Source organism: Cervus canadensis, chromosome 26 (genome assembly GCF_019320065.1).
Source record: "Cervus canadensis isolate Bull #8, Minnesota chromosome 26, ASM1932006v1, whole genome shotgun sequence".
NCBI lineage: Eukaryota > Metazoa > Chordata > Mammalia > Artiodactyla > Cervidae > Cervus > Cervus canadensis.
This window is the reverse complement of record NC_057411.1, coordinates 27,328,514-27,585,003: the sequence shown is the minus strand read 5'-3', so window position 1 is coordinate 27,585,003 and position 256,490 is coordinate 27,328,514. Positions and strand designations below refer to the sequence as shown.

General features: G+C 39.3%; 3 protein-coding genes, 3 long non-coding RNA genes, 1 other non-coding gene and 1 pseudogene across 16 annotated transcripts; 4 read left to right on the top strand and 4 right to left on the bottom strand.

Annotated features, from left to right (window-relative positions):
• Positions 1-7,891: 7,891 nt before the first annotated feature.
• On the bottom strand, positions 7,892-8,055 carry LOC122428516. Its single transcript, XR_006265739.1, has one exon. It is a non-coding gene; the product is annotated as a U1 spliceosomal RNA (small nuclear RNA).
• An 8,542-nt stretch (positions 8,056-16,597) lies between these two features.
• On the bottom strand, positions 16,598-23,819 carry LOC122428406. The gene is made up of 3 exons (XR_006265699.1): positions 23,724-23,819; positions 22,774-23,018; positions 16,598-17,542 (listed from the first exon to the last, which is right to left on the bottom strand). It is a non-coding gene; the product is annotated as an uncharacterized LOC122428406 (long non-coding RNA).
• A 5,723-nt stretch (positions 23,820-29,542) lies between these two features.
• Positions 29,543-34,684, bottom strand: LOC122428405. The gene is made up of 2 exons (XR_006265698.1): positions 34,270-34,684; positions 29,543-31,410 (listed from the first exon to the last, which is right to left on the bottom strand). It is a non-coding gene; the product is annotated as an uncharacterized LOC122428405 (long non-coding RNA).
• A 7,002-nt stretch (positions 34,685-41,686) lies between these two features.
• On the bottom strand, positions 41,687-117,663 carry USO1 (USO1 vesicle transport factor). Of its 4 annotated transcripts, XM_043448439.1 has the most exons (26): positions 117,381-117,597; positions 99,386-99,472; positions 99,244-99,308; positions 92,207-92,283; positions 90,334-90,345; positions 80,092-80,192; positions 79,592-79,694; positions 79,206-79,261; positions 74,354-74,474; positions 68,875-69,053; positions 64,266-64,406; positions 61,780-61,868; positions 61,248-61,402; positions 60,630-60,841; positions 58,968-58,988; positions 54,672-54,782; positions 54,239-54,357; positions 53,922-54,103; positions 53,328-53,449; positions 50,657-50,795; positions 49,562-49,725; positions 48,905-48,988; positions 46,532-46,630; positions 44,489-44,596; positions 43,232-43,447; positions 41,687-42,725 (listed from the first exon to the last, which is right to left on the bottom strand). In XM_043448439.1, exons 1-26 carry the CDS (start codon positions 117,444-117,446, stop codon positions 42,636-42,638), a joined length of 2,919 nt encoding a protein of 972 aa, XP_043304374.1. In that variant the 5' UTR covers positions 117,447-117,597; the 3' UTR covers positions 41,687-42,635. The 4 variants fall into 4 exon arrangements, with proteins under 4 accessions (XP_043304374.1, XP_043304377.1, XP_043304376.1 ...); XM_043448442.1 differs by lacking the exon at positions 58,968-58,988; XM_043448441.1 differs by lacking the exon at positions 90,334-90,345.
• LOC122428423 lies at positions 102,594-103,257 on the top strand (annotated as a pseudogene). Its single transcript, XR_006265707.1, has 2 exons — positions 102,594-102,604; positions 102,691-103,257. The product of XR_006265707.1 is annotated as a 60S ribosomal protein L21-like (transcript).
• An 18-nt stretch (positions 117,664-117,681) lies between the features above and the next one.
• Positions 117,682-140,755, top strand: LOC122428424. 4 transcript variants are annotated; one of them, XR_006265710.1, is made up of 4 exons: positions 117,682-117,985; positions 118,085-118,204; positions 139,262-139,325; positions 140,516-140,731. It is a non-coding gene; the product is annotated as an uncharacterized LOC122428424 (long non-coding RNA). The 4 variants fall into 4 exon arrangements; XR_006265711.1 differs by having other exon boundaries at positions 140,555-140,727; XR_006265708.1 differs by having other exon boundaries at positions 139,262-140,755.
• A 28,352-nt stretch (positions 140,756-169,107) lies between these two features.
• G3BP2 (G3BP stress granule assembly factor 2) lies at positions 169,108-205,519 on the top strand. Of its 2 annotated transcripts, XM_043448444.1 has the most exons (12): positions 169,108-169,333; positions 187,909-188,027; positions 190,328-190,409; positions 191,124-191,297; positions 191,735-191,825; positions 192,553-192,655; positions 193,165-193,345; positions 194,326-194,424; positions 198,718-198,820; positions 200,045-200,173; positions 202,060-202,178; positions 202,541-205,519. In XM_043448444.1, the coding sequence occupies exons 2-12, from the start codon at positions 187,933-187,935 to the stop codon at positions 202,811-202,813; spliced, it is 1,449 nt and encodes a 482-aa protein (XP_043304379.1). In that variant the 5' UTR covers positions 169,108-169,333; positions 187,909-187,932; the 3' UTR covers positions 202,814-205,519. The 2 variants fall into 2 exon arrangements, with proteins under 2 accessions (XP_043304379.1, XP_043304380.1); XM_043448445.1 differs by lacking the exon at positions 194,326-194,424 and having other exon boundaries at positions 169,109-169,333.
• Positions 205,520-213,363: 7,844 nt separating this feature from the next.
• Positions 213,364-256,102, top strand: CDKL2 (cyclin dependent kinase like 2). 2 transcript variants are annotated; one of them, XM_043448431.1, is made up of 14 exons: positions 214,408-215,166; positions 217,699-217,897; positions 228,469-228,663; positions 230,612-230,790; positions 232,438-232,550; positions 235,251-235,390; positions 237,780-237,868; positions 239,698-239,833; positions 241,042-241,340; positions 243,509-243,602; positions 246,867-246,990; positions 247,215-247,321; positions 252,873-252,961; positions 253,994-256,102. In XM_043448431.1, exons 2-13 carry the CDS (start codon positions 217,730-217,732, stop codon positions 252,936-252,938), a joined length of 1,710 nt encoding a protein of 569 aa, XP_043304366.1. In that variant the 5' UTR covers positions 214,408-215,166; positions 217,699-217,729; the 3' UTR covers positions 252,939-252,961; positions 253,994-256,102. The 2 variants fall into 2 exon arrangements, with proteins under 2 accessions (XP_043304367.1, XP_043304366.1); XM_043448432.1 differs by lacking the exons at positions 246,867-246,990; positions 247,215-247,321 and having other exon boundaries at positions 213,364-215,166.
• Positions 256,103-256,490: the final 388 nt, after the last annotated feature.

Genomic DNA, 256,490 nt, shown 5'->3' with positions numbered 1-256,490 from the left:
TCTTTTTGTCTTATTTGAGAGGCAAAGTTACAAGTTTCTCCCTGATCTGTTTATACAGATGTACAAAGCAAAAAGGAAGAAAGATTTTGTGGATATGACTCATTCTCCATCTCTACAAATACTAGGTCCACTTTTCACGAAAGAGAATGGTAACCTTGGCACCTCTGAATTAAGAACAATGATCACAGTCTATTAGTCCTTTCTGTGCCTTCACAGTGAAAAACCACTACATGGCATTCATAGGGGGCTTTGGTTTTGTTTGGGAAGTTTCCCAAAGATCTCTCCTTACACCGGGTTACAACAGGCTATACCTAGAAATCAAAGGAAACGAAGTCTGCATACAAAAGGTGTGTGTGCATGCTACGTCTCTAAGTCGTGTCCGACTCTTTGCAACCCTATGGACTGTAGCCTGCCAGGCTCCTCTGTCTGTGAGATTCTCCAGGCAAAAGTACTGGAGTGGGTTGTCATGCCCTCCTCCTGGGGATCTTCCCGACACAGGGATCGGACCCTCATCTCTTAGGTCTCCTGCATTGGCAGGTGGGTTCTTTACCACTAGCACCTCCTGGAAAGCCACAATCAACTTCATAGAAGTCAAAGTCTCAGACTTGAAAAGAACCTTAGAGGCCACAGAGTTGCCATCACCTGGGAGCTTGTTAGAAATGCAGGTGAGATCAGGCTCCACTGGGGACCTACCCAAGCAGTATCTGCATTTAATTAGGACCCCCTGATTAAGTGCTCCTCCACATCACTGACATATAGATAGCTGCCAGAATACCTCAGTCTATGCAAGAGAGCCATTCCATAGTCCTTTCTTGGCTAACTTTGATCTTGGAAAAAGTCATTCTTTGTATGGAATTAAAATTCGGTTCTAACCCAACTCTGTAGTCATATTGGATAAATCCAGTCTGTTTTCTCAATGTTAACCTTTCAAATAAATAAAAATAACTTCCACAGTCCTGCATTCCTCCAAGCAAAACTTGCCCAGTCCTCCAACTATTCCCTCTGTGACACGGTTTGATTTTTCCCCACATCCTGGGAGTCTTTGCCAAATATTCTCTAGTTTTTATATTGTCCCCACCCTCAATGGTGGTTTTCAGAACTGCATATAATACCACAGATGTGATCTGGAAAAGGACAAAAATGGAATGATTGTCTCTGATGTTCCAGATCCTATACCTGTTAATATGATCCAGGGCTGTCCCTGTCTTTCTGGGTAACCACAAAGTCCTTCCCAAGCTTTGCTAAAAACATGGTGGATGTCTTCTGTGCCTGGACCCTTGGACTGAAGGATGGGGCCTCACTCACATTTACCCCTGTTATCACTTATGTGATTACACCCAGATCAGCATTCTCACACACAGATATTTCTAATCTTATTAATTAAATGTATTCTCTAGCCTTTAAGTGTAATACTCTAGTCTTTAAATATATTCAAGTTCACAACTCAATGTTATTCTGTTAGGCAGCCTGGATAGGAGAGTTTTGGGGGAGAATGGATCCATGTATATGTGTGGCTGAGTCCCCTCACTGTCCACTTGAAACTATCACAACATGGTTAGTTTTGTTTTGGTTATAAAAAAAAAAAAAAAAACAGTGAAAAATTAAAAGTTTAAAGTTTGGAAAAAAATTTTAAAGGTAAGTATTTTTTAAAAAAGCAATAAATAAATTCAAGATCAGTAGTTCAATATATGGTCTTAACTCTGTTTGTTCACCTATCCATCCAAAAATTTTAAGTATCTTCTCAGTTTCAGGGGAAACAGATGAGAATAGGACAGTCTGGGCTTCTGTTCCTCATCTTTTTTTTATTTACATTTATTTTTATTAGTTGGAGGCTAATTACTTTACAATATTGTAGTGGTTTTTGCCATACATTGACATGAATCAGCCATGGATTTACATGTGTTCCCCATCCTGATGCCCCTCCCTTCTGCCCTCATCTGACTCTCACTGTTTTGAAGCAGTATTTGCTATTCCTGGGAAAGTGAAAGTGAAGTCGCTCAGTCGTGTCTGACTCTTTGCGACCCCATGGGCTGTAGCCCACCAGGCTCCTCTCTACATGGGATTTCCCAGGCAAGAACACTGGAGTGGGTTGCCATTTCCTTCTCCAGGGGACCTTCCCGACCCAGGGATCGAACCCGGGTCTCCCGCATTGTAGGCAGACGCTTTACCATCTGAGCCACCAGGGAAGTCCTAGGAATTCCTGGGAGGGTGCTGTTAAACATAATGAAATATATTTGATGGCATAGCAGATACCCTAAGGGCTGTAAATTATAGTTTCATGAGCACTGAGAATGAACAGAGGAAGGACTTAGTAAAGCAAATATTTACATGGCTAATAAAGGGAAAGTGACATGCATCTTGACAGCTGGGTCCTATACGAAAATGCTTATCCAGAACTACCCAGCCCCAGCTCCACTTTAGAATCATCTGGGGACTTTAAATAAACCAAAGTCCAAGCCTACTGAATTGACCCTTTGTGGTTGTGGAAGGAACCAGAGCATCACCATTTTTCAGTTGCCTGGGGTGGTCTCAACGTGTTGTGGGGTTTGAGACCCACAACTCTACATGGATTCTTGGAAGAACAGAGGTCTCTCTGCTCTCAGGGATTGGTTCCAGGATCCTCCACAGATACTAAGACCTGGGAGTGCTGAAGTTCCTTACATAAAATGGCCTAGTATTTGCGTATGACCTATACATATCCTTCCTCCCTGTATACTTGAAATCATTTCTAGATTACTTATAATACATGGTGGGTACTCAGTTCCTCAGTCCTGTCTGACCCTTTGGGACCACATGCACTGTAGCCCATCAGGCTCCTCTGTCCATGGAATTCTCCAGCCAAGAATACTGGAGTGGGTTGCCATTTCCTTCTCCAGGGGATCTTCCCCACCCAGGGATCCAAGCCTGATCTCCTGCATTGGCAGGTGGATTCTTTACTACTGAGCCACCAGGGAAGACCACTTATAATACCTAAGACAACATAAGTACTATGTAAATAGTTCTTACATTATATTTTTTAGGAAATAATGATTTGAAAAAAAGAAGTCTGCCTGTGTTCAGTACAGACACAACCATCATTGCCCTAACTACATAGTACAGGTAAAAAACAACCTAATATTTTCTTTCAACACTTAGATTGCTTTTGTTTAATGACCTCAAAGAGAACTACAGAGAATAAAACAATATTTAAAACACAAGTACACAGAGGAAAATACAAAGAAACTATAAATTCATTCCCTCTGTCTTACACACACACACACATAAGCTGCTAACACTCACCAAAACCCTGGTTCTTCTCACCTGATAACCCTAGATACCATGTCGATGATGCTGAGGACAACTGCCTGTATGGTGCCTACAGAGCCCATGGGGATGAGTGGCACTGAGATTTCAGGCTAAGCTGAACTTCGGACAGAACATCAGAAGGATCATCTCAGTGGGAGGAACTGGGTCCTGATTATAGATTATGGATGCTTCAGAGGAGGCTCTTCTCCAGTGGACCACATTCTGTCAGACCTCTCCTCTCCTCATGACCCGTGCATCTTGGGTGGCCCCACACGGCATGGCTTAGTTTCATTGAGTTAGACAAGGCTGTGGTCCGTGTGATCAGATTGGCTAATTGTCTGTGATTGTGGTTTCAGTCTGTCTGCCCTCTGATGCCCTTGGACTGCAAGGAGATGCAACCAGTCCATCCTAAAGGAGATCAGTCTTGGGTGTTCATTGGAAGGACTGATGTTGAAGCTGAAACTCCAATACTGTGGCCACCTGATGCGAAGAGCTGACTCATTGGAAAAGACCCTGATGCTGGGAAAGACTGAGGGCAGGAAGAGAAGGGGATGACAGAGGATGAGATGGTTGGATGGCATGACCGACTTAATGGACATGGTTTGGGTGGACTCCGGGAGTTGGTGATGGACAGGGAGGCCTGGCGTGCTGTTGTTCATGAATCACAAAGAGTCAGACATGACTGAGCTACTGAACTGAACTGAACTGAACAGAGGAGGCTCAGTAACAGCCAGGACCTGTTATATAATAGAAAACTGTTCCCTTTGGAAATGTCACTAACCATACGCCCCTTGAAAATCAGACGCCTCAACACTTGCACCTGTTGGAAAGCTGCCACAAACTTCTCAAATATCCAAACCAAGAAAATCCACTGTAACAATTCTATCCAAGGCAAACCATTCAATATCACGGTAATCCAAGTCTATGCCCAGACTGGTAATGCTGAAAAGCTGAAGTTGAACAGTTCTATGAAGACCTACAAGACCTTCTAGAACTAACACCCAAAAAAGACGTCCTTTTCATTACAGGGGACTGGAATACAAAAGTAGGAAGTCAAGAAATACCTAGAGTAACAGGCAAATTTGGCCTTGGAGCACAGAATGAAGCAGGACAAAGGCTAATAGAGTTTTGCCAAGAGAACGCACTGGTCATAGCAAACACCCTCTTCCAACAACATAAGAGAAGACTTTACACATGGACATCACCAGATGGTCAACACCGAAATCACACTGATTATATTCTTTGCAGCCAAAGATGGAGAAGCTCTATACAGTCAGCAAAAACAAGACCGGGAGCTGACTCAGATCATGAACTCCTTATTGCCAAATTCAGACTTAAATTGAAGAAAGTAGGGAAAACCACAAGACCATTCAGGTATGACCTAAATCAAATCCCTTATGATTATACAGTGGGAGTGAGAAATAGATTTAAGGGACTAGATCTGATAGACAGAGTGCCTGATGAACTATGGATGGAGGTTCATGACACTGTACAGGAGACAGGGATCAAGACCATCCCCAAGAAAAAGAAATGCAAAAAAGCAAAATGGCTGTCTGAGGAGGCCTAACAAATAGCTGTGAAAAGAAGAGAAGCAGAAAGCAAAGGAGAAAAGGAAAGATATACCCATTTGAATGCAGAATTTCAAAGAGTAGTAAGGAGAGATAAGAAAGCCTTCCTCAGAGATCAAAGCAAGGAAATAGAGGAAAACAATAGAATGGGAAGACTAGAGATCTCTTCAAGAAAATTAAGAGATATCAAGGGAACATTTCATGCAAAGATGGTTTTGATAAAGGACAGAAATGGGATGGACCTAACAGAAGCAGAAGATATTAAGAACAGGTGATAAGAATACACAGAAGAACTGTACAAAAAAAGATCCCCATGACCCAGATAATCACGATAGTGTGATCACTCACCTAGAGCCAGACATCCAGGAATGTGAAGTCAAGTGGGCCTTAGGAAGCATCACTATGAACAAACCTAGTGGAGGTGATGGAATTCCAGTTGAGCTATTTCAAATCCTGAAAGATGATGCTGTGAAAGTGCTGCACTCAATATGCCAGCAAATTTGGAAAACTCAGCAGTGGCCATGGGACTGGAAAAGGTCAGTTTTCATTCCAGTCCCAAAGAAAGGCAATGCCAAAGAATGCTCAAATTACCGCACAATTGCACTCATCTCACATGCTAGTAAAGCAATGCTCAAAATTCTCCAGGCCAGGCTTCAACAATACGTGAACCGTGAACTTCCAGATGTTCAAGCTGGTTTTAGAAAAGGCAGAGGAACCAGAGATCAAATTGCCAACATCCTCTGGATCATCAAAAAAGCAAGAGAGTTCCATAAAAAGATCTGGTTCTGCTTTATTGACTATACCAAAGCCTTTGACTGTGTGGATCACAATAAATTGGAAAATTCTGAAAGAGATGGGAATACCAGACCACCTGACCTGCCTCTTGAGAAATCTGTATGCAGGTCAGGAAGCAACAGTTAGAACTGGGCATGGAACAACAGACTGGTTCCAAATAAGAAAAGGTCCGTTTAGTCAAGGCTATGGCTTTTCCAGGAGTTGTGTATGGATGTGAGAATTGGACTATAAAGAAAGCTGAGCGCTGAAAAATTGATGATTTTGAACTGTGGTGTTGGAGAAGACTCTTGAGAGTCCCTTGGACAGCAAGGAGATCCAACCAGTCCATCCTAAACGAAATCAGTCCTGAATATTCACTGGAAGGACTGATGGTCAAACTGAAACTCCAATACTTTAGCCACCTGATGCGAAGAACTGACTCATTTGAAAAGACCCTGATGCTGAGAAAGATTGAAGGTGGGAGGAGAAGGGGACGACAGAGGATGAGATGGTTGGGTGGCATCACCGACTCTATGGACATGAATGAGTTTGAGTAAACTCTGGGAGTTGATGTTGGACAGGGAAGCCTGGTGTGCTGCAGTCATGGGGTCGCCAAGAGTCGGACACGACTGAGTGACTGAACTGAACAATTCTGTCTCATCATCGAGCTCTCTCAGTGTCACGTCGTACCTCTCTCCAAACACCTGAAGCTGAAAGTGCCCCCATCACCGCTTACCTTCAGATTCCGAACACTCCACATATACAGTCATTCTCTTCATGCAAACTATAGACCGTCATTTACAAAAGAAAGACTTCTCCGAACTACAAAAGCTAGGCAATAATATTTTGGATCCCAGAGTATCTGCGAAAATCATAAATATATGTACAATGTGAACAAGGCCAGAAGACACTCCGCAAATTTACATGCTTCCACACCCCTTTTAAGTGACGTCATTCTCTAGTTCTTGAGAATGACGAAAAAATCCGCAGGTTTTATGAAGGTGGAAGGCTGAATGACAGCCTACCAAAACTGTCCACATCCCAATCTCTGGAACCTGCTAATATGTTCAGTTCAGTTCAGTTCAGTCACTCAATCGTGTCTGCTCTTCACATCAGGTGGCCAAAGTATTGGAGTTTCAGCTTCAACATCAGTCCTTCCAATGAACACCCAGGACTGATCTCCTCTAGGATGGACTGGTTGGATCTCCTTGCAGTCCAAGGAACTCTCAAGAGTTTTCGCCAACATCACAGTTCAAAAGCATCAATTCTTCAACACTCAACTTTCTTTATAGTCCAACTCTCACATCCATACATGACCACTGGTAAAACCATAGCCTTGACTAGACGGACCTTTGTTGGCAAAGTAATGTCTCTGCTTTTTAATATGCTGTCTAGGTTGGTCATAACTTTCCTTCCAAGGAGTAAGCGTCTTTTAATATGATCATGGCTGCAATCACCATCTGCAGTGATTTTGGAGCCCAGAAAAATAAAGTCAGCCACTGTTTCCTAGTATGTTACTTCATACAAAAAAGAAATTTTGGCAGATGTGATTAAGGATTTGAGCCGGAGAGCAGTATTGAACACTACCAAGACGGCCTTTTAATAGGAAAGGCCAGAGAAAATAGATATCAGCAGACACAAGATGCTAACATTGCTTGCTTCAAAATGAAAGAAAGGCCAACAGCAGCTAATTCACAGAGGTGGCAGAAGAGGAAAGCGGAAATTCTTCCCAAGGAAACAAAGGGAGCGCCTGCATTTCGACGTTCGGCCTGTAAAATCTGAGTTTTCTGAACACTTTCAAGCTCGCGGTTAACGTACTACAGCCTCAGAAAGTAGTACCTTAAAGATCAGAAACCCAAACCTGCGGCGGCCCGGTGGTCTGACACCCGCCTCTGCGCACACCCACAAGAGGGCGGGGCTAATGACGTAAAATGACGCGCGCCTTACGCTGCTACTACTGATGCGAGAAAATAATTCATGGGAAAAGGCTGATTATGGGAAGGATAGAAAGTGAAAGAAAAAAGTAAGCAACAAAAAGGGAGATTGTGGGATAGTATTTGCAACTCAGCAAACCGTGAACTTAAGTTCCAAGAAATAGTTAAGGACAAGAAAAGCTAGGTGTGCTGGAGAATCGCAGAATATTAACTTAGCACTTCCATAATACATAAAAACCAACTCTTATAGAGAAGAAAATAAAAAAACCACTCTTTAACTTTCACTGAGTAGTAAAAAGCCGAAAATTCTGTTTTTAAACAAAGAAACATCAGGGGAAAGCGCGAACGCAGTCCCCCACTACCACAAATTATGCAGTCGAGTTTCCCACATTTGGGGAAATCGCAGGGGTCAGCACATCCGGAGTGCAATGGATAAGCCTCGCCCTGGGAAAACCACCTTCGTGATCATGGTATCTCCCCTGCCAGGTAAGTATGAGTTTCCGTCACTGCTTGGTACCACACCATCAGATTCAAATCACTCTCTGCGTAGGACGACTTTTCTCCTGCCGTCTATACCACTCCCCTTCTGAGGTATAAAGAGTTTCCAAGAGATAATTACCACCAGCAGCATTTGACATCTGGAAATTGTCTAAACTCTTAGGAAATATGTATGTAGTTTAAGCACGACCAGCAGTCACTGCGCGTATCTACATATTCCACACCCCTTTCGTGATCTCATTTAGCGCGCGTCCTGTTCCTAGCATTGTTAGTGGCGCAGTACCAATAAAACTTGTGAAGACGCTGCACAAACTTAGACAATATAAATTAGCTTCTATCTTGAAAGCCTTGGGATAAGTGACGTCGATGTTGACATCTGGCGCGGTTCAACAGCCGCTGTCCACGTAACTAAAACAGCAAGTCAGAAAAGATGAAACTTGACCAAAAACAAAAAAACCTACGTTCGATAGTCTAGTCCTTGGGTCGATAAAAGTAGGTTGTCAGTTTAAACCTTCAAGCCCAAGGACAAAACATGCTTTCTTTCAAACAAGCAGCAAACGATCGCCCTTAACCTGAAAGGTCAGTTGCATAAACACTCACTTTACTCTGGCAAACTAGACGGACAAGCTCACACAAGCGCCCCCCTACCTCATATCTGTGAAGTCGCCGGAGTCTGCACAGCCGCAGTGATCACACTCCGCCAGTGGGAACCAGCTTCGTGATCAGTGTCTCCCTTCCCAAATAAGAATAAACTGTGTTTCCTTGTATTCTTAAACGCTCCCGTGCTCAACGCTACAAGCAGAGGGTCATCTGTTTCCTTTTTCACAGACCTTTGAAATCCAGAATAAGACTGCAGGAGAATCCATCTTGCAAGGAAGAAACTTCTGAGCCCTCCTAGACTCATATTAGACTTCTAAAAGAGCAAATCCTGTCTCAGACAGCAGTTAGTAATTCACATTTCCACGTTCACGAAATAAATATTACCAGTGTCCCCAGTCCTCTCCCTCCCTCTTAGGAAACAGAGGTCTTGGCCTTCCCCAATCAATAGAAATTGACTAGCAGCCCATGCTGCAGCAGGAGACCTGGAGAAGAAACAACAGGTCCCCTTGATTGCTGGTTCCCCAGAGTAGGAGAGAAGCTTATTATTATGGCTAAGAGGAGACTCTGCCTTGGGCCCACCGGTGTAATAAACTGCACTCCACTATCTGCATTGTCTTTCTGAGTGAGTTTGTTTCCCGGAACGCGTGGCTACAACAGCGCCAGTACTCTTTTGGTATTCTCCCTTTGGCCAAAATAAATTAGCCAGAGTTTTGTATCTTTAAAACAGGAAAAACTAATGCTATTTCTAAAAATCTTAGTGAAAATGAACCAGAATAACTGAGAACACAGAGGTGTCTGAGGTGGGTAGAGACACAAATATTATCAGAGCAAGAAAGAAGTGAGCTCTGTTGTTGAAGGGAAAAGTCAATTCTGACTCCATGTTGGAACAGTTCTTTGACTTGCGTTACTGCATTTTTATTATTATAATCATACATAATGGCCTGCCTCCTGCCCTCTCAGACTGACTATTAAACTAAAGTGCCAGGAGGGGGTATTGGGATGGGGAACACATGTAAATCCATGGCTGATTCATGTCAATGTATGGCAAAAACCACTACAATATTGTAAAGTAATTAGCCTCCAACTAATAAAAATAAATGAAAAATATATATAAAAAAATAAACTAAAGTGCCTTTGTTCAGGACCCTACACAACTGCTGGATGGCAAGAAGGAAGAAATTTACACATCCCCTGCCTGAGGCTTGCCATTCTCGAACATATTAGAAAGGATTAATGACCTTTTTACTTTGTTTCCTCACCTCCCTCCATCTCTGTTCAGTAAAAGAACCTGGCACTCAGAGGACCTCCCCCCCAGAAGATGGTCATTTTGAAACACTAGTTTGGTATCTTCTAAGTGGGAAGCTTTCTGAGCTTTCCCAATAAAGTCATATTCCTTGCCTCAACACTTCCTTGCTCAGACTCATTGGCCTGGCTTGCCGGGACCAGAGCCAGCTTGGACTTGGTAATAATGTGAGCTGCAACTATTCCTGAAATCTGACCTTTTGACAGTCTACTAGTTTGATTTTTTACAGACTATCTCCTCCAAAGTATTATGTAATATAGACATACATATGATACATACATACATCCACATAAATATATATATATAGATAAAATCTATATATATTTTGTTTTGTGACATTTAAGTTTAGATACTTGGAACTCTGGTTTGGGAAACACTCATGTAAGGGGAAAAAAGTGGTGCTAGACTGGGCTTCCCAGGTGGTGCTAGTGGTAAAGAACTCTCTTGCCCATACAGGTAGACTTAAGAGATGTGGGTTCAATCCCTGGGTTTGGAAGATCCCTTGGAGGAGGCCGTGGCAACCCACTCCGTTATTCTTGCCAGGAGACTCCCATGGACAGAGGAGCCTGGCAGGCTATGGTCCACTGGATCACGCAGCGCTGGAAACCACTGAGCGACTAATACCCTACACTAAACCAGTAGTCTAGTGTATGTGTTCGTGTATGCTAAGTTGCTTTAGCTGTGTTCAGCTCTGTGCAACCCTATGTACTGTAGTCCACCAGGCTTCTCTGTCCATGGATTCTCCAGGCAAGAATACCGAAGTGGGTTGCCAATCCCTTCTCCAGGGGATCTTCCTGACCCAGGGTTCAAACCTGTGTCTCCTGCATTACAGGCAGATTCTTTACCAACTGAGCCACCAGATTACTGTTACCATCAAACAAATTTTAAATGCAAAATGCCATTTTCATATTTGCGACTAATAGTGCTTTCTTAAATAATAGAGCTGTTCAAGAGCCCATAGTCTTTCAAGACTAGTCTCAATATTTTACAAAAAAAATTCAGGGGCTTCCCTGGTGGTCCAGGGGTTAAGAATCCACCTGCCAATGCAGGAGACAGAGGTTCAATCCCTGGTCAGAGAACTAAGGTCCCATATGCCATGGAACAACTAAGCCCATGCACCACAAGTACTGAAGCTTGTGCACCATTACTCCTGAAGCACCCTAGAGCTGGTGCTCCGCAACAAAAGAAGCCACCACAATTCGAAGCCTGGGCACCACAATGAAGAGTCCCTGCTCACCGCAACTAGGGAAAGCCCACATGTAGCAGTGAAGAGCCAGTGCAACCAAAAATAAATAATTTAAATTAAAATTTTTTAAAGAAATTCATTGATTTTGGCCTAGTAATCAAAATATTTGTCTGAGACAGTCTGCCTCAGGGCAAGAAGGTCCCCCACTCCCTGGTAACTCAAGCAGGTTAATTAAAGCATTAGCGTTATAATCCTCACAGAAGCCCTGAAGATCTGGATATCCTTTGAGGAGAGTCGTATTTGATTAGAAAAACATAAGGAAATACACATTGTGTTAAATACTAACATAAGTTAGCATAGAGAAAGCTTCTTTAGTCATTTTGCAAAGGTTGAAAACCTCATGCCAAAGCCAAAGTAGACGTAATAATCTCATAGATAAATCTCATCTATAAACAAAAATGTAAAACTCTTAACTAAACCTATAAAATCTTTATGCACTGAAGCTAGTAGGGTATTGAAAGACATATGCAATAACTAAATAGGTTTCACACCAGGAACATAGGCCTGAAGTACACATAAGTATACTGTACATATATGCAGGATACAAATTCACTCTCTAGAAATCTCTGTTGGAGGACTCCCCTTGCAGGTTGTGGATGTGTACATTTTCTGGTACATTTCTATGTGCCCACCAAGGGTAACACTGGAGCAAAGGCCAGCACAAGAGATGTGATGTAACCTGCTGCTGCTGCCTACTCACTTCAGTTGTGTCTGACTCTGCGCAACCCGATAGACTGTAGCCTGCCAAGCTCCTCTGTCCATGGGATTCTCTAGGCAAGAGTACTAGAGTGGGTTGCCATGCCCTTCTCCAGGGGATCTTCCCGACCCAGGGATCGAACCTGGGTCTTCTGCACTGCAGGCAGATTCTTTACCGTTGAACCACCAGGGAAGCCCAGTGATATGACTTAGGTTCACTCAATTAGAATTTGACGTCTGCCTTGTAGTTTCCTCTGACAACAGCGGTAGCGGTAGTTTTCACTTGGAAAAAAATAAAACTGACACATAAAGCATTTCAAAGGTTACTTGTCTGCAGGATTTGGTTCTGTTTCTTTGATGGGTTCTCTGCTGACTAGGAATTCATTGTCGGTTCGTGTGCGGTACACCTGGGCCTCACCCAGCTTCTGACGTGCGCGGTCCCCTCCAGCCTCGGTATAATTATGTGAAATCAGGGATGTGTGGTTGGCTGCAAAGCCAGGGGTAAGCAGTTCTCTTAAAAGCAAATCCTGAAAACAGACTGTCACTGCCCATCTGACATCATGTTTTGTAAGGCTTCCTGTCTAGAGAGCACACAACGCCACGGGCATTTTGTGGGGTTAAGAGGAGGCCTGATCGGTCTTACTCTCGGTGGAGCTTCCTCTCTATCTCCCAAAGCTCCAGCAGCAGCAGGTGAGTCTTGAGGGGTCGGGAGGGAAACACCTACCCTGAGATTTATTGATTTATGGACCTGAGGCTTAGTGAACCTTTTGGTGTCAGCTAGAGGGGAAGTCTTTCTGGTGGATGTGGCAACAGGAGATGGTCACTGGAATAAAGCAGAGTGTTTGTATCCTGGGGGTGGGCAACAGGCCCACTGGGGAAGGAAAACATCTTAAGATTTTTATATTTTTAAATTCCATACTTTTAAACTTGTTTTTCAGTGATTTCTATAATGTACATAAAAAATATGCAGTAGCACATGCTTAAAGATGGATACATAATTAAATGATATCTATATCTATACATTTATATGTATATGGTGCATGCTCAAAATTTTTTACTGATGAAATGTATGATAAAAAACAACAAGAAACAAGACCATGGTGGTATAAGTCTGTGAGGCAAGCGAGCCTGTTGATTTGCCTGCAAGGTCTCCAGTTTCTTCTCCCTAAAGCTCTCCCCCAGCAGTTTTGCTGAAGGGAAAAGGCAGAAATGGAATCAGCCAAGTTTGTGGCTGCGAAAGACTTCTTCATACATTTCTTTGTTATTCAAGCTTGAAATGGTAAGACTAGGTCATTATATGTTTTCCCCTTTCCCAAACCTGTAGAGGAGCGTCTAGTTTAGCAGAAGCGCTGAAGGAACCCAAACAACCCCATACCTACAAGACGTTTTAAAAATTAGGATCTACTGGATAAAAGGGACATTTTACTTAGACTGTTTACTTTCCTAAAGTCACTCCAGCCATGCTTTAAAAACAAAATTTATCAGAGCAGGTAATTTAAACATGTATTGTTTATTTTGTAGCTTGTGTGTGTGTACCTAGTCGCTCAGTCCTGCCCAACTCTTGGGACCCCACAGACTGTAGCCTGCCAGGCTCCTCTGTCCATGGGATTCTCCAGACAAGGATAATGGAATGGGTTGCCATTTCCTGCTCCAGGGGATCTTCCCGACCCAGGAAAGAAACCCAGGTCTCCTGTATGGCAGGCAGTCTCTTTACCAACTGAACTGTGAAGGAAGCCCCTTGTAGCTTGTTGGGAAGGTCAAACAGCACAGTAATGAGAGCTTAGTGAGGGTTAGTTTTATTATGACTGTTTTTTTAATTATTATTTAAATTTTTTTATCGTTATGACAGAACTCCCACTTGGCCTAACTTTCTTGAGGTGGTTCTCTGGATTTCTGGAAGCTATTTGGGACCCTGAGAAATGTATTCTCTGAATACATTCTCTGAGAAATGTATTCCCTTTCTCCAGGCAGTTCTGGCTTCACTTCTCATTGTCCCTGACCAAACATGAGTGCTTAATTCTCCTCTGACATGGAGCATTCTTAATAAGCAGATTGGGCCAGGTTGCTTTACCTTCATAAGGGCCCAGTATAACTGGCAGACCTGACAAGCCTTCAGTAAAAAGATACTAACTTTCATCTCTTTGTCCCTGTCACCTTGCACGGTAAATGTTTGTTGGATTGAACCGAATATTAGGAGAGGCAGTAACTTAAGTCAAAGGAATGATTATTTAAAGGTGGAATATCAGATGATATCATAGGGAGGGACAGAGAGCTCATCTCTGTGGGTTAATATTCCTCAGACAGAGAATCAGCTTAATCAGCCTCCATAAAGTCAGTCCAGCTGTCCTTCGTTAATACAGAAGGCTGAGTGGTAGGTGGGGAATGGCCCATTCTGGGGAGTGCTGGTCCGGGGTGTGTTGGGGGAAGACCCTAGATGCATGGGAAGAGAAAAGCAGACAGTATCATTGTGCATGACAGGCAGGTGGCTCCCAGGTGCAGAGGTATCCCAGCACCTGGAACTGTACCACACTAGAACCAAGGGGCTTAAAGAGCGAGTCTTGGGAGCAGTACAGTGGGCTTGTGTCTTAGCTTGGGCTCCATAACAAAACACCATGGACTGGGCGGACTGAGAATCAGGCATTTGTGTCTCACCGTTCTGGAGACTAAGGATGGTCAGGTGCCAGCAGGTCAGGTTCTGGGGAGCCCTTGCTTCTTAGCTGGCAGGCAGCCCCCTTCTTACTGGGTCTTCACACGACAGAGACACAGGGAAAGAGAAGCATGCAACCTCTCTGAGCTCTTCTTGAGGACCCGAATCATACCAAGGGCTTCCCCTTGTGGCTCAGGCTGTAAAGAACCTGCCTACAGAGACCTGGGTTTGATCCCTGGATTGGGAAGATCCCCTGAGAAGGAGAAGGAAATCACTACCCACTCCAGTATTCTTGCCTGGGAAACCCCGTGGACAGAGGAGCCTGGCAGGGTACAGTCCATGGGGTCACAAAGAGTTGGACAGGACTGAAGGAATAACACTCATCTTATCTTGAGGATCCCAGCTTTGTGACTTACTTATCTAAACTTATCTAAACTTACTTATCTCTAAACTTATCTAAACTTACTTATCTCCCAAAGGCCAACCTGTAGCTATTATCACAGAACACAAAGTTTGTCAGCTCTGTGGCTTCCAGGCAGACTGCCATGAATACAATAGGCTCTTGCAAATGCATGTGGCAGGCAGTTTGGCCACTGGAATTGCGGTTTTCCAAAATGATGGATGACCCCCTGGGAAAATTCCAAATAAAGTTCAATTTTGCCAGGATCTACCTGAGAACCACAGCTTTAGGCTGTCTTGACAAAACGATTGTGTAAATGGTGAGATATTCAGGCATGCCCATTACCCTGTCCAACTCCAAAGAACCAAGTAAGAAACAGGCATGGGGATCAGAAAAAATCAGCTGGAATCAGACAGACATTCAAACCCTGCTCTGCCACCTCCTTTGGTGTGACCTTGGAGAACTTATTAACCTTTCTAACCTTGACTTCCTCTTGTACAACATGTGCATATAAAATACCCTCCTGATGCAGTCACTGAAAGGATCAAATGAAATAATATGTGAAAAGCACACTACACGGGACCTGGAGTATAGAAAGTTCTCAAGAAAGGATTTTTGGGGTGGGACTTCCCTGGTGGCTCAGTGGATAATACTCTGCCTGCCAATGCAGGGGACACGAGTTCGATCCCTGGTCCGGGAAGATTCCACATGTTGCGGAGCAACTAAACATGCACACCACAACTATTGAAGCCCATGTGCCCAGGGCCTGTGATCCAGGAACAAGAGAAGCCACTGCAAGGAGAAGCCCTCCCACTGCAACTAGAGAGTAGCTCCCTTGCAGAAACTAGAGAAAGCCACACGTAGCAAAAAGACCCAGTGCAACCAAAAATAAATAAATAAAAAGGATTTGGGGATGACAGGTAGGCAGGAAATAGGGAAGGGAAAAAAATCCATTTTCCTTTACTCATTTGAGGATCTCCAGTTGCAACCCTGGCAGACTGACAAAGACAGATAAACAAGAGAAAAACAAGCAGAAGTTTGTTAACATGTGCATTGCACATGTGCACAAGGGAGCACCCAGCAATGGGAAACCTAAAAGGTGTTGTTAGAACTTGGGCTCATAGCCTATCTTGTGCTAAAACAAAGGAAAGTGATTTGGGGCTTCTGAGTGGGAGGGGACAAGTTATGCGTGTCAAGAAGCAGCCAGGATCTCGGCAGTGTCCAATGCTTAGCCAGAACCTGATTTTCTAGGACCCATGCGGCCATTAGGTTGCTTTAATTATTTTTCAATCTTGAAAGATTCATCTTCTGATCTAGACAGCTGTGCAAGGCGCTGTTCAGGTGAAACTCACTCTGAGCTGCATCCAGTTTATAGATCCTCTTTATGCCATTTCCCTAGTGGCTCAGACAGTTAAGAATCTTCCTGCATGAAGGAAGACCTGGTTCCATCCCTGGGTCAGGAAGATCCCCTGGAGAAGGGAATGGCAACCCACTTCAGTATTCTTGCCTGGAAAATTCCATGGACAGAGGAGCCTGGCAGGCTCCAGGCCGTGGGGTTATTGTAGGAAGGGGGCGCCCCTCTCCAGGGCCCCAAGAGCGGGCTCTTGTCTAACACTCGGAAAAGAATTGTCCAAGGAGACACATGCTGACAAAACAAGAGACTTTATTGGAAGAAGGCACAGGGGCAGAGAGCAAGAGGGTAAGGGAACCCAGGAAAGCCGCTCAGCCACGTGGCTCGAAGTCTCGGGTTTTATGGGGATGGGATTAGTTTCCGGGTTGTCTTTGGCCAATCATTCTGACTCAGCATCCTTCCTGGTGGCGCACGCATCGTTTATTAGTTCCGTATTCCTTCCCAGGACCTCCTGTTATAAAATGACTCATGTGAATGGTTACTAGGGAGCCTGGCCAGGGTGGACGGTTTCAGTCCGGGTGCTTCCCCTAACAGGGTCACAAAGAGTCAGACATGACTGAGCAACTAACCCAAGGGATAAAGCAGTAAGTAATGGAGGCAGAAATCCACTCCTTTTATTTCGTCTCTTGAACAGACTAAAAATTCTACACAGCCACGCCTCTATTTTATTTATCTATCTCTCTGTTTGCTGCCCAGCTCAGAGCATGGTAATAATAATAAAAGCTAAAAACATATAGAGGGCTGCCGTGTTCCTGTACTATTTTAAATGCATCATACGAACTTCCTCATTTGAATTTCATAATGACCCTTGAAATAGCTTTTAATATTATCTCCGTTTTATAGATGAGAAAAATAAGGCACAAAGAGGTTAAATAATTTGTCCCAGGTCTCACAGCTAGCAAGTGTTTCAAAGTGAGGATTTCACACCCCACCTGCTCTAGTACCTTGTGCTCACGGTACATGGTCACTGTTAAATAAAGACTGATCAAAACATCATCTGTGTATACACACAGTTGTGTTCATTTACATGAATAAAAAAGTTTCCCTTGTGCTTTCAGCCACTCAGCATGGCGAAGCATGTGAGTCTTCTGGTCTTTCTCCACGGAGTTCTCACATTTCAGATGGTGAGTAGCCACTGATGTCTTCACATTTCTTTCCCTTCCAGGTCATCTAGATTTACCTATAGGAACACAAAGGCAGGTGAGATCTAGATTTCTCATGCTCTGGACGTAAGAGTGACTATATTAATTCTTCCCCCGTCCCCCCATTCTCCACCCTTTTATATCCATTCTCTCTTTCAAGAAAGGATCTAAATTCATTTATGCTAAATTGAAAGCAACCAAGGGTAACTTGCATGCGTGCTCAGCTGCTTCAGTCATGTCCAACTCTGTGTGACCCCATGGACTGTATGTAGCCTGCCAGGCGCCTCTGTCCATGGGATTCTCCAGGCAAGAAAACTGGAGTGGGTTGCCATGCCTTCCACCAGGAAATCTTTCCAACCCAGGGATTGAATCTGTGCCTCCTGCATCTCCTGCAATGCAGGCAGATTCTTTACTGCTGAGTCACCAGGGAAGCCCTAAGAGTAATTTAGGTATCCATATGAAGAAAGTTGGAGAAGGAAATGGCAACCCACTCCAGTGTTCTTGCCTGGAGAATCCCAGGGACGGGAGCCTGGTGGGCTTCCATCTCTGGGGTCGCACAGAGTCGGACACGACTGATGTGACTTAGCAGTAGTAGCGTGATGAAAGTGAAAGAGGAGAGTGAAAAGTTGGCTTAAAGCTCAAGATTCAGAAAATTAAGATCATGGCATCTGGTCCCATCACTTCATGGCAAATAGATGGGGAAACAGTGGGAACAGTGGCTGGCTTTATTTTTTTGGGCTCCAAAATCACTGCAGATGGTGATGACAGCCATGAAATTAACAGATACTTACTCCTTGGAAGGAAAGTTATGACCAACCTAGACAGCATATTAAAAAGCAAGAGACATTACTTTGCCAACAAAGGTCTGACTAGTCAAGGCTATGGTTTTTCCAGTAGTCATGTATAGATGTGAGAGTTGGACTATAAAGAAAGCTGAGTGCTAAAGAATTGATGCTTTTGAACTGTGGTGTTGGAGAAGACTCTTGAGAGTCCCTTGGACTGTAAGGAGATGCAACCAGTCCATCCTAAAGGAGATCAGTCCTGGGTGTTCATTGGAAGGACTGGTGCTGAAGCTGAAACTCCAATACTTTGGCTACCTGATGCGAAGAGCTGACTCATTTGAAAAGACCCTGATGCTGAGAAAGATTGAGGGCAGGAGGAGAAGGGGACAACAGAGGATGAGATGGTTGGATGGCATCACTGACTCAATGGGCATGAGTTTGGGTGAACTCCGGGAGTTGGTGATGGACAGGGAGGCCTGGTGTGCTGCAGTTCATGGGGTTGCAGAGTCGGACACAACTGAGTGAATGACCTGAGCTGAACTGAAATGTTCAGAAGTGATGTTTAAGTTACTGACTCCAAGGCATGAAGAGAGACTAACTTGGATAAAGGGAAGGTCTTTCTGCTCAAGAATAGCTCCACAACACATTCTACCTAAAAAATATTTAGGTTTTTGTTGAAGACTCAGAGAAGAGCCCATGGGCACAGAGGCAGAAGAAAAAGGAGAGCAACAGAGAGCTGACTCCGTCTCCACTGTTGCTGCTTACTTCCTCTGAAATATTCTTTCCCTTCAACCTGCCCCAGAGCCGCCCTCCTCCCCATCCCCAAACCCTTAACTGCTAGTCATCCCTGGGAGTGTGGTTTCAACAACGCTTCCCTGATCCTCCCTCCCCATCCCCAGTCTAGTCAAATCACCCCAGGCTCACTTGCACTCCCGGCAGTTCTTTGTAGCACTTCTAACAGTCCTGACTGAATAATCCATGTTGTACTTAGTTGTTTGATGTGTGTCTTCCCTACTATAATTTATGTTCCCAAGGATGGGGACTCTGTCTTGCTCAATACTGTGACCCCCGTGGGGCAACATAGTGGGTGCTCAATAAAGGTGTGAGTCATGAGTGTTGAATGAGCCTGCCAGTATTGATGGTGGTGCCCTGGAACTTGGTGAGCAAGTGTGAATCTTCTTCCTGTGCCTCTGTCTGCCTTCGGTAGGACCTGTCCCGGAAGTACCAGTCTTGTAAGGCATGTGAGCATGGCAGGAAGTAGACACCATCTGAAGCCGGGATGGGGTTCAAGTCCCCACTGCATCACTCACCAGGAAACTGGGCAAGCCTCCCAGTTTCATCATTTTTGAAATGAACTGCCTTGAAAATCAAAGACGATCACACACGTGTGTGCCATAAGGCACCTTGTAAACATTGCCCTCTGTGGGGATTCATTTGTGTTGTGTGGTGTGAAGCCAGGTCTGCTCAAAGGCTAAAGGTCCTCGTGTGGAATTCCAGGTACCTTACAGGCAGGTAGGTAGAGTCAGGTGATAAGAAAGTGTCTTCTCAGTGCCCCAAATCATACTGAATTTGTGGCCACTAACATAAGGCTTGTCGAGAAGAAAACATCCTAAGAATAAAGGCAGAGTAAGGAACAATCTGGCTAGTGCATTTATTCCAGTTATTGTCACTTTGCCTTTGTTTTATTTTTTTAATTCTATTTATTAATTTTTGGCTGTGCAGGGTCTTTGCTGCTGCACGGGCTTTTCTCTAGTTGCAGTGAGTGGGGTTAACTCTTTGTTGCAGAGCACAGGCTCTAGGGTGCAGGAATTTCAGCAGTTGCAGCACGTGGGCTCAGAAGTTACGATGCCTGGGCTCTGGAGCACAGGTCACCAGTTGTGGCGCGGGGGCTCTCTTGCTCTGAGGCGCGTGGGATCTTCAAGGACTGGGGATAGAACCCTCGTCTCCTGCAACAGCAGGTGGATTCTTTACCACTGAGCCACCAGGGGTTCCCTGCCTTTGACTGTTTTAGACCACTGGAGACAGAGAAGTTAACTTGCACAAACCTGATAGTAATGTAATCAAATCCTGTGCATAGAAATGAGAACTGTCTGGTAGGACACAAGTGATTATTGCCTGTGGATATTGACCAGTTGGGCCCATTTTGCACTATCTGTAAATTTATTTCAGTTTCCCTTATCTGAGCAGAAATGTGTGGTATTGAGCTCTCTTTTAAATTGTTGTAACAGCTTGCCAGTGCCCCCATTAATTAATGAATTAAATATAATCCTTGACACTTGTTCCTTTTATGTTTGTGTAAGAATCATGGCTACATTCTCTTTTTTTAGTGAAAGTGAGAGTCACTCGGTCGTGTCTGACTCTTTGTGACCTATGGACTATACAGTTTGATCCCTGGGTCCAGAAGATCCCCTGGAGAAGGAAATGGCTTCTCCCACTTCAGCGGGAAGGAGAGACCCACTCCAGTATTTTTGCATGGAGAATTCCACGGACAGAGGAGCCTGGTAGGCTATAGTCCATGGGGTTACAAAGAACTGGATGTGACTGAAGCGACTTAGCACACACACACACACAAATTCTCTCACACAACACTCTGGACTTCCCTGGCAGTCCAGGGGTTAAAACTCCATGCATCCAATGCAGGGGGTACGGGTTTGATCCCTGGTTGGGGAACTAAAATCCCACGTGCTGAGTGTTGCTGCCAAAAAGTAAAAATTATTTAAAAAGAAAGAAAACCACCATGCGAATCCATTATAATAACGTTTTTAACGTTTACAAAGTCAGAACATTAAAGATCACCTCAGCATCTTAAACACTGCTTATTCTGATTTTGTTTTCTAGTCACTTCTCTTTCATCAGCCATGCATAAAATGCTTTTTCCTTTTCTAGCATTTTGTGGATCATTTTCAAAGTTTTAAAATATATGTATCTATAAAATATTTGGAAAGGAAGCCACAGACCAAAAGAACAAAAGGGGTTCTAAGACAACTGCATTTTTCTGTTTATAGAAAGGGGTGCTTGGTTTGTCTGAAGAGAGCAGTGACAGCAATCCTGGATACAGAAAAAGCTACTATATAGTTCCAGTGCTGGTAAGTCAGGGGCATTTATGTTTCCTGAAAGAATTAAGTTACTTTGGATCAATGTGTCTCAACAGCAGCACTTTTGGGGCTGGATAATTCTTTGTTGCTGGGCTGTGCTGTGCATTGTAGGATGTTTAACCAGCAGCATCCCTGACCTGTCCCCTCCAGATGCCACTACCACCCTTATCCTCTATATGGGACAATCAACAATGTCTCCAGACATTGCCAAATGTCCCCTGGAGGGCAGAATTTCTCCCAGGCTAGAATCCTTGTTTTAGATCACTTACGAGAGAAGCCCGTAGCTGAATTGTAGAAACAGCACACTGCTAATATCTGAGGGACTGGTAAAATATGAAGGTGTTTAAATTTTTCAAACTTCTTGTGTACTGAACCCAGATAGAAATGTTTTAGATTCAGAGAGAACAGATTTTTTTTTTTCTTATCATATTCTTCTATCATATCAGAGAAATTCTGTACTGGGAATTTTAGTTTAGAAGATATAAAGTTGAAACTATTTCATTTCCAATATCATCCTGAAGGAAATCCTAAGTCTACAATAACAGCTACATCAGGAAAATATTTAATCATTTAGGACATAATGACTAGGATGTTGGTAGGCCACCTAAAAAACTCTGTGGCTCCCTCAGCAAGAAAGACCAACAGAACTTGGGCTCAGTAAAAACTATGTGAGAGTTCCCTGGTGGTCCTGTGGTTGAAAATCAGTCTTCCAATGCAGGGGATGTGGGTTTGTTTCCTTATGGGGAACTAAGATCCCACATGCCATGGAGTAACTAAGCCATGGGTTACAACTACAGAAAGCCCACACACTGCAATGAAGACCCCATGGAGCCAAAATACAAAAAGAAAGAAAAGGTTTGACCTATTTGTATTTTTCTTGCGGCACTTTACCATTCTAATAGGAAACTGGTGACAAAAAATAGGTCAATGGAGACGAGACAAGAAAGACACAAAATATTAGACCAAATTAAAGGGCACCGATTGGTGAAGGGGTTTGTAGAATATAGCACAGTAGTGCCAAAAGGATGTCTTTGTTGAAAATGTCCTACCGTGTTGACACACTAATAATAAAGGGGAGAGAAAAAATAAAAAATAAAATAAAGGGGAGAAAAAATGAAAGGACAGAAAATATCTGGCCCGTTGTAACTGTTTGGTCAAAGCACCAGCATGGACCTGACTTGGGCCATGGGTGGCAGAGACCAGGCTACAGCAGGGATCTAAGGACACTTTAGAACCTTTCTCCTTGGGGACGTTGACATGGACCTGTCCTCAGGACTTGCCTCCTTATGCTCAATGTTTGTATCTCTGGGGACAGATGGCATTCAAAACCTAGGCAAATCAGGCAAAAGTCAAACCAGTTTCCCAGTTTAGCCCAACTTCAACCACACCTACCTGTTGCAAGTCACCCCAGTCTCAGACTCCCTCTTCATCTCCTGCAGAAGCCATACATGACTCTTTGCGACCCCATGAACTGTAGCCCTCCAGGCTCCTCTGTCCATGAGATTTTCCAGGCAAGACTACTGGAGTGGGTAGCCATTCCCTTCTTCAGGGTATCTTCCTGACCCAGGGATCGACCCCCCTGGTCTCCTTTATTGCAGGCAGATTCTTTCCCATGAGCCAATTCTTATGCACTTCTCCTTCCAAAAAAAAAAAAAGTTCTTTTAGGCCAAAACGGTCAATTAGCACAGAGCGGCCTGTATATTCCCGTCAGGAAGTGTCTTATCTAACTTGGTCTCTCCGTCCTCCTTACAGCCAATTCAAAGACTGATGGAGCGGCCAGAGTTTGCTTACAACAGGGAGACAGCGCCCTTGCTAGCTTTGTGGCCATCCAGTATTTTTGGAGCGCCAGATGGAATTAAGCCCAGAGTCAGCATGGTGGCACGTGTCCAGCTTCAGCCAGTGCCCGTCATTTCCAGACCGAGCGCGTCCACCGGGGCCCCTTCCTTGTCTGGGAGCACAGCTGTGAGCGGCCCTGTCCTCACACCCTCCGCCCAGCCCAAGACCTCGGAGGGGAACAGAGAGGCCTCCGCACCTGGGAACCTGGGGACCTACTGTGACATGTCAACCAGGTTTTCCCCGACACCCCAAGTTCTGACAACTCCAGGTCTCCCCACAGAGGGCGCACATCACAGCACCAGCTCCCCCACCTCCTCTACAACTAAGGAGCCCCGAGGAGACATGTAAGCTGAAGTCTGGGAGAAGGCCGGGCCCCACGTCTGCAGGGGCTGCTACCTGTGTGGAAGCTACTTTCAAGGGAGGTAGTCAAAGCTCAGGTGGTCCCGGTCACAGCCAATCACCCCCGGGGATGTATCCTGTGAACCTATTTTTATTACAGGATTCACCTCAATCACCAACTCCTGTAGAAACGAAGTTCCAGAAGGAAGCTCCATAGAACCAGGAAAGCAGCGTAGTCTTTGAGGCAATTTCTCAGTTACATAGAAATAAAACAGCACAACTTTTAAACCATCTCTGAGCTATTTATTTTATTTATTTATTTTTTTAAAGTCAATTGCAGGCAAAAGTGGGAAGCCATAGGAATTTGCCATCTGCCACCCTGTCCTATCTCTTTCTTTTTGCTTCTTTTTCCTGCCTGAGGGATTGGAATCTCCTGTTCTCAGATTGTCTCTACCACATCTGGAAATATTCTGATGTTGGTAATTTACAATTTTAATTCCTATAGTACTCTTAAGATTATTGAGATGATCTTGATGTCATTGTTTTCCAACATTTGAAATCTGGCCTCCAAAGAAAAGGAGAAAGCCCCGGATGATAACAAATGGAATAATTCTAAATCGCAGAATTCTTAAAAGCCTCAGAAAACTACGTACGGTTCTGGCAGGAAATTTTTTAAAAATACATTAGTTTTCTTCTCAGTTAAATCAGAGTCTCCTTCAAGTGGAAATAGCTGTGTTGACAAAGTATCTTCAGAGAGTGAACTGGGGGACTTCCCTGGTGTTCCAGTGGCTAAGACTCCACACTACCAATGCAGGGGGCCCGGGTTGGATCTTTGGTCAAGGAACTAGATCCTGTGCATCCTCAGTTGCTCAGTCGTTTCTGACTCTGCAACCCCATGGACTGTAGCCTGTCAGGCTCTTCTGTCTGTGAGATTTCCCAGGCAAGAATACTGGAGTGGATTATCATTTCCTTCTCCAGGGAATCTTCCTGACTCAGGGATCAAACCTGCGTCTCCTGTGTCTCCTGCATTGGCAGGAGGATTTTTTTTTTACTGCTGAGCCACATGGGAAGCCCTCTAGATTAGGAAATCTACCTAGATCCCACATACCACAACTGAAGATCACACATGCAATGAAGACTGAAGATCCCAAGGGCCACAACTGAGACCCAGTGCAGCCAAATAAATAAATAAATATTTTTTTTAAAAACTACTGTACTTAAAAAACAGAGAGAGAGAGAGAATTGGTAAAGATGATAAAGGAATTGTGAACATGAGTTAGAAACTAAACTATGCCAACTGTGCTGCTGCTGCTAGGTCGCTTCAGTCGTATCCGACTCTGTGCGACCCCATAGACGGCAGCCCACCAGGCTCCCCCATCCCTGGGATTCTCCAGGCAAGAACGCTGGAGAGGGTTGCCATTTCCTTCTCCAATGCACAAAAGTGAAAAGTGAAAGTGAAGTCGCTCAGTTGTGTCCGACTCTTAGCGACCCCATGGACTGCAGCCCACCAGGCTCCTCCGTCCATGGGATTCTCCTGGCAAGAGTACTGGAGTGGGGTACCATTGCCTTCTCCAATGCCAACTGTGCATATGACTGTAATTGAAAAGCTGCAACAACTACTACAATTTGATTACGGTACAACTGACAGAGATTCACTCAAAGATTTTAGCGGTGCTTGTGTGCAACAAATGAAATAAAAAACTTAAGAGCTGACTCAAAGGAAGAAGCTCACCTATTCAATGAGACAGACGTTGATCTTCTGTTAGCCAACTTCTGTTGTCTAAACCAAAGATAAAATTATCCTGTTTAGCCAAGGTTGAAAGGACAAACCATATGACTTGGTAGAAACCTTCCTATGAACTGATTGCACAAATCTGGAAACTGGAAGAAAGAAGAATGATGTTAAACCCATCAAAAGTGAGGATTTGGTCATTAAAAGTTAATAAATGATCAAGCAGCTTTTTGTAGGCTTAGAGCAGTGGTGTGCTGGCAGATGTTTAACAACTGGCTTTATGGGGGGATTAAACTCCAAATTGTGGTTTTTAACCTGACCTCACTAAATACAGAGTTGGAAAGAGGTGGGCAGTAGGACACCATCTACAGTGTTGCCTAGATACAGATAGATGTATGTGAGTGCGTGCTCAGTCACTTCAGCTGTGTCTGACTCTTTGCAACCGCATGGACCATAGCCCACCAGGTTCCTCTGTCCATGGAATTCTCCAGGTAAGAATACCAGAGTGGGTTGCCATGCCCCCTCCAGGGGATCTTCCTGGCCCAGGGATTGAACCTGGGTCTCCTGCACTGCAGGCGGATTCTTTACCACTGAGCCACAGGGGAAGTCCCATACAGATAGATAGAATCAGCATAAACAACCTCAAGAGCACAGATAATAGTATAGTAAAATAATTAGGAAGTGTTGGGTTGAATTTGGAATACTTATTACCTATGTTTTTAGCATAATTTATTTAATTGTAAATTTATGTAAGTCAGTTTTTAGTAATAGCCATGCTTAAAAACCAGTTCACAAAATCCCTGAAAAATTAGCAAGCAGCTCCAGCACACCATCAGGGATGAAGATTAAATTAGAAGACAAAAGGAAGCAGACACAAGGAAATCTTGCCATGCCAGAATGACTATATTATTGTGTTTCTAGATGTAACTCGAGAACATTAAAAGAAGATGAAAAATGAAAGTGGGAAATAGACGTCCTGGTGCTTACAGTTGTAAAGTACCACAGGAACTTTGCTACACTGTACTGCAGGTAGGAAGCATGTGCATTAATAAAGAATCCAGAGGAAGAAAGTACAGAGAAATACTCAAACAGATGGGGCTGTGCTAGAATGGGATGAAGAAATAGAAGGAAAGGAAGAAAAGCATGCAGCTGGGGAAAAACAGAGCAACTTGAGAGATTTAATATGGCCTTTCTGTAATTTGGAATAAATTTTTGTATTTTGGGGTCTTAGACAACACAGAAGCTCTTGCAGTGAGAAACCTGCTGACTCACAAGGGAGATTGAGAGGAGAAAATGTCTTCAAAATCAAATTTAAGGAGCTGGGAAGCAATAGCTTTCTTCTTCCACAGCAATCTCCCACTCTGAAAATAGGTGAGCATTTGATAAGGATCAGGATGCACTCCCCTGTCCCCACCTGCCAAGGATGCCACTTTGGCACAAGGATTATTTTGAGCTGAAGGCAATTGAGAATCAACAGCTACAGGGAAGTCCTCTGCCTTCCCCTTCCCCTTACCTGCCTGAAAGCAAGCTATACATTTCCCTTTAGGATGGTGTGCCCCCACTGTACTGGGAAGAGAAGAGCATTCTTTTTTTTTTTTTTGAGAAGAGCATTCTTATCATCAGAGACTGGGAGTCAGCACTGTGACGAGTTTACGTAAGCAGACTTTACTGAAATAACCCTGTCTTCCATTTGTTGTTGTTAGTAGTGGTCAGTTGCTAAGTTGTGTCCATCTCTTTGCAGTCCCATGGACTGCAGCACGCCAGGGTTCCCTGTCCACTATCTCCTGGAGTTTGCTCAAGTTCATGTCCATTGAGTCAATGATGCTATCTAACCATCTTATCCTCTGCTGTTGCTGTTTTTGCCTTCAGTCTTTCCCAGAATCTTCCACTAGTTCTTCTATAAATTTCCTAGTCACTTCTCCATAATTTATCTTCCTTTGAACTTCAAATCCCCTTTCCTTTGTTAAAAATGGTATATAAGTCCCCAAGTCTAGCCACTTTAACTTTTCTGTGAACTCCTGTGCATATAAAAAACCCAGTAAATTCAGGGACTTCTCTGGTGGTCCAGTGGTTAAGACTCCACACTCCCAACTCAGGGAACATGGGTTCCATCCCTGGTCAGGGAACGAAGATCAAACATGCCATGCAGCAGTGCTTTCTTTCTCTCCTGTTACCCTGTCTTTTGTCAGTTAAATTCACAGACCCCATTCACTAAACAAACCTAACAGGGTATCGAAAGCTTTTGCTTCTCTACACATTAATGGTAACTCAGTGTCTTTCAAAGTTTGTCTAAAAGCTTAACTGTGCTTGGGCACAAGCTTAGAAATTGAGCCTACTGTTAATAATGGCTTGTGTATCCAATTGCCTTTAATGGAGATAAAATGGCCATTAAGATCTTTTTCAATTCCTTAGGTATTTGATGAAAATTTTGCGATTAGTGTAGCAGGAGCTTTTGGTTTTTAAGTCTTGAAGCCATAATTTGACTTTAAGCAGGTGTTTACTTTCTGACGTGGTAGATTAGATGAGTTATGTCTGTTTCTTATGACCACTTGAAATTTTTTTTGTTTTCATGTTTAGCATCATTTGAAAGTGAGTTATTTATTGTTCCCTCCCAAATGGTTGATTGTCTCCAGCATATCACACACATGAGAGAAAACTTAAAAACTCAAAAAGAAGGAAACTCTGAGAACAAATGTTTTAAAAAGCCAAGGAGTCCTTAAGTTTATTAAATGGCATTTTAGCCCATAGAGAACTTTTTGATTCAAGGAGGTAAAGTTAGTGGACAGCAAACACAAATGAACCATATAGATCCACATTACTCCTTAACTGAGATGGGAAATTATTTATCAATATCTCTGTATTGACAAATATTAAATACCTAATCAGAGATTCTGAAAAATACTCATTATAATCAAAACAGATTGATCATGAATAAGCACTACCGGATAATATAAGAAAAATTACTATTAATTTCAGAAAATGCCCAGGTTAATTAGCTACTTAAAAGGGCATTCCTTTGAACATTTTGGAAGAAAAAGGCCTTTTGAAGGAAAGAGAATGAATGTTCCATATAAGTCATGCATAAAACCAAGCGACTATGTGCCTGCCGCTGCTTAGGCACTTCAATCGTGTCCAACTCTGTGTGACCCCATGGACTGTAGCCCGCCAGGCTTCTCTGTCCATGGGATTCTCCAGGCAAGAATACTGGAGTGGTTTGCCATGGCCTCCTGCAGGGGGATCTTCCAGTCTGCCCTCTTCCAGGCAGACTACAGTCCTTGTGGTAGCAGAATCGGACATGATTAAGTGGGCTAATGGTGATTGTGGGGGTGTGGCCCCATGACGGGCTAAGTGGCCTTATAAGAAGAGACACCAGAGAGGCTTTCTCTCTCTCTCCCTCTCTTTCTTTCTCTCCCTCCCTCTTCCTGTTCCTCTCCTTCTCTTCATGTGTAGACCAGGTCAGGATGGTGGCAGCTGCCTACAAGCTAAGAAAAAGAGGCCTCAGAGGGAAACCTACCTTTCTGGCACATTGATCTTAGATTTCCTGGCTTCAAGAAATGAACAAAAAAAATTCTGTTGCTTATGCAACCTAGTCTGTGGTATTTTGTTTTGGTAACCTGAGCTGATGGAGAAGGAAATGGCAACCCACTCCAGTGTTCTTGCCTGGAGAATCCCAGGGACAGAGAAGCCTGGCGGGCTACAGTCCATGGGGTCACACAGAGTTGGACACGACTGAAGTGCCTAAGCAGCAGCAGGCACATAGTCGCTTGGTTTTATGCATGACTTATATGGAACATTCATTCTCTTTCCTTCAAAAGGCCTTTTTCTTCCAAAATGTTCAAAGGAATGCCCTTTTAAGTAGCTAATTAACCTGGGCATTTTCTGAAATTAATAGGGTCGGACACGACTGCCGCGACTTAGCAGCAGCAGCAGCAGCAACCTGAGCTGCTGAAGACACGCAGACACTTTTGCATCAAAAGTATAGACGCAATGGTTTGGACTTAAGTCTGCTTATTCTTTATACTCCTTCAAGTATCAAATCTGTTTGCTCACCTACATTACACGTGTAGGATAAAGGGAAAACAAGTTGACACTAGTGCCCACCAGCTGTGGAACACAATGTTTCTAATGAACTCATTCTGCAGTTGAATTATTGCTTACTAAAAATGAACTGTCATAGAGGGGGAAATCTCCACCACCCCATACCCCCATTGTGTTCTTGCTGCTAGACTAGCAATAAAATGGACACAGGACAGATTAAGAGGAGAAAAATTTTTTTTTAATTTGTACAGAAAGAGGTCTCATAGACACGGTACCAAAGGAAGTAGCCAAAGTTGGCACTTTTATACTTTTTAGACAAAAACTATAAATTTGTGAGGAATTGACAGGACAAAGAAATTGAGGTTTGGGATGCTCAATTAGCAAAGGACCTAAACAGAATTTGGGCTTAAGGTAGTAAACTGAAGAAGTAACATATTTGTAACACAGGCCTCTCAGCCCTCATTTCCTGTCTCTGACTACTAGGGGGTGTCCTTCTACTTCCAGATGTGGGGTGGGGGTCAGGGGGCACCTTTCACAGGAGAGATTTAATTCCTGTTTCAGGGAGACAGAGAACGTCTCTCATGGTACCCTCCTTATGTTGACCATTTCTTAGGTAACTTTCAAAATAAGCAATATGCCATTGAGGCCCATGCTGGTGACCTACCCTGGGCCCCAACAAAACCAATGAGTAAAAAGTAAATTTAGGAAGATAACTGAAGTACTGTAATGAACTTTTCAACTAATCTTCAGACATTGGTAACTTTACAGCACTTTATGCATGACAGTCACAAAAAAATATGTTAAATAGAGATCATTTGATAGGGCTTAGCATTCAAAATATTTTTAAAGCCATAAGATGTGAATTTCATGTAAGTCTGACCATTATATGAAACAATGGGAAGAGTGGGTTTGGTGCTTGAGTTACATATCTGGTCAGTGATATAATTCATGCCTAACATGAAATAGTCAGCTTTTCAGGATTGAAAAGGATTTTTGACACTAATCCCCATCTCAGCAAACAGCTACAGAGACCTGAGAGAAAATTCAGTTTTACCCTGATAGTGCTTATGTCCTAAATACACACAGCAGAGGTAACGGATTGCCCACCCAGTCTCCTTTCACCGACAGCCCTTGGTACCTGTCCTCCCTTCTTCCTAACATAACCTTTGTTTTGTTCAGTATGTCCCACACATACAAAGCTGTGGGCTTTCAGGAGCGTTCCCCACTTAGCCATACACCCCAGGGTGAGTTGCAATTAGTCCATGCAATCACTGTGGTCTCATTTCCTTTGCTGTTAATCGGTTTGCCAGTAAATGGGTCTGTGAGCCAATTCTGGCCATGACACAGGAAGACACAAATCGAGCTAAGGATTCAAATGCCAATCCTGTTCAAATGCCATGCTTTCCCGTATCAGCAGTAGCTTGGGTTTTGATTGTCAATCAAACTCACAGAGTAGACTTTATTCTAATACTTCATTTTTTAAAACTTTACAGAGAGATGAAGAGAGGAGTATTGAGTGCACAGTACCTTCATGCCATCCACAAGTTCAGGGACCACCAACACACACAGCCTCTTGGCCCCTAGAACCTACCCGGGTCACGTACGGGAAGTTTCAGGTGCATGGATTCATTTGATTGGCTTCTCACCAGTTTCTCTCTGGATGGCAGCTTAGAGCTCTCCCTCCACAGGTGCATTCCACAGACCAGGGATTTCACAGAAAACAGGCAGATAGCTTCCAGCACAAAGCATTCCTCTCTAGCTTAACATGACAGTGGCCAAGGAAACAGTGTTGTGAGAAGGAAGATCCCAGGTAGGTCTAAATCTCTGTGGAGCTCCAGGCCGGATGTTAATTCTTACTCATAGGCAATTGGCTGGGAGCTTCAAGGAAATGCTTCCAGGCTCTTAAGAAGGGACAAAGAAGATAGTCTTATTCCTCCTCACGTTTTTGTGTCTGAAACTGATGCCTAGAACTACTTCATCGAATTCCCCAGCTCCACTCTAAGATATCTGTTTTCACAATTTCTCCACTTTCTTCAAACCTCTTTTCCCAGTTCTTACTTCCAACTGATATCTTGCTTTCCTACCTAATGGAGAAAATAAAAGCAGTTAGAAGAGGGCTTCCACACACGCCCACCACCACCACATACCGAAAGGTCTCCACATCCTCCACCTCCCCTCCTGTTGCTGAGGATGTATTGTTTACCTTCACTCTAAGGCCACCCTCCACTTGTGCTTTAGCTCCTGACCCCACTCATCTATTCAAGAACATCACTTTATCAACTGTAAACCCTTCTCTTCTCTAGTTGGTTATTCCCATCTGCAAACAGTCGTTAGTATTTCCTATCTGGAAAATCTTTTACACTGGACCCCACTAGTCCAACTGTGGACTACTTCTCTGCTCCCCATTAGAGCAAAACATCTCTGTATCTGTTATCCCCAATTCTTTTTTTTTTTCTGTTATCCCCAATTCTTTTAGTGTTATTTTTTTTTTCTTTCTTTCTTTTTTTTTTTTTTAGTGGGTTCGGTGTCGTTCATGATTTGGGAAGGTAACTAGTTCCAGGTACAAACTCCCGGATAACAGCAGGTATGCTGCTGCTGCTGCTAAGTCACGTCAGTCGTGTCCGACTCTGTGTGACCCCATAGACGGCAGCCCACCAGGCTCCCCCGTCCCTGGGATTCTCCAGGCAAGAATACTGGAGTAGGTTGCCATTTCCTTCTCCATTTTAGTGTTATTTTTTGTAATTATTTGTAACTCAAGTTGCCTTAAATATTCCTACATGAACTCAATAATTTTTTCCATTGAATAGTGTAGTTACTATGACTCAAAGTTATTAAGTTTTTAGAAAGAGTGCTTCAGTATGAGAAGTCCATCACCGGATCGTAGCATATTGGATTAACTTTCGGATAGGACCAAACAAATTAAAGAAATGCTCATGTCCAAACTTGAACAAGGAAGTTACTTCTTTGAATTGCTCAGTCATGTCCAACTGTTTGCAACCCCGTGGACTGTAGCTGCCAGGCTCCTCTGTCCTTGGAATTCTCCAGGCAAGAATACTGAAGTGGGTTGCCATTCCCTTCTTCAGGACATCTTCCTGACCCAGGGGTTGAACCCGGGTCTCCTGCATTGAAGGCTGATTCATTACCATCTGAGCCACCAGGAAGCCTTTGAATCTTATATCCACATATTTTTTCATAACTGATTTATTGCCTTGGCCTAATATGGGAGTATTTGAGAGATTATGATTGACAGCAAAGTATAGTATTATCTTAGCAACCCAATTATATGCTTTGTCATTTTTTGAGCACAAGATGCTTTTTAACCATTTATCATTAAGAAAAATGTTAATTATACAAGATTAGAAAATTTATTTGATATGTCCTGTATTAACTCTGTGTGCATGTTTAGTCACTTCAGTAGTGTCCAGCTCTTTGTGATCCTTTAGAATGTAGTCCACCAGATTTCTCTGTCCATGGGATTCTCCAGGCAAGAACACTGGGATGGGTTGCCATGCACTCCTCCAGGGGAATCTTCCTGACCGAGAAGCTGGGTCTCCTGTCTCTCTTGCATTGCAGGCAGATTCTTTACTCTCTGAGCCATCAAGGAGGCCCATGTATTAACTGAGGTAGTTTAAAATGAGCTTCAAAATTCTGTTATCTTTATCACATATTTATTAAATATCTTTATGAGATATCAGCTGCTTTAATCCATGAGTGATATCATTATGTCATATGTTTACAATATTTCTTTAAAAATTATTTGGCTGTGCTGTATAGCGTGTGAGATCTTAGCTCCCTGACCAGGGATAGAACTGATGCCCCCTGCATTTGGAAGCATAGAGTCTTGACTACTGGACTTCCAGGAAAGTCTTATAATTTTTCTTAAATAAAAAACAAACTGGAAATTTTATGTTTTCCCTTGTGTGAGTATATTGAATTGTGGCAATAACCTGGTGAAGTCAATGACAGTGTTAGTCACTCAGTTGTGTCTGACTCTTTGCGACCCCATGGACTATAGCCCACCAGGCTCCTCTGTCCTTGGAAATCTCCAGGCAAGAATACGGGAGTGGGTAGCCATTCCCTCCGTGGTGGCTTGGAAGGTAAAGAATTTGCCTGCAATGCAGGAGATCTGGGTTTGATCTTTGGGTTGGAAAGATCCCCTGGAGAAGGCGAAGTCAGCAGAGCAAAACAATTCTTCAATTTTTTAAAAAAGATGGCTAAAATAAAGTGCTTGTGATAAAAACCAGGATATGATAAACATCCAAAAAGGCTTCAGAAATGCAGGGGGACCACACATTAAGTCTAAATTTAAGCAGGTATAAAAGATCTTATCCTTTGGAGGCCAAAGAACAACTACACAAGTACAGAATGGCTGAACCACAGCATTGATGGAAAACAGGCAGTGCAATGAGCCTGTGATTATATTCTGTCTGCAGTTGTACTTCAAAACTCTACCAAAATCTTAGATTGAGTTGAAAACAGGATGTTTTGTGTTTGGCCTACATTTACTGAGCATTGTACTGGCCTTGCTTTACAAGGAATAAGCAGCTGTTACACAAGGAGTACTCAGAACATGGAGGTGATTGTTTTTTCCACTCAATTTGGGCACTACGTAGATAGACACAATTTCTCCCAGGAACTGCTAAAGAACACCTGAAGGAGCAGGGATGATTTCTTGGAGTGCAGCCTCAGGGATACATCTTTGCTGTTGAAGTCTGCATGACCCTAAAGACTCAAGCTATGATCAATGAACAGGGCCACGGGAAAACAGAGTTCATCCCAGTACATACGGCAGAAATTTGGGATGGTAAAAAGCACCAAAATTAGAAAGGAGACTTGAGGAAGGAAAGGGAACCAGTACTATGTACCATACAACATGGATGAGCTCTTTATTGCTGCATCATAAAGTATCCCAAACTCAGTGGCTTAAAACAGCACACACTTACCTCCCATGGTCTGCAGGTCAGGCTTTGGGCCACGGCTTTGCTGGGCCTTTTCCTACAGGGTCTCTCAGAAGGCTGCAATCGGATGGCAGCCAGAGATGGGGACATCTCAAGATTCAGCTGGGGCAAGAAGTGCTTCCCAGTTCACTTTGTGGTTGTTAGGCAGGACTGTTCTTTCTGGGCTACTGGACCAAAGTCCTTAGTTGGCTGTTGGTTGGAGGCTGCCCTTGGATTCTTGCTAGGGTGGCTTCTTCTTCATCAGAGCAAATGCTTGGGAAAAGCCAGGGAAAGTACAGACTTCTCAGGTGGTGCTAGTGGTAAAGAACCTGCCTGCCAACACAGGAGACATAAGAGATATGGGTATGATCCCTGGATCGGGAAGATCTCCTGGAGAGGGGCATGGCAACACACTCCAGTATTCTTGCCTGGAGAATCCCTGGATGGAGGAGCCTGGAGGGCTCTGGTCCACAGGGTAGCAAAGAGTCAGACGCAACTAAAGTGACAGCACAGGACACACACACACAGGGTACCCTCAAAATGGAAGAGAATAGAAATGAGAACTTCTTAGTGACTGAAATCAAAGTTGAGAGGTAGATATTAAGGTTGGTATTATGGATGAAATTTCTTGTTTGTGCAACTGGAAAAAAGGATGGCACCAGTCCACCTTAAATGAGCATACAAGAGGACCAGGCCTAGGGAGAGAAAGAACATCAATTTTGTTTTTAACATGTATCTGAGATAGCTTTGTGATACCAGTTGGAGACAATGAAGTGGAGAGCAGCTCTGAGAAAAGAACTGGCCTGAAGATAAAAATTTGTGACAGTATGTCTAGATGGTAGTTGATAGCTTTACACTGTTATACTTATTACCGACCACTGTTACAGTTACTCTGACTTTTTAATCATCCGTTTGCAGGGATCCCAGCCTGGAATAAGGTTAAGAGATCAGTCAGTTCAGTTGCTCAGTCATCTCCGACTCTTTGCAACCACATGAACTGCAGCACGCCAGGCTTCCCTGTCCATCACCAACTCCCGAAGCTTGCTCAAACTCATGTCCATCCAGTCGGTGACGCCATCCAACCATCTCATCCTCTGTCATCCCCTTCTCCTGCTGCCTTCAATCTTTCCCAGCATCAGATCTTCTCCAGTGGGTTAGCTGTTTGCATCAGGTGGCCAAAGTATTGGAGTTTCAGCTTCAGCATCAGTCCTTCCAATGAATATTCAGGACTGATTTCCTTTAGGATGGACTGGTTGGGTCTCCTTGCAGTCCAAGGGACTCTCAAGAGTCTTCTCCAACATCACAGTTCAAAAGCATCAATTCTTTGGCGCTCAGCTTTCTTTATAGTCCAACTCTCACATCCATACATGACTACTGGAAAAACCATAGCTTTGACTAGATGGACCTTTGTCAGCAAAGTAGTGTCTCTGCTTTTTAACATGCTGTCTAGGTTGGTCATAGCTTTTCTTCTAAGGAGCAAGTGTCTTTTAATTTCATGGCTGCAGTCACCACCTGCAGTGATTTTGGAGCCCAAGAAAATAGTCTCTCACTGTTTCCAGTGTTTCCCCATCTATTTGCCATGAAGTGATGGAACCGGATCTTAGTTTTCTGAATGTTGAGTTTTAAGGCCACAGGACTGGAAGAGGTCAGTTTTAATTCCAATCCCAAAGGAAGGCAATGCCAAAGAATGTTCAAACTATTGCACAATTGTACTCATCACACCCCCAGCTGGTAAAGAATTTGCCAGCAATGCAGGAGATCTGGGTTCGATCCCTGGGTTTGGAAGATCCCCTGGAGAAGGGAAAGTCTACCCACTCCAATATTCTGGCCTGGAGAATTCCAAGGGGGTTGCAAAGAGTCGGACACGACTGAGCAACTTTCACTTTCACACGCTAGCCAAGTGATGCTCAAAATTCTCCAAGCCATGCTTCAACAGTACGTGAACTGTGAACTTCCAGATGTTCAAGCTAGATTTAGAAAAGGCAGGGGAACCAGAGATCAAATTGCCAGTATCTGTTGGATCATCGAAAAAGCAAGAGAGTCCCAGAAAAACATCTACTTCTGCTTTACTGACTACGCCAAAGCCTTTGACTGTGTAGATCACAACAAACTGTGGAAAATTCTTAAAGAAATGGGAATACCAGATCACCTGACCTGCCTCCTAAGAAATCTGTATGCAGGTCAAGAAGCAACAGTTAGAACAGGACATGGAACAACAGACTGGTTCCAAATTGTAAAAGGAGTACATCAAGGCTGTATATTGTCACCCTGCTTATTTAACTTATATGCAGAGTACCTCATGCAAAATGCTGGACTGGATGAAGCACAAGCTAAAATCAAGATTGCTGGGAGAAATTATCAAGAACCTCAGATATGCAGATGACACCACCCTTATGGCAGAAAGCAAAGAACTAAAGAGCCTCTTGATGAAAGTGAGAGTGGAAAAAGTAGGCTTAAAACTCAACATTCAGAAGTGAAGAGATACTTGCTATCAAATTTATTACCTCCTTCCAACTGCACTCATCATGTCCCCCACCCTCAACACCTTGTTTTGAAGAGTTAAGTTTCAATAAAATAAAAGCATGCAGCATCCCATGATCTCCACATCCTGGTATTCATGTGTTGTTGTTCAGTCGTGTCTGACTCTTTGTGACCCCATGGACTGTAGCCTATGAGGCTCCTCTATCCATGGGATTTTCCAGGCAAGAATACTGGAGTGGGTTGCCATTTCCTTCTCCAGGGGACCTTCCCAACCCAGGGATCAAACCCGGGTCTCCTGCATTGCAGGCAGACGCTTTACCCTCTAAGCCACTGTAATTCCTTCCCAAGAGTGGGCAGGATCTGATTTGCTTCTAGCCAGCCAATCAGCTATGGCAAGGTGGCGGATGCCACTCCTGTGATATTATAAGACTCAAGTCTGCTGTGGCTAGACCTTCCCCTTGCTGTCTTGATGAAGTCAGCAAGCATGCTAAGGGAGCCCATGAGGCAAGGAACTAGGGGTGACCACTAGTTACTGAGAACAGGCTTCAGCCAACTGCCGGGAAGAAACTGAAGCCCTAGCTCTATGACTGTGAGGACATGAATTCTACCAACAACTGAATGAACTTTAGAAGCTGAGCCTCCTCTAATTGAGCCTACAGATGAGAATACAGCCTTACTGCCACCTTGATTGCAGCCTTGGGACAAAAGCAGAGGATCTAGTTAAGCTGTGCCCTGACTCATGACCCAGTGACTGTGGAGATAGTTAAGTCACTAAATTTGTGGTAATTTGTAATGCAGAATAGAAACCTAGGTAATATTTAAGCTTTTATCCAGCTCATCCTACTTTTAAACATACTAACCATTTTTGTTGCATAAGACTTGCCTGCTTTTTTTGTTTCACAGGCTTTATTTATGCAATCTCATTTTGGATCTAGAACACAAGGGTGAAAAAAAGATCAGAAAGCCCACATCATGTCCACCACGGCAACTAATTTACATCTCACCTTTCCCCTGATATTTATTATTATTTCAGGGTTATTTCAGGGTGTTAGCAACATGAAACCATAGAGAGGTGACAGAGCTTGTTAAGAGTCACAAAATGGTGAGCTTTACTCCTATAGATATCCCACTAGATTCAATACATTTAAATAAATCTAGAATTAAAAGCCAGAGCTAAAAAAAGACTAGAAAGCAATTAATGGAACTCCTGTTTACATTCTCATAGGTAGAATAATGTAATTACAAAGTGGTCTTATGTTTTTGTAATAAGCAAAAATCAAAGGTAATGTATAATTGTAGCAAGGTTGCTGTGTAAAACTTTTTCAAACTAAGACTAGTCACAACTGCTTAGAGTGAATATGGAAAAACTTACGTCAAGACAAAAATGAGTTTATTCAAAGGAAGGGAAACCACATTTAAGATAGGTATGTGTCATACCTTAATGTTTTTCCCTCTGCAAACAGTTATTTTCATTTTGAAGGGTTATAGAAAACCCTATAGCTTCTGAGTTGTAGACATAGAAGAACTGCAAGAATAATTTTAGAGTTTCTGGAAGGGAAAGAAGTCACTAATCCACAAAAGGGACAAAAGGATATTATTTTCTTTAGATATATATCTTCTATTTGGTTAGCAGGGCCGATTCTTAACAAAAGAAAACACAGTTTGACTAGGTTCACTAGTAAAGAATTAGTCTACATTGATGATGTCTTTCATTAAAGCTGTTGGAAAAGGCTTTTTTCATTTTTCAGAACTGCAGTAAGGAACCAGTTTGAAGGTCACAGCTTGCTGTTTTCTCCTTAATTCCAAGGCTTAATTCCAAATTTGCTCTGGGTAAGATGATTTCATTGTTCATTTAATATATCTTAAGGTCCTTCCTCAGGACTCAAGGCTGAGTCATCCACGTTTAGTTCTTGACTCTCTTCTCTCTATACTCACTCTCTGTAAGAACTTACCCTGATGGGAGGGTTTAAATTGCATCTGTATATTTTTTCCAGCCCTAATTAGCTCCAAACAGCCTACCAAATATCTATTTGAGGAAATATATCTACTTGGGTTTCAGATTTAGCAAGCCTAACACACAACTTTAGATCCCACACCAAACCTGCTCCTCCCACCTTCCCCCAGGAGTTATTCTTGTCTTGCTCCTCTACTCCCCAGACACATGCAATGCACCAACCCGTCTTCTTGGCTCTACCTGTAAAATGTATCCCAAACCCCACCATTTTAGACCCTACCACCCCTACAGTGTAGTCTGAACTATATCTGTTTTTGCTTAGATGAGGCCAATAGCCTCCCACCTAGTCCCCTGGCTCTCTTTTAACCTCTTCCCCAAAGACAATTCTTGACATAGTGGTGAAAGTAATCTATGAATACAAACCAGATCTAATCACTCCTCTGGCTTCCCATCAGAGTAAAATACAAACTCCTTTCTAGAAGCTACAAAGCATTTGATACTTAATGTACTTGTTTACTGTTGTTTATGCTGCCAGATATATGGGGAAATTAAATGGGAAGGGACTTTGTCTCATTTATAAACTCAGTAAACATTAATTGAATGAATGCCTTTTGCTCTAACAGTAAAGCTTTTCATTCTGATGAGCATTATGAGGCCCCTACCTCACTGCAACAAAACTTTCAAGAACAGGTTTGATTTTCTATCAGCGTAATTTCAAAGTAACTAAGTTGGTGATGGATAGGGAGGCCTGGCGTGCTGCAGTCCATGCAGTTGCAAAGAGTTGGACATGACTGAGTGACTGAACTGAACTTAAACATTTAAAATGTGAGCTGTTACTTAACCTCTTGTAGTAATCTTGGATGATTATTCTTTTCTGACATGCCAGAGACATGCAACTTGTACTTGAATAAAACTTAAAATAAGGACAAGTATGTTTTGTGCTTTATGACTGCTCCACTGTTGTAGTTTCCAATACATGGGAATAGCTGCCCCCCACCATTTTCTTTCTTTTCTGGCTGTGCCACACAGCATGTGGGATCTTAGTTCCCTGACCAGGGATTGAACCTGCGCCCCCTGCATTTGCAGTATGGAGTCTTAACCATTGAACCTCCAGGAAGTCCAGAAATAGCCTTTAATGTGAAGGCTGACAAATGGGCAGAGGAAAGAACATGTTCAAAAGCAAAGTGAAGGATGAAAAAGCAGGTTAAGTGCCATGATAGCTAATATATTTGTACAGTTCTAAAATATTCTTGAAGGGAGCAAAATTAGAGATTGGTAGAGCACTGAGGGTATTATCCTCCTGGCTAAGGACTCCGAACAGTAGGCAACTGCAGTCTCTTTGGCTCTTATTTTCATTTCAGGAAGCTTTAGTTCAGTTCAGTCCTTCAGTCGTGTCAGACTCTTTGTGGCCCCATGAACCACAGCACACCAGGCCTCCTTGTCCGTCACCAACTCCCAGAGTTTACCAAACTCATGTCCATTGAGTTGGTGACGCCATCCAACCATCTCATCCTCTGTCGTCTGCTTCTCCTCCTGCCCTCAATCCTTCCCAGCATAAGGGTCTTTTCCAATGAGTCAACTCTTTGCATCAGGTGGCCAAAGTATTGGAGTCTCAGCTTCAGCATCAGTCCTTCCAATGAACACCCAGGACTGATCTCCTTTAAGATGGACTGGTTGGATCTCCTTGCAGTCCAAGGGACTCTCAAGAGTCTTCTCCAACACCACAGTTGAAAAGCATCAATTCTTTGGCACTCAGCTTTCTTTATAGTCCAACTCTCACATCCATACATGACTACTGGAAAAACCATAGCTTGACTAGATGGACTACTGTGGTGAATATTGAGGATGGCCTGGAGAGGCAATGACCACTTGGAGATGGAGACTAGATTAGGAGGCTTCAGAAGCAATTCAGGTAAAAACAAACAAACAGGACCCCCAAACTATGGCTATGTGAGGAAGGTGTCCTTTTGGGCTCCAGGCTGGACTGTGCAGCTTCGAGGGCTTCTTGCATCTTCTCTACTCCAAGCCAGCCTGAGTGACTGAACTCTGCCAAACTATCACTGATTTTGCAGCTATTTCTTTCTGAAGATCTTTGGTATTCTGTTATTCTTGGAAGTCATCTTCTTTCTCCTGACCCACTTCTCTTTATTCTTATATTGGCCTGAAAAGGTCACCACATGGTGTCAACTTTAGGAGAACGTCACACAGTGTGAGCTGGTCTGGTAATAATCACATGGTCCTCTGATGGCTGACACTATCTTCAGAGGCGTGGCAGGGGTAGGAGGGGGCGGGATGTGGTGCCGTATTCAAGGGTGCTCTGTAACACACAACCGTCTCCCTTTTCAATACTTCCTTTAAAGTATTTAAAGTTTGTGCCCTAGTGGATTCCTCAAATTATTCCTGAAACCAGGAGGTAGACGAAATATATTACGCCCCAACTCTCTTGCTGTCTTGCCTTTAAATAAGCCTGTCATCGTCGTTCAGTCACTAAGCCGTGTCTGATTCTTTGTGGCTCCATGGAGGTCAGCACGCCAGGCTTCCCTGTCCCTCACCACCTCCCAGAGTCCACCCGAGTTCATGTCCATTGAGATGGTGATGCCATCCAACCGCCTCATCCCCTGCTATTCTCTTCTCCTTTTGCCTTCAGTCTTTCCCAGCATCAGGGTCTTTTCCAATAAGTTGGCTGTTCACAACAGGTGTCAACGTATTGGAGCTACTTTAAGTAAAAATCATTGTGAAGAAAGAACTCCATTGCTCAGTTTACAAACATCCAAACCCTACTTCATCTGTTTTTGTTCTAACTAGTCCCCTCCAATCTTATGGAATCCCAATTATTAGATTTAAATGCTAACACTGCTGTTATCACCCAGTTATAGCAAAGTCCTCTTAGTAAGAGAAGGATGCCTCTCACAACTTCCCCCTGCCTCATCCTTTACAAAGAACAAAATACTACTCTCAAAATCTTAAAAAGGGAACCAAAACCAGGGATTAGGTGAACATAATATCTATTTTTATTACGAAAACATTAAATTTTGACACATTGCTTCATTGCTTTTTTAAAAACCTATGATCTGACTTAAACCTATTCAGCAAAAATGCCAATAAATTATATAAACCATAGTTTGGGTCTTTCTTAAAACTAGGAACATAATATGTTTTATAACAATCAAACAATAATACTAAATCCGAGTTGTATGAGCTGTTAATTTGTAATGTGTTTTAATGTTTCGCTAAAAATAAAACCAAAACCAAACACATGCTAACACACCGCTGGAGAAGTTTCTCAGAAACCTCCTCCTTGTCACTGCGTGTCTGCAGCCTCCTTCACTGAGGCACAGAACACCACCGTGTCACGTGTCAAGGCACTCACTCTCAACTGTCCTGTCCTGCTCACATCAGGAGTCATACTGGGTGAAGGGCTGATGATGTACTACCCCCAGACCATGCTATCTTGCCTGTAAGTAAATCCATTTCTTCAAAAGGAAATCATGAGCTAGGAACTCCAATACTTAATTTAGAAACAGTGATTCCAACATACATTAAATCAAATGTGTTAGTACTTAAAAGTCACAAATTCTGAAAAGTAAAAACAGCAGACAAATACAGAACTTCCATAAACAACCAATGAACTAAGGCAAATAGCATTGCCACCACATGCCTGAAAAAAATGGTATATTTTTGGTGTCTGTAGTTCTTTGCAAATTATATTTTGGGACAGTTCGGTTCAATAAAAGATGTATATTCTACATAAAGTTAGAGTAACAGGATTATCAACATGGGTGGCATCATTTAAAAAATACATCAATAGTCGTATTAGTGAATGTTTTCCACTTGGTTTCTAAATCTTTATTTTCTGTGGAGGCAAACCAAAGCACTGTCTTAAGACTCCATCTTCAAAGTTACAATATAGTCTCTATCATTCCTAGAGATTTTAAAGCTAGATATGACCCTGTTCCTTGCCATCATCTTCATCTTCATCATCCTCATCATCTTGGTCTCCAGATTCAAGTTCATCCTCTTCTTCAACCTAAAGGGAAAATATACATTTAACATTATGAAGATCTGGTCACGTCACATTCAACACAAAATGATATATACTCTGTGGATAAATTCTTTACTCTAGTAATTATAGTAGATTATGGGCCATCTGATTTCCTTGATTTAATATTCAAGGTTTCCTGTTATTTTTAATATAAGACAAGATACACAGGTTAATTTGCTACCAGATGGGTACAACTCTCTACACATAAATCTGAACGAACACAGCAAAACGGGGATGGTACATTTGGATGGTGAGTGTCTCTGTTATCACAGGAGCAAGTCACTTTCCAGGCTCAGATTCCGAAAGAGAAGAGTTAACAAAAGCTGGAAATTGCATCTAATCTGTGTCTTAAGTCAATTGACATACCTACAAATCTATGCCCGTAGCATTGATATACAAGCATAACAACATTCCCAAGACACAGGACAATGTTTAAAAACACATCATAAAGAAACACATATAAACCATTTTTGGAAACATCGCAATCTTACTGGATGACCAAGTTCCTTGAGTTTATTCTTTAATGAAAATATTTTCTGATCTTGATCGGCCAACAGCACCAAGAGATCATCTTGTTCTTTTTTAGAATCTGTAATGTCCACCTCGAGCTTGTTTTTCTCATTTTGTAAGATGGCAATGGTACTGTTAGATGAATCCAGCTGCTCTTTAATAGCAGTTCTTTCCTCAGACAGAGCTTTAATTTCATTCTAAGAGAAGAAAGGTGAAAATCACAATCAAAAATTAGTATTTACTCTCCTATGGTTTTAACAAATATATTCTTTCTACGACAGATCTCTGTACTCATGCAATCTGAAGAGTTTGGGGTTAGGTGTTGGGGGGACAGGAGATTTAAAATATACACACACACACAGTCACCTAGTAACATGAGAATTTATGTTAGGCTATACATCAAAGATGACTGCTGTGAAAATCTGAGTTTGACAACAAAAAAATAGTTTTAATTACCTACTCCTCAAAAAAATCCTACTATTTCAGATAATCAGAGGAATAAATAAAGACATAACATCTTACAGCAGAAGCCTGGTTAGCACCAGAGTTAGGACTCAAAGTAAAAAAAAAAAATTTATCCCAACTTCACATATATACAATTAAATGGGAAAGAAAGATAGCTTCAAGTAAAATCCATAGCTTAAATATAAAATACTTTGACCACAATCCAAAAGGCAAAATCACACATTATCTTCCTCTTGCCATGTTTTAATTCCTACCTTTCTAGTTTCATTACTGTTACCTCATTCGTTACTTCATCCTATCTATTTTGATTTTTCTGTCACACAATAGCCTGGCAGGATTTAAGGTGTCTGTATTCTTTAGCCTACGGCTTGTGTATTAGCCAAAGCTATACTCCTTGTTTCTTACTGTGATTAGAGATTGATAAGAAAACTTAACTCTTTTTACTTTGACTAAAATATATGTTTTACATACTATATACATAGTATATACATACATACTATGTATATAACATATAAAAACATATAAAATATATGTTTTTACATACAACCTTATTTTACATATTTGATACCATTATTTGAAATAGCATTTAGAAATATTCATTTGTGCCACTTTTAGTCATCAAAATAGGAATGGACTTCTTGTGAGGTAAGATTACGTCCCATTAACTTTCTTCATAAATCTAAGAATTTGAGAAATTAAATGAAATAAAATCAAATTCCCTGGAGTGCATTTCACATCAAATACAATGAATAAAAAAGTTTCACGAAACCAACCTTTAACTCTTTAGTTTCCTGTAATAATGCCGACAGTCTTCCTTCCACATCAGTAGTTTTTGTAGCTATTACAGTTTCACTCTCTCCTGGTACAGGAGCTGATTTTGCCTAAAAGTAAAAATTGGAAAAAAAAAAAGTTTCTTTAAAGTTATAATATGAAATTCTAATGATGATTTTTCTTGCTATTTTGAAATTTTATTTCCAGTAACAGAAAAATCTAATTCTTTCAGTATTTACCCTCAATAACATGCTCTCCCTAAAAAGATGAGTTGCCTTTACAGTGGAGCAGGAGGCTGGGTCAGGAGGGGTGTGGTACAAGCTCTCATCAGAGTATAACAAAGGTTGGTTTAAGCAGCCTCAAGGCCAGATCAGGCAAGTTATCAATGACGCAGCTCTAATCTAGCTACGGCATAGCATTTAATATGTAGAGAATACTTATCAGTCTTTTCCTCATAAAATTCCTATAAGTTAAGACTATACTATCATTTCAGAAAGACAGATGGGGAAATTGAGTTGAATGCCATTAACTGGTAAAATGCAAGTATTTACTTAAGGGTTATAGGAAGTTGTACTAAATAAAAAATTCTCAGTCCTTCCCTCATCTTTTTTCTTTCAAAATACTGGGAAGTGGTGGTGTTGATCTCACAAATACCTTAAAATGAGGAAAGGGCTTTGGAACTGGAAGAGGCAAAAGAATTTTGAGGTTCATGTTAGACAAAGTCTCAACTGCCTTGAAGACACTTTTGGCAGAAATATGAACATTAAAGGCAATACCAGTAAGGGCTCCTAAAGAAAGAGGCAGACTGTAGAGAAAGTTTCTATGGTCTCAGAGAAAACACATGGCATCGTAAACAGGATGCTGGTAGAAGTATGGATGTTAAAAGTTTTGGTGAGGTCTCAGATAGAGGTGGAGGCTTCCCAGGTGGCTCAGTGGTAAAGAATCCACCTGTCAATACAGAAGACCCAGGTTAGATCCCTGGGTTGGGAAGATCCCCTGGAGTAGGAAACGGCAACCCACTCCAGTATTCTTGCCTGGAAAATCTCATGGACAGGGTCGCCTGTAAGGCTGTAGTCCATGGGGTCACGAAGAGCTGGACACAACTCAAGTGACTGAGCACGCACGCACATGAAGAGAGATGAGGAACATGTTATTTGGAAGTGGAGAAAAGGTGATCCTTGTTATAACGTGGCAAAGAACTGGGCTGACTTGTGTTCTAGTGTTGTGGAAAGCAGAACTTGTGAGTGATGAACTATGCTAGCTGAGGAAATTTCTAAGCAAAGCATTACAGGTGTGACCTGGTTTCTCCTTGCTGCTTACAGTAAAATGAGAGGATAAAGACAGATTGAAAAAGGAATTGTTAAGCAAAAGGGAGTCAGAACTCGATGATTTAGAAAATTCTTGGCCTATCCCTACTGCAATCAACGACAAAGCATGTCCCAGTGAAACACCAAGTGTGTGCCTGCACAACCATTTGTGAAGAGGTTACTCATGTGACACACGGACCCAATCAACCTATCTCTGCAGAAGCTGGAATAGAGATGCGGTTCCCCAGGAGGGATCCAGGAGAACCTTCTTGCTTGTTGGCTTGGAACCCTGGGAATTGCATGGGTCACCAATAAGGTTTTTGATGATTTTATACCAGCAGAAAACCTGCCAGCTTAGACTGCAAGATGGGGTGAAATATAAAACACCAACAGGGACTTCCCTGGTGATCCAGTGGCTAAGAGTCTGCCCTCCCAATACAGGGGTCCGGGTTCAATGCCTGGGTCAGAGAACTAGAGCCCACACACTGCAACTAAGACCTGGGGCAGCCAAATAAACAAATAAAATGCCAACAAAATGAACCACAACTAACTGATAAAACTGACCTGGCAAGTCTGACTATAATACACTGGCCAAGAAGCCTATGTGTCTGAAACTCTGGCTAATGAATACCTGAAAGGAAGGTGCTGACAAATTTGCTTCTTTTCCATAGTGGCTGAGAAATAACCTCCTGATCTTGCATATACTACCTTTCAGAACAACAACAACAAAAAACTTACAAATGCTTCAGTTTTCTGTAACAGCTCCTGTTTTTCGGCCTGTAGTTTGGTAATCTCCACAGACTGTGTGTTTAACTGAGATTTTAAAGTTGCCAGTTCCTAAGAGACAAAAAGAGTTGGGTTGTAACATTAAACAGTATTAATTTCATCAAGGAAATGTCTATTTACAGGAAGAAATTATTTCCTTCCTTGGCCTCTCTAAAATCATCACTTCTAAGTTTTAAAATTTAAGTGAAAGAACGACTCTTGAACTTTTGGTTCAAGATGGAGAATTAAATGTGTACATTAAACATGTTCACCTCTGCTTCCTTGTAAGATCCAGTGTGAAAAATCACAAAGGGAGGATAGAAGGAGGAAAGGAAGAAAAGGTGGGAAGAAGAGAGGGAGGAAGGTGGGGAAGGAGGAGGGAGAGAGGGACTGAGGAAGGGCAGGCAGGAGGGAGAAGCCCACAGCGAGAGAGAATAAGAGAAGAGGAAAATAGCACTAAACTGTGGAATTTCAGAAAGCAAATGACAGTGGTAACCAACCGGCACACCTGTGAGGGCTGAAACAGAAGCTGACCTTTTAGAAAGCCACGCTGCTGCCTGGCGTATAATGCAGAACTACCAAAGGCCTGGGAACCCGCACCACCAATGTTTTGGAACTGTGAGTAAAACTGGGGTCAAAGACAGTAGGGCTGGAACTCCCCTGGGGGTAGAGTGGTTAAGACTCTGTCTTGCAATGCAGGGGTGGTGAGTTTGATCCCTGGCCCAGGAACTAATATCCAACATTCCACGGAGCAACAAAGTCCACACACCGCAACTAAGACCCGATTCAGCCAAATAAGTAAAAATAACAACAATAACAAAAACCCAGCAGGGTTGGTTGAAAGTCTGCTTAGAAATAGAGTACTGAATCCCTGTCCTAACTATGCCTCAGGTAACGTTTCCTTTTCTCTTGACTGAAGGCTAGAGGTGTATTATTTGGAATGGGCAAAATAAGATGGGTTTTAGACTAGGGGGCCACCAAACACTGATGAAAGTAGTAGTACTGTAGTGAAAGTGGTGGAATTAACTGAAAGTTTATGTATTAAGGCTGAAGTTTCCAAACTTCTTGCTCACTCCCCTCAAAACAAGTCCAGGAAAATGAAGCAATTGTAACAGTGGCTCTCCACCAAGGGCAATCTTCCCCCACGATATCTGGCAGGTGTCTGGAGATACTAGGATGCTGTCATGTAAAAAGTTTTTTATTCTCTTAATATTTTCTATCATGAACATACATGTCTTTTCTCTGACTGTTCTGTTTCTTCACTTATCAAAGTAAGTTATGTAAAAATTACAGACCATTTGGTCTTCTTTCTATACTCTGTTTTACTATATATTATTAAAAAAACCCACAACTTATTTAAAATATATCTTTGGGAAATATGAAAAGTAAAACTTTTTACTTGGGATTTATAGACTGAGAGTATATATTAATAACTTAATTTATTTTCATTTTAATATAGTTTTAGATTTCATAAAATCAGAACAGCATATTAACTCTTCCTCATAAGAACAAAACATTATGGCCACATTATTGGAGAGTTGTAAATCATTATTGATAAATTATTATTATTTTTTAAAATGTTTCATTGTAGAATCCACTCTAGGGTACAGAGAAATTACCAAAATAAGACATTTTGCTTCTCTCTGTCCAGGTATTCCCATCTGATCAGGCACGTCAGAGGGTGAGGACCAGCTGACTACTAGAGAAGGAAGTCAGTCCTAGGTTGGCCAAGCTGTTAATTTCTTTTTTTAGTATTACTTTTTTTAAAAAAAGAAACATATATTCCTTTTATAGAAAAGGAAGGAAGGAGAGGGGGATGGAAGGAAGAAAAGGCATATTTGCATTTCTAAATAATATAAATTACTACAGCAGAAAAAGTTATTTTGCTTTATTTTTAGCTAGTCATCTAACTGAGATATATACAAGTTTACTTTCTGTTTTTCCTTTTCCAATTCTAATAACCAACATTTTTCTGGAAAGCATGATTTAAATGCCCAATACATTTAACCAAGCAGTTACCAAGAAAATTAAGCACAAGATTTTGTATCTTCATATTTGCAGCTTATAAACATATTTAAAGTTTCCTTAACTGCTTACTGACAATCTACAAATAATCTGGGTAAGATGCTGAGATCTATTAAAAAGAACACCACTGAAAAATAAATACACCATAAAAAGCAAAATACCATTACTAGACAATTAAAACAGCTTCTGTATTTTCAAATGGCTTTTACTTGATAGAGAAGTGAAGATGCCTGACAAAGCAGTTCTAGATTAATGCGGGGCCGTTATGCTATTATAATTAAAACAAGACAAAACAGAGCCTGAATCAAGCTGAAAAGTGACCTGTTTTAACTCTGCAATTTGTTCAGAATCTCCTGCTGTTGCTGAAGACTGTTCATTTGTGCCAGGTGATGGTTGGGAAGATTTCTACAAAGAGCAGAGAGACAAACTGTGAAATAAATTCAGTTTAAACAGTTAGGAAAAAGCAAAACAAAACTGTACACATATAAGCTATGCCTGGTACATGTATACCAGAAAATTCCACACTGACATTTAAAATTTTATGCCCAAAATAACATTTCAACATAGCACATCTTGTCAACAAATTTTCCATAGCTAATCAACTCATAGCAAGTAATTTATTAAATCTAAGCACTTAACTGAGATAATATGAAGAAAAGAGCATAAAAGCAGGTATTTACTGAGTGATTTCCATGTATTAAAAGAGCTTCATACAGAGTACCTTATTTAATTCTTGCAACAATGGGACAGATACCACCACAACCATTTTACAGCTCAGGAAACAAGTTTCAAGAGGTTAACCAAGTTGCTCAAATTCAGTTAGCTAGGATGCACTGATGCTTTAGACAGTCTGACTCCAGAGCTCACGTTCTAAAACCTTAAAATGATACTTTACCTTAAGGGATCCAGAAATAAAAACAAGCAGGATAATGAGAATTATTTTTGACCTCGTGTACAAATTTTAAAACACTCACTCACCAAATTTTCAATCAGAGAGTCTTTTTCAGCCAGTTGACTTTGTAAAAGTTCCCGATTACTTTTTAATTCTTCTATCTCTTCTCGCAGCCTACTAATTTCTTCCGGCTGAACGCCATTCATCTGAGCCCCATCACTGTAAGGACCTTGATGCTGACTGTCTTTTCCTATCAGGCATAAAATTTGAGAAGTCAGCATGAAATTTTTCATTTTTTGAGCTGACAATTCAAGTATAAAATAAACACATAATTTCCTGAATAATTACTTTGGAGGCACTTTTGTATGCACATTTCATCTTTGCAAAACAGTGCACTGACAAAAATGATGAACTGATGCTTTCAGGGTTTCTGGGAGGAAAAACAGCATAGTCTTTAGACTAAACTGGCTCAGTGATCTAAAATTAAGAATTATAGTAGTTTCAATTCCAATTCTATCAATTAATATAAGAGAAAATAAAATCCTTTTAGAAATCTTCACAAAAGAATAGCTTTCTATATGGCCTAAAAGAACTGATGAATTATTGTCATAAATAGAGGAAGCAAAAGTTATTTTCTTCTGAAAATTTTGGTCACCTTCATATAAATAAACTATGTTTCTAAGTAGCTAGCATTCCAATCATAAGCAGTATAGAAAGAGACTATTTACAAGCATTTGAGCCCTTAGCATGTGCCAGACACCAAACTAGAATTTTATACGTATTATTTCATTTAAATCTCAGCTCCACTTTGCAGATTAAAAAAAAAAGAAAAAAAAAAGGAAAGGTTAGACCAGTCATTCGAAACTGGCTATACATTAGAATCACCTGGGGAGCTTGTAATAATCACTGATGCCTGGACCCAAACCCTAACTAATTTAATTAGAAACTTCAGTGGGGGGAAAAAAAAAAAAACTTCAGTGGGGGTCTCAATATCGGTATTAAAAAAAATCTCAAGGGGTCTCAATGTGTAGGTAGCAAGGTTGAGAATCAATGGATAGCAAAGAGACTGGACTTCAAACTCTGACTTACACTTTTGTCACAGCGATCAAGGTTAAAGAAAGATGAGTCCACAAGAATAATCTCTTGGGGACACTACAATAGGAACAGCTAGCTACACTTACCGAGCTGTACTTTAAGAAGATTATACTGATCCTTGTGTTGCTGAATCTGAGATATTTGCTGTGTGACTGCTGTCTGGAGCTGTTCATTTTGACATTTTAATGTAGAAATCTGCTGCTTTAATTCCTCCAGTTGCAGATCCTGTGAAAGAAAACATAATTCAAGTGATTTAAATTCATACTAGTGAGCATTAAGAAGAACAAATGAAAAATCAGAGATTACTTTGGATGAGGATATTAAACTACTCAACATTTTCAAAATCATTCAACAATTAAGCAATAACACATTAACATATGTGCTAAGGCCAGTCAATATGTAGCAGAACTGTAAGATCTCCGGGCCCCACTCCATGACACACCTGCGATCTCACTGTGAGTTTTGGTTTGGGGGGCAGGGTGGTGGTGTCAATTTTAAAAACTTCATTTTATGATCCATCAAACTAAAAACTGCGTACCAAATTATTTAAGCATATGTATGCACCTCTATTACTTTTAACACTAAAAGACAAGCAGGGGACTTCCCTGCTGGTCCAGCCCCTTTCAATGCAGCAGGTGTGGGTTCCATCCCTGGTCAGGGAGCGAAGACCCCACATGCCTCTTGGCCAAAAAAACCAACTCATAAAACAAGAAGCAATACTGTAACAAAATCAGTAAAGACTTTAACAATAGTCCACGTTAAAAAAAAAAAAAAAAGACAATCATAGAACATTTAGAATTTCAAAAAAAAGCTTTCACTTCTAATCACCTCCTAATTTAACTGGTTGGAAAGTGATCTGTGTGTTTAAAAATTTTCTTCTAATTTTTTCCAACCCAAATTTTTTAAACTTATCATAATCAGTCCATACATCATTTTTTAACTTTTAATTTGCCTACTATTCAATCATAATTTCCTCATATTAATCAGGAGATACAATATAATTTATATTCAAAAACAACACGAAGGCTGCTCTCCATTTTTCTAAATGATAGTATCATTACAATAAATATCTTAGTCAATATAACTGTTTTCCTGAATTTTGGAGAATTTCCTTAGGATTGATTTCCAAATATAATTCAGAGTTTATATAAACATTTTATAGCTCTTGAGGCTTGTTGCCTAATTGCCAAATGGTATTCTAATTGGTGAGAATATTTAAAATTAACATTTCTAAAGAAGAGTCATTATAGTAATTGTGTCAAATCACTCTTTTCTTCTTCCAAATCAACCATATTTATCAGCTCCAAGTATAGGCTATAATATTGCCTTCCAAGTTCTTATTTCCCACTGCTGTAAAGATTACATTTTACCATCTGGAAATGACTGTGATTTTGTACTAAGATAGATGAAAAATTCTAATAACCACGAACAGAGTAATGATTCAAATTTGGATCATTCAAAGATGATTCTAATTTACTAATTTGCTTATAAACTGAAAAGCTCAGACTGAATGCTAAATATACCTCCAGTGTACGTTTATTCTTTTTTAGAGTTTCATTCCCAGCAGTATACCTTGTGGAGGTACACCAAGTGGAGGGAGCTCTCATTTACAGGGCTCCACCCTGAAGCTCCTCCTTGCCACACCCGCCTGAGCTGTGCACAGTCAGCATGGGGCGGAGGGCAGTGCAGGGATGGTGGACCCGCCTCCCATGAAACTGTCTTCACCACCCTCGAACTTTAACACCAGTAATCTTATTTTACAGATAATACTGCAGCACTTCCTAGGATTCCATTCCAATAAAAGTATGTACGCCACAGTGAGGAATTAAATGAGAGAAAACCAAGAAACACTGCTTGAAGGAATGTAAAGAAGCTAAGGTGCTGAATACTATGTAAGTGTGGGCTTCACTTGGTATCCTGCAGAGAAAATGTCAGTTGATGATTCTGAAACTGTAGTTTCAACTGAACTCATCATTACCCACTCTAATAAATCAGTTTCCTCTACTCCGTAGGGATACTGTGAAAATTAAATGTGACAGTGTTTAAATGTGCTTAGTGAGCACCCACAACACAGGAAACAAAAACCAGCAGTCACCACCATCATTGTCAGCTCCCTAATATCCACTCATCACCAGCATATCCTTCCTTCCCTCCAGCCTTGCCTCTCAAATTTCCCTTTACATAGCCAGCAAAGGTTCTGTGTACACATCAGTAACACGTGCCTTCCTTCTCTCTCCTTTTGCTGAGCTTAGTCATAGTTATCCTCTCAGGGGGACTCAGCTTCTCTGTTTTCCCCAAGCCCCTATCTAGATAAATTATGTACTTCTCAGTGCTGCCATACACTTCTGATTATCTTTACTACTAGACTTGCTAAACACATATTAAGCTCTCAGTTTGCTGAATACTCAGAGGCTTTTGAATTATTTAGGTAAACAATGAGTTTTGCTTTGTGTATCCTCTTGCATTTAGAAATGCCAAGAGAAATTCTTCCCTAAAGCAGAAAAGTATGAGTGCTTAGTCATGTCCAACTCATTGCAACTCCGTGAAGTGTAGCCCGCTAGATTCTCATGTCCATTGGATTCCCCAGGCAAGAACACTGGAGTGGGTAGCCATTCCGTTCTCCAGGGGCTCTTCCCAAGCCAAGGACTGAACCTGGTCTCCTGCGTTCAGGTGGATTCCTTGCCATCGGAGTCACCAGGGAAGCCCCAGAAAGTGTCCACACTCCCAGTGTAGCAGAGACTGTGCATCAGTACGTACTTGCTCTCGAATCATATTTTTGTAGTGAGTCACAATGCTGTCATGCTGCTCTAATGTCTTCTTCACCTCTTCTTCTTTTTTATCTTCTTCACTGGACTTATAAATAGCCTTAGTAATCACACCTATGAAAGAAGACATTTAAAAATACTGCTTTATTATCAAGACTTATCAGTAAAAACATATGGCCTAACTGCATGAGGCTTTGGGCTTCCTGGTGGCTCAGCAGTAAAGAACCTGCCTGCCAATCCAAAAGACGTGGGTTCAGTCCCTTGGTTGGGAAAAGTCCCCGGAGAAGGAAATGGCAACTCACTCCAGTATTGTCTTCTGGGAAATCCCATGGACAGGCTACCGTCCATGGGGTCACAGAAGAGTCGGACATGACTTTGCAACTAAATAACAACTGCATGAGAGATCAGAAGTCATCTTTCCAATTCTTACTGAGTGCCAAAAGTCCTTCAATGGGCTACAGACCAAGAGCTAAAAAAAAGATACTTTTAGGCTTACCATATAATCTGCATGCATCCAGAATATACATATAAAATAAAATCACAGGTACTTTCAAATGAGTGTCAAAATGAACTCTGGTCATCTTACCTTCAAGTTCTTTTACCAGTTTTGTAAACTCATGATCAAATATCATGTATTCTGGACTGGGGAAGTTTGGCTGGGGTTTCTGAGACGCTCTGGAATACAGCTCATGTTTGCTAATAAATCCTAGTTTCTCTATGAAATTCTCTTTGCCAATCCTCTTCTCTATCAGTTGTTTTAGTTTCTCTCTACAGAGATAAGTATATTGAGATGCTTAAAAAGTCATAACAAAACAGAAAAGCCTGGTCTACATTATGCTTTGGCAGAAAAAAAATTATCATTATCTATTGATGACATCAGCAAATCATTTTCCCCTTACTTACTTCATATAGGTCTCAAGAGAGTTATCATTGAAGTAAATCGAAATGCCCAACAAAAGAGCACATAAGCCTTGGACCAACTGTTCCTCTTCTCCAAGATTTTCTGCAATTTGTCCTGTTAGCTGAAATCTTTGTTAAGAAAACTAACAGTTCATAGTAACAAGAATACTTCGTTTTACAATTTGAATCTGACATGTATTTCATGTAAGTTTCAACAAGAAATTCTATACACAATCTAAGAAAACATAGAACAGTGGTATACATGTACCCCCCCCCCCCCACACAGCTTAAGCAAGCATCATTATCACCTTAACCATTTAAAAGTCTGCAACATAAAGAGAATGCAAACATTTGAGGCATGGAACTACCTCTAGTTGAGAAGAAGAAACAGAAAAGATAAATACTTACATGTATCTTACTAAAACATAAAGGATACAAATGGAACATTGGCTGAATTGTGAAGAAAGTGTGTCACTGCAATGGGGCAGTTGCTAAGCCAGGTACAAAGCAACATTAGTAATCCAACTCTTGTCTGTATTTTGCTTCCCTGCAATAAACAAGTTAGCAGAAATCTTTTTATGTTTTTCAAACCTGAAGTTGCCCTAAAATCCCTCCCCATCTACATAAAAAGACATTTAAAATCTTATAAAAGATGTGTCAGGAATCTGGATTTTAAAAATTGAACAAGAAAATGCACTCGTGTGTCCTGTTTGGACTGCACTTCCGAAACAGAGAGCAGAAATTAGACTTGATCCATGTTTACAAGAGTACCAGGTTATCTAAAATATTGTTAGTGGAAAACCTGATATGCTCAAGAAGAAATATATGTGGATGCTTATAATTTATCAATCTTAAAACACTAGCATAAATTTGCTGGCAAATTTAAAATGTTTCAATAGGAATTAGAAAAAAACTAGAAAACACAAATTCTACCTCCTTCAAAAAATTTAAAAAAAAAAAAAAAAGACATAATCTCCTGAATTGTTTAAATTCCATTAAAGAATATATTTCTCTAACAGGAAAATAAATAAACCACATTACAAACTCTGAGAAATGCCAAATTATGAGAAATAACAAGCATAATGGAGAAGAAAAAGATTTATTTAAATTAGCTAAGTGCCTCAAACCACTAACTATACTGCTGCTAAGCATGTTAAACAATATTGAAAACTAGCATGTCCATCAACATTACACTTTCCTAAATTTTCATACAACACATTTACACCCCTTATATGAGTATTTTCTTAGCTCATAACATTCAGTTCACTTCAGTCACTCAGTTGTGTCCGACTCTGTGACTGCATGAACCGCAGCACACCAGGCCTCCCTGTCTGCATCACCAACTCCCGGAGTTTACTCAAACTCATTCCATTGAGTCAGTGATGCCATCCAACCATCTCATTCTCTGTCATCCCCTTCTCCTCCTGCCATCAATCTTTCCCAGCATCAGGGTCTCTTCCAATGAGTCAGCTCTTCACATCAGGTGGCCATAATATTGCCCTTGCCCAAATTACACTGTGGTGTTGGAGAAGACCCCTGAAAGTCCCTTGGACTGCAAGGAGATCCAACCAGTCCATCCTAAAGGAGATCAGTCCTGGGTGTTCACTGGAAGGACTGATGCTGAAGCTGAAACTCCAGTACTTTGGCCACCTCATGCGAAGAGTTGAGTCATTGGAAAAGACCCTGATACTGGGAGGGATTGGGGTCAGGAGGAGAAGGGGATGACAGAGGATGAGATGGCTGGATGGCATCACTGACTCGATGGACATGAGTTTGAGTAAACTCCGGGACTTGGTGATGGACAGGGAGGCCTGGCATGCTGTGATTCATGGAGTTGCAAAGAGTCGGACACGACTGAATGACTGAACTGAACTGACTGAATCTGCATTTTTGTTTAAACAAAACAAAACTTGCTTGAAAGAAAATAATGGAAATTAATACAATAATGCATTGCTTTGGGAGTAATTTCAGAAAATATCCAAAATACAATTCTTTAAAAAATCAAGACAAGGGATGGATTCAAAAGTAACTATTACTATGTTTTGAAAAATTTCTATCACTCACCCAGACTATTCTAATTTCATGAACCTTAATGTCAACATCTTGGCCTTTCTATAATCTTTTTTCAAGTATATTTAATTAAATTCAAATTAGACCTCTTCAAATGCCACGTAAGCATTAATTAGCATGATTTAGTTTTTACATAAAGCATTAGTTTTACTTTTTCCTTGCCTTTATGTCATTATTGTGTCCACAGTATATCTTCATGTTACCCAGGTAAACTGAAAATAAAATTTATTATAGGAATACCATTTGCAGGTACCAAACATGCTGACATTGTATAAACAAGGGCATCCTATCAAATCACTGACTGATGTCTGAGTAAACAAAAATGGAATTAGGTTCAATTCTGAAAAGTATGTCCTTTGGGGTCTAGCTGAAGGTTAGAGAGCAAAGTCAAACATAACTGGTTAGAACCAAGTAGAAGATAGAATGGAACACCTTGTTTATTACAGCAACAATTCTGATTAGGAATGAGCCTACTCAAAACTGTGTACGTGTACTACTGTGTGTAAAATAGACAGCTGGTTGGAAGCTGCTGCATAGCGCAGGGCGCTCAGCTCAAGGCTGAGATGACCTGGGCGGGCGGGGCGGTGGGATGGGGGAAGTGAGAGCGATGCTCAGAGGAGGAGGAGCATGTGTATACAGATGGCTGATTCATGCTGCTGTACAGCAGAGATTAACACAACATTGTCAAATAATTATCCTCCAATTAAAAAAAAACAGGAAAGAAATTCAATTAGAGGAGTCATGGAGGGCTCTTTTTATTTAGAAATGAAAGTTCTAAAGATGGTCTCATCAATAGGATCATAAGAATAGTAACAAGATGTTAATTTTTTAATATATGATTTAGAAAAAATAATTCACTGCTATATTATGATGTCATTTAATTATAGTGAAGCTAACTGCTATTAAAATCTCTCTCTCCTGGACTTCCCTGGTGGTCCAGTGGCTAAGACTCTGACTACCAATGCAGGGGGCCCATGTTCAATCCCTGGTCAGGGAACTAGATCTCACATGCTGCAACTAAGGGTTCATATGCCACAGCTAAAGATCCTGCCTGCCACAATGAAGATCAAAATGTCTGTGTGCCTCAAATGAGATCCAGCACAGCCAAAAATAGAAAAAAAAATCTCTCTCTTACTGTTATCAATTATCCCCCACTGTGAGAAACAGCCAAAGTCAAATATTTCTACATGTTGACAACATGGATGCACTCATTCTACTACTGGAATTTTTTCCAGCTTGAAAGAATAAACAAATAAAAGTATCATTAAAGGGAGCCTTAAAAAAGTGGGAGAGGCTAAAACTGACCAAAAATCTAAGTTTGTTAACTACTGAAAAATGCTCTCATTTTTTAGGGGGGAGAAAAGCTCTGTTTAAACTAAAAATGTTTCAAAATACTGTTGGAACCTTTGTCTATCTGAGAATACTTCTGCCTACCATTCACAAATTGCATGATGCATTTGAGTTACACATCTACTGAAAAAAAAAAAATGGCTGAGAATTATTTCAAATCTTGTTGCAGAGAACCTTGAACATTTCAGAAGAAATAAAGTATTATTCCTAAAAGTACATTAATAATAAAAAATATGTAAAGTTAACATTTTAAACAACTGGTGTTTAAGTATTAAAATGAGGTTCAAGAGTATTGTGATCAGATTTACTTCCTAGTGGTGGGCTCTGGAGACAGAGAACTAATAGGAAAGGGACAAGATGGAACTTGTGGGATTATGAACACTATGCTGCATATTTTATCTTGGGTGGTGGTTATAGAAATGTATTCAACCATGAAAATCATCAGACTGAACACTTAAGGTCTGTGCATTTTACTGTATATAAATTATACTTTCCAAAATTTCCCTTTTAAATCAGTGATATGCACACTTATAAAATTCTTTACTAAGTATTGAAAATTCTGACAGCTAAAGCTGCCAAATCTGTGTGTGAGGTATTAACACACGTTAAATCATGCTCATACACAAAGATACAACTCCCAATAGACCTCAGTTATTAGTATTCACGCTGCATGATTGAACACATGCTCAAATACGGAACTAAAAGTACACACCTTTTGGGCCAAATATCCCAAAAAACAGATCAAAATCAAACACAAATCACACTCTCCCCCAGCACACATCAAAAACAAATCCAAAATGGTAGTATAGCACATATGTAATACCCAGAATAACTCAAGATGTTTAAACTCTTTCAAATTACAAATTTATACTTACTATTGTATATTTTCAACAACCTATATAATATAAAAGTCATCATGTTCTTTCATATGCTGATTAAAGATGAAATTTTTAACTCTTAAATTTTACTACCTCTGAAATGGTTTCATTGGAAATAAAGCAGCAAGCTTGGGTGAAAAATCACACCAAAAACCCCAAACCAAGGAATTCCAGAAAGTGCAAGCATCCCCAGAGGAAGCACAAGGAGAGCTTCAGACGCTCACTCCCACAGTGAGCGCGGGAGTAACACCACTGCAGGACCGCCCAGAGAGAAACCCAAGAGTCACGGTAGAGATTAACTTGCTGACACATACAAGTGTGAGTAGGATATAACTTCAAACAAGCAGTTAAAAAAAAACAATTAACAAAACCCAAGACAAAGAAAAAGGCTGGCTGTAGGAGGAAATGCCTAAGCCCAAACAAGTGATACATACCCGTCGGTTGATCTTATCACCCTGCAAATTATACATTAAAGATTACTTGAAAATATTACTGCTTGAGAAAAATGTATACCTAGAAAAATCCCTCAAATACAGTCTCTCTAGCAACCCAAGCCAACACTTTGGAACAGGATAGATCTAATCTTTTATTATACCAACATATGTACATTTTAGAGGAGAAAGGCTAATTTTATAACACTGTGATTACTTAAAAGTGGGAAGACACCACTCTCTTGAGGATTTCTCATGCATTAGTTAGAATTGCAATGTTAGAGCTAAGTATGTGGTGATGATGGTCAGACAGTTAATTACTATTTGGCTTAAGAAAAGCCATTATACACCACTATGTTTAAAATAAGTAACTAATAAGGACCTACTGGAAACTCTACAGGGAACTCTACTCAATAGTCTGTAAAAACCTTCATGGGAAAGAATCTAAAAAAGAACTGGATATACGTATAACTGGTTTACTTTGCTGTACACCAGAAACTAACGCAACATTGTAAATAAAATATACTCTAATGCAAATTTGAAAAAAGAAAAGCTGTTTTCCATACACAGCAACAAGAGAAAGACAAGTATTAAATAAATAAGACTATGAATATTCTGGAGTACTTCTAAAAAACCACTAAGAAAGATAAAGCAGACTTTCAATCAAAGTAAACTGATTCTAAGTAACAAAGGAAGAATTCAACTCTCTTTTCACTAGCTAATTTTTAAGCCTTCATTAATAACTTCCTATGGATGGTACTGATGTTTCTTTAAAAGCTCACAATAAAACAATTCAACAAGTGTGGCAAGATTAAAAACTGAGAAGCACTCCACATATCACGGGGAAGGAATAAGATAATACCAGTGGATAGAGCAATTTTAGATTTATTGACATTTTCACTCTCCTTGAATGATTCTGAACATCTATGACTTTAAAGTTTTGCTTAAGCATCAACGTGAATCCTTTGACAGCAAGGCTGGCACATGTGGGCAAATCATCTAAAAATAGTAAGGGATATTCCTATATATCAATCCTTTAGCATTCACATTTCAGTGAAGCTTCGCTACCTTCTTTAGGAGTCTAAAGAAATGCAAACATTTTACACTTATTTACATCTTACTAGGTAAACTATACACCTTGGGGTTCAGAGGATTTGAGAGCTCACAAACATCAAGGGGTATACTGTTTAACTATATAAGCAATGGATTGGTATTTTATTTTTGTTTTCTGAAAGGAAGATCAATTGCCCTGGGAAGAGAAAGAGCAAGGTACACAACTATGAACCACTCTATTCTATTCCTTCTCATACACTGACCCGAATATAGCTATTGAGCAGTAAGAGAAATTGTGTAGATGATATAAAAAGAAAACAAATCTACCCCCTCAAAAAAAAAAAAAAAAAACAACCCACCACCTTTCTGTCCAGAACCTGTGTTTCCATCCTGATGCAGACCTTATTCATTATTTGGCAAAACCATTCTGATAGGAGTATTTCCTGCTTTCTCTCCACAAAACCATTTGTTGTAACAGTGAGCTAATGAGCAGTCTTTGCCTTGTTCCCTTTCCATCTGCATCTACTAAGGACATCCTTAAATCCTTGCGTCACTGACATCAAAATGAAACTTTCCACCCCCTCCCTAGAGAAATCTTGCTGGTCACTTTACCTGTGAAAGAATGTTGGTGCACTGCTGCAACAAAGAAACTGGAGGATTGCCGATACTTGTAGCAAGTTGAACCCTGAGCAACTGTTCTTTCTGGGTAGCATTTTCTTGCAAAGCATGGGCAAGGGCCACGGCAGCACACCAGTTTGAAAGCGAATCAGTAGAAAATAAACCTCCGCATAACAACTGACCAGCTGAGACCGTATTGCCTGTTGCTACAAAGGTGGCAGGCAGATAATAAGGTGAAAATGAATTATGTTGTTTCTAAACACACAAAAATAGTATGAAATAATACTTAAAAATCTGTTAATTAGCAGTATTAAGTAACACTTTCAAAAGTTTGTTTTTACAAAATAAAATTTAAAAGATGACAAAGAAGTATCTTGAAAGTAGCAAAACAAAGAAATATTAGAACACTTCAGGCATCAAACTGATGATGGTATATTCCAGAAATTATGACCTTAATTAAAAACTACACTTCTAAAACAAATTGAGAGGAAATGTTATATTTTAAACATCACATTACATACTAATATTTTACATTTTAAATATCTGCTACACATTTTTTTTTACTATTAAAAGATAATTATTTATTTTAAAAATTAGAATTAAATTATTTACCATCAATAGTGGAAGGCAGAAGTGTTGACACAATTTCTCCTTGTCCTTTCTGATTTTTATATAAGAAACACTGGAAACAGTAGAGAACAGCACAGCGTAATACAAATGGCTGCCTTTCATTAACCATGGACATGAGAAGTACTACGATGGCTGGTCTGTTGCATTTAAAAAGAAAAGAACAAAAAGAATTATTGCAGTCTACGTACATAAATCAACAGCTAGTCATTTTTGTTGACTGAAAAGCCATAGCCAGAACACCAGCAAGTTACCTATTTTCATCTCCATTTCACAGAAAAGATATCTGCAGCTGAGAGAAATGAAGTGATCTATTTGCTAAGGCACATACCTAGGAATTAATACCCGAATACAAAAACATAGGTTCTAAAGACTGGAAACTCTTAAATACCAACATATTTATCTTGTCAGATAATTTCTTGTTTCAAAACACAGAACTGAACTCCTTAAAAGGATAAGACGTGCAGACAAGATATACTAAATCGTCTGCGGGATCTCAGCGTTTCTCTTTTCCTACCTTGGTGGGTTTGAAGGTGCATTTACAGAAGCAAAGTAGTCTTGGTTTACTTGGCAGCCTCGAATAACTTCAGATACAGTATTAATGGTCTGTAATGAACATGAGTGGGGAAGATAATTTAGAGAAAGTTGAGTTGAAGGAAAAACCCTGTTTTTAAAAGAAGAAAATATTATATTATTTTGCTTTTTGCTTTTAAACAAAACTTAGATAACAAAAATGTCAGTTACAGCATTGTAACTTGTAACACTTTTGTGAGATTATATTTTAAAACACTAAGCGCCTCCAACTAAAAATAAACTTGACCACATGCATTTAAAATCTCAAACTAAAATTAATAATATCCTCTAAGAGAGAGAATCTATTTCTACAAAGCAAGAAAAAGGATGCTTAAAAATAAAATCAGAGAACAAAATATAACAAATTACAAATTCAATTTAAGGATGAGGCTGAAAAAAACCTCTAAGTAAACAGAATAAAAAGACACTGGGTCCAGAAAGTCCAATAATCTATGAATAGAGTTCAAGACACAGAAAAGAGGAAATTGTCAAGGAACACATAAAACTTCCTCAGAACTGAAGTACTATGTCTCTAGTTTGAAAGGGCCCGATGAGTACTAAAATTTAGTGGGGTTGAGGGATAGACTCTGTAATACAGCACATCATCAGTGAATTTCAGAAACAAACCAGAAAGAAAGACTCTAGAGAAAGAAAGTAGGTTACACAAAAAGACTCAAAATGGCTTCAGACTTCTTAGTAGCAACACTGGAATAATGTTCTGAAAGTTGAGTGTTAATGATTTCCAATTCTGAATTCCATACCTAACCAAACACTAGATTAATTCTGAAGGTGGAGGAATGACATGAAAAAGCTAAAACCAAATTATCTTGCCATTCACCCCCTTTCAGGAAGTTAAGTAAAATAAGATAATGAACCAAGGGGTGGTAGAAAAAGACACAGAATCTAGATAACCAAGGAATCTCTTGGTGGCTCAGACAGTAAAGAATCCACCTGCAATGAGGGAGACCTGGGTTTGACCCCTGGGTTGGGAAGATCCCCTTGAGGAGGGCATGGCAACCCATTCCAGTATTCTTGCCTGGATATTCCCAGTGGACAGAGGAGCCTGGTGGGCTACAGACCATGCAGTTGCAAAGAGTTGGACTTGACTGAGTGACTAAACATGGCAAAAGGATAAGAGAACAGCATTGAAACATGTATATTATCTATGGTGAAACAGATCACCATCCCAGGTTGGATGCATGAGACAAGTGCTTGGGCCTGGTGCACTGGGAATACCCAGAGGGATCAGGTGGAGAGGGAGGTGGGAGGGGGGATCGGGATGGGGAATACATGTAAATCCATGGCTGATTCATGTCAATGTATGACAAAAACCACTACAATATTGTAAAGTAATTAGCCTCCAACTAATAAAAATAAATGAAAAAAAAAAAAAAGAGTGAATAAACGTCCCAGGATAGGGACTTCCCTGGTGGTCCAGGAGCTAAGACATAATTAATGTTCCTAATGTAGGGGGCCCAGGTTGAATCCCTGGTCAGAGAATTAGACTCCACATGCCACACACCATGAAGATGCAAATAAATAAATAAAAGGTAAGCCCCAGGATAAGAGCTGTGTGACAGCAGAAGAGAATAAGCAGCCCATATTGGAGCAGGAGGACAGAGGACTTCCAGAAGGTCTGAAGTGGGGAACGTACTGTTAAGCATATGACAGTGTTAATATGCATAGATAGACAGAAAATCAGTAAAATGAAAAAGAATATTATTTTAACTCAGGAAAGAAAAAAAGGTTATTTAAAAAAAAAAGTATGGGGCTCTGTTTGGCTTAGCAAGAAACAGTATTGGAATAGTGACAAAACTATAAATTCTGATGATCAATTTAAAAATAAATTACTGGGGTGACAGGAAGAAGTAAAGTGGGAGGGTTATATAGGGGGAAGTGAGGCTTAGATAGGAAGGAGGGAGTCCAAAGATAGTTTTTCTTATAAAACTTTCACTATTATCTGTACTTTTAATGTACATGTGTTAATTTGAGAAAAGAAATTTAAATAAACCTTTCTTTTCTTCAAACTAACTTCTTTTTCTTATAGGCAGGAAACAGAAAATGCGGTATGTCAAGGAAAAAGAATTTATTATTCTACAAATGAGATTCAAGTCTGACTTGACTAAGTCATACTGTTCTCAAAATTAAAAATATAAATCATTACTGTGCATTTCTGTTGAATATAATAAAATTAACAAGAAATCTTCTAAACATTAACATTATTTATGCACTATTAAACTTTCGGAATGAATACACCTTTTGGAATTGCTACTGTCTTCACTGTGCTAATTATACTTCATAGTGTCAATAAGGAATTTAATAGACAAGAATGGTTAGCAACTGCTGTTTTTCATTTGGCTGATATCTAATTCTTCCTAGGCTTCCTGATCTCAGCTTCCACAGAGTGGCTTCTGCCATCACTTGGTTTACCTCAGTCAGGATATCAGCAGGAACTCCAGTGGCCATCAGGATAGTGCAAAGCTGCTGCAGTAAGCCGCACTGGAACATAGCTTTTTGGCAGCTACTGGTAGCACCAGGAGGGTTGTTGGGAGATACTAGTACACGAACAAGCTACGAAAGAAAGAGAACACAACATCTGTCTTTTAGAGATTTGGAAAGTCTTGAGACAAATTGATCTGTATGAATAGAAAACCTGTGTAATGGATTCCCCGAGCTGCTCAGCCAGATCTACAGCATGCAATGCTTTGACGGCATTTTACTCACTTCCTTCAAAACTGGTGTGAAAGTGTTAGTCACTCAGTCGTGTCCGACTTTGCCACCCCATGGACTGCCGCCTGCCAGGCTCCTACATCGGTGAAATTCTCCAGGCAAGAATACTAGAGTGGGTTGCTATTACCTTCTCCAGGGAAACTTCCTGATCCAGGGATCAAACCTAGGTCTTCCGCACTGCAGATTCTTCACTGTCTGAGCCATCTCCTCTCAAACCCTGTCACTACTTAACCAACTAAGTTTTTGTAATATCCTGTGCTTTCATTTCCTCCTCAAGGGGATCTTCCCAACTCAGGGACTGAACCCACATCTCCTGCATCTCTTGCACTGGCAAGCGGATTCTTTACCCCTGCGTCACCTGGGAAGCCCCATCAAAGTCCTGGATGGCATCTTTTCCCAAGAGGAAGCTGTTTTATCTGCACTGAAAATCTGCTGCTTTGTGTAGCCACCTTCAGTGACTTGCTGCAGCTTCTACATCAGCGCTTGTTTCACCTGTGTTAACTTCTATGTTATGAAGCAGATGGCTTCTTTCCTTACACCTCATGAACCAACTTCTGCTAGATTCAAGCTTTTCTTCTGCAGCTTCCTTACTTTTCTCAACCTTCATGGAATTGAAGAGAGTTATGGCTTTTTTCTAGAGCAGGCTCTGGCTTAAGGGAATGTTATGACTGGTTTGATCATCTTAACCAGGCCACTAAAGTTTTCTCCACATTAGCAATAAGGCTGCTTCAGCTTCTCATCACTCATGTATTCACTATTCTTTCCTTCAATAACTCTTCCTCTGGATTTACAATTTGGCTAACTGGTACAACAGGCCTAGGTTTCAGCCTATCTTCCCTGTCAATATGTCTTCCTTACTTAGCTTCATCATTTCTAGCTTCTGATTTAGAGTGAGAGACATGTGACTCTTCTTTCTCTTGAACACTTAGAGGCCACTTAGAGGCCACTGTAAGGCTATTAACTGGTCTAATTTCAACTCTTATGTCACAGCAGATAGGGAGACCCGAGGAGAGGGAGACAGGGAACAGTCAGTTAGAGGAACACACACACACATTTATCGATTAAGCTGTCCATTTTACATGGGCGTGATTTGTGGTGCCACAGAACAATTACAACACTTACAGCAAAGACCGCTGATCACAGATCACCATAACAAATGATAATGAAAAGGTCTGAAATACTCTGAAGATTACCAAAATGTGACACAGAGACATGAAGTGAGCAAGTGCTGATGAACAAAAGCTGACAGACTTGCTTGACATAGGGTTGCCGTAAACTTTCAATTTGTAAAAAGTGCAATTATCTGCAAAGCACAATAAAGTGAAGCACAGTAAACTGAGATATACCTGTATTTAAAGCAAGCACCAAATTATGTTATTTTTCCCATAAATATTTCTGTATGCCTCTGATAAAAAGATTTTAAAAATATAAACATCATGCCATTATTATACCTAACAAAATCAACAATAATTCCTTAAGTAAGTAAGTAAGTAAGTAAGTGTTAGTCGCTCAGTTGTGCCCAACTCTTTGCGACTTCATGGACTGCAGCCCACCAGGCTCCTCTGTCCATGAGATTTTCCAGGCAAGGATATTGGAGTGGGTTGTCATTTCCTTCTCCAAGGGAATCTTCCCAACCCAGGGATCGAACCCAGGTCTCCTGCACTGCAGGCAGATTCTTTATCAACTGAGCTATGAGGGAAACCCAATAATTCCTTAATGTCATCTAATAGCAGCTGGGTATCTTAACTGATGATATAAATAAACACATTTCTAGATAACAAAGAAGTAGGAGGGATGGTTGAAAAATGAGATTACTTATAACAATAAGAAAATAAGTGGATGTAAATCCATGGCTAATTAATGTCAATGTATGGCAAAAACCACTACAATATTGTAAAATAATTAGCCTCCAACTAATAAAAATAAATGGGGAAAAAATAAATAAATAAAAATTTGAAAAAATATATTAGGAGTACAAAATTCCTCACACAAAAAAATCATACATTATAAATTTGTACTTATAGAAAGGATTAAATAAAAGCCCATTAAAATAAAAAAAAGAAAATAAGTGAAGAACTAATAGTAATATTCAAATACATTACAAATATGCAAAATATCACAATAAATTGATTTATATTTTCCCAGAGGGAAAACCAGGGGAAGTTTGTAGATGTTATTTCCAGGCAGATTTTGACTCATTATATAGATTAAGCTTTTCATAAATAGAACTATCCAACAACAAAAAGGAGTCTTTCATTAGGTAATGAGTTTTCTGAGAGTTAATGACAGTATTGGTCCAAAAAATGGAATAGAAGGAATTCCTACAGGTAGAAATAGTCATGAAATTATCATTCCAGGAAAAAATTTAAATGTTTCACAACTAAAAAATTTTCAAAAATATGCTTTCTTCAAATTTAATTTGTGAAATTTAAATGAACAGTCCTCAAGTGGATCAATTTCAATCTTTAGTGGCTTAGAATTTTATCATAATTATAACTGGGATGATGAATAATTGCAGTTAGGACATATATACCCAAAAAGGATTATTTATCACTATTTACAATGCATTTTCATTTGTTATATAACCGAGAACTTGAAATATAAGCAATCCTAAATATAAGCAATAAAGCTATCAAGAAAGAGTTTTCTAACAGTTTGAAAAGCAGAAGATAATCTATGGCCTGTGAAGCTATGAAATACATCAACTACTCCGTCTTTGAATTGAGAATACATTACAGTGAGTTAAACTCAGTTTATTTTGAAGCTTATGTTCTTCAATAACTACTATCTAGTTTATTCACTTTCTAGAAGAATACTTAAAGAACTAACTTACTTCTATATAGAACTAGAATCCTGTTTTTCTGTTTATATGCAGCATTCTATTCTAAATTTTTTTTTTGTAAAATAGTGCTTTCCTTTTTGACAAGTGACTTTCTTGTTATCAACTACTTTTTGCAAAAGTTAATTCTTTAGGTAGTACCCTAAGCTATAAAACATGAGTAAGCTCCTCAAGCAGTTTAGATTTTCACTCTGGAAGGAAATATATATGTAACTGGTACATCATGAGAACCCGTCATTTTCTCTAATCACATTTGAAAATCATTTTTCTAGAGGAATTTCCTTTGTTAAGAAAGCAGTGTTGAGCAAAGATATCAAGTTTACCACTGGGACACTATTTCTGAAACATTAAAAACTAATAGCCTTGAAATGTGTGATACTGACATGTAAAAATAGAAACAATGAAGTTGGGAATATAAATAGATTCTGCCTATGTTCTCCTGTAAAATATTTCCCTAACAGTTTTTAAGGCATATTTTAAATAGGCTAAATATAGTTTATTATCCAAACTGGGACACTTCTGAAGTAAAAGAGGACACGATTAGTAATTACAAAATGAATACTGACCTGGTAAACTGGGGCATATGGTCACCCTAATTATCAATCAACCCTATGTGGGAAACTCCCAGAGAAGGCAGCAATATGGAGATTCTAATCATCAGTCTGATTAACCACCTAGTTTTGAGGAATACAACTTTAATAACATAGGGACATTCAAAGATCCACAAGAATCACTACAGAGTAAGTTAGGAAACGGGTATAAACTTAAGGGTTTGGAGAAGGGTAATTCAATAAAGGGATAAATAAGTAAAATACTTCAAAAATGTCATAATTTTCTGATACAGAATTCATTTGGGATCCTACTGTCTTCACTTTTACTATCCATCACCACCAAGCTTTCACCACAGAGCTTAAATGAAATTACATGTGACTTGTTAATTTAATTTGCAGTAAACGTAAAACTCAAGACTATTAATCTTTGAGGGTAGGGACATCATCATCCAATTCCAAGCATCCAGTGTCTGGCTCTCAGTAAACGTTTATTGAATGAATTTCTATGCTGAACTTAATATTCTGAATGCTAAAATTTATGATATTAGAACCTTAAATGAAGAAAGTAGATTTAAAAAATTCAACAAGCTAACTTATTATTTTCTAATGCAAAACCTATCAGGAAACTGTATGCTTGGATATGCTTTAAAATAACCCAACAGGGCAAGAGAGGGGAATAAAACATGAAACAATATTGTCAGATGTTAACAGTTATTGAAACAAAGCGTATGTGTGGGAGGGAGGGAATCTCTATCTCTAAATATAACTGTAAATCTCCATATCAGAACGTTCTTACTTTTTTTTTAAAGCCCACCTGAAACCAATTCAACATCCTGGACTGACCAAATGCAAGCTATTTTTTTTTTCTTTGAAAGGATTGTTGTCAAAATTATCACATTTATGTCTGAGGACAGTGTACCTGTAGCATTAGGTGCAGATTAGTCACTTTCTGGGCGGACCAGCCAGAATTTTCATCTCCAACTTCGAACCAAGGTTTCATACGCTGAATATATGAGCCTTCTTTAAAAAAATTTTGATTGGAATTGTTGTTTTTTAACAAGTTTTGGAGCAGAATCAGACAATCTTCCACTACGATACCTGGGGAAAGAATGTAAAAAACGGGAATGTGAAGGTTGATAGAACCTGAAGGAAAATTCAACCCCCAAACATTTTAAAAAGAAAAATCTCCCTGTGCAGCATCTCCTCAGCATGCACGGCAGTGAGCCTGCTCTCCCTCAGGTCCCCCAGGGATCTCTTGGCTTTTCTTTTTGACTAGCCACTCATCTCAGTAACTCACACTGTTTCTTCACATTCAGCTTACACGTCATTTCTTCAGGGATTAGTGAGATCCAATGACTGGATTAGGATCACCAGCTACATGCTCCCACAGTAGCCTACTCCTTTCATTAGTATGTAGCATCTATCTTCTCCACTAGATTATAATTCATGAAGACAGGAATTTGTGAATGTCCTACTCATCTCTGTATCCTCAGCAGATACAGAGATAAGATATCAGACATATACAAGGTAAAGTGAAAATGAAAGTTGCTCAGTCAGGTCTGACTCTTTGCAACCCCATGGACTATATCGTCCATGGAATTCTCCAGGCCAGAATACTGGAGTGGGTAACCTTTCCCTTCTCCAGGGGATCTTCCCAACCCAGGATCGAACCCAGGTCTCCCGCATTGCAGGTGGGTTCTGTACCAGCTGAGCCACAAGGGAAGCCCCATATACAAGATAGGTCACTACTAAATATTTGTTAAATGAATCAGTCATTGTAATCTCTAAGAAGCACTTGACATTGTTGTCTCAATGTCTCTTCCTTGAAACTTCCTCCTCTCTTGGTTTCTAAAACACTAATAACCCCCTCCCTGGTTTTCCTTACAGATGTCTGGTCACTCCTCAGGCTTCCTAGGCAAAGAGCTCTGTTTTCTCTGCAAAGCCTATGATGAAGAGTGGATGCTCATAGTGAGTAGGTTCCTCTGTCTATATACCCACACTTTTGCGCCTACTAGTTGAGCTGCATGATTATAAGAATTAATTGCTTTTTAAAAATTAAGACTATTTTTTCAGAGCACCTTCAGGTTTACAGAAAATCTGAGCAACAAATATAGAGAACTCCTACATACTCTCTCTCCTTGCCAGGGTCCACTGCTCTTACTATTTAGCATTAGCGTGAGGTACTGATCATCATTTGTTAGACTGATGAATGAATACTGATACATTATTAACTCATGGTCATAGTTTACATTAGGGCTCAATCTTTGTAAGTTCTATAGGTTTCAACATACGTATTAATTTTATGTACCCACCATTACAGTATCACATAGAATAGGTTCACTGCTCTAAAAATCCTGTGATCCACCTATTCATTCCTCTTTCTTTTCTTCAAGACTCACTCATGATAAAAACTCTCAGCAAAAATCAGAGTTAAGGGTGAAACATCAACATTCTCATTAAAGTCAGCAATTATTCTAACACTGTATTAAAGATTCTAATACGCTTTCCTGATGGCTCAGATGGTGAAGAATCTGCCTGCAATGCAGGAGACCCGGGTTCGATCCTTGGGTCAGGAAGATCCTTTGGAGAATGAAACGGTAACCCACTCCAGTATTCTTGCCTAGAGAATCCCAAGAAGAGAGGAACCTGGCAGGCTGCAGTCAATGGGGTCACAAGAGTTGGACACCACTTAGCGACTAAACCACCACCAAAGATACTAGTCTGTGTGATGAGACAAAGAGGACAAGAAAACTGGTATAAGAAATGAAAGGAAGAAAAAAGGATTACACTATTTGTAGAAGATATTATATCTACACAGAAAGTCCAATGAGAACTGATGATTTAATAAGATAATTGGATACAAAATCAATATATAAAAAAATCAAATAGTAACCAATTTGAAAATGTAATTAAAAAGAAAGATTTCATTCATATGTAACAAAAAGTATAAGATGCCTAGGAATGAATCTAATAAAAAAAGGGTATACAACTTTTGTGTTTAAATTATAAACAGTACTGAAAGAGATAAAAAGAAGGCTTGAATAGATTAAAAGATATACCTGGGTTCATGGAGAGAAAAAGTCAATGATGATTCTCCTTAATCTTAAATCTGTATATTTTCAATAAATATCCCAACTGGGATTTTCAGGTAACTTGACTAGCTATTAAGTTTCACTTAAATGAAGAATAAAGAAAACAGATAGTAAGACAGTTATGAAGATGGCCAAGATAGGAAATTCTTTCAATATTATAATAGGAGATTATTATGAAGCTTTAGTAATTAAGAAAGTATGGTTTTAGTGTAGAACTAGACAAACACCAATGGAATAGAACAGAGAACTCAGAAACAGACCTTCACAACATATGAAATTTGATCACAAATCTTATACCATCATTCAAAAGAAAATCCCAATTAATTAAATGCAAAAGACAAATTTTTAAAGCCTTTAGTACAAGTGATGGAAACTCTCTTTATGACCATGAGATATAGATTTCTTAAGCCCAAAAGCATAGACTATAAAAAAACTAACACGTGATTATATTAAAATTATAAACTTTAATAGAAACACTATAAACAGACTAAGAGAAGATAACTAAAACATGTATAATCAAATGATTAGTGTCTAGCGTATATAAGAGCTTCCAAATAATCAACTGGAAATGGAAAAATGATCTTACATAAAAATGGGCAAGAAGGTAATTCAGAGGGTTCAAGGATACACAAAAACAGACAGTGACTATACTAAGATCATGGCAATCAGCTCCATCACTTCATGGTGTATAAACGGGGAGAAAGCGGAAACAGTGACGGACTTTATTTTCTTGGGCTCCAAAATCACTGCAGACGGTGACTGCAGCCACAAAATTAAAAGATGCTTGCTTGGAAGAAAAGCTCTGACAAACCTAGACAGCATATTAAAAAGCAGAGAAATCACTTTGCCGACAAAGCATATAGTCAAAGCTATGGTGTTCCCCGTAATCATGTACAGATGTGAGAGTTGGACCATAAAAAAGGCTGCATGCCAAAGAATTGACGCTTTGAAACTGTGGTGCTGGAAAAGATTCTTGAAAGTCCCATGGACTGAAAGGTGATCAAACCAGTTGATTCTAAAGGAAATCAATCCTGAATATTCACTGGAAGAACTGAAGCTAAAGCTAAAGCTCCAATACTTTGGCCACCTGATACAAAGAGCTGACTCATAGGAAAAGACCCTGATGCTGGGAAAGACTGAGGGCAGGAGAAAAAAGGGGTGACAGAGGATGAGATGGTTGGATGCACCAACTTAAAAAACATGAGTTTGAGCAAACTCTGGGATATAGGGAAAGACAGGAAGCCTGGCATGCTGCAGTCCATGGGGTCGCAGAGTCGGACATGACAGTGACTGAACAACATACCCATGAAAATATGCTTAATCTCGTTATTAATTTAAGTAATGAAGTAAAATCTCAGTAAGATAACTCTCTCTCTTTGCATGTGTGCTCAGTCCATGTCTGACTCTTTGCAACCCTGTGGACTATAGCCCACCAGGCTCCTCTATCTGTGGGATTTTCCAGGCAAGAATACTGGAGTGGGTTGCCACTTCCTTCTCCAGGGAATCTTCCTTACCCAGAGATTGAACCTGTGTCTCTCTGCATTACAGGTGGATTCTTTACTCGCTGAACCATTGGGGAAGCCATAAGTAACTCATCCAATCTTTTCTGCTTATCTAATTTTGTTTCATTTATATTCTAATGACTCAAATCTTTATCACCAACGTGGCCCTGCCCTCCAGATTAGTAAGCCTACTCTCAACCATGTTATCGCTGATCACTCAGTTGCGCAGTCATGTCCGACTCTTTGCGACCCCATGGACTATAACCTACCAGACTCCTCTGTCCATGGGATTCTCCAGACAAGAATACTGGAGTGGGTTGCCATTTCCTTCTCCAGGGGATCTTCCCAACCCAGGGATCAAACCCGGGTCGCCGGCATTGCAGGCAGACGCTTTACCCTCTGAGCCACGAGAGAAGCCTCAACCATACTATGGTACTTGCTAACTCCAGTTCAGTGAATGCAAATATACTCATTTTTCTCCTCTGACTCTGGTGCTAGGGTTTTTCGATCAATTTCTCACTAAAAATATCTAAAAAAGAAAGAAAAAAAAATCTAAAAATGCTAAACTAACAAAAAAAGTCTAAGAGCAATGAAGTGACAGTACAGCAGGCTAAAACTGACAAGAAAATGGGTATCTACACAGCCAGATAAGTATAAAAGTACCTTTTGGCTGGCAGTACATTTCTCCATTTTGATAAATCTAAACTTCTCATTTTGACAGTCTCATGGGACAGAAGGAAAATAAATCAAAGCCAAGGGTATACACAAGTTAGGCAAGGAATCTAACAGAAAACTCTTCACCTAACAAACCAGAACCTCAAAAGGACATATCCCCAGGGGGCAAACAGTGAAAAGTTAACCAGTACTCAAAGACTGGCCTGGGTTTGCATTGCCTGAATGGTCCAGGAAATATCAAGCCTTCAATCTGGAATAAGGTGATCCCAGATAAATTGTAACCCCAGGGCTTGCCAGAGATGAACACATTTTCTATGCAAGAAATTACCTTTATCCTAGGATTCAAATTCCTGTAACTAATTCTCTTAAGTACACCACACAACACAGTGAAAGAAAGCCATGTACACAGAAAACATTGTACCATGTATAAAAACCAGTAGAGCCAAGCACCAGACCCACCAAGACTTCAAATACTAGGACTATCAGAGACCGTAAAATAACTGTTTCTTACACTTAAAGACATGAAAAGATAAATTGAAAATATATGCAGAAAAAAGGAAGTTGTAAAAAGTTACCTAGCAAATTTGCCAAAGTACCAGACAGAACTTTTGGAAAAGAAAAATGTAAAACTCAATGATACACGCAAAAGCTGATCAAATAAAGGTGAAGAGAGAATCGCTGAAATAGGAAATAGATCAGCAGAAATAATCCAGAAGAAAATCTGTTAAGATAAAAAGAAAACACAGAAGAGAAAGTACGATGATACGGTGAGAATCTAGTCAGATGACAGGGAACTGACTCTGGGTTTAGGAAGATCTGAAAAAACGTGACAAAGCAGTATTGGAAGACAGATAGCTGAGATTTCCAGAAACAGGGAAAGACACCAACAGATTCTGAAAGTCTAAGAAATATTAAGCAGGATAAATAAAAAGAAATCCATACTCAAAAAACCACAGAGGAAGAAAGAAAGAATTCATCCACCCTCCCTCAGGAAAGCCTCTTTCAACATCTAACAAAACAACAAAAAAAGGCATATGTCCTCCTTTCTCCCTTCAGCTGCATTCCTGAGAAGTTAACAATTCAATGAGAGCAAAAGGGACCTTCTCAAATCAATCTCTTCATACTATACCTCCATCACTGTTCCCCTCCTCTGTAATAATGTCCAGTAGTCTCTCAAAAGCATTTTCAAAAGCAACAATTTTCTGGATTGCTCCATTGCTTCTTGTTAGAGCCTGCAGTAGTAAGACGCCCTTATGGAGGAAGAAAGATAATGTTGAGTGGAATACAACTTTTTTAAGACATTTAAAGATTACTTTAAAAATCACAGAGATTTAGAAGTGGCAGGAATTTTACAAGCCCAACTCCTTTGCTTTACAGATGGGGAAAAAAAGGATAGAGAAGGTGAGCAATTTGCCTCCCTAAGCTGTACAGATTTCAAAAGACAGACCCCTGACTAGAATCCATGTCTAGCAATTCCTAATTCAGTTCTTTTTTCCCCATTCAATACAAATATACAATTCTTGCACATTCATCAGTCATTACATAGCTTTCACTGTGGTCTAAGAGAGCTGGACATGACTGTATCTATCTCAGTAATGCCTCTGTATGTACTTCACAACAGTAACAATAAGAAATTGTGAAATCAATAATATAAGCTAATAAACACCACCACATTCTAGCAGTGCAAGTTCAACTATTCTTGTAATTATTCAGCCTGCAAATTCTCCAGATTTAATTCTAAAAGTTGACAGGTGAAAAAAAAAAAGGAAGGAAGAGAATTCATGTCTCATGAATAGCATGCCTAGTACAAAACAATTCTCTGTAGTCTTTGCTTCTGATTTTTAGTTTTACTCAGTTCATATTGAGCCACATTTAGTTTACATATCTGCAACCACTTAATCATTCAAGAAAAACTCACTCTTAACCATTTCTGCTTATTTCACTATCAAACAAGAATTTTACGAGCTCACAGGGAGTCTAACAATATCATAATGGTCAAAGAGATAGAAAATATTTAATGAAAAAAGGCAGATATTACTTAGAGGAAGAGGAATAGCAACTAGGTAATTCAAAAGTGCCTAAGAGGCTAATTAGCTGTTGGCTGTCCATATTGGGCAGGTCAGTATTCACACAAGACAAAAACTGCCCACAGCGTTATTGCACTTGTCCTACTCATCTTTCTGACTGTCCACTCTCAACATTAACATGAGAGAGAAAGCCAAAGTGGTTACGTCTAATTCTCCTGCTTAATGAGTTTAACTGCTAACAAAGGAGGAAGAAATACAGTGGAAGAACACTAAGGCTATGAATTAGATACAGTGGGTTTTTTAAAGTTCTGGTTACTGCTTGTGCAACTTGAAGCAAATTACATAAATTCTGTATGTAATTTATATAATGTAAGCCTCAGTACACCCATGTGTAAAACGAGGATGGTATCTTTGTCAGAGGGTTTTTATGAGGACTAAAGGAAATAAAATAGCCCCCATAGAGCCCAAGTTTTCACTGCGTATCAGTTTCTTTTACCTATTATGAAAGGTATTCCTCTATTCAAACATATCCAATAAAATGTTATTGAAAATGAAAGTATACACTCACTGGTCATTGCAAGTAAGTGGGCACCAATTCCTGACTTTAAAAACTGGCAATTAAAGGGATTTACCGATTTATCCTTCCTTTCTTATATGAACTGTAATTCAGGGTAATAAAATCCACTGTTCCATGAAGTAAACTTCCTCTTTGAGGAAGATTACATCTGAATAAATGTAAAAGAATGACAAGTTCCAGAAATCATCATTTTGAAACTCTTAACAAAATAACTGATTCAGGCAATGTTCATTAATGAATGATAGGCTATAATGGATGACAGGATCCATGAAGGGATCTGAATGTCATCACCTGAATCAAATCCACTAATCATACAAGTGAGACAGCCAGGTACTTCATTTCCTAATGTGTTGCAAACTGCATCACCCAGGGAATATCAAAGCAAAGAGGTGAACCAAAACCTAATCAAGGCCTTCAGAAAAGTAACTGACATTAACAACCAAAAATAATGAGAGAACCTTGTCTGGATCCTGATTTGGAAACCAACTGTGAAGGACATTTATGAGACAACTGGGAAACTTGAGTACAGAATAGTTATCTTATTTAAACTGAGGGCTAAGACAAACTTATTATCTCATTAAATGTGATAATGGCATTGTAGTTATATAAGGAAATAAATACACACTACATGTATACTGAAGTATGCAGTAGTTAAATTATACAGAAATAGTGAAATCAGATAGGTTGATTCCTTTTAAATATTCCAGTTAAAAATAAAGGAGAAGAAACAAATTTTAAAAAATAAAGAATGGTGAGGGGAGGGGTAGATGAAGTGAGTATAATAAAATCTTGAAAATTAAGGGGTTTGGGGATGGGTTTGTCTGTGTTTTCTCTACTTTTGTGTGTGCTTACATTTCTCATAATAATAAACTAAAGAATGCAATTATAGACTATCACATAGAAATGAGCTGGTACCTAGAGTTTTCTCAACCTTTCTCACTAATTTTTAAGCACTAACTTGAATAAATATATTTCAGTGCACCTATGATAAATGACCAACTAATTCTCTAAATCCAGATCAAAATCAATTTTTCAAATATAGAACAGAGACTAAAAATCTTTACCAATAGGCTTCCCTGAGAGATTTAGTCATGTCGTTAACTATCACTGAATGCAATGAGAATATTAAAAAGAAAGAAAAGAAGGAAATGAAAGTTTTAAAAGAAGGATGAAGAAAGAAAAAAATACAAAAGAGCGAAGGGGAAGCAGTGTATTATTCTAGGCAGTCACAGAGAGAGCCACTAGTGACAGCCAGGGGTGCCTGTTAGCTTCTTCTGATTGCTGTATGGCATATTATGCTGTTTATTACATAATGCTCAATAGTAAGTATGCACAAAAAATTCAAATGAATTTATTTTTATTTTTATTTTTTTCATTTATTTTTATTAGTTGGAGGCTAATTACTTTATAATATTGTAGTGGTTTTTGCCATACATTGACATGAATCAGCCATGGATTTACCTGTGTTCCTCATCCTGAACCCCCCTCCCACCTCCCTCCCCATCCCATCCCTCTGGGTCATCCCAGTGCACCAGCCCTGAGCACTTGTCTCCTGCATCCAACCTGGACTGGTGATCGGTTTCACACTTGATAATATACATGTTTCGATGCTGTTCTCTCAGATCATCCCACCCTCGCCTTCTCCCATACAGTCCAAAAGTCTGTTCTATACATCTGTGTCTCTTTTTCTGTCTTGCATATAGGATTATCGCTACCATCTTTCTAAATTCCATATACATGCGTTAGTATACTGTATTGGTGTTTATCTTTCTGGCTTACTTCCCTCTGTATAATGGGCTCCAGTTTTATCCATCTCATTAGAACTGATTCAAATGTATTCTTTTCAATGGCTGAGTAATATTCCATTGTGTATATGTACCATAGCTTTCTAAATCAAAGGAAAGATGGCTATAAAACTCCAAAATCTAATAAACATTATAGCAAAAAAATAACTTAACCCCTAATTGTAAAATTAACAAAAACCAACATAAATAGAGAATCATTTTATCTGTCTCAAAGACAGGAAAAAAAAAAACAGTAGATAGTTGAAAGAAGTGCTATATTTAAAAACCAAGATAATGCACTTATATACACACACCTAAGTATATCTGAAAATGAAAATAAATGATAATAATACTAACAACAATATAGAAAGAACTTCTTTATTAATTAGTTTGTATGTATGTAGTAATTCTTTATTAATTGGTATGTATCTTATTTGAACTGAGGACCAAGAAAGGAGTAGAACAACAAATTCAGGTTTAAGACACATCGTATTTTAGTCAAGAAAAGACACTCAAAACTCCTAATAGGTACACAATTCTTAAAAGAATATTAAGGAATAAAAAAATGTCCTCAGAAACCAATACATTTTAAAGCAATTTTCCTCCAAGTAAAAAATAAATAAAAAAGCCCTTCTCACGAGTTTCATTACTATATTATTTCATCACTTATAATATTGCATTCACATATATACCACAAAGTTTTAAATACAAAACTAAAAATACTGTCTATGTGGATAAGAAGTCAAGAGCATTTCAGTTTTGTCTTTACTTTGCCATGAACCAGTTATGAGACCAAGAACAATCCAAATGGTATTTACTAGCACTTAAGATGAGGAAGGCACAAGGCCGGGTGCAACAAATAGATGAATAAGACCTCCCTAACAAAGAACAAGTCACAAGGCTTCTGTGCATCCTGGGTCTCTGAGTGTAAATATGGAGACTTAATTAGTTTGATAAGATTTCCTAGCTCTAAAGTTTAATTTTAAAGATTTTTCCAATTGCCATCTAAAGTATTATGGTTTTGGTCAAGTTGTAGATAACAGAAAAAAATGGTCAAGCAGCAAAACAGTATTGCATCAAAACAAAACAGTACTGGTCAATGTAAAATACTCAAATGTATATGCAAATATTAAAATAAATCAGAATGAAGAATTAACTCCAGAGCAAATCATGTGAGTTAAATAGAGATTACAAGGAAAATCCTTTGAAATATATTCAATCAATTAAGGGTGGAGAGTTCAAATGCAGCACTTTGTTAAATTTATGTGGTTCAATGTATAGGGATGTTTCCTGTACTCTCTCTGGAGGCAGCCTGGGATCAGTACAACCTTGCAGAAAAAAATGAAAGAAATCCTAAACTTGTAGAAGGCATAAATTCGAATAGCAAAATCATTTGTCTAACCAAAATACTGAATAGGCAGAAAACAAAGAAATAATAGGGCCTTGTATATAACTTTAAAAGATCTAAACCATTAACCCAATTTTCCAAATCTAATTTCTTATAACTCTGAAAAAGGGTCAACAAAGATTTCATTTGCAAAGAGAGAATAAAAGTTGCATATTCTTAGGCTTTTTAAAAAAAATTTAACTTACATCATTACGTATAACTTCCCTGGAATCTGCTAATAAGTCCATCAATCTTGAAACACCTAGAACATATAACCATGTGTAAAACACTGGCAGATCAAAAATACCAATAGTGATTCAAATTATGAACAATTTATTAACACATTTCAGTTATAAAAGTGATCCTTACTTTTATTTTCTTGTTATTTTTGTTTGTTTTGTTTTTTATGATCCTCACTTAAAAATATTTTTTTTGGCCTTGTCATGAGGCATGTGGGATCTTAGATCCCTGACCAGGGATAGAACCCACACCCCTTGCATTCAAAGTGCATTGTCTTAACCACTAGACTGCCAGAGAAGTCCGTGATCCTTACTTTTAAATCAAAATAATATAAGGAAGATGAGTCACTTACCCATGGGACTGACTAAAATAATTTGCTGCACCTGAGGCCCTAGTTGTTTTAAAAGAGAAGTAAGAAGCTTCACGCCAGGCCAGCGGACATGGAAATCAAACTCCTACAATACAAGAATTCAAAATATTTAACATTTGTAATTCGTATTTTCAAGGAAAACTTTTTTTTTTCAATTAGTAGTATGGTACCAAAAACTATAAGCAAACAGAGTTTAGCAAACTTTAAAAAAGTAATTTAAGAAATAAAAAGAAAATTTATAAATGATCAAACTGATTAAACTGTTATGATTAGATATAGTTGTACTTTGTAAAAATGGAAATAAGCAGACAGTATCTGAAGAGATTATATAGGTCTTAAAACAAACATGTGAATCTCTTGCAATGATATAACAAATTTCACTATCTTAAAAAGAAACATATGTATTGCTTCCTCAATAACACCCAAAAGGGCAACAAAAGCAGCTTATTAGGATGACAAAAACAGTGAAGTTCTTTACTTACCTCCAATAAAGATAAAAGAAGAGTGACATTTTCTTGCTGCTTAATGAAAATTTCTGTAAACTGGCTTCCCAAATCCTCACTCTGTCTTGTGGAGTTTTCTTCTGTAATATTCAAAGATAAAGTACTTGAAAATGATGCTTTATTATTTTAAAGTATCTGTTTTGCTGAAGAAGCTAAGCAGAAACGATAATTTTCTTGGAACAGTGTGGCTCGAAGTGGTATCACGGTAATGCTGGAAGGACATACCCTTAAAATTACTTTCAGTGTCATTTAAAGGAATTTTTATTCTTTAAATGTTTATGATATTCAAAGAAAATATATTTAGATCTCTGCATTTACTTAAGGTCATTTTTAGGTTAAACTTCTAGTTAGAGTACAAGGTAACTTACTGGGGCGATGGAAATATGCTATCTCAAATGTGATACTGGAATACTGGTTACGCTACTATATACATTTGCCCAAACACACAGGACTATACAACCCCTAAGGATAAATTTTAATATACGTAGATTATACCCCAAAATCCCCTCCCCGCAAAAGATTACTTAACACACAGTCCTTGCTGACTCTTAAGTCTCTTAGTGTTACTGAGTTAAATAATTTAATTCTAAAGTTAAACCAATCATCTAAAGATTATTCAGTATCTTTTTCAAAAAAATTAACATATACATCCTATAAAGTTATTTGGCAGTAAAACCAGAGTTTGTATGTAATTTTTCATTCATTTTTTAAAAGATTTTACATTTGTCCTTAAGATTTAATTCTTTATCCATTGTTTCAACATACTTTGTCAAAAAAAATATAAAGGGTCACTAAAAACTGAAGCAACAATTGCCAAAACAAACTAGCATTTAAAATCTGCCTACACTATAAATGCAATATAGAGATGGCAAATACACTACTCCCATCCCCTCACCTATTCCAGACACAGCTATTCCTTTTCCACATATTGCTCCAGGCAGTGACTATAAACAATGGAGTTGGCAGTCAAGATCAAACATATTTATTATCCCTCAAATTGTTTTTTTTTCAAATGTTAGGTTTTAATATTAATATACTTTAGAAATAGAAAAAACACAGCAGGGCAAAAAAGCAAGACAATCCTACACTGATAGTGATAATCTCATTTAATCATTTGAAGAGAAAAGAAAAGGAAGAGACCAAAGTAGAAAACAAAAGTTTCCATATTCTAAGTTATTAATATAACCTAATTTTCCAGCATATTGATTAATATGCTGGGCTTATCCTTCAGAAATCCTAAGAAATATTTCTTTCATCATCTTTTTTTTTTATCAGTAGAAGAATTCACTGTTTCTGAACCTTAAAACTATATCACTTAGAATATACTTTACTTTCAAAAGGACTAGTCTGGCTGTGCTAAGAAGATGCCAAGGGAAAGAGGGAAATAACAGGCAGTTCAATTAGGAGGCAATAATCAAGGTAAGCAGTGAAGGTGGCTTACAGAGTGGTCATAATTCTTATGAAAATAGAAGGAACAGGATTTGTTGGCATATTCCTTAGAGGAGTGTGAGAAGGGGAGAAAAATAAAAGGAAGAGTGATTCTAAGGTTTCAGCCTGAAGAAGTGGAAGGATGGCACTGCCACTTTCTGAAGATTGCAAACACTGGAAGAAGAAAGCTGAGAATATATAGAGAACCAGAGGTTTAGTTTTGAATGTGTTAAGTTTGAGACACATAAAAACTTGAGTGGGGTTATCAACCAACTGGATAAACAAAAACATAACTGTCAGTGGATAGGTTTGGGTTGGACGTATATATTAGAATGGTAAACATAAAAATGATATTTATAGTCATAAGACTGGATGATAAAGGGCATCTACAAAAAACATAGCTAACATCAAAACTTAATGGCAAAAGATTGAATGATTTTCACTTAAGATGAGGAAAAAGGCAAGAATATCCACTTTCACCAATTCTAATCAACATCATACTGGAGTTCTTAGTGTCACAGGGCAGAAAAAGAATAAAAGGCATATGGGCTGAGAAGAAAGAAGTAAAATTGTATTTACAGATGACATGCTTGTCTATGTAGAAAATCCTATGGAATCTACAAAAAACCTATTAGAGAGTTTAGCAAAGTTTCTGAATAAAACGCCAATATACAAAATTAATGGCATTTCTATATACTGATGATAAAAAATTAGAAATTCAAATTTTAAACACAGCATGAATTAAGAGTGCCAGAAAGTATTAAAGACTTAGGGGTAAATCTGATAAAAGATGTATAAAATCTATATACTTTGAAAACTCCAAAATGGTGATGAGAGAAATTAAGATTTAAATAATATACATACTGGTTCCTGTATTATTGTTGTTGTTATTTAGTTGCTAAGTCGTGTCTGACTCTCTTGCAACCCCAGGGGCTGTAGCCTACCAGGCTCCTCTGTCCATGGGATTTCCCAGGCAAAAACACTGGAATGGGCTGCCATTTCCTTCTACTGGGGGTCTTCCCAATCCAGCATCTCCTGCATTTGTAGGCGGATTCTTTATCAATAAGCCACCAGGGAAGAGCTTTTGTATTAGAAGGCTCAAAACTGTTAAAATATCAGTTTACTCTCATATCAATCTGCAGATTTAATGGAATCCCAATCAAAATATCAATAAGCTTTTTTTTAGGTAGAAATTGACAAACTGGTTCTAAAATTGATACGGGAGTGTTAAGGACCAAAAAGAGCCAGGACAATTTTGAAAAAGAACAAAGTTGGAGGACTTACACTGGTAAAGATTTACTACAAAGACAGAGTAACCAACAGGGGCTTCCCGGCTGGCGCAGTGGTAAAGAATCCACCTGCCAATACAGAAGACACAGAGATGCAAGTTAGACCCCTGGGTCAGGAAGATCCCCTGGAGTAGGAAATGGCAGCCCACTCTAGTATTTCTGCTTGGAACATTCCATGGACAGAGGAGCCTGGCGGGCTCAGTCCAGGGGGCTGCAAAGAGTTGGACACGACTGAGCATATAGACATTCACAGTAACCAATACCATACCATGCAGGCAACATGAAAGACATGGAGACCAACAGACTAGTAAGTCTAGCAACAGACCCACTGGTTCACAGACCTAATCACAAGAGTTAAAACTGTAAAACTTTTAAAAGAAAATACAGGAGAAAATTTTAGTGATTTTAGGTTTGGTAAAGATTTCATAAATAGGAAACAAAAGGCCCAAATTATATAAGAAAAATAATCAATAGACTGGAATTAATGAAAATTAAAAATTTTGCTCTTCAAAATACAATGTTAGGAAAATAAAAAGGCAAGTCAAAGACTGGGAGAAAGTATTTGTGAAACATATATCACAAGGACTTTTATCTAGAATATATACAGAACTCTTACAAACTGAAGTATGAGAAGACAATCGAGTGAAAAAAAAAAAGAACAAGGGATCTGAATAAACATGTCACCAAAGAAAGTAAAAGGGCTTCCCTGATAGCTCAGTTGGTAAAGAATCCACCTGCAATGCAGGAGACCCTGGTTCAATTCCTGGGTCGGGAAGATCCACTGGAGAAGCAATAGGCTGCCCACTCCAGTATTCTTGGGCTTCCCTTGTGGCTCAGCTGGTGAAGAATCCGCCAACAATGTGGGAGACCTGGGTTGGATACCTGGGTTGGGAAGATACCCTGGAGAAGGGAAAGGCTACCCACTCCAGTATTCTGTCCTGGAGAGTTCTATGAACATGTATAGTCCATGGGATCGCAAAGAGTTGGACACCACTGAGCAACTTTCACTTCACTTCACAGAAAGTATATGGGTAGTAAATAATCACATGAAAAACTGTCAATATAATTATTTATTATGAAAATATAAATTAAAACTACCATGAGATACTGTTTCACATCCATCAGAGCAGTTAAAATTTAAAAAGATAGAAAGTACTGGACAGGATCTGGAGGAAATACACTGCCAGTGGGAATGTTAAATGGTACAACTACTTTGAAAAACAGTTTGGTTATTTCTTGTAAAGGTAAATATACACCTACTCTATCACTTAGCTAATCTATCCCTAGGTATTTACTCAAGAGAAATGAAAAGATATGTCCATAAAAAGATTTGTACATAGAAGCTTCACGGGTAACAGCTAAAAACTTGGACAAACAATCCAAATGCTCACCAACAAGGAAAGGGATTAACATATTGTTATATATTCATACAACAGCAATAAAAAAGGATTGAACTATTGATATACACTATGAATGAAACTCAAAATAATTATGCTGAGTAAAAGAAGTCAGACCAAAATAAACCAAAAAGAGAGTCTATATTGTATGATCTTATTTACATAAAAATTCCAGAAAAACACAAATAATCTACAGCAATCATAGATCTATGGTTAAATGGGGCTAGAAGGAGGAGGAACTGATTACAAACAAGCACAAAGAAACTTGGATATGTTCACTATTTTGGTGGTAGTGATGGTTTCATGGGTTTATACCTATGTCAAAATTCATCAAACTACGTTTGCACATTTATTATATTTCATTTATAATTCAATGAAGTTGTGTGTGAGAGGAAAAAATCCAATTGGAGACATCAAGTAAAGTATTTGAATATACATATATGGGTATCAGCGGAGAGGTCTGGGTTGGACATATATATTTGGGAGGCAGGCATACAGACTGTACTTCAAGTCACAAGCCTAGATGAGAACACTGAAGGAAAAAGCAGAGAAGGAAAGAAATCCATGCCCTAGCACATTCCAATGTTAAGACTGGCGAGAAAAGAAAGAAAACAACAAAGCAGATAAAGAAAGAGCAGCCCAGTGAGACAGGAAGAAAATCAGGGAGACTGAGAAATGAATGAAGTGTTTCAAGGAGAAAGGAGCAATTACCTGTCAAATACTATCTCTGAACTTAACATGACTGAGAAATAAAGTAGCACTGCTAACACAGGCAGAATTTGTTTATGAACAGAATGGCTAGGGTGTGTGGTGTAGTCAGATACTTTTCTGAAAGGCAGTAAAGTGAAAAGAAAGCTCACAAAGGTTTTAAGTCAGATTGATTAAAACCATATTCATCCATTTAGTCATTACTTTGGGCAAATAGCCCAACTGTATTAAGCTTCAGATTTCTTACTTGTAAAACGGGAACAGTTTTCTTTTACACAGGGTTTCCCTTAAGGATTTGAAGTGACTAAAACATCTAGCACAGTGTTTGGTGAATAGTAAGTGCTCAATAATAGTAACAACAGCATGATGATCATCATCCCTAACACAGGTTTTCTCAACCTTGGTTCTACTGACAATGATATTGTTGTGAGAGGCTCCCCAAGCATTGCAAGATGTTTAGCAGCATCCCGGGCCTTCACCCACAAGATGCCAATTGCAATTCATTACAGTTCCTCAAGATGGGACAACCACACGTGTCTCTAGACGCTGACAAATGTCCTTCAGGTGGCAGGAGGGGCCAAACTGCCCTTAAGAACCACAGTCCTAAGATTTATAACACACTATATATCTACATGCATTGATATTACCAAGTTTTCTTTTTTTTGGTCAGTTTCTTGACCAGGCATCCAATCTGGGCCCTTGGCAGTGAAAGTGTGGTGTCCTAATCACTGGACCACTAGGGAATTCCCTCAAGTTTCAAAATTACACAGAACATAACAATCTTCTTTTAATGATTCAAGAAAATTTTCAGATTCTTATATGGTTACTATAAATGAGTATTACACCAAGATGCAAAAGATGTGTAAGAAAAAGTATAACCTATGATATTCCCAGAAACATGCTTATCTGTAAACAAATCCTGTCACTGATATTTTACCTTATATCTTTCTCATAAAAGTTGTATGCAACCTACTAAAATAAGTAGTTACTTGAGTTCATGATTGATTGGATGCCAAATAAACTTGCTGGATTTTTTTTTTAACATTAGTAAACAATTAATTTTTTCCTCTTTTAGTTCAATTTTTTAGATTAATGGTGGCTTCAGAAGAATTGCCTAGGGAAGCAGTCATTATCTCCATTGAAATATTTCCATTATTTCAGGGAAAACAGGTAGAGGATGACATGAAGGGATGAAAAAAACTAATTTGAAAGCTATCATCATGTTATTGCATAATTATTATGTCAAGGGTATTAAAGGGGCAAAGTCTTGATGCAACAAAGGCCTAATAAAATCATAAGGAAATCTAATACTCAAACATAACTAGCATGAACTCAAGGGGCAATGTCTATCACTGATCTGCTTAAAAGACTTCCTGCTGTTCCTTTGGGAGCAGATAAAATCCTGTGCCCTGATTATTCACACGTCTCTGAAAGTAAAATTTTGCATGGTACATTGTGGTTTTTCAATACTCAAAGCTGAATCTACCTATGGAGTTGGAAAAAAACTGAGACTACGCAAGTAGCAGGAACTGCACTCCCTTTCCATTTTATTTGCAAGGTGATGTATGATGGGAAGGGAGATAAGAAACTGGGAAAGATATGAGAATCTGGAAGCTAGTAAAACCTTTTGAAAATCTCCCTCTTTAGAATCAGCTATGAAAAAGAGCCCTGATTCCCACAGTACGGTAAATGCCCTTTATCCCACAAAATTTCACAAGGGTTGCTGGGCTTGTTTTTAGCTACCCTGGAACCCTAACAAACCATGGCTATGTGGGGGACGGTACCAAGAACAAATACTTAGCCAAATTCTGTAGATAAAAAAGCAAAGAAAACTGTGCAAAAAGTGGCCCACATGTGTCAAGAGAAAAACTCTCCACATACATAAGAAATGTATGTTGAAAAGGCAAATAGCTTAACTGTCTCCCCCTTAGAACTGTTAGCAAATAGCTTAACTGTCTCCCCCTTAGAACTCTTAGAACTAAGAGAGTGTTACTACTATCGCAGCAATGCAATGACCTAATTGTGATGCTTTGTAGGGTTATTTTACATTTGCATATTTTCGTATTTATTACATGAGAGCACACTTGGGTATATAAGTAATAATTATATAATTTATTTTAAAATGGTTTTTGTGAGTGTTGTGAATATAGTAGAGAATATAAACTCAACTACAGGGACAAGACAGTAACGTAGATGAATGAAGCAGGCCAGGTGTAAGACTATAAGGGGGATGGAGACCATGTGCTCGTCCAAGGAAAGCAGCGATCCCTCAGCTCCGACCGACTGCTCCCATGGGACAGTGCAGGCCCAGGTGTCATCAGTCTTCAGAGTTTTTAAAAAGAACAGCTCAGAATCTAAAAAGTGATATCAAAGTACCCCATTTTTAATGTGAGCGATGTATTTATTATTTAAAATACTAAGTGGTCAAACAACCTTGCATGTAAGACAGACAATGCCCTTGGCCCTAAAGACTGTGACCTCTAGAGGAGGGTTCAAAATAAAAGTCAATGGTATTCGGGGGACTTCCCTGGCGCTCCAGTAGTTAGGAGCCCATGCTTCCACTGCAGGGGGCATGGGTTTGATATCTGGCCAGGGAACTAAGATCCCACACGCCACACAGTGCAGTCAAAAAAAAAAAGACTGACATTTGGGAGAATATTCAAACTTAAAAATTAATCTTAAAAGGAAGGGAGGAAAACCATATAAAGATTTGATGGATTCTTCCTATGAAATATTTTTATGTGGATAAATGCAAATAACTAAGCTGTGGGTTTAAGTATTGGTTAATATTTCTCAAAATGCAGGATTGTGTGGCATGTGTTAACAGGTTTCTCATGAAATCAAGCACAGGTACACAAATATGTCTGGATTAAACAAAATTGAATAGGCTCCTTTTTGCAGAATTCTCAATATTTAGTATACTAATGTAAATTTTGTGACATTTCAGAGGGAGATACAGTATGTTATGCTTAACTACAGATCCCTTTTAATACAGAGAATTCTAGAACTTCTGTGCTATATTTCAAGGAACAGAAGTTTAATCCGAGAAAAAGTTTAATTTGGTGCAGGTATTGAGCACAAGCTAATAACTTAGCAAGAAGTAGATTTAATACTATACATGCAATTTATTCTGTAGCTATACTCTATAAAATACTATAGCTTAGCAATATATAATTAAGATCTATGCTTTGAACTGAACTAGTAAAGTATGAGCCTGTTCCAAGGATCTATGGTTCCTTCTGATTTAATATTAACTAAAAAAGTGTTAGTGAGATGTACTCCACTTCCTTCAAATTACAGTCATAAGACAGCACTTCTAAATTTTAATGGAGAGTACCACAAAAATTTGCTAAGCAATTAAAGTAACATACAAAGCTATTTTGATGTAGAAGTTAGTCAAGCTAAAACTACAACACTAATTATATCTAAAGATTGTAAAACAAAACTAGACTCATGAAATACTATATTTTTATAAGTAGGCAAAAGTATGAAACACGTAAACAATTTCTTTTCATCCAGTATAATTATTTTAAAAATTCCAGAGCTAAGTCTACGTTTTTACATCCTATAGCTTATGTACTATTTAGTATACTTATTATAACTTGTAAAAGTAAACATCCCTTTGTTGCTGTTTAATTACTAAGTCATGTCTGACTCTGTTGCGACCCCGTGGACTGTAGCCCGCCAGGCTCCTCTGTCCATGGGATTCCCCAGGCAAGAACACTAGAGTGGGTTGCCATTTCCTTCTGAAGGGGATGTTCCCCACCCAGGGATTGAATCCCAGTCTGCTGCATTGACAGGCAGATTCTTTGCCACCAGGGAATCCCAAATGAAAAATTAAGAACAAAATGACCCTTTGAAATTATAGTGAAAATAAACCTAAGACAGGCATATCAAATTAAAGATTGCTTTTTAAAAAGTCCATATAAACCTCTGGAAACATTTCACACTTATTTAAGTGGCTTTTAACTAAATATGTATATATACATTTACTCTTCAAATGTATTTACAGTTGTGTTTTTTTCCAGTTATATAAACAATATTAAAAAACATTTTGGACCTTCTTGTTGAAACGCCACATCAAGTTCATAATCTGTCTTACGGAGGACAAAAGAGATATTCTAATAGAGGTAGTTCTAACTCAGAGTGAGGGAATACCAAGTAATCTTTTACACTGTGGTCAATTAGGTAAACAAGCAGACCTATAGTTTTAAACATCTGTCTACTAGTTGCATAAACTAGTTGTATAAATTACAAAATTTAATAAAGAATCTAGTCAGAAAAAATGGCCACAATTTATTAAATCAGGAAACTATGGAATACAAAAAAGGTATAAAAAATTTCTGTTATTCTACTTAATAGAGAATATCATGTAAGTCATATATCTCTGGGGTTTCTCTTTAGTAAAGAGAAAAATATCACCTACCTCACAGTTTGCTAACAGGATCAAATAAGATAATGGACATAGAAGCACTGTAAAATTTAAACTCTATAAATATGACAAAACAATAATAGTACTACTCAACAAGGACACAGCATTTTCGCAAGAGTCAAGGCATATTAATTAATTAGGCAGTCAGTATTATCTGCTTTGAAACAAGGGGTTCAAATTTCACAAAAGGTAATGTTATATAGCTTAATAAGTTAGTTTCTTTGTTAGTTTTTTGTTAGGTGTAAGAAATTTTGTCATGTACCATTTTAAACCTACTTTAGAGAAGGATTTTTTTCTTCTTTCATTTTAAAAAGTTAAGGATCTCAGGAAAAATGGCAAAACAAAATAAAATGTGGTTGCTTTAAATTAACTGTGAGGAAAAGAAGAATCAATGTTAAAAAGTAAATGGAAATTGAAACGGACCACCAGAAAAAAGGCAATACTGGTGAGTTTTATAAATTAATATTAAAAAATGTCAGTAACCAGACATTATTGTGCATGCATAATTTTAAAGGGACAATATCAACATATAAGTATTCTCTGAACTGAAATACCTTCCAGTTCTTCTTGAATACAGGTAAAGTTTATATGTATACACACATATATATGTATACATATTCAAATATTATTTTTATTTTTAAATAAACTGCCTCAAAAATTTCCCCCTTGGAAATACATAAGAAGTAATTAAAATAGATTGTCCTACCAGAGAAAAAAACTTTAATTTCATTAAAATATGTACTACAATATTTTCTGTGTCCTGGACAACAAATAATTTGCAGTCATAGAAATAGTAAATAATAATATAAGATTATAAAATATTCCTCTTTAGTGAAGGAATTCTTATATATTGAAATAAATCTCAAGATTTTTTTTACTAGCCAGAAGAAACTCACTTGACAGTGTCCTTTTATATTATCAGAAATTATGCCTAAAAGCACCATGCATATTAAATGCAATCTTTTACCTTCAACATCATCTGAAAAGGTGGACAAAATAAATAAATGAAAAGTGGATGATAAAGAAAACTTTATGTAGTAATATTCACAATAAAATAAATAAAAGCTTAAAAACATCATATAAGCAATATAATTTTTTAAAGGAAGAGCTTCATACTCATTTTACTCAAATATCTTAGATATTCTAATAGATATACCATGTACTATATATGTAGAGTTATGAGACATATTTACCAATAAATTGAGGGTTTATTAAAATAACTCCAATGAAGCTGAATTCATTCTAAAATGAAGTTCATTATATCACCTAAGAAATATCTTTTGATGAAGCAGTAAAGACAAAGTATCAATAACAGAATTGAAGACCCTATTTCTCAATATCTATTTTTCTAAAAATTCACTCAGGCTATTAGCCTAAGTTCATATTTTAATCTTTCCTAGAAAAAATGACTCCACTATTGTAGTTTCTAGAATTGTTTACCCTGTTTCATCCAAAGAATCACTTTTTGGATGGTAAATTAAAAATAAGGAGCCCAAATACATTAACAGAAGCAAAAATGGACCTAAACATTACTAGATTATGAATTTATAACAAAGGAAAATCACCTAATTGATGCTAAACATTTTTTTTTAAAACACAAAAATTATCAAGAAGAAAATAGCTAAATTTTCAATCTGAAACAACTAAGAAAAAATTTAATGTTTTCTAACAAGTGTAACTGCGTCTAATTTTCTCATCTGAGAAATGACTAGTGGAAATAAGTATCTTTTTCTTCAAAATGGTTGTACTGCATTTAAGTATTGTTATGTAACTGACAGCCTCTTTTTCAATGGGAACCAAACTATGTTTACTAAAGATTTTTTTACCCCTGAGAAATTAATAAAGTTGTGAGGTAGATATCACAGAGAAATAAAAATTTAAGAGAAAGGATATTCAACTCTAAGAAATTGTGATTATGCAACACAACCCAGTTTCAAATGTTATTAATTACTGGTATTTTGTGAAATTAATATCTATATATATATTTCTGCTCCACTTTTACTTTAATAAAGTATGTGTAAACAATATTAGCTACATTTCTTTATGAATTACCTACTCAGATTTTGCAGGATCCTATAATTTCAGTCTAAATTAGACTTATAATATGCATGAATATCATCCTTTAGATTGCTAGAAAAATGAAAAACCCACTATGCCCTATTGCAACAGTCAATGTGAAATAAGGAAAGCATTCCTCAATAGCACTGTAAAATGTTACTCAGTGTCTGTTTTTACAATACATGGAATAAAATGTACAGACTTCCAGTCAAGTATTTCCCATGCTGGGATTTCCCTGGTGGCCAAGAGGTTAGGATTCCAGGCTTTCATTGCCATGGACTGGGTTCAATCCCCGGTTGGGGAACTGAGATACTGCAAACTGCATGGTGTGACCAAAAAGTAAACACACAAAAACAAAAAAACCTTATAAATATAAAAAAGTTAACATAAGACCTGTGTTAGAAATTTAAGTATATATCAGGAACAATTCCTCTAACTTCATACTGCTTACCATATAACATATAAATAAAAGTTTGATTTTTAATCAATATCCAAAAATGATTATTTAATTGAGAGATTACTAACATTCACTCTGCTTAACTAAAATCAATGAAGAGAGAATAATATATTTTAAAAAGGAGAATCTAATTCCACCTCCAAATTACATACAAAGCAGTCATCGTAAAGATACTTTCTAATGTTTTCCCTTTATTGATTACAACAAAAAAAGAAGAAAAAAAAACCTTAAAAGTAAATTTATAAAATAAAATCAACCCTAAAATAGCAAAAATGGCACAATCCAGTTAATTTTATGTACAGAAAACACAGTAAAAGAAACTTACCTACTTCTTCCTCTTCATCATTAGATATTATATTATACAGCGTGTCCAAAGCATAACCTATTATTTCAGAATCCGAACTGGAAGAAAGAAATTATTACACTTACACACTGCCAGTGAGAGTATAAGCTGTTATGACCATTTTAGACTTTTATTTAACAAGATTGTATAAAACATTAATCTCACTTCTGAAGACCTAACCTAAGAAAATATCAGAGTGCAAACTGTAAAGACATATAAAGGTCTATTTTTTTTTAATAATACTGAAAAATCAGAAGCAACCTAAATGTCCAATAATATTTTTAAAAAGTGTGGTAAATCCATATATAGCAGCAATTAAAAAATGTATTTTTAAATAATGTTTAATGACATGGTAATTAAAACACCCCTGATTTAATGCCAGTAGGAAAAAAATGGAATACAACAATCGATGTGAAGATTGATCCCATCTATGAAAAACCATATATATATTCACATATGTATGTATATATTTTAAGGAAACCTTATAAATCAATTTGGAAAAGAAATCCAACTTTAAAACAAGCAAAATCAGCACAAGCCAGGTAATTTTTTAAGTCTGTGTGTATGTTTACATATGTTTTGTAACATAAATATGTTTATATAACATATGTATTATATAAACATAAGTGTTCTCTCTAGTTGGACCTCTAGAATTTATTTCCTTGATCTGTATTTTATTTTCTTTAAAAAAAAAAAAAACTTATAGTAAACATTTACGATTTATAACATCAGGAAGTATAAAATTTTTTCCTTTTACTCATTTGTTTCAGGAAGTATAAAATTTTTTTATCTTTTTTTCTTTTGTTTCAGGAAGTATAATTTTTTTTTTGTCTTGTGGCATGTGGGATCTTAGTTCCTTGACCAGGGATTGAAACCATGCTCCCTGCATTGAAGTGCAGAGTCTTTTAACCACTGGACTGCCAGGGAAGTCCAAGGAAGAATATCTTTGTTGTTGATAAACAGATAAAATGTGAAAGCATGATGGAAGATAATGGCATTCAGAGTGAAAAGCAAGAATGAGACACAGGTCAGAAAGATTCAATAAATATAAAGAAGTGATGAGGAGTGAAAGCAAAAATGAGGGACAGAGTCACAACCAGAGGATGTAAATATCAAATAAAATAGATCTTTAAAATTATTATTACCTGTTTTTGAGAAACTTAAGAGGGACATCTCTTAAGAGACCTTTGAGAAAGCAGGAATAGAAGGAAACGTCCTCAAAATGAAAACCTGATAACTAACATCATATGTAATGGTGAAAAACTAAATGCTTCACCCCTAAGATCAGTAACAAGATAATGATGTCTCTCTCCTCTAGCCACTTCCACCCAACACTGAATTAGAGGTTCTAGCTAGAGCATTTGGCAAGAAAAGGAAATAAAAAAACATACAGATTAGGAAGGAAGAACTAAAACTATCCCATTCACTGATGACATGACCTCGTACATAGAAAATTCTAAGGAAACCACTAAAAATCTATTAGAACTAGAAAATAAATTCAGCAAGGTTGAAGGACACATGCTTAACATTAAAAAAATCAACTGTATTTCTCTATACTAGCAATGAACAATCAGACAATAAAAAATTTAAAATTCCATTTAAATAACACAGAAAAGTTTTAAATACTTTGAAATAAATTTTACTAAAGTCCTATACTTATACACTGAAAACTACAAAACATTGTTGAAAGAAATTATCTAGAACACAAATAAATGAAAAGATATTCTGTGTTCATGAATAGGAAGATGTAATGTTGTAAACATGGTAATATATCCCAACTTGACTTACAGATTCATACAGTCCCTATAAAAATCCCAGCTACCAGCTGATTGTAAACCTGTACGGGAATGCTGGGAATGCAACATATCCAGAAGAGCCAAAATAATCTTACAAAAGAAGAGCGAAGTTGAAGGACTCACATTTTCTGATTTCGAAACTTCCTATAAAATTATAGTAATCAAGACAATACGGGCATAAGGACAGACACAGATTAATAAAATAGGTAAAGTCTAACATTTATTTCAGTTGATTTTTGGCAAGGGTGCAAAGACCATTCAATGAGGAAAGAAGTTATCTTCAACAAATGGTGTGATGGACAATTAAACACCCACATGCAAAAAGTTGGATTCCAATTTCACACCTTATATAAAAATCAACTCAAAATGGGATACAGGATTTAAATCTAAGAGTTAAAACTATAAAACTCTTAGATGAAAGCACAGGTACAAATATTCAAAACCCTGGATTAGGCAATGGTTTCTTAAATATGATACTAAAAGCATAAGCAAGAAAAGATAAAACAGATAAACTGGATTTTGTCAGAAGTAAAAACATTTGTCCTTCAAAGGACACTATTAAGAAAGTGAAAAGAAAACCCAAGAAATGGGAAAAAATATTTGCAAATCATGTCTATTAAGGGTTTTGTATCCAGAATAATATACAACTGAACAATAAAAAGAGAACTTAAAAAAAAAGACAAGTAAATAAATTAAAATTAGGCAAAAGGCTCAGTCATTTCTCTAATAAAGACACACAAATGGTAAATAAGCACATGGAAAGACACTCAACAATAATTAAGAATATGCAAAGCATAAGTCATTAGGTATGTGCAAAGGAAAACTACAAGATACACTCACTAGGATGGCCATTTTTAAAAAAGGGCAGTAAAAAGTGTTGGTGAATAGAAACTGGACCTTTACACCTGCAGATTAAGATGTAACATGGTGCAGCCCCCCCATGTAAGAGTTTGGCAGTTTCTCAGTAAGTTAAACTACATGACCCAACAATTGCATTCTTGTGTATAAAACATATGTTCACACAAAAACGAGTACACAAATGTTCATAATAGCACTACTCACAACAGTCAAAAAATGGAAATACCCCCAAATGTCTGTCAACAGATGAATGGATAAACAAATAGGCTATATCCGTGTGCGTGAGTTAGTCGCTCAGTTGTGTCCTACTCTTTGTGACAGCTCCATGTCCATGAATTTCCCAGGTAAGAATACTAGAGTGGGTGGCTATTTCCTTCTCCAGGGGATCTTTCCTGGAATATTATTCAGCTGTCAAAAGGGGTGAAATATACTAATACATGTTACAACATGGATGGACTTTGAAATATTATGCTAAGTGAAAGAAGCCAGACACAAAAGTCCCACATTTTATGATTCCATTTATATGAAATGTTCAAAACAGTCAAATTTATACAGACAAAAAGTAGATTAGCAGCTGCTAGGCACTTGGAATGGGGATGGTAGGCATTAGGCAATGACAACTAATGGATATTGGACTGTTTTTGAAGTGATGAAAATGTTTTGGAATTAGATAGTGGTGATAGTTACACAACTTTGTGACTATACTAAAACCACTGAAATGCACACCTAAAAAAAAAAAAAAAAACTATTGAGGTGACATGGTTTGGAAACATTAGTTTCCATCAGACAACTTTCAGGCCCTGAATGTGAGACTTGGGAGAGTAAACAGTCGCTCCTCAAGTTTTAAGAGAAATGGAACCATGGACAGATGGAGTTTCAAGGCATGCCAAGAAAGGGAACACAGCTCTCCGTGATGCAGCCAACGACGAGGGGGATAAGGACGAAGGGATTCAGTTTAAGGATTCTTAGAGTATTAGATAGACCAAGAACATAAGCATAAAAGAGTAATGAAGATGAGAAGTGGAAAGAGATGGCTGCAGAATATACACCTTTGCAATCAATGAAGTTAAGAAAATACTAATAGCATGTTTTGAGAATAGAAGATAACAGATAAATATAGAAGACAAATGGAAATGGAATTGACACAAGAAAAGGAATAAAACACAAGAAGGTTCACAGACGTTTAGCTTTGCTGTCTAAGAGGCATAATAAAATACCCATCAGCCTCTAACATGACCAATTATTAGTTCACACATTCACAAGGCTACGTGATACATCTTATTTCTATATGGTACACCTTATGATGCCTGGCAGAGAGTAAATGTGCAATACATGTTTTTTTAAATGTATTTCTTAACCTTTATATCAAGACTATTATTTTCTACTGTGCCCTAAAAATGACAATAAGGGCCACTTTATATAAGGGGTAGCATTCTGTTTTCTGTATCAAGATAGTAATTGTTTCATAACCAATTTTGTAAAACTCAATGAGAAATGCATGCATAAAGATACATGAAAAAAATTACATGTATGTTTAATAATCACACTAATTTTTTTGATCTAACATTTGTTTTCTCAAAACATTGTTTAAAGCAGATAGCAAACTTGGGTTACTTTATTAGTTTTCTATTGATGCTGTAGCAAATTACTACAAATTCAGTGGTTTATACAACACAAGTATATTATCTTACTGTTCCGGAAGTCAGAGAGCTGAATGGGTCTCAGTGGACTAAAGTCAGGGTATCATCAGGGCTGCCTTCTTTTCTGATGCCTTTCAGGGAGAATCCATTTCCTTGCCTTTTCCAGGTCTAGAGGTCCCCTTTCACTTCTAAAACCAGCAAAGATAGATGGAGGTCTTTTCATTTTACCTCACTCTGACCTCCTCTTTTGCATTCCTCTTCAACTTTTGAGAAGCCTTAGGATTACCCTGGGCCCACCTGGATAATCCAACATAATCTCTCTATCTAAAAATCGGTAACTTAATCGTATCTCCAAAGTCCCTTCTGCCATCTAAGGTAACATTTATAGGTTGTGCTGAGAGAATATAAACATCTTTGGGGGACCATTATTCTTCCTACTGCAGTTGCCCAGCTGGTGTTAAAATAACAGTTCTGCAGCTGCCCACTCCAGTGTTAATAACAGATAGTTCTGGAATAACATCCGATGGATTTAATCAAACACATTAGAATTAATAGGCTTTGGGGGGGCTTTCCTAGTGGTCCAATGGTTAAGACTCTGCAATCCCAATGCAGGTGGCCCAGGTCTGATCCCTGGTCAGGGAAGTAGATTCTAAATGCAACTAAGAGTCTGCATGCTGCCAACAAAGGGCAAAGATCCCATGGGCTGTTAAGATACAGCACAGCCAAATGAATAAATAACAAAAACAAGAATTAGTTGGCTTTGAAAGGTGGCCAATGTGAGTTACACTGAGGAGGACAGCAAAGATTCTATTCGGTATGAACAAGCAGCTGGGCATTGCTGAAATACAATTTTAAAAGAGGTTATGAGTTTTGACAGACGGGCAGCATCTAAGTCTTTAAAAAGCTTACATGTGGGACTTCTTTGGTGGTTCAGTTGTTAAGAATTTGCCATCTGACGCAGGGTACATGGGCTCAATCCCTGGTGGGGGAAATAAGCTCCCCCACATGCTTAGAACCATGTGCTCGATCTACTGAGCCCACAAGCTCTGGAGCCTGCGTGCTGCAACTACGACCTGATGCAGACAAATAAATAAAGAAATATATATATATTTTTAAATGCTTATATGCTTTGCTTTGTTTGAGGAACTTGGACTTCACACTGCACTGAGTTGGTTAAATGCATTAAACAGGTGAGTAATAGAAGATTTACATTTCAGACAGAAAATTCTCGAAATGAATGGAAAGACAAAGAAGTCAGGGGCAAAGAATAGAGTCTGGAGGCGGTGGCCGGTTTTACATTATGTTAAAAAAAAAAAAAGCCAAACTCTCTGATACAGCTCACTTCAAAAGGTGGACCCTAAGTCTCCTCTTCTTAAGTACAGGCTGTATTTATTAACTTGCTTCTAGTAAAGTAGAATGTAATGGGATTGACGATAAGTGACTTCTGAGACAAAGTCCTAAAAGGCATTGTGGCTTTCTCTCTGTTCTCCCTCTAAGATCACTTGCTCTGTGAGAAGCCAGTTTTTCATATCATGAGGATGCTCAAGTAGTCCTTTAGAGAGAGCAACAAGGTGAGATACTGAGGCCTCTTGCCTCAGGTGAGTGTGCCACTTTGGCATCAGATACTCCAGCCCCAATCAAGCCCTCAGATGACTCCAGTCCTGGCTGACATCTTGTGCACAGCCTCCTAAGAGACCTTGAGCCAGAACCACCTAGCTAAGCCACTTCTGAATTCCTGATCCACAGGAACTGTGACATAACAAATACTTGTTATTTTGAGCCAGGAAGCTTTGAGGTAATGTATTACACAGCAGATAACTAACACAGAGGCTGTGAAAATGACTTAAGTGAGTGACACTGAGAGCCAAAACTAGGACTGACAGCTGAAATCAAGAGAATTCATGGATTCCAGGTTTGTTTTTTTTTGGTCTGGATGGGCATAATGGGTTAAGGAGCGGGATGAGTTCAGCACAAAACCTCCAGTTTCTTATTTTAACGGAAAGGTGCTAACTAGGAAGAACTTGGGTTAAAGGCAGCTGAAGTAGATCAGGTGGGTGATGGGATGTGGACGAGTATTAGTAGGACAACCAGAGACACATTAACTTTTGAACATTTTGAATTTAAGGTACCTGTGAAGAAATCTTGATATGGTGGAAATGTAAACCGAGCCGCTAAAGCTTGTAAGACATATTTAACTAGAGATAAGATCTAAAGTTATTCCTGCACAGTTGTTAATTAAAACCAAAGACGCAGATGCTCTCTTCAAGACAACCTGAAAGAGCAAAAACTATGCTGAATGACTTTTCTCTTAAGACTTCACTCTATTAGTATGAGTTTACTTACCTCCCCTCAGAAAGACAGAGTCTAGATAACTGATATAACATATAACATGTATATTATGGAATAACACACTATAGTATATCTAAGTGAAAATCAATACATTAATTTGTTCAATTCAAATTCCAAATTTTAAACCTTTAACTGACAGTTGCTTCATTCCTTTTTTTATATAATGGTAAGCTCTCAATCCCTGAAGGTTTAGATTATATCTGTCCTAAATGCTTAGCGCAATGGTTTGGATCTAGTGTCCAGTAACTCTTTATTGAAATGACAACTGAAAGTAAAAACTTAGTAGCCTTAATCATTTCTGGAACAGTGACTCTAAAACAAATTAATTAAAATTTTAAGAAAAATTAGGGAGAAAAATCATTAAATAGAGACATACCGATCTGTTTGTAAAACATGGATAAGATGTTCCATTGCTTGAATACCCACTTCCAAGCGATATTTCTGCACAAAAGAAAAAGGTTATTTAAGAAAGGAATATCCAACTTAATAACCTTAATAACTGATAAAGTGTTACAGACCTTAGATAATGATTTCAGAGCTCGCACAGCATTTCTTCGATCATCCAGTAAAGTAGATGAAGCTACTCTGTCACAAAGCTTTTGAATCTGTCATGGAAAAAGGAAATAACATAAATAGAATAAAAAGAAAGAAAAAAAGATAACATAAAGTTTCTTCCAAAACTTATACCATTTGGGGGGAAAAAAAAGGATGTCACTATTTAGATAGTATTATAATCTTGTTACAGATATCAAATAGATTTTTCACAGAGACTTGAAAAATGGAAGTGGCAGAAGAGAAGTCAAATAAGGTTAAGTTATATAAACTGAAAAATTAAAAGAAATCAGTAGACTCAGAGCTTTGCAAACATAACTATTACAGCTCTTTCAACTAAGAAGGATCCATTAGGGCTATGGTATATGAGGTGTTAATAAAGTTAATAAACAAAAATTTTTAAAGTAATGTTTGTTTACATTATAATTTCACCCTAATATTTCCACTACATATCTGAATGAGGAAAGTCAGAAACTGTTTATCAAAAATTTAGTTTTAAGTGTGCCTCGAAAACCTAGAAGGGTGAAATGTTCTAAGCTTCTAATAAATTTTCAGGAATTAATATCGGAACTGAATTTTAAAATAAACCTTGGAGCATTATTTATAATAGAAAAAAATTAGAAACAACTGTCCATCAAGAGAAGAAAAGCTAAATAAATTATGGTATATTTGCCAGTCAAATACTATGAAAACTACTCAAAAGATGTTAACTGTACTGACATAAAAATACTATGATTTAATAAATAGTGAAAAAAAAGAGCAAGTTGTAAAATTATGTAAATTTTAAGCTCACTGTAATAAAAGAATCAAACTGTGTGTGTATGTAAAACTGCACTTAAAGAAGAATTTGGAAACTTAAAGCAACTATAAAACCTTTAGAAGAAAGCACTGGAGAAAATGCTTGTGGCCTTAAATTAGGCAAGAGTTTCTCAGACACATATATTAAAGTACAAGTCATAAAAGAAGAACATAATAATTTGGACTTCATCACTCCTGTTTTTCAAAAGACACTGTTAAGAGAATGAAAAGATAAGCCATAGAAAGACTGAAAAAACATGGAAAACAAGTGATAAAGAACAGTTTTTAAAACCATTACACTCAGGTCCTTCATAGCTCCAACAGTTGTTTCCTATCTTATTATGCTATTACTCATTCTTTAATAACACTTTTTACTCGGATTCTAGAAATGATATTGGCGTGTCACAAATTTTGCAATCAATGTACCAAAATTAATGGTGTTTAAATACATATAGTGTTTTCCAAATTATGTTCTGTAGACTTCTAGTGTCCCAGAAGATATTAACAGACTTCCTATGATCACAACCAAAGGGAAACATAAGTTATATACAAAATTAGGTTTCTGCAATGCAGAATTTCTAAGTCTTTACTATATTGATTTGCATTTCTTCACACTACAGATGCAGTATGCTAACCAAGCCTAGCTTGACTTCTTGATTTTATTCATTCTCAGTTCAGTTCAGCTCAGTCACTCAGTCGTGTCTGACTCTTTGCGACCCCATGAACCTCAGCACGCCAGGCCTCCCTGTCCATCACCAACTCCCGGAGTCCACCCAAACCCATGTCCATTGATTCAGTGATGCCATCCAGCCATCTCATCCCCTTTTCCTCCTGCCCTCAATCTTTCCCAGCATCAGGGTCTTTTCCAATGAGTCAGCTCTTCACCTCAGGTGGCCAAAGTACTGGAGTTTTAGCTTCAGCATCAGTCCTTCCAATGAACACCCAGGACTGATCTCCTTTAGGATGGATTGGTTGGATCTCCTTGCAGTCCAAGGGACTCTCAAGAGTCTTCTCCAACACCACAGTTCAAAAGCATCAATTCTTCGGTGCTCAGCTTTCTTTATAGTCCAACTCTCACATCCATACATGACTACCGGAAAAACCATAGCCTTGACTAGACAGACCTTTGTGGACAAAGTAATGTCTCTGCTTTTCAATATGCTGTCTAGGTTGGCCATAACTTTCCTTCCAAGGAGTAAGCGTCTTTTAATTTCATGGCTGCAGTCACCATCTGCAGTGATTTTGGAGTCCCAAAAAATAAAGTCAACCATTGTTTCCCCATCTATTTGCCATGAAATGATGGGATCGGATGCCATGATCTTAGTCATCTGAATGTTGAGCTTTAAGCCACCTTCTTCACTCTCCTCTTTCACTTTCATCAAGAAGCTCTTTAGCTTTTCTTCACTTTCTGCCATAAGGGTGGTGTCATCTGCATATCTGAGGTTATTGATATTTCTCCTGGCAGTCTTGATTCCAGCTTGTGCTTCCTCCAGCCCAGCATTTCTCATGATGTACTCTGCATATAAGTTAAATAAGCAAGGGGACAATATACAGCCTTGACATACTCCTTTTCCTATTTGGAACCAGTCTGTTTTTCCATGTCCAGTTGCTTCCTGACCTGCATACAGGTTTCTCAAGAGGCAGGTCAGGTGGTCTGGTATTCCCATCTCTTTCAGAATTTTCCAATTTATTGTGATCCACACAGTCAAAGGCTTTAGTGTAGTCAATGAATCAGAAATAGATGTTTTTCTGGAACTCTACTGCTTTTTCGATGATCCAGAGGATGTTGGCAATTTGATCTCTGGTTCCTCTGCCTTTTCTAAAACCAGCTTGAATATCTGGAAGTTCACGGTTCATGTATTGCTGAAGCCTGGCTTGGAGAATTTTGAGCATTACTTTACTAGCATGTGAGATTGAGTGCAACTGTGTGGTAGTTTGAGCATTCTTTGGCATTGCCTTTCTTTGGGATTGGAATGAAAACTGACCTTTTCCAGCCCTGTGGCCACTGCTGAGCTTTCCAAATTTGCTGACGTATTGAGTGCAACACTTTCACAGCATCATCTTTTAGGATTTGAAATAGATCAACTGGAATTCCATCACCTCCATTAGCTTTGTTCGTAGTGACGCTTCCTAAGGCCCATTTGACTTCACATTCCAGGACGTCTGGCTCTGTGTGAGTGATCACACCATCGTGATTATCTGGGTTGTGAATATCTTTTTTGTACAGTTCTTCTGTGTATTCTTGCCACCTCTTCTTAATATATTCTGCTTTTGTTAGGTCCCTCCCATTTCTGTCCTTTATTGAGCCCATCTTTGCATGAAATGTTCCTTTGGTATCTCTAATTTTCTTGAAGAGATCTCTATAGTCTTTCCCATTCTTTCCCATTGTTTTCCTCCTCACGTTTAGAAATTATTCCTACCTTACATTGTACTTACTTCTTATTAATTATGTTGACTTTCAAAAATGGAATAGCTTTTCGGCCGGAACCGCCATCTTCCAGTAATTCGCCAAAATGACCAACACAAAGGGAAAGAGGAGGGGAACCCGCTACATGTTCTCTAGGCCTTTTAGAAAACATGGAGTTGTTCCTTTGGCCACATACGTGCGAATCTACAAGAAGGGTGACTTGTAGATTCAAGGGAATGGGTACTGTTCAAAAAGGAACGCCCCACAAATGTTACCATGGCAAAACTGGGGGAGTCTATAATGTTACCCAGCATGCTGTTGGCATCATTGTAAACAAACAAGTTAAGGGCAAGATTCTTGCCAAGACAATTAATGTGCATGTCGAGCATATTAAGCACTCTAAGAGCCGAGATAGCTTCCTAAAACGTGTGAAAGAAAATGATCAGTAAAAGAAGGAAGCCAAAGAGAAAGGGACTTGGGTTCAGCTGAAGCGCCAGCCTGCTCCACCCAGAGAAGCACACTTTGTGAGGACCAGTGGAAAGGAACCTGAACTGTTGGAACCCATTCCCTATGAATTCATGGCCTGAAGGGTGTAAAAATAAAGACCTGGACTGTAAAAAAGGGAAAAAAAAAGGAATAATAAAACGTTCTCTTTATCAAGTAATTGGTTGATAGTTTTTCTCATTTTTTTTTTTACCTTGAGAAAAACTACACAATTATCTTCTGAAAACACGAATCTCACTATTCTCAGCTTAAAGAATACCTAAAGCTAAAAAGAGTTTTCCTGAGTATGATTGTAAGATTAAACTGTCAGCTAAAGATAGATTTCTTTTCTAATGAGTTCAAATTATATATCTTCAATTAACTTTGATTAATAAATAAAATCACTAGTTTTTTCAGAAAGTTGTAAAATGTAACTTAAAAACTAATCACTATTTTAAAGTGTACTATGTATATATAAAAGTTCCTGAGTTTGGGTAAATATGTCTCAAGGCTATTTTTAGGATGACAAACATGCTGGGTGTTCCCTGATAGCCTAGTGGTTGGGATTCCGGGCTTTCACTGCTGTAGACCAGGTTCAATTCTTGGTTGGAGAACTGAGATTTTGCAAGCCACCTGATGCAGCCAAACAAAAGGAGAAGAAAAAAGACTATAAACATGCTTTTTATCTACTAAACTTGGGTTTTAGTGGCAAGCACACATTCTTCTCAACTGGTGATTTTAATCCGAACTTTCTCTCTAGTGCCTTAAGACAAACTCAAATCACCACACTGCAAAATCAGTAAGTCAAAAATGAGTATAAGAGCAACTTATCCATCATAATTAAGCTATTTGAGATACTTTCTGTCAGCCACTAAAATGGCCTTTTCATTTTATTGATTTCTGATAGCAATCTAAAACTAATTACAACAATCTCTGGCTTCTTAAAGAGCATAATTATAAGCTTTCTTGGCATTTAAACCTAAGTCTTCTTCAATATCAGATACAGGGATGTTTTAGGTGGTAAATGAAGAAATAAATATAAAAATCTTTGCACAGCACCTAGTGCTATAAATGCTCAAAAAATGTTAACAAACTTAATTATTGTTAAACTTCTATGATTCCTTTGTATTATTTTTCTATCCTATTAGGCTTTTGACCATCATGGACATCACCTATGTTTCTAACAGATCATTCCAATTTTGCAGATTTTCAGTGAGAAATCTGATAATTAAGCTAGATAGTAATATGTCTATAACTCCAAATTACTCAGGCTTCAACTCAAGACTGAGTACATGGACTTTGCAACTTCTACTTTTGCTGTGAGAAAGCCTTATTACCTCATGATAATATTTCACAGAGTTGAAGTTTCTGAGTAAGTGATCTCTCCAAGATGCAGTGCTATACTCCTACTTTTTACAGACAATGGAAACCAAATGAAAGGAAATTATTATATATGTTTCAAACCTTACAAACACTTAGCCATGTTTTAGGTCAAACATAGGTCTGTATTTTTAAGGTGACATTTCAGTTCAGTTCAGTTCAGTCGCTCAGTCATGTCCAACTCTGAGACCACATGAACCGCAGCACGCCAGGCCTCCCTGTCCATCACCAACTCCCGGAGTCCACCCAAACCCATGTCCACTGAGTCGGTGATGCCATCCAACCACTTCATCCTCTGTCGTCCCCTTCTCTTCCTGCCCTCAACCTTTCCCAGCATCAGGGTCTTTTCAAATGAGTCAGCTCTTCACCTCAGGTGGCCAAAGTATTGGAGTTTCAGCTTCAGCACCAGTCCTTCCAATGAACACCCAGGACTGATCTCCTTTAGGATGGACTGGTTGGATTTCCTTGCAGTCCAAGGGACTCTCAAGAGTCTTCTACAACACCACAGTTCAAAAGCATCAACTCTTCGGTGCTCAGCTTTCTTTATAGTCCAACTCTCACATCCATACATGACTACTGGAAAAACCACAGCCTTGATTAGACAGACCTTTGTGGACAAAGTAATGTCTCTGCTTTTTAATCTGCTGTCTAGGTTGGCCATAACTTTCCTTCCAAGGACTAAGCGTCTTTTGATTTCATGGCTGCAATCACCATCTGCAGTGATTTTGGAGTCCCAAAAAATAAAGTCAGCCACTGTCTCCCCATCTATTTGCCGTGAAGTGATGGGACCAGGAGCCATGATCTTAGTTTTCTGAATGTTGAGCTTTAAGCCACCTTTTTCACTCTCTTCTTTCACTTTCATCAAGAGGCTCTTTAGTTCTTCTTCACTTTCTGCCATAAGGGTGGTGTCATCTGCATATCTGAGGTTATTGATATTTCTCCTGGCAATCTTGATTCCAGCTTGTGCTTCCTCCAGCCCAGCATTTCTCCTGATGTACTCTGCATATAAGTTAAATAATCAGGGTGACAATATACAGCCTTGATGTACTCCTTTTCCTATTTGAAACCAGTCTGTTGTTCCATGTCCAGTTCTAACTGTTGCTTCCTGACCTGCATACAGGTTTCTCAAGAGGCAGGTCAGGTGGTCTGGTATTTCCATCTCTTTCAGAATTTTCCCCAGTTTATTGCAATCCACACAGTCAAAGGCTTTGACATTTACCAAGAAAATATTTTGTAGCACAAATACACTTAACTCCTATTCAGATTTCTAAGACCATTATTCTATTTATTCCTGACTTGAAACACCAACTCAATGCAGTACAATTGTGTTCATTATCTATTCTTTTCTTCTTTGAGTTATTAGAATCCCCTGTGTTTTAACTGGGCACAAAGGCTGTCCACCTACACTCCCTTCCAAGCTCTCCTTACCCCCAGGCAGAGAAAGTGACAACCTTCTGGCCAGTGAGTTGTGCCTTCCAAGTCATGTCCTTAAAAGGAAGCTATATGCTCATTTCTCTTTCTCTTTCCCTCAGCCTGGGACTTGAACCTGAAGCTAGTGAAGCATCTTCAACAAGCCATTATCATAGGGGATGGCAGAACAAGATAAAAAGCAGCACCTGGGCCCCGGGACCACCCTGAGGAGCATAACTAACCTACCCGAGGGATCACCTTCTAATGGGACTTTTATTGGAGAAAGACACAAACTCTTATCCTGGTTAGACCTCTGTTATAGTAGCTGTTCCAATACCTAAACTTATAAGACATTTTACAGGAGAGGAAACTCAGGTTCAGGGAAGAAGAAATGCACCCAAAGTACACTGCCGGCTCGGTGGTGTGGTCCAGATTCTAACTGAGCCACAGAGGTCTCACTCCAAAGCCCACGCTGCCTCTACTATTCTTCCACTGCCTTACACTTATCTTACACTGTGCAGGGAAACGTGAGCCGCAGCACCCGCTGCAAACTACAGGCACTGCAAGATTTCCTCCTTGGAAACAGGGGAACACAGTGACGCGTTTCTGTGAAATGCTTCCACGAGCACTGCACCCCACCAATGACGCCGGTTAGCCTTGGCCTTAACTGCCCAGCCAGAGTACAGATGGAATAGCCCCTTGCTCCAAGGGAGCTGGAGCTTTATGTTGGGAAAGCTATAATCAGAAGCTATCAGGTATTTAAGAAAAAGGCAGCACCATATATAAGTACTTCAGAAATTAATACACTCACTTGTAAAGAATCTGGCTGAGATAATAAAGACAAACTGGAACAGAAGGAGGTTACAGAAAATATGTCAGCTCATTATAACAAACACGAAGTAAGGTTTTTTAAAAAAAGACATTAGGGTGGGGACAATGGGCAAAGAGCTGTAGAGATAGATAAGGCAAAAGGATACTTGAAAAAACTGAATTTAAGAGGCCAACAGGCTTGAGAAGAAAGAATAAAACGTCTGAAACAGCTACTGTTTAGAATTCAGCTTCTAGCATTTTGTCCTTGGGCAATACATGCACATGTACATTCATAATTACAAGAACAACCACTCCAGCACCGTAATAGAAAACGAACAAGAGAGAAGACCTTCAATGCCCATTCCTGGAGGACTTTCATTTTTCACTTTACATACTTCTACAGCTTTTCCTTCAACAAGTATGTATTCAAATGCCTCTCTTATCATTAAAAAAAAAAAGAATCAGAGAATCAAAAAGCATCAGTGAACAAGCTAGCTGAAGTTTGATATGAATCAGCAATCACTCTTCAATATCTCAGAATATTCTAGCTTTGGTAAGGCTAAAGGAATGACAGAGTCTGACGAACTCGGTGCCATAATTTTGAAATTGGTAATTCATTTATTCACTCAAAAAATGTTACAGAGTGCTGCTAGCCTCACAGGCGCCATGGTCAGTGCAAGCAGAGAGTCGTTGTTTGTGACCAGGTAAATTCAGAAACTGCACTAAGCAAAGGCGTGAGGGAAGAGTCAAACAGTGAGGGAGGTGAAGAGGCACACTTATAAAACACGTCACAGAGGTATAATGCACAGCATAGGGGACAGAGTCAATACTATGGCAGTAGCTTTGTATGGTGACAGACGGCAACTAGGCTTATAGTGGTGATCACTTTGTAATGTACAAAAATATCAAACCACGACATCGTACACCTGAAACTAATATTATAAATCAATTATACTTCAATAAAAAAGAAAGAAACTAAGACTATAAATTAGCAACTTCTGTAACAATTGGTTACCTTTATGGTTGTTTAATTTAAAAAAACTGGGCTTGTATATTATATGTTCATGAGAATGTGTGTCTGTGTTGTCATTTCATTTTTCCTAGCAATACATTTTTACTATGTTTTACAAAAGTGTAGGTCTGTGACGAATTGGAAATGGGGGGCGCAGGTGGAAACTAATCCACTGGTCCTTTACCACAATCAGTTTGAGAAATACTGCTAAATTGCTTAATATTTTGCTGGGGCCTGCAAAATTCTGTTTTGGGAAAACAGCAGTGGATCACTTTAGAAGGTACCTACTCAAATGAAACTATAAAAGCAAGGAGACAACAGAATAAATTAAAAACAGGTGAGAAATATACAGAAAATAGTAAGTATGATGAAGGAAATGATGTAGAGAAATGAGAGACTGGAAGGACACCACTACTCTGGACAGCGCAGCTGGTCGGAAGGCCCCAAGTTGAGGAGTGATGTGGATATGGCGGACGTGTGGGTTAAGGGTACCAAGGATGCAGCAAGCAGAAGAGCAGGGAAGCAGAGTGAAAGAGGACCTTACCATCAGAAGGAAAAAGGACAGTATTTTAGAGCTGAAGAACATGTCTATTCAGTGTCCCAAATGGGATCCTGCGGTGAGGGACTTTGTTGCCAGCAGCTCACTCACTCTCTCAAGAAACTGACCAATGAGGCCACTTAGTAATTTAAAGAAAAATGCATGAATTTACTAGTCAAAGGCTGTCAGCCTAGTTGACACTCTTACCTACAAAGGAAGTACAAGTTTAAATCCCACAGATTTTAATGCTATCTTGCTCCTTTTCAGGTAACATTTTGCTGCCATTATTGATCAAAAGAATGAGTTACAATACAGAATATATGAATCCAGTCTACTTCTGTAAAAAGTCAAATATTTGTCCCTAGGCCTTTTAAAAATACTCATCACAGCATACTACCAAGACACAACATTTCAGATAACCTCTGTAGATTTGAAACAAGTGACCTTCCCAGAATTTTACTGCCTGAATCAACAGAGATGTAAATGTGGTTGACCCTTGAACAACAGATCTGAGCTGTGCAGGTCCACTTATATTGAATTTTTTTCAACAGCAAAGACTATAGATTCTCAATCAATTAAATCTGAGGATATTGAGGAACAGAGGATACACAGAGACAACTATAAATTACAGGAGGATTTTCCACTGTGCAGAAGGTTGGTGTTGTTCAAAAGTCAATGCACAGTCAGTACCCATAAGGTTATAGAACAGAATACTGGTAACAATCAAAAAAAGACACTTCAGCCTATTTACTTGAAACAAAGAAACTTTTAATTAAAAAAAAAAAACAAACAACTCTTGCTGTGGGGACCCAACTATGTTCATTAATTAGTAAATAGAAATATTCTAATACTTCTGCTAAAATTTAAAAAAAATCAAGTATCTGTGAATGTAACTATCTCAGTCTATAAATAAACTCATTTAAGTGATAAACATTGGTAAATGCAAACACTCTGGAAGGATGTACACAAAACTTCCTTAGAGATTACTCCTGGTAACAGGAAATAAGATTGTGGAGAGAGGAAGAAAGGGGCAATTTGAGCCTATATATTGATTTGGATTATTTATAATAAGCATGTTTTCAACTAGTGCTTCAATAACAGAAACATTTAAAGACAATTCCAGAATATATCAGCCTTTGCTCTTATTCTAGTACCTGCTTTAACAGACCACTTGACTGACTCACTGTTCATCTACTTTCTGAACACAACTGGGGCTTGTAATTCCTGACAGTTATGCTCTACAGTTATCATGAACACTGAACTGGCAGATACTGAACTGCTGTACCAGAGAAGGCAATGGCGCCCCACTCCAGTACTCTTGCCTGGAAAATCCCATGGACGGAGGAGCCTGGTAAGCTGCAGTCCATGGGGTCGAGAAGATCGGACATGACTGAGCGACTTCACTTCCACTTTTCACTTTCATGCATTGGAGAAGGAAATGGCAACCCACTCCAGGGTTCTTGCCTGGAGAATCCCAGGGACGGGGGAGCCTGGTAGGCTGCCGTCTATGGGGTCACATAGAGTCAGACACGACTGAAGCAACTTAGCAGCAGCGGCAGCAGAACCAATGTACCTAAGGAAAATACAGGCCTAGGACCTTATGAGCCTCTGGTAACATTTTCATAATTGGATCCAATGCATAACCTTGCTTAATGTGTGCTTCTGTTTAAAGACATCTTGCTCAATATATATCTTGATTCATTAACACTGAACTCACAGCTAAAAGTGCTATTTCTCATGCCTGAGGGAAGCTAATCTAACAAACATTTTCTCCCTAAGCTACATCACAACTTCCTCATCCTTCGGAACACCAGGTAAGACCTCAGCACTATACTTGGGACCAGTTTTAACTGTGAAATCGACAAAAAGCACAAAAATGCCAAACACATGACAATAAACAGACTGTGCAAAAGACGCGTGTTTACAGTATGGGGACGGGATTTAAAACCATTAAGCTCTGCAGCAACCGGCTGAAGCTGAACACTAGCTACACCCTTGAGGCAGGATATGCAGGCTTCAGTTCCATCCCAGGCCTCTCTGCTCTCTTTTCTAACCTGACCTGCTTCACTGAATAACGATGTTACCCACCTGACACTGCTGGGATTTGATACTGTGATTCTTGCATTAAACAGAGTATTATGTACTAACAACGACAACAACAAAAACCCAGTTCTAACGAGAAGACATACATATGAGTAAAATTTAACTCACAGTTTTATTTAAAAGGATTGAAGGGAGTAATAAGGAAAAACTTCAGAGACAGCAGTATTTCAACTAATTCATACTATGCTAACTAGGTAGTAGATTTTCTCAGAGATAAATACAATGATGAATTAGACATGGATTGAAAAAGTCAGACAAAATTGAACAACTGACCACTCACTCTTGTTATCAAGATACTTTTATAGTCGCTTAGAAGAGGGTATGTAGTTAAGAAAACTAAAAATCCGGTGTCTTAAGTAATTTCTAATAAAGTAGCTTTATGTTTTAATATGCAAAGATCTCCAAGACATACCAATGAAAAAGCTAGCTGCAGAACACTAGAAACAGTGTATCATTTATGAAAAAGAGATAAACATGCTCATACAAATATATAAATTCATACTGCATGATTATTTATAAGCGTGTGGAAGGATTTATACCAAAATAAGAATAGCAGTTATTTCAGGAAACAGAACTGAAATTGGAGATGGTAGTCAAAGAGGACTTAAACTTTACTAGTATGGTTTGGCATTTTGTATAATAAAATAAAAAAGCTAATTAGTAAAATAATATGTATAACATCATGTAGCTCATGGAGGTGATTATGTTTCAGGACTCTTGCCTGATGAGATTGTCATGTGAGATTCACAAGTTCACTTGTCAAGAAAAATATGAAAAGGACAAAAAATTCCATTAATAACTAGTAAAGCCCAATTACAATCTCATAACCTATGGCACAGTGGTAAAGAATCTGCATGCCAATGCAGGAGATGTGGGTTCAATCCTTGGATCAGGAAAATACCCTGGAGTAGGAAACAGCAACCCACTTCAATATTCTTGCCTGGAAAATTCCATGGACAGAGGATTCTAGCGGGCTACAGTCCATGGGATTGTAAGAGTTGGACACAGAACGAAAGCACAGCATAATCTGAATTTGTTTGCTTGTTCTGTTTACTAATAGTGTAAACTTGTTTATTAATAGTTTATTTTTACTCAGTGATACACAAGAGACCAAAAAAGCAAAAGGAAAAGGAATGAATAGGGAAGAAAAATCTGAGATGAGGAATATGAAAATAAGAAATCACTGAGAAATAAGAAGGGAAAAAGAGAAGGTACCATAAAACTAGGATGCTGAAGTACATTTAAAGGACTCTGACATAAAGCAGTTTGCAGTATTTTTTCACAATTCCGAATAGAAATTCATAATTTCTAGTATTCAGTAACTATTTAACTGACATGAGAAAATGAAAGTCAGTAATGCCAATTTTAAAAAATCAAATTCAACCATTCAACAGATACTTATCAAGCATCTAACATCAACTTTTTTCTTTTCTTTCTTTCCTTTAAAAAAAAATTTTTTTTGGCTACTATGCATATAGGATCTTAGTTCCCCAACCAGGGATGGAACCTGTACCCCCTGCACTGGAAGCGCAGTCTTAACTACGAGACTGCCAGGGAAATCCCCCAACTTGTTTGATATAACTTTGCCTTCATGAGGTTTAAAACATAGTTATAACTTCTTTGGAGAGAATTTCCTTAACTATGACTACAGGACTAAAGTAACTCATGCTAATCAACAGTCAATTCGATTTACGTTGTTTTAATGAAACAAAAAGTTACTGGTTTTGATTACAGAAAGAGCCAGAAATTTGTTTTAAATCAAATTCTATCACTGAGAAGATTTTATTAAAAAAAAAAAAAAAGCAAGAGCCAGACTTATCTTCAGATGATCTGAACTGTTTCAATCTTAAAGTGGGGGGGAGGGGGTGATTACAAAGTCAAACACCAGTCACTTTTCAGATCAATCCATAAACCTAACACAATCTATTTCCATTACAATTACTAATAAGTTAGCCAACATAATATACTGCTTCATCTATTCTCCATGCTTTCTCTAAGAAATTACCTGTTTTCCAAAAGCACACACTTTTAAGCAAGGCATCATACTGAAACTTGTCTAACAAATAACCTATCACAAATGCTAGCAATTCAAAGTCTAACAGTATATAAGTTTTCAAATTATAAACTAAAATTATAAATTTTAATTATAAATTTTATAAATTACAAATTTTAATTATAAAAATTTGTGACTTTTTATACACAGAAAGTTTATGGCATTTCTCCCTGAGGTATAAAAATATAAGCATGCCTTTTCTAGGATATATACAACAGAAAAACCAGACAAAGCAATATAAATAATAAGAGGTACATGTACAAAAAGAAAGACAAATTTACATAAGAAATTCTTATATTCTCTCCTAAAAGATAATTCAAGTGATTACAATTATAAATCATAAAACATCAAGAATTATTTTGTCTTTTAGGTTACCCAAAGGGCAAGAGTTCATGAACTCTATAGAGCTGATGATAAGGAAGGACTTCTATTTTAAATGCAGCATTGCTTTAAAAAATATATCCTTTAGGAACATTTTATCCAATATATGTTTCTCAGAACACTAGACCTACATGGTTTCCTGGAGGGAGGAAAAGGATACGATCAATTAGATTTGACAAACACCACTTACTTTCTAACTCCATCTGGAAAATATTTGTAAACGTAACATACTGTCTGTTTAATAAACCTTGTACAAATATTAGGTTTTTTGTTTTGTTTTTGACCATCACACAGTATATGTCTTTAGTAACAAAATCCTTTCAACTACAGTCACTCACATTTTTTGGGACACACTTTGATATGTAAATTTTAAATGATACAAATACTCTACATAATTAACCTTCAAGAAAGCCATTCAATTTTCAATAGGCACTACTTTTAAAGAATATGAGACACCTTTGGTTGGGTATAGTGATCAAAACACAAATCATTACTATGGCTTTCTCTGACACTGTTATTGTGAGAGAGCTAGGAGAGAAAATGCCTAGCAGTTCCAATACTGACCGGGTTATTAATGTAGAATATGAACCACGAAGCCAGATATAGGAATTTCAGGCTACACATTTTATACTAACGGGGTATATAATGTGCTCGACTAAACCAAAACTGTGTCTAAATTTAAGTGCACATTCCTTAATAACAATTTTTATTAAAAGAAACTACAGCTGTGTCCATATAGCCCTTTTGCTTTTCAAGTCAGCTGACCAAAGTCTGATCTAAAAAAAGACACTTTAGCAGTACAGTAATTCTACATATCTTTTCTGGACTTTTGCAGCTTTCATGTTTTGGGACACAATTTGGGAAGAGAACCCCACCCCTATGATTCATCATGACAAATAGTTAACATTTTTCTTGGAATCTGCAAGAAGCTCACCTTCAAAAAAGAAGATATTAGTTGGAAGGTAGATGGAAAATTAAGCATGTATGAGCTCTCAAAAGGGCTTCCCAGTTTGAACTAGTAGTAAAGAACCTGTCTGCCAACGAAGGAGACTTAAGAGACGAAGCTTCAATTCCTGGGTCAGGAAGATCCCTTGGAGGAGGGCACCGCAACCCACTCCAGTATTCTTGCCTGGAGAATGCCATGGGCAGAGGAGCCTGGTAGGCTACCAGTCCACTGGGTCACAAAGAGCTGGACAGGACTGAGGTGACATAGATAGCACTTAGCACGAGCACTCAAACAAATGAGTAGGATATTTACTATAATCAGTGTTTATCTGGACCTAGCAAAGTATGCCAAAGCTAAGGAGGCTTTAATCGTCAGAAACCAGTTAGTGCCTTTCTCTACTGAAGTAAAAAAGAGAAATCAAATTAAAAAGTATCTGACGCTATGAAATATGAAAGGTTTAATGTGAATGAAACTCCAGACTTAAATATTTAAAACTTTGTAGAATTATTGACCATCATATGCTATAAACACAAATATTTACTACTTTTTTCTAGAGAACATCTTAATACCAGTCCAAAGTTACTGTTAACTGAGTATGAAAAGCTAGGTACCATACAGTCAATAATAAAACTCAAACATTTAGGAGAAGTTTGAGTTAAGGAAAAGCAGGAAAGCAGTCAAAGCACAGCAAATCTGAAAAACCCCTGAAGTAAAAAGTTTGACATAATGAATTTCAATCACTTCAGCACTTTGATTCCTACAGTCTTTAAAAAGTATTGTTTTAACACCTAGCACAAATATTGAGTACTACTATGGAAAAAGAGATTAAAATATATATGAACACTGCACCAAACATGCTTAAGAGTCTAGAAGAGATGCAGCAGATATAAAGGGCAGAAAGTCTAAGAAATGCACAATCTAGTTAATCTGAAGATTAATCAGAGGAGAAATATTATCTGCAGTTTAGTGGATGGAAAAATAAGGGGTGCAAATTAGGGAAGGGATCCATTATGGATTTAAAGGAGAGGTAGAACTTAAGACAATGAAAAGAGGCTTTCCACTGGAAAAGATGAGAAAAGCAAAAAAGAAGGGAAACCACAATGGAAACAATATAACTTTGCAGAAATGGACAAAACTACAAAATACTGATAAAGCAGAAGTTAGAAATTCTAAGCTCTGGCAACTAGAATATCCAGGTCACATCAAATCACCAAGTAAAAGATCTAATATTATACCAACAGTCTACCGATGCCCTATAAATACTCCTAAATTAGTAACTTATGACCCTGTATACCAATTACTCTCCCAGATGGAATGAGATGGTGAAATAAATTTTATTCATGCTGAGTAAATAGTGTAACAGTAACTCAGAGTATACTATTAATTCTCATCAGAAGACATTGGTTTTCCAATTCTGAATATATACGTTCAAGTCTAGGCAAGAACAAGGGCCCCCCACTTTCCTTTCAGTTTATATATACATGATACACAAGTGATTCCAGTTTCCCTTTGAAATCATGAAGTAAAAACTATGTTGCTCCATTCACCATGGCAAGATCAAAGTGCTCTAGTCTCAGCTCTGCATTACTGTGCAAGTGGCTTCAGAGCTTTGAGCTCCAGCCTCCTAACTTGTAAAATGAGGGGGTTCCACCTGGATGACCTGCAAAGGGACTTTCAGCTTTAAAATCCTATAATCAATCAGTTGTACACCATCTTTGCTGGAGAGGACATTGTGAGAAGACTATAACAAAAAAAAATATTCTTTCCCTGAAAACATGTAATAAGAGACTTCCCTGGCACTTCAGGGGTTAAGACCCCAAGCTCCCAAGGCAGAGGGTACAGGTTTCGTCTCTGGCCTGGGTACTATGATCACACATGTTGCATAGCACAGCCAAAAAAAAGAAAAAAAAGTAATAAAAACTTAGCTTTTATTGAACACATACTAAGTGCTAGGTTCTATTTTTTATTTCACTTAATCCTCATTACACCCATCAGAGTAGGCATTTTTCTGATTTTACTCATAGGGTATTAGTCATCTCTTGCCTGTTCAATCCAATGAGAGGTGGAAGGCAAGGATTCAAATCAAGTTCTAATAAACCACACTTTAAAACCTGGTGCCTCAAACAAAAATATCAGACAGATAAAATACATGAACAAAAGCTGAAGAGGTGGGCTGTGACTAGGTAACCTGGAGAGAGCATGTGTATGTGTATGTATGCACGCATGTGTGTGTGCACGTGACCCTGTGTGAAATCTCCTGATTTTCAAATGAAGGAAGGCAGATTCACCAGCTTTCAGCTTCTGCTTTAAACAGTTCTAACTCAGATGACATTCATTTTAATAATTACATAAATTTCCAAAATTCCCAGATATGTATTAAAATACACACATCAGCAATAAAGCCTAGGCTTTGATGTAAGGCAAGCTTTGGTTGAATCCTGGCTCTATTACCAGCAGTGTGACTTAGGTCAAGTGACTTCACCTCTCTAAGCCTCAAGTTTTCATTTGTAAAGTGAGGATACTATCACCTATCCTGCAAGGTGGTTGGGGATCTAAGGAGAATGAGAATGTAAACTACAAAGAACACAGTAAGAACCTGAGAGATGAAAGCTACTACCGAACCTTTAGGATCCTCGTAACACAGAACATAGGATCAACGTTCATAGACGACTCAGTAGCTATACGAATACTAACCTCAGTTTACTTTTACAATGTCATACTTTGTCACTTTTTTGTAGACCTAAAATTACTCTCAAATCAATAGTTAAAAAAAAAAAAAAGGTCATACACTTATTCCTAACAGACACGAACCAAACTTCGAGACTTATCCTAAACCTAAAATCGAACCAACTTAACAAAAACTATGTTGAGTAGCTAACAATTTTTTTAAAGTGACGCTGCAAATCCCGTTACCACGAGTTCAGACTTCTGAATGGGGAGAATGGAAGGGACGCCTGTTCCCAAAGCATTTTGAGCGCGAAAGATCATCACAACGTCCAAGCGAGTATTTCCCAAATAGTGGGTGAGGCTGAAAAACGGTGTCCGAACTAATAACACCTTGAAGAACGACCTGCCTCCAGTTGAAGGGGCAGGGGCAGGTGGCTTTGTGACCCAAACTATCGTATTATTCTTAGCCACTTGTTCTGGTCAACTGCTGGGTTTTAAACCTTCCTGCAGTCTTCCTCAAAGCCCCATTCCAGACTGCGAGGGAGGTGGACTTTGGGTTAATCACCGCCAGTGAAGACACTGGCGAAACGGGAGGGACAGGCCCGCGGCCCCAAAGGGCGTGGGAGGCAGGTCGGGCCACTTCTGCCCAGGATGGATGACTTTCCCGGCGGTACCACCGCGGACCACCACCAAGCGGCCTGCGGGGCTTCGGGGCGCGGCTGCTGTCAGCAGGGCCAAGCCGCCGCGCTGGGGGTTGCGCTGCGGGTGTGAGGGAATAACTTGCGGGTTTGAGGGAATAACTTGCGGGTTTCAGGAGAGGAAGAGAGGCACGGGGGCAAAAGGGGAGGCGGCATGTAGACTCCCGGCCCACGGTGACGGACGGGGGTGGGGGGGAAACCTCCGGGCCCCCATGTCCTCCGTCCCGGTTTCTGCCCGGACCCTTCCCAAGTCCCGGACCCGCCGCTCCTCTCACCGTCTCGGCTTCTGTGTGCTGGGGTCCGGCACTCTGACCCCCCATAACCCCGCGGAGGAAATTCATCTTGCCGCTCAGCCACGGGCTCTACCGGCCTTTTCGGGAAAGAAGAGATAACTTCCCCTGTCCTCCGCAGGGCCTGACCCCCAAGCCTGCACTTTGCACTCCCCGGCCGCCACCGCCACAGCTTACTCGGCGGCCGCTCCAGCCCCCTAAGCCCGGAAACAGCGTCCGCCACCAGTTGAGATGCGCATGCGCGGGGACGTGGCATTACGTGGCGGCTCGAAGGGCGAAGGCAAAGGGGGAAAGTAGGCGAGAGGAGGCTGGTAGCCCGGGTCCTCCCAAGCCCCGCCCACTGCGCAGGCTCCGCCCTCCCCCGTAAGAACACGCCTCCCACTCCCGCCTTCGGCTGGTGCCTCCTGCTGGCCCCAACCACCCACGTGGTCCGAGCCCGGCCCTGCCGGCAGGGGACCTTACGGATTGTGTACGCATTTTGGCTTGCAAGGTGTTTAATTGTTGCCGGGCGGGACTTACTGCAAGCTGTCAAGTCTGGGGTCGTATTTTGTTGAGTCGAAAGTGAAATTTTCCTTCGGCCGACGTGACAGGTAAGGGGTCCCAGCCTCTGAGAGGGTTCATTTGGTTTTGCGGTATACCAGAACGAGCTTTGTGGCCTTCTCATCCCCACAAATTGCATTTCTTTACAGGGCTTTGTTTGATGGAAAAAAGGGTACTTGAGCCCCCTCATTCCATTGCCACGGGAGGGCGCATTTCTCAGCTTTTGCTCTTCCAACCTGCCAAAAGGAATTCCTGGATCTAAACACCAGGTACACCGCTATTTTCTAGGGGTGTGAGGAGGAAACCAAGCCAACCCTGCATTTGGCTTACCAGAGAAAATACGTTGATCTGCAGTGTCAGTTTGGCAGCAGGGAACATGATGTTTTGTTATTAACACTAAACTCCTACATTTTCAGCGTGTGTGTGGAGGGGAGCGGTTAGCATGAAAAATATTCGTTTTTCAAATCCGTATGCCTTGTTTCTTTCGAAATGGGAGTGCCAGATACACATGCTATGGAGTAGTCTTGTCAATGTCTTGAACGTAAAAGCGCAGAGTCTAGTTATAACTGATTCATACACCTCTCCCGTTGGATGCCCCGCAGGTCTCAGACTCCCCAGCCTTCCTTTAAAAAAAAAAAAAAAAAAACAATCAGTATGCTTCGTTCATGTGCCCTGCCACACTCATTAGTACCACTAGCCAAATAATTGCCTAAGTTGGAAGGAGGAAGCTGGGAGGAATCTGAAACTCTGGATTTCACCCCCACAGGTCCAGTAGTCAAATCCTGTCATGCCTATTTATAGACTACTTCTCAAATAGGTCTCTGCTCTCCATGCTCTCTGCCTCTGACATAGTTTATGTTCTCCTCATTTTTCACCAAGATTACGGGCAATAGCTTCCTAACTAGTTTGTCAGCATTTAAGCCTTGGGTTTCTTTCAGTCATGCAAGTCCACTCCCGGGTGAGCCTGACAATGACAAAACATCTGTCCACGTTAGTCCTCTTCTGAAAATCCTCCGGTTGTTGCCCATTCACCCCAAAATAAAATCCAAACTCCTTAGCTTGATGTTTAGGCCTGTTATGTTCTGGCTCTTGCCTGTTTTTTCAGCTCCTGCCTCCCCCACATACTCTGGATATATGCCTGGATATGTCCTTCCCCTCCCTCCACTTCATCAAGGAAACTCCTGCTAGTTCCTTAAAATTTAACTTTGGTATCTTCAGAAAGCTCTTCCTGAAATCTAGATACATGTGTATATGCTATTCCTTTGCAGTTGTTGATATGTGGGAAGCTCTCAATAAATGCCCACTGAGCCAGACTGTTAATGACAGACCGTGTTTTTCATTTTTATATCTCTGTGGCTTAGCATTCTCCCATAAAAGGTGATATTGATAGATACATGAAGAAAACATTAAAGGATATACGAATATAATGATGAGGAGGAAGGTCCTTTTTTTCATCTGTAAGGTGGGATCACAGATAACACATACCACAAAGACTATGGTGCAGTTCCCTTTCCAAGTGCCAAGGTTTTAAGCTTATGTGAGTTGAAGAACAGTGGGGATCATACTGCCAAAAATATTGTACACTAAGCATTGTCCTCTGTGTTAAAACTGGACACTTGACAGTTTGCTTTAGACATTTTCCACTAGGGCATTTCCTTGCAGCCTAAAAAAAGTAACCAATAAATGCTCAGCATTTTTATTACCAAGTAATATCTGCAAAGAACTTCATCTAGTCCTTACATCTCACCCCCTCCCTGAGCCTCTCCTCACCTCGAGGGGTAAAGCTCTGAGATGGAGTGGGGCTCATGGGTGTCTATTACATGTATTATTTGGTAATAAAAAGCAGCGCCTTCATAGTTTAGCAGAATCGTTTTAAGGCACCAACCTTTCCAAAATGCCCTGCTTTGTTTTAAATTTCAGTGAGTATAGCAGATGCTCAAGAACCATTTCTTAAATAAAGGAAAAGAAAACATGAAAAAGTTGTGACTGCCCGATTTGTGCCATTATACTTCTCACCTTTATAAATCTAAATATTCAATGGAAGAATGCCATAAATCATTAAGATACATATAATTCATGGCTCAACTGGTAAAGAATCTGCCTGCAATGTGGGAGACCTGGGTTTGATCCCTGGGTTGGGAAGATCCCTTGGAGAAGGGAAAGGCTACCCACTTCAATGCTCTGGCATGGAGAATTCCAAGGACTGTATAGTCCGTGGGGTTGCAAAGAGTCGGACACGACTGAGTGACTTTCAGTTTTCAGAATGTTAACTTGGGTGAATGAAAGTGATTTTTCTGAGAACAGAACAACTAACAAAACTCATTGATTTGAAATTCATTTTTAGATTTGCTTGCTGCCAGTCCCCGAGCTTAGTGGCTCTCTTCAGTGGCCCACTTTCCTCATCCTTTCTTCTTTTCTATAGCAAACTCAGCAATAAGAATGAAATATCATTGCACAACATTGGTTGAGGGTGGTGGTAACGTGGTAGAGTTTTGTCCATACCTGCATCGGAGGACGAGTGGAGGTGATAATTTGTGTTTAAAATGTTTCAATCACATATAGGTTTTTAAAGACTAGTTACTGGAAAAGTCAGGGTTCAAAAATATTGTTGATAAAATTTTGCATTAAATTTTATCCATTAACCAAACAACACACAGCAAAATAAATAGATAATGATGAAGCAGTAATTGACATTCAGAACCAATCAATAATAACAGTATCAAATACACTTGTGCTCTTTCTTTGCTAGACTGTTCAAAGGACTTTACAAGAAATAAATTGCTTAATTCTCCCACCAACCTTATGAAGTGAATAATGTTATTAGCCCCATTTTTCCCGTGACAAAACAGGGACAGAGAGTAACTTACCTGATGTCATACAGGTAGAAAGTGGCAGAGCTGGAACATAAATTGGTAATCAGACTCCAAAGCCGTGCTCTTATGTATTATCCTGTCTGACCTCTCTAGACTCAAGACAATGATCATGCACTAGGTAGGGAGGTGGTCTACAAGTCCTTGTGTAATCTGGCCTCTCTGTTGTCTCCCTGACCTCACTCACTTCCTGCTTTATTCCCTCCAATCCGGCAACACTGGCTTCCTTAGGTTTCTGAAACTTGATTTCCCCTCATGGCCTTTGTGCTTGTCTTTGCTGTGTTTGGATGCCTGCTCCTCTACCCACATAGAGCAATGCCTCACTCCCTTCACCTTATTTAAGCCTGCTCAGATGTTACTTGGGCTTCCCTCGTGGCTCAGACGGTAAAGATCTACCTGTAATGCAGGAGACCTGGGCTTGTTCCCTGGGTAGGGAACATCCTCTGGAGAAGGGAATGGCAACCCCTCCATTATTCTTGCCTGGAGAATTCCATGGACAGAGGAGCCTGGCGGTCTACAGTCTATGGGGTCGCATAGAGTCAGACACAACTGGGCATGGATGCACACATAAATGTTACTTGGGTCTCTCCTGACTGTTCTAAGTTGCCATCTCCCCATACTCCTTCTTCCTCTGCTCTGCTTATGTTCCTCTGTAGTCCTTATCAGTTTTACTTTATTCTTCCATATATATATATTATTTTTCCATATTTCATCAGATCTAAGATGCCATCAAGTGTACCTCAGAGAAAGAAAAAAAAGATTGTTACTGTTATTCATTTGCTAAGTCATGTCCAATTCTTTTTGACCTTATGGTCTAAAAGCATGGCATGCCAAGCTCCTCTGTCCTCCACTGTCTCCCAGAGTTTGCCCAAATTCATGTCCATTGAGTCAGTGATGTTATCTAACCATCTCATCCCACCTCCTTCTACTTTGCTTTCAATCTTTCCCAGCACCAGGGTCTTTACCAATGAGTCAGCTCTTCACATCAGGAGCTTCAGCTTCAGCTACAGTTCTTCTAATGAATATTCAGGGTTGATTTCCTTTAGGATTGACTGGTTTGATCTTGTAGTCCAAGGGACTCTCAAGAATCTTCTCCAAAAAAAAAAAAAAGAATCTTCTCCAGCACCACAGTTCAAAAGCATCAGTTCTTTGGTGCTCAGCCTTCTTTATGGACCAACTCTCACATCCATACCTGACTATTGGAAAAAAACCATAGCTTTGACTGTAAGATACCACCTATCAAAAAATGCATCCCAATTTTAGGTTTCATAAAATGTGAAGAAATGTTCATCATAGGATTAGTGGAATATAGTATTTATTTTACATCTTTATTTTGTTTATTGTATATTTCTCCACTATCACCTGAATGTAAACCCATAAAGGTAGGGATTTTAAATGCGCCCTTTTGTAAATTGCTCTCTCTTCAGTAGCTCTCCCTGGTGGTTCAGATGGTAAGGAATCCGCCTGCAATGTAAGAGACCTGGGTTTGATCCCTGGGTTGAGAAGATCCCCTAGAGAAGGGAATGGCAACCCATTCCAGTATTCTTGCCTGGAGAATTCCAGGGACAGAGGAATCTGGCAGGGTACATCCATGGGGTCACAAAGAGTCAAGATACGACTGAGCGACTAACACTTTCAGGTTCTGTCTTCAGTGCTTAAGCCCAGTATATGACACATGGTCAGCACCTACTAGCTCTTTAAGGGATGAATGAACTCCTCAAATGAGGCAATCCCCACCTTCAGCTTGTATGCATGGAAGCAGGAATTCTGCAGTGCTGCTACATTGCATGGTACCCAGACTTCCTCAACAGAGTCTGAGAAAATTTTCCTCAGATAATTTGATTTACTAAATTTAGTTTATTAATATTTTGTTTGCTTTCAGCAATCAATTTAGTAATTAACACTTAGTCATACGTAAAGATAAATGTCGAAGAAAGGAGTTAAATTTGGGGGATCAGATAGGAGGCCATTTGTGAGAACCAGTTCAACCTCCCAGTGGCAAGCTCACTTTGGCTTGAAATTCATTACACTAATGCAATTATTGTCATCATGGTTGTCTCCTTCTCCTTCTTTAAGACAGGTAATACATTCATGTGGTTAAAATATAAGTGACAAAAGTGTACTTAGCAAAAAGTTTCCCTACTATTCCTTGGCCACCCAGGCAAATATAAACAATTCTTGTTTATCCATTCCAGATACACATATATGTATATGTACTCTCTTTTAATAACACAAATAAATGTAGCACATTGTACAAACTCTTGTGCACCTTACAGTCTCCTGTTTAATAATTCTTAGAAATTGTTCCATACAAGAAGTATTCTTATCCTTTCTTACTGTGTTCTGTGAAATGCTTTTAAAATAATTTTTGAAGCCCTGGGAATTCCTTGGAAGAGGGGGTGCAAGAAAGAGGGTTCTGGGGCCCCATCCTACTCCACTTGATGGATTTCATTTGTTTATACTTCCTGTGTCATTTGGAAGAAAAGAGGCTAAAATGTTAGGTAGCCACCTCTCTTAAGAGGTGTGAAATGTGACCAAGGCAAGGACCTGAATAGTCAAGTAGTTTCACATGCTCTAGAGTCCAGGATGCAAATTCCTGCTCTACCTGTTTTGAGAAGGATAGTAATATCCTCCTCATGTGGTTGTTGTTAGAATTTTATTACATAATAGCTTTAATGTGCTTAGTACTTTAGTGCACGAAACAGTAAATACTCAACGAAGGTCAGAGTGGAGACCTAGGTTTCTTTGGTGAATATCATCAATTTCTTAACAACTGAACATTTAAAGATATTACCCTATAACAGTACTCACTTCAAACTATTGGCTCATGTTACAGAAAAGTCCATTACTTCAGACATGACTTGCTCTGGGGAACATCCAGATAATCTCTCAAGGATCTGGACTTTAATTATTTTATCTGGACTCTGCTCTTTATATTGGTTTCTTTCTCTGACTCTGTGCAAGGGCAAGTTTGCTGAGAGTCCCTGCAGCCCTGTAACCTCCCAGGACCAAGTTTATAGAGGAAGACTCCTTACCTTTCTCCTTAGAATCCTAGCAAAAGTCCTCTTATCACTCACTGGACCGTACTGGGGCATGTACCTTTGTGTTGGGTGAGTTCCTGTAGTCCAGTGTGTGAGATGCTCTGACTGGCCTTGGTTTACATGCCCACCTCTAAAACAAGCAGTGGGCATATGGTATAAGAACGGGGAAATAGGGACTTTCTTCCAAGGGAAGCTGGACTACTGTGCCAGCAGAAAGTTTATCAGGATAGGAAAAACAATAGATGCTTGCTGCATCCCTGATGGACTTGACTGCTTGCCAGTTTTTTTTTTTTTTTTTCCTGCAGTGCCATTAGCACTAGCTAGCATAAGTACTGTTGCTCTACAAAATGTTCAAAAGATCATGTTGCATTACTTACTAAAAGTAATTTTACATTGCTTTGTATTTATATCTGCAAGCAAAGCTATATCCATACCCACTTTTTACAAGAGTACAGTCCAGGTGTGTTTCCATTCTTCGGAAAATATAAGAGAATTGCTTACTTAATAAAACACTTAAATTAGGAAATCCCATTTTCAGTTCCAAAGGACTTTTTGTAAGACTGAAATTTTTGAGTTAATTAATTAATTTATTTTTGACTGCGCTGCATCTTCATTGCTGCAAGTGGAGAGCTACTCTAGTTGTGTGTGGGCTTCTCAGTGCGGTGGCTTCTCTTGTTTTGGAGCACAGGCTCTAGGACGCAGGCCCAATAGTTGTGGCTCTCGGGCTTTAGTGAGCTGGGTAGTTGTGTCACGAAGGCCTAGTTTCTCCACAGCATGTGGGATCTTCCCAGACCAGGGATCAAACCCATGTCCCTTGCCTTGGCAGGCTGATTCTTAATTGCTGGATCACCAGGGAAGTCCTATAAGAGTGTTTATTGAGGGATAAATTTATCAGCTCCAGGCCCAGGCACTCTTATCTCCTGTAGAGAATCTGACTGTCATCTCTCCACACCCACTGTGTTCCCCCGCTCCCTGCAGCTAGCTAAACAGGCAAGTCCTGAATAGCCAGAATGGGCTTGAAGAGTTTACTGCCCCATTCCACAGCTAAACTAAGTCTTTTGAAGTTCAAATTACTGGGTGATGCCAAGACTTCCTGGAAGTTTAAGACAGCTTCTCGTGAAGTCATTGCCATGTTCATTAGCAATCCATGACCAGGCGCTTGCAGCTGACTGTCTCATCTGCCTGAGTCTGTGGTCAGGTGAGTACAAGAGCAGGGGACTCTGTCAATGTAGATTGGGCCTCCAGGGCCTGAAGGGTGGTAACTGACTTGGACCAGAGCATCTCAAAGCCAGCCCAGACCTCCAAGTCTCCTCTCTCCCCAGTTCCAATTCTTTAATGATGTTGACTATACGCAACCAACACACTACATGAGTAATTGGGGTAAGCTCAATAAGTTGCAGATATTAGATGGAGGGTCCATAACTGGCATACAGTTTGAGGAAAGAGGGAGTTGGCTGTGGACATAATTGTCTACCAGTAGCTCAAGAGTCCACAGGCAGAGGAATAGAGGATAAAAGATTATGAGCACAGAGAGACCGAGGACAGAAGCCTTCCCTCTGGCTCGACTGTTCGTGATGCTGCCTTGCCCAGGATCTCAAATACCACACTAGTCAGGGGTAATATAAAGAAATAGAAAAGCTCCAGCTCATTCTCCCACTACCTTCTCCTTGGGCTTTCCAGGAGGCGCTAGTGGTAAAGAACCCACCTGCCTATGCAGGAGATGTAAGAGACGTGGGTTCAATCCCTGGATTGGGAACCCAATTGGGAACCTCTGCTGGAGGAGGGCATGGCAACCCACTCCAGTATTCTTCTTGGAGAATTCCATGGGCAGAGGGACCTGGCGGGCTACAGTTCATAGGGTCGAAAAGAGTTGACTTAGCATGCACACACGCATGAACCGTCTCCCTACCTCTAGGTAGGGAGATATTAGGGATACCTAATATCCCAACACACACATGGCCTTTCCAGGGCAGGGCCACAGTTGGTAAGACCCAAGATGACCCAGACCCAAGTCCTTAAACTGCTCCCTCTCTCCCAGGTGTGTGCATGATGACTCCTAAATAGCAACCAGTCTTCTTGTGCAGGTGCTGCTGTATAGATGTGGTTCAAGTTTCTATGTGTGTGCATGCTAGGTAGCTTCAGCTGTGTCCAACTCTTTGTGACCTCATGGAGCCTGCCAGGCTCCTCTGTCCATGCGATTCTCCAGGCAAGAATACTGGAGTGGGTTGCCCTCCTCCAGGGGATCTTCTCAACTCAAGGATCGAACTGCAGTCTCTTATATCTCCTGCATTGGCAGGTGGGTTCTTTACTGGCACCTGGGAAGCAAAATGACTGTACTTGTATTTGGGTACTTATTTCATGGTATAGTAAATACCAAGATCTTTGTTTTTTTTAAAAACAAAATTCATAACCATTGAAAACATATCAATGAAACTACAAATTTAACCCATTTCATTTTAATAGAATGAGTGATTCTAAATTCTGCTGTATCCTGCATACCTGATGGGCTGGTTAGGCCTGAATTCGACTCCTTTCTGTTTGGGGCTTTTGGAATCTTGGTCTGTAGGTAGCTACTCGGCTCTGGCCAGAGACTCGGGCTCCTTGTTTTTTATTTTTCCTTGCCAAATTTAGGAAGGATGGTCCTTCTAGTGGGTTAACTCCTGACCTCCCTGGCAGAATGAGCCTCTTTATTTGTAGGACTTTTCTCCTCTAATTCATACTCAGCCCCTCCCTTTTTGAGGGTGGGGTGGGGTGGGAGATGGAATTGCAAGAGCTAATTGATAAGGAAGGGGCTTAGAGGGGATTAGTGGAGCTTCTGTGAAAGAGATAACAGTCACAGAAGAGAAAGGGGAGAGAGTAGAGAAAGAGATCCAAGAAACTGAATGAAACTGCTGACTAATATCTGCAGCTAGAGTATTACACCCACATAAATACAGTGTTTTTTTTTCTTCAGTACTTAAAAATAGCTCAGTATAGCAGAATCCTGAAAACAGATGTGCTTGGTTTCCTGAGCTACTGATTCAGCAAACATTGGAGTGTCTGTCCTCTCTGCCAGGCCCTGCTATAGCTTCTTTCCCGCTGTAGGTTCCTTCTGGAGTGCTGAAATTCTAATTTGTATTTTCACAGAGAGTGAAGCCTGGGCTTCAGCATGGTATAGAGTAGAAAGGAATGTTTTGTTTGCAAACCTAAACAGAATTGGGTCCTACCTCTTTGGAATGGTGTAGTCTTGGGCAAATTAGACTTAACTTTGCTGTCTTGGTTTTGATTCCCTACTGCCTTGCAAAAGAAAACCAAAGAATGCCTTAAAACAAATTGTCTGGGGTCTAAGCTGGTACCTTTCTACTAAGCCATGCTTGGCTCGAAGTGTTGTCTTTTTTGTTAAAAGCTGGTTGTGATTTTATCCTTATCTGGAAAGAAAGAAGGAGAAAGGTCAAGATCAATAGTTATCTATGGACAAGTTATCTATCCATCTTCTACTTTTTTACTCATGTAACTTTTATTCTGAATTAATTTTAGAATTGAGAAAAGGTTGTAAAAATTGTACAAAGAATTCCTAAATATTTTCACCCAGATTCCTCAAATGTTAACATTTTTATCACAATTACTTTATCATTTTTTTCTCTTTAAATTATGCATTTCCCCCTAAACCATCTTGGAAAGAATTTTTAAGCATGATGTCCCTTTATTTTAGTACCTAATTCCTAACAACAAAAATGTTTTCTTAAATAACACATTGCAGTTATCAAATCCAGGAAATTAACACTGATATCAATGCAATTATCTAATCTACAGACCTTATTCAAATTTTGCCAGGAGTCCCAATTATTTTCCTTTCTGGGCCAATATCCAGACCAGGATCACACATTGTATTTAGATGTTATGTGTCTATAGTCACCTTTAATCTGAAATGGTTCTCTGTCTTTGTCTTTTGTGATTTGATATTTGGAAGAGTATACAGGTTAGATCAGTTACTTTGCAGCACGCTGCTCAACTGGAGTTTGTCAGACCTTCCCGATTAAGTTCAGATGGTGCATCTTTGGCATCTTTGCTAGGAATATCCCAGACATACTCTTCTCATAGTGCATCATCTCAGGAGAAACATAACATATACTTGCCCCACTATTAACAATATTAATTTTGATCCTTTGTTTAAGGTGTTGTCTGCCTCTCTACTGTACATTTAACTATTTTTCCCTTTGATATTACAAATGATATTACACATTTGAGGAATGTGCTTTAATATTACTAAATATCCTGTTCCTCCTCAAACTTTTACCCTCCGGTTTGAGGATCCGTTGATAATTGTTGCCTGACTCAATAGTAGTTGCCAGTCTGTTGCTTAGGGGCTTCCCAGGTGGCACTAATGGTAAAGAATCCTGCTGCCAATGCAGGAGATGCAGTAGATAAGGGTTTGATCCCTGGGTTGGGAAGATCCCCTGGAGGAGGAAATGAGCGGGACACGACTGAGCACACACAGTCTGCTGTTTGCATAAAACCTTTCCTGGAAGCTCCATCTGTCAACCTCTACCTGTTTTGCTAAGAACTGTGTCCTCGTGCATGCGAAGTTGGTTCAGTCATGTCTGACTCTTTGCAACACTATGGGCTGTAGCCCACTAGGCCTGTCTGTCCACAGGATTTCCCAGGCAAGAATACTGGAGTGGGTTGCCGTGCCCTTCTCCAGAGGATCTTCCCAAGCCAGGGATCAAATGTATGTCGTTTGCTTCTCCTGCATTGGCAGATGGGTTCTTTACCACTAGCGCCACCAGGGAAGCCCCTTAAGAACCGCATCCAACCTTAATTGGATCCCAAGAGAGCCTGGGAAATGCATTATTATATATATATATATTGGTATAAGCATATTGCTTTCCCCAGGAAAATTGGGGTTCTCTTAGTAAAGAGGGGAGAATAAAAGCTTACTACAACTTGCCAACCCAATAGCATCATTTATAAGGATTAACTTTTCTTTTTTGTTTTTAAATTTTGGCAGCACCATGGGCGTATGGAATCTTAGTTCTTAGTCCCCTGGCCAGAGATCAAACCAGAGCCCCCTGCATTGGAAACACAGAGTCATAAGGATTAAATTAAATGGTCTTTGTAAAACATCTACCAAGGAACCTGGAACATGGTCGATACTTTAAGATATCCCTCCCCAGCCTATGGGAACAGATCTTTGTTTGTTCTTGTGATCACTTGTGGTCACATAGCTAGTAAATAACAGAACAGGTCTACAAACCCTAGTCTGGTTCCTACACCATGGTTTCCTTTTGCTGGTTTTAAACATTCTGTAGTCTCCTAAATCTTCTCAGCTATATGACTAAAACTACCTCTACAGTATTTTAACATACAAAACTGTATATTAGTCTATACAACTGTTATGGAATGGTGCTATTCACTAGATGAAGATAACATTATGTGTATGTTAAATAAATAAAAACCTGACTTAATTTCTTTATACTTGGGCATGTTCCTTTTTGTGTAGTCCCAGGAAGTTGTTCTCTTTTGGGGCAATGGCTGTTTATTCTTCCAGGAATCATAATCTGGAAAGACTTGGGAGGGAAAAATGGTTAGAGAATAAGTGTGTTTGCTCAGCATTATAAATAAATACAACCACATGTTTTATTGATTCTTTGTAGTTTTTAAAATATTTAACAGAAAGAATTGTAAAACTCTTTTGTCTCCTGCCAACAATAAGAATTGGAATTTTAAAATTCCCTTGTCACAGAATCAGTATGAAAGAACATGAAATTTTAATACCAACTGGCAGCAGAAAACCTCACTTTATTTAACTTAGAATTTTACACTGAACATCATGGAGGAGAATAATATCAGTACATGACAGAAATAAAATATGATGGTAGAAAAATGACAAATCAGGATACACAAAATTGTATATGAAAACTGAGAGTGTTAGTTGCTCAGTTGTGTCCAACTCTTTGTGACCGCTTGGACTCTAGCCCACCAGGCTCCTCTGTCCATGGAATTCTCCAGGCAAGAATACTGGAGTGTGTTGCCATTTCCTTCTCAACCCAGGGGGATCTTCCCAACCCAGGGATCAAACCTGGGTCTCCCTCATTACAGGCTGATTCTTTACCATCTGAGCTACCAGGGAGGCTAACAGCTAAGTTTAAAATATATGGGGAAAAAAATAAAATAAAATAAAATATATGGGGAATTCCCTTGTGGCCCAGTGGTTAGGATTCTACACTTCCACTTCATGGGGCACAGGTTTGATCCCTGGTCAGGGAATTAAGATCCAGCAAGCTGATCCTGCAAGCTGTATGACATGGCCAAAAAAAAAAAAAAAAAAAGATAAGCAAATAAAATTGAGTAAATATTTAAAATGTATGCATAGGAAGAAACCTAGAAAGAAATGTAGGGAAAAAAAAAAAGAAATGTAGGATGTGAATTCAGAGTGTTTGTTTTTTGGTGGAAGGATATGGGTCGTGTGTTTTTCTTTCAACTGCTCCATAATTTCTACTGGATACATTTTTCTTTAAACAAACATGCCTTTCCTGCCCCCCCCCAAATAATCACAAATAATAGCAAGATTAAAAAAGATATCAAGTAGAAACATTTTCAGAAGGGAAACATCAGGAGCCCCAGACAAAACTGTTAGTTTGCTTTGGAGGAGAGACCCAAGGGGTCGCCATTTGCAGCTGATGCCTGAGCCTATTTCATTTTATCCGTCTTGGTACCATCTCTTTTCCTCCCTCTCTTCCATTCTTTCTTTACTTCTTTCTCTTTTACTGTAAGGTAGGTGAAGAGATTGAAGAAGGAAATGGCAACCCACTCCAGTATTCTTGCCTGGAGAATCCCGTGGACAGAAGAGCCAAGTGGGGTCCTTGGGGTCACAGCAAGTCAGACACAACTGAAGCGCCTTAGCAGGCAGGTGAAGAGACTAATTATAAGAAAGAGAGCTTCATACAGTAGAAAGAACATTACAGTTTGAAGTCAGACAGGCTTAGATTTAAATCTTGGCATTCATTCCACAAACATTAATTGAGCAATGAGTATGCCATTTCCTGCTGTAGGCATCGGAGATTCAGCAATGATTAAAACAGATAAAAATGTCCATCTTTGTGAAACATGTTCTAGTGGGGGTAGACAGTGTGATTTAAAAGGTCCCAGAAAGACCCTGGATGAGAAAATATCTGCCCAACACTTGTTTATAATGCATAAAAGTACGCCATGAAGGACTTAGCCTTTTGGATCCACAAACATCTTCTTTTAAAATGCAAATATTGGTGGAAAAAGTACATCATCATCACACTTAACTGCCCTTCATATGTTAGTATGAGTTAATTCTGTCGTATACTTCAGGAGCTAAATGAAAACCATGCTTTGTAAGAATGAACATGTTAATTGAAGAGAGGACCATTAGGTACTATCTGAGAAGGGGAGACCTAAGTGGGTTTCAGCGTAAGCAGTAGGAGGGTCCTGTATCAAGAGGCAATTTAAGAAGGGCAAGACAGAGGAAAAAAAGGACAATGGGGGGATAAAAAGAGAACGGTGGTAGAGAACAATGGTAGAATTCCAGGAATAAACTTCATTCTTAACATATATGAGTGTGTCTTGGGGAAAGATGCGGAAGTCTTCCCAGGTTTAGATACCTCCCCCTTCCTCCTTCCCTCCCTAGCCAAGTTTTTCTTCTTAAAGAAAATGTCTTAGGACCAGGACATTTCTGAGGTATATACCCGTGACCTTCTTAAATCCTCACATTGTCAAATACTCCTAGAAAGTGTAATCTCTCTAATGAAATGGTTGAGATATGAATAAAAGAATGAGTGAATACCTTTTCTGAGAAAGAGTAAGAATCAGTAACAGTCCCACTGGGGTGAAATGGAGGTCCTCTCCTCATTCAGTAGCTTGCCTCTTCCTCAACATTTTTTAAAAATTTATTTACTTTTTAATTGAAGGATAATTGCTTTACAGAATATTGTGGTTTTCTGTCAAACATCAGCATGGATCAGCCATAGGTACACATGTGTCCCCTCCCTCCTGAACCTCCCTCCCCACCCCACCCCTCTAGGCTGTCACAGAGCCCCTGTTTGAGTTCCCTGAGTCATATAGCAAATTCCCACTGGCTATTTTACATCTGGTGAGGTAAGTTTCCATGCTACTCTCTCCATATATCTCCCCCTCTCCTCCCCTCTCCCCCGTGTCCATAAATCTGTTCCCTATGTCTGTTTCTCCATTGCTGCCCTGCAAAAATAGATTCATCGGTACCATCTTTCTAGATTCCCTATATATGCGTTAGTATATGATATTTATCTTTCTATTTCTGACTTACTTCACTCTGTATCATAGACTCTAGGTTCCTCCACCTCATTAGAACTGACTCAAATGCGTTCCTTTTTGCCTCAACATTTTAAAATGACAGTTCGTTAACTGTCAGAGACCTCTGAAAATTACAAGATTTAAAACATGTAGATACTGAGGTTCATACGTACATCTGTCTCCAAATCCTCCATCCTCTCTCTAGTTCACTTTTCTCCTCAGCCATGATGTTGCTTCTATTCCTGTTATATTGAGATTGCATCACTTAAGGTTGTGAAGAAGTTCTCTGAGAGTCTGGAGTCCATCCTGAATCTTGCAAAGGAACTCAAGAAGGGTCTCTTGTAAGGAGAGAGGGGAATCTTCAAAGAAATCTTTAGGAAGTCCAGGCTGGCCTCATGAGAACCGAAGAGTTGACAGGCAGGCAGTGTGTGTGTGGTGGAGATGTGTGTGTTTCTGTCTGTGTCAAGGTTTATAGCCTCATGGTCTCTGTGCTTTTTTCAGTGAGTCTGTTCTGTTCTCCTGTTTTCTCTGCCGACTCACTGCCTGTCTGCTGCCAAGCTTGCAAGTAGCTTTGGAGATTGCCTGGACCCCAGCCCATATTCAGTGTAACCTCACAGCTCAACTCCCTGGTTATCATTGCCTGTGTTCTCTTTTATCTTGGCTCACGGTGTAGTGGGAGGGGGCAGGGGTGGCAAGACAGACGATCCTGTTGTGAAGACCCTTTAGGCTGTTAGGTTTTACCTGAGTATAGTGGGAGTTGGTATTAGTTCCTAACAACAACAGTTACTGGGCTTCCCTGATAGCTCATTTGATAAAGAATCTGCCTGTAATGCAGGAAACCCCGGTTCGATTCCTGGGTCAGGAAGATCCCCTGGAGAAGGGATTAGGCTACCCACTCCAGTAGTTACTACCAGCAAGTTCTTGTGCTAAGCAATTTACATATATTGTCTCCTAAAGGTCTCAACCTCCTTACTTTCATCTCCTTTATGCAAAAGGAAACTAACTGTTGAAAGAGAGAGGTTAAGTAACTTGCAGAGGTCACAGAGCTCAACTACTGGGATTCGAGCTGAAATTTTTCAGAAGGCAGAGTTTGTGCCCTTTCCTGGTTTTCCACATCTCTCCCTGGGCGTGTCACTGACTGCTCCTGATCCCTGCCGTAGCTTAACCCGGGTACTTCCCCTAAGTAAGCTTTCCCTCTTTGGAGAAGTAGATACTTTGTGAGAAGGGGAACTCTCACCAGTGGGTTACAGAGGTCACCCTGTAACAGTGCTTCCCAGTTATTTCCAGTCTGAAGCAAAGCGGTGATCTTGCCAGAACTTATGTAGGCAAGAAGGCGCTGCTCTCTTGGTTTCTCATATTGAGTCATCTACCAACTTAAGAAATAGTCCAAACACCCTACACTTTGGCTTTTATATGTTATAAATTGTTGTTGATGTTCAATAACAGTCTAGTGCTCCGTACCTGGTATGTGGTGGTATGTTCAGTAAGCTTTTTTTTCCTCATTACACTGAAGTAGCCAACTTATCAGTTCAGTTCAGTCGCTCAGTCGTGTCCGACTCATTGTGACCCCATTAATTGCAGCACGCCAGGCCTCCCTGTCCATCACCAACTCCCAGAGTTGAGTCAAACTCATGCCCATCGAGTAATCCAAGCCTATGCCCCAGCCAGTAATGCTGAAGAAGCTGAAGTTGAACAGTTCTATGAAGACCTACAAGACCTTTTAGAACTAACACCCAAAAAAGATGTCCTTTTCATTATAGGGGACTGGAGTGCAAAAGTAGGAAGTCAAAAAACCTGGAGTAACAGGCAAATTTGGCCTTGGAGTACGGATGAAGCAGGGCAAAGGCTAAAGAGTTTGCCAAGAGAAACACTGGTCATAGCAAACACCCTCTTAACAACACAAGAGAAAGACTCTCCACAATGGACATCACCAGATGGTCAACACCGAAATCAGATTGGATTATATTCTTTTCAGCCAAAGATGGAGAAGCTCTATACAGTCAGCAAAAACAAGACCAGGAGCTGACTGTGGCTCAGATCATGAACTCCTTATTGCCAAATTAGACTGAAATTGAAGAAAGTAGGGAAAAACCACTAGACCATTCAGGTATGACCTAAATCAAATCCCTTATGACTATACAGTGGAAGTGAGAAATAGATTTAAGGGACTAGATCTGATAGACAGAGAGCCTGATGAACTATGGACGGAGGTTCATGACATTGTACAGGAGACAGGGATTAAGAACATCCCCATGGAAAAGAAATGCAAAAAAGTCAAAATGGTTGTCTGAGGCGGCCTTACAAATAGCTGTGAGAAGAAGAGAAGCGAAGAGCAAAGGAGAAAAGGAAAGATATTCCCATTTGAATGCAGAGTTCCAAAGAATAGCCAGGAGAGATGGGAAAGCCTTCCTCAGTGATCAATGCAAAGAAATAGAGGAAAACAATAGAATGGGAAAGAGTAGAGATCTCTTCAAGAAGATTAGAGATAGCAAGGGAACATTTTAGGCAAAGATGGGTTTGATAAAGGACAGAAATGGTATGGACCTAACAGAAGCAGAAGATATTAAGAAGAGGTGGCAAGAATACACAGAAGAACTGTACAAAAAAGATCTTCACGACCCAGATAATCACAATGGTGTGATCACTCACCTAGAGCCAGACATCCTGGAATGTGAAGTCAAGCGGGCCTTAGAAAGCATCACTATGAACAAAGCTAGTGGATGTGATGGAATTCCCGTTGAGCTATTTCAAATCCTGAAAGATGATGCTGTGAAAGTGCTGCACTCAATATGCCAGCAAATTTGGAAAACTCAGCAGTGGCCACAGGACTGGAAAAGGTCAGTTTTCATTCCAATCCTTAAGAAAGGCAATGCCAAAGAATGCTCAAACTACCACACAATTGCACTCATCGCACACGCTAGTAAAGTAATGCTCAAAAGTCTCCAAGCCAGGCTTCAGCAATACGTGAACCGAGAACTTCCAGATGTTCAAGCTGGTTTTAGAAAAGGCAGAGGAACCAGAGATCAAATTGCCAATATCCGCTGGATCATCGAAAAAGCAAGAGAGTTCCAGAAAAACATCTATTTCTGCTTTATTGACTACGCCAGAGCCTTCAACTGTGTGGATCACAATAAACTGTGGAAAATTCTGAAAGAGATGGGAATACCAGACCACCTGACCTGCCTTTTGAGAAACCTGTATGCAGGTCAGCAAGCAACAGTTAGAACTGGACATGGAACAACAGACTGGTTCCAAATAGGAAAAGGAGTACATCAAGGCTGTATATTGTCACCCTGCTTATTTAACTTGTAACTTTTCTTATATCCTCTCATAAAATTGAAGCCAAGCATCATTAGAGCTGGTTTGTTATTACCCAAGGGTCTTACTGCATTTGAGCCACTGTAATAGAATACCATAGAGACTGGAGAAATTTATTTCTCCCAGTTCTGAAGACTGGAGCCCAAGACCAAGGCACTGGTAGATTCCATGTCTGGTGAGGATCCACTTCCCGGTTCATAAACTTTTGTCTTTTTGCTGTGTCCTCACAAGGCAGAAGTGACAAGGGAGGTTTCTTAGGCCTCCAGTTTGAGGGCACTATGATCTAATCACCTCTCAAACACCCTATTTGTTAGGGGGACACAACTACTCTGATTTTAGCACCAATTTGCAGTTGAAGGTGAGTTGATGGAATTGAAAAGAATCATGATTAACAGGTTAGCAACGTTTCTGATAGATGATTTTGTGGGGGAAAAAAAATACACTTTTGAAGTAAAAATGAGCCGCAAGCTTTCAGATTTTATACTTGAAGAAGATCCCAGTGGAGAGAGATCAGCAGGACCATAATGTCGTCATTGTGTCCCCACAATGTACCTCTTTAGGTCTCTTACAAATTACTCCTGCCACCAACATAGTGGCCTCTAGGAGGCACCGTTTCCCCTCCATGGCTGTTGACCCATCACTGGCTATGAATCAGATCCACGCTGAGCCTGACTCAAGCTGGATTCTATTTGTTAGGAGCTAACCACAGGGAAATAAACACCCAGAGTGAGAGTGATGCCAATCTTTATAATCTGGTTTATGAGGAGAGTGTATTGATCCTGTCTTCTAGCTCTTGAACTATTGATGAAGATTGAGCCCTTTTACTCCCAACATTGAAGAATCATTTACCAGACTTGGTGCTTGGGGTCTGGCAGAACAAAATGCAAGGCCCCTTATCAGAGTCAGAGACATGGCAAGGGAGAGGCCTGACAGTCTTCCTTAGAACCACCCTCATTGTGCCTGGTTTGGCATTGAGGCTTCTTCCTTTCAGACAACACCTGTCCCCAGCAAGGAGTAGCCGCTCCAGCACTCAGCACTGTCCTAACTCATTTTGTAAATTCCCACCCCACATAATCTATCATAGAGGGTCTGTTTGTTGCATATGCATTTGAATTTACTATGAAATAAATGTCTATATAAATTGGCCAAAAAGCAGATATTAAGAATAACAACTAAGAAAATCAACTAGCTAATTCATTCCATTGGGATTATGTTTACATCTTTATTCTCAAGATTCAAACTTTAATATTGAATAATAGGTTCTACTTTTATTAAATCCAATTCTGCTCTGAATAAATGTCATAAAATTTGAATGATACAAATTTATTTTAATTTTGTAAAATTTACATTTGGCAAGACTAAGGTCAATCAACATTTTTCTACACTTATGTGTTAAATCCTAGGATTCTAATAAAGTTATCCAATAGGTGGCGCAGATGGAAGGTAAAGAATCCATCTGCAGTGCAGAAGAGCTGGGTTTGATCCCTGGGTGTGGAAGTTGCCTGGAGAAGGGAATGGCAACCCACTCCAGTATTCTTGCCTGAAGAATTCCATGGACAGAGGAGCCTGGTGGGCTGTGGTCCATGGGGCTGCAGAGTTGGAAATGACTGAGTAACTGACACTTGTACTTTTTCTTCAGGATTCTAATGAAGCTAACCAATAGAAGAGATGTGAATGGTGTCCTCATTCATCAATTTGATGATGATTTGAAATTTTATAGATATTATCTCAAGTTCATTCCTTCTCCCTCACCTGGTTATGAATGTGCAGGACTGAAGGACCATGTGTCATGCCCACATGTTTTTTATTATGCTCTTCTCCCATCAAATACATTTCTATGTTTATAGTTGGTTATTTATGATTTTACACTTCCCTTTTGTTATTAAGGTTGTTAGCTTTCAGTTCTCGCTGCTACCAGGATAGTCCTTTGCACTCTGATTTGCTCTTTGTGATCTAACGTGGACCCTTAGTAGTGGCTAACTTTTATTGAGCATGTACTGTGTTTCAGACATTGTTCTAAGGACTTTGCAGGTATTAGCTAGAAGAATCCTCGTAACTACTCTTAGATGGGTAGTAGCATACCTACTATTATCATGCCACTTTGTGGTTATTTGGCCAAAGTCACACAGCCAGAAAGAAGCACAGCTTGGGATTCAAATCCACTGGGGCTGCAGAGTCTATGACACTCTGCAAGAATATTCAATACTGCCTCAATATTCAGGTGTATTAGACTAGCTGAAGTCCAAGAGTTAGTAGAATCTTAGTAGAGTTTCCAAAGGACTCACCTGTGAATGACATCTTGCTACGTATACCCTCTCTGAGATTATTTCCTCAACTATAAAATAGAATAATAGAGCCAACCTGATATGACTACTTGAGGATTAAATGAGTAAGATGTGTGTGTTGTGTTATATATCAATATATACGTGTGCATATGTGAAGAATCTTAAACAGGACCCAGCATATAGCAAGCACTCCTTATGCTAAGCACTCTTACTGTGCTCAGTAAGTTGTAGCTGTTCTTACAATAATCCACTGGTTTCAAGGCTAGTAAGGCTTTCTGATACCCAGTGGTCTAGGTGCTGAGAAGTCCTTACACTCACTCCTCCTTCATAGCCCTTTTCCACAGCTCCTTTACCCTCTACCAACACTTTTTTTTTTCTTCTTAATAATTTTATTTACTTAGTTTTGGCTGTGCTGGATCTTCGTTGCTGTGTGGGCTTTCTCTAGTTGTGGCAAGCGGGGGCTACTCATAGTCGCCGAGCACTGGCTTCTTATTACAGTGGCTTCTCTTGTTGCAGAGCATGGGCTCTAGGACCCCCGGGCTTCAGTAGTTGCCGCGCATGGGCTCAGTGGTTGTGGCTCAGGGATTTAGTTGCTCCAAGGCATGGTCTTAGAAAACTAAGATCATGGCATCTGGTCCCATCACTTCATGGCAGATAGATGGGGAAACAATGGAAACAGTGAGAGACTATTTTGGGGGGCTCCAAAATCACTGCAGATGGTGACTGCAGCCATTAAATTAAAAGATGCTTGCTCCTTGGAAGAAAAGCTATGACCTAGACAGCATATTAAAAAGCAGAGACATTACTTTGCCAATGAAGGTCTGTCTAGTCAAAGCTATGGTTTTTCTAGTAATCATGTATGGATGTAAGTGTTGGACTATGAAGAAAGCTGAGCACCGAAGAACTTCTGCTTTTGAACTGTGGTGTTGGAGGAGACTCTTGAGTCCCTTGGACTGCAAGATCAAACCAGTCAATCCTAAAGGAAATCAGTCCTGAATATTCATCGGAAGGACTGATGCTGAAGCTGAAACTTCAATTATTTGGCCACCTGATGAGAAGAACCGACTTATTGGAAAAGACCTTGATGCTGGGAAAGATTGAAGGCAAAAGGAGAAGGGCACAACAGAGGGTGAGATGGTTGGATGGCATCACCAGCTCAATGGACATGAGTTTGAGCAAGCTCCGGGAGTTGGTGATGGACAGGGAAGCCTGGCATGCTGCAGTCCACGGGGTCCCAAAGAGTCTGACATGACTGAGCAACTGAACTGAACCTAAGGCAGGTGAAATCTTCCTGGACTAGGGATTGAAGCTGTGTCTCTTACATTGGCAGGCAGATTCTTTAACCACTGAGCCACCAGAGAAGCCTTTATGTTTTTGTTATTATTATTATTGAAGTATAGTTAATTTACAACGTTGTGTTTCAGGTGTTCAGGAAAATGATTCCGTTATATATACATATATATGTATTCTTTTTCAGATTCTTTTCATTATAGATTATTACAAGTTGTTGAATATGGTTCTCTGCTATATTACAGGTCCTTGTTCACCCTCTACCAGCTCTAAAGGACACTGCCAGTGCTCAGATGTGAACTGTCATAGGTGACTGTAGAAAACATTTCCAGCGTCCCTCGGGACCTGCTCCACATGCGCCCCCCCCTTGTTTCCTGGCCAGCCTGCCCCCACTTTCACTCTTTCCTGGGAGACCCCTCTCCCCAGGCCCAGTGTGGGTGGGAATTGCTCTCAGGCCGTCCTGCTCTGCACAAGCCTTTTGTTTTCTAAATAAGCTTTACAGCTAATCCCTGCCGGGGAACTGACTGGAAACAAGCCTAGGAAAATCTGTATGAAATTACAAAAGTGACTTAATTTGGCTCTAGTCCATAATCTTGACTTCCATTGAAATGGTAAACTAGAGCCTCCTTGAGGCTCTGCCTCTGTGCTTTTGCTTTTGAGAATAAAATAGGTCTCGCTTTCTCTTGATGGGCTTCTACCTCCTAGGGAGCCCGAAGGTGCAGCTCAGGCTGGTGTGGGTGTTCTGTTTCCTCCGGCGGGCAATTTGCATCTTTGAGGAACTGCAGGTGGGGACCTCGGGCAGTTAAACGTACCTTCCTCTCTGTGGGGATTATCCCTTCTGGGCAAATCCTCCCTCAATCGGGCACTGAGTTTAGGAAATCTCAGGGCAGGGCTAGAGATTAAAAATAAAAAATAAACAATAAAAATTCTTAGAAAAATTACAGAGGGCATTTAGCCTAAGAACCAAAGTGTATTTATCAAGAGAAGCATTTCCTCTGTGATAGACAAGAGACATTGCCATAAAATGAAATTATATTTAGGTTAAAATAGATCTTCTAATCCATCTCATAATAAAAAAATGAAATGACCTTGAAAACATGTTGTGAGTCAAATGGATAGTGAAAATGGGGAAGGAATTATGAATGCAACGTAAGATATTAGGCCAGCTGCCTAGGATATTAAAGGCACACCTTGCCTTCTGTCTTTCTCCTGCTCCTTCCTTTGTTCTTACTGGAGCCTGTATGATATTTTTAAGAAGGAAACCACTTCTGGTGTCTCTCTTGGCTAACGTAAGTCAGTACTTCCCCATTGCCTTCAGATAAAATGTTTGACTTATAAAAGTCCTTGAGGCTTCCAATTTGCCCTATCGTTACCCCAGCTTCCTAAACTCCAGCTTCAGTAAATAACTTTCAGTTCCTAAGTGCTCTTACTTCCAGGAATTTGCCCCTGCTTACCCTCTACCTAGACCACTTCCCATCCACAAAGCTGTTCTCTCTCAGTTTCAGGGCCCCACCCCCCAGGATCTGCTTCTCTTACAGATTCTATCCCGCTGTGTTAAACTTCCCTGTTGCATGTCCAGTCCAGCAGAACTCTGGTCTACAGAAGGTCAAGAACCCAGCTTTGTCTGTTTCACAGGCCTTCATCCAGGTTAGTGTTTGACTCGTGTGTGAAAGTCGCTCAGTCGTGTCCAGCTCTTTGCGAGCCCATGGACTGTACAGTCCATGGAACTCTCCAGGCCAGAATACTGGAGTGGGTAGCTGTTCCCTTCTCCAGGGGGTCTTCCCAACCCAGGGATCGAACCCAGGTCCCCCACATTGTGGGTGGATTCTTTACCAGCGGAGCCACAAGGGAAGCCCAAGAATACTGGAGTGGGTAGCCTATCCCTTCTGCAGTGGATCTTCCCATCCCAGGAATCAAACCGGGATCTCCTGCATTGCAGACAGATTGTTTACCAACTGAGCTATCAGGGAAGACTCTTGTAGACACTTAGTAAATAGCTGTTGAATGAAAGAATGGCCGGGGGGGAGAGGCTACCAGGGGAAGTTGCATAATTGGTAAGCGTCCTGGATGGAGGATGGACAGGTGGAGTTTTGTGGACTAGGGGCTGCTCCTTCATACTATGTCAGATCTCTGAGTGTCTAGTGCTCACGACTGGTCCATAAATTGCTTGAAACCCAGAGAAATTGGTTTCTGGTAACTGAACCTTGCACCGGCCTGAAGTCATTTGTTAATGTGTAAGAAGATGTAGTAACTGTCGGGAGGAAGAGACTACTTGTCAGCACATTTTCTTCCCACAGGAAGTTACAAGGAAGCCACATTACACTCAGAAGCTTGCTTGCGGGAGCCTTCTTCCTTCCTTCCTTCTCTAAGTGTTTGCTTGTTAAGTGCCTGCTCCATCGGAACAGAAGCTTGTGAGGGATTTTAAGGACAGTCCTTCGGCAGAGGAAGTTAGGAGACTACTCTCTGAGCTGTGGAGGCAGCACCATTCCAGTGGAGTGGCCCTAGCCCAGGGCTGCAGGAATCACCCCCAGACTGGGTCCTGGGTGCCTTTCTTATATCCTTTCAATGTTGACCAACTGCCCTTCTCACTGACCCCTTCTGTTTACATCTTCAGTCCGGTTAGGTCCAGATTGACCTCATGGAAGCACTTAGAAGTCTCTTCTGGGCATTGACACATCTCTGCTGCGTCTCATGCCAATCTCATTTCCAAACTCCAGCATGGGCCTGGTGGGCAGGGGTATCCAGGGCAGTAAGCACCTTGCTTGTAGCTTCCAAATATACTTCTGCTGTGCTGTGCTTAGTCACTCAGTCATGTCTGACTCTTTATGACCCTGTAGACTGTAGCCCGCCAGGCTCCTCCATCCGTGGGATTCTCCAGGCAAGAATACTGGAGTGGGTTGCCATACCCCTCTCTAGGGGATCGTCCCGACCCAGGTCTCCAGCATCACAAGTCTGAGCCACCAGAGAAGCCTATACTTCTGCTGATATAACCATAAATAATGCTTATACTTAATAGCAGGGGCTATTAGAGATTTACAATTGTGTATTTGCAGTGAAATATTGGATTATCAGGTTGTCAAGGAGAAAGAATTGCTCTATACTCTTAGGTTCAGTTGTTGGGGTGCCTTTGAATTCAACTGACAAAGGACAGTTAAGGAAAAAAACAAAATTCAATCATGTGTTTTTATTAATGTGTGTACAGGAGTTCACAGAGACTGTGACTCTGGGAGAAGTTAGGATTTAGGGCTTATATACCATCTTAATGGAGGAAAGGGAAGGGGAGAAGGGCATTTGCAGGAAAACTAGAGACTTCTTAAGAGAAGGGAGAGGGAGAAAGGGCCTATATTGGAAAACAGATGAGTTTTGGGAAAGGTAAATGGGCCCTGAGAAATATCACGGGAGTTGGTGGTGGTGTCCTACTCTTTGCGACCCCATGGACTGTAGCATGCCAGGCTCCTCTGACCTCCACCATGTTCCAGAGTTTGTTCACATTCATGTCCATTGAGTCAGTGATGCCATCTAACCATCTCATCCTCTGCCGCCCCCTTCTCCTTTTGCCTTCAGTCTTACCCAGCATCAAGGTCTTTTCCAGTGAGATGGCTCTTTGCATCAGGTGGCCGAAGTATTGGATGCAGCTTGAGCTTCAGCATCAGTCCTTCCAATGAATATTCAGGACTGATTTCCTTTAGGATTGACTGGTGTGATCTCCTTGTAGTCCAAGGGACACTCAAGAGTCTTCTCCAACACCACAGTTAGAAAGCAGTTTTCGGGTGCTCAACCTTTATGGTCCAACTCTTATATCCATACATGACTATTGGAAAGACCATAGCTTTGACTATACGGACCTTTGTCGGCAAAGTGATACCTGTTTTTTAATATGTTGTCTAGGTTTGTCATAGCTTTTCTTCTAAGGAGCAAGCATCTTTGAATTTCATGGCTGTTGTTACTGTCAGCAGTGATTTTGGAGCCTAAGAAAATAAAATCTGTTACTGCTTCCACTTTTTCCCCTTCTGCTGCTGCTGCTTCTGCTGCTGCTAAGTCGCTTCTGTCATGTCCGACTCTGTGCGGCCCCATCGATGGCAGCCCACGAGGCTCCCCTGTCCCTGGGATTCTCCAGGCAAGAATACTGGAATGGGTTGCCATTTCCTTCTCCATTTCCCCTTCTATCTGCCATGAAGTCATGAGATCGGATGCCATGATCTTAGTTTTCTGAATGTTGAATGTTAAGCCAGCGTTTTCACTCTTCTCTTCACCCTCATCAAAAGGCTCTTTAATTCCTATTCACTTTCTGCCATTAAAGTGGTATCATCTCCTTATCTGAAGTTGTTCATATTTCTCCTGGCAATCTTGATTCCAGCTTGTGCCTCATCCAGCCCGGCATTTCGAATGCTGTACTCTGCATAGAAGTGAAAAAAGCAGGGTGACAGTATGCAGTGTTGTTGTACTCCTTCCCCAATTTTGAACCAATCATTTGTTCTATGTCCAGTTCTGTTGCTTTTTGACCTGCATACAGGTTTGGCAGGAGACAGGTAACATGGGAGATATGGTAGTTTTTGTGACAATGTCTGTGTAGATGTGGTGTGGTGACTTCTCGTGATCTCTGTTGATAAGAATGTTCTTTGGTTGACTTCTGGCAGTTGGGTTCTTTGAGTTCTTTGGGGAGGCTCTGCTCTTACACAGATAAGAGATTTCAAGAACTCAAATGCCTTCTGCTCAAAATAACTGTTATGCGTGACATATTCTGGACTTTTCTTTTTTACCTAGAATGTTCCAGTAGGTAGAAGATAATTGGATGAAATTCTTCTCCCAAATTATATCAGTATTTGTATTTGAGCCCAGAAACCTTCAAACAAGTGACTAGAATATAAAACAAATAAAAACAAACATAGTGACCAGGATATTATTTACCGGATCCAGATGACACTGTTGTTCCAAGCGTAAAATATTGTTTACTCAACAAGATGAGTAAGAAAACAATTTGATTCAAACCAAATGGTTTAAAATGATTAGTCTAATTCTAGTTACTCTTTCCCTGGTTTTAAGTGTGGAATTAATAAACTCTTAGTAGTATATTTTCAGCACCCTTTTCACTTTTTATGACAGTAAAAAATAATCTTGGTCATTCAAGAAATATTTATTGTACAAGCATTCTCCTCCTTGCTGTGAGTTTTATCTTAGCTTGATTTTTGTGATATGCCAAAGACAGACATGGAAACTAAATACAGGATTAAAAAGACCAGAGCTTGCTACCCCAAGGGAGAAGACGTGAATGAAAACTGTGAGGAAGTAGCCACAAAAAGAGAAAGGGGAAAGTGCAGTCTGAGGGGTCAGCTCTTGAGAGGTTAGAATTGGTAAATTATGGCTAAAGCTGGAGAAAAGATCCATTACCTACCAAATAATGTAGCAGACCTTATCTTTTCGGGAAGTAGGACCCAGAAGAAGAAATATCCTTTATCAGTTGGGTTGACAGAATGACCTCATCTCTTTGGAACCTAGAAATCGAAAGAGTATGAGGCTTTCTAGAATAGTGATGCCAAGTTAAAGAAGTTCGACCTGAGCTGGAAAGGGCTAATTAGAAAATATGGGGTTGAGGAGATAAGCTGTTATACAAATAATATGCTTTCTGATCAGTTGTATTTAATATATTATATGCTTTCTAAACATTTTTTGATTTAGTTCTTAAAACAGTCTCATAAAGTTACTAGTATTTTGACTTTACAGAAGAGGAAACAAATTATGTTAACCAATCTTTTATTGATGGATATTTATTTTTTCATGCTGAATTAAACATTCATATGTTTAAACATTCATTCATGTCCTTAAGTACTCCTGTTTTTATTTATTTTGATTCCTTTGCATATCTTAATGGATAATACAGGTTTACTTTTCCATATTTGCTATGCTTATAACTAGAAAAAGCATACATATTTAAATGGAAGGAAATAAAAGTGCTAACAGTATTTGTATTCAGTGGTGTAATTATGGCTGATGCAGTCTTGCTTCCCATTTTCTACATTTTTGTGTTGAGTATGTATTACTGAAAATGAAAATAATGAATAAACTAAATGAATTGGTGATATGGGGGAATATTCATGAGATCTTCTCTAAAAGCAAGAGCTACAAGAGAACAGCCAGATAAAATCTGAAATATATCAGTTTCAAAATCAATATAGTATGCTGTGGCTCATAAACTAATTAAAATCAAATTTTATAAACACTTTATAAGACATGCACATAGGCCTAGTGTTACAGGAGGCTGGCTGGGTGGTCCAATTTGTAGGAGAAAGTAAACAAGGACAGTGGGAGGGCCAAGCTGAAGCAGTGGATAGGAAAGGCCCAGCCTTCAGAGTCAGCTGTGAACTGATGTGTGGTTTTGAACAAGTTCGGTCTTCTGTAAATGGAAATGATTCCTACCAGGCAGCTCTGTGCTGAGAATGGCGCCAACGGGAATGGGCTCAAAAAGAGAAAAAGAGGAATTAGAGACAGCAAGCATAGAAAACTCTTTTATGAGGAATTTTACTCTAAAGAGAAGCAGAGAAACGGGATGGTAGCTAGAGGGGAATGTGATAGGAAAGTTTGTTATTGCTGTAAAGCCTGTTTATTGGGGCTTCTCTGGTGGCTCAGCAGTAAAGAATCCACCTGCAATACAGGAGACGCAGGAAACGCGGGTGTGATCCCTGGGTCAGAAAGATCCCTGGAGGAGGGCATGGGAACCCACTCTAGAATTCTTGCCGGGAAAATCCCACAGACAGAGGAGCCTGGTGGGCTGTGGTCCATGGGGTCGAAAAGAGTCAGACACGAGTGAATCGACGGAGCAGAGCAGCATGTGCTGATGGGAACGATCCAGTGGAGAGAAAGATGATGTTGGAGAACTGCAGGAGTGATGCTCTTGAGTGCGTGAGAAGGGAGGATTGGCCTTAGGTGGGAGCGCAGTGTAGGCAAAGCAGCAGGTGGGGCAGAAGAGAGGGTGCGTGCAGATGCTGGTAGCTGGGAGAGTTTGCAAGTGACTTCATCACTCTTGACTGTTGTGGAATTAAGTCTTTCTTAATTCCACAGACAGCACCACCAAAGGGCATGTGTTGGGGGGGAAGTGGGGGAAGCTGGCACCTTGAGGATGACAGAGAAGCTGTGATATAGTCTTTTAGGAGAGTAAATTGATAGGAAATGTTGCATGATGGCCGTGGCTGTGGTGGTAGGGTCCCTAAGGGCCTGCTGGAAGTCAGTGGGCCGTAATTTAAAGTGAGATCAGCCAGAGTTGTGTTTTCCTCCAGCACTGGAACTGGGCTAATGTCAAGGTGTCAGCAGGACTGCTTCCTTCCAGAGGCTCCAGGGGAGAATCAGTTTTTTTGCCTGTGCCAGTTTCTAGAGGCCACTTGCTCTTCTTGGCTCATGGTCCCTTCCTCCATCTTCAAAACTTGCCACATAGCATCGCTGAAGTTCCGTCCAGACTCTGCTTCCTTCGTCCTTCCTCTCTGACAGAGGCCCTCTTGCCTCCCTCTCTAGGGGACCCTTGGGATTACTTTGGGCCCACCCAGATAATTCTGGACTGCCTCCCCATCCCCAAATCCTTAATCACGTCTGGTGAATCCCTTTTTTGCCATGTAAAATAACATATTCACATGTCCACGGATTAGGACTCAGACATCCTTCAGGGGGCCATTATTCTGTCTCCCATCATTAGTGAAATTGAATATGTTTTCATATGATTATTAGCTTTTTGTATTTCTTCTTTGTGAGTTACTCATTCCTGACATTTTTTTTCTATTAGCTGTTAGTCTTTATCATTCATTTGTAAGAAGTCTTTCTCCCTTAAGGATATAAACCCTGACAGTGGAGCATCTTGCATTATTTCCCCCTGGTTCATTGCTTGCTTTTCAACTTTGTTTACAAAATTTTATCCTACTTATAAAAGTATTACTTTCACAAAGTTTATCTTATGGAAAATGTCAAACAAGTAAAAGTAGAGAGGTTATTATATTAAATCTCCACATATTTATCACCAAGCTTAAATAATGATTAACTCAAGGCTAACCTTATTTTATTTGTATTCTTACCTACTTCCCCTATGTTATTTGTTATATTCAATACCAGATATCATTTCATTTTGTCCATAAATATTTCAGCAAAATACATGAGCTTTATGATATTAATTTTCTTAGATTATTTTCTCTAAGGTTTCTGGTTTTGGTGCTGCCTATGAAAAAGCCCAATCCACTTGTCTTTTTAAAGAGGATGAAAATAAAGTCTGAATGTAAGTTTTTTACCTTTTAAGGGAGTCCTGTTTCTTTTTTCTTAACTTTTTCTTAGAAGTGAGCGTTTTCTGACTACTTAAACACGTCTACTTGAGCACCTACCATGTGGAAAATGCTGTGAATTCAACTTCATGTTACCCTTTGCATGCATGGGAAGAGGGAACTGTGTAAAAGGATTACAATTATAAAATTAGCAGCCTGCCCATTGGTCTCCACATTCCTGATTTAGTCCTCTTTCCATGATGACACTGATGACCGGGGACAACTGCTAGAAGGCTGGCAATTTCGGCCACGCCTGCATTATTTACACTTTTCAGTGTTTTATGCCAAGGCCGCTGGGCACTGGCAAGTAAAAACAAATACGAAACTGAGGAGAAGACCGTATGCCTTTCTTCACAGTCTGCTGCTTGGTAACCCCCTTTCTGTTCTCAAAGCCATGAGCCCCATGGTCCTTCATTTAACACAGCCCACTCCATGATGGATTGTTGGCAACCAGAGATGGAATTAGAGAGCCATTGACTTCCACGTCAAAAAAAGAAGAAATACAACCAGTACAGTTATTAATTAGGACCAGCTAAGACTGAGTAATCCAGGTGATATCTTAGCGTTCCTGACGTAAAAGGGGGTAGTGGGGCAGGAGTTCAGTGCGTGCTTCTCATAGCCTAGCAACTCCACAGCCAAAACAAACACAACTCAAACTTTACTACCGTAAATACCAACCGATTTGTTTGGCAGCCCCTGACATCCAACTTTTAACTCCTTGCGATCTGGTTTTGTGAAAATTCTTCTTTTGAAGGTTACCAGCCGGATTCTGGACATCATTTCAGTCTCTGTGCTGTGTGTCCTTTCTTTGGTACGTGACTATGAAGAGCCCCTCTGTTTGAACTTCTTGTCCTCTTATCCTCTGTGATGCTAAGTGATTCTGTTCTCCCCGTGTTTCACGTGAGTCTTTGACTACCGTGGTAGCTGCTTCCTCTCCCTTCATCCCTTAGTTGCAGCCCCACTTCAGGCTGTGAGAGTCACCTGTGCTTCTGTCTTACAACCAACTCCTTAGCTTCAACCCTTTGGCTCCCAAATCTCACTTTCAAGCTCAACTTATTCCCTGAGCTCCTGACTCAAATGTTTCTGGCTAATTTCTGAGGATATCCAGGTTGATTTGGCTCACCTTGGACTTCTTAGCTCAACTCCTGCCTTAAACTTTAGGTCCTGGGGTCTTGCTTGGTGGTTCAGTGGTTTAAGCCTCCTCACTTCTGCTGCAGGGGGCCCGGGTTCAGTCCCTGGTTGAGGAACTAAGATCCTGCATGTCATATGGCACAGCCAAAAAAAAAAGCCAAAAACAAACCAACTTGAGACCTTGGACACTAGCACGCAACACCTCCAGGCTTGGACTCAGCTTGTTTAGGAGATGATCTTGGTAGCAACCGAGAAGGATCAGAATTTGACAGATCTTAGAATTGAGTCTTACTGCTATAACCTAGGTAGGCCTGAATTGAGCCTGTGGTACCTGGCAAGGGCTACAGTTATACACCCTTTCTTCCTGGGCACCAGAATACTGCTTGCCTTTTCTTCCAAGAATTTCACTTTCCCTCTAAGTCTGAAGCCTGTTTTGCTGAGGCCCTGAAAGTGCTGATGAGGGTTACCACGTCCCTTCCCAATCAGATCTTGTTTCGTGTTTTCCCAGCCCCACGAGTGCTGTGTTCCAACCTTCGCGGGCACTGGGCCTTAAGCCATAGGGCTGTTCTGGCTGTTCCTAGGTCTTGACTGTTACCCCTTCTCAAAGTCTGGCCTCCTTTTGTGTCCTGCTATCCCAGCTGCCTCCATTGCTTCACTTACTTCATGCTCATACTTTCTAAAAACCCCTCCAGCTGTTATTTCTGGACGTGGTACTTCACACTTCAGCTCATCCTACCTTCTAGGGTCATCTTAAATTCTTCATGGAACTTGGTGAGGTATAAAGATATTCTTACCTTTAAAATAGATTTTCTTTTCTTTATAATTATTAATTTTCTTAGCATTATTTTTATTGTTTATTCCCAACTACACAGCATATGAAAGGTTAGAGGGCCTGGCTTTGCCAGTGTCCCATAAAGTTAAGTAAGCACTCTTGATGTATGTGCTTATTTATTAAAGTCGTACCTAAAATATTTTCAAGCACTCATCTTATCGTGTTACTACGTGGGAAAATGCCTGTAGTTACCTCTCGCCCCAGGCCATAGTCCACACTTATTGGTGTGCTATTGGAGGTCTTCCAAGAACACTCTCTAGTGTTTTTTTCATTCATTTTTTTTTTTTCATTGAGACACGGTTCATTGAGATATCTTTATTGAGATACGGTTGACATACAACATTTTGTATTTTTGTATAGTGTGAGGATTTGATATAACTCATTAGCATTATTATTTTTTAATTTCTTGTTTTTTAATTAAAGGATAATTGCTTTACAATATTATGTTGGTTTCTGCGATACATCAACCCGAATCAGCCATAGGTATACATATGTCCACTCTCTCTCCCCCACCTCCCACCCCATCCCACTGATACAACACTTTAGTATTATTAATGGGGGAGGGTTCTCTTTCTTCCTCTTCCTTCTCTCCTTCTTCTCTACCTCCCATTCTAATTGACTAAATAATTATTGATCACCTAGAGAGGCAGGTCAGTAAATGAAGACATGCAGCCGGTGGCAGTGGGGGTTACAGAGACTGGCGGGAGGATGCCCCATCCCAAGGGAACAGCAGCTGCTGCTCTCTCCATTGTTTCTCTGTGGACTGTGGGTCCAATGTTGTCAAATTGTTATCTTTTTCAAGAGAATTTGGGCATCTGTTTCCCTTAGGGCCCCACGCTTCCACTGCAGGAGGCACAGGTTCCATCCCTGGTCAGGGAACTAAGATCCTATATGCCATGCGGCCAAAAAAAAAATTTAAAAATTAGCAACCAATTAAAATATTGTTTAAACCCTGTGACACTAAGCAGAACAACTGTGAGCTGGATCTGGCCTGTGGGTTCCTAGTTTGCGCTTTTACTCTCCAGAAATCCCCTCCAAGCCCCTCCATGTTCCCTGATACCTTGTGTTTTCCTGGCTCTTCCTTTTGTTCTTCATGTCCCACTAGCTGGACTGCCCAACCCCATTCTCTCCATTGATCCAAATCCTAACTCTTACCTGATCTTGAAGGTCAAACTCAAAGTCTGCTGTGTGGCATGCTTGGCTTTTCAGCAGCAAGCAGGAAAATCCAGAATCAGCAGTGGGTTGACAGGTGGTCTAGACACCAAATCCTGGGAGGTCATCCAAGGCGGGGATCACATTCCCAATCTGCAAGTCCAGGGAACAGGGAGCCAGGGGACAAGGGGTTCAGTGACTTGTGTGAAGGAGTCTGAGCAAGTCTTAGACACAGGACACAGAAGATTGGAATGAAGCTTGATAATAGTTCCAAGACAGCAGCTTTTAAAAATAAAACAGGATTCTCTAGTTTTTGAAGGGAAAGAAAAAAGGAAGGGCAGCTAACCTGTTTAGTCCTAGGTATGTCTGAAGTTATACTGCAGTTTCAGATAGCTTATTCATGTCATACAGCTAATAAAATGCAGGGTGAGAGTTTAGATTTTCTGTTCTTTGGAGCTTGAGCTTCAGCATCAGTCCTTCCATTGAATATTCAGGGTTGATTTCCTTGAGGATTGACTGGTTTGATCTCTTTGCTGTCCAAGGGACTACTCAAGAGTCTTCTCCAGAATCACAATTTGAAAGCCTCAGTCCTTGGTTGCTCAACCCTCTTTATGGTCCAGCTCTCAAATCCATACATGACAACTGGAAAAACCATAGCTTTGACTATATGGACCTTTGCTGGCAAAATGATGTCTATCCTGTCTAGGTTTGTCACCACTTTCCTTCCAAGGAGCAAGTGTCTTTAAAATTTCATGGTTGCAGTCACTGTCCACGGTGATTTTGGAGCTCAAGAAAATAAAAGCGGTCACTGCTTCCACTTTTTCTGCTTCTATTTACTATGAAGTGATAGGGCCAGGTGCCATGATTGTGGTTTTTTTTTTTTTTTTTTGGTTGTGCTGGTTCTTCGTTGCTGTGCAGGCTTTTCTTTAGTTGCAGCGAGCGGGGACTACTCTCTAGTTGCGGTGCGCCACCTTCTCATTGCAGTGGCTTCTCTTGCTGTGGAGCCCAGGCTCCAGCATGTGCAGGCTTCAAGAGTTGTGGTTCCCAGGCTCTAGAGCACAGGCTCAGTAACTGTGGCACACGGGCTTAGTTCCTCCGTGGCATGTGGAATCTTCCTAGATCAGGGACTGAACCTGTGCCTCCTGCATTGGCAGGCAGATACTTTACCACTGAGCCACCAGAGAAGCCCTCAGGTTTTTAGAGTGTTGCGTTTCAAGCCAGCTTTTTCACTCTCCTCTTTCACCCTCATCCAGAGGCTCTTTAGTTCTTCTTAGGGAGGCTCTGAAAGCAGGGGTGGGGGATATGTGTCTTGGGCTGTGCTCTCTTTGCCAAAATATCACAGAGCAACTGGGGTGTGAGGTCAGTGTCTTGGTTTGAGACCAACCAGAACAGAAGTATTAAAAATGAAGGCTCTGCAATGTTTAAATACATGCAACAAACATAGTAACCAAAGCATTTGCTTCCTTCACTAGATACTGCTTTCCTGTGCCCATAAAATGAGCAATGATGTTTAGTCCTCAGACCAGAAATCTCCAAAAATGATATGAAATATGTATGCCTAAGCCAACTGGCAGAAACCAGTCACTTCTATGGGTGTCTTTGACTAAATGTCATTCTAGCTTCCTCTGTGATTCCGTTTTAAGACCCCACATTTTATAGCAAAGGTCATCAGACCTCTTCCTAGTCCAAGTGAAAGAAAAAGAACTGCTTTTAAATATTTAAAGTCTCTTTATTTTCTCAGTTTGTGCAGAAAAATAGAGAAGAAATGCAGAGTTTTTTCATGGAAATTAAGTCCAGCTTTTCTCAGACCTCTGTCTTGTCGTCTTTGCCCATCATAGAAGTAGGTTCTGGGGTGAAAGTATTTGTGCAAATACTTTTTCTGGGATTTACATACAGTGGAAAAGCTTAAAGGTAAAATTTCTTTAAGTACTATTTACCCTGCCCCCATCCTTTTTGAGATATCGTGTTCAGCCTTGAAGCTGATGTGGTAACACCAGACTACCTATTCTTGCCAATACATGTCACCATTGCTTTAGCTTTGTACTTGCTCTTCCTTCTGCCTGGGACAGCTGTTGTCAACCATTGCACTTTCTTCCCTGGCTCATTCTTTTGTTGTTGTTTAGTTGCTAAGTGGTGTCTGACTCTTTGTGACCCCATGAATTGTAGCCTTCCAGGCTCCTCTGTCCGTGGTGTTTCCCAGGCAAGAATACTGGATTGGGTAGCCATTTCCTTCTCCAGGGGGTCTTCTGACCCAGGGATCAAACCCACATGTCCTCTATTGCAGGCTGATTCTTTACCACTGAGATACCTGGGAAGCACGGCTCATTCTTACTTCACTATTCAGCTCAGGTGTCATCTCCAGGAATTCTGAGCCTCCAGGTTGATGTCATTGCCCCTTCTGTTTGTTGGCGCTGCACCCTGAGCAAACCTCCTACTTAAACCTTAGTATAGACACGCCTTGAAAGCAAACTATTAATAAAAATGATGACTTATATAACTGTCCTTTTATTTTTCTTTTAAAAACCATAATATTGGCCAATTTCCAAGCTTTAGGTTTAGTTAAATCCTTAATGGAAAACATGTGGCTTTGTGAAATGCACAGTATCATTATTATTTTGTCTGCTATTAAACAGAAACAATCTAGATGAAGATTCTGAGTCCTTAAGCAAACCATGATGCTGAATGAATATGGACTGGCGTACACATCGTGAAAAATTGCCTCATCTGCTTTTGTTTTGTGTGTCTTTGGTGTGTTCCTTCCTTTCCTAACCCTTTATGGTCTCTGTTGAGGCTTCCCTGGTGGCTCAGATGGTAAAGAATCTGCCTGCAATGCAGGAGATCCAGGTTCAATCCCTGGGTCGGGAAGATCCCCTGGAGAAAGGAATGGCTACCCACTCCACTATCCTTGCCTGGAGAATTCCATGGACAGGGAAGCCTGGCAGGGTCTCAAAGAGTCGGACACGATTGAGTGACTAATACTTTCACTTTTCACTATGGTCTCTGTTAAACTAGATTTTCTTTCTTCTGATTTCTAAAAAGTAGTTCCTTGTTTATGCTGTTACTTCCACTTTAACGATTTTTGTTTCCAAGATTACCCCAAAGGAAACAATTTCCACTTTAACAACCATATAGGAAAACCATGTACCTGTCACCCAGTGAAGGCTGATATTCAGGCTATGAGCATTTGGCCTAACAGTAATCATAATAGTTTATATCTATACCAGCAGGTCTATGAGATAGGAATTGCAATTGTGCCTTTTTACAGATTCAGAGAACTTAATAACTTTTCCAGCATCATGCAAGTTATAAACGCAGAGCTGGGTTTAAGAACAAAACTCCACCAGATTCCAGAACTTGTGTTTTAAAATTTTTAACTGTTTGATTTTGAAATAAAATAAGGATAGATTAATAGAGAGTTGCAAAAAAACGTGTGGGGAGGTCCTGTGTAACCGTCACCCCATCTCCCCCAGTTTGACATCCTGTATCACTGTAGTCAGCATCAAAACCAGGAAATAGTTTAGCATCCCTTCATGTGGTAAGCTAAAGTCCCTGATTAGCATAAAATTTTAGCTGAATATGGCTTTTGAATGAGAATAGCTTCTTTATATTGTAAAGCCTTCTTTTAAATAATCAACTCATTATTACCATGATACACACTGAAGAATAACGTGGTTTAGATCATTAGTTCTTAACCTTTTAGGTTAGATATATTTTAGGAGGCAATGCTACGTGAACCTTCTGGGCAGAAAAGACGCATGCACGCATATGTACAAAATCATGGTTTCCTAAACCTCCTCTATCTCCACCCCTCAAAATGTGCTGAGACTTAGATGAAAAACTTCTGGTTTACGAGCAACATTTAAGGAAGTCACATTTACTTAATCTAAAACAGTCTTTCTTAGGGCTTTTTTATGTTTTCCCAACTCTGCTTATAGAGAAGCCTCCAAACTCTCTTTATTACTCTTCTGTTGACATTTAAAGGGCTGAAAGTTCCTTGGGTTTTCTACAACTCTTGGTGGCTTAGGGAAAAACTGTTTCCAACATTATGGCTCTTATGAACACACTTTATCTGGGTCTGTTTTTGTGTGCATAGAAGTCCTTTGGTCAATAACTTTTAAGTTGTCTTTCCCTTTTCAGGTCACCACCAGAACTTGAGTAATGTGAGGTCCTGGCTCTGGAGTTAGGGATCAGGCCTGGGGTCTCTGAAGCCCAGCTATATACGAGAATGTCACTGAGAGCTTCTGTCAGTTTTGAGCCAGCTGCCAGGACCCTGGAAATGTATTTCCACAGCCAGGGCTCACCCAGAACGTGTGAGTTAACAAGTCAGATGTCAGAGCTGCAACCTGGAAGGAGGGTAGAGATATATATATATATATAAAGTCAGGCTGATGGTCTGGCCAGAAGGGTAGGACAAATCTTTGATTATGAGGAAGATTCTTGCCTTAATCATAAACCTCTTATATGCTTCCTGCTGGGGTAAAGCTCAGAGGTGTGTTCTGCTGCTGGAAGCCAGAGTTCAGTGAGCCAAGAACCCACAAGAAGTGGTCACACCTGGAAATGTGTGGGTGAAGTTAAGGGCTGATGCTGACACTTTGCATGAGGAATTGGCTATATTTTGCGCTCAATTGGCTAAGACAGAAGAAAGCCAAAATACTTTCACTGTGTATCAGCTACCTGATTTTTTATGATGATCTTTTTCCATTCAGAAGAAGTTTCACACCAGCTCTACCACTTTTTTAAGTTTTCTGTCTGCTGATGAATGCATTTTATTTTGCATACAGTTGGCTTTTTACTGCCCTGAATAATTCTGTATCCTGGTTGCTGAAAGAGACTAGTTACTAATTGCTTTCAAAGGGATGGTATCCATTTCCTCCTCCTGAATTTGTCTACTTAAGGTGAAGTCTTTTACCGTGGTTTCTTTGCACTGTCAAACCAAGTATTTGACCCAAGAGGAGAATGAAGATTGGAAGGAGGGAGGGTGGTCCTGGGCTAGTGTCTGTTTCTAACTTTGTGAAGTGCTGTGTTGGGGTCCCCTGTTGTTGAAGGTCTGCCTCAGTTTTATAACAGGAATCAGACTCTTATACCTACCATGCCAGACACTGTGCTAAACACTATAAATAATCCTCCCAACAACCCTAAAGTTGGCCCTTTTTTTTTTTGGCCATGCTATGTTGCATTCAGTGTCTTAGTTCTCTGACCAGGGATTGAACCCATGCCTCCAGCAGTGGAAGCACGGAGTCTCGACCCCTGGACCACCAGGGAAGTCCCCTAAAGTTGGCTATTTATCCCTGAGGAAACTAAAGGTCAAAGAAATAAACTAACTCGACCAGTATCACAAAACAAGTCAGTGAAGAAAAAGGGATTTGATCCCATGTGATTCATCCTTCTGTATTTAAGTGGAGGATTTGGTCCTCAGCTCTGGCTTCTCACAGTACACCTCTCTCTTCCCCTCCTCCCTCCATGAGGAAATCTGGCTCAGGGATAGGAGTTGACACTCAATCCGTTGGAGACTGATTAATGACCCTAGAATGCCTTTTCACAGAAGCAGATATGCCTTTCCAATAAACAGAATATCCACTAACCAGGGACACTCCTCTGGGTTGGAGTGCTTAATGAGAACTGCTACTGCTGCTAAGTCGCTTCAGTCGTGTCCAACTCTGTGCAACCCCACAGACGGCAGCCCATCAGGCTCCCCCGTCCCTGGGATTCTCCAGGCAAGAACACTGTAGTGGGTTGCCATTTCCTTCTCCAATGCATGAGAGTGAAAAGTGAAAGTGAAATCGCTCAGTCATTTCCGACTCTTAGCGACCCCATGGACTGCAGCCTACCAGGCTCCTCCGTCCATGGGATTTTCCAGGCAAGAGTACTGGAGTGGGGTGCCATTGCCTTCTCTGTAGTGAGAACTAGATAACTGCAAAGAAAAAAGTGAAAGTGAAAGTAGCTCAGTCGTGTCCAACTCTTTGCAACCCCATGAACTATACAGTCCATGGAATTCTCCAGGCCAGAATACTGGAGTGGGTAGCCTTTCCCTTCTCCAGGGGATCTTTCCAACCCAGGGATTGAACCCAGGTCTCCTGCATTGCAGGCAGATTCTTTACCAGCTGAACCACAAGGAAAGCCTGGATAACCTCAAGGCATCTCATATCCAGAATGTAGTGTTAGTTGCTCAGTGGTGTCCGACACTTTGTGACCCCACAGGTTGTAGCCCACTAGGCTCCTCTGTCCCTGGAATTCTCCAGGCAAGAATATTGGAGTGGGAAGCCATTCCCTTCTCCAGGGGATCTTCGCAACCCAGGGATTGAACCCGGGTCTCCTATATTGCAGGCAGATTCTTTACTGTCTGAGCCAAAGGCCTGAGGAATTAAACACAGCCTGTAGCCCTGAGATGGCTAAATGTCTGCCAAGTATAGTCTACCCTGAACTGTGCAAGATAAACACTGATGAAGCTTCTTTCCAAAGTCATCACTTTCTGGACTCCAGGCAACTCAGGGCAGATGACTCTTCTTTTATTTATATTATCTTTAGTTGTTAGGATTATTGTATCGCTTAGATCACTTAGCCTGAGGCGATTTTAGCTGTCATCATAACTTTCTGGGCATTGGATAGAACTCATTAGAATTTACAAACCATTATTCAGGGTGGCTTACTTTTGTAATCCCAAGCCTATTTCTTTACATATTGATTTATGATGAGATTATTGTCTCTAAATTCTGAAGAAGTTATCTCAAGAGTTTGCAACCTTTATTCTGTCAAGTTTGGTAGCTTTTAGAATCTCCTCTACTTGAAGACTTTAGTGATCAAAACTGGCTACATGGCTGAAAATCCACCATCTATAGCAGTCATTTATTTACATTTTATACTGAACAACAAATAGGCAGGCTGCACAAGTTTTTTATGCACTTTATGGATGTGTGACACTTTCACATACAATGCCTGAATGGAGAGGAAGAACATCTCTTTAGTTCTAGCCTGTCTCAGTCTCACAAAGATAATGGATGGAAAGATTTCAGGAGAAATGAACATTTTGTTCTTTCTTCAGGCCATAATAATCTTTTCCTCTTCTGCCTTAAAAGGAATGGGGTTTATCCTACTCACCAAAGTAGATTTCTCTTTGCATCAAAAAGCTTTGAAAAGGAGCCAGCTGCACCAAGCGAGTCCTGAAATTCTTGAGAAACCAGTTTTCAATTAGGAAGGCTTGATCCAAGATTAAGGGGGTTCATCATTTAGTGGCACTAAATTAGCCATGGGGGACTCTGGGGTCTCTTTCTAAATTGGCCGCTTTTAGCCTTGTGCAGCTTGCCTGCTTTGTGAATTGCTTGTGAAACTGCAATGAGGTAATGTTTTGAAAGTGTTTTGAAAACCATAAAATGCTATATACAACTCTTAAGTTGTGCCTTCAGAGCAGAGCAGTGAGCAGTGAAAAAGGAATCAGCTGAAAGCAATTGGTGCCTTTACTTTTTCATGAGCCAGACATGAAGTGCTGATGTTTATTGAGCATTTATCATGTGCCAGGCATGGTATAAATGTTTTGCTTTTATTAACAGATCTAATCTTTATAGTGTTGTAATAAGGTCGATACCATTGCTGTTGTTTAGTTGCTAAGTCATGTCTGACTCTTTTGTGACCCCATGGACTGTAGCCTGCCAGGCTCCCATGTCCATGGGATTTGCCAGGCAAGAATACTGGAGCGGGTTGCCATTTCCTTCTCCAGGGGGTCTTCCTGACCCAGGGATCGAACCCCTGTCTCCTGCATTGGCAGGCGGATTCTTTACCACTGAGCCATGAGGGAAGACCATAAGGTAGATATTAGTGGCCCATTTTACAGATGAGAAACACTGAGGCACAGAGAAGTTAAGCATCCTTTCCAAGGTCATGTAGAGGTAATATACTCGGGTCATACATTTAGTAAGTGATGAGATGAAGCTGGGATGCAAATCCAGGCAGCCTGGCTCCACAGCCCAGACTCTACTGCTGGCAGTTTAAGCCTTCCTTACTAACTGAATTGGTAGCAGGTCCAAGACATTTGTTATGTATGTCTCAGGAGGTTAAATGTTATGTAAATCTTGAAAGGTTAAAATTGTGATGAGTAAAGACACTAAGAAAAATGAGAATCCTTTAAGGATTTGGATTTGATTCCCTTCTAATGCCTAGTTTTCATAGTTTTGGGTCCTATCTTACTTATATAGAGTAAGTGTGTGGTCCTTAAACATGCTTGTAAAGTCATCTCTTAAACACCCACTCCATCAGCAAAATTGTGGTAATGGAATTGTTTGATCTTCAAAGACCAATAAGATTGAAATGAGAGGGTATAAAAGAAAAACCTTATAAAGTATAACGTCAGTGAAGTATTTTATGCTGAAGTTTATAATTGTATATTCTAATAATTGTACTCTTCTAAAAAATTCACCTGCTGATGGTGATTGGATATCTTCCTTTTTTTGTAAAAAAAAAAAACCCAAGACTGGCCGCACTTGCCCTCTGCAATGGCCCACACTCCATCTGTGGACTGTGCTTCTCTCTGAATCTGAATAAATCCATTTCTTACCTAAAAAAACAAAACAAAACAAAAACAAAAGTATCAAGTATATTTTTTAACTTAAGATTGATTCATAAACATGTTTGATTTCACATTGAACTATATATATATAACATAAAAATATATTCTTAGATATTTAAATCTATAGCTTTTGATGTATATGTGTCAAGGATATGTGTCATAGTTTATTTAACCATTCACTATTATTGGATATTTAAGATGCCTCCAGCTTTTAAATGATAATAAATAATATCACAATGAATTTCTTGGTGCATATCTTAAGAGGAATAAATCTCCAGAAGTAGAATTATTCACCCAAAAAGTATAGACAACTGAAAGCCTTTGGTATGTCTTGCTAAATTGCTTTTTTTAGAAGGATAAATAAATATTTATTTGTGACAAAAATGTACAAGGTAGCTTTTTTTTGAAAATTGGATGTTTTCATTTAAAAATATTTGCCAGTTTATGGTTTGCATTGTTTCCATTAACAGCTCTTCGTATGTGTTTAATGCTGTCCTTTTTTTTTTTTTCTATAAATGGGACATATTTTGCATGTCTATTGGTTAGGTTTTCATACTGATTTCTTATGAAGTTTGTTAGTCCTTTTGATTCAAATTTGTAGCAAGCAGAAATGTGTTATTGCATAGCTTATATTTATTTTGATTCCATCCTCATAATTTTCTTTGTAATTTAGCTTAAAGCCTCTAAGCTTAGGATGTCATTCCTCACCTATGTAACCATTGCAAAGAATTAAGCACTAATAATATAAAGTGATGTCCAGTTACATTGTTAAGAAAAAAAAGATAGTGTCTTGCAAAACAATGTTAATTATGATCCCTTCTCTCTCCCTCTTTCTATCCCCTCATCCCTCTCTCCTTCCATACACATACATGTTTATTTATTTATGAATTGATTTTGAATGTTTTCTTTGTGGCACAGATATAGCATTGGTCAAAACAGACAAAATCTGAGTCCTTATGGAACCTGGTTTATTGGCGAGGCCATACACCAAAGGATTGGGAATTCCCTGGTGGTCCAGTGCTTATGAGTCTGCACTGTCATTGCTAAGTACCTGGATTTGACCCCTGGTCGGGGAACTAAAGATCCCACAAGCCACAGGTGAAAAAAAAAAATCACCAAAAATAAATAGAATGTCAGGTAGTGGTAAGTGCTATTAACAGAAGTAGAGCAGGGTAAGAGATGGAGAATGACGAGGGCTCCTTTAGATTCAGTGGTCAGAGATCTTTCTAAGGTGGCATTAAGATCAAAAAGTATTGGATGAAGTAGCTAGTATAATATTTTATATACCCATATGGATAGAAAAAACCCAAAGTTCTGTATTCCCCTCCTCACTGAATATTAAGGGTGGTTCTTTTGTCACCCAGACAAATCCAGCAAAGCAACCTATCCTAAACTTTTCCCTTACCTCCCATACCTAGTTAATCATCACATTTTTGCCACCTATTTATTTCTAAATTTCTTTTCTACTTGCCATTGTCTCCTCTTAGGCCCTTGTCACTTTTTGTTTTCTTTCACTTTTTGAAAAGATATAGTAGTTCATTTTCATGCACCAAATAGTGTCCAATTAAAATCTGTAACACATGAGAACTAACTTGGTGGGGCTTCCAAACTGGTCAAATGGGGTATTGTGAGCATGAAAATAAACATTAATAGTAATGGATTATCAAATAGGAATCTGGGAGTTCACACTGATATAAACAAAAGAATTTTAAAAAATGAGAAAGAAGAAAAGGTCTTCCCTATAGTAGAAATGCAGCTGATCAATGTGGAAAGAATGATAGAATTAGAAAAATCACATCTGGGTAGCCACTATTACAAAAATTGACTTGGCCAGGAGTCGTCAATGGCTGCTAAAACTGGGTGAAGGTATGATGATAAATGGGATATGTATATAATCTCAAAGTAGTCGCCTACACAAGACACTTACTGATTACAAAGGGAAAAATATTAACTGTATAGTGGAGAATTCCTTCAGACACTGCATTAACCAAGCAAAGCAAACATCACTGGTAATAGGACACATGGACATCACGTGCCTACATCATGCACCGAGGACAGAACAGTACTTCTCTGGTATTTTTGCCAAAAATGCATAACCTAGATCTAAATACCATGAAACAACATAGGTTACCAGATGCAGGGGCATTCTTCAAAATAATTGTCCTGCACTCTTTAAAAGTATGAAGGACATAGGACTTCCCTGGTGGTCCAGTGGCTAAGACTCTGCACTCCCAATGCAGGGGGCCCAGGTTTGATCGCTGGGTGGGGAACTAGATCCCACACACTTCAACTAAGACTCAGTACAGACAAATAAATAAATATTTTAAAAAATGATAAAATAAAAATATCAAGGTCATGAAAGAAGACTGAGAAACTACTTTAGACTACAGAAGACTAAGGTAACGGATGATAACTAGATTCATTTGTAATCCTAAATTGTATCCTGGTTAGAAAACAATTTTTCCTTTTGATACTAGTCAGACAGTTGATGAAATCTGAATGTCTATAAATTGTAGGCTACCCTGGTGGCTCAGATGGTAAAGAATCTGCCTGCAATGTAGGAGACTCATGTTTGATCCCTGGGTTGGGAAGATCCTCTGGAGAAGGAAACGGCAACCCACTCCAGTATTTTTGCCTGGAGAATTCCATGGACAGAGGAGACTGACAGGCTACACAGACTGTGGGGTCTCAAAGAGTCAGACATGACTGAGCGACTGTCACTCATTCACTCAGATTATAGTAGTGTATAAATGTTAATTCCTGATTTCGATAACTGTATTGTGGTTATAGAAGGAAATGTCCTAGTCTTTTAAGAAATAACACTAAAGTGTTTAGGGTAAAGCATGTCCAAAGAAAATTTCAACTAGAACCTCTTCTAGATGCTTTTTTAATGGGTGGAGGTCACATGACAGTCTATCAATTGTCTGATAGAGTATCCATAATAACCACTTGCAGGTTTCTTTGAAAACCTGGATTTGTTCATTCAGGAGCCACCACTGAGTGCCAATGTGTAAGCACAGTACCATGTATGCCCAGGATGAGGCAGGAACCATTGAAATGTGTCCTCAGGGAATTGACACCCTATAGGAGACAAGCCAAAGAGAATTAATGAGAACAAGAAAGCGAATGTAGTAACTACTAACATTTGAGGAATGTGGGTGATGGGTATCCATTTATTATTTTTGCAAATTTTCAGATCTATGAAATTATTTAAAAATAAAAAGTTAAAAATGTAAAAACTATTAGATGAAAAGAAATTAAAAGGCAGTAAAAAGATTTCAATAGAACTAGACTTTTATAGACAACTTACAAAACTTGTCCCTATATTAGACCACAAAGGAAAATAACAAATTCTACAAAGCACAGAAATGTACATGCCATAGTCACAGACTACAGGCAGTAAAGCAAGTAAAAATAAAGTGTTTAAAAATCCAAAATGCTTCAGTTCAGTTCAGTTCAGTTGCTCAGTCATGTCCGACTCTTTGCGACCCCATGAATCACAGCACGCCAGGCCCCCCTGTCCATCACCAACTCCCGGAGTTTACTGAAACTCATGCCCATCGAGTCGGTGATGCCATCCAGCCATTTCATCCTCTGTCGTCCCCTTCTCCTCCTGCCCCCAAGCCCTCCCAGCATCCAGGTCTTTTCCAATGAGTCAACTCTTCGCATGAGGTGGCCAAAGCACTGGAGTTTCAGCTTCAGCATCAGTCCTTCCAATGAACACCCAGGACTGATCTCCTTTAGGATGGACTGGTTGGATCTCCTTGCAGTCCAAGGGACTCTCAAGAGTCTTTTCCAACATCACAGTTCAAGCGCATCAATTTTTCTGCACTCAGCTTTCTTCACAGTCCAACTCTCACATCCATACATGACCACTGGAAAAACCATAGCCTTGACTAGACAGAACTTTGTTGGCAAAGTAATGTCTCTGCTTTTTAATACGCTATCCAGGTTGCTCATAACTTTCCTTCCAAGGACTAAGCGTCTTTTAATTTCATGGCTGCAGTCACCATCTGCAGTGATTTTGGAGCCCCCAAAAATAAAGTCTGACACTGTTTCCACTGTCTCCCCATCTATTTCCCATGAGGTGATGGGACCAGATACCATGATCTTAGTTTTCTGAATGTTGAGCTTTAAGCCAACTTTTTCACTCTCCTCTTTCACTTTCATCAAGAGGCTTTTTAGTTCCTCTTCACTTTCTGCCATAAGGGTGGTGTCATCTGCATATGTGAGGTTATTGATATTTCTCCCAGCAATCTTGATTCCAGCTTGTGCTTCTTCCAGCCCAGCGTTTCTCATGATGTATTCTGCATACAAGTTAAATAGGCAGGGTGACAATATACAGCCTTGATGGACTCCTTTTCCTATTCGGAACCAGTCTGTTGTTCCATGTCCAGTTCTGACTGTTGCTTCCTGACCTGCATACAGGTTTCTCAAGAGGCAGGTCAGGTGGTCTGGTATTCCCATCTCTTTCAGAATTTTCCACAGTTTATTGTGATCCACACAGTCGAAGGCTTTGGCGTAGTCAATAAAGCAGAAATAGATGTTTTTCTGGAACTCTCTTGCTTTTTTGATGATCCAGCAGATATTGGCAATTTGATCTCTGGTTCCTCTGCCTTTTCTAAAACCAGCTTGAACATCCGGAAGTTCTCGGTTCACGTATTGCTGAAGCCTGGCTTGGAGACTTTTGAGCATTACTTTATTAGCATGTGAGATGAGTGCAATTGTGCGGTAGTTTGAGCATTCTTTGGGACTGCCTTTCTTAGGGACTGGAATGAAAACTGACCTTTTCCAGTCCTGTGGCCACTGCTGAGTTTTCCAAATTTGCTGGCATATTGAGTAAAGCACTTTCACAGCATCATCTTTCAGGATTTGAAATAGTTCAATTGGATTTCCGTCACATCCACTAGCTTTGTTCGTAGTGATGCTTTCTAAGGCCCACTTGACTTCACATTCCAGGATGTCTGGCTCTAGGTGAGTGATCACACCATTGTGATTATCTGGGTCGTGAAGATCTTTTTTGTACAGTTCTTCTGTGTATTCTTGCCACCTCTTCTTAATATCTTCTGCTTCTGTTAGGTCCATACCATTTCTGTCTTTTATCGAACCCATCTTTGCCTGAAATGTTCCCTTGGAATCTCTAATTTTCTTGAAGAGATCTCTAGTCTTTCCCATTCTATTGTCTTCCTCTATTTCTTTGCATTGATCGCTGACAAAGGCTTTCTTATCTCTCCTGGCTATTCTTTGGAACTCTGCATTCAGATGGGAATACCTTTCCTTTTTTCCTTTGCTTTTCTCTTCTCTTCATTTCACAGCTATTTGTAAGGCCTCCTCAGACAACCATTTTGCTTTTTTGCATTTCTTTTCCATGGGGATGTTCTTGATCCCTGTCTCCTGTACAATGTCACGAACCTTTGTCCATAGTTCATCAGGCTCTCTGTCTATCAGATCTAGTGCCTTAAATATGTTTCTCACTTAGACAAACCGCTTAGACAATCTCAACTCTCTCTAAACCATAACTGAATCAAAGAAGAGATACTATACTTCCAAACAATTTAGAATACGTGTTAGTTGCTCAGTCGTGTCCAACTCTTTGTGACTCCATGGACTGCAGTCCACTAGGCTCCTCTGTCCATGATATTTCCCAGGCAAGAATACTGGAGGAGGTAGCCATTCCCTTCTCCAGGGGATCTTCCTGACCCAGGGATCGAACCCGGGTCTCTAGCATTGCAAGCAGATTCTTTACCAACTGAGCCACCAGGGAAGCTCATTTAGAATATATTTCTATATTTAGAATAGAAATATATATTTCTATATTTAGAATATAATAGTAATGAATAAAACCTCTGGGATGTTGCCTAAATTACAGGCAAGGGAAAATCTGCAGTCTAAAAACTATTATTATTCATCAAGAAAGAATAAAAATCATATACTGTTTTAGAAGTTAGGACAAAAATATAAAAACTACTAGAAGCCCAAGAGCAAGACTATGGTGCTGTCTTTTCTCTGCTCTCAGAAGGCTTTGTCAGCTACTTGATGGAGCAATTTAAGGAGCACTTTCAGTGGGCCAGTACAAAGTGCTGGACTGGAGCAGCAAATAGTATCTCTTTGTGGAACTTTCAAGGTGTGTGTGTAAGAGAGGGAAAATATCGGATAATAAATTATAACTTCAAAAATTCAATGACGGTTATGAAGGTGAAGTACACATTGCTATTCAACATCTCTAGTGTAGTGTCACTTAACAGGACTGTCTGTTGTCACTGCCTCCCTCCCTCCTGCTTTTCTCTGACTCTCCTTCTCCCTCTTTTCCTGTCTCTCCCTGTCTTTTTGTTTTTCTCTTTTCTCCTCTGACTTTCCCTCTCCCGCCCCCCCACCCCCAATTTCCTGAAGACAGTATGCTTATTTTTGCCTCATCTTGAGCCTAGTGCTTTGCTTGATAGCACTCAATAGTGGCCACTGAATGAATGTATTGAGAAATTAATGAATGAACCCTATAGGCTACTACTAGTGGACACTCTGCCAGACAATGTGTAGGTTACCATTTGATAAACTTTGTAAAAAAAATAATCTAGAAGAGAACATAGGAAATGTATACTATAGAGTACAAAATAGCCACAAAATACTGTTTAGACAAGCTAGTAGCCTGTTTAAGCAGTATAAGGTTAATTGAAATTCTATGAAGGGTAGTTTGTGTAAGGGAAAATCATGCCTAGTTTATTTTTTAGAATGCCTGAGTGAAGTATTTCACTGTACTCTGGGAAATCAGTAGATGCAGTTTATTTTGATTTTTCGCAGAATTTTGATGCAGGTTCACATCCAAGACCCACACTGGGGTGGGAACATGAAGTGTCAAAGGAAGGACTGAGGTATATGAGAGCAAAAGTAGTAAGAAAAGATGTGGAAGTAATAAGTGAGGACTAAATTAGGGACGCCCTGCAGGGTAAAGACTTGGGATTTTATTGTGCTGCCTTGGGAGAGTTTTGAGAATGTTATCTGATTTATAACTGTAAAGGATCTGGTTGCTGTGGGGCTAAACCATAGTTAAATGAGAACAGTACATCAAGACTAAATAAAAGGTTGCTGCAGTAGGTGATGGTGGTATGAACTACAATAATGCAGTAATAGTAGTAAGAAGTGGTTAATCTAGAAGAATGTTGAAGGTAGAGGGAACAGAAATTTACTGTGATTTGCTGTGTGGTGTAAGAAAAACAGACTTGAGTGACTTAAAAGTTTTTGACTTGAGCCATTGAATGAATACATTTATACTTGTCTCCTTGCCATATTGCCTGCAGAGGAGTGAGTATTTCATGGAGGTTATTTCTGTAGGACAGGGAGATTACTTAGGAGGTTGTTGCAATCATTCTGGAAAGATGAAAGAGGCTTGAATCCAGGCAGCAGCTCTAAGTACAGAGAGGTATTCAAAGGTCACAGTCTTGAGAGACATTTAGGAAGTAAAAATAACTATTTAGGAAAGCAGTTTCCAGTATTTCAATAAAAATTCATGATAACCGAATCATTTTTCCCAATAACTCCACCTACTCATATACTAAACCTTTGAGCAAGGTTTGTCTGAGGCCTGTTTTTACACAGCCCAAGAGCTCAGAGTGGGTTTTCCAGGTGGCGCAGTGGTAAAGAATCCACTTGCCAATGCAGGAGACTCAGGTTCAATCCCTGGGTCGGGAAGATCCCCTAGAGTATGAAATAGCGACCCACTCCAGTAATCTTGCCTGGAAAATTCTATGGACAGAAAAGCCTTGAGGGCTACAGTCCATGGGGTCGCAAAGAGTCAGACATGACTGAGCACACATGGACAAAGCTAAAAGTATTTAACATTTTCAAGGTATTTTAAAATGCGGATAAGGTTGGATATGTAACACAGAACATTTATGGCTTCTGAACCTAAAACATTTACTGTCTGGCTCCTAATAGTGTTATGTTTGCCAACCAATGGTGTGGATCAGTAGTTTTTTTTTTTTAGTTTGTCTTTAATCTTCTATTTCTTTAAAAATTTATTTTTTAATTGAAGGATAATTGCTCTACAGAATTTTGTTTTCTGTCAGACCTCAACGTGAATCAACCATGGGTATACCTATGTCCCCTCCCTCTTAAACCTCCCTCCCATGGATCAGTGGTTGTTAAAGTGTGGTACCTAGAGCAGCAAGCAGCACTTGGGAACTTGTTATAAATTCAGATTTTCAGGCCTCAACACAGACTTGCTGAATTAGAAACTCTGGGAATGGAACCCAGCATTGTGTGTTTTAACAAGCTCTCCAGGTGATTCTGATGCTTGTTAATTTCTGAGAATCACAGATCTAGAGAAATTTTTGTACCTGGTGAAAAATCACGGCTTCTCTGGAGGCTCAGTGGTAAAGAATCGGCCTGCCAATGCAGGTGATGCAGATTTGATCCCTGGATGGGGAAGATCCCCTGGGGAAGGAAATGGCAACCCATTCTAGTATTCTTGCCTGGAAAGTCCCATGGACAGAGGAGCCTGGTGGGCTACAGCCCTTGGGATTGTAAAGAGTTGGAAACAACTTGGCAACTGAGCACATGAGGAATAACAGTATTGTGCATAAGAGCTTCAAACTGGAAACAGAAATGTCAATCAATAGAAAGGTTGGTACAGTTAACACAATGAGAATATTTAATAGCTTGTGGTAAAGGGCATGCAATGGAGTGTACATAAAAGGCAGACAGACTGCTTGTGTTTGAATCCCAGCTCCACCAGAGTAGCAGCTGTTATGACCTTGGGCAAGTTACTTGACCTCCCTAAGCCTCAGTTTCTTCATCTGTTAAATGGGCATAAAAATAGTAACTACTTTATAGGGTTATTGTGAGGATTAAATAATTAAAGTAGATGAGTAGCTGGTACATAAGTATTAGATATGAAGGACAATCTGCATTTAATGTATTATGCTACTTTAAGGAAAAACATGTCAAAGTTCACTTCATAGAAGTGACAGCCCATATATTTTGCATATAACAAAATGAGCAACCTTAAAGTGTAGATTTTGGAGGTTCAAATGTTGTCACTGCCCCGTAAACCTGTTTTCACACGTGAAAAAAACCTTTAAATTGCTTTAATAGGATTGTGAAGAAAACTGCTGAAATGTGTATGCCTACACATTTGTCTGGTATATGGGCATTTCCTAATTGCCTTTTATTTCTTTCACCATTTCCTCAGCTCCTCCCTTCCAAAATTCCTCAGCTGTCTTGATAGTCCCTGAGAAACATTGCCAGAACTAAGGTGCAAAGTGGCTTCCTTGACTGTAAGCAGATTTGGCTTTTTCCATGAATCAAGGTCATGAGAGTCAGTGTCTAGTGTTTTCTCAGCTATGCCCCCGGAGCCAAGTCTGAGCCTAGATCTAGGACAGGGCTGTAATCCTGGTATCTCCTGGGATTTCACCCTTTTAGCTGCTTTGGCATATAAAATGCTTAGCATGTATTTAGCAACGCCTGAACACTGAACCAGGCACACAAAGAAATAGAAATCCGCCCCCCCCCCAGCCCCGTGGAGGCCCCGTCGTATTTTTTCTACATCCCAGTACCTAGAACGCAGTAGGCCCTATAATGTATGTTGCGTTAAACCTGTTTGAACGGATGTGCCCTTCTCGGTGGAGCTTAAAAACCTCCATTTCCTAGAGTGAGTTTAGCTGCAAGCAGGTAAAGCCACTGACTGCATTTTACGCTCGTCTAGAGCAGCAACCTGCAGATACCTAGTTCAGGAAGAAGAATCACTACATTTTCTCCTTCTTAACATTAATTATATAAACGGACCAGAAAAATCAGTCCCCCAAAGGGCACAGCGCAAAAGGCACACCGCTGCAGCCACCCGGCTCCTGTTACGCCGCGATCTCGAAGGGCGACGAGGCCCGAGCCTTGGGCCGGAGAAAGGCAGCCTCCTTGTGACGTCAAATCAGCGGACTCTCGCCCCTGCTTCAGGCCGGTTCCGGTTCCCCGGCTTTCCGGGCGCGAGAGTACGTGAGCGCGGCGGCGTTCTGCGCGTGCTCCGCAGAGGGACGCGAGAAGGTTGGGTCCAGCTCGCGGAGGAGATGCGTGATTGGCTGAAGCCGTGCTGGGGGGTTCCCCAGCCCTTTCGGCAGGGGTAAAACAATAAGAGGGGGCGGTGGCAAAGGGGGCGGGACGTCCGTGTTCCTTGTCGCTCGCCGCAGCGCCTGGTGCCCGGGAAGAGGTGGTTGTGAGGAGAACCAGCTCTCGGCTCTCCGGCTTCCTTGGCTTGAGATTTGTCAGAGGGAGGGGGCGGCGAGTGAAAAGAACCCGCTGCAGCCGGTCCTCGGCGACTCTCCCGCTGACCTCCGCGCGACGTACCCGCCGCCGCTGTTGGTTGGAGGTGTGTACGGGGGCCGGGAGGGGCGGCCGGTGTGGTGGTCGGAAGGGGACATTCCCGTCGCCCGCCGCGGCTCGCGGCAACCGTTCTGTGCGTGAGCCCCGGTGTCGGAGGTGTGGAGGCCGAGAGAGACATTGTTCTTGCCGGCTGCCTACGCTGCTGCTGTGTGCGTGAGAGAAACCGAGCCTTTCCTCTCAGGTGAGGGATGGGGGGCCGCGTGGGCAGGGAGGTGACCGGCGCGCGTCTTGCGGACGGAGGGCTCCGAGGGCACAGGTGGGGCCGGGGTTGGTTGGGGATGAGGTGGCGAGCTGGGTAAGGGGACGCAGCGGCTCCCAAAGGCACGCTGATGGAGGCTTCGGACGGGATGAGGGGGAGTGGGCTTGCCGGAGAGGATGTTTTCGGGTGCGGAGCCCCCCACTCTCGTCCCCGACTCTTGCGGCTCTTATTCCCGGTTCCCCGGGAATGGGGAGGCCGCCGCTGCCGCCCCACCCGTGGGGGAGGGGAAAAGAGGCTCTGCCGGCGGAGGCAGAAGCGACGCAGATGCGAAAGTAGCGGCCTCCGGGCACCATTTCTCTGCACGGAAACAGAATCCGGGTCTGAAGGCAGCCGCCGCTTTGCTTACCCCAGTACCTGGTGTTCCGCGGTCTCTGACCCCCCTCTGTTTTATCCCAAGAGAGTTCTGAAACCCGGGCTATATATAACGTGCTCCTTCTCCGTGCCCTTTTATGCAGGCGATCTCTTACTGACTCAGGAATAGAAGAGGTGTTTGCGTGCTCTGGGGAGGGGGTTTATTTCTTTTCTCCCATCTCTTTCTTGGGGAGAGTGGGAAGGATAGTCAAGGAGAGGAACATAGCGTAACTAGGTTGTGTTATTTTTGTTAGTTGAATCCGATCGAATTTTACCTGCATCTCTATAAAGGCAGATTTTTTAAGATGGCCCTGTGCCGCCCTGGGGCGAGTGTAGATTGCAGCTACAATTTCCCGCATAGATCAATTTTTTTTTCCCCTCCAAGGTATGCCTAATTTCTTAACAGAATTTTTTTTGGGGGGGGGGAGGGGGAGAGTCAGTGCCTTTGCTGTCTTAAAAATCAAATAAAAACAAAACCACACACGTGCACCGAAGCTGGAATAATAGCAAAGTTATTCCGTCATGCCCCCCATATGATTGTTGTGATAATAACTTATGTGGAAATACTGGCTTTAGCACCTCGTGCTGGTCTCTCAAATGTTAGCATTGCATGTACCTGGATCCGTGAAACATTAACTGCAGTTTGGGGAGCCTCCTATATTAGAGGGGAAGAAAATGGGAATTCCTTGTTTAGCTCCATATTTGGCAGTTAATATAGCCTTAGGCATGTGAACAAAGTTTCAGAGTAAACATTTGGCCCTGTTAGTATTCAGTGGTCCTTTTGATGTCCAAAATTCCTGGTCTCAGAAAATAGACGGTATGATTCGTTTAAACTGAAATGTGTTGTTTCTTTGGTGATATTATTTTCCCGTTAAGTATTTAGGATTAGCTATGAGTAAACATATGTTATGATTTCATCTCTTGAGGCTGTTTAATTCTGAAAAGTTAGAAAGGAATTGAAGGGAGGATAAGGACCTCAAATGGATTTCTTTCTATTTAGCAGATATTATAGTTCAAGTTGTTGAATATTCAGGGGTTGAAATATTTGTCAATAAGTAGCAAGAGGAAAGAACCAGAATGTTTGTGGGGTGGATGGGGATCAAAAATGGGAGGAGAAGTAAATGTCTTTAATTTGGTAGTCGAGTGAGTGTTTAGTTAGTAGGTGAGGAGAATTGCTACCAGACAGCTCTTGAGTTTGAATAGTATTGGCACTGTTGGTAGTAGGTTATTTTCATTATCCACAGTTCACTTAATGAAAATGTCCCTATCAGTTACTGAAAATATATAAAAACCAGTAGGTTAACAGTTAACAGTTTCCTTGTCCTGAAGATTATTGCTGTTGATTGCCCATTATCAGGATTGAAAATTCTTTCCTTGATTGCTTTAAATAAGACTTATCCCCACATATTTTATACTGGGTGTGTATGGAGGTGAGGAATGACCCCTTTTCAAGGCTGATTTTGATAATTACAAACTAGAGGGTTGTTCCTGAACTTAAATTCAGTAGAATTTAATTGACAGACAGGACTCTCTCCACTGGGAAACATTTAAAAGCTGACAGAACAAACAAGTTGCATCTCTTGGAACTCTGGACTGGCTTCAGCAGCAATGTAATCAGTTTTTTGATGGCTTTCCCTCAGCTAATTTTTATCTTTTAAATTCTAGATATTTTACCCTATGTTGATACTGTAGGTATGTTGGGATGACTGTTGTGGATTTCCTTTTATGTTACTGTCTTCTGTCTTTTAACTTCTCCCTACAGTATCAAATAAGCTAACAGTTGGACTTTAAATTTTTTTTATATTCTTGCATCCCTGGATGGTCTTCAAAAGTGGTTGTTCTTAAACAGATATAATGAAAAATCACTGTTCCAGGGAGGAGACCTTATTTCAAATGCTGAGGGACTTTGAACTCCTTTCCTTAGGCTCTTAACATTGTGGCTTCCTTTTCTGTAAATGAAGCAATTATCTATCTCAAGGAGGTAAAGGGATGTGTAGGTTACTTGTTTAAGGTTACCTTAAAGCATAATATAAATACACACTAATTTTTGTGGGGAAACATTTCCATTTCTTTAATGCTTGGTCACTTTTCTAATACCTCTGAACTTAAAAACTCACCTCCTTACCTGTGGGGCCCTCGGAAAGAAAAGGCTTAATTCACAAGTATCTCTTATTTCTGTGACTGGTGCTTAGATCTTGTTTGTGATGCTTTCATTCCATGGCATGCCACAACAAATTGAAGGTTGCTGCTTTCAATAGATAAGCATTGCTGTTTTGATTGGTAAAGTCCTTTTAAACAGAGACCCTTTGGTAGTTCCAAAGGTTTCAATTTTAATAGGGGGTTAGCTGTTAAGAATGGGTAATACAGCCCATGCTTCAGTGACAATGGACCTGGGCCTGACTAGTGTGAGCCAGCCAGGAGTGAGGGGCTCTAGAGAGGAAGGGGTGGGGATAGTTATTCAATAGTAGAGATAAGTTCTGTCCTAGCATAGACATAGCCTTTGGTAACATAGTTTCTGATAAGAGAACTGCATCCTCTTCCTAGGATCTTACTTTTTTTTTAAATAAAAAGCAAGATAGAGTACTACTTCTAACTTCACAATACTGAAAAATTATTTTTGTAGAATTTTTTCTGTTTTCCAAAATGTCATTTTCTTTTGGCTTCTTGACTTTTTAAAAAAACAAGACAACATGGGATCTCAACTTTTTAGCAGTTTTTATTTTGGATGGAAATAACCCTAAGGATTAAATTGTGATGAAATTTCATGTGATTAGTTTGCAATAACTGAAATTCCCCATCCCCAACTGTTTGAGCCAAAGATCTTGCAGTTCTCATCACTTGTTATAGATAGTGGTCAGAATATTTCAGGCTCTTTGAAGAGTGAATTTTTGATTCTGCATTGATACTTACGGGATTTCCCAGGTGACTCAGACATAAAGGAATCTGCCTGTAATATGGAGACCCTGGTTTGCTCCCTGGGTTGGGAAGGTCCCCTGGAGAAGGGAATGGCAACCCACTCCAGTGTTCTTGCCTGGAGAATCCGCATGGACAGAGGAGCCTGGTGGGCCCCATGCTGGGTCCGTGGGGTTGCAAAATGTCGGGCACGACTGAGCAACTATCACTCACTTTGATACTTATATTTGGTTGAGGTGCAGCTAGGTGTTTAGCAGTTTAGATTTTATGATCATGTGTAGATAGAGCCATTTTATTACTGAGTAGAGAACAGAGGTGCCATTTCAGAGATCCCTAAGATTAAAAAGGATTAAAGGAATACAAAAGTATTTCACCTGGATAACCTTATCTTTTGTATTGTATTCTGCACTGATCATTATTTTGCAATAGTAGATCTAAAGAATTAATTTCATTTTCCTGTCAAAGTGCATACATTGCCCTTCTTGTTATTGAAATCATAACTTTAGTTGCAAAATTTATATTTCATTATTTTTCACCTATGGTTTTAGCCTTTGACAATGTTTTTAATGACTGCATATGAACTGATGTTCCACAGTTGGGTTTCACTATATTACATTTTTGTTTTCAAGACCATTAATTTAACATTAGGCTAACAGAAAAAAAATAGTACTATATCAGGTAAGCACACCAGATGTTTTTAAAATTACCTCTTAGAAACAACAAAATTCCACTGTACCTTTGGGTCTAGGCAGTAAGTTTCTTTCTGTTTCTCTTTCTCTATGTAGCTGCTCATTTTAAATTTCAGCATGGTATAGCTTTACTAGTCTGTTCCCCTCCACCTACTCAACTTTATCTTCAATTAGTTGGTAGTATTTAAGCACACTCAAGACTTTAAGGATAAATTGTCACTAATGTAGGCATAATGTCAGATTATTTTTGCTCTGCTATTAGTGCTAAATTAATTTTCACACTTTCGATCTTTATTTTAGAGCCATGTTTTCGAACCAATAACATATATTGGTTATGGTTATCAAAAACCAAGTGAAAATTTTAAAGTGTTTTTTAAAATTAAAAAATTAATTATACTCTTTTTAATACTCAATAGTTTACAGATGGTGGTATGAATTGATATGCAGTATTTTTTTTCCCGTAGACCCACACTTCTTTTTGTATTATCGCTTCCCCTGCCCCGCCCCAAAGATGGGATTTGTAGCATTCTAGAATTTACTATTTCTCCCAGCAGTCTTGATTCCAGCTTGTGATTCATCTATCCCAGTATATCACATTGTGTCCTCTGCATATAAGTTAAATAAGCAGAGTGACAGTATACAGCTTTATGTTCCTTTCCCAATTTTGAACCAGTCTATTGTTACGTGTCCAGTTCTGTTAATAACTTACTTCTTGACCTGCATACGGGTTCCTCGGGAGACTTGTTTAGGTGATCTGGTACTCCTATCTCTGAAAGAACTTTCCACAGTTTGCTATGATCCACACAGTCAAAGGCTTTCTTGTAGTCTATGAAACAGAAGTGGATGCTTTAGTGGAATTCTCTTGGTTTTTCCTATGATCCAACGAAATGTTGGCAATCTGATCTCAGGTTCCTCTGCGCCTTTTCTAAATCTAGCTTGTACATCTGTAAGTTTTCAGTTCATGTACTGTTGAAGCCTAGCTTGAAGGATTTTGAGCAGTAAGTTGCTAGCATGTGAAATGAGTGCGATTGTGTCATAGTTTGAACATCTTTGGCGTTGCCTTTTTTTGGGATTGGAATGAAAACTGATCTTTTCCAGTCCTGTGGCCACTGCTGAGTTTTCCAAATTTGCTGACACATTGAGTGCATCACTTTAACAGCATCATCTTTTAGGATTTGAAATAGCTGAACTGGAATTCTATCACCTCCACTAGCTTTGTTCGTAGTGATGCTTCCTCAGACCCAGTTGACTTACACCCCAAGATGTCTGTCTCTAGGTGGGTGAGCACACCATCGTGGTTATCAGAGTCATTAAGACCTTTTTGTATACTTCTTCTGTGTTTTCTTGCCACCTCTTCTTAATCTCTTTTGGTTCTGTTGGGTCGTTACCATTTCTGTCCTTTATCGTTCCCATTATTGCATGAAATGTTCTCTTGGTATCTCTGATTTTCCTGGAGGGATCTCTTCTTGCTGTTATTCAGTGGCTCAGTGGTGTCCAATTCTTTGCGACCCCATAGACTACACACCAGGCTTCCTTGTCCTTCACTGTTTCCCAGAGTTTGTTCAAACTATGTCCATTGAGTTAGTGATGTGATCCAACCATCTCATCCTCTGTCATCCCCTTCTCCTGCCACCTTCAATCTTTCCCAGCATCAGGGTCTTTTCAAATGAGTTGGCTGTTCACATTAGGTGGCCAAAGTATTGAAGCTTCAGCTTCAGCATCAGTCCTTCCAGTGAATATTCAGGGTTGATTTCCTTTAGGATGGGCTGGTTTGATCTCCTTGCAGTCCAAGGAGCTCTCAAGAGTCCTCTCCAGCACAACAGTTCAAAGGCATCAATTCTTCGGCGCTCAGTCTTCTTTATTGTTCAGCTCTGACATCCGTACATGAGTACTGGAAAAACCATAGCTTTGACGATACGGAACTTTGTTGGCAAAGTAATATCTGTGCTTTTTAATACACTGGCTAGGCTTGTCATAGCCTTTCTTCCAAGGAACAAGCATCTTTTAATTTCATGGCTGCAGTTACCGTCTGCAGTGATTTTGGAGCCCAAGAAAATAAAGTCTGTCACTGTTTCCATTGTTTCCCCATCTATTTGGAATTAAGTGATGGGACCGGATGCCATGATCTTCATTTTTTGAATGTTGAGTTTTAAGCCAGCTTTTTCACTGTTTCACCTTCATCAAGAGCGTCTTGAGTTCCTCTTAGCTTTCTACTGTTAGAGTGGTATCATCAGCATATCTGAGGTTTATATTTCTTCCAGCAATCTTGATTGACAAGGGCATTTCACATGATGTACTCTTCATAGAAGTTAGAAAAGCAGGGTGACAATATACAGCCTTGATGTACTCTCCCAGTTTTGAACCAGTCTCTTGTTCCATGTCCAGTTCTACCTCTTGTTCTTGAACTGCATACAGATTTCTCAGGAGGCAGATAGGTGGTCTGGTATTCCTGTCCCTTGAAGAATTTTCCATGGTTTGTTGTGATCCACACATTCAAAGGCTTTAGCATAGTCAGTGAAGCAGAAGTAGATATTTTTCTGGAATTCTCTTGCTTTTTCTATGATCTAGCAGATGTTGGCAATTTGATCTCTGGTTCCTCTGACTTTTCTAAATTCAGGTTGTACGTCTGGAAGTTCTCAGTTCACATTCTGTTGAAACCAGCATCCCATACAGAAAGAAGTCTAGCTTCTTTCCCATTCTGTTGTTTTGCTCTGTTTCTTTGCATTGTTCACCTAAGAAGCCCTGCTTATCTCTCCTTGCTATTCTTTGGAACTCTGCATTCATTTGGGTATATCTTTCCCTTTCTCCCTTGCCCTTCCCTTCTCTTCTTTCCTCAGCTGTTTGTAAAGCCTCCTCAGACAACCACTTTGCCTTCTTGCATTTCTTTTTCCTTAGGATGGTTTTGGCCACTGCCTCCTCTACAGTGTCATGAACCTCCATCCTTATCTTCAGGCACTCTCTACCATATCTAATCCCTTGAATCTGCTTGTCACCTCTGCTGTATATTTATAAGAAATTTGATTTAGGTCCTACCTGAATGTCTAGTGGTTTTCCCTACTTTGTTCAATTTATGTCTGAATTTTGGAATAAGGGGCTTATGATCTGAGTGAGCCTCAGTTTGTTCAGGTCTTGTTTTTACTGGCTGTACAGACCTTCTCCATCTTCAGCTGCAAAGAACATAATCGATCTGATTTCAGTATTGACCATCTGGTGATGTTCATGTGTAGAGTCTTCTTTTGTATTGTTGGTAACGGTGTTTGCTATGACTAGTGTTCAGTGGACAAAACTCTGTTAGCCTTTGCCGTGCTTCATTTTGTACTCCAAGGCCAAATTTACCTGTTATTCCTGTACCTCCTGACATCTTATTTTTGCATTCCAGTCCCGTATGATGAAAAGGACATCTTTTTGGGGGGTTCTAGAAGGTGTTGTAGATCTTCATAGAACTGGTCAACTTGAGCTTTTTCAGCATCAGTGTTTGGATCGTAGATTTGGATTACTGTGATATTGAATGGTTACCTTGAAAGTGAACCAAGATCATTCTGTCGTTTTTGATGTTGCACCCAAGTACTGTATTTCAGACTCTTGTTGACCGTGAGGGCTACTCCTTTTCTTCTAAGGGGTTCTTTTCCCACAGTAGTATATAAAATGGTCATCTGAATTAAATTCAGCCATTCCTGTCCATTTTAGTTCACTGATCCTGAGATGTTGATATTCAGTCTTGTCCTCTTCTGCTTGACCACATCCAATTTACCTTGATTTGTGGACCTAACATTCCAGGTTCCTATGCAATAATAATGCTCAAAATTCTCCAAGCCAGGCTTCATCAGCACATGAACTGTGAATTTCCAGATGTTCAAGCTGGATTTGGAAAAGGCCAAGGAACCAGAGATCAAATTGCCAACATCCACTGGATCATCGAAAAAGCAAGAGAGTTCCAGAAAAACATCTACTTTTGCTTTATTGACTATGCCAAAGCCTTTGACTGTGTGGATCACAACAAACTGTGGAAAATCCTGAAAGAGATGGGAATACCAGACCACCTTATATGCCCCCTGAGAAATCTGTATGTGGGTCAAGGAGCAGTAGTTAGAACTGGACATGGAACAGCAGACTGGTTCCAAATTGGGAGAGGAGTACGTCAAGACTGTATTTTGTCACCCTGCTTTTTTAACTTATATGCAGAGTATATCATGAGAAATGCTGGACTGGATGAAGCACAAGCTGGAATCAGGATTGCCGGGAGAAATATCAATAACCTTGGAAACGCAGATGACACCACCCTTATGGCAGAAAGTGAAGAACTAAAGAGCTTCTTGATGAAAGTGAAAGAGGAGAGTGAAAAAGTTGGCTTAAAACTCATTATTCAGAAAACTAAGATCATGGCATCTGGTCCCGTCACTTCATGACAAATAGATGGGGAAACAATGGAAACAGTGAGAGACTTTATCTTTTTGGGCTCCAAAATCCCTGCAGATGGTGATTGCAGCCATGAAATTAAAAGATGCTTGCTCCTTGGAAGACAAGTTATGATCAACCTAGATAGTATACTAAAAAGCTTTAATAATGTCTCATTAAAAAGGAGACGTTACTTTACTAACAAAAGTATCTAGTCAAAGCTATGGTTTTTCCAGTAGTCAGGTATGAATGTGAGAGTTGGACTATAAAGAAAGCTGAGCGCCTGCAAGAGTTGATGCTTTTGAACTGTGGTGTTGGAGAAGACTCTTGAGAGTCCCTTGGACTGCAAGGAGATCAAACCAGTCCATCCTAAAGGAAATCAGTCCTGAATATTCATTGGAGGGACTGATGTTGAAACTGAAACTCCAATACTTTGGCCAGCTGATGTGAAGAACTGACTCATTGGAAAAGACCCTGATGCTGGGAAAGATTGAAGGTGGGAGGAGAAGGGGATGACAGAGGATGAGATGGTTGGATGGCATCATCGACGTGATGGACATGAGTTTGAGTAGGCTCCGGGAGTTGGTGATTGACAGGGAAGCCTGGCGTACTGCAGTCCATGGGATCTCAAAGAGTCGGACAACACTGAGCAACTGAACTGAATATTCCAAGTTCCTATCCAGTATTGTTCTTTACAGCATCAGTCTTTACCTTCACCACCAGACACATCCAGAGCTGAGCATCATTTTCTGCTTTGGCCCAGCAGCTTTATTCTTTCTGAAGGTGTTAGTAATTGCCCTTCATTCTTCCCTAGTAGCATATCAAACACTTTCTGACCTGGGGGCGTCCTCTGGTGTCATACCTTTTTGCCTTTTCATACTCTTCAGGGTTTCTCGTGGCAAGAAATCTGCAGTGGGTTTCCATTCCCTCCTCCAGTGGATCGTGTTTTGTCAGAACTCTCTTGCTATGAACAGGGCTTGGCTTATAGCTTCATTGAGTTAGGCAGGCCCCTTCACCAGGAGAAGGCAGTGATACATGAAGGGGAGCATTAACTTTATCTTTGAGTAATATTTTGGAAACTCATTTATGTTGTTGCATTTTGCGTGCTAAGTCACTTTAGTTGTGTCTGACTCTTTGTGACCCTATAAATGTAACCTGCCAGGCTCCTCTGTCCATGGGATTTTCCAGGCTAGAAGAATGGGCTGCCAACCCAGGGATGGAACCCATGTCTCTTAGGTCTCCTGCATTGGCAGGCGGATCTTTACCACTAGTGCTGCCTGCATATTATCAGTAAATTGTTTTTATTGCCAAGTAGTATTTGATTATTTGAATTTACCACAGTTTGTTCATTCACCTAGCTAATGATCATTTAGTTGTTTCCAGGTTTTGAGTGTTAATAAAGCTGCTACAAACAACATACAGGTCTCTGTGTAGACATATGCTTAATTTCTTTTGCATAAATATCTAGGAATGGAATTGCTGGGGAATATGAGGCATGTATGTTTACTTTTATGAGAAACTGCCCTACTGTTCTCTAAAGTGACTACCTTTTTTCAATTCCTACCAACTTTCCCATCCTTGCAAGCACTCAGTATTTTTAGATTTTGATGTTAGCGTTATTAGAGGTATTTAGTGCTGTGTCATTATGGTTTTAACTTCAATTAAAAGACAAGTATTTGCTTATTGGCTTTGCTGGGTCTTGTGCTCCTCTCTACATGCAGCAAGTGGGCGCTGCTCATTGCGGTGCCTTCTCTCTTGTGGAGCGTGGGTTCTAGAGCACAGACTCAATGGTTGTGGCGCATGGGCTTGACCCGCCAGGCACCTCTGTCCATGGGGATTCTCCAGGCAAGGATACTGGAGTGGTTTGCCATGCCCTCCTCCAGGGGATCTTCCCAACCCAGGGATCAAATCCAGGTCTCCTCCATTACAGGTGAATTCTTTACTACTGTCTGAGCCACCAGGGAAGCTGAAAAATACTTGAGTGGGTAGCGTATCTCTTCTCCAGGGAAACTTCCTGACCCAGGGATCGAACCAGGGTCTTCTGCACTGCAGGAGGATTCTTTACCAGCTGAGCTACCAGGGTTGCAACTAAGGGCTGGGGCAGCTAAAAGAAAAAAAAAAAAAAAACTAGAATATAAAAGATTGGCTTTCAAAATGTTTTGAAATTACATGATTAATGACTTAATTATTTTTTCACTGGCATTCCCACATTGCGTCAGATGGTAAATAAAACACCTGCAATGTAGGAGACCCAGGTTTGGTCTCTTGGTCGGGGAAGATCCCCTGAAGAGGGGAACGGCCACCCACTCCAGTATTCTTGCCTAGAGAATTCCATGGACAGAGGAGCCTGGCCAGTTACAGTCCATGGGGTTGCAAACAGTTGGACACAACTGAGAAGCAAATAAACAATTGTCATAACACTATGTAAGTTTGTGTACAGCAAGATGATTTGACTTACATACATTATGAAATGATTATCAATAAGTGTTTGTCCATCTTCTCATACAGATAAGAAATTACAGGAATAGAAAGAAAAAGTTTGTGATGTGACCTCTTTGTATTTACTGTCTTAACAGCTTTCATATATAACATAGAGCAGTGTTAATAACATTTATCATGTACATTACATCCCTCATAGCACTTTTAGAAGCAATTGAAATACCTTTGTATTTTGGTAGGCTCCTTCTCTTAAGAGTGTTTTGTTTTGTTTTTTTTTTGCCTTGCTTTGTGGCATGTACAATCTTAGTTCCTTGACCAGGGATGAAACCCCTGCCCTTGGCAGTGGAAGCGTGAAGTCATAACCACTGGACCACCAGGGAATTCCCTTTAGAAGTCTTCAGTATCACAGGTTTGTTCAACAGTCTTTTTTAATCCCTGTAAGTACAAAGTAATGGTAGATGCTGCAAAGAATCTCTTGAGCATCTGCTGGAAGCATAACACTGCCAGGCTTCCGTTTAGTATTAACTTAAAGAATCTTCCAAACAGGAGAGGGTTATGCCTGTGCACATGCACACATTACTGGGACTAAACATGTTAATAAAAAGAGCCAAAGATGACGCGTGTAGCACTTAGAAGAAGAAATGATTAGTCCTGCCTGAGGGACCTAGCTAAGAAAGCCAGGTAGGGTTGGACTAGGATCTTGAGTATGTTTTCAAAAAGCCCATGAGGGAGAATTGATGGTTTTAAAGAGATGGTCATTCCCTAAATATTTTCTCTTTTATTAATAGCTCTGACTTGGAATACTCACTTCATCTTCTGCATGCCAGATTTCTATTCCTGTTCCAGTTCAAGTGGTACATCCTTTGTGGTAGGGCTATAGCATTTATCACATTAGATAATTGCATTTAGGAATTCTATCTCCCGCTGGACTTGAAATTTCTTTGGAGCAGCAGATCAAGTTTGTCATATTCACCTCCCTTTTTCCTTGCATAGTTTCTGGCCCTTAGGTAGTATGTATTTAATAAAGATTGAATGAATTTGTATTGTCTCAACCTATTTATCCAGCTGGTGTTGAATGAAGTAAGACAGTAGCCTAGAGTATGAAAATTGCAAGTTCTGGGAAAGATGCTAAGTGGTATGATATTCTCGCTTATTCGGTCAGTCGTGTCTGACTCTTTGCAACCCCATGGACTGTAGCTCACCGGGCTCCTTTGTCCCTAGGTTTCTCCAGTCAAGAATACTCGAGTGGGTTGCCATTTTCTCCAGGGGATGCTCCCAACCAAGGGATTGAACCCAAGTCTCTTGCATTGCAGGTGGATTCTTTACCATCTGAGCCACCAAGAGCATAGAATTTGTTTAGAGAAGTGAGAAGTGTAGTAGAAGGTTCATTTGAAATGTTGGTTAGGGCTGTGTATGTCAGCCTGGATTCCTGTGTAAGGCATAATACTTCAAACTGAATGCAGGTGTTTGAATTTTATGTGTACAATGAATGCTACACATGATACAAAAGTTTGGAAGACTCTTTTTTCTTTAATGAGGGCGTTACAGTTAGAAAAGTTATTTATTTTTGGTCGTGGTGGATCTTTGTTGCTGTGTGTGGGCTTTCTCTGTTGGAGTGAGCAGGTGCTGCCCTTCCTTGTGCTCAGGCTTCTAACTGAGGTGGCTTCTCATTGCTGAGCACCTGCTCTAGGCGCAGGGGCTCAGCAGTTATCGTGCATGGGCCTAGTTGCTCCACGGTGTGTGGAATCCTCAGAACAGGGATCTCACCCCTGTCCCCTGCATTGGCAGGTGAATTCCCATCCACTGTACCAGTTTGGAAGGGGTGTCCCAGTTTGGAAGGCTTTTGAGAAAGAACTGAAAGAGTCTGAATTTAGTGAGAAACAGAAAGGATGGGACAAATTCCAAGAGATTTTTGAGTTGTCAAGATTTTAGTTTCAAGCTTTTTAAAGAGGGCAAGTCACTTAGGACTTTCAAGCAAGAAAGGTGGTGGCATCATTAACAGAAACAAGGAAACTGCTTTATCTGTATAAGGGAGAGTGTATGTATGTATTGGTTTACTTACGAGATCATGTGTGCGTATTTAGCAAGGGGTTAAGATGTTAAATTTGAATTCTAGCAGAGACTACATACACATTTAGGTAAATCTGGGAGCTGAAGCTGTTTGATGATCAGAAATTGCCATATTAGAAGACAGACCTTGAGAACTTTGCATTTTGATGAGAAGGAAAGTTGCCTCACGGTAAAACTCTAGAAGAGTTAGGAGGAGGTGAGCATCAGTGGTGATGCAGACTGGTAGAAGACTGAGGTCACTGGATTTTTGAGAATCATGACATTCTAGAGAATTATGTTTAACGGAGAGCTTGGATTATAATATTTAAGAGGGGAGTAGATAAGGGGAAGACTAAGAGAGATGCATGGTTAGTAATTTAGGTCAGAATATGATTAATAGAATGCAGAGTGCATGATAGCTCCTTGAAAGAAAAGTTATGACCAACCTAGACAGCATATTAAAAAGCAGAGACATATTAAAAGCAGAGACTTGGCCAATAAAGGTCCATCTAGTCAAAGCTATGGTTTTTCCAGTAGCCATATATGGACATGAGAGTTGGACTCCAAAGAAAGCTGAGTGCTGAGGAATTGATGCTTTTGAACTGTGGTGTTGGAGAAGACTCTTGGAGAGTCCCTTGGACTGCAAGGAGATCCAACCAGTCCATCCTAAAGGATATCAGTCCTGAATATTCATTGGAAGGGCTCGTGCTGAAGCTGAAACTCCAATACTTTGGCCACCTGATGTGAAGAACTGACTCATTGGGAAAGATCCTGATGCTGGGAAAGATTGAAGGTGGGAGGAAGGAGAAGGGGATGACAGAGGATGAGATGGTTGGATGGTATCACCGACTCAATGGACATAAGTTTGAGTAGGCTCCGGGAGTTGGTGATGGACGGGGAGGCCTGGTGTGCTGCAGTCTATGGGGTCACAAAGAGTCAGACACAACTGAGTGACTGCACTGAACTGAGTGCATGATAAAGTACTTTGAGAATGCAGGGGAAAGACAGGAACGAATAAAAAGATGTCTGAAGATACACAGGAGTTACAGGCAGAGTTAGTGAATGACCTCTGAGGTAGTTGAGGTTCTGTTAAATAGTATGGAAAGCCAGATGTAATCAGGTTGGTATCTTGATGAATAAATAGGGTGATACTGCTTTTAACTGACAGGAAAAGAGTACCTTTTACACTGTACATTACAGTGTGACAACAGTCTCCACATGTTCATGTGTTTTGGGAGAAAGTAGGACTTTATAGGAGAATTTGACATTTTGAAAAAAGGTGTTAGATGATAATTGCTCTTTGAAGCTGATTTGAGGCTAACAACCTTCTGAAGATTCTTTTTGTACATAAGTATTCTTAAATCTTGGCTATCTTTGTTGAACTATATAGTCTTGTAGGCTTGACTAAAGATCACTTCTTAATTTGTGAGTTGAGAAATCGCCGTCTCAACAGGCTGAGACTTTCGTGGCCTTCGGGAAACCCTTTCCTTACTTTCATGTTCAGCGTTTTATTTTATAAACAAACGTAAGTGGAAGGACCCAAATTCCGTAAATCTCTTGCCTGTGACTTGGGTTCTTTCCTGTGAATGCATTTCCCCACTCCCACTCCAGGGGAGAAAGCTGAAAGAGGGCAGTTGTTTGTGTAAGTGTGTTAGTCACTCAGTCGTGCTCAACTCTTTGTGACCCCATGGACTGCAGCCCACCAGGCTCCTGTATCCATGAGATTTTCCGGACAAGAATACTGGAGTGGGCTGCCATTTCCTTCTCCAGGGCATCTTGCCGAACCAGGGATTGAACCTGGGTCTCCTGCGCTGCAGGCAGATTCTTACTGACTGAGCTACAAAGGAAGCCCTTGTAGCTTCCCTTGTTTGTGTAGAATACATGAATTAATCTGTTGTTAAAAGTAGAGTGAGGTTGCTTTCCATACCCCTCCCCCCATACTTTTTACTTTCTGGTTAATGTAGTTGATTTCCCATCAGTCAATTATATTTTAGCCCTCTAAATTGAGTGCATTTAAGTCAGTGTATTTAATTGGAACACCGTCCTCTATGTAACATCTTCATTTCATCTACTCCCTGTGGGAGTCTCCCTGTAACTTTTAGAAACTGGACTCTGCACAGCTTCTTAGGTATAGCTGTTTGTTTAGGCTTTCACCAGGTTAGCACTGCTTTATCTCATTCCCCATTCAAAATTCACTTTTCAGGTTATCTCTTTTTGAATAAATGTAATTTATTGGGTAATCAAGTAAAAAGTTGCCCCCACTGCCAGTTTCCTTGCCTGTCTCTCTGATATAAATTGATGATCCCCGGCTTCATGGCCATCAACTTCAGTGACTGTAAAGGTAGTGGGCAATGTGAAACCTCTCTTGAACTTTGTTACAAAAACTCCAGTGTATTTTGACCTTTCTTTGATATTGATTTGTGTGATACTTTTTTTTTTTTCACTTTTTCGTTGTACATAGGTGACAGAAATTCCAGGTGAATTGTGTACTTTATAAATGTGTTGGGAAATGGGGATAAGTAACAAAGTCTCACTGAAGAAAATCTGGAAGTAGAGAAGAAAAAAAGGGAAAAATGAGAATCCCCAAACTCAGAAACAATACCTAATAGTGTTTTTTGTCATTGACCTTTGAACAAAACTGTTTTGTACATAATATTTTATTCAGAGGGTAAGTTAGTATCTTGCCACAGCTTAACATCAGTTGTTAACAGTAGTTTTAAATGTGCATAATTTCCACGTTTTTGTTGTTTTATAAAATTTTACTATATAAGTCTCCTGTTCCTCAATCTCGCCTATCATTCTTAATAAAAACACTGCGTTTTTTTCTTCATTATTTTTTAAGGCTGTTTACTTGCCTGTGTCTTCGTTGTGTCACAGAGGTGCTTTCCTTGAGGTGCTTGGGCTTTCTGGTTGGGGTGCATGGGCTCAGTGGTTGCAGTGCCTGGGCTTAGTTGCTCTGTGACAGGTGAGATCTTAATTCTCCAACCAGGGATCAACCCCAGCCCCCTGTATTGCAAGGTGGATTCTCAAACTTTGGGCGATCAGGGGAGTCCCTGCTTCATTTCTTTAAACATAGTAAATAAGTCTCTTCATGCATCAGGATCTGTTAATCCTTATTGTTGGAGGATTTTAGGTTTGGGGGAAACTAATGGCACCTGAAATGACTGTGTCTAATTTTGTTTTGTGCATTAACTTTTTTTTTTAAATGAGTTGATTTAATTGTAGGTGGCACAAAATTTAAGGTAGAGCAAAGATTGAAGAACAGATTGCCTGGATTCTAGGCTGGGTTTACTTTGGCCTCACTAGGATAGAAATGACTAAGGGAGAACTGAAGGGATAAGCCACTGTGAACATTTCATTTCTTGAATGTGCCATGGGCTCCAAGACAGCACTTTATTCTAGCTTATTTGTTGTTGTTTAGTTGCGAAGTCATGTCCAACTCTCTTGTGACCCCATGGACTGTAACCCGCCAGGCCCCTCTGTTCATGGGGTTTGGATTTCCCAGACAAGAATATTGGAGTGGGTTGCCATTTCCTTCTCCAGTGGATCTTCCTGGCCCAGGGATTGAACCCACTACTCCTGCATTGGCACATGGATTTTTTACCACTGAGCCACCAGGGAAGCCTTTTCTTCTAGCTATAGGTGGCAAAAAAATTTTATGGAAGAGAATGCAAGTGTTTAAACAGCAGTGGAAGTAATGATTACCATCATCTGAGGCATAAGGAACAGCTTTTTGCCAGATTTCCAAATTCTGCCTGTGGCCCGGGCCGCCTTCCGCATGGCCTTCGCTTTCAGCTCCTGCAGCTTCTCTGCACCTCTTTTTGTTACTGCTTCAGAGCTTCACCTTCTCATCTCCTTTGCCTGTTTCTTTGGCTGCTTCAAGGACTTCTTGCCACTGCCCCTCCCCCCAGACCCTGGCACTGGAAGCAGTTAGGCATTATATAAAACTATGTTTTTTTAATATCGACTGAGTTTCAAGACAATCTCAAAAGGAGAAACAGGGAACCTAATACAGCATTATGTAAAAATTGAGTTGGGAGTCACCAGGATTAATTTAATAGAGTTTTATCTGTAGGCTCCTTTATGGCTGGTATCTGATTATTAAAAAGCATCACAGTTTTAGTGATAATGGTGGGCTATCTTTGTGAAATTTTTAAAAGGGGACCTACTTTGAGGGAATTCCCTGGCAGTCCAGTGGTTAGGGGCTTCCCTAGTGGCTCAGAGGTTAAAGCGTCTGCCTGCAATGCGGGAGACCTGGGTTTGATCCCTGGGTCTGGAAGATCCCCTGGAGAAGGAACTGGCAACCCACCCCAGTATTCTTGCCTGGAGAATCCCATGGACGCAGAAGCCTGGTGGGCTACAGTCCACGGGGTCGCAAAGAGTCGGACGCGACTTCACTTGCACTTTTCCAGTGGTTAGGACTTCTTGCTTTCACTGCTGAGGGCATGAGTTCTGATCCTTGACAGGGAGCTAAGATCCAGCAAGTTTAGTGCAGCGAAAAAACCCACATTGAAGTTTATTTGTTAACAGGAATTTAAACTGCATCTTGATTTGCTCAGTAGTTTCACACACACAAACGTGTATATACGTGTATTTAAACTAGTGATACTCATATTTTCTCTTTTTTCCTCCCATTTCTCTTAATTCCTAGTGTTATGACTTTTACTGTATGGAGGGTTATAGACATAAATTATTTACTTTAAATGATGAAAGGTTATGTTTCTATTTTTATTTTTACTGGTTTATCTTTGAGAGTTGGGGCTGAGAGGTACGTTTAGGTCGCACCTAACCCATTCTGTTCCCTGTTTGCTTGTCTGTATTCCATGATAGATTATAAACTCCGAGGGCTAGAGTCCTGTTCACTGAGGTATCCCACTTTATATGAACAGTGTCTGACATGTAGTTAGATAATTAATAGCAAGAAAGGTTGAAAAGACATACACTAAATGTGAAACACCATTATCTGAGTAGAGTATTGCTGATTTTTAATGGTAATTATTATGATTTTGAAACAGTGAAATTAATCCCTAGAAGGCAAGAGTATTATATAAAGAAGACAAAAGCTGTTACTGTCTATAAGTGTAATCTCCCAAGTCCTGAGTTGTGCCCTCTGCCTAGTTTTCAAAATAAACCATTATAATCTAAGAATGTAGGAGATAATGTTCCCCAAAGGAAAAATATACTGTGAGTAAAAAGACTTTATTATGGTGTCACCTAGTCTGAGACAGCACTGGACTTGCCTCTTCACCTTGTATTGAGACATAGGGAGATCAAGAAAGAGAGACAGAGAGACGAAGAGGAAATGGCAAATGTTGGAGGTTGTAAGTGGTTATTGGGGATTTATTATTTTACTGTTACTTTTTAATACGTGATTTTATTTTCATTTGAATGGCTAAGAAAATTTGCTTCATAGTATTTAACAAAGATGACTTTTAAGAGTTATTATTCTTATGTTTGCTTCCCTAGTATTTGACATTGTGCAGCAAAGAAATGGTTATGGAGAAGCCCAGTCCGCTGCTTGTAGGGCGGGAGTTTGTGAGGCAATATTATACTTTGCTGAATAAAGCTCCAGAATATTTACACAGGTAAATTTTAATTGGATTATTTACTATTTTTATTTACTTTTATTTTCTTGAATATGACTGCATATAAATTTTGTCTTTCCTGTCTCCTCGCGTCCTGACAAGTATCTTTACAAAGCTCATCCAATAGTTTAACAATCTGATGGCATAAAACCCATCTTTTTCAAGTTTCCTCCTTGAATAAAATCCACAGTAAGAAAAACACTCCTTATCAGATCCCATTATATAACACATTCACATCTGTACACACACATACACAATTACATGGTCTGGTATTTTATGTTTCTTTTTTTTTTTTTTTTAACCACAGACTTGACCAACTAATGGGTTCTAGTCTTGATTGAAATCACAGGTTAAGTTTCGTTTGGTTTTTGTGTGGTTTTTAAAAGTTCTCTGTAGCAGCGTTAGGAAATGAATCAGTTAATTGATTTCATTTGTGAAAATTCCTTCAGATTGATTCTCAAGAAAATATTCCTTTGTGAGACGGCAAGAGTAGCCTTGTTTACTATTTTGGCAAGACACGTATATGAGCTTATTTTTTTTCCGGAGACTGAAATGAAATTGATTTATATTATGGGTAGTATTTATAGTTTTTGTTCTACCTAGTGTATTTTTTAGTAGGTCGAAGATAAGTGAGACCTTTGTAAGGATTAGGCTTTGCCGGCGTTTTTGCTGTAGAACACACTAGCCAGATGAGTTAGGATAAGTGTGTCATTGCTGCTTCGCCTGGGAAAGACTGTTAAAGGACTTTTCTCTTTAGATACAGGTTCTCTTTATAAATGTGCTGGGCATTCTAAATTTCTGTTTTGCATTGTGCCCTGCCATTGTTAAACATGTGTGTAATAGTCCCTATATTATTCCAGGAGACATTTTAAGATAACTAACACTGCCCCCCCAAAAAAGAATCCGTACCTGTACATTTTTCTGATTATAAAAATAAAAACATGCCTGTTGATAGTATATGGAAGTTTGAGGGAGAATGGAATTATTAAGGCTTTTCATTATCTGAAATTTTGTCTCACAGTGTAGGTATTAGCATTTTTAACTTTTTCTTTTTATAACAAGGAAGGGCAAGACTCTCTACCATAATTTCAGGTAACAGCACAGACTTCTGTTTTATACTTAGCTTGTATAGCAGATTTCCTTACTCATAAAAAATTTAAGTTTGTTTTAAATTTTTCAGTTACTATCACTGTAGCGCATATCCTTACACGTGCAGTTTTGGGCATCTTTCTAGTTGTTTTCTTAGGATAACTTCCTAGAAAATAGAATTGTTAAGTCAAAGGTATGATTTTCTCTAAAGCTTTTCCTATGCACACTTAACAGCCAAATTGTCCAAATGAAAACTGTATACATGCTTGCCGGTAGTACATGAGAGAGAACAGTGTAAGACATTAAAAAAAAAATACGGGTAGTGGTTAAAAGCCTGGGTCTGGAGCAAGCTGCTCTGACTTGGTAGGTGTGTAACATTTGAGTTAATTTAACCTTTTCTGAACTTCAGTTTGTTCATTGAGATAACAGCACTTATGTTAGTCCTGAGGTTGTTAGGAGACTAGAATGAATCACTACATGTGTAGTGCACTGAGAAAGTTGTTTGTCATAGAGGAAGTCTTCCATGTTTTACTGCAATAGGAGCAATTTTGCATATTTGATAACTTTAATTTAGGAAGATCTCCTAGTTGCTTTATGTAATACCAGAGAAGCGCTAATTTATCATGTACTTAAGAGCAGTATAAAAATATTGAGAAATTAGATGCTAAAATAATATATATATATATATATTTTTTTAAACTTGACCTCTGAATTATTTCAATTAAGTCTAAACTTTTAACCTTAGCCTTTGGAATTAGTAGTCATTTGGAACTCTTAGTAGAATGAGTGTTAAATAGTATCTGATTCCAAACAGATCTAAATAACGTAAGTTTTTACATTTGACAAAAATGGGTAAATAAACAGCAGCGTCGGTATTTAGAATATATTTTGAATGTCTCATTTTCCCACTTAACAGCATATAGATACAGTAAGATGAGAATAGCTAAAGACAGTATAACTAATAGCCGGGCACACTAAAAATTCTATGTCATTGCTCATTTAATCCTGACAGTACCTCTGTGGAGAAGTTAACTCTTGTTCCATGTTACCAAGGAAAGTGAACTTGAAGACTGTAAGTCTCAAGGTTACACAGCTAATCAGTGACAGAGCCAGACCTGGAAACTAACTCTGCTTAATACCAGGACTCCACTCCCTCTTAGACTTTCTTTCTATTCATAACTGAATGTTAATCATTATCAATGCTTTCATAGGTTTTATGGCAGGAATTCTTCGTATGTTCATGGTGGAGTAGATGCTAGTGGAAAGCCCCAGGAGGCTGTCTATGGCCAAAATGTAAGTGTCAATTTCATATACATTTAAGATTATTTTAACTGATTTAAACTTACTTGAACTTGTTTAAGTTAAGATTATTTTAAGTTAAGTTAGAGATTTGGAAAATAGCCTTCTTGTGCCCATGGATTTCTTCTTGAGTGTGATCAGTTAGCTATGCTAAAATTTATGTTACAATACTTGTCAAATGTGCTTTGAGTTCTTACAAACATTGATTTTTGTAGGAAGCACAGTGTTAACACTGGCATGGATACAAAAGAGAAAATAGGACATTTTTATATCACTGGTGTATTTTATACCTGAAACAGTTGAGACAGTGTATAATATTTACAGAAATGTGGGCTAAACCTTATGTTACAGGAATGAATAGAAGTATATTTCTTATGACTTTGTAGAGGATGTGGGATTTCAGCTAGTCTCTGAATTATAGGATTGGCTTTACCAAACAAGAGGAAATTGAAAGAAGAAATGCAGACAAGCAGTGAAGTAAAACCACGTGTGAGGTCATGCAGTAGTCAACATGGTTTATGGAACATGGGTCTGTCAGTAATGCATAGCATGGTGGAATGGATTCAAATGAGGCAGAGAGATTAAGTAGTTAGTATTCTAGAGTTGTGAGGAAATTGGTGGAAGTCTGTAGTATTGAATAGGTAACTTAGTGTTAAAAAGGTAATGCAATATCATGAGTTTGTATTTCCTCCCCACCTCCTAATAAAGGATATACACCACAAAGTATTATCTCTGAACTTCAGCGAATGTCATACTAAAATTCGTCATGTGGATGCTCATGCAACCTTGAGTGATGGAGTGGTGGTCCAGGTCATGGGTTTGCTGTCTAACAGTGGACAACCAGAGAGGAAGTTTATGCAAACCTTTGTTCTGGCTCCTGAAGTAAGTTTTCGTTTCAATTAATTTTCATTTATGTGACTTCATTTTGCTGTTAACTGGTTGCTTGAAGTGCCTGGTCTCCTCTCACAGGCACAGGTGTGCATGTCGCTGTTGTTGAGGAGCCTGTTGGACCCGTTCGTTTATTTGAATTTTCTGTGCTTTGACTGTTGAGCAGAAGAAATGAGATCCTGATACAAATGTGCAAATAGATGATTAAGATTACAGAAATAATATTAAAAGTGTGTTATTTAATAGTTTGAAAGTAGTCATTTCTTGAGTTTAAGTATTCTGTGATTTTCTTTATATTAACATAATAGCATGTTCAGCTTTGGAAAGTTATATTCAGTTTACATTATTTCTGTATTAAAATAAAAACTTTATTCTCTTTATGTCATACCACATTTATGGGTATTTATGGAGTATTTGGATTTTTTTTATAGGGATCTGTTCCAAATAAGTTTTATGTTCACAATGATATGTTTCGTTATGAAGATGAAGTATTTGGTGATTCTGAACCAGAACTTGATGAAGGTGAGATATCTTGAGATTTCAAGATACAAGGGTTTTGTTGGTATCAGTATTCTTTAATGACATGGAAAGTGTGAAACTTACAGAAATTTGACTCTCTAACTGAGTCAAAGCCCCTTTTCTCCTTTTTGTTCTTTTTTTTTTGTTTAAAAAACAGATGTTCTTTATATGAAATTTTATAAAAATCATACACAGAAGTGAAAAAAAAAAAACTCCCTCAATCTCATTCTATATAGATAACCAAGAATTTGGTGCCTACTACAAAATTTTGTTGTATTCTATACCGACTGATACTTTCCTAAACGTGGAAGTAGCTGACTCAAAGCTAGGCCTTTTTTTCATCTAGTGTGTCTTTGTTGGCTCTTGATATTTTTTTGTCTATACCAGAATTATTTAATCTTCTGTTGATATACATCAGCTTGTTTCTGATTCTCTGTCATTATTGCTTCATTGAATTAATATGACAAAGGAAACTGAGTTATGACTTTAATAGCATTTTTTCCTACCCTTTCCTTTTCTTACTAATAGATCTTTTTAAAAAATAGCATAATTCCAAACTTCATCTTGCTTGCTCTTTTTTAAGAGAACAAGGAGTATTAAGTGCCTTTGTACTTTCAAGAAATAACGCTATTTTTAAACTATTTATGATTTCTTTGAACATTAAAAATACATATATGAAACTGTGTATTAAGCCTCTTAAAAAGAGATGTGGTGTATTCTGTGTTGTCAGAATCAGAAGATGAAGTAGAGGAAGAACAAGAGGAAAGACAACCGTCTCCAGAACCTGTGCAGGAGAGTGCTAACAGTGGTTACTATGAAGCTCACCCTGTGACGTAAGAAGAGTGCTTGCAAGGCCACATTTGGCCTAAACTATCCATATCATGTAGTTGCAAGTGGTTTTTGTTCCTAGAATTGTTGCTGAAAGTAAATTCTTGATAAAGCTATGTAGCCAGTGCCTGAGTATTTACCATGTATATGCAAGAAATTTGGAAAGCATTCTTACATTTAATTCAAAAATTGAAAATGGTTTGGCCTAAAACCCATCACTTACTGATAATGTATACTGTTTGAGACAATACAGATTTAAGCATTTTATTTTTTAACTAATGAGTTTTCCTTATAGTTAGTGATAAACATGTTTAGTAATCCAGTTTTTACATTTAGGTTAGAGAAAGGCTGCTTGAGAGTATTGTTCCTTCTGCCTTCTGGTTCTTAGTGAACTTTGCTTCAAAACGGTGTATTTTATTCGTTCTGCCCATTAATTAGAGAAATGCTGAATTTTCTCCTATTTGAGTTGATCATTTCACTCCTACTAAAAAGTGAACAAAATATTTTATTGTAGTAATGGCATAGAGGAGCCTTTAGAAGAATCCTCGCATGAACCTGAACCTGAGCCAGAATCTGAAACAAAGACTGAAGAGCTGAAACCGCCAGTGGAGGAGAAGAACTTGGAAGAGTTAGAGGAGAAGTCTGCTTCTCCTCCGCCTGCTGAACCTGTTTCTCTGCCACAGGAACCACCAAAGGTTAGATCCGAGGAGCTCTTTAGGCCCGTAACATCACACTTCCATACGGTGCCATTAATGAAGCATGACCTTTGTTCTGCTATGTTAATTGTTGAATAGTAAATTATGCTTTTTTTATGTGTATGAAAGAAGCTGTGGGTTTTTTTTTTGTAATTCTGAGGATATCGTATTTCACCCCCTAAAAAACACCCCTCAGAATAAAATTTAAGATTTGATTTTTATCTGTGTGCAGTGTTTAGTACCATACATGAAATTATTCAAGTCCATGTAATAAAGCCGAGAGTTGCTCCCATTCTGTATTAAATCCTCTACACACGGATGCAAACAGGAGTCATGCAGTTTCCCAACTGAAAACAAATTGGCCTATTGTTAAAACAAGTGATACGTGTGCTATTTCTGGTTTAAATGGGAACAGTTTCCTTACTACACCAAACTGTCTTGGAAAGATGAGTGATACCCATAGTGTTTCGTTTAAACCTACCTAAAACATTTTTTATTTTTCTGTAAAGTAGGTATATTTGGGTAGTGAGAGGAGATTGCTTGTTCTGTTTGTGAATGTCTGTTAAAGTTTCCAGCTAGTACTCTCTTCTTTCCTGTCCTTCCTGTCTCCCCTTAGCGCCATCACATACCTTATCTTCCCCCCAAAAGGGGAAAGAAATTGATTCTATTAGGTTCTTATTTTTCTAGCATGTGTAGTTGTTAGTGGTTTTGCTTACCACTTGCTCATCTACTTAGAGCATATAGGAACTTGCTTGTGGATTTATTTAGTAGTTCAGACAAAACAGTCATAATCTTGCATAATGAAATTTTGAAACCTGGCACATAGACTGGCATGTGTGTGTGTGCCTTTCTTTTTAGGAGTCCTCCAATATAGAGCAATAGTTCAGAAATGAAAAGAAAATATATATTTGGAAGTTTCCCTATAGGAATGTTGGTGGTTTTCCATGATTAGTAGTCTAGGTTTGTTGCATTTCCTGCAGGCTTTCTCCTGGGCTTCAGTGACCAGTAAAAACCTGCCTCCTAGTGGCACTGTTTCTTCCTCTGGAATTCCACCCCATGTTAAAGCACCAGTCTCACAGGTAACCGATCTGTGAACACATTGGATTGTATCCTTGTTACATTGCCAATTGCTTATCTTTTTCATACTTTTTAAAATGAGTCAATCAGAAATTATGAATTAAATATACAAAAAAATTGTATTAAATGTCAGTTGCACCCACTTTAAATGCCAGATCTCCATTCATCATCTACATAGGTGGTATTTGGGGGTATGGGTGTGTGAAATACAGATTTAGTTAGTTTTAACAATATATATTGTCATTTAAAAGCCTTCTTAAAATAACCAAAAAACTCCTTTTTATAAGTTTAAAATTTCATTTAGCAAAAATATTTTAGGGAGGAAATTTGAAAGCCACAAAGTAGTATGGCATTATAAAGAATCATTGTTTTTTTTTTTTTTTTAAACAGAAAACTAAAAACAAAAATGCACTGCCTAAGCTCTCAGTCTGTAAGTGGTTCATACTGTTTAATTGAAGCCTGTACCAACTTATGACTGTAGTGTTCACCTTAACTGATCATTCTAGTATTCTGCCTTTTGTCTGTTTGTCATCTTACCCACCTCAGAGCTTTCAAAAACATTGAAAAATAAAGACACTGGCTACCTAATGTGTTCATTAGACATACTTTAGAGTTAACCAAATTCTGAAGTAAATAGGCACAGTTAAAGGGTGTCCAGTACTTCTCCTACATTTTGAGTCAAGCTTCATTCCAGTATAAAATTTACATGTAAAATGGTTAGTGCACATAAAATTGTGTTTATACACCTCTTTTTGTGTTCTGAACATTGAAACTGTGAGATTTCAAAAGTAGCTAGGAATTACTAGGCAGTCTACCTGGTGTTGGTACACATAATTAGCTATGTAATAGAATACATGGCCTTGTGGTAGCTTTTCTTTTCTTTTTTTTTTCCAGCTAGATATTCAGGTAATACTGAGTAATTACTTCAGATCACAAACTAGAAGTCTGTCTTAATGAAGAAAATTAATTTGCCAAGTACTAAGTGATTTTCTGAATTTTCTTTTGGAATTCTTAGTTTCTTACCAGATTTGTGTTTGGAACCTTTTGGATTATTACTTGAATTTCAGAGAGTTGGCTACATTTATTTTAAACTTACTGCTAGTTAAAAGTTAGAGTAACTAATGCCTATTACGCCTTTAGTATGGCACCACACATTGTGCAAAGCACTTATTTATTCTTACCTAGTCCCTGTAGGAACTAATTATTCCTGTTTCACAGACAAGTAAATTGAGACCTGGAGTACTTCACCGAAGGTCAGACAGCTATATAAATAAAATAGTAGGGCTTCGAATTCATGCAGTTGGATACCCATGCAAACCTGTAGGTTTCTTCAGCCGTTGGAGGGTAATGTATCTCTGTTTACATCAAAGAAGAAGAGTGTTTACATCAAAGAAGAGGAGTGCTATATCTAAGTCATGTCTATATGTTACATTATATTAGATCCTAGCCTCTTGTCTAGAGAAATAAAATTTTAAGTTGAAAAAAAAAAAAGGGTAAGAGACTGGATTGTGTTTTAATAACCTATCTCCTTATTAAGACAAAATTTTAAACATTTATAATTTAAACTTTAAAATACTTTCTGATCTCCTGAAGCTGTATAGAATGGATTCATAATTGTTTTCCTCTTGATTTAGTAAACGTTCAGTTTTGTCACTTTGGTATAATATCCATTTCCTTAACACTTTGAGCATAGATTATTAATAAAAGGCTTCCCAGGTGGCGCTAGTAGTAAAGAACCCGCCTGCCAATGCAGGAGACATAAGAGATGTGGGTTCGATCCCTGGGTCAGGAAGATCCTTTGGAGGAGGAAATGGCAACCAACTCCAGTATTCTTGCATGGAGAATGCCATGGACAGAGGAGCCTGGTGGGTCCCAGTCCATGGGGTTGCAAAAAGTCGGATATAACTGAAGCGACTTAGCACACATTAGTAGAAAGAGAATTAAATCTAATTCCAAAGTATTGGTAGGCATTAATTTAGAAGTAGTTAATTTATTTTCGTGGCAGATTTGTTGGAAGTGGATTAGTTCATTTAAGTAGCTTTGTTTGGTTGAAGTACACATTAGTTGTGATTTTACCTGCTGTTACTGAGTTGATTGATGGTTTCATTTTTTTTTCATATTATGTTTGCTTTCATTTGTGGAATTTGTAATGTGAGCACACTTTCTGGTTGTGTGGAATTAATTTTCAGGCCCTGAAGGTTGTACATGGTTGTCTTAGTTACTTTATCTCCTTGGAGCAAGAAGTTTTCATGAAATTAATCCTGAAGAATTGTAAGTGCAAAGCTGGCTTAATTGACATATATTGAAAGAAATATTGATAAAATTTTTTTGTCTCATATTTTTCTTGTACTGGCATCATCAAGTATCTAAAAAGTTGCTAAATTCTCGTATGGGTTATTTGTGAGATGTTGAAACTTATTTAAACTTGTGTTTTTAATATTAAATCCTTAAAGGATAGTAACTTTTTTGTTTTGCTACTTGTTTATTTTTGTTTCATTAATCTTTTGAAAAGAATCTGAATCAGTCAGCTAGAATCCTTTTTCTTGGATTGAATAAATTGAGGTTTTTCTAGATATTTAAATTAAAAAGTGTGATTTGCTATTTTTGTTCCTTAAGTACTAGCTTCATCAAACTTTAGAAAATACCTGTTCTTTAATAAGGTTTTATATTCATACTGTTCGAGTTGTGCTTTTAGGCCCTGCCCTCCTCAGTTGAAATTTCTAAATAGCTGCCTTTTCCAGGCATCACATTTTCCGCCAAATTGTTATGTAGTCTTAAATTCTAAATACAGATAGCAGTGGTCTCGGGGCTGTGGTGTTGGTTCCCTGGTCAGGCTAGAACATTCTCCTACATGTTTTGAATTAGAGAACCAAATATAATTTAATTTTAAATGAACCATTAGTTACTGAACATCTGTGTCTAATAGCACTGTACTTGGTACTTTTTCTGGTGTAGAAATAAGATATGGTCCTTGTAGGAATAAATACACATAAATAATTGAAATACCTGAAAGAGTTAGACATTGAAAATTTTTTTTTAGCTAGCAAAACTCTAGAACATGGGAAACAACATTTTGAGAGAAGTAGGAAATCTAGAAGAAAAATAACTGAATGAGACAGGCAAATTTATTAAAGACTGATAGGATAGAAGATAATATACCTTCTGGTTACAGCGGGTGAAACTATAAATTGTTTTTGAAAGAAACAGCTCTTTGTATCAAAATTTGTCCTTGCAAATTATAGTATCCTAGTTATATAAACTATGAAAGAGTTTGAGCCACTTTTGGGCTGAGGTACTCAGAGGTGGTCAACCATAAAGATAGCTAGTTTTTTGACTTGAGGACACATTCTCCATATTCCTGCTGAGTGTTTTCAGCATTCTTTGAAGGTGCATATGTTTTCTCTCTTCTTTGGATCATAAGTATTTGGGTAATAGACTACCTGAAGAAGTTGGAAATACTGAAAATGCCATGTATGAAGGAAAAGGTAATAGATGTAGCTGTCATTTTGTTTTTAATATAGTTATTTAATTACATGTGTTTTATTTAGTAGTTAGCAGAAACTTGGAGGGTAACTTAAAATGATCTTTTACTTCTCCTGCCACCCCCAAGAAACAGTTAAGAAACATTGTTGGGGTCAGTCCTTAAATAAATGCATATCTCTCTCATAAGGAAGAACAACAGGGAGCTAAAGGACTTCTTTGACTGTTTGAGATGCTATAAACACGTTTCCTATATTGTTTTTTGTGTACATCTTAACTTTAAGGTAGTATTTTTAGGTGCCAGAGTATACTAAATTTTATATTTTGAATTACCAAAATATTGATTTAAAAAATTATTCATGATATCGCTGAGCACTAAATTTGAAGGGCAGCAAACTAGATAATTAGAAGTATGTATCATATATTCTTGTCTTCCAAAGATAAAGACAGCTTTTTATTTTGTATATGTATTTACATGAAATGGCTCATCTTGCATTTTTTTACTTTTTTAGCAGTATCTTTTATACTGTCTCAATGTGGATGTAACTTTATTGAAAAAATATGGTTGTAAAAAACAGCTTATTATGAATTATAACCTAGAGTGAGAAAACAAAATTTACTCTACAGTCCTAGATTGGTACAGAATATCTTTATAAAAATTTATGTTTCACATATGTAGGACATACATTAAAAATGTTCTAGACTTAATATTACCATAATGCCTGCTGGTGACTTGGTGTTGTTGCTTTAGTTTGGTTGTTTTTCTCCTGTGGAATGTGTTTCTTTATAATGTATTTTTTTCCCTTGTATTTTAGCCGAGAGTGGAAACTAAACCAGAAGTTCAATCTCAGCCACCTCGTGTGCGTGAGCAACGACCTCGAGAACGACCTGGTTTCCCTCCTAGAGGACCAAGACCAGGTGAGTCAGCCCCTCCTGTGATCTTCAGCAGTTAGCATGTGAAAAGTTAGAGAAAACTGAACTGAAAAAATTTTTAAAAATTATAATGTGTTTTATATGCAAATCCTTTTAGTACCAAGTTGTTTAAAGGCTGAGGTAACCTGATATATACACAGCCTGGGTAAAACAACTAACTTTGAGGGGGAAATTAGTTGACATGCCATAGAGACATATATTTTAAAAATAATAAGAGAATTTTGAGACACATTTTCTTTGGTTATTGTCACTGGTTCTAAGAATTCAAAACCGAGCTGCCAATAACCTATTCTCTTACTTAGCACTCTTATCTCTTCACAGATAAACAATAAGCACACCCTGATTCTTCTTATTTTGATTGTCTTAGGTATTAAGTAAGTTGCCATGATTTTTGACTTGTTTCCATTGTTAGCTAATATATGTAGAACCTCTATTTGAATTCTATAAATATGTTTAGATTGCTTTTGGGAGGAGGTGGGAGATAGTATATATCACATTTAGAAAATATACTTTTTTAATAAAATAAGTATGTTATTAAACCAGAAGTTATGGGAGCTGGGGTTTATCCCAGCCTTGTCACTGAGTTTGTGATCTTGGGTAAGACCCTTAAATGATGACATTCTCTTAAACCATTCAGTTACTACACAAATTTTTTCTGTGTGATGCCTTTCTTTATATGCCTCATTCTGTTCCTTGTGTTAGTGGGAGGATCATATAAGATTTTATATGTGTATATATGAGCACCCTAAGGTGTATAAAAGGTTACATAAATGACATACTATTGCTGTTAAATTGACTGATTTGGCTATAATTTTATACAAGATTAATTTGTGAACTTTAAAGTACTAAACAGATATTTAGTACAAACACATCTCACTATCTAAAATCAGTTTGGTGCCTGGGTGATTGCAAGAGTTTGGTTAAGGAGGAATACTTGCTCTGCTGATACTTGGCTTTCACATGATCAGACCAGTAGATCTAGAAGAAGGGACTTTGGCAATCTAGTCAGTACCCTCAGTTAACGCGTCAGTGTCATGTTATTTTCTAACTAACCTACTAATAATAGTTCCATAACTCAAAGGAGCTTATTACCTTATTAAACTAAAACAAGAATATCAGGTGTTGGGGTTTTTAACTTTCATTGCTTTGAACTAGTTGTTTATTATATGACATTGTAAACTTTAATATCTGCTCTGTTCCTCTTCTCAGGCAGAGGAGATATTGAACAGAATGAGTCTGACAACCGTAGAATAATTCGCTATCCAGATAGTCATCAACTCTTTGTTGGTAACTTGCCACATGATATTGATGAAAATGAGCTAAAAGAGTTCTTCATGAGTAAGTGGTTTACTTTGCTTTATGGTAAAATTAAGCAGAAGGTGAAGAGAATTTTTTTTCTAATCATAAGACTTATTCTTCTTGACTTTTATTTCAGAGAAAGCATTCTGTTGTTATAATCAGATTTTCACATAACATTATATTCCAGATAATTGATGGTAATGCCAAAAGTTTTGACAACTATTTTGATTTGCTGTAGTGTGTAGAGTTTTTAAATTTTTTAAGACGTATACATGTATCCATTCTCACTTAAGCTCCTTTCCCATCCAGGCTGCCACATAACATTGAGGAGAGTTCCATGTAGCTATACAGTAGATCCTTATTGGTTATCCATTTTAAATAGAGCAGCATGTACATATTGATCCAAAACTCCCTTAACTATCCCTTCCCTTTTATCCCCCTCCCCCCCAAACCATAAGTTCCTTCTCTGTGAGTCTGTTTCTGTTTCATAAGTAAGTTCATTTGTATCATTTCTTTTTAGATTCCATGTATTATGTCATATGATATTTCTTCTTCTCAGTCTGACTTAACTTCACTCAGTATGGCAATCTCTAGGTCCACCCATGTTCCTGCAAATGGAATTATTTCATTCTTTTTAATGGCTATGGCAGAAAGTGAAGAAGAACTAAAGAGCCTCTTGATGAAAGTGAAAGAGGAGAGTGAAAAAGTTGGCTTAAAGCTCAACATTTAGAAAACTAAGATCATGGCATCTGGTCCCATCACTTCATGGCAAATAGATGGGGAAACAGTGTCAGATTTTAATTTTTGGGCTCCAAAATCACTGCAGATGGTGATTGCAGCCATGAAATTAAAAGACGCTTACTCCTTGGAAGGAAAGTTATGACCAACCTAGATAACATATTAAAAAGCAGAGACATTCAAGGCTATGGTTTTTCCAGTGGTCATGTATGGATGTAAGAGTTGGACTATAAAGAAAGCTGAGTGCCGAAAAATTGATGCTTTTGAACTGTGGTGTGGGAGAAGACTCTTGAGAGTCTCTTGGACTGCAAGGAGATCCAACCAGTCCATCCTAAAGGAGATCAGTCCTGGGTGTTCATTGGAAGGACTGATGCTGAAGCTGAAACTCCAGTGCTTTGGCCACCTCATGCGAAGAGTTGTTGACTCATTGGAAAAGACCCTGATGCTGGGAGGGCTTGGGGGCAGGAGGAGAAGGGGACGACAGAGGATGAGATGGCTGGATGGCATCACTGACTCGATGGGCATGAGTTTGGGGTAGACTCAGGGAGTTTGGGATGGACAGGGAGGCCTGGCGTGCTGCGATTCATGGGGTCGCAGAGAGTCTGACATGACTGAGCAACTGAACTGAATTGAATGGCTTAGTAGTCTATTGTATATATGTTCTACACTGAGGAGAGTACTATTTTCATAATATGATTAAAAAAAAAACATTTACCTCCATACATAATGTGTATATCTCTAGGTACTGGTCACCTTTAATTGATCAGGGATATAAGGTTACATCAGATGTTTCCCAGTGACTGTACTTAGTGTTGATTGACCTGGTTCTGTAGAGGTTAGAAGAAAGAGCTGGGTGAATCAGTCTTAAATTTGGAAATGGGAGTCATTCGGCAAATACAAATCTAATATAGACAATAAAATTGTCTCTCTAAAATGTGTAGGTAAGTTTTCCTTCTGAGTGGACTGATAAAGATGCAGGGCAACAGAACAGGCTAGCGATTGGCATCTTAAGTGAACGACGTGAAACCTATAGGAGTGAGAATACCTTAATGCGCGCTGGGTATAGCAGCCTGCAGGCTGTGTTTTGAAATGGGTCAGGAGGAATGAGGTATGAAATTCTAAACAGTTACAGTAACAACATATTCTGTTAAAATATCTTATCCTTTGTGTAATGTATACTTTCACAGGTTTTGGAAATGTTGTGGAACTTCGCATCAATACCAAGGGTGTTGGGGGAAAGCTTCCAAATTTTGGTTTTGTGGTTTTTGATGACTCCGAACCAGTTCAGAGAATCTTAATTGCAAAAGTAAGTGAGTTAAAAGGCATAATTGAATACCTTATTATTCCTGTTGTATTTAATGTGAATTAGTCTTTTTTAAATCGTACAGTTAAAAATAGTTTACTGTGAACTAGTATTTATGCAAAGAATAAAGATGTGTTAGTAGTTTTAAAATTAGAGATATGGATCATTTTAAAATAAATTTGTTTCATCATTTACTCTGGTAAAGAAGGTTGGATATTGAGAATAGATTGCATATTGAGAATTTTATGAAGTTTTTTGTCTTTTAGGATTTTCTTACTTACGTAAGAAAGTAAGAAAATCACTATTTCTTACATCACTATTACTGTCTAACCTGCCCATGTACATTTTTTTCTTCCTTTTTAAAGCCAATTATGTTTCGAGGGGAAGTACGTTTAAATGTGGAAGAGAAAAAGACAAGAGCTGCCAGAGAGCGAGAAACTCGAGGTGGTGGTGATGACCGCCGGGATATTAGGCGCAGTGATCGAGGTCCTGGTGGTCCCCGGGGGATCGTGGGCGGTGGAATGATGCGGGACCGGGATGGAAGAGGACCCCCTCCGAGAGGCGGCATGGCACAGAAGCTTGGCTCTGGGAGAGGAGCTGGGCAGATGGAAGGCCGCTTCACGGGACAGCGTCGCTGAGGCGCCACTGTTGGCAGAGTCCTGACAGTGGTACATTACTCATCGTGTTTGCATTCTTATTAATTTTTTTTTGGCTTTGGAATGTGACACAGCCTTTTTGATCATTTCTTTGATGTGAAAAGCATCTTTCGGTTATCAGTTAAATTGAGGTGGACATTATTTCCCCAATTTTACAACAGGATTCACATTGTTAATTTATCTAGACTTGGAGAATTAAGGACTGAGAAATGACCATATCTTAAACTATCTACAACAAAATGAACTTAAAAGGACATGCCCAACTGAATTCAGGTCCTTTGAGTCAAAATATCCTCTGCTGCACATTTTGTTTAAGTGTTACTGTTTCTGCCTATTATTGTTGGAAACACAAATAGTGCAATTTGTGCAATTGGAGAATCTTGCCTTTTTTTCTTGGCTCCCCCCAAAAATACAAACCAACAGAAACTTGTTATGCACTCATCAGAATGCACTAATGGGTACTCTGAACTCATTAACCTTGACATCTGCAACAGGAGGCAATAGGGGAAAAAATCTTTCATCTTTTTTTCCAATAGAGCATAGTTTGTGAAATGATGAGGGCATTTTTACCTGCTTGCTGTGACCAGCGTGTGTACACATAAACCTTAACAAGACTACAAGTATATTCCAGAAGGAAGTCATTTAGTTATGAACTAAATAACAAAGATCAGAACTTCAAATGCTATGGTCTTGAATATTAGACCAGATTTAGTAGCTCCACATCTAAGGTTTTTTTCTACCTGCCCCTCTTCAGTACAGGGATGGCTGGCTGCTCGACACACTCCTCCTCCCCCTTTCCTTTCTTTAAGCTGTGTACAGTGAAAGTTGTCTTTACTGTATTTCTGTTCTCTGGTAATGTAATACGCATGATGGTGCCTTCTATTAATACATCATTCCAGTCTTGCTGGTAATTTTGTACAGTATAGTGTATAAATTGCTGTGCTGCAAAGCCAAACAGCTGCAAAATGTTGAGAAATCATTGAAGTATATAAAAATTGCAGTATCTTTAAAATCAGTAAAATTGACTAGTATATTATTTACCTTGTTCTTCAGTTAACAACTTTGTGTTCTCTGTGGGAGGGAGTCTTGTGTGTTTGGGAGGGAGAGGGAAGGAGGAAGTCAGTTATTTGAGTCAAAGTCTCTTGTTGACTTTTCTCTTAGCCTGAAGGTGAACGTTGAAGCGTATCACTTGAGAGGTGCTTGGAAAAGTCAGTCAACTTGATGTACATTTTTAGTGACCTTTTAAAAGCAGTCAGATTCCATAAATGGCATGTAAACTTGAAGTGAGGATACTGCAATTTTCAGAGAAAAGAACAGCAGCTCTTAAGTGTTTGCATTTTCTATTTGGGGGGGCAGGGAACTGTCATTCATTTTGCACAATTCTTGACCTGATGTCAGCACCCGAGTGGCTCTGAATTTAAGTCTGGGATGACATCTTTTATTTTTACATGAATCTCTAAACAATTCTGTGAGCAAAGTTTGTAGCTGCTGGATTATTGTCTGTCTTTATAGCAAGTTCCGGTAAACCACAAATATGACAAAAGGATATCCAATTTTATGCCTGGAGTATTTGGTACCTACCAGTTTCTGATGTTTCAGGCCAGGAGTGGGGTAAATAAGTGTGACCACTTAAAGCTGCTTGTAGCATGGAAGACTTCTCCATTCTGTCTTAGTAAAAACAAACAAAAAATGCACTTGACATAATAGCAAACTTTCTTAATTATAAAACTGTTTGCTATTTAGTAAACTAGCAAATGATGCACATATTTTGTTTTTCATGTACTGGGCAATGTAAGTAAAATTAAGCCTATTCCCCCCCACCCCCACCCCCACCCCTTGAATGAGGTCTTCCATGTTCGAGGAAAAGTCTTGCACTATTGGATATATTTTGAGGACACAGATTTCTCAGTTTCCATTTTGGGGGGTTTAAGGATTTTTTTTCCTGTTTGAAATACATTTACGCTTTCTAATGTATAGTACTTGAAGTTCTTACAAGAAAATTACTTTTGAGTTTTGAAGCTTTTATTCAAACTGCTTTTAAATAAGTGGTTTCTTGTCAGTGTTTTTTTTTTTTTATAGCATATTGTTCCTCTTTCATTTCTTTCTCCTTCTCCTTTATTTGATATATATATATATAAATAAAATTTTGAATCCAAGATATTGCCCTTCCACCCATGAAAACTGTTCTGGCACCAAAAGTGATGATAAATGTTAAGTGTAATAGAAAATTAAAGCAAAGAGCCATTCAGCTTCAGTCTTTACATACCATGAATAAAACATTAAAACATCACATGGAGAAGTTTACATGGTGATTATTCACCTGCAGTACTGTGGACTTTTAACATTTTGTCCCCTTTTCAGTGAACCAGAGTAAAAACATTCATCTACCATAACTGTTATTTGCTGGGTTTTTTTTTTTTAATTGTTGTTGTTTGTTTGTTTGTTTTTATTTTTTGGATGGTAATATTCTATTCTATCCTTATGACACTATTGCAACCAAATTGGCTTTACCATCTTGGCTTTAGTAGGTATAGAAGACAATGGATTACCATCTTTATTGCTGTAATGTGTTAAGCATTATATGCTAGTAGTATTTAGTTTAATTGTTTCAGGTGGAAAGTATTCTTTGAGTTTCCATTTTGAATGTGTTTGGACTAAACAAACAATAAACTACTGATGTCTGCAGCATTTTATCTATGTCCCTAATTTAATCTGTAGGTTTGTGTTCCGAAATATTTTCTCCCAGTTGCATTTCACACAACCTCAGTAAAATAAGGAATTGTTCCAAAATCAACTGATTATTATTTGTGAAATTTGATACATAAATTATTTAAGTAAGACTTAAACATAATTACTTGAACTGAGATTGATCCCAGTTCAGTTAGATAACTGGTAAACAAGATAGAGAATATTAGACCAGAATAATAAGTGGTGAGGAAGGTGAGAAGCAGATTACTAAACACTTGTTTATTTTTATTAATCTTGGGTTTTCCAAAGGATTGCTACTTCATCTCAGAAGGAAAAGAGGATGGGAAGATCAAGGTGATCTGAAGTTATGGACATGACCAGTTCAGCAATTGGAACAAATCTGTGAAGCTCTAAAAGAATATTAAAATGGAAAAGAACCATTCAGTCATAGTTAACAAATATATTCTTCAAATGAAAAATAAAATCATAAGGCATATGTAATTTTAGAACTTGAGACTTTTACTTTGTTTATAGGGATAGTACAAGTGAATTTTTCCTGATATACTTCTAACACTGAAGATTCCGTAAATCCTTTTTTTTTATTACCTTTTTTTTTACCCGTAAATCTTTACTAGTTTGTACTGGAGAAAAGCTAGACTGTTATTCAAGTACTTTTAGGAAGTAAGGCTTTAGATTTTTATGTGTCTATTAAGCTCACTTTCAATTTTAATTATAATGTATAATATTTAATTTTATGGCTAGGGGAAAACATTATTCAGAAGGGATAAAATGTATGTGCCATACTATATTGAAAACAAATTTGAAGGAGTAAAATATCATTTGGTACAGGAAATATGGAACAAAATATTTGAAGGTTGAACCACACATGATGCTTCATTTTTGTGTTATATAATATAGTCTTTGTATCAAGTAAATGAAAATGTAATGAATAGATGTTCATATTTTTTCTTTAGGATAACTTGCTCATCATAATTTATATTTCAACTTTAGGTGAAGACTTGATTTTTTTTTTTCCTTTTCAGTCTGTTTTCATAAGGCTTTCTAATTATTGTCTTCATCGTTTTAATACCAGAATTCTAAAGTATCTTAAATGACTGGATAAATGAATTATGTATCATCATGTTCTGAAAGAGATTTCCCTTCATAAAAGATATGAGTAGGTTCATTGATCGTAAAAGATGTGAGTAGTTTTGTTTAAAACCATTTGCATAGTTAAGTCAGAATTCCTTCAGTTTTCAAGGTATTTTTGACAATTGAAATCTTCCAATCTGTTTATGTAGTATGTAACCACACCTTATACTTAAGAATTAATAGGAAACGAAATTGGTTTTTAGCATTACCGAATACTGGGCAAAATACTGTGAGAGTTTAGAATTAAACATTCACAGTAAGATTACTATTCTTGTCCTTGATCTCCTGAGAGTTTTGATAAAGCTGGCTGCCTACTTGGTTTTATGACAATAAACTCATCACCCCATAACCACCACCACTTTCCCCCTACACACAAACCTGTCCTTTCTGTCCTCAGCCTCTTTCCCCACAAGTTTTCTCTGAATGGTTTCATTTAGGCCAGGAATTACCTTAGCTTCAGTATATTGTCCATTCAGTAAATTTCACGCAGTGTGATAAGAGGCAGGCTTTGGAGACAGCCTGGCCTTGAATGGCAACCCTGCCGTTCCGTGGCTAGCCAGTTTCTGTGCTCCTGTTGAACTCATTTGTAGACTAAGGAGGAGGATTGTGAGGATTCAGTGAGTTAATACGGGAAGCTCCTAAAACAGTGTATGGGGCGTTCAGTAAGTGTTACTTTTTTTTACACAGTTGAATTTCTACTGTCTACCGATAACTATGTTTCAAACATTTCTTTTTTTATTCCTATCTTGCCTTGTCCCCTTTTAAAGTCCTTGTGGTGATTTAGTTGCTAAGTCATGTCTGACTTGTGACCTATGGACTGTAGCCTGCCAGGCTCCTCTGTCCATGGGATTCTCCAGGCAAGAATACTGGAGTGGGTTGCCATTTCCTTCTCCAGAGGGTCTTCCCAACCAGGGCTCCTGCATTGTAGGAAGATTCTCTGCCAACTGAGCTATGAGGCAAGCCCTTTGAAGTCCTAGGTAATTCAAAATTCAGAAGTCCAAAGCAATGTGTTTTCTAACTGCCGTGCTTCTCTTTCTAAGTGGTATGCATACCTAATTCTCTGATAGTGAACGTCTCTATTAACCTAAAAATGACATCTTATCTGTTCTGCTTAATATTTTCTCTTTGTCTCCCTTCTGTCCATTTTAATTGATTAACGATTGAGCTTCGGAGTGCCAGGTGTGTTTTAGGTACTATTGATAAGTGATGAAATAAAAAAAGGTTCCTTGCTCTCAGGTTAAAAGGTCTGAAACAGTGGTTGCATGTTTAAGGTAGCTAGGGGGACTTCCCTGACAGTCCAGTGGTTAAGATTCCGTGCTTCCGCTTCTGGGGGGGCTCAGGTTCCATCCTTTTATTTTTGTAAGGAAAAACTAGGAAGCTGACTGTGAGGAGGTTGGTCTTTATGACAAGAATAATAGGAAGTTGAAGGTTTATTTGGCAGGATGGTAATTCTATTTTGAAATACCTGGCTACAGAGTAAACAAAATGAAGGAGTTAAGTAATGAGTAAGTTGGGTGAAAGGATGCTGTATTTCAGTAAGCCATGATAGTAGAGCGGTTGTACTAGCTTGGACTAGAGTGATGTTAGAAACCTAAACAATTTGAAAGACTTTGTGGGTAAAACAGCCAGGTCTTGGTGAGGAAAAAGGTAGTATCAAAGGATCCAAAGTTGTTCCCTTGCGTAACTACAAAAGCAAAGTGGTATGTGGAGTGTGTTAAAGCCAGCCTTTCATGATGGGGAGGCAGGGGTGTTCTACAAAAGTATATGTTTTAAAAAAACCATGCTTTGATGATGGGGAGGCAGGAGTGCTAGTGGAACCCTCTTGGATTTTGATGTGAAGTGGACCTTAAAAGAGGAAGCTTTATAGGAGAGTGTAATTTTGACTTGTGCCTTTTAATTTCAAGAACAGTATATAGAATGATTTATGTACTGTGTTTTAACACAAAAAAAGCATGCTGTGCCCATTGTAGAAAGTACAGATAATCCAAGAGAATGAACTGGACAATGTAACCCATGGATGATTTCTGTAAATAGCTTGGTGGGTGTGGGGGTGTGTTTTCCTTCATATTTATTTTAATGAAGACAGATCACTTAGAGAGTGTTCCTCAATCATCTAGAGTTGACATGGGACATAGGAGCACTCCAGTCAGAGGGACTAGCTAATGTAAAGCCTACGAAATTAGAAAAGTGAAGAGGGTAATGAAAAGCTGGGATAGGTGGAATTAGGGTTCAAGGGGTGGCAAAGTGGTAAGAGGTGAACTAGATTGGATCATGTAAGCAGCCCACATACTGTTTATTTGGAAAAACTATACTACCCAAAGCAATCTACAGATTCTGTGCAATCTGTTTCAAAATTCCAATGGCATTTTCCACAAAATAGGATAAAAAAAAATCCTAAAACTTGTTTAGTAAGTAAGCATTAATCATCAGTCATGTCCAACTCTATGACCCCATGGACTGTATAGCCTGTCAGCCTCCTCTGTCCATGGAATTCCCCAGTCAAGAGTACTGAAGTGGGTTGCCATTTCCTTCTCCAGGGAACCTTACGACCTAGAGATCAAACCTGGGTCTCCTGCGTTGCAGGCAGATTCTTTGCCAACTGAGCTACTAGGGAAGCCCAATTGCAACATGAAGCCATTAATTATGAAGACAGTTAATCATGGGAGTGATATGCTGTGTACAGGATAGGTGGTAGGAGGATAAGAATGGGAACAGGAGGCTGCTGTGATATCTGAGGGGGAGGGAAATAGATTTAGGTTATTTTTTGGCAGCTGACATTAGGTGTCTGAAAGGAATGCAGAATGATTCAAGTTCTAAATAGCATAAATATACAAATCAACAAAAACGGTGTAACCAGTAAAATAGTTCTCTTTACACCCATTTTCATCTCCAAAATTGAGTTTTCTCCAATATCTGGCCTAATATTTAGGCAAACTCGAGTGTAGTTATCTTTTACAGATGAGACTGAGGCTCATAAAGTATATAGTTAGACAAGCATGAAGTAATTTGAAATATTGGATTAGCTGAAAGTGTTGACCTGCTTCAAAAGTGAGTAATTTTAGAAAAAAGATGAGTTTTAAGCAGTGAGAGTTTAAACTTTCAGTGCAGTACATTTTATTCTGGCTTTATTTTAGAAAATTGAAAAAAATCAGTTTCCAGATGAGTAGGCCTAAAATTAAGGATCCTTTAATCAGGAATTACAACATTCAGGAAGTTCAGCATTAATTAATGAGGCAGGGTGTAGACTTGGAACAGAAACCAAATACCTGTTAAATACTGTGAGAAAAGAATAATTTTTGAGGACCTCTTATTTTACTTAGGTTACCTCTTACTCTGATAACCTGATTTTCATTTATTATTTTTAAAGAGGTGAACTAAAGCTTGGAGAGGTGAAAACAAAGCTCTGCTTGACATGTAGCAATGAGGATAGTGACCTGGGATAGAAAACATGTGTGAGACATTTCAGTTGGAATGTGGCTTACCAGGAAGGATTAGTGATGTTTGAAAGCAAGCAGTGAAGTAACCAATACGTGTGAAAGCAGTGAGAAAGATTTGTACAGCAGTCCGTGAGTATTAGCATCTTTGGTGGCTCAGATGGGAAAGAATCTGCTTGCAATGGTGATGCAGGAGACCCAGGTGGATCCCTGGGTCCGGAATATCCCCTGGAGAAGGGAATGGCAACCCATTCTAGTATTGCCTGGAGAACTCCATGGACAGGGGAGCCTGGCGGGCTACAGTGCATGGAGGTCACAAAGTGACAAGGCTGAATGACTAACACATGCGCCAGAAACCTCCCTGGGTGCTGGCTGGCAATACAGCAAATGCAGCCTACCCTCAGAAAACTTGTAGTTTTTGAGGGAGGCAACAGACAAGCAATTTCAGTCCTCATTAGTCCTGGGCATAATAGAACTCATTTAGTTCCAATAGTAATCCTCTGAGGAGTCCTATTTATGTTACAGATGGATAAACTCAGGCACAGTGGGGTTGACTGCTTTTCCAATAGCACATGGCTAACAGAAGATAGAACTAGCAGAGGATATAATAGTGACTGGAGATGGGGCTGTTCCTTCATCACTCCCAGGGGTGGTATGAAAGGCTTCAGGAGGTACACTTGAGATCTGAAATGAAGAAGAGGCAGCTTTAAGGATGAAGAGCATTCCAGATAGAACCAATGCTGTGCTTGCAAGGAGCTTGGTGTGTTCAAGGACATTAACACCAGTGTGGCCATGATAGTAAGCAGATGATATCAACAGGTAGTGAAGTGAAAGTTGCTCAGTCATGTCTGACTCTTTGCAACCCCACAGACTGTACAGTTCCATGGGATTCTCCAGGCCAGAATACTGGAGTGGGTAGCCGTTCCCTTCTCCAATCAGGAGGTAGGTAGGAGCTAAATTGAGGATGTCCCTATAGTTGGATTTTACTCTTTAACTGGGATTGTAAGAATCTGGGCAAGGAAATGATGTGAGGAGCCTGTCAGGAAGGGATGCTGCATTATGGCAACGGTCGCTTGGATTAGGGTTGGAGTAGTGAAGATGGTGATAAATGGTCAGTTAATAATCGGGATACAGCCTATAAGACTATAATGGATTGGATTTTTTTTTTTCTGCTTTTTTTGGCTGCACCACATGGCATGTGAGATCTTGGTTCCTTCACCAGGAGTGAACCCTTACTCCTGCATTGGAAGTGTGGTCTTCACCACTGGACTACCGGGAAAATCCCATTATGGATTGAATTTTGAATGTGAGGGAAAGATAATATTCAAGGATGACTCCTAGGATTTTGAAGCAACTTGGGTGGAAGGCAGTACTCTTACTGAGATAGAGAAGGAGATAAAGAAGGAGCATGAATTGGAGGGAAAATCAACACTTCTCTTAGGGATTTCCCTGGTGGCCTAGTGATTAGGATTTGGGGCTGTCACTGCCATAGGGAATTAAAATCCCTGTGGAACTAAAAGCCACATGGGTGTGGCCTAAACAAAATACCAGTTCTATTATATCCATGTTTTGTATGCCAATTGAATATCCAAGAAAAAATGTCAGGCAGTTTGATTTTGGAATTCTGAGGAGAGTGCTGTGCTGTGATTGGTTAGTATAGGTCTTTGCAGCCATTGGGTTAGATGAGATCGTCTAGGAAGAGAGCACAGAAGAGGCTGAGATTATCCCCACCTCAGATAATCCCCACCTTTAGGGTTCTACAACAGGAGAACGTGCAGAGAAAACAGACAAAATGTGGCAAATATTGGTGTCAAGGGAAGCTAAGTTTTAGGATTTGTCTTGCAAAGTATAGTAAGTTGTTTAAATGCTGCTGAGAGGTCAAATAATTAGATGGACACTCAGATGGTAAAGAACCTGCCGGCAATGTGGAGACCCAGGTTCAGTCCCTGGGTCGGGAAGATCCCCTGGAGAAGAGAATGGCTACCCACTCCTGTATTCTTGCCTGGAGAATTCCATGGACAGAGGAGGCTGGTGGGCTACAATCCATAGGGTTGCAAAGAGGCAGACATGGCTGAGTGACTAACACACAACTGCTAAAATAAACATACCCTGAAATGTGTAATAGTTCAAACAATAGTTTTCCTCCCTCCTCATAAAAAAGTGGTGGTGAAGAGGTCAGTAGTCTGTCGCTCCCTCACTCAATCATTTAGGGACCTAGATGAATGAGGGCTCTACCAGCTTCATGGTGTGGTTTGAAGATCACATTATAGTCATCTCCATTACTGCTAGCTGGAAGGGAAAAGTAACATGGAGGATCTTATATGGAGATTTTTGTGGGCCAGGTCTGGGAATGGTACACATCTCATATTCCATTGACTTCAGTCGCATGACCACTCCTAACTGCAATGGAAATTTCAGAAAATAATTAAGCCACACAGAGAAAAAAGGAGCCAGTTTATTGTGAGTGTCCAGTAGTCTGCCACAGATGGCTTTGTATGGGTCATAGTGACTTGGGAGGAACTATTGCAATGAAGGGAGAAGGATGAAAGCCCAAGAGAGAACAGGAAATTAGCAATTTCTTCTGTAGGTTTGCTATGAATATCTTGGAGAAGGAAATGGCAACCCACTCCAGTATTCTTGCCTAGAGAATCCTGTGGACAGGGGATTCTGTGGCTGCAATCTATGGGGTCGCACAGAGCCAGACACAACTGAAGCGACTTGGCATGCATGCATGCTATGACTATGAACAGAAGAAGGGGGTAGAGGCTAGAGGGAGAGAGGGAACATCAAGGGAGAGTTTATAAGAGTCTGGTTATCAATGCAAACAGAATATGCTATTTTTAACATTTGAGGAATGGATTCCAGGTTATACTATTATGATATAGCTGTGTTGGTGACTGACAGATCGAATATGGTGTATATTGAACTTGACCAAGTAAGTGGTGTATTGTACTTTAGGTTTCCAAACCTGTTTGTCTTAATCACTTTTAAATGTGGCAATGAGGCACTGAATCAACTACTAGGTTGAGAACAGAATTATGTTTTCTATGACAAATGTCCATCCTTCCATCAAAGAACAGGAACTGCAAAATGAGTCAGTCTATTTTCTTAATAGAATGACAATGCATTCATAGCTGCATGAGCCATACTATATTGAAAATAACCTTACTTTTTGTAGTCTGAAGATTTTATGGCCCTTCCATTCACTTGGTAACTCAATTGAAGTGATCACAAAATCCCATGATCATTCAGTATCTCATGAGACCTAAGTGAGAGGTTTTTTAAAGTTTTCTTGCAAAAAAAAAAAAAAGTTTTCTTGCAAGAAACTGAAGCACATTGTTTTGGGATATCCAGATACATACAGAATGATTGTTGCCAAGAGTTATTTAACAGATGACTGCCAAGGGGAGAAAGAACTGGGCTGCTCGAAGCTAAAATATATGAATTTACTGAAAAAGATTTCTGGGCCAGCTATGAATTTCCTATCCTCCTGTATGTCTGTTGTTTTATTGCAATATCACTCACACACATAAAATTCACCCCTTTGAAGTGTACAATTCAGTGGTTTTTCGTAGATCTGCTATCCAGGACACTCTCCTAACTGGATCAAGGAATTACAGAGACCAAATACCGTTATAAAATGGTTTTTATGATTTAATGTGAAAATAACAGAGTTTAAGGCATCCTCATACCTTACCTTGCAGAATATGTCCATACCTTGCAGAGGTATGGAATGAGGAAAAACCCTGTTTTTTGTGTGTGACTTAAGCATCTACATGATTCTGACCTGCCAGTTTTGCCTAATCATGGATTGAGTTAGTCTGTGCCTTAAACATAGCATTCCTAACTGCACCCTGCTTGGCTGTCTGTCATATGCCAGTATTGCTCATGTCTTTTAGTTCCCCAACCGTCTTAGCCACTTTCCTGTTATTTCAATCCTGTCCTCTCTTCCCCTTTCGTTATCTTCAAAATATTTCCCTCACTTTCAGTGCCCAGGCTGTCCTCCCCAAGGCCCCTTCTAACGTCAGTTCTGTCGTCACTTACCTGCCTTCACCTTGCCTCGCCTACTTATCACCTCCTATACTGTCACTCTCATCTACCTGTCCCACGCTGGCCCCACTGCCCAGGCCGGAAAGGAAGCGTCGAATCGCTCTCAAGCCCGAACCTTCCCCGGTGAGGGCTGCAGAGCCCACTTTCCGGCTCAGCGGAGGAGCTTGAAGAACGCTTCATCGCGCTGTTTTCACGGTTTCCCCCTTCCATTTTCACCCGATCCTACAAAACCACCACCACTTTTAGCCTCTCCGTAAGCACCAGAGTCGCTTGTTGCCTCCAGTCTAGAGGAGAGATCTCCCAGCGAAGTAAACAAGGAAAGGTGCTCTCTTACTTGAGAACGTAGGTGTACGCTGATACTAGCGTCTGCGCATCAGAGATTAGATCCAGAGCCGAGCCCCAGGTGAACTGGCTGGATGGGTGACGCTAAGCCAATCAGAGATCTTGACGACAGAGCTCAACCAATCAGAACACGGGCAGCTTGGCGCACTCGGGGGCGGGCCTGGGCGGATGAGGCTCCGCCCCCTTGCAGCTTGGTGGCCAACGCCTTCGCTTAGGGCTAGCCAGAGCTGAGCAGTTTCAGTGACTACAAGGACCAGGCATCTTAAGAGCTGCGGGGCGGTGCCCTCTAACCCTTGCTAATTTCCCTACAGGCCTTGGCCAACAGGTGTTGGTGTCTGCCGTGAACGCGTTTAGACCCCGGCCGTATCTCTCTCTGGAGACTTTGTGCCTATGCTTGGGGACAGAGCGAGGTCGTTGCCTTGACGACGACAGCATGCGGCCCGCGGTCCTCTTGAGTGTGAGCTTGCGGCGGGTTGAGGCCAATCAGCCTACCTGCCTGCTTCACCTGAAACCCGTGACTGTGTCCGCGGAAGAAATAAAGACAGCAGTGGAATTGCTAGTTTGCTAGTCAGCATCTTTTAGACCTGCGAAGGAGATGCTCTTCACCTCAATTTTGTCTCCAAGTTGAAAACCTTTGGACTTTCCACGCGGAAAGCTTTAAAAGAAACAGTGAGTATAATAGTTTTTAAAGCTTCTGTTATCTCGTTCTTTTTTGTGTGTCTTTAACACAATAAAAAACAGCATTTTTATTATCTAAATTATTGGTAGAAGAACCCTATGCTTCCTTGGCATATGTCCAGAACTACCGCATTGCCAATTGGTCAGATTTCCTTTTAGTTTGTATCACCCTTTATATTCACAAGTAGAAGGCATGAGAAGTTATGGTTTATGAGTAACTGTTTCAGGAAACAAGAAGCTTTTTCAGCCTTGATACTTTTAAGGTATTTGTGGGCAGTGCCACTTGAAAAAACAAGTGTGTTCAATGTACCGTGACCCAATATGCAGTTGGTTGGAGAATACATTTGGAGTAGTTAACTTGCAGAATGTTAGCTTGTGACATGCTTAAGGTAATTTTAATTTTGTTCGCTTTGCATTTCCAAATATTGAGGACACCAATTACAAATATTTTTTAAAAATTATTCAAGTTATAGATTCCAGCTATTTTTGTCCTTGGTATAATAAGCCTAAAGTCTAGTCCTTAATAAAATATGCTGTCTTAGTGGAAGGAAAAAAAATTAAGGAAAGGAGAGAGAATTACACTGATATTTTTTCCAACACTGACATTTTATTTAAAAAGTCAATAGAAGTTAAATGGAAGTTAAAATGTCAAATGTATGGCAAGTTAGTGTCAGGGACAGTTTATGGGAGAACCTCCTATCAGAGTTGGTAGTAAAATAATGACATAATTGGGTTGGTGTTGACTGGGATTTATTTTTTCTCCTTTCAAAGATCAATCTTCTGATTTTCCATATTTATCAACACATATATATATATTTAGTTTAATCTCTCTATTAACTATTTTCAAATAAAATGTCAGTGTTTGGAAAAAATTATCAATGTAATTCTCTCTCTCTTCTTTCCTTAATTTTTTTCCCTACCACTAAGACAGCATATGTTACTAAGGACTAGACTTTAGGCTTATCATACCAAGGACAAAAATAGCTTGTATATATATCTACATATCTATATATGTATATCCTAAATTGTCAAATGTAAACTGATGAAAATGTATACATTGGGTGGTTTTCACAGTTTGCTAGAACAAAGAGGATATTTGTTTTGTCTTAGTCGTTAGTGTACCAATAGGAAAGAAAGGAAAATATCAAAGTTCACAGTCTGGGTAAATTAATTTTAGATTGCCATAAGTACACAACTAATGTTATAGGTAAGAATTTCTTTCCAATTTTATGAATGAGTGTTTCTATATTGTCAGGTTAAAAAATTTCAATTATGAATCCTCATTTGAATATATATTTTGTTGTAGTTTAGTAGCTAAGTTGTGTCTGACTCTTTTGTGACCCCATGGACTGTAGCCCACCAGGTTCCTCTGTCCATGGGATTTTCTTTTTCGGGCAAGAATCTGGAGTGGGCTGCCATTTCCTTCTCCAGGGGATCTTCCCAACCCCCGGGATTGAACTTGTGTCTCCTGCACTAGCAGGCAATTCTTTATTTCTCAGCCACCAGGGAAGCCAGAATATATTACCAAAAGACTTTTTTTTCCTTCCAAAACTTTTAGAATCACATTGGAATTAAGAGCAATATTTTTTATTTTTTGCTTCTGGAATTTAATTTCAAAAACAGATTATAAAAATAAATTTAACTTTGAGGTTGTAGTTTATTAGTTTTTATATTTCTTGACAATCAAAACTTATGAATTAAAACCTAACTGTATCTGGACTGAAAAGTTTCTTTCTATTCCAAAATATCAAGTGGAATGGTTGCTAGTCCTTCACCAATCATTGGTAAAGTAAGACAGATTTTGTTAGGATTGCCTTTTTTCAGAAAATGTCATATAATGTGATGTAAAATAATTCTAAACACAAAATTCAAATAATCATACTTCTAGTGATTAATCATTAAAAGGATTTTTGAAATATAGTGTTTGGAACATTAACATTTAATTTTCAAAAATCTGCTTACACACTGTGTGACTGCTGTTATTTAGTATGTTCAATGTAAGAATTTAATTACTATGGTAAGAAAAGTAAAAAAAAAATAGTTTATCAGAAGTTGTTAATTTTAACTTGGTAGTATTTTCCCCGACTGATTACAAAGAATATAAAGATCTTCAATTTTGATCTTTTAAACCTGATGTAAAAAAATAAATTTTATCTTCACTAAAACCAGATTCACTTGGTTTTCACCTTTGAGTGAAAATTGTGTTTTTCTAAGGTAAACTGTAATTGTTTTGTATAGTAGTTCAAGCATTGCTTTATCTGCATTAAAAATATATTGAGATTTCATTAACATGACATTCAGTTATTTAAATTTGAAGTTAATGGCTTCAGTTCCACTTGCCTTGTCTATTATGAAATGCATGTAAATATTTTGAAAACATAGCTTAGATGGAAATAAATACACAGGACAGCCATTAATGCAGTGTCTGTCCTAATATGGAAAACAGGTGGAGAAGAATTAATTTGGGAGGGTAGAGGAATTAATACATTCAACATAATTAATGCCATATTTCGGTTCCCACAGAGAGAAAGATTCGTAGTGGTTTTGAATTAAAATGGAAAAATATGAGAACCTAGGATTGGTTGGAGAAGGGAGCTACGGGATGGTGATGAAGTGTAGGAATAAAGATAGTGGAAGAATTGTGGCCATCAAGAAGTTCTTAGAAAGTGATGATGACAAAATGGTTAAAAAAATTGCCATGAGAGAAATCAAGTTACTAAAGGTGAGTAAACATATATTGAATTGAAAAAACAACAAAAAAAAAGAATTGTTTCTTGGTCAACAGTTTTAGAAAATGCTTTTTTAATATTTGTTTTATTTCCATAAGTAAGTTTAAAGTATAGATATTTTTTTCTCTTTTGGTAATAAACAGAAGGATTACATCTGAGTATTCATTTATCTGTGAATATAAGCATAATTTGTTATTATTTATTTATTTATTTGGATGCTCCAGGTCTTAGTTACTGCAAGCAGGCAGGATCTTTAGTTGTGGCGTGTGGGATCTAGTTTCCCAACCAGGGATCAAACCCAGGGCTCCAACACATTGGGAGCCCAGAGTCTTAGTCACTGGACCACCAGAGAAGTCCCAAAACATAATTTTAAAAAGTATCTGTTGCCTCTCTCTATCTGTCTGCCTATCTGTTTACCAACAACTCTGTTGAGAGTCTTAAAGAAGCTTCAGTGATTCACTTGGAGGACTCATAGCACTCAGCAAATAGTTTTACTCTTGGCTATGACTTGTTAAAGTGAAAAGATATACAGTAAAATCAGCAAAGGGAAAAGGCACATGGGGTGAGTTCCAGAGAAAATCTGTCGCTTTTCTCCCAGTGGATTAACACAGGATGCACTAATTTCCTCCAGCAATGAGTTATGACACTACGTGTGAAAAATTGTTTAGTAAGGAAATTCATTAGAGACTCAGTGCCCAGAGTTTTTTAATGGGGCTTGTCATAGAGGTACTCCCTGCTTTGCTTGCACCAAAATTCCAGACTCTTAGTAGAACTGCAGGTATTCAGCATACACCATATTGTTTGCACCATGAGTCACTTTATCAGTTCTAGAAATGAAGGAACACTTCTGAAATCCAAGTACCTAGGTATAAGCCAAGGGGTCACTTTGCAAGCCAACTTTCTAAGGATAAAAATCTCAGACCTGCCATGTTAACTCCCTCCCCCACCACACCCCCATCAATCTAACTGGAAGTTTATCCATTTTATTTATCTTTAGAAAGAACCAGTGTTTGACTTTGTTGTGTTGGTCTTTCTTGTTGTGTATTTCTTTTCTATTTCGTTAATTTTTATTCTTTAGTATTTTATACCTTCTACTTATTGTGGGTGGGTTATTTTACAGTTCTTTTCCCTAATCTTTTGAGTTATATGCTTAACTTCTTTTATTTCTAGGTTTTTTTCCCCTCATATATGCATTTAAAGCTGTCACTTTCCTTCTAAGAATAGCTTTGTATGTGTCCTAGAAATTTTGATTAGCAGTGCAAAATGTTTTCTCATTTTCTTTCATTTCCAAACATGTGGAAAATTTCTAGGTTTTTCTCCCTTGGTTGTTTAGTTTTGACACAATTGCCCTGTGATCTGAATATGTACTATGTAAGATTCTTATTCCTTTGATAAATACCTAATATTTGTCTTTTCCATTATTTATCAATTATTCCTACATTTCTGAGTTTCCATCTGGGATCATTTTCCTTGTACTTAAATCACATCTTTTTATTTTCTTTAAAGCAGATCTGCTAGTAAGGAATGTTGTCCATTTGTGTTTGTCTTTCAAAAGTCTTTGCTTTCTGTTTAAGAGAGTGTTTTCACAGGATATAGAACTCTACGTTGGCAATTAGTTACCTCTGATATGTTCAAGATAACATTACACTGTTCTGCTGGCTTTCATTTGCATTGCTTCTATTGAAAGGTCAGACATTCCTTAGTGGGTCTTTTTTTTTTTTTTTCTTTTTTCTGGGTGCATTGAAGCTTTCTCTTTGACTTTGGCTTTCAACACTTTTACAATAATATGCCTAGGTGTGGGTTTCTTTATATTTATCTTGCTTGGATTTTATGGCCCTTGCATCTATAAAATAATGTCATTTGTCACTTCTAGAAAATGCTCAGCTATTACTGTTTCATGTATTGCTATGGTCCCATTCTTTCTCTTCTCCATTTGAGATTTCAGTTTCATATATGACACCTTCCTCATGTGTGTCTTATATTCTTTTGTGTTTTTCATCCTTTTGTTTCCCATTGCTTCATTCCATAGATTTTCTTCTGACCTATCCTCCAGTTCAGTAGTTCTTTTTTAAAATTTTATTTGTTTCTGACTGTGTTGGGTCCTCATTGCTGCGTGGGCTTTTCTCTAATGAGGCATGGGCTCTAGGGTACTCAGGTTTCAGTAGTTGTGGCATGTGGATTCAGAGAGTTGCAGCTCCCAGGCTCTAGAGCACAGACTCAGCAGTTGTGGTACACAGGCTTAGATGCTGCGAGGCGTGTGGGATCTTCCTCCATCAGGGATCGAACCCCCGTCTCCTGCGTTGGTAGGCGAATCCTTTACCAGTGAGCCACCAATGAGCCCCAGTTCAGTAGTTCTGTTTCAGCTATATCTAATCTATTGTTAAACTCACCCACTGATTTCTTAAAGACATATTTTAATGTTCTAATTTTTTCATTCAATTTTTTTCCTATAATTTCCATTTTGCTGTTGAACCCTCCATTTTGCTTTCTTATTTAAATCACAGGCTTTTCTAAAGTCTGTGTCCAATAAATAGATCTCCCACAGGTTTATTTCCATTGTCTGTTTTTTCTCTTGGTTTTTGATTGAGTCTTATCTCTTGATATGCCAGTATTAATTTCTAAAAATTCTATAGAGTTTCTGGATGATGTTATCTTCCCCCTGAGAGGAGTTATATTTGCTTAAAATGAGGCTCTTGAGGGTACCCTTAAGGGTGCTTGGTGGCACTAATGTTCAGAAATTATTATACTTTTCTGTTCTAGGGTTTTTCTTTGGGTTCACATCTACTGTATCACTTTTTATGGTTGCAGGTTCCCTCAGTTTTTTGACGTTGACTTTTTATGCATAGTCACTTATATCTGATAATTCCAATATCTGAACTCATATTGCATCTGTTTTGATTAACTTTATCTTCTGATTTTTTTTTACTTATAGTAACATTTCTTTGCATGCATTGGTTATCTTTATTTTTTTCTCTGGACATTACATTTGAAACATTATTTTTTTTTAGGAATAACTTGAGGCTAAAGTGAAGATGTTTTCTTCCCAAGATTTTTTTTTTTCTTCTATGTTCATGGGCTACTGTGCCAGATATCAATTTTCAGCTTTGAATCACTCCTTTTTGCTCGGCTTTGTGAAGCTGGAGGGGGCCTCTGCAAACAATTCTCCTTTTGCCAGCTTGTATGATTTTAGGCTTTGTCGATAGAGGCTTTCCTTCCTGGTGGGTCCTTTTTTTGGCATGAAGTGAGCAGACCATCATATGGTGGACCTGGGAGCCTGTATCAGCATTATTCATGGAACACTTCTGGTGTCCCTACAGTTTCTCCACTTGGCTGGCTGATGTCCTGTGGCAAATGTCTTCACCATTGGCAGTCTGTACATGCCTATGGCAGCCATGCCTTCTCTAATGAAGTCTGAATCTTCGCTTTGGTCTGTTAGTAAGAAAAGCAGAGCAATAGAGGAAGAGAGAGGGGGATGGGGGATAAGATGAAACAGACAGCCTGTGTTTTAATTTAATTCAGAAGAGTATTGTTCAATCTCCACCTATTCTGAGATTTTCCAGTTATCTCTATGTTATTGATTTCTAGTTTAATTCCATTTGATCTGACAGAAGGCATTGCATGATTTCTAATCGTTGCAATTTGTTAGTGTGTTCTGTGGCCCACAGTGTGGTATATCTTGGTGCATATTCCACACGAGGTTGAGAGAAAACTTACTTCTTCTGTTGTTGGATGAAGTAGTCTACAGATGCCAGTTCTGCCCAGTTGTTGGATGGGGTTCTTGAGTTCAACTCAGGCCTTACTGATTACCTGCCTGCTTGGATCTGTTTCTGAGAATGTTGGCATTTCCAACTATGACAGTAGATTCATGTATTTCTCCCTGCACTTCTCAATTTTTGCATCATATAGTTTGATTCTTTCTTGTTAGGTGCATTTTGTTGTTGTTGCTCAGACGCTAAGTTGTGTCCAGTGCTTTGTGGATACGTACTGTAGGATCCTCTGTCCTCCATTATCTCCCAGAGTTTGCTCAAATTCCCATCCACTGAGTCGGTGATGCCATCCAACCATCTCATCCTCTGCTGCCCCCTTCTCCTCCTGCCTTCAATCTTTCACAGCATCAGGGTCTTTTCCAATGAATCAGTTCTTTGCATCAGGTAGCCAAAGTATTGGAGTTTCAGCTTCAGCATTAGTCCTTCCAATAAATATTCAGGGTTGATTTCCTTTAGGATTGACTGATTTGATCTCGCTATCCAAGGGACTCTCAAGAGTCTTCTCCAACACAGTTCAAAAGCATCAATTCTTTGGCACTCAGACTTCTTTATGGTCCAACTCTCACATCTGTGCGTGACTCTTGGAAAAACCATTGCTTTGACTAGATGGACCTTTGTTGGAAAAACGGTCTCTGCTTTTTAATGTGCTGTCTAGGTTTGTCATAGCTTTTCTTCCAAAGAGCAAGTGTCCTTGAGTTTCATGGCTGCAGTCACCATCTGCAGGGATTTTAGAGGCCAGGAGAAATAACATCTGTCACTGTTTCCACTTTTTCCCCTTCTATTTGCTATGAAGTGATGGGACTGGATGCCATGATCTTAGTTTTTTGAATGTTGAGTTTCAACCAGCTTTTTCAATCTCTTTTTTCACCCTCCTCAATAGGCTTTTTAGTTTGTTGTCACTTTCTGCCTTTAGAGTGGTATCATCTACATATCTGAGGTTATTGATATTTTTCCCAGAAATCTTGATTCCAGCTTGTGATTCATTCAGCTGGGCATTTTACATGATGTCTCTGCATATAAGCTAAATAACCAGGGTGAGAGTATACAGCCTTCTTGTACTCCTTTCCCAATTTTGAACTAGTCAGTTATTCTGTGTCTGGTTTTAACTGTTGCTTCTTGACCCTAAATTATGATGCTGTTAAAGTCCTGCACTCAATATGTAAGCAAAATTGGAAAACTCAGCAGTGGCCACAGAACTGGAAAAGTTCAGTTTTCATTCTAATCCCAAAGAAGGACAATGCCAAAGAATATACAAACTACTGTACAATTGTGCTTATTTCACATGCTAGCAAGATTGTGTTCAAAATCCCTCAAGCTAGGCTTTAGCAGTATATGACTTGAGAACTTATGGTTTACAAGATGGTTTCAAAGAGGCAGAGGAACCAGCGATCATATTGCCAACATTCGCTGGATCGTGGAGAAAGCAAGGGAATTCCAGAGAAACATCTACTTCTGCTTCGTTGACTATGCTAAAGCATTTGACTCTGTGGATTACAATGAACAGTGAAAAATTCCTACAGAGATGGTAGTACCAGACCATCTTACCTGTCTCCTGAGAAACCTGTAAGTGGGTCAAGAAGCAACAGTTAGAACCAAACACGGAACAACCGACTGTTTCCAAATTGGAAAAGGAGAACAGAAGGTTATCTATTGTCACCCTGCTTATTTAACGTACATGCAGAGTATATCATATGGAATGCCAGGCTGAAATAAAGATTGCTGGGAGAAATATCAACAACCTCAGATATGCAAGGAATACCACTCTAATGGCAGAAAGTGAAGAGGAACTAAAAAGCCTGTTGAGGACGGTGGAAGAGGAGATTGAAAAAGCTGTTTTGAAACTCAGCATTCAAAAATTAAGATCATGGCATCTGGTCCCATCACTTCATGGCAAATAGAAGAGGGAAAAGTGGAACCAGTGACAGATTTTGTTTTCCTGAGCTCCAGAATCACTGTGGATGATGACTGCAGTCATGAAATTCAAGGACATTGCTTCCTGGAAGGAAAGTATAAAAATGTCAATCACTCAGTCATGGATGACTTTTTGCTACTTCATAGACGGTCGCCCACCAGGCTACTCTGTCCATGGAATTCTCCAGGCAACGATACTAGAGTGGGTTGCCATTCCCTTCTCCAGGGAATCTTGCCCACCCAAGGATCTCCTGTGTTTACAGGAAGACTCCTTACCATCTGAGATAAACCTAGACAGCATATTAAAAAGCAGAGACATCATTTTTCTAACAAATGTCAGTATAGTCAAAGGACCACAGCCTTGTCTAACTCAATGAAACTGAGCCATGCCATGTAGCACCACCCAAGACGGACAGGTCATGGTGGAGAGTTCTGACAAAATGTGGTCCACTGGAGAAGGTAATGGCAAACCATTTCAGTATTCTTGCCTTGAGAACCCCATGAACAGTATGAAAAGGCAAAAAGATAGGACACTGAAAGATAAACTCCCCAGGTGCCCAGTATGCTACTGGAGATCAGTGGAGAAATAACTCCAGAAAGAATGAAGAGATGGAGCCAAAGCAAAAACAACACCCAGTTGTGGATGTGACTGGTGATGGAAGCAAAGTTCGATGCTGTAAAGAGCAATATTGCATAGGAACCTGAAATGTTAGGTCCATGAATCAAGGCAAATTGGAAGTGGTCAAACAGGAGATGGCAAGATTGAACATCGACATTTTAGAAATCAGCAAACTAAAATGGACTGGAATGGGTGAATTTAACTCAGATGACCACTATATCTACTATTATGGGCAAGAATCCCTTAGAAGAAATGGAGTAGCCATCATAGTCAACAAGGGTCCAAAATGCAGTACTTGGATGCAATCTCAAAAACGACAGAATAATCTCTGTTTGTTTCCAAGGCAACCCATTCACTATCACAGCAGTCCAAGTCTATGCCCCGACCAGTAATGCTGAAGAAGCTGAATTTGAATGGTTCTGTGAAGACCTACAAGACATTCTAGAACTAACACCCCCAAAAGATGTCCTTTTCATTATAGGGGACTGGAATGGAAAGGTAGGAAGTCAGGAAACACCTGGAGTTACAGGCAAATTTGGCCTTGGAGTACAGAATGAAGCAGGGCAAAGGCTAATAGAGTTTTGCCAAAGAACGCACTGGTCATAGCAAACACCCTCTTCCAACAACACAAGAGAAGACTTTACACATGGACATCGCCAGATGGTCAATACCGAAATCAGATTGATTATATTCTTTTCAGCCAAAGATGGAGAAGCTCTATACAGTCAGCAAAAACAAGACTGGGAGCTGACTTTGGCTCAGATCATGAACTCCTTATTGCCAAATTCAGACTTAAATTGAAGAAAGCAGGGAAAACCACTAGGCATTCAGGTATGACCTAAATTAAATCCCTTATGATTATACAGTAGAAGTGACAAGTAGATTCAAGGGATTAGATCTGATAGAGTGACTGATGAACTATGGACGGAGGTTTGTGACATTGTACAGGAGGCAGGGATCAAGACCATCCCCAAGTAAAAGAAATGCAAAGAGGCAAAATGGCAGTCTGAGGAGGCCTTACAAATAGCTGTGAAAAGAAGAGAAGCAAAAGGCAAAGGAGAAAAGGAAAGATATACCCATTTGAATGCAGAGTTCCAAAGAATAGCCAGGAGAGATGGGAAAGCCTTCCTCAGTGATCAATGCAAAGAAACAGAGGAAGACAACAGAATGGGAAAGACTAGAGATCTCTTCAAGAAAATTAAAGATACCAAGGGAACATTTCATGCAAAGATGGGTTCAATAAAGGACAGAAATGGTATGGACCTAACAGAAGCAGAAGATATTAAGAAGAGGTGGCAAGAATACACAGAAGAAGTATACAAAAAAGATCTTCATGACCCAGATAATCACGATGGTGTTATCACTCACCTAGAGCCAGACATCCTGGAATGTGAGGTCAAATGGGCCTTAGGAAGCATCACTACAAACAAAGCTAGTGGAGATGATGGAATTCCAGTTGAACTATTTCAAATCCTAAAAGATCGTGCTGTGAAAGTGCTGCACTCAATATGCCAGCAAATTTGGAAAACTCAGCAGTGGCCACAGGACTGGAAAGGGTCAGTTTTCATTCCAATCCCAATGAAAGGCAACGCCAAAGAATGGTCAAACTACCACACAATTGCACTCATCTCACACCCTAGCAAAGTAAAGCTCAAAATTCTCCAAGCCAGGCTTCAACATTATGTGAACCATGAACTTCCAGGTGTTCAAGCTGGTTTTAGAAAAGGCAGAGGAACCAGAGATCAAATTGCCAACATCCTCTGGATCATTGAAAAAGCAAGAGAGTTCCAGAAAAACATCTACTTTGGCTTTATCTATTATGCCAAAGCCTTTGACTATGTGGATCACAACAAACTGTGGAAAATTCTGAAAGAGATGGGAATACCAGACCACCTGACCTGCCTCCTGAGAAATCTGCATGCAGGTCAAGAAGCAACAGTTAGAACTGGACATGGAACAACAGACTGATTCCAAATCAGGAAAGGAGTATGTCAAGGCTGTATATTGTCACCCTGCTTATTTAACTTCTATGCAGAGTACATCATGAGAAATGCTTGGCTGGATGAAGCACAAGCTGGAATCAAGATTGCTGGGAGAAATATCAGTAACCTCAGATATGCAGATGACAACACCCTTATGGCAGAAAGCGAAGAACTAAAGAGCCTCTTTAAAGAAGAGAGTGAAAAAGTTGGCTTAAAACTCAGCATTCAGAAAACTAAGATAATGGCATCTGGTCCCATCACTTCATGGCAATTAGATGGGGAAACAATGGAAACAGTGAGAAACTTTATTATTTGGGCTCCAAAATCACTGCAGATGGTGACTGCAGCCATGAAATTAAAAGATGCTTGCTCCTTGGAAGAAAAGTTATGACCAACCTAGATAGCATATTAAAAAGCAGAGACATTACTTTGCCTACAAAGGTCCATCTAGTCAAAGCAATGGTTTCTCCAGTAGTCATGTATGGGTGTGAGAGTTGAACTACAAAGAAAGCTGAGTGCCGAAAAATTGGTGCTTTTGAACTGTGGTGTTGGAGAAGACTCTTGAGAGTCCCTTGGACTGTAGGGAGATCCAACCAGTCCATCCTAAAGCAAATCAGTCCTGAATATTCATTGGAAGGACTGATGCTGAAGCTGAAGCTCCCATACATTGGCCACCTGCTGTGAAGAGCCGACTCATTTGAAAAGACCCTGATGCTGGGGAAGATTGAAGGTCGGAGGCGAAGGGGACGACAGAGGATGAGATGGTTGGATGGCATCACTGACTCATTGGACATGAGTTTGAGTAAACTCTGGGAGTTGGTGATGGACAGGGAGGCCTGGTGTGCTGCAGTGCATGGGGTCACAGAGAGTCAGACATGACTGAGCGACTGAACTGAACTGATGCTTTTTCCATTAGTAATGCATGGATGTGAGAGTTGGTTCATACAGAATGTGAGTGCTAAAGAATTGATGCTTTCTAACTGTGGTCCTCAAGAAGACTCTTGAGAGTCCCCTTGACTACAAGGATATCAAACCAGTCAATTATAAAGGAAATCAACCCTAAATATTCATTGGAAGGACTCATGCTGAAGCTGAAGCTCCAATACTTTGGCCAGATGATGAGAACTGATTGATTGGAAAAGAACCTGATGGCAGGAAAGATTGAGGGCAGGAGGAGTAGGGGGTAACAGAGGTTGAGATGGTTGAATGGCATCACTGGCTCAATGGACATTAGTTTGAACAAAATCTGGGAAATACTGGAGGACGGAGGAGCCTGATGTGCTATAGTCTATGGGATCGCAAAGAGTTGGATATGACTCAGTGACTAAACAACTAATAGTTGATTTAAAATGTTCTGTTAGTTTCTGGTATACAGCAAAGTGAGTCAATTATACATATACATACAATCATTTTTAAAAAATATTATTTTCCCATATTACATTACAGAGTGTCCTTTTCTTTTCTTATTGTATCTCTGAATAGATTCTGAATTTGTTCCTTTTTGATTGTTTCTTATCTTGCAACGAAGTGAGACCCTTCTGGACCAGCTATCTGAAGGAGGTTCATTTTCAGGAGAAGTCATGGTCTTGTTCCAGGCTAGCAGGAATCCACCCTGCTTCACAGTGATATTCCTAACAACAGAAGCCCGAGTGTGGGCTTTATTTACGTTCTCCTTAATTTCTCTGAAACTTGTAATTGCAGGTTTGTTCATAATGAATTGTTTTGCCTTCCCTTTGGTTTCACTGACAGACTGCTTCCAGCAAATGAGTTTCTGTGGGATTGTTCACCCCTCCCGTCTTGTTTCATGGTGCCATTCAGTTCTTAGGACGCTTTCACTGACAGTCTGTGAACCCTGTTCTCATTATATCAAAGAAGGGTTTTTTTTTTTGGTTTTGTTTTTCTTTTCAGGGTATGTCATCAGCTTTGGAAAACTCTGCTCTGCGAGCTTTGTAACCACAAATAATCTTATGGTTTCTTCCCAGACTCCTGTTTGACCTTGATGGTGCCACCTCATTTGTTGGGGGGTCGGGGTCCTAGATCCTTCTTAGTTTCATCAAAGATGAAGCTACACTTCTTTTTCTCATTGGCTTTATTGTGTTCTCTGAGAGGAGAATGGAGCAGCAAGTTCTTTTTAACATACTAAAAGCCAGGATATGGCTTCACAATTTATGCTGTTTATGCATTTTATTTAGATGTTTCTCTTGTGCTGAGATCTATTTTAGACTGTGACTATTACTAGTAATTTGGTCCTCTAAAAAATTATTTTTCACTTTTTTTTTTGATAGCAACTAAGGCATGAAAATCTGGTGAATTTGTTGGAAGTGTGTAAGAAAAAAAAGCGATGGTACCTCGTCTTTGAGTTTGTTGACCATACGGTTCTTGATGACTTGGAGCTCTCTCCAAATGGACTAGACTACCAACTAGTTCAAAAGTATTTGTTTCAGGTTATCAGTGGGATTGGATTTTGTCACAGTCACAATGTAAGTATTCAGTTTAAATAATTATTTATTAAGTTGAAAAGTTGGGAGAATATACAGTGAACACCCATTGCTATTAGTGTATCCACCTATTGCTGGATTCTATACTTGCTAACATTTTGTTATATTTGTTTTATTAAATATTTATTCATCTTTTCTTCCATTTGTCTACTTATTAATCTGCCTGATTTATTTATGCATTATTTGAAAGTAAGTTACAGACATCAGTGCTTCAACTCTACATACTTGAGCTATGCATGTTATTAACAAGCCATTACTGTGGATATCTAGGATATAATAGAATTAGTAGCTATGCTACTAACTTTAGCCTATGCAAAATGCTCAGCTGTGCCAGTTTCTGGTCCTCTGAGAGTTTACAATAAATATATCTTCAAAGTTTTCAAAATAAAATTTACTTGTATTAGAGAATTAGACCTAATAATTTGTTTTGCCTAGTTCTAGAATTTGTACTATTGTTTCCCAGTGTCCTGTTTTCTCTTTCCATAGTCTTTTTATAAAAGGACTTTCCATAGTCCTTTTATAACCAACTGACCTTTTTTACATTTACAATTTTTACAAATGTAAAAATTTATATTTTTTTGCCTCTTTACATTGATAATTGCTTGATGTATGCCTCCACTTGGGTGCTCAGAAATCCACCTAAAAACTCATATTGCTGAAACTAAACTGCTAATTATTCTTAACCAAAATTAACCTTCTCTAGACTTTCCTATTTTTTGTTAATGGACCCACCATTCTTTTAGATTCCCAGATTTAAGGAAAGTATCTGAGATTACTTCCTAAATTCTGTTGATTTAGAATATTTCTACACTCCACCTCTTTCTTTCCATTCATTTGAGCACCAGACTAGTGTAGGCCCTTTGTTTTTGTTGTTGTTCAGTTGCTAAGTCACGTCTAAGTCATTGAAACCCCACAGACTGCAGGACGCCAGGCTTCCCTGTCCTTCACTGTCTCCTGGAATTTGTTCAAACTCATGTCCATTGAGTTGGTGATGCCATCCAACCATGTCACCCTCTGTCGTCCCCTTCTCCTCACGCCCTCAATCTATCATCTCCTATTTGTCCCACTTCTCTTCTCCCCACTTCTAGTCACCCTCTTTGCTTTATCTTGTTCATGGCCTTCTTTAAATGTTCAATATCTTCTTTAAACACCATATGGGTCATGTCATGGGTTCCCATCACCTTGACATGAGCTCAGACTTCCCAGGCTGGCAGTTGAGGCATAACCTAGTAAGTAACCTCTACTCCAGGAAAAACATTTCCCTAGTGGCTACTGGTCTACTCCCATTCTCACTCTTTTGCTCTTTTTGTCCCATTCACTTGGATTGCCCTTTCATTTCTACATTTATCTAGGTCACACTAGTATTAAAGACCTGTCTTAGAGCCCACCTTTTTTCCTCGAAAATTGTTTCTGACCACCACAGTCTTCCATGATAGCTTTACTCTCTTAGTCTTGAGAGCGCTCATTATCAGAGCAATTGATTGGAAATTGATCGAAGGCAAAAGAAGAAGGGGCTGGCAGAGGATGAGACAGTTAGAGAGCATCACCAATTCAATGGACATGAACTTGAGTGAACTCCAGGAGATAGTGGAGGATAGAGGAACCTAGTATGCCACAGTCTTTGGGGTCACAAAGAGTTGGACACACCTTAGTGACTGAACAACAACAGCAACATATATTTCATTCAATATCATTCATCATGTAAATACAATTTAGTTCTTCAAATAAAATTTCAAGCATAAATGTTCTTTTTTCCCCAGCTCGGTCTCAGGTTCTTTAAACCCAGGAACAACGTTATATGCTTTTATCTGTCTTCATCATAGGGACAAAAACAGTGCCCTGCACATAACAGGTGCTAAAAAAAAAAAGTTAGCTTGCTTAACTTGATGTGCCATTCAATATGTGTCATGCTCTGCTTTTTATATCATAGATTATACACAGAGATATTAAGCCAGAGAACATATTAGTCTCCCAGTCGGGCGTTGTCAAGCTGTGTGATTTCGGATTTGCACGGACGCTGGCAGCTCCCGGGGAGGTGTACACTGATTACGTGGCCACGCGGTGGTACAGAGCGCCAGAGCTGCTGGTTGGTGACGTCAAGTATGGCAAGTAAGACGTCGTCAGCAGGGCGGGGGTGCGGAGGCAGACTTGGCTCTCCTTTTTTGATAAAGTGGAATATGTCTTCAGTATAATGACAGTCCCTCTAATTGGGCTTCCTTGGTAGCTCAGCAGTAAAGAATCTGCCAGTGTGGGAGCCACGAGTTCAATCCCTTGGTTTGGGAAGATGCCCTGGAGAAGGAGACGGCACCCCACTCCAGTACTCTTGCCTGGGAAACCCCATGGACGGAGGAACCTAGTGGCTACATCCTTGGGGTTACAAAAAGAGTCAGACACGACTTAGTGACTCAGCACTCGCCCTCTGCGATGGCCCACACCCTTGTCTGTGGAGTGTGTTTCTCTCTAAATAAATCCCACTTCTTACGTTAAGAAAAAAAAAAGATCCCTTCTAATACTGAAAGGAAGTTTTCAGTTTAGAAAACTTTATAAAGTGATTTGTAATCACTTTTGTGTTTCCCCTTTAAACATTCTTGTGAAATGGGTTGGTATGAGTATGATTATTTTAAAGGTAGAGAAATCAAGGTGAGTAAGTGGTCTGTTTTTAATAGTAAGTTAGAAATAGATATATTTATCACTTGTAAAGGGAGGTAACATTGATTAGGTAAGTCTGACACTTGCATTGAGGCCGAGTAGAGTGGGCAGGGGTGGGGGTAGAAATGGAATGAAGTGAACCATTTTAAAAATACAAATCATCTTCATAAATGAATTCTATAAAGAAGAAGGGATTGCAGGTTTTACCAGTTTCAATAGAAATTGTTCTAAAATATTTTCTATAATTTCTCTGTTTTTAGAGCATATATCGTTTAATATTTACTCTGAGCTCTCATTTTACTGCCATGCTGTAATTTCTGTACCAGCTATGGCCTTAAGCAATTTCAAGGTAGTTGTTCCTATGGTAATGATGCCAGAATACTCTATAAATTCTTGTGACCGATTTTTAAGAGAGTTTTTCTATTTTCTCCGTATTAGCTTTCTGGTCTTGTTGTTTGTGTCCCCAGTAACCATCTTGTTCTGGTATGCTGTTTTCAGTGTATAGTTGGATACACTGATGAACCTTGTTCAAATTATGTGTAAAGAAAAATGAGTAGCCTCTGACTGCAAACCCAGAAGACTTATATCCAGAATAAAGTATACTTAACAAGCATTTTGACTATTTGGTAGCCTTGTGTCACATGCTTGAAGTTTCCTGAAATCTGATTATTGTAATGTTGGAAGTTAATACTTTAAGTTTATAGAAAAAAATATTTGGGAGCATAATTTAAGGTTTACTGTTACTTTTCTTGATACCAAGAATACAAAATAGTAATATGCAAATGACAGAGGATGAGATGGTTAGATGGCATCCCCAACTCAATGAACATAAGTTTGAGTAAACTCTGAGAGATAGTGAAGAACAGGAAAGCCTGGTGCACTGCAGTCCACGAGGTGGCAAAGAGTTAGACACAACTTAGTGATTGAACAACCACAGTATGCAGAACAGATTCAGTCATAGTAAACATATTAGGTGTTGGTGATGGACAGGGAAGCCTGGAGTGCTGCATTCTGTGGGGTCGCAAAGAGTCCAACACGACTGAGTGACTGAACTGAACTGAAATACATCAGGATCCCAGATTTTACATCACATTGCTTTTCTTTCAGGGCTGTTGATGTGTGGGCCATTGGCTGTCTGGTAACTGAAATGCTCATGGGGGAGCCCCTCTTTCCTGGAGATTCTGATATTGATCAGTTATATCATATTATGGTGTGTTTAGGTAAGATTATGCATCTGTATTTTAAGTTTTAGTAATTTTTTCCCATGTGATTTTATTGGTTTGTATTGATTTTGCAAGTTGTTGGTACACTAAAGATGATGCGTGTTTTGAATGAATATAGGGAGCAAATAGGAAAACCTCATTTCTCTCTCTCTCTGTCTCTCTCTCTCTATATATATAGATGTAAATATTCATTCATTCATCCTCTGCCTGTTTTTTGTCTATCTGACATATGATCCTAATAATTTTACCTGTCCTCCTGCCCAGCTCCCCTCTAAAGAAAAGAGCAAACATTGGACATTTTTCTGCACATTTGCATTCAGTAAGTCACACGTAGAGAGAATACAAATGATCATATTATCTTTGGGTCAGCAAGCATTTGGTATAATATGACTATTACCTCATTCTCATCTTCACATTGAGTGACACAGGGACTTCCAAGGTGATTTAATCTTGCTTCAGTCAGGACTTTTGCTCTTTGTACTTTGTGCAGAATTTCAAAGCTACATTATCAAAGTCTTCTCATATTTGTTGAAATGTCAACTTTCTGTTGGGCGATGGAGTTTGGAAAATGGAAATGATGGGAAATATCTTGAGGATTAAGTGTTTAGGTTAGAAATTCCATAAACAACACAGTGGTTTCTTACAGCAGAATTTTCATATGTATATTTTATATTCAGTCAGTCAGTTCAGTCACTCAATCATGTCGAACTCTTTGCGACCCCATGGACTGCAGCATGCCAACTTTCCTGTCCGTTGCCAACTCCCAGAGCTTACTCAAACTCATGTCCATCGAGTCAGTGATGCCATCCAACCATCTCATCCTCTGTCATCCCCTTCTCCTCCCACCTTCAATCTTTCCCAACATCAGGGTGTTTTCTATTGAATCAGTTCTTCTCATTAGGTGGCCAAAGTATTGGAGTTTCAGCTTCAGCATCAGTCCTTCCAGTGAATATTCAGGACTGATTTCCTTTAGGATAGGTTGATTGGCTCTCCTTGCAGTCCAAGGGACTCTCAAGAGTCTTCTCCAACACCACAGTTCAAAAGCATCAATTCTTCTGCACTCAGCTTTCTTTATAGTCCAACTCTCACATACATACATGACTACTGGAAAAGCCATAGCTTTGACTAGACGGACCTTTGTTGGCAAAGTAATGTCTCTGCTTTTTAATGTGCTGTCTAGGTTGGTCATAGCTTTTCTTCCAAGCGTCTTTTAATTTCATGGCTGCAGTCACGATCTGCAGGGATTTTGGAGCCCAAATAATAAAGTCTCTCATCTCTCACTGTTTCCATGGTTTCCCCATCTGTTTGCCATGATGTGATGGGACCGGATGCCATGATCTTAGTTTTCTGAATGTTGAGTTTTAAGCCAACTTTTTCACTCTCCTCTTTAAAGAGGCTCTTTAGTTCTTCGCTTTCTGCCATAAGGGTGGTGTCTTCTGCATATCTGAGGTTATAGATATTTCTCCCGCAATCTTGATTCCAGCTTGTGCTTCATCCAGCCTGGTATTTTGCATGATGTACTCTGCATAGAAGTTAAATAAGAAGGGTGACAATATACTGCCCTGACATACTCCTTTCCTGATTTGGAACCAGTCTGTTGTTCTATGTCCAGTTCTAACTGTTGCTTCTTGAGCTGCAACAGGAGGCAGGTCAGGTGGTCTGGTATTCCCATCTCTTTCAGAATTTTCCACAGTTTGTTGTGATCCACATAGTCAAAGGCTTAGGCGTAGTCAATAATGCAGAAGTAGATGTTTTTCTGGAACTCTTTTGCTTTTTCAATGATCCAATGGTTGTTGGCAGTTTGATCTCTGGTTCCTCTGCCTTTTCTAAATCTAGCTTGAACATCTGGAAGTTCACGTACTGTTGAAGTCTGGCTTGGAGAATTTTGAGCATTACTTTGCTAGGGTGTGAGATGAGTACAATTGTGTGGTAGTTTGAGCATTCTTTGGCGTTGCCTTTCTTTGGGATTAGAATGAAAACTGACCCTTTCCAGTCCTGTGGCCACTGCTGAGTTTTCCAAATTTTCTGGCACATTGAGTGCAGCACTTTCACAGCATCACCTTTTAGGATTTGAAATAGTTCAACTGGAATTCCATCACCTCCACTAGCTTTGTTTGTAGTGATGCTTCCTAAGGCCCACTTGACTTTGCATTCCAGGATATCTGGCTCTAGGTGATTGATCACACCATCGTGGTTATCTGGGTATTTTATATTAGGTTAGATATTAAAATTGAGAGTAAAGACAAAAGTGATTAAATCAGGCCAACATCACTTGGGTAAAAATTAAATTCTTAAAGAGTGGAACTTTTTTATTTAGATTAGATTCTGACCATACAACTATTAGCATTTTCTGTTTGGGTCAGCATTTTGTGCTTTGTTGGAAATAAAGCTTTTTTTTTATACCATTATAAGAAATTATGCAATGTTCTTTACCTGTCCTTTTCCTAAGCTCCACCCTCATGTCTTCAAGTTTCTACACAGTGGTGTGGGAACTTCTCTGAATGAGTATGTTGAGATGTGAATGTTGATTTCCTTTGAGTTGACTTGTGCCAAAACCACCATGAGAGCGCCGTCTTTGGTTGCCTTCGCTTGCTGAGAGAGTCCCCACTTTTACATAACGAGTTCCTGTCATCTCTACTCCACACCACCTGTCCTGTGATGCATAATAACAGAGATGTGTGCTATTCTCACTGCTAGGTAATCTAATTCCAAGACACCAGGAGCTGTTTTATAAAAATCCTGTGTTTGCTGGAGTAAGGTTGCCTGAAATCAAAGAAACGGTGCCTCTTGAAAGACGCTATCCCAGACTCTCTGAAGTTGTGATTGATTTAGCAAAGGTAATCAATACTTTTTCTTTGCTCTTTCTGACAGGGAATTTACATTATGGGGATTTGATTTTCCCTTTTTTTTTTTTTCTGGTCTGCTTGATCTTTTCGGTCAACCCCTTCCTCTGACAACTTAAATTTTTGTACATTAAGAGAGGAGAAAGGGGGCAGCAGAGGGTGAGATGGTTAGACAGCATCACTGACTCAATGGACAGGAATTTGAGCTAACACGGGGGACAGTGGAGGACAGGGGAGCCTGATGTGCTGCAGTCCATGGGGTCACAAAGAGTTGGATACAACTTAGCTGCTGAACAACAACAAGAACAACATTAAGAAAGAGTTTAATTTGGTGGGAACAGAGATGGAGGAATGCCAGAGATAAAAGCCTGAAAATTTTGCTTGTTTTTTTTTTAAAAAAACTTTTTGTATTATCTAGCATGTTTTAAGTGTGAAAACATTCCCATAATGATGTGTTTTTAATGTCTAACATTTAAAATGCAGGCCTTGTATAAGTGGAAAAGAGGAGAAAATAGGATAAGAAAATGAAAAGATGAGTAGAGAAATATTTAAGTCTAGGGCTTTAAAGTATTAAAGTCTACAGATCATGATCTGTAGTATATTGTTAAAAAGGGGCTTTTATTCAACCACTAGATTCACTGAAGCTAATTTTTACATGATCGTCACCTTTGCCTTGTATTTAATTGAGGAAGATATTAGGGACATTCTCACTGGATCAAATTCTTTCTAAAAGTGGACCTTTTGGATTTATTAGCTCAAAAAAGCCTCATTAGTTAGGACTGTCCTAAAGTGTGGTTGTTTGTTTTTTTTGGGGGGGGGGGTTGGCCCACACCGCATGGCATGTGAGATCTTGGATCTTGGTTACCTGACCAGGGATCAGACCCAAACCCGTGCCCTCTGCTGTGAAAGCACAAAGTCATACCCATGGACCACCAGGGAGGTCCCTGTCCTAAAGTGTCGATAAAATAAATATCTCGAAAAGAGCAGGGTCACATAACATTTAGCTAAGATAGTTTTTGCTTTTTTACTTCTTTAAATAACTCATTTTAAAAAAGCTTGGTAAGCTTATGAATAGTTATAACAAGTTCTTAGAAAAATACATTGTTATTTTTCTACATAATGTAACAGATCCAAATATTCTTTATTTAGACTAGCTTTATGATCTGTCTGTAAAGAGATTTAAAAGGAATAAAGGTAAAATGATTGTCCAACTTATGTCCCTTATGGTAGAATCATATGACTTTTTAAACATTTTATTCCTTTTTAATCATAGGAAATCTTAAACATAGAAAAGGAAGTAGATAAAATAGTGGTGTCATGACCCCCATAAGCTGGTCATTAGCTACAGTGGTTAAAAATCTTTGGCAAATATTTCATCTATCCTATCCACACACTTAGGAATTTTTTTTCCTCAGCAGTTTTTTACTGTGTGGCCTGTGGGATCTTATTTCCTTGACTAGGAATTGAACCTCCGCCCCCTTAGTGGAACCACAGAACCTTAAGCACTGGACCACTGGGAATTCCCTCAGCAACATTTTTTTGGAGTATTTTGAAGCAAATTGCAGATATTATGGTATTTCACTTACAAATACATTAATTATTTGTATAATTTTCTTGTTCATTTAAAGCTACCTATTGAGTCCCTTCTATTTTTACTAGCTGTGAGTGATTCCATTGGGTCAGAACAAGATATAATGAAATCTATATGAAAATGAAAGAACAAGATAAAATGAAATCATCTATGTCAAGTATCTAGCGCAATAATAAGCGCAGAGTAGTTCCCTTCCCTTCTATTCTGCAAGTACTGTAAATTTAAAAAATTGTCAAGAATTTCTTAATATAAAATACCTAATCAGTGCTCAAAGTTTCATTAATTTTCTCATAATTCCTTTTTATAGTTTGAATTAGGATCCACATGAAGTCTAGAGGTCACAATTGGTTGATATGTCTCTTAAGACACTTAATTTACAAGCTCCTCTTCACCTCTTTGTTTTTTATTTAAACCTTGCCATTTATCTATTAAAGAAAATAGGTTGTTTGTCCCATAGAATTTTTCACATAGTATAGTTTAATATGTTCCTCCATGTCCCATATTTTGTATAAACTCATAGTAGAGCTAGAGCTTAATCGGAATTAGGTTGAATTTTTTGGCAAGAATACTTCATAAGAGGTTTGTATATTCAGAGACGCTGAATGTCTGGAGGTCTTTCTTTTTGTGATATTAGCAGTCATTGGTGGTCACTGTCTAGATTTGTGCTTTATTCCTTATCACTTATTATAGATGTTTAAAATTCATTGACTCTGAAGAAGAATTTTCTATGTTTAGACATGTGAATGTAGGCAGTTCTTTGATATGAACTATATGTATTCTTTGGTTTCCCAGAAATGCTTACATATTGACCCAGACAAAAGGCCCTTCTGTGCGGAGCTCCTGCACCACGATTTCTTCCATATGGATGGATTTGCTGAGAGGTATGCTACTATGTGTTCTGTGTCACATCAACCTAGGGTCAAAGTAAGGCCCCCATAGCAGTACGTAACAGTAACAAACAGTATTTCTTTACCCACCTATTCTAACAGGATCTCAAATATTTACCACCCTACCTCCATTCACCCTTGGCAACAACACATTCCTAGGAGTGGTCCCCTGCATTCACCAAATCAGGGCTCTTGGTTTTCACGAAGCAGTCCCTTCATGCCATTCTTTCTCTCTCCCTGTGATGACCTCCATCACTCGGGTCACTGATTTCTGGTCTTGCTACCAGCTGTGCGATGCTATCATCTTGGGTCCTGATGCATTTGCAAAGGTGGCATCTCCTGTTGCTGCTGAACTTACACCACACCCAGTCCTCTGACACTGCTGACTGTGGATGCACGTGGAGACCTCGATGTGCCAAACCTGTGGGAGCCAGAATAGCTGGCGTGGTCCCCCTGTGCTGCTCCAGCCGCTGGCATCCGTGCAGCTGACAAAACAAAAAATAGTGAGATGAGTGGCAATGACACTGCTTTATGTTTCTGCCAATCTATTTATTATCCACCTTAGTAAAAGATAACCGGATCCTCGTATTTGCTTCCACATTTGATTTCTTATGTTGTTTTGGTTGAAATATACAGAGAAACTGTGGTCTCACATAAATATGTAGTTGGAAAATGGAAGAGAATTTTGATAGTTGTTTTAGGTCACTGTGAGTATTTTTCTTTAATTCCATACCAAAAAACTTTGATACTGTACCCAAACTTGACAGCGGTAGTTTCTTAAAAGTTGCTTGTATTGTGGAATCTGAAACCGTATCAATGAGCTTCTTTTCCCATTACATTAAAATCCGCTTGTCCGTCTTGCACTTTGAGTAGATCTTTTACTCATGCATGCTTTTGTAGAATCATTCATTAGTCATTTGGAAAATACTCTTTTGCTAAGTTATATAGAGCTTTATTTAATAATGTTGACATTTAATTGGGCTATATAAAAAAGTCACATTCTCATCAGAAAAACCTTTAGTATTAGGAATCTGCTAAGTTCACGGTAGTGGATACAAGTTGAATGAAATTCTAATTTTTTATAAAAAGGTGAATTTTACCATTAATGCAAATATTATTGGATTTTTCCTTGAAGTAACACACTCCTTTGTTCATTTTTTAAAAGAAAATATCTGCTGAATACCCCAAGTCTGAGTAGTAATAATTTTTCTATCAGTTTTTCAAGTAATAATGTTCCATGAAGAAAGTGGCTAGTTTAGCTTGTAACTCAACCAGCTACACAAGTGCTTTTCTTAAGACAACCATTGCACTTTGATTTGCAGTGGAGGTACCTTTTCAGGGGTATAGATTTAATAACGGATATATATACACACACATATATATGTATATATATACTTACTGTCCCATCAGGGACATTCTTAAACAAAACTGCCCCTCCCCAACTTAAACTTGAGAATTTGTGACTAGGAAGAATATAATAAAGTTTGTGTAAGGTTTGTAAAGTTTTGTACCTCTGTAAAGTTTGGTGCCTCTGCTTCAATCTTGGTAAGGTGCCTGCAGTTTCCCCCTGTTGCTTTTTATTTCATCAAATGTCAGCATGGTGAAAAAGAAGTCACCGTCATACTAAGATAAGAGCTTTGATGTTATGAACCTCCTGGAAGATTTTCAGAGATCTCCAGCGGTCCGCAGAAACCTCATTTCTCATTTTGAATAACACAGTCTAGTTTAATGCTCAAATCTTAAAGATAAATATCTTGAACATCAATTTTTTCCCAGATTTATCTGTTTCATACAGTCTTATCAACAAATGTATTCTTACGTAGGTTTCCTCAGGAACTGCAGTTAAAAGTACAGAAAGATGCCAGAAACATTTCTTTATCTAAAAAATCTCAAATCAGAAAGAAGGAAAAGGAAAAGGATGAGTCCTTGGGTGAAGAGAGAAAAACACTTGTGGTGCAGGTAAATTTCCATGTTTTAAGGCATATTAAACTTTAAATTTAATATATCCTTAAATTTGAGGGGGGTATGGGATATTGAAGATCTTAAAAGTTTCCTGAGTGGTTAACAAGTTCACGTTTAGATTAGTTATAAAAATGTATTTTCTGTAGACATTACCTGTTTTAAAAAAAAATCTTAGGATATCATGTACCGAGTGCCTACTATACTCAAGTCTGTACAACAGGGCTTGTCGGGAAATCATACTCATTCAAGAACATTTAGACATGCATGTGCACACTCATATGCAAACACATAACACGGTTTTTTCCCCTTAGATAATAGGAGAGAGAAATATAATTTTTAGAATTTTATATAAAGTAGAGCATTTAAAAATTGAGATTTGGGTACTCAATTTATTTGAAATTTACTTTTCTTGGTAAATTATCCAGCATCTGTTCTCAGTAAGATAATTCAAATCTACCACCAGCTCACTCACATTTTCTCAAATGAACCCAAAGGAGAAAGAGGACTCAATTTTGTGTTCCCTGACTTTTGGATACATGAGAACAAAAGTCAGCATGCTTGAGTCCTCTTTCATGGTTTTCCACTGAAATATAATTTGATATGTGTATACCTGCTTATGTGTATGTATAATTTTTTTTTAAAGTTATTTATTTTTGACTGCGCTGCTCTTCATTGCTGCGTGGGGGCTGTCTCTAGTTGCAGTGAGTGGGGGCTACCCTCTGGTTGTAGTGTGTGGGCTTCTCACTGCAGTGGCTTCTCTCATTGTGGAGCATGAACTCTAGGCCATGAGCTCAGCAGTTGCAGTACTTGGGCTTCCGTAGTTGTGGCGCACAGCCTTAGTTTTGCCCCTTGGCAGGTAGAATCTTCCTGAATCAGGGACTGAACCTGTGTCTCCTGCATTGGCAGGCAGATTCTTAACCACTGCACCACGAGGGAAGTTCTGTGTACATATCATTAAATCTGATATATATATGTGTGTGTGTGTGTGTGTGTGTGTCAGAGCTAGTGTAAGTTGCATTTTCATTTGAAATAGATGTCTGACTGAGAATCCCAGGTTTAGTTTTAATTCCAGAGGCGGAATGAGAAAAACCGGAGCCCAAGAAGGTGATCTCTCTGAAATTCTGCTTTTGTTGACAGGTACTTCATGGGAAAAGGTTATTTTTCCTTCCCCTCAGATCATTAATGTTGTTAACATTTTATAACAGGATACCAATGCCGATCCCCAAATTAAGGATTCTAAAGTATTTAAAACAAAAGGACCAAAAACAGATGGAGAAAAAGTGGAAAAAGCGAGTCGAGCTTCAAATGCCAGCTGTCTCAATGACAATGGGATGAGCCCCGTCAAAATAGTGCCTTCAACGAGCCTCCGAGATGGCAGCAATGGCAGCTTGGACCAAACAAGAAATCCAGGCATGGCGATTCCCCCACTCACACACAATCTTTCTGCAACAGCTCCCACTGTTACTTCTGGAATGGGAACTATCTCAGGAATTCAGAGTTACAGGTATGAATTGGGAAAATAAGAACAAAATGTTCTTGCATATTTACAAGCTGCAAATATTTATTAGTCCAGCCACCTGCATTATTACTCTTAGACTTCTGGATACTCTTCATTATTTTTTTTTTAAATTATTTATTTGGCTGTCAGGTCTTAACTGGCAAAACACACGATCTTTCATTGCAGTGCACTGACTATCTAGTGGTGTCATACCAGCTTTAGAAGGCACACCTCAGTAGTTGAGGTGCACAGGCTTCATTGCTCTGTGGTATGTGGGATCTTAGTTCCCTGACCAGGAATTGAACCCACGTACCCTGCAATGCAAGGCAGAGTCTTAACCACTAGACCACCAGGGAAGTCCCTGCTATTCCTTCTTGTCAGGTTGCTGTTTCAAAAGACTTCTTGGCCAATGTGATGAAAATTATGAGCGTTTGATCAAAAAATTTACCGAGTCCTAAGGAAATAGAGTTGTATTATTTAAGGTGAAGAGACTCTATAGCTATTTAGTCTAATAACACAAAAAGAGGTTGTCATAATAAAAGAGATAATTGGTTTTGCATATCTGCTGCTGCATGGTGTGGCTGTGGGCATTTAGTAGTACAGTTCTGTTCAGTTCAGTCCCTCCCTCAGTCGTGTCTGACTCTGCGACCCCATGCACGTCAGGCCTCCCTGTCTATCACCAACTCCCAGAGTTTACTCAAACTCATGTCCATTGAGTCAGTGATGCCATCCAACCATCTCATCCTCTGTCATCCTCTTCTCCTCTTGTCTTCAATCTTTCCCAGCATCAGGGTCTTTTCAAATGACTCAGCTCTTTGCATCAGGTGGCCAAAGTATTGGCATTTCAGCTTCAACATCAGTCCTTCCAGTGAACACCCAGGACTGATCTCCTTTAGGATGGACTGGTTGGATCTCTTTGCAGTCCAAGAGACTCTCAAGAGTCTTCTCCAACACCACAGTTGAAAAGCATCAATTTTTTGGTGCTCAGCTTTCTTTATAGTCCAACTTTCACATCCATACATGACTATTGGAAAAACCATAGCCTTGACTAGATGGACCTTTGTTGGCAAAGTAATGTCTCTGCTTTTTAATATGCTGTCTAGGTTGGTCATAACTTTCCTTCCAAGGAGTAAGTGTCTTTCAGTTTCATGGCTGCAGTCACCATATGCAGGGATTCGGGAGCTCCCAAAAATAAAGTCAGCTGCTGTTTCCACTGTTTCTCCATCTATTTGCCATGAAGTGATGGGACCGGATGCCATGATCTTAGTTTTCTGAATGTTGAGTTTTAAGCCAACTTTTTCACTCTCCTCTTTCACTTTCATCAAGAGGTTCTTTAGTTTTTCTTCACTTTCTGCCGTAAGGGTGGTGTCATCTGCATATCTGAGGTTATTGATATTTCTCCCAGCAATCTTGATTCCAGCTTTTGCTTCATCCAGCCCAGCGTTTCTGATGATGTACTCTGCATATAAGTTAAATAAGCAGGGTGACAATATACAGCCTTGACGTACTCCTTTTCCTATTGGGAACCAGCCTGTTGTTCTACGTCCAGTTCTAACTGTTGCTTCCTGACCTGCATACAGATTTCTCAAGAGGCAGGTCAGGTGGTCTGGTATTCCCTTCTCTTTCAGAATTTTCCACAGTTTGTTGTGATCCACAGCCAAAGGCTCTGGCATAGTCAGTAAAGCAGAAGTAGATGTTTTTCTGGAACTCTCTTGCTTTTTTGATGATCCAGCGGATGTTGGCAATTTGATCTCTGGTTCCTCTGCCTTTTCTAAATCCAGCTTGGACATCTGGAGGTTCACGGTTCATGTATTGTTGAAGCCTGGCTTGGAGTATTACTTTACCAGCGTGTGAGATGAATGCAGTAGTGTGGTAGTTTGAGCATTCTTTGGCATTGCCTTTCTTAGGGATTGGAATGAAAAGAATAGGCAATAAATTCGATTAAACTGCATGTCACTTGGTGGTAGTTTTTTGTTTAGTCATTAAGTCGTGTCCAACTCTCTGCAACCCCGGGACTGCAGCACGCCAGGCTTCCCTGTCCTTCACTCTCTCCTGGAGTTTGCTCAAATTCATGTCCGTTCATGTCACTTGGTGTTGGGTCATTTAATTTGATGCTTGAAAAAAATAATTACTGCTGATTCTAACGTAAATTTTTGTTTTTGTTTTTGTTACAGAGTGGATGAGAAAACCAAGAAGTATTGTATTCCATTTGTTAAACCAAATAAACATTCTCCACCAGGAGCTTATAATATTAATGTGACCACATTGGTAAGGGAACTGTTTTCAGTGGTAGAAGAGCAAGTATTAGTCATTTCTAGGTTTATTAATATTAAACATGGTAGTGAAGAACTGAGAGTTTTGTTGGGAGACACATCATGGTGTAGAAACTTAACTATGTATATATCATCCCAGCCTGTCAAAGTCAAGTTTAAGTTTTATAAATCTAGAAATTTAAATGCAAGGTGTTATTATTATATAGAATAGATAAGCAACAATGTCCTACTGTATAGCACAAGAAACTATATTTAATATCCTGAGATAAACCATAATGGAAAGGAATATAAAAAAGAATGTATATATAACTGAATCATTTTCCTGTACAGGAGAAATTAATACAACATTGTAAATCAACTATACGTCAGTCAAAAAGATGTTATTAAAATGACATCTATTTTAATTTTTTTTGGTAATCATAAATTTTCTTAACTTAATGTTTGGTAATCAGTACCTTTATAGAGTAGACGAAAAGGTTAAATTATCTTATCTCACCCAAATCAGATTTCTGGTAGAAGTATTCTATTTACTCACTTAACAGATATTTATTATCTATTAAGCAGAAAACACTGGAGAAGAATAAGTTAATCTTTTTTTTCAAGGAGCTCCTGGTCTAGTAGAGAATAAACAAATTAAAACATAGTGTCAGATTGCAGTAGTAGAATCATATCAGGGTTCACAGGTCTTCTGAAGATTTAGGGAGTATTATTAGGCCAGAAGGCTTCTTTTAAAAGTTAAGTTGAATCATCATTGCTTTTCCACTCAAAACCCTCTGTTGGCTTCTTAGCTCTGAGAAAAATCAAAGTGCTTTCAGGGCCTTTTGGTCCCTGAGTGATTTACGCTTGCCACCCCTCCATCCCACTCCTGGCTACTCTCATTTTTGATCACTCCAGTCCATCCAGCTTGATGGGTTGGTGGTTAAGAATCTACCTGCCAATGCAGGAGACACAGGCTCAGTCCCTGGGTTGGGAAGATCCCTGGGAGTAAAATATGATAACCCACTCCAATATTCTTGCTTGGGAAATCCCATGGACAGAGGAGCCTGGGGGCTTATGGGTTTGCAAAAGAGTCAGCCATGACTTAGCAACTAAACAAGTCCAATCACATTGATTTCCTTGCTATTCCTAGAACGTGGCTAGACATGCTCCCACATTTGGGTTTTTGCACTTGCTGTTTCCTCTCTTTTAGAGTATCCTTACCCCAGATAATCCAAAGAATTTGCTTTCTCTCCCTCTTGACTTCCATGAAATCTTACTGTGAAGTCTTCTCAAATATTTTAACTCATTTTGTCTCCTATTATTTTCTCCCTTCCCCTTGTTTAGTTCCCCACCCCTGATTGCCTTACATGACATCCTCTGTATTATCTTATTTATATATTGTCTGTTTTTCCCTGCTACCCCTTTCCCTGAATGGAAACTTCCCAGGAGGGATTTGTACTTTCTTTGTTTTTATTACTGTTCTGCCCCACACCTTGAGTAGTGTCACATGCATTTAAACTGCTTAAGAAATGTGGTGAGTGGATTCTTCTGCCAGGAATAGGGAGGTATGGATGTATATTTCCAAGGGAGTATTTTTCTCATGACATTCCCTTCCCTACCTCTTTCATCATCCTCAGAGCTGAAAAGTATACCCTTCTTTTCCTGTCTCTCATGATTGAGACATTGCATTTATTTTTCTTTTAACTATTCTTAGCCTATAATTTCTGTATCCATAGTACTTTCCTTTTTTTTTTTTGCTATACTCTGCTCATTATTTATGGATTTTTTTGTGTGTTTTATATTCTTGATCTGCTTTGGAAGACTATTTTAATCAGCAAGGCTTCTCAAGGTAGCTGGCTTCTTTTCAGGCATTACATAATCAACAGTGGCTGATAATTTTAGATCTCATTTCTGTTTATCTTCCTTTGGAACAGGGACTCAAGAAAGGAGGTAAAGATTAGTGGGGAGAAGACCCATGGAGTCTTTTCTTAATGAAAATTAACAGAGGCAGAACTCAGCATACAATTTCTTTAACTTCTAGGTTGACTATCAATACCCTTCTCCCATGCTTTGTACCCTGATTCTGAGATGTAGATAAGTATATTATTATAAACATCTCTTATGTATTTTAACTTGTCACTTTTTGAGTATACAAATCTAGTAGTTTGGACTCATTATTTTATTTTATTGTTTTTTACTTGCAGATAGTTTTTTTTAAAACAAAAACTAATTATTTTATTTTATAGTTGATTTGAAACTTGAGGCTTAGCACTTATTCTATTAAAAGAGTAAATAGAAACATCTCAAATAAAGAAACTCAAAAGTTCACTACAGGACTTCTGAAGACTTTCTGGGAGGCAGGGTAGTTCACAGAATATGAAACTCAAGACATCTGGAACCTTAGGGGCTTGACACTGTCATTATAGTCTTTGTGTATATATTTCACTGTTTATATATGTATGTGTATATACATGGACATACATATGATTTCATCATCTGTATGTGGTTTTTTCCTTTTAGCAAATCATATAATATCTCTGTGTATCATCTGTTTTGAAAATGTGGAAAAGATTGTAGAGTCTCTGTGTTTCTTAAATGAAACAGATTGGGAAAATGTCAAACTCACAAAGGTGCAGAATTGAAGTGCTACTGCTGATCTTTATTATTTTTCCAGACTTTATAAAATATGAAGTAATAGCACTAAGAAAGATTAGGAAAATAATTGGAATAATAATTTTATACTTTATACCTTAATAAAATGTATTTCTAGGGAGATAATATCATTTGCTAATGCTGAGGAGCGAGACAAGGACAAATGTAAAAAAACGAGTAACAAGATTACCATTGGGAAAGTGAAAAATGTGCTAGGAGATGTGATCTGCGACAAGATGAACTATTCACAATTCAGGTGTCAGTAACAACTATATGCATAAAAGTCCAGCAAGTGTCATAAGGCCTGACCTTGCTGGCCTGAAAGACCAGGACACTGATGCCCATCTTTTAACCTTGTGACGCTTGCCAGAACTTAGACTGACAGTTGGTGGAGGAAGGAGAAACTCAGAGCAATCAAGCACCCCACTTGTTAGCAATTTTAGTAAGTTAGGAAGAGATTTGAAATAAATGGGTGAAGTTGTTTCATTTGTTATTAGTGTTCCTCAAACTTTATATTATTCCAGCTTTTGAATTCCATAAATTTTAAGATATGAATATAGTAGTTATGAAAGGGGACAAGCTTACCTGGAAGCTAATTCATTTGTGTTAACCATTCTGATGATATTAGGTTGCTAGTGAAAAGAGCCTACTTCAGGCAAATAAGAAAAGAAGGGAATACTCAAAGACAGATGTCCGTTTGCCTGAACTAAATTATAATCATCTCCCTGAACTAAAAGCCCTGGAAGGCATCGGTATGTTTATAATGCTTTTACTATTTCAGCCTTTTTGTATACATTATTTAAAATGTATGTTAAGTAAACTAACAATATTAAAATTTTTAGTAACTTTACATATTTAAGTATGTGAAAATGTAGACTTATGTACAATAACTACAGACTGAGGGACAGATATAGAATGTGAAAAACTAACAAAAATGTCTCATTTTCTCACTCTGTTCATGGTTATTTTTGTCTAGCTCGGAATTCCAGGCTAATAAAGAAAGAGAACAAAAATCTTTCAGAATCTCGAATTCCGTCTCTGGCCACAATTGACTTGCACACCCCCAGTATCGCCTTACAGCAGGTATAGAAATACTCTCTGTAGGTTTCATGGAACTTGGGTTTCTCTCATACTATCTTTTGGGCTTCCTGGGTGGCTCAGCGGTAAAGAGTCCGCCTGCAGTGCAGAAACTGCGGGAGACGTGGGTTCTATCCCTGGGTGGGGAAGATCCCCTGGAGGAGGGCATGGCAACCCACTCAATAGTCTTGCCTGGGGAATCCCGTGGACAGAGGAGCCTGGTGGGCAACAGTCCTTAGGGTTGCAAAGAGTCAGACACAACTGCAGTGACTTAGCACGCATACTTCCTTTTAAAGTGTCATATGGAGAGTTTGCTTTTATGGATTGGGTAGGTTTATTAGTGACATCTGTAAAATTTGCATGTTAAATTTTATTTTATGATTCATTGCATTAAGCACCCTTATTACATATATATTTACATAAACATTTCCCAGCTTACAGTGATCAGTTTTTTATAGGTTAAAAAATTGTGTGTGTGTGTATGTAGCCTAGCTGTGGCTTTAACATACCTATTCTTTATTGTAGCTTATGGCATTTCACTGCAATAATACCAAACTTATTAATATTACCCATCTTTCAAAGAATTAAACTCTGGAATTATTTTTATCCTCTTAAAAGTTATTGTTTATTTGACACTTTTCCCTAGGGCAATCTGTTCCATCCATGCTAGAGATTTTCTTTTTAAATTTATTTATCTTAATTGAAGGATAATTGCTTTATAGTATTGTGTGGGTTTCTGCCATACATCAACATGAATCAGTCATAGGTACACATATGTCCCCTCCCTCTTGAACCTCACTACCACCTCCCACCTCATCCCACCCCTCTAGGTTCGTGCTAGAGATTTTCTATTCCATATAGTCTTTTTCTATAACTTCTCTTATCTCTCCACAATATTTACATTTCTGCTACTTTCATATCAACAATAGTCATATCCCTAAGAAAACTGGCAAACTTTTTAATCTCTTGGGCCATCCATAACTAGCTGCAAACTTGAGACATGTATCACTGAATTTTTCCCTTTACTTCTTTTTTTCTCCCACTTTTCTTCCTCAAACAAGTTTTTACTTCTGCTTGCTGCAACTTTTATTTTGGAATTCTCCATCCCGATTGTTTAAGTATCTCCATTTCCTAGACAGCCTCTGTATGTACCCTCCTCCTCCATGTGGGTGCTTTTTCCTACTGTTACTCCTGAAATACTTTGTACAACTCTGCAAACAAGGGGAATGCTATTGCTGAGGATAACAAATTACAGAGGCAGTTACTGAGTGATTCTGAGAAAAACATTTATAGATGGCTGTTGCTTTTTGACTTATCCCTTGCCAGCCATTTCGGGAGCAACATCATTAAAGCTAAACAAATTCCTATTGTGTGGAGATGAAGCATGGCCACAGATTTATTTTTAGGAACTACAGTGTTGCGGGAAATTCCTCGTATACTGCTAAAGTTAAATGTAAAGCAGATTTTAAAAGCAAAATTTCCCACTTGCTCTTTGTGAGCACATTATTGTTCAAAGCACTTTTGGGGTCAACACAGCTCAATCTTGTTGCAAGCAATGGAAGAAAAACTTTAGCTGCCTTCCCCCTTCTTCAATATTTTTCTTTCTCATTCTGAACTAATCGTTTTACATTTGTAAACTGGTTCTGCAGTTTTTCCTCTCAGGTTATTTGTTCAGCTTCCATTTGCATTTAAAATACAATGAAAGAGAAAGTAGGTATATTGAAAAAGCCCAGGTTAACACCAAAATAACATGAATTTATGTGTGGAAAATCTAGGTGGGAAGAGACCCAGCTGGACAGGGAAAGCCAAGGGCCTGCCTTCTGAGGCTGTGACCTGCCTTGCACCCTTACTTTATGGTGTTCATCAATGCACTGAACTACAGAACATTTTCACATTTATAAAAGTCTGTTATATACCTTTTGGAACAATCTGTAAGATAGATTCTATAAGTGAAGTATTGCTTAATCCATGGAATCTGTCTCCATTCCCTCACCACCCCCCCATGCTTACACATCTTATATTTACAGACATAACTTCAAATTTTTTTCCTCTAAGCATTGTTTGCTTCATTCCACAAATTTCCGTATGTTATATTTTCATTATCATTCTGGTCAAACATTTAAAAAATTTCCCTTGTAATTTCTTCTTTAACCCAGTAATTATTTAGAAGTGTGTTGTTGAATGGATACTTGGGTATTCTTTAGATACTTTACTATTTATTTGTAATTTAATTCCATGTGGTCAGAGAATATACTCTGTATGATTTTGATTTTTTTAGATGCATGGAGATGTGTTTTACGGCCCAGCACATGGTCTGTCTTGGTGAATAAACCTTATTCTCTTAAAAATAATGTATATAATTAGTTGTTGGATGTAGTGTTTTATAAATGTGAAATTCGACTAAGGTTGATAGCGCTCAAACATTGTATATTCTTGATTGATTATTTTTTTGTTTAGTTCCATCAGTTCCTGAAAGAGTGCTATCAAGATCTTTCACTATGATTGTGGCATTGTCTATTTTTCTGTTTATTTTTGCATGTATTTTAAAAATTCTGTTTTATTAGGTAGACACGTTTATACTTGTTTTGTCTTTCTGATACATTGTCCCTCTTATCATTTTGGAGTGTCTCACTTTCTCTCTCATGGTGCTCTGTGCCTCGAAGTCTGTTTTATCTGAGATTAAAATAGTCACTTCAGCCTGCGTGCGTGCTGAGTCACTTCAGTCACGTCTGACTCTGTGCGACCCTGTGGACTGTAGCCCACCAGGCTCTTCTGTCCATGGAATTTTCCAGGCAAGAATGCTGGAGTGGGTTGCTATGCCCTCCTCCAGGGGATCTTCCCCACCCAGGGGTCAAGCCCACGCCTCATATGTGCTGCTCTGGCAGGTGGGTTCTTCACCACTCGTGCCCCCTGGGAAGCCTTCACTCCAGCGTACTTACAGTTACTTGTTTCCATAGTATATCTTTCTATCAATACTTTCATTTACTTCCAGCTTATCTGGTTTTTATGTTTAAAGTGTTTCTTTTGCCAACAGCAGATAAATTAGGATCTTCCCTTTGTATCCATTCTGTCAATTCTGATTCTTTTAATTGGAATGTCTGTTTGTTTTCTATTTCTGCTAACAAGTTACTACCAATTTAAAACAATCTCCATTTGTTACCTCACAATTTCCATAGATCAGAAGTCAAGGTATAGCTGCTGCTCTCCTTATGAGTCTCATTAAAAAAAAAAAAAAAAAGAGTCTCATAGGCTGAAATTAAGATATCAGCAGGACCGTGTTTCTCTCTGGAGGCTCTAGAGGGGGAATCCGTTTCCAGGCTCATTCAAGTAGTTGGCAGCATCTAGTTCCATGTAGTTGTGGGACTGATGTCCCGTTTCCTTTCTGACTGAAACTTGGTGGGTTGTTCTCAGCTTCCAGAGGCCATTCACATGGCTCATGGCCTAATTCCACAGCCTTCAAAGCCAGCAACTGTGGTTGAAACTTTCTTACTCCTTTGACTCACTCTTACGTCATCTGCCTCACCTCTCTGACGTTCTTCCGCTTTTAAGGGCACATGTGATTCCTTGGGGCCACCAGGATAGTCTATCTGAGGGTCAGCTGAATTGCCAAATTAATTTCGTGTGCAAAGTTCTTTCACAGCAGTAGCTAAGTGAGTTTGATTGACTAACCAGGGACAGATACCTTAGGGGAATATCTTTAGAATCCTTCCTACCACTGAATATTTAGGCCAATAAATATTAACATGATTATTCATGTGTTTGGATCTAGCGCTATCTTTTATTAGTTGTTTTTTGTTCCTCTGTTTTCCCTTTCCAGTCTTATTTTGTATTTAAATATTTTTAGTATTGGCTCTTTGGTGATAATCTCTGCATTATTTTTTAATGAATTCTCTAGGGATTACAGTGTATGTAACTAATTTTTTTGTAGTCTACTTAGAGTAAGTATTGTATCACTTATAAAATGTAGAAGGTTTCCAAACCTATTTCTCTTCCCCACACCTGAACTTTATGTTAGAGTTAGCGTATGTATTTTATTCACATACCTCACTACACTATGTTATCTTTTTGCTAAAATAGTCGTAAGTATTTTAAACAGTTTATGCAAATAAAAGTAGTTTTCTATGTTTACCTAGCTACTGACTTTTAATGTTGTTCTTCCTTCTTTCTTAAAGATTACAGTTTTAATTTCTGATATTATTTTCCTTCTGTCTGGAAAACCTCCTGTAATGCTTTTTACTGAGCAGGTATGATAATGACAAACTCTTACTTTTCTTTCATCTGGGAATGACATTATTATTTTGCCTTCTTTCCTGAAATATGTTTTCACTGGATATAGAACATGAGTTGGTACATTTTTTAAAAATAAATTTTTCCTCTAAGCACTATAATTATTTCTCTGTCTTCTAGTCACTACAGTTTCTGGTGGAAAATTATTAGGTATTTGAATTGTTCCTCTGTATGTAGTGTTTCATTTTTCTCTGCTGCTAAGTCATTTCAGTCGTGTCTGACTCTGTGCGACCCCAGAGATGGCAGCCCACCAGGCTCCTCCATCCCTGGGATTCTCCAGGCAAGAACACTGGAGTGGGTTGCCGTTTCCTTCTCCAATGCATGAAAGTGAACAGTGGAAGTGAAGTCGCTCAGTCGTGTCCTACTCTTAGTGACCCCATGGTCTGCAGCCCACCAGGCTCCTCCGTCCATGGGGTTTTCCAGGCAAGAGTACTGGAGTGGGGTGCCACTGCCTTCTCGGTCATTTTTCTCTAGCTGCTTTCAATATCTAAGCTTTGTCTTTTGTGTTTATTAGCTTGAATATCTTATGTGTGGACATAGTTCTCTTTGAGTGTATCCTTCTGAAATTTGCTGAGCTTCTTGAATCTGCAAACTGATTTCTGTTATCAAATTTGGCAAGTTTTGGTCATTATTTCTTCAAATATTTTTTCCTGCTATGATTCCTTTCTTTTCTTGTTATGAAATTCCAGTGACTTGTATGATAGGCCTTGTGGTAGGTTTTTGTTTTGTTTTGTTTTTTACAGGTTCCTGAGGCTATTCACCTTCTTCAATCTTTTTTTCTGTTTTTTCAGATTGAGTAATATCTACTGATCTATGTTGCACTTCCTCACTACTCTGATAGCAGGGCTTGCCCTTTGGGCAAAGTCACAGTGGTGATAAACAACAAAACTGGAAACTTACTCCCACATGAAGGGTTGTATCTCCAAGTTTGACTCTTGTCCTTCATTCTCAGTTTTTTGTTTTTTTTTTTTTTTGTATTTTTTTTCCAAAGGGTTTTGATTCATTTATTTTTTTGATAGGTAGTAAACATGGGTTACAGCAGGTTTACATTGCCCTGGCACATCAGAAGTATCATTTAGCATATATATCAACAATGAGGTCAAAGAGTATGATGAAGCCATTACTTCATCTTTTTCTGTATAAGCAGCTTGAGCTATCCATATGAATAGTTAGTCCTAATCATCTGATGTTTGAACAAGAATTGGGATGTGGGGGAGGTAGGACTTTGGCAATTACTGAGAATCTGTTATGTTCAATTATTAACTTCTAGGTGTCAAAGTCTCCCCTGTCAGACGATTCAGAGGCTGATTTGCCTCCCGTGGAACACCAGCACTGAGTGTCCTGTCGGTTCTGAAATGGGTAGGTCTGATTTCTCACACTTGGCTGTGTTACCCTTCATGGGAAATGTTTTGTGTTAATAGCTTGTTAAAGCTACAGATTCTTAGCCAAAATATTCTTCCATGTTTGGCTCTGTGGGAACTCCTGACAGACAAAGAATTGTACCACTTTAAAAAAAAAAAACCAGGAGTAGCGTTTGTCTCTGGGATGAAATCCTTTTTCATAGAGCTTACATCTCTTGCTTTTAAACTAATCTGCTATATTTTATTGGATACAGTAATGTGAACTTAGGGTGAAAAGTGCTCCAGGAGGATACAGACTTATCTTTCTTATCAGTCATATGCCCTTTGGGCTTGTAAAACAAGAAAGAGTAAAGGATTGCTAGATAATCTTTTTCCTAATAAAGAGGTATCAGCACTAAACCCAGTGATTGCTTTCCTTTTAAATAGAACTTTTTAATGCTAAAAATCAAAATCAGACCCCCTCCAAATCAGACCTTTTGGGGGTGATAATTTTCTATGTGAGCTCACACACATCATTCAAAGTTGAATATCTCATTAACTCTGTGAAATGTATTGGTAATAAAACCCCACATTCTCATAACTGTGTTGTTGGAATTAATCTTTCAACCTCCACAAAGTATTTTGAATGTCTGTGACACCAAATGTGAATTTACTGTGATGTGAACAAATTTTAAATTTTAATTTCTCATTTTTAGAGGTCCTTTCCAAGGCCCTAGTGGAAGTCATTTGCAATGCATTCATTATACATACTGTGTAAACTTCAAGCTCTCTTAAAATTTGCATCTATTTTGTCAAAATTAGTCATTATTTATATAAAAGGGGATGTGCTATACATGGTAATTTTGGTGAGTAATTATCCCGAAGACTGTCTTTAAAATCTTGGTTTTGATGCACATGGTTTTCTTAGACTATATAATACCTACCAAGACTATCAATATAGACAGGGTAAGAAAACAAGAGAGGTAGAAATTAATTTCTAGAAGGAATTTATATAAACTATTGGGTGACGTATATCCCCCTTTGCTTTTAGATGCTTCTGTGGTACCTGAGACGACATTCTTGTGCAACAGAATTCTAGAAGCAGAGATTCATGGCTTTGAGCATTGACTTCTGAACTGCCTGTGTTTTCTGAGAAAGGCCTTGCAGCAGAAGAAAAGACATCATCCATGTGTTTCACAGGAAGATTGAAAAACTGTTATCCCCTCACCTTTCAAGTCCGTTGATGCTATTTCAAGATATATCAAATGAAAGAATAGTGATAGGGTTCTTGTTCTATGAATGTGTATTTACTATTAGTAGATTGTGTATTTAAAGTGAGTAAAAAAAGGAGAGAGAGAGAAGCATTTAAAAGGTTTTGTTATTTATGCATTGAATCTTGTGTGTTATCTGTATAAATGTGTACATTTATTTGGAAGTGAGTTCAGTGGAGGTAGATGATCAAAACTAGGATCAATTGAAGAAAATGAAAAAAAAAAAAAGGATCAAAAAGAGAAAATGTTTCCTTTACCCAAACTTAATTATAAAACACATTTAAAAATCTTGCTTGTTTCTATGCTTTAAGGAGAAAAGTAACTACTCTCTATGGATAGAAGTATATCTTTGGTTTCTGTGATTATTGTTAATGTTTGATCAGTGTTATTGTGGGAATTTGGCCTCTCTGCTGATCTTCTAAGAACCACACTAAAGCAAATTTTGCAAAGAAACCTTTATTTCTAAAAACTTAGTGTGGTTCTGGCATTGGATAGTCCTCTGTTTTATAAGATTCTAGTGCTCATGTTCCTGTGTGTAGGAATGTGATTGAAATGAGTGGTGAAGAAGAATTTTGTTAAATTTACCCTGGAGCTGAATGCTGTGCTTCTCATTTGAAAAAAAAAGAGGTAACCATACAGAGTTTGAGGGCTGAAACTGCGTTATACCAGTCGACTTAGGCTGATTACTCTTTTCTGGGCCAGTGTCTATGAAACTCTCCAGTTGGAAATGCTTTAGGGAGGGAATGTCCACTGTTAGGACTTCACTCTTGTCCCACTGATAGTTTGAAGGTGACATTAGACAGAACCTAGAGATGTTCCTCTCTCCTTGGTTCCTCAAACACTTAGGCCTTCCCCAAAACTTTTTGTCAAGGTTCAAGATCATTTACCATCAGCCCATACATCTTTACTAGCAGAGTGGTCCAAACTTTTGTGTGGTAATGTTAAACCAATTGGACCGCAGGATTTTGGTTTCTGGGTTGTAAGTCATGCTCCGCATTTAGAGAATAGTTGTTAAGGGGACCAGAATTTGTGTGGACATTTCTTTTGGCTTAACCAATGTTAACAACATGTTTTTTTCCAGAAGGCATTGGCTAGAACTTAACTCCCAAATTTAACTAGCACTTTTCTCTGGGAGCTTAATATTGAAATTCTGACCTTAGATACTTGGGCTTCAAAAGAGTAGGACATTCCAGAGGAGGCAAAATAAGAGGCTCCAATGTGGAGTCTATCGGTGGTTCAACTAAAATTTGGTCTTGATTCTGAAATTCTATCCTTAACCTCTGACCAGGTATTTGACTAGATTGTTATGGCTAACATGCTGAACAGAATTTGTGTGTAAGTACTAATCGGCTTCACATTAAAATATTATTTTATTTTTACTTTGAAAAATGCTGCCAAGAGACTCTACAGCATGGAAAACAGATGATACTTAAAAAGCGAAGTGTTTCTCTAGTTTATTTCTATGTTGTTTTAATTTTTAGATCAGTGTGAAAATATCATCTCAGTGTCTAAGGATCTAAGATCAATAACCTTCTCATTTCTATATTTGCTTTTGGGCATTTTTTTGTTTATTAAAACATATTGTGAACTTCAGAGTTAAGGAGCTAATAATGATTTACTGTAAGTCCAGGTTAAGACTTGAGGATCTTATCTGTTTAGAACTTGCAGAACTACTTGAAAAAGATTTTACAGATTGGGGCCATAGATACTGAACCAAAATAATCCCTCTTTTCAGTTTGAGGTTACTTTAACTTTTTCTCACCTATAAGGATATGATTAAGCCACTTACTAATAGAAAATGTATGTATGTACTGGTGGGGGAAATGGGCTTGCTGTGTGTATGTATGTTTTAAAATTAATAAATATTATATCTTACTGAGCTCCATATATGGTTTTTGCTTGATTTTTATTTGAGACCATGAATAATGCATGCAGCACTGCATATTTTTAACAAATAAGTTTGAAATAATTGTTAATTTTTTTTTCAAAATTTAGGAAACAGGGGTAGCAAGTTAATTTTCTTGTACAGCCAGTGATACAAGCAGCCTGATCCTGTCTTGTCCTTTACTTGTCTTGTAAAGATGACCTGGTAAAAACTGTGATAAACTCAATCTTAAAACCTGGTTCTCTTGATTGAGAATAGCTTACTTGGTAAGAGAGAATACCTTGCTTGGTTAGGATAGCTAACATCCTATAGAAATGGGGCCACAGAAGATGTGTTTTCTCTTGTGACTCTCTCATCGTTGGTTCCTTCGCTTTAGTTTTGCTCCAAGGCTG

Excerpts from the sequence above, each read along its gene's own strand:
- G3BP2 (XM_043448444.1), top strand. The coding sequence starts at position 187,933 with ATGGTTATGGAGAAGCCCAGTCCGCTGCTTGTAGGGCGGGAGTTTGTG. Across the intron at positions 190,410-191,123 it reads AGGCTGTCTATGGCCAAAAT|GATATACACCACAAAGTATT; the intron begins GTAAGTGTCAAT and ends CTCCTAATAAAG. Across the intron at positions 198,821-200,044 it reads TCCTAGAGGACCAAGACCAG|GCAGAGGAGATATTGAACAG; the intron begins GTGAGTCAGCCC and ends TCCTCTTCTCAG.
- CDKL2 (XM_043448431.1), top strand. The coding sequence starts at position 217,730 with ATGGAAAAATATGAGAACCTAGGATTGGTTGGAGAAGGGAGCTACGGG. Across the intron at positions 232,551-235,250 it reads TCATATTATGGTGTGTTTAG|GTAATCTAATTCCAAGACAC; the intron begins GTAAGATTATGC and ends TCTCACTGCTAG. Across the intron at positions 241,341-243,508 it reads TCAGGAATTCAGAGTTACAG|AGTGGATGAGAAAACCAAGA; the intron begins GTATGAATTGGG and ends TTTTTGTTACAG.
- USO1 (XM_043448439.1), bottom strand. The coding sequence starts at position 117,446 with ATGAATTTCCTCCGCGGGGTTATGGGGGGTCAGAGTGCCGGACCCCAG. Across the intron at positions 74,475-79,205 it reads GGGAAGTTATACGTAATGAT|GGCGTCTTACTACTGCAGGC; the intron begins GTAAGTTAAATT and ends TTCCTCCATAAG. Across the intron at positions 50,796-53,327 it reads AAAATATGATTCGAGAGCAA|GATCTGCAACTGGAGGAATT; the intron begins GTACGTACTGAT and ends TTTCTTTCACAG.